The 206,217-nt window shown below is 42.7% G+C and overlaps 3 protein-coding genes across 3 annotated transcripts; 2 read left to right on the top strand and 1 right to left on the bottom strand.

Moving 5' to 3' along the window:
• Positions 1-1,205: 1,205 nt before the first annotated feature.
• Positions 1,206-7,370, top strand: tmem218 (transmembrane protein 218). Its single transcript, XM_070844060.1, has 3 exons — positions 1,206-1,499; positions 2,539-2,641; positions 6,702-7,370. Exons 1-3 carry the CDS (start codon positions 1,384-1,386, stop codon positions 6,834-6,836), a joined length of 354 nt encoding a protein of 117 aa, XP_070700161.1. The 5' UTR covers positions 1,206-1,383; the 3' UTR covers positions 6,837-7,370.
• Positions 7,371-17,467: 10,097 nt separating this feature from the next.
• robo4 (roundabout, axon guidance receptor, homolog 4 (Drosophila)) lies at positions 17,468-38,019 on the top strand. Its single transcript, XM_070843828.1, has 19 exons — positions 17,468-17,580; positions 20,005-20,331; positions 21,923-22,080; positions 22,844-22,964; positions 24,071-24,209; positions 25,300-25,427; positions 25,531-25,646; positions 25,732-25,963; positions 26,100-26,221; positions 26,913-27,084; positions 27,218-27,415; positions 27,586-27,628; positions 27,823-27,935; positions 30,453-30,779; positions 31,161-31,265; positions 31,504-31,651; positions 33,164-33,394; positions 33,594-33,943; positions 37,838-38,019. Exons 1-19 carry the CDS (start codon positions 17,526-17,528, stop codon positions 38,017-38,019), a joined length of 3,267 nt encoding a protein of 1,088 aa, XP_070699929.1. The 5' UTR covers positions 17,468-17,525.
• Positions 38,020-49,968: 11,949 nt separating this feature from the next.
• On the bottom strand, positions 49,969-192,072 carry robo3 (roundabout, axon guidance receptor, homolog 3 (Drosophila)). Its single transcript, XM_070844010.1, has 28 exons — positions 191,919-192,072; positions 110,732-111,142; positions 89,747-89,904; positions 88,920-89,040; positions 87,443-87,581; positions 86,310-86,437; positions 77,157-77,165; positions 76,848-76,972; positions 74,352-74,523; positions 71,537-71,742; positions 65,574-65,655; positions 64,493-64,661; positions 62,205-62,371; positions 61,951-62,072; positions 61,433-61,649; positions 60,698-60,822; positions 59,885-60,071; positions 59,212-59,466; positions 58,587-58,626; positions 58,216-58,355; positions 57,710-57,991; positions 57,461-57,608; positions 56,726-56,944; positions 55,611-55,810; positions 55,248-55,355; positions 54,431-54,598; positions 53,795-53,937; positions 49,969-50,817 (listed from the first exon to the last, which is right to left on the bottom strand). The coding sequence occupies exons 1-28, from the start codon at positions 192,070-192,072 to the stop codon at positions 50,806-50,808; spliced, it is 4,407 nt and encodes a 1,468-aa protein (XP_070700111.1). The 3' UTR covers positions 49,969-50,805.
• Positions 192,073-206,217: the final 14,145 nt, after the last annotated feature.

The following is a 206,217-nucleotide window of genomic DNA, read 5'->3' as shown; positions in this document are numbered from 1 at the left end:
TGCAGTTTTGCTGATGCTCTCCTGTTGGCAGATTGCCCCCCGAGTCATTCAGTCTATGTTACAATACTGAATCATAGAGACAACTACCCAGTATTTTGGGTATCTTATACCCAGACAACAAGTATGGGTATAAACTCTTATTTTCTCATCTAATACAGGTTATATGATCACACCATTCAGTTATTTTCTCACCTACTGAGGTTTTCCAGTGACTGAGTCTATACAAGAGTCTGGCCATGAGGTAACCTGTCAAGAATCAGAGGAAACGTTCCATTGATTGCTCTCACCAGTACTTCAGCATCTGGTCTGCCTGGTTTTGTTGAGATTAAGGGAAAGTAGAGGAAATAAAATCACCTGAGAGGGAATCCCAGTGAGGACACCAAACTCCAGGCACAGTGTACAGTTTAGTGTGGATCAGACCAGTGTGTTTGCTGTTTACTTCTCTTTTCACTCCCCCTCCTGACAGGACCCAGTCCTCTACCCTAGGTCTGAGAGTTCCTCATCACGCTGGATTCGTGGATTTTACGAGGGTGACTTAAAGGCACCATGTCTTCTTCCAGTGAGCACGCCGAGGCACCGCCACCTCGAGCGGGACTGGAGCGTTCCACGCACGCACACACGCGCTGAGACGCACATGCCTTTGAATCGCGGATCTGGCCACCCCCTGTCGGTCCGCATTCATCACTACATGTGTCAGAGAGACGGGATGGTGGGAACCACAAGCACTGCTGCAGGAGAGGGCCCAGAGTCAGGGTTCTACCGAGTCCACAAGAGTACCAGACAAAACACACACACACACACACACACACCGAAGATCTGTACAGATTACGAGTGTAGGAACAGACTAGACTAGAATAGAATAGAAACAGTTTGGTCTCGGGTCGGTAACAAATGCACTGTGTTGTTTTCAGCGTACAGAAGAAGGAGAAAAGAACAGATGGGTGTTCTAACAAAGGTAAGAAGTCGGCTGAAGTTCTGTAGTCCATGTTGTTTCAGTAACGCCGCATGTGATTGGCTCCTCTTGAGCTCCTGTAACCAATCAAACTCTAGTTTGCTGTAACCAGGAAGCAGCGGACGCTGCCTCAAGCTTTCCCTCCAACTGATGGCTGCTTGAGATTTGATGTGTTACCGGACAGCACTGATACATTTTTACGGAAGAAAGTTACATTTTTCAGTAACCCAGCTATGCAGCTGTGGTTCTCAGCTTAGCAGAGCCGACCTGGACAGCTAAGCTAACGGTTAACTCACCGTCACAGCGGTGGAAGGTACTGCTAGCTAATAACCCAGGTTAACTGAACTAGTGGTTCATAATGTGAGGTCGGTGGTAAAACCACTTCACTGATAAATCGTACAGGTTGTCGGTTGGACCGTTGCTTAGCAGGAATGGCAGATAACGTTGTCGTGCTGGGAGTCGGTACGGGTGTTTTCGTAATTGCGGTCGTTTGGATCGCGGCTTTTCTGTTTGGGATGATGCTTCTGAGAGCGTCCGGATCAGCAAAGTGAGTGAGAGCAGACACAACAGCACCAACACACACTCCTCACACTCCTCACACACTCCACACACTCCTCACACACTCCTCACACAGACCCGCTCAGGCAATATTAACAGGAGTCGACAAAAAATAGGCTGGATAGGAGACATTTTATAGACTGTGAATCAGCCGATGCCACCGTCCTTTGACATTTCCGCCACTTTAATGTTGGTTTGCTTGCCTGCCGAGGCCCACAGGCTTTGTGACATAAATAACTTAAACTGTGCTATTAGTAAGAGTTTTCCGTAAATTCGGCATATGTCTGGCTTATCAAGTAGCTCTGTTTCCCAATAAAATGAAAGAGCAGTGAATGGTTCATGTACTTTACTGTTGAACACAGTGGTGAGTTTAAGGGAGAGAAAATGTGAGAATATATATAAAAAAAGAAGCTGGAATACAGTCGAACAAAGTATCAAATTGAAGAGTGCAGCCTGGTTCATTGCTGACTGCTGATTAAGAAAAGTGTGTTGCACACAAAAAGGCTGCAACTCTCTCTTATTTTTGTCACCTAAATATTTGTGTTGCCTACCCAGAAGGATCAGTAAAAGTAATTCCAGTTTCCTATGAAACATTTAATTATACCCATGCTGCTATACTAATTGACCATGCACCTTCTAGTCCCTGCTGATTAATTGGCTACATGTGCAATTAATTTGCATCAGCTCCTATTTAGTCCGTAAGTGTTTACTTTTGTGTAGAATACACTGTGACACCAACACTTTGCTCTGGTGTAAGGTGCAATTACAGTCAAGTTTAAATGGGGTGAAACATGTTGGTAATTTACTGGATTGGAAAGTTAACAACTTTTTATAAAAACACTATAAAGAATGCTGTTGTTTTGATTGGTACTTTATAATGACATTATCCTCAGATAACCCTGCGTTTACTGCAGGTCCCACTAAATCAGCAGTGGGTGTCATTGTGTTACCCTCTTTATTGTGTGTGTGTGTGTGTGTGTGTGTGTGTGTGTGTGTGTGTGTGTGTGTGTGTGTGTGTGTGTTGCCAGGTTAGGTGTTATCCCCGTTTTCCTCCTGGCTCTCACCATCAATTTGGCGCTGGTGTTTTTTCCTCGCAGCCCAGAGACAGCCCCCCCTTTCGAGGAGGTAGAGGTGGGTACTCACACACCTTTCACCATTCACATGTCCCTGTGTCGGTGCAATCACCTCTATTGGCTAGAAGACATGGTAACTATACTGCTGCCCAGTCCATTCCAAGTCAGTGTCCAAATCACACATTTGATTGCATCACTGTCAATAAATGGAGCAACTGTGTTATTACTGTCTGTTATTGTGGCTCATGTGGAATGACAGCGTAATGTACTTCAGTTGGAAAAGCAGGCCTGGGATGTTTTCAGTTTTGTTGTGAGGCCATTTGGCTTCCATAACCACCAAATGTTTGGGGTACCGAGACCAGTGAGTGAAAAAGAGGATTAAGAGCCCACAAACAAACTGCTTCCTTTTAGCTCAACGGTCATCTCATGTGCACTTTTGTCTGCCCCCCCAAAAAAGATATTTAATCACATATAGTGTCTGCTCTCCTGATGCATTTTGAAAGATTTAAGGAAATATAAATAGTCTTCTATTTCATGCTCATCAACCACTACAGCAGAGCAAATGTGTATCTTTATCACGTATGTATGGTCTTAACACTTCAAAAGGCACTTCATAGGTGTGTGTGTGTGTGTGTGTGTGTGTGTGTGTGTGGCAAAAGGCAAAGCTCAGATGATGTGTGGTTGTAAGTAAGAGCAGAATTATTTGCCTGTATTTGTACTGACTGAGGACATGCGCTCAATTTAGGTTCGTGGCAGTTGGATGTAAACAACCTATTCCATACAAAACCTTAACTCTGATATAAACCGGTATCTGCAGCACTGTATACCTGTAAATAGCATGTGTCATTGTGTGTGCACTTCTGTGTATGTGCTTACTGTAAAAGGCCTGTTCTGCCTTATCTTAGTCCAACAGCAACACAGAACAAACACTCCCCCATGTTGCCTCCGGGTCGTGCCAATAAGCCGGCCAGATCTGCCAAGCAAGCTGCCACCCCATAGAAATAGCAGAGCAGAGCCCCGTCCTGGCCAGCTCACATTTTATAGCCTTTGTGCAAAGGCAGATACCAGACCAGCCACAGAGAGAGGCAGCGAAATGTAACTTAGGGGTAAAATCAAGCCTGCCTACTTTAGAAACTGATTCCAGTGTTTGAAAGAGGTCACAAATTAAATCACTTGTAGTAAACAGAAAAAAAACACTTAATAATGTTTAGAATAGTCATCATCACCCCCTGTTTTGCTTTGTTTGAAGTTTTCAACATTTATTGATTATCAAACTGCCGTTTATTTCTTTAAACTGGGAGGATAAATAAAAGGTATTTAAACTGAGGTCAGCTCACGTGATTGCAGAGTCTCCTCCACTGGATCTTTCATGAATTGAAATGTCTTTTCAATATAAACATGTGTCCCTGGTGTTTTCAGAGACTCACTAACTATGGGAAAAGGCCGTCCTCTCTTTTTCCCCTCATCCATCTTTCCGTAAATATGTGTAAAAATGTTTTGGCCCCACTTGTGATGTCACACATGTATGCAGTTTGCACAATATGGGAAAAAGAATGTCGAACAGAATGGGATGCAGCTTTTATTATTTAGTCTTTGGTCTATCTGGCATTTCATTAATAATCAAAACAGACTCGGTAATAAAATACGACTTACAAAATGGAAGAAAAAAACACCTAAGGAAAAGGATTGAAATAAAGATTCTTTTAAAGGATTGAGTAACCGTGGGATATCTGACTAGCCAGAGGCATCCTGCAGCCTACCAGGGTTTAGCTTCTCGACTCTGGAGAACAGAGAACTTGAAGGTTTGTCTGTGATCTTTGATATTTTTAAACTGAAATTAATCTTTGTCAAAAGCGTTTTCACCAAGGACTAGAAAACCGTCTGCTATATGATCAGAAACAGTATTTAAACAAAGGTGAGAATGCATATGAAGGTGAAAAACTGCCTCAGTGGGGCCACTCAATGGCATTCTGTGTTCATATCATTTTTTGGTGTGGACTCATTTGCAGTGAACACACAGAAAGCTGAAGTCAGTGTTGTAGCAAAGAGAAAATGTGTGTTTGCTGCTGTGTGTGTGTGTGTGTGTGCAGACTTTGTGAGAAACGTCTAGCTCTCGCTGTTAAACAAAAATAAAATATCATAGTGCCAATTAGGCTAGTCCCAGACTAGGGGTGGGGGGGGGTTAATGGTAGACCCCCCTCCCCTGCCTGCCTGCTCCCACCTGTGTGCTCAATGGCACATTAATAAAACATGACCCACACTTTGGGGTCCTGCTTGCTGTGTAATTGGCAAATTAAAAAGTGAGATGTGTTAAAGGCATTCCATAAGAGACGGTATACATCATCCCACCTCTCCTAGACACCAGCACACAAACACACACACACACACACACACACACACACACTCACAACAGTCCCTGTAAAATCTCTCTTTAGTCAGCAGTAAGGCTGATGCTCTTCTGGTATTATCTGACATTTCCTCAGTTTGTATTCCTGTATTCATGGGTGGCTTATGATCTAAATATTAACACAGACCCAGAGCTATCACTGAAGTGCTGATTAACTCTTTCATGAACTCCAGACTGCTCCTAACTTGAGCAATGCCAACGCCAATCTAGAGAATCTATTTCCCCTGCACTTCATTGGCTTCAGATCTGTTAATGCACATGTTACTCAGGAGAGCTGCAGTGTTGTGTGTTGTGTCCCCACTGATTATCCATCCCAGATCAGCATTTAGTTTTCAGCAGCTGTGAGAGAGCAGTGAAAAACAAAAATGCCTTCAAATTCACTGCTGCACAAGTTACTTCCTGAACACAGAGTTGTCATTCTTATATTGTTGCTCTCTTATGGATGCATCCAGCACATCTCGCATGTATTGTAGACTGTAATCATGGCAGGGTTTCATCAGGAGAAACACATGGCTTCACTGTCAGATCTGTTTATTATGTGGCCCCCAATCACAGATGCTGCATATCACACTCTCAAAGTGCCCTGACAGCACAGCTGCTTATTGGTTCCACTCCTCTGTCTTCATGCTGATGACTAAACTCAGGTTACTGGCTGATACCAAGACCCATGTTCATAGTTGTCTTTCTGTAAATTGGCTGGAATCAGTTTTCTGTGTGTTAGATAATGAGAGGCTGTAACTGCTGTCATCAGATCTTTAAGTAGAAGCATTAATACTGACTTTGTTATTAGGCTTTTGCAAATTTTAATGACATTGTCTGCGATTATAGAATTACAACATTGTAACAACAGGGACTAAGAGACAGAATTTAAAGTGGATCATGTCGGACTGATCAGTTTGATACAGCCAGGTGCAGATACACATCTAGTGTGTTGAATCAGTGCATCACTACTTATTGTAAAGGACAATTTCACTTAAATAGTAAACGAGTAGTAAATGTGCAGACTGACAAGAACAGAAGGGAATTTGCTTATTTTTCGGCCACCTTTCTGCTATTTAGGACCCAAAATGCACCATTCAAAGTATGTTTGAGTTGACTTTGATGTCTCTGTCGCAGCAGTCAAAATTGCAGTTCTGTCAAATGCAGCAAGGCACACGCAATTTATCGTTTAGAATTATCTCAAATTAAATCTTGTAGACCAGTGTGCACTCTTCTCTCAAAGCCCACAGTTGATAGCAGTCACCAGTTTGTCTCACTTTACATTCTACAGCAGCATGAGTGGGCCAGGTGACTGCTTGCTCTTGAAAACACTGCATTAGAAGTACTGAGTGAGTGTCCAATAAAGGTCCCAGAGGGCGCTCTCATATCAGCCCAACTTCTGGTCACATCAGTTATAGTGTGAAAAAATCAGCTTATTTTGTTATCACTTTAATTCAAACTTTCAAGGCACCAAGTTCTTGCAGATTTCCTTGTGCGTGCGTGTGCGTGTGTGTGTGTGTGTTTGCAGAATGCCCATACAGGGCCTCACACAAAGCCACATTATGGCTCTGCGTCTACACAAAGCCCCTGTGAAAGCTCTCTCCTGACACCTGGTGGCTAAATGAGGAAGTACTCAGCCATGCACTAGATACTATTTACTGAGTGAAAATACTGTGGTGTGTAATTATCAACAACTATTAACAGTGAGCGGATTGACTGCTTTCCCCTGCAGATAGTGGACTCTTTGTTCATCGGCCGCTACGTTCTGCTGGCGGTGGTGAGTGCCGTCTTTCTGGTGGTGTTCTTCATGCTGCTCCCATTTCATTTCCTGGAGCCAGTCTATGCCAAGGCCTTAAGAACACAGTAGAACTGCCAGAGTCAGAGCTGGCACTGGGACCACATCGCTGATGTACACTACTTAAGACAAGCAGGTCCGACGAGAGGCCCCCCCTTCATGTGGACTACAGAATGCAGGCCAAACAGAAACAGCAGGAGAGCCGGTCTCCTTCGTGGCAAACTGTTGAAGCACAACCCACACAAATGGGGAATCCAACAGTACTCCGGTTGTTTCCTTATGCTTTGTGTCATTTGATACATGAGACGAATAAACTGTAAAACCTGTAGACTTGTATGTGTGAAGCACTACGATAAGTCAACCAGCAGTGAATCACTCCCCCCACCTTTTATAAAGGAATCAGATCTTCCCGTTTCATAGGAAACTGGAATCACATCACCTCCCTGGTTTGTCTTATCTTTATTACCAGACCTCTTAATATGTTGATTCCTGAAGAAGTGTCAGGCAGAGGGAACAAGTTGAAATCCAGATGACCCAGTGTTCAAAGTCTTAATGCATGTCACACTTGAAGTGGTAACATTTGTGATTAAAACTGTCCTTGTCGAATAAAATCAGTACATTCACGATGTGCAGCCCATTTATTTGTGTCCGATTTTACTGGTTCCCCACATGATTCTGCACTGAAACGCTGCGTACGAGATCAAGAATGTAAAATTTGCAATGTGTAGGTGTCAACACGTCGTAGAAGGCTGCTTGTTGGTCTGACCAACCTAACATGCAGAGTGGGGCTGTCTGTCTTTGCCGTGCCAACATGAAGAACGTGTCATTCTTCTCCATGCCATCAAAAGGGCTTTCAGTGGTCCTGGTTCCTCGCTTACCTGTGTCTTCTGTCCTCTAGCCTTGCAGGCTCATGCAGGCTCATTCGTAGTGCAGTAATGATGAATGTGTTTGCCAGAAAAATCAGTAGCTGAACTAGACAGGAAAGCAAGCAACTTTAGAGTAAGAGGAATGTGTCTTACTGTGTTTTGTGGTGGTCTGTTCATGCTCGTGCTCTGAGGTTGGTTCACATGGTGAGCAGTATTTCATTGTTTTCAGTGGTCCCTTTTATCTTGATAAATGATTTACAGTTTTCTGAGAATACTGTGGATATACTTTACAATGTAAGTAGCACATAAGCATACAGAAACATACAGTCTCTGGCCAACAGTTAAAGCATTAACATGCTTGGTGGGGGCAGTTTTCCACTCACCATCTTGTCCCCCTGTGTTTGGATGCTTATGCTCAGCTCCTGGTGACAATCCAGTTTTAGTACCAGTACCAGCCTGCAGTCACACACTTCACACACACTTTTGTTTGTCATCTCATAAAAAAAGTGAAAAGTGACGGTGGTGTCTGGTGGTCATATGAAGTTTCCACCAACGCTGCCAAAGGAAGCTTCTTCCTCTCTGGGGAAAGTCTGGGCCACTCTCAGGACAAGATTTTTAGCATTTCTTTTTTAGACTTTGGTGTTGGCTCGACAGGCATTCCTAAGTTCTTTAGTCAGGTTTGCCAAATAGATGTCATGGCACCTCTGCAATTAGCTGTCTGAGTAGAATATAAAGGAATATTTCCACATTTTGGGAAATACGCTTATTTGCTAAAGCTCACTACTTACCACGTTTCATCTTTGTGTTGTAGTATATGACAAATGTCTGCTGTTTTACAGGGGCTGTGTGGGCTTTAGAGGCACTGCGGATCAGACAGGTGATTTATGGAAAGAAGGAAATGCCTTCCTACTACTCACAGGGTCACAGTAGTAAGAAAATGATATTCTAGACATGGAAAATCAGGGAATTTTGTTAAATCTTGTTAAAAAAAAAAAAAAGTTTATTTACCAAAGTAATATTTTTAGTAAGGTTAGTTTTCCTTTAGATTATTAATCTAAAGTGTGTTTAAAATTATTTATTTGCATGTCACACTACATGGGAGAGTGAGGACATGAGAGTGGGATCCCCGTACTGGGAGCTGCCTCAAACGTCTTCATTTCCAGGTGTTCCACACAGTACGCAACCAGCAGCTGTGGATTTCTCTGTGAAAGGTTATTTAGAGGCTTGACATGTAACGTAGTGTGTTGCTATTGTGCATTGCTATTTTACATTTGGTTACAAATTTAGCCAACCATTGAGTCATACCCCGAGCTGTGTTGTCAGTACTTTGACAAACATAGCGCTGCATTCACATGGTTATGATGCTGATTCCATGGGGTATAAATACGCAGATGATTCCATAGAGAGTAATGAGCTTTTGCAGTCTACAGGCTCAATTATAAACACTTGCCCCCCTCCCACCTCCATTTTAAAAGTGTGAAGCCCGAGGAGACGTGGAGTGGAATTCCAACCAGGATGATGAAAGAGAATCTAATGAATCAAAACCAATCCTATTAGTTCCGGCCCACATCTCCATACTGTGGCCCTTTTTCTGAACAACAATCCACCGCATGATTTCACACAAGCTGGGGAACTGGGGGGTTTCAGCAGGGTGGGATAGGGGATCTAAAACCTTTCAACCTGGAGGGACTTGTTGCCTGTAATTGACCGCGTGATTACCGCAAAACATGATCTTAGCCCCCGCAGAAAATGGCACTGAGAGCCAAGCCGATGAAAGTGCACAGAAACTCAAGGAGAGGGTTCAGCTGGCAAAGACATTCCCTTTAACTCCAGCAGATGTTTTTTTGGCTCCCTCACTCTGACTTTGACACAATGGACTTTTTGGGAACATTCAGATGCAGCTGATATCTCAAGGTCACAATGCAAAAGATTTTTTTTACACCATTTCCTCGTCTTGAAGTCTGCAAACTCGAGATCCTCCCAGTCCCTGAAGTGTGGGTCGAGAAGATCTGACAGCATTCTCACCCTCTCGTTCTCACACACACTCTCTCACTCCGCCTCACCTTTTTAATCTTTCTCTCTCCCCCATTTTTCTCTCTCCCTCTATCCTTTCCTCATTTTAATTTTTGCGACTAAACTCCGTCTTCGGGGAGTGGGAAAATGAGCAGAACAAAGCGTGTGGGGGTTTGAGGATCATTTGGAACTGGGGGACACAGTCTTTGTGGCGCAGCCAGCTGGACATATAAAGAGATGGGGGCGGGCGAGATAGAGAAAGGGGGAGCAATGCAAGGGCAAAGAGGTGTGAGTAGAAAGCTCAGGGTGCCTGGTTGTGAAACTGCGGAGGGGACGGGCTGCGCTCCTCTCTGGTAGATCCTGCATTCAGATGCACTCAAGCAGAACTTCTGGCTTGCCGTTCACATCCTCAGCCATCTCCCTCTCTGTTTGTGATATGGATACCGTCACCACCCCACCCAGCTCTCACAACGCTGACAATCCATTAAGGATTTCAGGCAAAGTTGGTGCACTTATCCCGAAAGAATGCGATTCAGTTCATGTTAAATCAAGCAGACGGCAATGTTTGCCGTCCTTTCAGGAAGTTTGGTAAATAAAACTTGATGAGTGCTCCATGGGGTAAAACCAAAACCGAACCAGTTGATTTTAAATCCTTACATACAGGCTTGGATTAAATAAGGGTTTATAGGCCAACGAGTGGATGTTTGGCAAACCTGAGGACATCGGTGTCCACTGGCTCAGTATTTCTCTAAGCTGTGAAAGAGCTGGTGATAGAATGTGGAAATGAACTGGGGCCTTGTCACCCGAGCAACAAACTATGCAGTTTTGGAGCCAAGAAGTTTTTTCTCAGCGCTGCCTGGTCATGCTCTATTATGCACTTTTGTATACTGGCAAGGGATGCTATCATTGCAACACACACTAGGGGGGCAAAATCCTCAAACTGAGATCCCGGTGTTGCCTTGGCCTTTTACCTCTCTCTCAGGAAGGAATTACCCTAAAGCTCTGTCTCTCGGGGGGACGATGAAGGCCCAGATTAGAGGTCAGGTCGCTCACCAATAGCCCTCTGCGGCTTGGACATGACACCCCATTGCGGGCCGAAGCTCGGGCCTCTGGGGGGGTTCCATTTTGACAGTGTTGAAGACATGATTGAATACTGGCCAGGCTTAGTAAGGCAATAAAAATGTTCACAATAGTTGAACATGGGTGGCCACAGTGGTCCACAGAGCATGCTCAGTTGTTGCACAGGCTCCCACTGGCCTGTGTTTGATACTGTAGCTTTTGGTTCGGTACAGTTTAGCTCACAAGATTAACAGTAACATGAATGAAGTGATTTAAATATGACTTTTATCTTACAAGTCTGTCTCAGGACAACGGTGAGGTGTCTGTCACTCATTCTAATATTTAATTTATGTACACTCCAATAAAACTGTGTATAGTTCCTCCACTGTGCTCTCCGAGCTTCACTGCGCAGAATGAAGTTTGACGCTGTTTTCACATTAATCTCTCAGTTTCTCTGAGCTCACTTCAAATCTCAGTTTAACACCTGGATGTACCTGCAGGATTTGTGACATCACAAATAGTTCGGAGCCAAACAACGGCCAGGACGCAACTTACACACACACGTGATGGTGAAACTTCCTGTGCAGCTACAGTGTACTGGCAAATGGACTTTTCAGCGAAGCAGGAGACATTTTGTAGCAAGAAGTTAATCTTTTAAGATGAAACATATTTAATATTCATAGACTCTTAGATTTCTTATTGAACACTTTAGTGGAAAAACCATATCAACACATTATTATTCATTATTTGCTTTAACCCTAGTATTCTATTGATCGTAATTGGGATCTTTAAGATATCATTTCAGTTGTGTTTCTCACCTCAGTTTTCATAACATTCATCACTGCTCGCTTTGAGGCGTCCATCTGTTTCACTAGACTCTCCTTGAAGGCCAAATAATGAAATAAGATAACATGTCACGGCAGACACGTTGGTTTGTCATGGCAGAAAAAGCGCAGGTGTAATTGCTGATATTAAAAATGACTGCATTCCATTTAGGTGAGCCAGTTCCAGGGTCTTGCTGTCATGGCCGTGACATTTGTTGGAAGTGAGCCATTGTTAATGAAATTTGTTTCACGTAGGCTTTTCCTGCCAGAACAAGTCAAAATGTCCGCTGTGAAAACGGTTCGTTTCTGATTGTTGATGTCGTGGTGCTACAGTATCACAGGACGCAGCTTCATGTTGCAGTTCCTAGGAGAACATGAACCTGTTTCACAGATGGTATTCCCTATACTGCTTATGGCTGCATTATTGTACTGTTGTTCATGCAAATCTCTTTTGATCAAACAGGCTGAAGTCATGGAAACGTGTTTGAATTCACAAGCTACTTGATTTGTTTAAGTGAGGTAGATTATATTATCTGTGTTATTCATCCATCTGCTGGTGCAGAACGACACTCAGTATTCCCTGACTGCATGCCAGTAGAATTTGTTATGAAGTCATATTTATTTGGCTGTAAATGAGCCGTGTATTTGAATTGTAATCTGTCTTGTTTTTTTGAATGATTTAAAAGTTTTGATGTAAGTTATGAAAGCTATGGGTCTGTTTTACACACCAGCCTGCCTCCACAAGGCACTGTATTGATCTCACTAGTATTTTGCAAGAATTACATTATGCAAGAATTGGTGTTTTCTGCAACTGAGCGTCCTCACAGTTTCAGATGGCAAGTCACTGGTAACACCACTGTTATAAAATACAAATCGCACTTCTCTTTTTCCCTTCTTAACCTCCCTTATCTGCCATGATATCCACACTGAGAATACCAGGCCACTTTTCTCTCACAGCTAACTGAAGGCCCAAGCTGTCGTGTGACAAAGTGCCATAAAGGGTTTTCGGGAGATCATGCCGACTTAATGCAAGTTACAGTGTAAGAGCAGGCGTTTGGGGTGTGGAGTGCGAGAGAGAGGCGCCATTCTCTCTATTACAAGTCAGTGTAGCATCAAAAGGATTCTGAAGCTGTTACTGAAGATGCATAATGTTGCTTTAATGTATATTGTTTATTGTATTTTGTGTAATGTAGTGTGTATCTGTATTCTATAGATTCTGTATTTCACATCAAATCAACTCAGTCCGCCCAGAAATCAATGTTTTTTTTCTTTCTATTCAATCCTGTAGTGGCGTTCATTCCTCTCAGATAGTTCTTTTTCATCAGCATGGTGAAAATGGAGAGTCAGCTTGCCTGAAGGGCGCAGAAGTGTCATGAAATCTGTAAATATATTGTTATGAGGAAGGCCAATCATGATCTTATTTTAAAGACTGATTTCATGAACACAGCCAAATGAACTGGCGTCGGTTGCAGTGAGGTGCCATCTCTTCCGACGGCGACTGAGCGCGTGCAGGAACTGATGCGACGGAGAAAAAGGCCAAAGCCTCAAACAACCTCTCACTTCATACGGAGCCCATTTGTTTTTGTTTGCACGCAGATGAAACGCAGACCAAATCAGAAGTGTAATTTCAGAACACTCTGGGAGTCCTCTCAAACTAGACGAACTGACTGTGTTTGAAATTAAAGCAGAACATTGTGACGAGGTTGACTCGGTACTTTGGTTTGCTTCTCATGGGCGAGCCAAGATGATGTATGAGACTCATACTGTGCAGACAGGCAGCTACAAATTTGCTTGGCTAGTTGACTGGTGGGAGGTTTGGGAGTGAGTGGGGGGAGGCTTGAATTGTCACATTAAAGCAACGCCATGAAAGAAAGAGTAGCCTTTGTACCCATTTTGTCTTTTTGAAGGCGTTGTTTGTCAAAAGAAACAACATTCCTCTCGTCCGATTATTTACATCCCAGCATGTGAACCCAAAATGAAAATTGAACTTTGTGAAGCGGAAAGAAACATTCTCCTCTTTGACAAATGAAAATACTGCAGACTGTCTTCATATTTTTTACATTTAATATGCACATTTTCCATGAAATGCTTTGCTTTCAGAATGATCAAAGCTGAGATTGAATTATTCAGCTTATGGTACACATTATCAAAACCTGCTCTGCAGCATTTGATCAGTCACATGGTAGGCATTTGATAAATGGAACTGATCTGACTTGGGAAAACAGGCCTCTCTGTGTTACCTCCCCCTTATTTCAACCTCCACTCGCCTCCCTCCTCCTCTAGACTGAGCCTTGTTTTCTGCCCCCCCCACCCCCTTATCCCATGCAGAATGAATGGCACAGATGTTGTTGGATAAGACAGTACCCCTTGGTCCCCTTCCCCTCACTATTCGCTCAGCATGAGGTCTGAAACTTGTTTTTTGATCATTGTTTCCCCCCCAGCTTCTCCCTCCTCGGGGGGAAAAAAGGACCCAAAGAGGAGGGAGATGGGGAGACGAAGAGCAGCCAAATCAAAGAGGGAGGGAAGAGGAGCACACAGCCATGTTCGAGGAATATGAAGAAAACACACGGTTTAACTATTTCCAAATAGCGAGTAGGACAGGTCACATGTTGAGTGTTTGTGGAGCGCCACAGTAGGGAGTTCAGAACTTGATGAGGGTATGGACGGAGCAGTGGAGCTGCAGTAGGGGTTAGGGTGTCCTTCCAGGAAGTGTCGACTGAAGATGCGGGTCGGTGCGTGGCTTCTCTGGGTGTTCTGGTTCTACACCTGGGCAGAGTACCCGCAGAGGTGCAAGTGCCAAGACATGTGTCCAACAGAGCCGGGGCTGGACAAGAGGTCAAAGAGCCGGGTCAGGGAGCATGTTCGTCACGCTGAGGGACACCAGCACCCGTCTCACAGGAACAGGCCACACCGCAGAAAAGGTGAGCCTCACCTCTTTTTCACACACTAATGAGCTGCAACCTGCTGCGCGTGAGCTGGTGTTTTATCATGCGAGGTCTGTATCGGAAGGTAACAGTGCAGTGCTGGTTTCCACTGCATCTTATGAGTTAAGATCAGCTGCTAAACTGTGTAATCTGACAATGTAGATCATTATTTTGAAATATAAATAAATCAGAATAAAATGAAACACATCTTCCTCCTTGTTTGATGCCCTACAGACTGCACTGGCCTAGATGGAAAAATAATACCAGTGATGATTGCAAAATTAACAAATTAAAAAAAAAAAAAAAAAAAATATATATATATATATATATATATATGTATATGTGTGTGTGTGTGTGTGTGTGTGTGTATATACATTTTAATATATGTGTGTGTGTGTGTGTGTGTGTATATATATATAAACATATATTTTTTTTTCTAATTTGTTAATATATTGCTATATATTTTTGCTTTTCCTCTGACATGGTTTCCTTTCATCTTTTCCTCAAGACGTAGAAAATGTTCTGAAGTAGTAACTCTTCCCTTTCCCACAGACTGACCTTCCACATTTTGAAAAAAATAGAAAAAATAAAGTTTTATCTGTGGCAAATTCCTGAAACATGTCATCAGTTTATCAGTTTATGTTTACAAGCAGTTCTAACACACTTAGAAAAGTCATGTAGTATTAAGGTGGTGAAACTGTGTTTGTGGACAGACGAAAAATGGATTGCATAAAATAGATCACAATTGTCCAAACGGAAAATGGAATGTAATTAGAGTGTGTTGGGACAGAATAACTTCCTGCATACCGAAAGATAAACTTGGTGCTGTCTTCTCTCTCTTTAATTATTTCGAGTAGGTTGAGACATACAGGCACAGCGTCTCACCATCCAGAATACATTTGTGTTCAAACTAGCTTAAAGCAGCCTTTCATGTTGACTTGATTATTGATTGCTTTACGAAACACACTTGAATTACACTCTGAATTTACTCCAAAGTCACTTTTTATCACATCCTTCACTATAGCTGACACATTCTTTCTTTTTCTTATTCCACCCCGCCCTCTGTGCCCATTCCAATACTCCTACTGACCTTTGGGCTGCAGCCTGAAAGCAGTTCCATCCCTCGGCACATCTCAGCCCAGCACCATTCCCATGGGTGGTGTTTAGCCGGGACTCATCCTTCATCCTCTCTAAAGCTTTTGTTGCAGACTGAAAGCTGGCCGATGCCGGGGCCATCAAGCCCGAGTTGTTGGATCAATATAAACATCCATCACTTAGCCCCGGGCCTTTCTGAGCCTCACAATGAACAGCTCGCTAAACAATGCTTTATTTATGTGAGCCATTGGAAGGAATGAACTAGTGGTAGTTCACTTATTACCGGGTCGCCCCGGCTCTGCCGTGGTGGAACTTGGAAGTAGCTCAGCATCTGGAGTGTTTTGTTATCTTTCTTGAGCTAGATTACTTTACACCATCACATTACAGTGAATACAGAGTTGGACTTATTTCCTAGGCGGTATATCATCTATCATCTGTCGTTTTTGCACTTAGTTTGCACAAAATCAACATACTTTGCTTTGCTTTAACAGATAATCATACAATAAGTGGAACTGTGAGTTTAGAAAGCCACCAATCAGACTTCACAAAGAAAAAGCAGAGTTTGTGCTGATTTTTTTTTAATTCTCCCAGTTGCACCACCACAATTAGCACAATCCTGAAGGTCTTTGGCAGCACCTTTGGTGATAACAAGTAACTGCAGGTGTTTTTTTTTAACCTCACTCTAACAGAGACCCAAACATCTTTTCTTTGCTTGGTCGGTCTTATAGAGCGTTAACCAGACCAGAGAATACAGTATGACCTTCCACCGGCCCTCTGTGATGGACCAACCACTGCTTACTGTTATCTTTCCCAGGAAATCATCTTGACACCCAGTTCCTAATAGCAAAGAATACAGCAAATATAAAGGCTTTCATCAGTGGGTCATAGGTTCAGTCACCATTGTGTTGCCACAGATAGTGACTAAACTGACCTCCATCTCCATTTCCTTTGTGCACTGCATTGTGGAACAATAGTGTCCACCGAAGGCACAATCTTCACTCTCCATATTTAAATCCTGCTTTGAATAAGACAAGTCAAGATATTTGAAATATACAAAACCACAAGGTAGAAACCAACCCCCCCCCCCAATACAAACCGCTTACTTACAGTTGAAATACTTGGTAGACTCATTGTATGAGAGACAGATACAGAATTTCCTTCTATTGTTTAGAAGCATGTTGGACTCTGAGCTTCCTGCCTCCTAGCAGTGTCGACAGAGCTGTTAGCTGCCAACTACAAAACAGCCCGGATGGGACAGTGGCTTATGCTTAAACTGCAATAGTGAATACATTCATCACAACCATACCTGTTTCATTTAATAACCGCGATAACACAGTGCTTTGATTTGATTTTCACTTTTGTTCTCCTATGTTGTGGTTTTAGAGACACAATCAGTAAAGTTTTAAAGTGAGGAAAGATGACCTGAGTCCTCAGAACAAAACGGCATTATGACCTATTGGACTGGTTAAATTACATTATTTCACCTTTTTCTCTTCTAATAATGGCACATTTAAACACAGAGGGCATGAAATATGTACAATAAGTTAAACACAGATAGATAGATAGATAGATAGATAGATAGATAGATAGATTGTGCCTTTTTGCCACTGCGTCTGTCAAGTCCGCCACAAAAAGCAACAACAATACCGGAAGCAGAAGATGCTATTTCAAATTAAAACCGAGAGACATCTTTGTAATCCCTGTTAGGGATGTAGTGACAAAACTACATCGAATAGTAGGTTAAAAGTAAATGTCTATATCGACATTGTAAACTCTACATGAAGTGTATCACGGTGGACTGTCCTTTTGTCGACATGCGTCTTATTTTGAAAAGCCAGCTGACAGGAAGCGTCACTTCTGTCTTGACGTTGGAGCGGCCACAGAGAGTCTGACATGAAGTTGGCGCTGACACAGATCACAGGACGGTATTTCTGAGCTAAAGTTGGCCCTTAACCACAGAAACCTTCCCCATGTGTGTTAATGATGAGCGGAAGTGCCTCCATGAGCTTACTGTGGTTTGGAGTTCTTCTGTCGGGTGAGTACAGCTGGACTTCATCATTCATGTCTTCATTTCCAACACTTGAACATTTCTGAAAGCTGTAAATATCAAACACAGGAGCCTTATCACTGGCATGTGGAAACTGTTAGTTTATATATATTATATTATATTATATTATATTATATTATATTATATTATATTATATTATATTATATTATATTATATTATATTATATTATGTTATGTTATATTATATTATAGTCTACCTGTGTGAAGTGTCTTCAGATGGTGCTGATGGTATATTTCCCTCACAGGCAGACCCAAGCTCATATACACTGTTGCCCATAAAGTTGGAATAAAATGTTTTTTACCTCTTCTCATGAAATGATTGTGACAACTATGACTAACTATGGGCAACAGTGTATATCACTCAGTAGTGCTGTCTGTCTGTCTGGTGCTGACCCTACAAGGTCCTGATGGGTCCCTACATGAATCCATTAGGGATGATGTTGTACCCACACTGGCCTAGCTGCTCTGGCTCTTTCTGAATGGCAGTGAACACTCCTGTACATTGCCTCACAGTGGCAGGAGATTTCACTACAAAAGCTACGTTTGATTTGAAACTTTAATTTGTCTAAACTGCAGAAATGCCCCACAGAATGAGCCAGCATAGCATCAGAAAGCCAACAGGCAGCGACTGAAGTCGTCTGGCTGCTGTAGACATGACGACACAAAGGTTTCACACTTCTGTGAAAAAGCGTCCTGAGGGTCCTCTTCATTAATGTGATACTTAATCTGTTTTCTCTTTGTTATTGACTGATCTTCTGAATGTTTGTTTAAATTGATTGATGGATTGTTTTGTGTATAAAATGCAAGAATATAGTGAAAATCGCCCATCGCAATTCCCCAAAGCCCTCGAGCTCGAAGTCCGTCGTCCGTTCACGTCTCGTAGCTTCTCTTCTTTTGCTCCGTTGTCCAAATGATCCAAACACAAACGAAGTGAAGCTTGTAGAAATGAAATAAACAAGTTTGCAGCCACGCTGGCTTAAACATGGGGCATGAATGGATGTGCGGAACGCTGCAAGTGTGTTCCACCAATCAGCGTTCTTCAGAAGTCCTACCCCCCAACTGGGAAAGTTTGGGGTTGAGTGAAAGTTATTTCCCCGGGTAATTTTGGTTGAAACGTGCTGAGGTTTTTCAAAATCCCGGGTAAATGATAAAAGTTCCTGCGGTGGAAAAGGGGCTTTTGAGGACTTTCTGTATCTGAATTCTTGGAGACTCACTGAAGCATCCGCTATGCACCTGAGAAAAAAGCTTGAAGCCCTCTGAATAGTTTGACCATGACGCACTGACGTTCCTCTTGAGGTGACACAGGTGATTGTTGGATGTGATTTGAAGGCATTTCCAACGATAGTAAATATAAACAAACAGCTCAAGAAATATGTAGTCCAGGTATGAGACAATTCACCATGTCTCAGAGGATAATGTTTGCCGCTCATGATCATCTCCAGGTGTTTGATGCTTCTCTACGTTTTGGCACCCTCTTTTATTTTGAAAGGATTTGGCTGAATTACACAGGAATGCAACACGGAGGTGAAGTTTTCTAAATGTGTCTTTGTGTGTTTATCAAACAGGAAGCAGCAAACAGGAGGAGGGTCCTCCCAAGTCTTTTTAGCCTTGCTGCCCTTTCTGACATGAAGTGATGGCAACTTATTCTTGAAATGTTCTTTTTGTTTGTAAACCAGTAGAAAAAAACCTTTCCGCTTTGAGAGTGTCTTTTGTTCTGTTGCGGATGTGCTTTGGATGGGGAGTTCCAGTGTGCTTTTGATGGGGTCGATGGTCCTCATGCTCTAGAGCTTCACCTCCTGTCAGGAAGCTGATCACAGTTTCCTTCAGTGTGGTCATCCAACTCCACGGGAAGTTCAAACAATGGCATTCCACTGCTGCTGGGTGCAAATAGACAGTGTTTGTTGGTAGCAAGGCTTAAACCTGTTTGTTGTGGCTGTTCGCTTGCCGGTTAAATGAGCCCAGAGGTGCTGATGCATTGTGGTAGGTGCTGCTGTGGGTGTGGCTCTTCTAGGCAGGAAACAATAGTCCTTTTTTTTATTTAGTCAGATAAAAACAGTGATCTGCCATCGTATTGCAGAAAGCTGGTTTTACATTCATACGATCATAGTCTTTACACACAGAAGCTCCAGTACAGCCCAGTCTCTGAGGGCTGTCTCCAAGGCTCTATCTGTATCCTTAGTCATCTGAGGATCCAAGCAAGGCCTGCCTCTCTAACCTCTCTAACATCGTCAGACAGAGTTGAGGGAATAAAAAGTAATGATACGTTTCGTTGTCATTGTCATCATTACATTCTTCTATGTCATTCAGTCATGGAACGCCACAGCTCTGCTACTAAATATACACGTGGATGTTCTTTTCAGTCTCCACAATCTCACAATCGCATGCTCCTCAGGTTCCAGAGCCCATGCGGAGGAGGCGCCGCCCCGCATCGTCCACCACCCCTCTGACGTGGTGGTGAAAGTGGGGAACCCCGCCACACTCTCCTGCCGGGCGGACGGCAGCCCAACGCTGACCATCGAGTGGCTGAAGAATGGCCAGCCCCTGGAGATGGCAAAGGGAGACAGACAGTTGCAGCCTATAGTTTTGCAAGAGGGGAGCCTTTTCTTCCTGAGCGTGGGAGGGGGCAGGAAGGGCCAGTCCCACGAGGGCGTCTACACCTGTGTGGCCAGGAACAGTGCAGGCACCGCCATCAGCCGCAATGCATCTCTTTACATCGCAGGTAAGACTGAGGACATCCTGCCGGGGCAGGGTTTATCACTGAAGGCTCGGAAATAAACTGCTGACATGGACATTCACTAAAGACTGCTAACATTGATATTAGGCTTTATACAGATGTTGAGAAACAATATTAAATAACAAGATTAAATATGTTTGATCAAACTAGTTAGCGAATCCTGTCATGTATGTGTCAGTGCCCAGACACCATGAACACTGCTGTCGAGGTGAAGCATTTGTCAGACAGGAACGTAACTCACATTACATTTTAAACACAAACAACTTTGTCTTCTGCCCCAGACTCTACATGTAGAATCTGCCAGAACAGTTCTCATGTCCCCACAGGACACTGGGGGCCCCACACTGTGAGAGTGCTGAGCAATAATACAAGAACACACACACACATGCAGAGGGAGGGCTGATGAAGTTGTGTGTGGTGACAGACACAGAAGGGGTCCAGGGGTCCAATGTCAATGTTTGCCGGACCGGGGGGGGCCAAACAGTGGTACTAATTGACCTCGGCCCCTCACTGTTTACTTATCTGGATCTCAGCGAGCCGGTCGACATGCAGCAGCTGCTTGTCTCTGAGTCTCTACAGGACGCTGAACGCTGCACTGGACAAAGAGGCAAAGGAAAGAATAAATGTCCTGTTTCTGTCATCGGTCTTATATTAAAACTACTCTTTCCATCACCGTGGTTTAGGAGAGAAGCATTGCCCCAAAAATAATAACAATATAGTCACATTTTTAAAAGCCCACCTCAAAATGAACTCACTGTGAAGTGATCATTTAAAGCTGATTTACTGGCTGCATTTGTAGCTGGTAAAGAGTAAAGACACTAAATCCCAGTGATGTTTGATAAGCAACATGACACTGAAGTCTGCCACATGCATGTCTACTGGTGTATTGTCTGAAAATGGTACAGTATAAATTGGCAGTTTTACTCTGTGGTAACGTCTTATTGATTTAACATGAAAGGAATCCGACAGCTCAGGACGGCAGGCAGCTGGATGTTGATTGCTGTCTTTTCACTTCCTCGTTGCACGGGGTCTCCTAACTGCTCCCACTGCTGTGTGTGGAAAAATAATGATAATAATAATTTCAAAATCAACCATTTTTTCTCCCTTCATTTTTTTTCTCAACCTTTTAAAACCTACTGTTTAAAAAGTACAGAAGTGGTAACTCTTCCCTTTCTATCCAACTGAGCTTACACACTGGATAAAGATGACACAAAGTACATAAATGACACAAGTTAGTATGTTATTGCACCAAATTAGTTAATATTTTATGTGTTATACGGCTTTTGTATGTCAAACAGTTATAAATAAGTGTACCGAATGTTATCCTCCACACAATACTTATGTTACTCACCCTTGGGCTCACATAGACTTCACCTCCTGTCAGAGCTCTTATGACCAAACTGTAACAGACTGATCTGAGATCAGGGAGAGGGGCACTTCTGGGTAAAGATGCAATGACAGCCCAGAGTACAGTACTCCTGGCTGCTGATTGGACAGGACCACCTGATCCACCTGACATCCAGCTGTCACATGTGAGGTTTGCGTGGGTTAAGTCTAACCCTGGTTGCTGTTTCAGTGTTGCAGGACGAGTTCAGTGCGCAGCCCACTGATGTGGAGGTGGCAGAGGGGGAGGTGGCTGTCTTAAACTGTGGCCCCCCAGTGGGACACCCTGAACCTAATGTCGTGTGGAAGAAGGATGGCTTCCCCATCAACAGCACCGATCAGCATTACACTGTAAGTCCTCTGCCTCATCCTCAATGTGATGGCAGCTCTACGTGTTGCTTTTAAGTGAAATGTCAATCTTACGTAGTTGGACCTTTTCCAACCATTTCCACCACTGCAGTCTGACCTGAATGTGTCAGCATAATGTAAAGGTAGCAGCAGGAATACTGTAATGGATCATAGCTATCACCTCTTGACTTTAACAGACAATAATCTGTTAAAGCACAACACTGTGAATTAATCAGTGTTAATGTGCTGAAAGGATTTTTCCTTTGAACGGGAAAAACACAGTGATAATGTAAAAATGTAAAAATAAGAATTAAAATCAAAGCAGCACTCCTTCCCTGTATTTTTCATTTTCAGCAGTGCAAATTGCACGATACTTTTTTGATACTTGTGTTGATATCATCCTATAGAGATGGATTAACTTCAAATTTAGAGTTTCTGTCAATGACAGAATAGATATTTGTACACATTAGTCTTGATGTCGTCTTTAGACAAAGTGCTCTTGGTTTGGTGGCAGTTATAAGGGGTTGCCTAACATGACATCTGGTCACGATTCTTTCAAATCTCACAGAGCTGTTTGATATTTTAAGTGTCACAATACAAACATGTTTTTTGAATAACTGCGATAAACACAGGTCCATTCCTAATGAGCATCACAACATCATATACGGGACCTGCTGCTCACTAAGTGTATGTTTGTGATGCTTCTCGCTGAACTGTGCATCCTGTGTGTGTTCTCCCTTCGGTCTGCACTGTGCTTGTGCTGTAGGAGCTGAGTGGGAAGCTGATCATCGCTCCTGCACAGAAGAACCACTCTGGTGCTTATGTGTGTGTTGCCAGCAACACTGTGGGAGTGAGAGAGAGCAGAGCGGCTCGGCTCTCTGTGCTGGGTGAGGCCACATTCCCATTACCACGGATTCCTGCTTGAACAATATCAGTTCTTCTTTTTAATTCTCTTTATTGAGGTTCATATTATATATATATATATATATATATATATATATATATATATATATATATCGAACCAACACAATACAGAGTAGAACCTTTTTTTTTTTTCTAACAACTGAACAGCAGCAGGTATCAAGACAAAAAAAAAAAAAAAAATTTAAATAAATAAGAGCACAAACAAACACATGAGAAATTCACCCCTCTACACCACCAGAGTAACAATGTTTCTTAAATGGACTGGAATACTATTGACTTATTAGAACAGGGTCCAGACTAAAACGTGTCCATAATGTCCATATGGTCCAAAATCGGTCTCCATATCTTAATAAATCCTTCAGTATTGCCATGAAGAGTGTAGGTCAGCTTTTCCAGAGGGAGTATTCTCAGAACCTCCTTGTGCCAATCCTCCACTGTAGGGCTGTCCTTTGATATCCAGAGTTTGAGGATTGTCTTTCTTGCTATATATAAAAGGATTTCAGTCAGTTTAGTGTTATATTTGTCCCTAGCGTTGTCCACTTTCGCTGCCAAAATACACCGAAGGGGGGAGAGCTCCAAGTCATATCCCAGTAAAGTAGTAACTTCGTCCTTGACTTCAGACCAGAAATTTTGTATTTTACAGCATTTCCAAACCATGTGTGTGTATGTACCAATTTCTGAATTACATTTAATACAATTAGGAGAGCCTAGGCCAAGCCTGCTCCTCAGCAGTGGTGTACAATGGAGTCTGTGTAATATTTTGAATTGTGTCTCTCTGTCTGTATTACAGCTCAGGATTCTAAGTGTGTCTTTTATAATTGAAGTCCACACATTCTCCTCTATTTGTTCCCCTATATCAATCTGCCATTGCTTTCTGATGCTATCAGTAGAGTAGTTCAAATTTAAGCCAAAGGTTTTGTAAACAACAATATCAGTTTTAAATGAAGCCTCGTGTTCTTAATCAAGTTTTAGACTTTTTTTTTCCAACCCTGACAAGAAAAAGACACAACTACACCCCGGTGTCACACAGAACAATACAGCACTGAGCTCCTCTTCTCCTCCTCTGCAGCCAAGCCCGTGTTGGTACTGAGGCCAGAAAACGTCTCTGTGAGAATGGGAGAGTCTGCCCAGTTCTACTGCCAGGCTAAAGGTGACCCCCCACCGGCTGTGGTCTGGAGCAGAGAGCAGGGGCCTCTGCCCAATGGCAGGTACTGTAATACATTCATACAGTGGACTTAAAACCTCATCAGTGTTGATTTAGGAGAAATCTATTTGTATCCAGATAGCTGTAATGTGCCTATTTGTACGTATTTTGGTGTCTAACTACTAGGTTTTACAAGGTTAAAATTTTTTAAATTGGTCCAGTAGAGTTTGGCTGCAAATAGCAATTAATTCAATAATATTCAACTAACCAATTAATCAATTTTCTTGATTAATTGCTTAGTTGTTTGGCCCATAAAATGTCAGAAAAATGTCAATCAGTGTTTCCCAAAACCCAAGATGATGACCTCAAATGTCCAGTGTTGTCCACAACCCAAAGATATTCAGTTTATTATCTTAGAGGAGTAAAGACACATTCAAGAAGTAGGGAATCAGACTGATTCATTATATAGTTGGCGATTCATTTTAAGCGACTAATTATTGCAGCTCTATTGTAGATTTCAGACCTCAGCTGCAGAACATGGTGCCAGTCTACTGATGCCTTGAGTTTGTATTATTATGTGACTTTGATGGTTCAAAGGGTTAGTGCTGATCCCAACACCAAAGTCACACAAAGTCTCGCGTCTTGCGATGTAAAATTATTGTTTTTGTCAATGGAGTCTGGGGGCTTTGAAGAGAGTAATATAACGGATATTTCTGGAGAAACCAAAAAGGTTCTTACAGGTCTATCTCTGTAGGGATCCCTTACATAATGTCGTTGGATACTTAGAATAACAATCTAAGAAAAACATGCACTTTTAGTGGACCTACTTTGATGGGGTTGTCCCAAATGCACACATTGCAGCCATTGCAGCCCATTTTGTGGGCTTTCCAACACTTTCTATACCTACCAGTCACTACGACTGCTACTATTACTAGACACCAAAATATGTACAAATAGGGTCCAGGTTAGAAAACACAGAAGTTTCCTTAAAGTTCCCTAAAGTTATTACTTTAGCTTGTCGCTAAGCTGCCAGTATGTTTCTTCAGGGCTTATTTCTTTCCTGACATTCATTGTTGTAAGTGAAAATTTCATTTACTGTGAAATACATATGAGGGAGAAAGGAGAAAGGAGAATTGTTCTTTATATGTGTGTAGGTATCTTGTAAACCCAGACCAGACTCTCCAGATCCATTATGTGACAGCCCAGGATTCTGGGAAGTACACCTGCACTGCTGTCAATGATGCAGGTGTGGTCTCTGCCAGCGCACAGCTCTTAGTTGAAGGTAAGATGTCTGAAAAAAACACAATTTCTCGGGCTGTTTTACAAAACCTGTCCCGTGTGTGCCTCCTTTAAAATGTAAATAAATAAAACTCTTGTGTTTCCAGAGGCTGCCAGCACCAAACAGAAAGACCTGCACAAAGAGCTGTCAGCCCTGCGAGTGGCTCTGGAAAATGTTACCATCATGGCCCCCGGGTCGAATCTATCCCAAGTACAGTGGAAGGTATGGGCAAGCTAATTCAGAGAGTTTCAGAGAAAGCATGAATATTTCAGGTGTGTGATCCAAGTTGTGTTTGGTCTGTGGCCAGCTCCAGTCCCCCCCAGCCCAACCTCACTACCTCGACGGCTTCGAGGTTCTCTATCGCTCTCTGCTGCCTGCCAGCTCGGACTGGGCAGCAAAGAAGGTGACGCTGCCCGGCTTCCAGACTCATGTGGGCCCCTTGAAGAGAGGCTACAAGTACGAGTTCAAAGTTCGTCCCTACGGCAGCAACTTGTACGGGAGGGAGAGCAACACCCGACACCTCAGGGTCCCTGAGACGGGTGAGAAAGGATTTGATTTAAGATTATTTGGTTTGTTTCTTTCGCTTTTTAATATTTAACACGTGTTTTAATGTACTGGGATATAAAGTGCATCCATTTTGAAATGATTATTGTAACCACGACCCTCTGTCTACAGTGCCCAGTGCATCTCCAGTGGCTGTGTCCATAACAGTGAGCCATGAGCAGAATAACACCATCCATTTGAGCTGGGAGCCTCCTCCTCACGAAACCCACAATGGTATCATTCAGGGTTACCAGGTAATCACTGGAGGACTTTTCCTAGCACTCAGATGAAGCATCACCCTCTGAGCAGAGTGATCATCACAGTAGATTCTTCAAACTACATCTAGAAACACAAGCAGTACTTTGATTTGACAGACAGAGGCTTGTGACAGACTCAGATTGTTATTCTAAGTGACAACATTACGGTCTGTCTCTGTGAGATTCTTTCTGTTTAATGAGGAACATCTGTTATATCACTCACTTCAAAGCCACCAGACTCCATTGACAAAATCAGTAATTTTATCTGGCAGAACACAGGACTTGGTGGTGTACAGCTGCCTCAGTCGGTTAGTTAGTTTCTTATAGTTTGACTTCTGTGTTTTAAAGGATTGGTTTGTGTCCAACACAATATTTGTGTAACACCCAATAACACAAACTAAACAGTCAGGTTGTCTTTGCAGAGAGCGATGTAACGGCTGTTTGTGGTTGAACCAAAAGGACCTCACAGGTCCATCTCTGTAGGGATCCTTTACGTGATGTCAGACACTTCAAATAACAATCTAAACCTATCAGAGGACATACTCACATTTTCCCCAAAAGATTAGATTATGTTGCAGCCATTGTAGCCTGTTCACAGCAGCCAGCTGAGGCCAGCTGCTGGACACTTGGACACCATTTAGAACCCAAAATATGTAAATATGAGTTATTAACAGAAACTTTTCTCCAGGTGTGGTGTGTGGAGTCTGAGGAGCAGCAGTACCAAAACTGGACAGTGGATAGTGCCCAACACAAGCTGGATATCTCTGCTCTCAAATCAGGGAAACGATATTGGATCACCATAGCAGCTATCAACGGAGCTGGAGTGGGAATGCTGAGTGACCCTCATGGATTTGTCATCAGTGAGCAAAAGGGCAAAAAGGAAGATTTTGCTGTTAATTTCTGTCTCAGGACAGTTCACAGCTAAACTGCTGTCTGTGTCTTTAGTGTGTGCTCTAACCACATGAACAATTCCACTTTCTATTTGCTTCTCAGACCCACAAATAGGCGACCCCCCTGAGTCAGACAGCAAAGGGCAGAATCTGTCTCAGGTCCTGGCTCTGCTACAAGACCCAGTGCTGATCAGTAGCATTGGTGCCCTCCTGTGGTGCAGTTTGATGGTTGTTGCTGTCTGCCTCTTCAGACGCCACAGCACGGCAGGCCATCTCATACCAGGACGCGGCAAAGCTAAAGGTGTGTATTTGGACAGCTTCAGTGTTAAGCATATTAAACGGTGCTCGGTGTCAAAGGTTTAAATAAAAAGGCTGGTTAAAATTGAACCTCAGCTGCTGTACTACTGCAGGACTTCAAGTCTGTGATGAAATCCTGTCAAAATGACAATGCTTTTTTCTTTTTTGTCTTAGGTTTGCACCGACTAGCCAGTGAAGACCTTATCATAAAACACAGGTAGGTTTGACAGATTGGTGATTACAAATATTGTCAATCAGTCTGGTCTTATTAGACTTTATGTAAGAAATTACAGTCTTACAACCCTGATGCCAACCTGACATTCACTTAAACAAAGGTGAGGAAGGCACAAGAGACCATACTAAAGCATTATAATACTTTTCCCTTGAGTGACGTGTGCTGCTCCTGTACAGGATGGCAGCTCCAGACTCCCCTTGGCTCTCTGGAGCCTGGAGACCTGCCTTCAACCAGAAGTATCAGGACTTATGGGCCGACGGCCAGAAACATCCAGGGATCAGAAGCACTAGTGAGTACTGATCAGAAATTCTGAATAGACTCCTAATGTTTGGTAGCAGCATTAGACACCGATTGGAGCTCTGGTGTGTTTACCAGTTAAGTTCAGTTTGTTTGGGCTGTTGTGAAAGCTGTCAATCAAAGTCTAGTGCAAACCAAACACCCGTCTGGCCCTGTTCATGGTATTAATACGTACATCTGTTTGCACTTGGCATTAACATGCTTTTCCACATGCATCTCCAATGACTGACTGTGATCAGATCTCACCTCCCTGCTCTGTATGCAACACGAGCATCATTTGTACCAACATTTATAAAAGAGTGTGAACGTTTTTTTTATGAAGAGTGTCTACGTAATAGCAACGTGTCCTCTACAGCGGCAGACAACAAACAGCAGCTCCCTTTTTAAAAATCTGTTTGTCTGTGCTTGATGTGACAATATCGTAACATTATTATATTCAAATAATAAGATAGGATGAATAAAGTTGATCTTATCTTATTATTTTCAACTTCACAATCCAAATCATATCCAGAACCTGAAGTCCTCTTATGGAGCGCGGAGTCAGGTTTTGGTGAGCAGGCGTATAGAGAACGGAGATGTGGGCTGTCAGATAACGACAAAAGAAAATTGACTCAGCATGTAACCAGAAACGTCTCTTAACTGCACAGCAGGCACAGATTTGACAGATTATTTTAAAGGATCTTTTAGTTCTGATAAGTTAGATTTTGCCTTATCGTCGGTGAATCCTCAGCATAGGCAGGCGGAGGACACCAGGTGAGTAGGCGGTCCTTCATGTGGCCACGGACACATACATGTACATACTGCTGAAAGAACGCAGCCACATGCAGCACAGACCACCTCCGAATGTGGTCCGAGCAATCAGATCTCAATGTGTCCTCAGTGCTTCTTGAGTGCACTGAGTGCAGCTTTCCACCTGTAATAGATCACAAAAGATGCACTTTCCTCCCACGTCTGAACGGGGCCTCTGATGGAATCTGTTTGTGATGTGAAATTCAGTGATTATAATGTGAATTCAGAAGCGCAGCTACTTTAAAATCTATTTGTTGACTTGTCGACTGTTAAGAAAGTAACCTGCCAGTCTGTGTGTACAGCAATGTACAGCCTATATTTGTACATTTAGATCATTTGGTAGCCATGGTAACATCCATGCATGTCAACATGTGAGTGAAATATTATCCAATCAATCAGAGGGTGAGCAGCAGTTAAACCGGAGGTGTCTTCTGTCCTTCTCTGTTCACTTTAACATAACGACCACCTTTTGTTTCTAATCTTTATTTATGATACGCGAGGTCCACTCACAGCCTCGATACATAATCTAATCTCAGGTAATTCTCTGTGACACCAGACAACATAAATAAACACATCAGGTGCGGTGATGTGCTGCATGGATCCTAAAGTGGATCTGCCCATGTGGGTTCGTGTAGAGCTGCTGATGTGTGATGACACCCCCAAAACTGTCCCATCAATGAGTCACCTATGGTGACCAGATGTCACGTGAAGTTTGGGACAATTTGGGGGACAATAAGGGACAAACCAGGCTATGAGCGGTTTCGCTGAATCTCGAATCCTGATGTGTTTCTAGTTTTATTTTGATTAGTTCTACCCTAATAAAATATTAAATAGTGATGTTTGTGAAACATTCTTTTTATGTTGCCCACAGACGGGCACTGTTCCAGCTCTCCAGTGGCTCCTGCAGGGACTGAAGGGTAGCCTTTTAGAATGTAAAAGCACATGAAGTATGGCTGTTGTAGTTTTTTTAGCTGTTTTTCACTGTAGAGCTGCAGCTTGATAAACAACTACTCTCGAAAGCAGCACGTAGCCCTGGTGTTGCTGAATTGAAACATTTATGTACAAACTGGCATGGAGCCCACTGTCCCAGGACCTGCTGAACATCCAACCAAAAATGTTAATGCAGGTGCCAGGAAGATGTGGGGAGGGAAATACCCACGAAACCTTGCTGCCTTACAAGATCCAAACCAAGTGTTAGTTTAGAAGTCCTGCATACAACACAGTCACCATGTCACCATTGACTGTATAAAAGGAGTGTTTGTAGCTTCTGGGTCTGAACAGTGAAGCAAATGCAGGAGAGCCTTAAACCTGCATTCTCTCCAATGGTCAGCAGGGGGCGACTCTGCATGCCACCAGAGACAAGCCTGAAGCATGAATAAGTCTATGAGACAATGACCATACTTGTAGATTAATTTCTTACCTCAGAAAACATTTTCGTAATGATTTTATGGTCTCAGTTATTAGTTTCAAGTCTTCCTCAACACAGCAGGATGTTCATTTAGTATATTATGGTCCCATTTAGAGGAAAACAGACCATAAAGCAGGGGAGGCAGAGGCAGAATCAATTCTGTGACTAACCAATCAGGGGCGGGCTTGGTGGAATGATTATCACTTCTGGAGTGTGAACATGAACTGAAACCTTCTTTTTGCTTTGGTCTGGACCAAATGAACTATGAATGTGCTTTGGAGTGTCTCTAAATCTTCCTCTGTGTTTCTTTAGGCCTCCCAGTCTCATCCAAGAAAGACCCCACCCGCCTGGACTCGGCTGTCCCCATAGTGACCGACAGCTGCGGTGTTTATGGCACTTTTTACGTCGACCTGATGGGCAACGGCCTCAAGACCTTCAACAGCCCCGGGCGCTGCCCTAAGATGCCTCATGGTCTGCTCCATCAGCAAGGAACTGAGACCATCCAGATATTCACTCAGCCCGTTGCAAAGACCTCGCCCCTCGGCAGCCAGGAAGCGCTGCCATGGAAACAGGCCATACGTCCACAACCCAAAATGGGTGTGCTGAGGGAGTCGTGGGAAAAGAACCACAGCAAGCAAGGTGAGTAGTGAGGGATAGCTGAGAATGTCAATGCCACTACGACCACTTTCCTGACTTTCATTATCCTCTTGCTTCCTTTGAATCACTGCTGACACATCACGTCAGCATCTAGTAAAATGATGTGAATGCTGACACTAAGGTTTTCACATAAGTTAGGCTTCATACCATACCTGGTTTCGACTGCCCCCCCTCTCTACTCCCCCACTGCTCAGCTTTCACATTAGTACCGTTGTTCCCTACCCGAGTACACTTGCATCATCTACATGCATCCCTGATATGATGGCCTCCTGATACAGCTTTGGTTAGAATATTTCCAATGTATTCACATACAGCAGAATACTGGCTAACGTGTCATTGGTGAACTCATTTGTTTCCCCCCAGAGTTGCATGCTGTGAACAGCGTCCCCATAGTGCCGACCAAGAACCAGGCTTGTCCAGCCAGTGTCTACAAACAGAGATTCAGTCACATCCCATCAGGCCGCCACGGTATGATTAAACCTATAGGCAGGAAGTTAACGTTATCCTGTTTAGAATTATTGTCCACACAGCAGCTCCTGTGAGAGAGAAAGACAGACATCTCCTTAATTTATCATCTGAAATGATGCTTATAGTTGAGCTAGAGCTTCCACTATAACACAGATTTGAAATAATAGTAACAATTGGTTAGTGCTAATTAATTAACATGTATTTTGTTCATTTCAACTTGTCCTATATTTTTGTCCAGGTGGACATCCAGAGTGTAGTAAAGTCTCTGGCTGTCCTCGCCTGCTGCATTACTCTGCATCTTTACACCTAGTGGACCTGCTGCCCCCCCCACCACCAATGCCCATCGAGGACGCCTCAGACACGCACAGCCTCACCTCAGATGAAGGGTAAGAGACACACAGCATCTCAGACTGCGTGGAAAAGGGGCATTGCTGTTGCACCACTCATTTTCTGGCCACCACAGGTGCCACCATGCAGGTCTCTGAGGAAGCAGTGTGACGGAAGAATACAGCTGATGAGGTTGATAGATGAGATAAAAAAAACAACCACTCCCATTCACTTTGTGGAGGTGGCCAGTGGGACTTTCAGATGAACGCTGTTCATGAGGTAGCACAAACTGAATGTTCACACACCATTCTGCGCAGAGCTTCTGTTGTGCTGCCTGTATATCTGTTCCAGTGCAGCTGAGTTTAGCTCTAATGCTCGACAGACCTGTTTAGAGCCATCTGTTTCCTTTGAGCAGAAAATAACTGAAAAAACAACAGGAGCTCCATATGGCTAGGTAGAAAAAAAAACAAGCTGAATGCCTTGTTGCAAAAATGGCTTTTCCTGCAGTACACCCTCTCACATTAGCGTCCTCTTAATGCCTTGTTGGTCTGAGGTGACCTAAACTTCCTTCCTCTGAGTATGTTTATGTCCTGTCGTGAGACACCCACGGTGGAAAAATATGAGGATTTCGTTTGCAGACGAAGACCGTATATCTGTGAGTTATGGACATAGGAAGCAAGGCTAGCTTCTGTTTCCCCAACAAAGGAAAGTGTAGACATTTATACACAGACTGAAGATAGATGACCTCAAAGCCTGTTGTTTCTCAACACCAGCTGGGAAACAAGAAACCAATAAGCAGAGGGTGTCAGGAAGTCCAAGTGTACAAAGGCAGACGAGCATTAACAGCAGTGTTACCACCAGCTACTGGATTAGTGGAGCTCCACTGTTAGAAATGTTGTAAGTAATGTTACTATTTGAATTACATCATAAAAGTAATGTAACTGATTACATTTGGTTACTTTTTGATTACTTTTGTAACAGATGTGTTAAATTCAGCAATAAACTAAAAAGTCCAAAAACCATGAATAAGCAGGCAGTGTAAACCCCACACCAGTCCTCGGTACTGATTTACTGAAGGTTCCTCACTAGAACTTTGGTTAGGATTGGAATATTTTGACTCTTTGGGAATCGAGGTCCAGTCAAGGGGGGCTGTAAAGGTAATGTCCTGAGCCTTCACCCCAGTCCTTTCCAAGCCGACCCAGAGCCCACAGAGGGAATATGTCCAGCGAAGGAGAGGTCCCATGACGGGATCCTCCCACACCGAGCTGCTGTCCTGAACTTGAGACTGTACAGAGCAGTGTTGCACTGACCAGAGTGGTGATGTTGCACTCAAATTTGTCCCAATGAGTTTGCTGACCCAGAATATACCAAAAGAAAGAATTCCTGCACAGCCAAAAGAACCCCAACCAATGACAACTGTTCAGCTAGAATTATAGAGAAGTTCTCACATTTATATTTTACACTTTTAACTAAATGATGGAATTATTTTGATATTTTATCTTTCCTGTCTCATGAGGAGCAGTTTTAGCATCAGCAGAGCCTCACCTGTCTGTCTCTTGCATGTCCCTCAGCTCCAGTCGCTCTACAAAGCTAACAGTGGACATGGGCTCTCTGCAGTCGCTGTGCGCTGCATCAGGCCACCGTGGACAGCCAGGACCCATCACCACCAAGAACAGCTGCCCCTCCCACAGCCACCTGTCCACCGCACTGTATTCCATGTCGGAAGACGAACACGGTGGCACGCTGACAGCAGAGGAGGCCACCCAGTATCTGGAGCTCAGCCCTAAACCTGAGAGATGCAGGTAAAGACTGTTCAGTGCTGCCTCCCTTGGCCCTAGCGGTCTGGCCGTCTGGCTAGGATCCTAGCACAGTTTTGCGTCTTGTGTTTTTGAAGACACATCAGTCAGTATTGTGCAGACATTATTTGTTCTTTCCCTGCCAGTTTAGTTAAAAGCCTACAGTATGCAGTCATCTGACCCTGCCAACCCTCTCTGCCAGCAGTGCCCTGCCTGAGCAGCATCCCTCCCTGCCCCACCACTCTTCCCCCACTCTGGGCTACATCTGTGGGCCAGTCCGCTCCACTCAGCCAGAGGACGACCCTGCTGCCGATGAGCCAGAGGCGCCACCAGTTGGCCTGCGACGTGCGCGCCTGCAGAGCACACCTTCCTCCTGCTACAGTGAATGGGACAGCTCACTGTGGAACACCTGGAGCTCAGTCACCGACGGCAACATGGCCAGTGCGCGCACCAGCCTCATCAGCTCCGTGGACAGCTGCTACACTACCGACAGCGCCAACTTTGCCCGTCTGCTGGCTGTGGCAGCAGAGACCATGAGCGGAGCCTCTTTGTCAGGTAAGCAGAGGAGGAACCTCTTGATTTCTAACTCACTGAAAAAACACGGTTCCTCATCAACCAAACCCGAGAACTCTAATGTGATCATTTTCTCATCTTGGGAATGGCTGTAAAATCTAAAGAAAATATGCTGGTAGTATGTAGTGGTGTGTAAACACTGACACTACTCGTGTCAGCTAAGAGCTGTGCATTTAACCATTGTTTGAAGTTAATTTTGGTGAAAATATTTCACAATATATGTAATATTATAATGGCTGGTTGAAATAACTTATAAAAGATAAAATAAATTGATGTAATGTAAAGCAGACACTGGTTGAATGTATTTAGTCATAGGAGATATAAACTACTCCAACACACATACGATGACCTCAACATTTCAGCTGTAAATGTTTTCAACAATCTTGTCTGGAGTCTAAATTTTATTTATATTCATAATATTATCTGTGTCATTTCTTTATAATATTATTTATATAGTGACAATCTCTATTCTTAGACTCTAAATCCAGATGAGGTGAAATTGTTCTTAAAAAAGGGAGGAACCTCAGGAAGAACCACAGAAGAGGGATCCCTCCTCCAGGACACACAGACAGAAGTGGCAATGTAGGAACAGAATGGCAACATTATTTAAAAAAGAACAAACATATAACAATGAGTAGGCAGAGTTAAAAAAAAAAGTGTTCACATTGAAGAACTTGGATCAGAGTGAATGGCGGAGCAAGACTCAGCATACACACAAAACGCCTAAATCAAAAGTCAAGACATGTTCAGACAGGATGAAGCAGCTTATTTCCAAACCCATGACAAGTCCAGAACCATCAGTGAGTCTCTCCATACTTCCATACTACATACTTCCACATCTACCCTGTCTGTGGCTCTGAGCTCCGAAACCAGAGGTTCGTTCTGAAGACGTACATTTTTAAAATCATTTTTTCAAAAGACTAAGTACTTTCCTTGGACAGCCAGACAAACATTACTCAAACAGGAGGGAAGAGTGCATTTGATAGGGATTTATTGTAGCTGCATATTAATGACAGCATGGTGTTCTGCGAAACATTTGGTGCAGCAGCATGGTGCGTGTGGGACTGAGTCAAAATAACGTAATAAACTACATTGTGTGTGTTCGTGATGATCCAGAAACACGTCACCCAGTGCAACAGTGTGACTCACTGTTTTTAATAGTCTTTGGACAATAATGGAGCTCTCCTCCTCACAGAGGAGGATCAGGCTCTGATACACACAATACTTCTTCATAGGATACATCAAATGTTTGATTTGGTCTTTTCAGGGGAAATGTTAAGAATAAAAAAAATATATATATAATATCAAATATATAATATAATATATATATAAAAATCACTGGACTGATCCTTTTCGCAGCCTTTCTAAGAGGTACAATTATCCAGCAAATCACAAGAAAAACAAAAGAAAGTTAAAGATAATTTGGATTAGCAGAAGTATGTTTTTGGTCATCTTGTGACCCCTTAGATTTTGGCTGGGAAACGCTTCCTGTAGACAAGAAGTGTGAAAAAGAACAAGAACAAAAAGAGTCCCTGGTGACGGGATGAAGAATGAACTTCCAGACAGGATCCTGGCCTGTTGTGTTTATTGCATTCCCCCAATAGATGGAGCCGTGCGTCTATGAATGATCCCCACTGCTGGCCCACTACAGTCATCTTCAGGAAACACAGCTGTGACTCATGACACAAAGTACTTTTGAGTGTTCTTATTATTGTGATGTGTAACCCTTTAACCTCCTCACCAAGAAAAAAGCAATGAAAAAATGTATTCTTTATATATTTTATTTCCTTGGGGCACTAATTACAAAAATCTCTGTTTTTTTATGAACAGACCCCACATTTTTTGAAATATTGGCCTCTACCAAACGGTTGAGATGTCGTAAGTAAAACATGTTTTCAATAAGATATAGTGAGTCAAAATGTGCTCTACCATATGGTTGAGCAGAAGGTTAAAGGGTTAAGATTCAAAATCACTGTAAAGGGAGAAAAAGCTTGTTGGAGGTTAGTACTCCTCTTTAGCGTGTGTGTGCATGTGCATGTGGTTTCCCATCGGTGTACGTCAGTGGTTGTGCATGTGGCTGTTGGAGTGAGAGACAAAGACCCTTAGTCTAATATCTAAGATGGCACAAGGCAATTACTTTGGGCCCGTCTGGAAAACAAAGCTTCAGATGAGTCCTCCTTCCCTCCTGTGTCCCCTCATCAGTCACACTGTTCTCCCTCTGCAGACACCGTTCAGCTTCATTCCATTTGCCAAACTCTTATTTTTGGCTGCTTTCTGCCTCAGCTGTTTTTCACACGTACGGCGGTGCACTGTGAAAGTGTTTTCTCTGCAGCTGATAATGCATTCTCTCAATAGCTGGTGTTAAAGTTTAATAATACGAGTCCAAAGCCTCAGGCCAGATGAAACTCCTCACTTAATGGCAACTTGCTGAGTCAGAGCTGTTCAGTCTTTAAGATTTGGAGAATCCTGTCATCAAATCAGGGATTAGGCCATCCATGTAACCACATGATCTCAGGATATGTACAAAGTACTGTCCATGTCAAGGCAAGGGAGCAGTTGAAAATCTGATTTAACCAACTGGACTAATGGGATGTCCAAACAGTCTTGATAGTAAACCGATTAAAGAGATAAATACCTCAGTGTGCATGTTATCGAGAAAGCCAAGCTCTCCGTCTCACGGAGCAGCAGTGCCTATATGTACCAGGATGCACTGCACGCCAGCTTCTGATACCTAACCAAACCCTTTCACACCGGCTCAGCTCGGGGAGGTGGGCGTTTCAAATGCAGATCTGTGCACAAAAAGTTTAACAGATGTGTCAAGTCATTCGCTCTTTGATCAGAAAACCGGAAAAAAAAGGAAAATCGACAGCCTGCATTTCTTCCTTTCCCCAAACAACATCACTGTACAAATTACTGTGCTTTTTCATTCCCCCACCCAACTACGTAACTGTACACATCAAATGACGGATTTTGCAGGTGCGCCCAAAAGTGCTACTTACACTAAACCCTCTAACTCAAATACATGGGGGTAAGGTTGACCATTGGCCAAATGGTCCTGTAACTATCCACACTGAGGTTAAATGTGTTAATGAACGTCCTATTAGCTGTGTGGACTAATCATGTGAACATGGTGGAGCTGCAGGAGCTGGCCTGTTTCAAACTGGGACACAGTGTAATGTGCACCTCCGCCCCCACATCAATATGTAGCTATAGCTCGAACCCTTCATCCATCCATCCATCATCTATACCGCTTATCCGTCAGGGTCGTGGGGGGACTGGAGCCAATCCCAGCTGACATTGGGCGAGAGGCGTGGTACACCCTGGACTGGTCGCCTTGTCAATCACAGGGCCGACATAGACACAGACAACCATTCATAGTCACACTCACACCTACGGGCAATTTAGAGTCACCAATCACCACCTAACCTGCATGCCTTTGGGCTGTGGGAGGAAGCAGGAGTACCCAGAGAAAACCAACGTAAGCACGGGGAGAACATGCAAACCCCACATTGAACACTTGAACCCTTCAGCTTAGAAAACAAATCTCCCATTATTCCCACACAGCTGCACCTTCTGAGGTCTTTGAAATGCACCAGTGCCTTTAGAATCCGGGACGTGGCGGATGTGAATTGGCCATGCTTGTTTTGATGCCTCAAACATATTAGACTACCTTTATTTTCGGTGACAGACAGCTGCTTCAAAGCTTCTAAATTTGCCTTTCCCCAGAGGATCAGCGTGAAAGGTGCCTCTCAGAGGTCTTGAAATGTTTGTTTATTCTGTTATGTTCTCCGAAAGGCAAAACACTTTCTGCTTTTATATAATCCCTCCACTCGATATTGAAATGCACGCCAACATGTCGTCTTCTTCTGTGTTCAGACTTCTCTCCGCCGGCCTCCCCCCTCAGCGCCATGTACCCGTCGTTTTGCACAGACGCCGACTCGTTCGGGGAGCTGGAGCCCGTTCCAGAGTGGGACTGGCGCATGGCCTGGATGGACGAAATGGAGGCTCAGTACAGAGCACACTATCCCACCAGAAACACCAGACCCTTTGACACTTAGGGACTCTGCCACAAGAGTAAAAGATGCAACCCAACTGAAGTTTGGGAACTTGAGAAACAACCTCTCAGCAATGCCAGAACTGGAGGACAAGAAGACCTGATACTGCAACACTTTCCATTCACTTTTTTGACAGTGCTGGAAACGCTTTGAAGGTTTGAGTAATTCAGGGCCCGATGTGTAGCGATCTCCCAGTCAACAATAGATTAGTATCTGGATTTGAAATGTAATTAGGACCAACTCCTTCATGTCTGAGACACCTCTGCTAGTAGATGCAGTAGTAGATGCCTCCTACTATTTTGCATCCTTCAAATGACTTCCATTGAGTCACTAAAAGTTTAGTCCACTCTCTGTATCCTTTCCTCTCATTAGAGAATAGGATAATGAGATACTTCCCTTGGGATGTTCTCACCCAGTGTGAGGCCATAAAGACACGAAGACAGGATGCGAGACAGCAGTCATTAGGCAGAAGAAATGCAGTGCTGGAGTTTTCCTCACAGCACATGTTTGCGTCTTATTTCCTTATGCTCGTTGCAGGACTTTATTAGGGCTGAAGTCCCACCAAACAGAGTGTAGCATAGTGATTCTGTACAGACTGTTAACTGATCATATGTATATACACAGCATATTCAACAAATGTTATTTAAAGATTTTTTTAAACACATTCCAAATCATTTTCAGCCTCCCTGTTTATTTTGGGGGATTTCTTGGACATTCTGGGAATTCTCTTGTATTTTACGAGTGTTTTTGTCGTTTTACGCCCCGTCCCTGTTTTAATGTTACACAAAGTTTGCATAGACACGACACTCTGTAGTTCAGAATAACAAAAGTAGGAAAGCTTGTTTTTAAAAACTCATTTTGTTCGCATTTAATTGAACTAACTTCAGATGTTACCTTGAAATAACTTAAAGTATTGTAAACTGTAAGATAAAAGTGCTGTATGCATAGCTTAGTCTCTGCATGCTTGATGTTTTTTATATATAAAGTCACTAATGGTAGTAGAATCAAAGCTTTTCACTTTATAAGAATTTGCTTTTTTTATTCACATTACAGTAAAAGCGTGTTTTATAGTTTTGGATAAAATCTTTGTATTGATGGATTTAGTGTTACATCTTGCAAGGCCTTTGTATGTGGATTGTGTCCTCGCTGTGAAATAAAAGCTCCTGCCGTGCTGCAGTTTGTACACAGAAATGTTTGAAGCTGAAATTGTTTTCTCCACTACATTTCTACTAAAATACTGCGCACTTGTTGTCTGTTGATGTTACTGACCCCATTAAAAACACGTTCATAAACCCTTTGAATGATGTGATGAATTTTATTTTGAAAAATCCACCACAAAGGCAGTTTCTCTTCTCAGACGGTTTTTCACTTTGGAACATTAGTGCTTCACTATTTCATGGGAGTCTGTGGATGTGGATGGAGTGAACGTAAGGATGTGGGGTATCTATACGTCACACACTGTCCCACTGTGGCCAGTGGGCAGGATTCTATTGGACCCCTGCTGTGCTTAATGGCTGTGTAGAGCAGGAAGGCGATAGTCATCTGTTTAGCTTGACTAAGTCTTGATAAGACAAACAATGCTGCCATACCTGATAATTACAAACCACTGGAGAGAATCATTCAGTGGTGGGTATTCAGACCCTTCAATAAAAGTACCAATAGTGTGAAAATACTCCACTATGAGTAGATAAAAGATAAAGATAAAAAATAAAAGATAAAACTTTTTATTGATCCCGCAGTGGGGAAAGTTCGCTGTTATTGCAGCTCAAAGGACAGACATAAAGCACACATGTAAAGAAAGAGAAAATTAAATAAACATGATATATACAGAAAGAGAAACATTATATACACAAGTAATACAATAATTCTAAAGAAACAACAACAGGGTGGGATGGGATGGAAACATTATATGGATTATGGATTATTGCACAGTTGTCCATGGATAGGTTGAGTAATAATAAAGTGCATTTAGTAGTGACTGTGATTGGAGGTGGTGCAGCAGGCTATAATGCAGCATTGTACAGTCTGACTGCAGAAGGCCTACATTCAAAACCTTACCTAAGTAAAAGTTTGTATCAGCTAAATGTAGCCTACCTAAAGTAAAAGCACTCATGTTGTAGTAAAATGTTCCCTGTTAGTATTTCCTATTAAATCCGGTGTTTCTGGATTAAAAAAATAGATTTCTCAACTGTCAGGATGTAAAAGAGGCCACGAGAAAGTTACTGCATGCTGGTCTTCATCATGTCACCGCCAACAAATTGATTTTAAAAATAGCTCATTCCTGATATTTATGTTTAATTTTGGTTAAAAACAGAATTACAAAGATTTCATGCAATTCTTTCATTATCTCAAAAATAGATAATAATACATTTATTTTACATTTTGAAATATTACTATCTGAATATTGTTATGTTATGTTATTTGGTATTAACTGGAATATTGTTTTAATAACTGTTTTAATTATAAGGTGGTGACTGAACCTGTTTCAGTTCATTTCTTCCTCTTAAGTGTACATTTTTAATAATTTGGAAGACCTGAAGTCTTAAAGAAGCCAAAGTGAGCCTGAGGTTTAACCAGGAGAGGTGACTACTGCAGGAAGAAACCCACCTCCAAAGGGTAGGAATAAAAACATCCAAACCACATTAAACAATATCAAATACACAGTAAAGTACTGCATGTGACATCATACTGTATGTGACATCATACTGTGTGTGACATCATACTGTATGTGTCATCATACTGTGTGTGACATCATACTGTATGTGACATCATAATGTGTGTTGACAGAACTGTGACCTCACAGATGACATGTCCAGTGTGGGGACAGAAGTTTGTAAATAGGACCCACGGTGAGCTTCCAGCTTCAGACCTCCTCCCACAGAGGAGAAAGCTGGACGGCTCTAAGGTTCTGAGCTGCACCGGTCTGAGCTTCTGCTCCGGGCTGATCAGATCAGCTGCTACTGCAGAGAGGCCCAGTGTGCTGCTTCTTCAGCACTGGTTTCTGGGCACTCCTGCACCCAGCAGGTGACCTCTAGTCGGGCAGAGCACAGACCCAGACTGCTCCCTTCCAGCTGGAGGATAGCTGCTTCGGCAGAGGCCAAGTCTGCTGCCATTTGCTGGAGAAGTGCTGCGTAAGGCAGCTGATCTCCAGTCAGGCATAGCAGAGGTTCTGCTCTGTGGGCAGAGGTCTTTGGGGGGGTGGGGTTAGGTTGGGTTAGGTTAGGGTTAGGTTAGGTTAGGGTTAGGTTAGGTTAGATTAGGTTAGGGTTCTATATCCAACTGTGATGGTGTTGGTCTCATCCTGAGGACAACTTCCATCTTCCAAATGCTTTATTGGAGGAAAACATTTGGAATGTGTTTAACAGCAAAACCCCTGACTGTCAGTCTCAGGTCCGTGCTGTCTGATCCTGAAATGTTTCAGTGATTCATGCACTAACCGCGGCTGTGCCATGTGCCTAAAATGCACACAGCACTTTTCCGTATTTGGTGACGTGCATATCGATGCTGCTGCTGCTGTGTGATGACTACATGTATTAGTCCATGGCCTTAACCACTCGGCCAAATCGCATATTTGTCGTGGTGTCGTTGCTATAAATGGTAACAGGCTTCCAAAATTTGGGTGGACAATCACGGTTTGAATCCTGTGTCCCCCATTACCTGTTCAACTCCAGTTTTACACTCCACATGGGAACAGGTGGTTGTGCTCTAGAATAACGTATAGTTAGTAAAAACCAGATAGGATAGATAAAGAGAATATATATGTAAACTAAAATAACTCAATAATCCAGGAATTGCCATGAACTTTGGTACAGAGATCCAGAGTGCCCAGGGAATCAATCCTAGTGACCCTGGTTTTTCCTCTAGTGCCACCAGCTGGTCCACATTTTCAGTGTACTAGTGAAATATCTCACCATCTACTGAATAGTTTGGCAAAATATTTGGTGCAGACACATTCATGTCACCGTCAGCATGAATTGTAATAACTTTGGTCATCCTTTGTCACCCAGCACCACGGTGAAGTCAACATTTAAGTTTATCCAGTACTTTGGCTTGTGACCAAATACCTAATATTTAATATAATATCAGAATCAGAATCAGAATCAGAATCAGAATTCCTTTAAGAATCCCCTAACCCTGCTTTTTGTTACACACAGCTCCAAAAGAATAAGAATAAACTTCAAACACAAAAGTGAAAAATATAAATATATAAAAGTATGAATTAAAAATGATGTATCAAAAATTATTATTAAATTAAATTATTACACAGAGGTAAATTATTGCACCAGGTGAGTCCAGAGTCTATAATGTTAACCAATATAATAGAATAACGCACAATATTGTCTTAGTGCATATATCTATTATATTATTATTATTATTATTTCCAATAACATTGCTTTGAATGTCCTGTATTATGTGCGTCTGTGCAGCAGGTTTTATTTAGTACCTGACAATGTGGCCTAATGATGTCCTGTACGGTTAGGGTTAGAATGGAAAAGAATGGAAACTTTACTTTCTCCTCAGTTTGAAGCTTCTCCAACAAATTCTACGTCTGGTTCTTTTGATTCTATGTTTGTGAAAAGGAATTTCACAGAGTTTTCCACTGGAAATGATGAAATCATGATTCGATGCCACTTGTTGCTTTTACGGGACGTGCAGAGCCTCAGTCTAACAGGACTGTGTGTATTGTTGCAGTGTGATGCGTCCGTCCACCTGAGAGACCGTGACTACTGGAGGAGGAGGAGAATCTCTGCACGCCAAGCAGGGAGGGTTCAGGGAAGCCTGCAGCCTGCAGCAAGTGTCCACACAGCAGGAACAACCAGGTTAGACATCTGGATTAAAATAATAAAGGAAGAGGACAAATCATTCACTCATCTCCTGTTCAAGGATTCAGTATAGAAAATAACTGAAGTTCATTTGTATTGTCCTGAAATGGACAGAAGGACCTTTTGCTTTAATATCACTGCTGCTTTAATGTGGATGTTGCATTTTACTGCTGTAGATGTTTAAGGTTGAGCCAATTCACTACTTCATATACTGTTGGGTAGTTTGATCCACAGCAATGCATCGTGGTCTACCAGATCATCATATGTGTTTAGTCTCTGTCCTGTGAGAACCACAAATGTCTAAAATGTTACAGCCGGTTTCATCTTTGCGACGATGCTTTTTCCAGCTGATCCAAGGGGGTTCGAACTAATCTGAAAAGGTAACTAAAGCTGTCAGACAAATGTAAGTGTAAGTAGTAACAAGGACAATATTTGCCTCTGAGATGGGGTGGAGTAGAAATTGCATAAAATGGAAAAACTCAAGTTAGTAAGTAATTATTCCACCACTGGAATAATTCAACATGAATCTATGTTTGTCTTTATACAGAAATTCATGTTGTTTCTTCCTGTTTAAAGCAGATTATTTGCTCACACTTCTGACTTGCTGAGTACTGAGGAGGAACATTCTTACAGTAAATCTAATATGATTTCCCTCAATGACTTTGTGTTCAGGATGAGCATTTTATCATGCAGCTGCAAAGCACGACACATGTTTTTCAAAGTAATCTGTGTCTCGTATGGGCTGCCAGGGTCAAATGAGACTGAATGTTGAGCTAAGAAGTGCTTTGCTGTCTGTTTCATTAATAAACTGGAGCCGCCGTGCCACCATCAGAATTCATATGTGGAGTATTTAAAAACCCAAACCAGTCTGTAATTACCAGAGTTGAACAAACACGTGGGAATGTGAGGGGTCATTTATTTTTTCTTTTCAAGATCAGGCTTTGTTTCAGTGCAGAAATTTTTGGGTTGTTTTTCAGTTTCAGTTTGAGGATCAATCAGCCTGCTTGATCAGACCTGCAATAAGATATAAAGTCAAAGCAGGTTAAGACATGAAGAATCAAGTCAAAACAGGCTTTCTAGCAGAAAAACAACTTAACACTGTGTTAAACTATGTCACATTTACAGTGTAGTGCTATACAATACATGTGATTATATTTGTGTGTGTGTGTGTGTGTGTGTGTGTGTGTGTGTGTGTGTGTGAGTATTGGACTGCCAGAGGGATTATCCTTCATCTGTCTCCTTCACTAACGGCCATATGTTTCTACACGAAGCCCCCAGCTCCACTGAGCAGCACACACACTCACCAACAGACGAGACCACACACTAAGAGGCTCACATAGTAATGAATCAAACACTACTGTATGTCTGCTGGTCTTATTTGTTCGTGTGCACAGTACACACACTCACACACATTCACACACGATGCCCCTGGGATCTGTGCATCTCAGATTTTGGTCCATGCCAAAATACCAGCTTTATGTAGCATGTCAGCAAACCAATGACCCATATTAGACATGGCCTGAAACCATGCACAGACTGCATACACACACATGGACATTTACACGTGCAGATTTATAGCATGTCTGTCATTTAGTCTGTTATTTTACCAAGTGGATAATTACCGTTCTAAGACCAGGCATGAAAATATGTGCAGTGGTGTGAGTGAGTCCAACCCTGGTCATGAAACTAGAGCCTTTTCAGCACTTTATATACCGGCACATCAGTTTTTACAGGATTATCTTTACACCCTCATGTAGTCATAGTTCAAACCCCCAGCCAATCATTTGGATCCAATTACTTTATCAGCGCCACTACTGTTTATACAATAAGACAGAACTCAATTGATCTGTGGAGAAACAAGGTTAGTTTTGCCGCCACTAAAGTAATAAGATTCTACAGGGAACCAGAACAAATAGATGGAAGAGAACAAATAAAATACAACATGAGGAGAAAAGTAGATTCAGAGCTGATATTGATGAAGCAGTTAGACAAATATATATTTATAAAAGCAAAGTGGGAACAGTACATTCGGCGTATTGATTTGATAACTTGTCTGAAATAGTGTACGCTACAGTAGGACCACTCCAGCTGGTGTGATTACAGCACTTGGGCTGTGTGCAACAGAGTCTCCATGTCTTGAAAACTAATTCCTGGTGCCGTGCGTGCAGCAGTTCGGGTGGCGGAGACACGTTCACATCGACTGACAGCAGTGGTTAACTGTGCTGTTGCATGCTAAATGGTAATCATACAATTAACTTGAAATCAATGGCACCCATATGGTTGATCTGTTTCAGTATTGCCCTGTCAGTCACACAGAGCCCGTTGACCGCTTCACCACACACACTCACTTACACACACACACACACACACACACCAAGTGTCTTACACAGTAACACATTTAATGGGAGGCAGGACTGCTGGTCAACTTGCCCACTGTGGACATCAGGTTTTCCCATGTGTCCCTTTCATTTAGCATTGTGTTTCAACCTGCTCTTCCAGTCCTGAGAAAAACATGTTTCTCCAAAACATCAGCTTTTCAAAAGCTAAGAAAAACCCTTTGATGATGCAATGCAGACCATCTGTGCAATGAGGTTTTAAATGTTTCGGTTAGTTACTTGTATTTTATCAGTCTTTAATAAAAAAATCAACAAATCCGAAGACACTCAAAAACCGGCAGCTGTACTGCGAGATGATTATCATAACGCTTCTGAACAAACAAAATGTTATTATTAAAAGATGCGTTAACACTGGATAACATTAGTGCTGAAGCGTAGCGTGGCGTGGCGCTCTGTTAAAGCTGACCTGGTTTGTATACATTCTTATATCTGTGCATAATGAATATAGTGTGTATGGAGTGTGCTGTCTGTTGAACAATGACATCTTTAAATGTTAATATGAAATTAAAGGGTGAAATAGCCTATTGATCATTCTATAACATCACTTAAATGCTGAATGTTTTGTTACCCTGGGAGCCACTAAATCATTTACCCTCTACATCCACTGACCCTGCTGCCTACATAATGGCTTCATTTTAGCCTCTCTATGTATGCATCACATCAGCCAAAAAGTCACAACATCCATCTCTGCTGTCACAGGGCAAATTAACATGGAAATTGGTGTGTTGCATTTTGGAATGAGGGAACAGGGCATTAAATGACGCCATCCCCTCCCTTTCATCCTTCCTTTTCTGTCTCTGTCTCTTTTCTCTCCTCTCAGGCTGGCGGCCCTCTTCCGTCGGCCCCGCTGGGCGTTTTCGGCCCTGACACTGGGCCTAATGAATGAGCCGGATGATTTATAGCCGAGGGAGAGGAGAAAGACGGGAGGGATGGAGGGAAGTTGAGGGGGGCATGGAAAGGGTAAGGGGTGTTGGGTCATGCTGTAGAAGGTCAGCAACGTAAATCTTCTCGTTGTCTAATCTGTTGTCCTTTACTCTTCCTAACAGTCTGCTAACATAATATGCATTATAATCTCTGTAAGGACATACAGGGACACGCAGCTTCCTCACTGAGACAGTAACTAGTATGAGGGGGAAAAGAATGACATTAATAGAATAAGATGATAAGGTTCACTTTAGTAGAACGTCTAACCCTTCTGACAAATCTTAAAGTTGGCCTACACAAAATGTTGGTTTATTGCAGCTGCAGTCCAAAAACTGCCTGTTCATTGACTTCAAAAACCATCCAACTTCTGTCTTTTGGCCTAAAATCAATTAAATAAACAGATAAGTCATTCAATAGTAATCGTTGATTGCAATGCTGTGTCCATGCAATGAATCAGTGAGCTAAACATTTGTCTAGACTTGTGATATATTGAAGTTCCTCATGATTATTCCTAAAACTATGAACAAACATTACACATAAATCATAACTGGACCATTGTAGGAGAAGTGTAGTGCACATATAACAATGTAAAGAAGTACTCCAATACTGTAAGTAAAAATGTCAAACTCCAGTAAAAGGACATAAGCGTTTAGTTTGAGTATTAGAAGTAGAAATATTGGTTCCCTGTGAGAGCTATGATACTCTATATGTTTGTTAATACTGATCTTGCTGTTGTACCTGGTTGAGGTGAGGTTAGTTTGAAATACTTTATACACTCGAGTAGTCCTGTGGCTCCCAGCTGAACTGAAGGCTGTGAGATGATTCATGTGTTTAGGAAAGAAAAAAAATTTTCTGCTACACAAATCTGTTTTCATGTTTTGAAGTTTCTTTGCTTTTTGTGAAAAATTAAAATGTGGGAATTCAACCTTTAACAATGCGTTATATGTTACACGCTCATCATATGATGGATTCTTAATCTGACAATGAAGTTAGCTGTTCCCTAAATGTAGTAGAGTAAAAGGTGTGTTACTTCCTTCTGTAATGTAATGGAGTAATGGAAAATGGAAATGCCTCTGATGAACTGTGCTTACGTGCAGTACTTTGCCCCGCTGAGTGCAGCTTATCTGCTCCTGCATTTGCTGGAACACAAAGTCCTCTCTGTGTAATTAAGGATCAGAACCACAGCATCCACTGTAATTAGACCAGCAAAGGTTTCATATCTTAGCTTTACAGATCCAGGACGGTATGCTCTGTATGGCTATATCTAATCAAACCCATTCTATAGAATTGGATGGTTTTGACCTTCTGATTCACCAGTAAATGGAAAATATCATAGAGATGATAATAAATGAAAGCATATTAGCAGAAGGATCACTGGTGCTGACCTGTCCACCATTCAGGACCACTGTCTCCACTGTCAGGAAACATCACTGGAGGCAAATTATATTGTATATGTACACATTTTTAGCCAATAAAACGGATTCTGAGTCTTCTGGATTTCATTTTTGTGCCCGGTGAGCTTATTACAAGGTCCTACAACGTTAACTGCAAATAAAATGTAAAATGCATAATGTATCTATTTTACTAAAGCTACATAAAAGCTTAGTAAAGGTTTAACAATGACATAAGAGGTTTTTAATGCCATTATAAACAATTACAAGAAACTCATATCATGTTCTTAGGCTGTCTATAAATGAACAAGTTCCTTATAAGCGTTTATAAAGGTTTTATAATAAATGTGTCCATGATGCTATTATTAACACCCATAAGGGCTTTATTACCTATCAATTAACGCTCATTATAAGGACCTTATTATGGAGCGTTACCTATTTTTCTGATCATTTAAAGACCAAAAGCAGAGCCATGTAGCTCATTATCAGCGGTGCTGTGACACTTTAACGCTGTTATTTGAAACCCGGTCTGAACTGCTACCCCATCAGAATCAGCTCATGTAACCTCACATACACTGATGTTCATCTAACAAACCCAATCAGCACCCACTGAATGCTCCCCAAAGCTGTGCATCAAACCTTAATCAATAACCTAACAATCTCAGTACATTCATCAGGGTTCCCTCTACATCCCACAGTTTTTGAATGTTTTCACTGTGCTGCCACCTCCTTGGCCTCTATCTGTGGACTGCAACAGAGCTGTGCTGCAGCATCTTATCATGCTCTTTTCAGCTGAACGCAGAGCACTGGAAGAAGAAATACACCCCAGGCTATCCATGTATATGTGTAGCTGAGTGTGTGTCTGAGCCTGTGAGTTCGGGCGTTTGCGTATGCCAAGACACGGCGAGCATCTGCAGAGCACTGGAGGGTAATGCATCCCTCGTCTCAGGTGGACAGCAGGAGGGAGTGTGTGTTGCGCTCTCAGGGTAGAGAGCTCGGCAATTTCATGCTCCTTGGCGCGTACAGCACTCATCCAGGTCCAATGCTCTGTGAAGTCGGGGGAAGAATGGGGTATTAGGAGATTAAGAAGTGAACAGAGCTTCAGCAATAAAGCACATTTTTTTATTTATAAAAGTCTGACTGGAAAGTGTCAAGGAGTTGAAGGCTTCAAGAAGTTTAGATGCTGAATGTGTTGTTGTTGTTGGGAAGTTTTAGAAGTCTGCAGTGACACAGGCGGACTCAGCCCTGAATGGTGGGGGAACACAAGGGGACATTTTTTTTAGAAGAAATGGCTGTTTACAACTTAATTCATGTGACTGATGACTGTCGTGTGACTGCCATGTGACCTTTACGACTCTGGAGACCTCGATGACTGCCGTGTGACATCAAGGTGTGAATGACCTTTAACCATCTGAGGGCAGTTTGAAATGGCCAGGTCTTCACACACATGTGAAATTAAGCTTTCACTGATGGAATATTATGACATTTCATTTTATCTTTGACTTCAAAAATAGGTTCAACAAAACCCTTAAAAAAAAAAAACCCTGCTGATTTGGTCAACCATCTCTTACACTGGAGTCGTGTCAGGAGCCCCCCCGGTAGGTAGCATTATGTCCCCCGGCCACAGTAATCGCTGAGATCCCTCAGGTGTTCGGGCCAAAGCCTCCCGGTTGTCCAAAAATCTAATGGTGGCCAAGCTTTTGCAATTATAACTCCCAGTCTTTGGAACCATCTTCCCTTAGCTAGAAAAAACACAATCAGTGGATGTTAGTGAGCAGCAGCTGCTAAAAACTTTCCTGTTTTATGAATAATGGGTGATTTGCCTTTTGTGCTTTTCTAATGCCCTTATATTGTTATTCTCTGTGCAGTTTTTAATGTGGCGTCTTTACGTCTTGTCCAGCTCTTTCTTTTTATTGTAAAGCATCTTGGAACTCTTGTTTTGAGAGGCACTTCAGAAAGACAGAGTAAGTACTTAGTAGTGGAAACAAGTGCAACCAAAAGCTCATTCAATCAACATAAGGGGCATCAAACTATTGTTTAATTCCTCTGGATGTTTTTATGACTAATTCCAGTTTAACAATCTATTTTTAAGGGCTTTATTGGCACGGCAGTTTGATAACAATGTTGCAAAAGCATCAGTATTGATCAAATGTATATATTATATATATTAATATTACATTTTACATTTGTCAGTGTAGGTGTAGCTTCAGTCCAAATGCTGTTCAGTTTGGTCTAATATGAAATGCCAGACCACCCAGTGTGTCTCTGTTGTCCTGATGTTGTCCTTAATGTAATGCTGTGATGACGAGCATGTCAGACGTTGGAAGATAACAAGTCAAAGAAGGAACAGGCATGAAAGTGGAAATACAGATTAGCAAGTGCTACACTTCCTGAAAGAGGAATGAGGAAAGGCTTGGATCAGCAAATGTATTTTATTGTACATTTACAAAACAACAAGAGTACAAAAGTCAGCCCACAGACATTTTTTTTGTTTGTTTTGAAAGAGTATATGCAAATTTTATCTCACAACTGCAGCGAACAGTCCCTCAGACGAACAAGGAGAGGGCACGAGAGGGGAGGGGGGGGTTTACAATCAAACTTTTAGAAAGCCTGTCTGTCTGCTGGCACACTGGGACATTTGGCTGCAGAGAAACCAAAGGAAACATAGAAAAGTATGACATTCTTAGCGGACTACGTGGGTGCAGGGATCCCGGTGGGGAAGCGTCCTTCCGGTAGCGAGAACCCGCTCGTTTTGGCTTTTCCGACCGCCCCTCTCAACCAGCAAACACACTTTGTGCTTCGTATTTTCTGTTGTTTTGCCATCACAACAAGAGAGTGCAACAGTAGTTAATGCTTTTCCAAAAAGTATACATTTTGACAAAAAGGTTGGCACATTCAAGAAGACATGAGCTTTTTTTTTTTTATAACAGACTTTTTTTTAACTTTGTTTTTTTTTTTTTATCCTCATAAATACAATATACGTCTCTTTCCCTGTATCCAGAGCCCACAAAAGAACAGTACAGACACAGGTATTTACAAATCAAGGGAGAGGAGTGAACTGGATAGCTCATAAATAATCATAGTAATACCAAAAACATGATGTATAGTCCGTCGTTATCTCTTTCACAGCAATGACACAGAGTCTGGTATCCTGAAACCCAGAATTTTTCCTCTTGTACAGCTCATTGTGTCCACGGTGGAAAGATGGTGGATGATGGAGGCACCGCAGGTACCCTGACAGACTCACTGGTGTCCTTATCTCATTTCCTGCAAAGACAGAGGTATTACAACATCAATACAAATTCTAACTACATAGAACTACATGGAAAACTGCTTGATTTTGATCAAGCTGATCAAAATCAAGGCCGCGCCTACTTCTCACTAACAGTCTGTCCATCAGGAAGATTTTTACTATATGGAGACAAAAGGAGAGAGACAAAAGGAAGGACAAGACCCACTCTGTCCACGGTTTGGTAACACAATTAGTCCATTCTGTCATGTCTGTCAGTTTTGTAAAGAATGGGTCCATTTGTCCAAGACTGCTTTGTAGTCAGGAGTAAGAACCCCAGTCTATTTCCTGTGTTTCTCAAAGCAGCACTACAGGTCGAGTGCTTCTTCACACCGTGTTTCCACAGTGTTCCAGAGGATGCTCCAACACGTCACTGTAATGCAATTTCTGTAAGCCAGCCCGTGTTTTGTATCAAATATACATGAATCACACATTGTGAATGTTGTAAACCACACAAAGAAATGTTTTCTATTTGGAATCATTCAATATGAAACCAAAGTTTCATTTCTAGACAGTCAACAGCTTTTCGCTGCTCTTATAATTCATCTTCCTGGGTAGAAGGCGGTTCAAGAAAGTTCACTTAGTGAATTAGCTGCTGCTACACACAAACTTTGCTATAGCACAAATTAAACCTAAAATCAGGTTGTTGGTAAGTTTCATCAATATGCATGCCATCATTTCCATTGTATTCCTACTGTAAATAAGCATGTGTCAAACATACAACAAGAAAACGCTAAGAGAGGATATGGAGCCAGAAAACAGATCATGAGGTAGATCTGCACAAATCAAATACATCCACTTGGCATGAGCAGAGTTTGGTACAGTGAAGTCTAACTCCAACCAACAGTTCCAACTATCTATCTAATCTTCAGCACATACAGACCATGTATTGTGTCCCCAGCCTCGGAGCTGATGTAACAGACCCGAGGACAGCAACCCCCCGGGTCAAAGGGCAAAGGTAGCAGCCAGCAGCACGACGAGGGGAAGAGGAAACCTAATCCAGGCTTCCTGTGGAAGCACCCCGAGTTTTATTGGGAAGGAGGTCGCGCTTTCATGTCCCCGGCAAGGCGTGAAAAGGCCAGTTATGGGTCAGTTAGGGGGGTGAGGTGTTCCTCACTGCTCCACAGGGGGGGGTGGCCTGAGAGGCACAAGATACAAGGGAGCTCTGTGCGTGGACGTGCTGACAGCAAGTGAAAAGAGCAATTGTGCGCGTGTGTGTCCTTTTTACAAGCTGCTTTGCTACATTCCCATGTCAGATGTGTGCAGAGGTCAGGGGGGAGTGACCTGTGGCAGGGCCATCCTTTCTCTTTCTGCGCACAGAGCCAGCTTTATGGTGACGCCTCAAGTTACAGCGGAAAAAACACAACAACTGCAGCCTGACAGAAAGCTGCTGCGCTGTCAACAGCTGGGAAGTACTTTTACTTTAGCTGAGTATTTCTGTTTTCTGCTCCTTGATACTTCACGTCAGAGAGATACATTGTAGTTATTACTATTTTATTTGGCAGCTTTTTATTACTAGTAACTTTACAGTCTGATTCTAGAAACAGAAGATTTCATAGACTGAAATGATTTTCTGTATTGAGTTTTTGTATGTTTGACACTTCAAGTAATAATACTTATGTACCTTTACTTAACAAACATTATCCAAGCAGGACTTGGTACAGTGTGGTATTGCGCCTTACCTGAGTAAAAGATTTGATTAAAATGAATAAATCAAACTAAAAGTTAAGATGATTTGTCCTACTACTATGGATAATCAACTGTGAATAAACGCTAAAAACAAAAAGCAAAATTGGATGTTAAAATAATTGTATAATTATTGCAGTTTAGCAATTAGAAAATAGAAAGCAAATTGGAAAACCTGAAAAGAAAAAAGTGGAAGCCTAAATGAATCTGCCCAAATTAAGGTTAAAAATGGCAACAGCAATTTCTCATATCAATATCCAATTTCCTTTTCCAAATTCCCTTTTTAAACATTTAATAATGGCTTGATTATCCTTTGAATTAGAGTAAAAAAGTGATGTAATTTGTAATGTCCCATATATCTTTTTAATTTTATTCTAGGCTAAAAACAATCCCCTGCAACTAAAGTCTGAAGTCTCTCTCCATCACAGTGAAACATTACTTCAGCTTTTCCAGCACTCGACCAAGACTGAATGCTGTTGACCCGTTTGAATTGGTAAATGGACTGCGCTTATATAGTGTTCCTCTGCCTTAATGGACAAGGTGCTTTACAATTAGTCCCGTATTCAGCTCAGCGTTTTGCTCTGGGACACTCAGACACATGGACGGGAGGAGCCAGGGATCGAACTGCTCTACGTCCTGAGATACAGCTGTAAAGTGATTCAGGCACCGTGCCTCTGTCTACCTACAGGAATGTTGAGGGACGTGTCAAATGCTGCTTGGAAGTGTTGCCTCACTCGCACCAAATCCCTGCAGAGCTTCCCGTTTGGCTGGCACAGTTTGCTCTGCCATAAAACACAGCAACTCGTCACGATGGAGCCTGCAGGGGGTGCATTTGAAGGATCGCTCCCACAGCGAAGTGCAGCCTCAGAAGTGCGCTCCACTGAGAGTAGTGGGCGTGTGCCCTTAACATTGTTCCTTACTGTAAAGCCTATTCTGAGTAGACGGTAATGGTAGATCTGTATGCTTAAGCCTGAGAGCATGTTTGTGTGTGTGTGTGTGTGTGTGTGTGTGTGTGAGGGTAGCAAGGAAACGTAAAAGCTCTTTTCATGCACCCGCATGTATAAGATTATGTGTGTTTTATGGAGCACAAGTAATGATATGTAGATAAAACTAAACCACATGAACCTCTCCATGGCAGGAATAGTCTTTGTTCCGGTGCTCATAAATATCTAAAATTATTCAATTATTCAAAGCATTTGAGGTGAAAAGAACATTTTCTCTTGCATAAAACTACACTATGATAGAATCATTAGCGTTGCTGTATCCCACCTCGGTGTGCTTTCTGGCCGAGTTGAGCCCCCGGGAGCCTGTGGAGCCTCTGGATGAGGAGCTTCCTGTGGTTGAGCAGTTACTGGACATCTGACCCCTGGGAAGGTAACCAGCCTTACCGCTGTACGGCATCATCTCCTCATCTGAGGAGGAAAGGACAAAGGAGACATGATGGGTTGACGACGAGGGCGTCTGGTCTGTAGTGTAAAAGGCGGCACAGTGTTTGAGTGGGGAAGTGAAGATTGATTCAGAGTGGGAGATATCTGCTGGAGAAATGACTTCGAAAAGATTTCGTATGAACATAAGGCCAAACTTTTGAATTTTCTCTTAAAAGCTGTGGTTTTCTGCTCCGGAGAGGCATCATGTTGCAGGATATGTGGGTTTCACTTCTTGTGTTTTCATTTATGGCCTCGACCTTGTGATGCCTGTGCTGCTATGCTACAGTTGCATGCTATAAATGTCTTAAGGAACGAGCTGCCAACCAGTCACGGCTGTAGGTATTTGTGTTCCAGCAAGCCCCATTTTACTTTATAGTGTAACAGTGGAGGAGGAAATGCCGCAGTGCAGTAGCAGAGCATGATGGAGCACAAATGTGGAAAAGGCTACATCTGCACAGCGTACAAAATGTTTACTTACTGTCGGCGTGTCTTTGTCCCGAGCCTTTCCGTTGGTGGCTACTGCTGCTGTACTCGCTCCTCTCCAGGGAGGCCAGGGCACCGTTCACCGCGTTGCTGGCCTCCATGCACCCCTGGGGGCCCTGAAGCCTCCTCTCCTCTGGGGGTGGCTCTGGAGGGGGGGGCAGGTCTAAACAGAAAGCATGCAAGTGCAATGTCTGAGTTTAGAATGTAGGGGAGACGACTTTAGCTGCCTTTTTCAGATGCCTTTTGCTTTCTGTTACATAACAGCTTTATATTCCAAAAAAAGAACAAGAGCATTTTGTTATTGCTGTCTGTTTTTCCCACACATTAATGAGAGAACCTAAGATGCTAGTTACAGTGCTGTTTTCCTTTAGAAAACAAGGGTACATTTAATTACCACTGACTCTCTGCTAGTGAAATGAGGGCTTTGATTGTGTGATTCACGTGGAGATGGCGATATGCTTGCCTGGTAAACAACAAAGCCTGTTAACCAAGATTACAAGTCAAATCCATGTTGTAGCCATTCAATCACAGATGGTGTTGCAGAATATTCATCTGTATGTGCTGGGTTATTATAGGATGTATTTATACACTCACTGAAGAAAACAGTGACTAGTAACTGAAAGATAACAATGTGTGACTTTCAGAGAACAGAGAACATCTGATCTGTCACATTCACACAAAACAATACCTTTATTTTCAATAGTGAACAGTTCCCTGTCTGCCCAGTAACACTTAGTGAATTTGAGAAAATGTCAGTAGCAAAACACAGACATGTAGATGGTATCATCCCCCTGTCCCTGGAGTGAACTCACCTCCTTGTGCATCTCTTCTGTAAGCTGAACTCTTAGACACCTTTTTTTTCACTCGGGATTTTTGGTTGGGAGGAGTGCACGTATCTGCTGGGGACGAGCGACTGTGTACTGTGTGAGGGAAAGAAACACACACCAATCAGGAATCCTTTCTGAACAGATGTACTCATGCATATGGATTATATACATTACAAAGAGGAAGTCAACACAGTTGTAGGGTGAATGCATACATGAATGTTTGAGCTTCTGTGATCTTGCTTGCTAATGTGTCTTTGTATGTGTGTGCGTGTGTTTCATGCAGGCTTGTGTGTGTGTGTGTGTGTGTGTGTGTGTGTGTGTGTGCGTGTGCGCTGCCAGTCACTTTACCGGGTGTAGTCGCGCTGACGCTGTCTTCGTTCAGAGCTGGCCCCTGGCTGTGGAGGCAGCGATGGGCAGGACTTTGGCACTGCAGCGTGCCAGCCTCTGATGAGCCGTGATGCTGTTGGCCGGAGAGGTTGGGGTTGGACTGGGTGAGCGGCGGGCTCGGTGCCTGGGGAACTGGCACTGGACCGCAGGGCAACCTTCTGCTATGGGCAGTAAGGGAAAAATGTTACCGAAGTGAACAAGTCAAATGGTGCGTATTTAAATGGTAAATGGTCTCTATTTGTATTGCACCTTTCTAGTCATTTCGACTACTCAAAATGACATCCTTATTCTCCTATGAGGAATCCAAACTGGATTATAGATAGAGATTACTCTTTCACACACACAGTAGCAAGTTGGGGTTCAGCCTTGCCCAAGGACACTTTGCCATGCTGACTTAGAGGAGCTGGGGATCGAACCCCCGACCTTCCGACTGATGGATGACCCACCCTGCCTCTGAGCCATAGACGCTGAACCTTTGGATGAATTGTGTTTGTGTTGTTTGTGTTTTTTTTTAATCCTCTGTTTGGTTGCTTCATGTTTTGCGTGTCTATGTTTTAATTTCATTTGTTTCATTGTCACCAAATCGGCTAATTTAATATCTGGCTAAATGATTAGCCATGTGGCTAACAATGGCATGTGTGGATCAATGTGCTTTCTCATTGTAAAAATAAAATAAATAATAAATAGTACGGCTGTAACCCCACAGTGTACTGAATTTAGAAAGGGTGCGTTTCATGGATTGTGAATTTCACATTTCATTTGTTCCAGCAACATTTTATTTTGTAAAGTCTTACTTTTAACTTTTAACCTGTTAGATAATGCTAAAAAAGAACAGAGGGGAGCCGTTAAGACTTCTGACCTATATAACAACAACTTTATTTATTCACTGCATAACACTTGAACTAACAAAAAGTATCCCTGTATGATCAACAGCACTTGTTGTAATGTTAGTAATGAAAAACAGAAATGTAGATGTTATCACTAAAAACCTTCAGAGTGCAGAGTGTCAGTTCATCACAGGATTCAAATGTGAATACAACCATGTCTACCAGTCGGTGGTGAGCCCATTCACATACCGTGACAGCTGCTGGCTGTCTAGTTGGTTGAGGCGGGGGAGATCATGGGGGGCTCGGGTCTCCTCGTGAGGCGACGGGGTAAGCGTGGCGGTCGACTGGTGACTGTAGGAGGTGGCTGGCGACGAGGCATTGTTCCTCTGTGGGGGAGTGGGTCCATCCTCGCAGCCTTCCATGAGGTAGGTCCTCTCTGGGAGGGGGGGGCACCACTCCTCATCGGAGCTACACAGACAAAGAAGAGTGTTACAGCTGTGTGATACAGTGTAAGAGATCCGATCTTCATGAGATCTTAAAGCATATTGTTATAAGAGGAGCAGGCTGCTCTCTCACTGGTGCTTTCAACTCCAGCTAGCTATGAGGCTACTTAAAGATTAATGCTGTTCTTTCAAGCTCGACTCAAGTTAGAGGGCCATGCCGCTGGCAAAACTGCAGGAGGCTAAGCTTCCACTTGGGTGGGAGCATGATGCTGAATGATGGTTTGCTCTGAGGGTGCAGAGAACGACTGGTGAGGAGGAACACAGCTAACTGTATTTTAAGCGTGGGGGAAAACAGCTAAATCACTAAAGCAATTGACCACAGCCACGGTAATTGAGATGTTAAAGCCGGAGGCATAAGAGCCACATTAGGTTTGATACTCAGTGTGCCTGTTAGAGGTGACGGGAAGTCTAAGTGATGATGTAGCAGGGTAATACTAATTTATAGAGGTGTGTAAAGACAGGGAGAGGTAATCAGACTAACCCTAAGTCCATGTCCTCGTGCTCTGGGGGCTGGTCGTCCTGCTCACACTGTTCCAGCTCTCCAATAGGGGGAGGAGGGGGCAAGGCCTCCATCCAGGTCAGAGACGGAGTCTTGACAGCCTTACCCATCGCCTTCTGCTTGGGTTTACCTGTGAAACAGATGCAGAGAGGAACATGCTGAGCTGCTGGCATACTGCTACAACACCTGTGTATTCTGAACAAAGGGTCCGGTCTCTGGTGCCCTCCTCACTGTTGCAGCGGTCCGGCTGGGCGTACTGAGCTCCAGACGGCCCAGGCTGGGTGATCCAGTGTCCGTCATCCTGCTGCTCGCCGCTGTGGGCTGGCGCCTGCGCCTGGTTGGTGAAAGGCATGATGGAGGTGGAGGCGTAGGGGGTGGTGGAGGTGTGCTGGGCGTAGGTGAAGCTGTGCAGGTCCTCGCTGGTGGCGTCAATGGTGCTGTAGATGGGACCTTCGGTGGAGCCCCCCATGCTGTACTTCTCCGTCTGATTCAGGTAGTTGGAAATACCAGCTTCTACACAGGGACGGAGGTCATGTTCAGCACAGCTTTCTTTCTTTGTTAGGAGTCGATTAGCACTGTTTTGTCCAACTGAATGCCTCCACTTATCTCAGTGCTCTGTGCTCAGTGACGCTTCAACTTAATAAGAAAAGCTGCCACAACGGCTGTTGCACAAGAATACAAAAACAGACACTCATGTACTGTATCTGCCCAGCTGATGTGTTTCAGCAGCGTCCTACCATTGTAGTATCTCTCAGCTGTGTCGTGATTGGCGGTGCAGCAGTTGACAGCCTCTTTACCACTGTGGACCAGATTGGTGGTCGGCCAAGAGTCTGCCAGCCACGGGTAGTTGCCCATGTTGCCTCCCAGCACGCCGGGCCTACAGAGACATTCTGGCATTAATTTAAGACACGGGACACAGTACAGCAGCGAGGACTGTCCAGATGGAAATACAAAGACCGCCAGAGAAAACTCTGCATGGGTAGACAGTGAGGAACATTTGCAATTGTCAGTGCAGGCTACTGATGACAGATTTATTAGACTGAATCAATTTAGACATTTATTTCAACAGATACATAGCAGACTATAAGACTATAAATGAGTTAATTACCTTCCATTGAGTCCTGATGCCTCTCCATGCGGGAAACCAACTGCAGAGGACAGAGAGAGTGATGAGGAGGAGTCAACCAACTCATTGATGTTATATTTCCGTGGCCTACTTGGCAACTATCAGCTGTTCTCATTTCCATAGAAATGTTTTCAGTTCTCCTCACTGGGGGAAGCCATAAGGTTTTATGTATCCACTGTGTGTGAATACTGTATGTTACAGCAGAGCTAATGTCATAACTGAGAAAACACAACTAAATAATGCATTTATGTTTCTCACAGTCAAGTGAAAGACCTCTAAAGTATTGCTATAAAGTATCTCTAAGTAGTGCTGCAGTAAACAGACTCAGTCTAAACTACAATAAGACCTTATGTTCAGTATATCATCACAAAAAGAGGCAAAAATGAATGTGAGGATTCCATTGTGGCCATGTTTAACGGTCATTTTCCCTGCTTTTATTAAATGAATTATACTTGCTCCCAAATGTATTTAACTGTGAAATGCCTTGGGCTACAGTCTGAGTGACACATTAGGTGATTTCCACGACTTCTGCCATGCAAGTATCACATCAGACTAGGAGAGCCTCGGGTCAGTAACAGTCCATCATGTCTTAATGATGTCTCCTGACCTGCTGGTGTGTAGGCGAACGAGGCGGTGTAGTGGCTCAGCTCCTTCCTCTTCTTGCGCCTGCAGTAGATCCAGACGCTGAAGCCCATGAGGATGACCCAGCAGGCACCGCCGATGCCCGCGATGAACGCCGGCTGCTTGACCACATCGGTGATCTGCTCGGCCAGACTCACGCTGCTCTCCTCGCCGCTGTCGCTGGTCCCACCGCCGCCGCCTCCGCCCCCGCCTGGCATGGAGGGCTGTTCAGCTGGCAGCTCTGGGGGACAGAAATAGGAGGGAGGAAGGAGGAAAAAGCTCAGGGCTGAGAGTAACAGAGCATTTTACCATTTTTGCTGTTGACCTGTTGTTTTATGTAGTGTTTCAAATTGTATGATAATTTGTAATGCTAAACCTATCAGTGTATATACAATGATAGTATAAAACATGAATAAATCATCTAGGTGCCATAACTGTATGTATAATATTATTCAACAGTTGTTGAGAAATGTCAGTATGAAAAAGCTGTGGGCCAACAGACCGTCTAAAATAATAAATGAATAAATAAATAAATAAGATAACACACCTTTGAATTAACTAACTTGCTTTGTCTAACTTCCTAGCAGAAAAATGTCTCTAGTACATCTGCATTTATCCCACTTTCATCTCTTCATCTCTTTTTCCTGATGTGGACTCACTGATGAGGATGGACACGGGCTGACTGCGAGTGCCGATGCCGGCGCTGGTCACCGCCGCCACCTCCACCTGGTACAGCATGCCGGGCATCAGGCCTTTCAGCACCGTGGACAGCGTGTTTCCGTCCACCGTCTTATTGATGAAGTAGCGCGTCTGGTTGTCACTGCCGCCGCTGCCCACGCTCCACACCTTTATGGGACATACAGAGATGGGATTTCATTTGTTATGCAGGTCATTTCGGTCTGGTGTGCGTTCTGGGACGCTTTTAGACACCTACCAGATTCTACATCTCAGGTGAGAGTGTATTTCTATATTTATTCACTGATGAAATAGTTATAGGCTGCAATACTTTATCTGTTTAAAACAACAGTCCAACATTCCCTGAGTTAAACGTACAGTTGTCACTGAACTTGACCACTAACCTGTGTGCTGCACTCAGTGCCTGAAGTCTTAAAAACAAAGCCAGGATTTTTCTGTACACTGAGGGGACAAAATATTCAGGTATTCTTTCTGAGATTGGATTGCAGCCGCTGCAATCCTCCAATCACCTCCAGCTTCCTTTATTCTACATCTTTTCTGTCAATAGTATAAATTCAATCATGGAAATCTCGTTATTCTTTTTGCACACTGAGTGGAAGTCTTATGTGAAAGGGAGTTGCCATATGTGCAGCATAGAGTGTTTTCTCTGTGTTGAGTGTTTCCTGGCAGCTTTGTGTTGTTTGTACAGATGTTTAGTGCTTGTTGCCTTCAGAGAAAACACAGTGACAAAGGTCATGTGTCAGACGTGTGACTCGACTTGACTGAGGAGAGTTTACCCTGTACTCCTGGATGATGCCGTTCTGCATCTCGCTGGGGGGAGGCTCCCAGGAGACGATGATGCTGGAGTTGTTGCTTTGCTTCACTGTTGCCACTGTAACAGCTCTGGGTGGGGCACTGGGGACTGTAAGAGGTGAGAGAACAGCATTCATGCCACATCATCAACATACTTCTAGTGAGCGCAGTGAATGAGGTAATTATTAACAAATGAGCACAACGCATTCAAACTGCAAAAACGACATTGCTCAAGGCAATAAAAGTGAGGACATATGAGATGCAAGTCACCAAACATGAAAGTGAGCTGTAGCAGGAGAGGAAATGGAGTTTTATTGAGCGCTCTGAAAAGTTAACAATGTTTTTTTGCCAGACTAAGTTACTAAGGCAGATCGATCCAAAGTCTATAAGTGCTGATGACAAAAAAACGTCTGCTCCATTGTTTTTAATCTAGAGTTTGGATCAACCAATATAAGCCTGCTGTGAACCTCGGGCTGTGTGTGGAAGCTGAATTTAATGAAAATATGGATCAATATAAATGGACCCAAATTGAGGAGGATATAAAATCAACCCCAAAATGAGATAACATTACTGAGATTCATGTGGTGTCAGACAGGCTAATGAAAAGCCACGTCCGAAGCCCCACAATGTCACAGAAAACTTTGACTAGTTTAAAAAGGGGTTTTCTTCTCATCTCTTTCCGGTGAAGACATGTTTCAGAGGTCACCAGGTCTCAATACCTTCTTCTGGGGTTCGAACCAGTAACGTTCGGCTGTCCTTGCCCTGGAATTCATCGAAATAGGGACGGATCTTTATCTCATACTCGGTTCCTTTTAGCAGGCTGGTGAGGATGGTGCTGCGCTCAGAGGGGGAGTTGATGTCCTGGAGGAGCCAGGTTCCCCCGATGGGTCGGAAGAAGAGACGGTAGCCCTGGACGTACTGAGACTGACGGTCAACCTGGATGAATTGGGGGAAATTAGAAAAAGACGAGAGAGGAAAGATGCCGTCATTTGACGTGTACAGTGGTGTAGTTGGGGGAAAGGAAGACAGGAAGATTTCTACTCTCTACTGTCAGAAGCTCGTACGCACTGACTCCTGGTAAATGTAGGCACTCCCAGCATAGCACGGCATGCAGGACAGCTCAGGTTTCTCAGTCAATATAGCACGCACAAGGTATTTACTGCTTTACTTAGCTAAATTTACCATCAGCATTGATTGTTCAACGTTCTTTCCCTAAATCAAACAAAGAGCCACTCACAGTCCAGGATACCCGGATGGAAGCTGTTGTTAGTGTGATGGGCTCCTGCAGCTGGACGGCCACCTCTCCCAGCTCCCTCTGCACCTGCCTGTGGTCCACTCCCTGGCCTGTAGGACTCACGTCTGAGGAGGACACACACATTCGCTTCTCCTTAGAAGATTGCTGCCAGTGCATCAGCACCCGCCGCTGTGGTGTTCTTCACAATTCTAGATACGAGTCACGCTTAATTTGTTGTGAGAGAGGCGCAGCCTGACCTTGAGTTCTGACGGGCTCGGAGATGGGGCTCGGGTCGCTCAGGCCGTAGGCGTTGACAGCTCGGACGATGAACAGATAGATGGTGTTGGGGAGAAGGCCGGTGATTGTGTGCGTTTCCATCTTGACCATGTCAGCTACAGTCTGCCACGTGCTGCCTGCTGATTGGCTGTGAAAGGATCCAAGAAAGAACTTATGCTCCGCTCCTGATAACAGCAAGATATTTAGCAACCACATCTAATCCATAATCTAGAACGACACAGACACTAACGTGTCATCTCAGCTTTCACTCTGCTTCACATGGGTTGTAACAGCTGGTACTGGGTGTTGCACTGAAACCTGCTGCACGTCAAAATGTTTCCTGAGACAGAATTCATCCACATGACATATACAGTATGTCGTATGTCTCGTAAACAGAATTTTACTGTCGTAGTTAGTTGAGGTGGAGAGGATTTTTAATCATTTTATATAAAGTTGCACTCGCTGCAATTTAATCCATTATGGGTCTGCTGATTATTTTCTGTAATTGTAGATTGAATGGTTAGTTAACCTTCAGGAAATCAGGCCATCACAATTACCCAAAGTGACACCATAACCAAGAGTTGGATGAAGCAACCGATATGTTCGTATGTTTTGTTTGTGAAGTGTGCATAGTAACTAGCACCTATAGTTGTCAAATACTTGCGGTGGAGTATGAAGAGGCACAAAATAAAATATTCCAATAATGTATCCATTGGAAGACTACAAACAAGAAGCCTGAACGTTTCTTCAAAAGCTCCATTCTGCATTCAGGAGTGCTTTGCAATGGTGATTTACACAATTAACCAATGCATGAGCAGATCTCCAGGCAATAGCAGGATCTATTTTTGGCTTCCTCTAATATTTCTTATCTGGTAAACAATAGCAGATGCGAGCAAAGTCACTCGGTTCAGACAAGTTTGTGCTCACCAGAAGATCTCCTCCAAATGATACAATTTGCTGTCCTGATGAATAATGTAATGAGGCTTGTAAGAAGGCACAGCTGCCAACAGGAAACGAGGCCATGTTCTCAGCCTTGTGGCACTCCCCCAGATGCATTATCCCGCCGCCCCCGTCCCCTCTTCCTCCAGTCTATCCCTTTTTCTCTGTGAATTTGCTGTCACCTTGGCAGAGCAGCAGTCACAAAGGCCTCCCCAACCATTTGTATGACACTTTCATATTTTCCCCAAAGGGTACTGTGGGGGTTTGTGGTGAGCCAGCTTCGGTGCTGAACTGCACAATTAGACTAAAAGAGGAAAACGACTCATGAATACTCCTCTCTTGTGTGTGAGTGCAGGCAGCCCTGTGCTAGTGTTAGTTCAAGGTAACTCTGTGCGGGAGATGCTCAGAGGGAGTTCACACACTCACACACACACAAGGCTGTGGCCCCAAAAAAGAGAAAATGAATGCAGTCTCACCAGGAGAATGTGTAGTCTGCCTTCATATCGAAAAACACTAATACACAGTGCATATATACACTCACACACACACACACACACACACACACACACACACACACACACACACACACACACACACACACACTCTTCCCTGTGCTCCTACAAACAAACCTTAGCACCTCAGGCGAGGAAATGTTATTGAAAACATCCCACCGGTACCCTCCAGCTGCTTTATAGAGAATCAGTTTGCGTTACTCGGAAACGCTCTGCCGCTGCCACAGGCCGCGGTGGACGTCTGGATCTGATTAAGCTCTGCTGTGTTCCCCTCTTTATCGAATTGGAAGGACACATTTCCCCATAACGCTGCCTATCTTCATCTGGAGGCCTCATCCTGCTCCACCAAATCTGCTTTGTCCCTAATTAATCCAAGGTGGACTTCCTCTTGGGTGGCAGCACCTGAAGATTTCTGCTGAGGTGCTTTCAGGTTCATGAATGTTTAGAATAGCGAGTCCAATCACACGTCTGCATGAACTGAAAGCTTTTGTTTTTGACATGTTCTGAATGCTTGTGTCGTCCATTTCCAGTTCTTATGTGCCCTGAAACGAACATTCTTTGTCATTTTGATTCTGTGTGTGTTTATTTGAAAACTAGGTCCTCTTTTCAGGTCTGATAATAATAATAATTCATACATGTGGCAAAATGAAAAGGTTTTCGATTCTGACAAGACTTTTGAAATCTTCAATACAAGCAGAAGAATACAGCCTTGACTGCTAAATGAAGAAGAGGAATGATGTACTGATATCAGGTGAAGTGTGTGTCCATTCCTGTTTTTGCACCTGCCTTTGACGTAACTCGGAATTGGCGATACTCACCTAAAAGCCTCGATGATATAGGAGGTGACGGCGGCACCGCCCTCGTGAGCGTTGGGCTGCCAGGTCAGAGAGACGCTGTTCTTGGACACGTCTGTGACTATGGGTTTGTGCGGCGGACCTGGCAACTGGAAGGGCTCTGTGGTCTGAGCTACTGACGGGTCTGCACTCTCTGGATGGTGAGGGAGAGGGGGAGGAAATGAAGGCAGGGAGGGGAGAAGAGGGTGGGAGACAACACATTTAATTTAACTGCCTTTAGCGTTGCCGTTTCTTAATGTCCTCTGTGTAAACCCGCTAATGTTGGCTGAACATTTGCATCACAGTCGCTACAGGCTGAATACCTCACTTCTAACAGACTAACTGTGTTTTTCAACTATTAGATCTTAACTAACCATTACGATGCTAACAGTCAAGTCACAAACTCCAGTGTTATCAGAGCAGCTTGTTAAGTCGTTACTCCTTCATTTAATGCCTCTAATGAAATCTCTACAGCCTGAAAAATATTATGTACTAAAGCCTGATGGGTTGTGGAGAAAATAAAAAGGGCACAGCCTCACAAAGCACTGTGATTCAATCGACAGTGTGCTTGGAGCTGCAGCGGCTGATGATATGTCACCATTACATCCCGAATGAGGCCATTAGCATGTTTTAAGATTTATTTATCCACAGAAAAGTACCTGCTCTTGGCCTTGCAGGCATGCAGACTTTGAAAGCACAGTCAGGACCAGCTTCAGGACCAGCAGGGGTTAAGTGCTTTAATTAGACTCAGCCGCTCAGTGAACAAGGCTTTGACTTATGACTTTTTCAAGAATTATCACACATTAAGAATGACTCCTCAGTGGGAACATTTTCTTATCGGCAGTCACACTATTACAGATCATTTCATTGCTGTTAATTAAAACTGTTATATAGCAACTTTTCCAAAGTTCCCAAATGAATGATGAGAGTAATAATCAGGCTTGCTGTTTTTAGACACTTCTATTTTCAGCTGCTTTTTAAAAATCTTACATCTCGCTGTTGTCATACGTCGCCACTTCATGGCGCTGTCATTTGCATGTATTTAAATCACACAGAGACAATTTACCTTTGACTGTGAGTACTCCACTCCAACTCGTCTCTCCGCTGGAGCTGGTAGCCAGGCAGGTGTAAACCCCAGAGTCCGTTTCCTGGCAACAGTAAAATGTGTCTCATTAGTTTAGTTTAGTGTGTGTGTGTGTGTGTGTGTGTGTGTGTGTGTGTGAGTCCATGATACTATGTTAATGTACCCATTACCAGTGATTGAGACTAAATGTCATATCTCTCAAACCAGAATGTTTGCTCTCAGAATACTGAGCAGGGGGAAGTTGGCGTGGATGAAAAGCTGGCATTCACACAAAGCCGAACAAGTGACTCTTTCCACTTCCACATCAAAGTAAAACTCACTTTTTAATATCATTTTACAGCAGCTTGTAGCTCCCACAGGTGCATTTATAATGCTGTCACCTTCTGTCGATCTTTTTTATGATTATAGCATCACGGTAAGGTCATGGAAGACACCTCTCACCTCTGCAGGCATGAAAATCACAGACAACATGACATAGAACAGGACGACTTTAGATGCGCATTGGGCCTCATGGTAATGCAGGTGGATCTAATTTGCATGGTATGGATGTGAAGTGACATCGTGAATGTCGATACATATTCCCTCTATACATCAGTGAGTTGGCAATAACATTAAGCTTTCATCACACTCAGCCAAGATGTTTGAGTACAATGCAGCATTCAGCCAGTAAAGTGGGTGTGCTTATCTGAATCTGTCCATCATGATTCTGCTTCTCTTGGGCATCAGTTATTGTTAACTGCATATGAATATTTGCATTCTAATAAAGAACGCTTAATATAACCTGCTTTAATTAACTGCTTCTACTTTGGACATTTTGTCAATTGTAGTTATTTGAGTTATGATGTATTCTCAGTGGACCTATTTGAAGTTTGAAGCTAAAGTCAAGCTGGTGGCTTTTATGTCTCTCGTCTGATTCCTGCACAGCAGAGGAGGAGAGTTAAAGGAAGGATCAAAGGACTGAATTTTAATGACCAGCTAGGGGTCTAGAAATTTCTAAAGAGCCAGTCTTTATGCTCAACAGCTACTTAGCATTCTGGACAGGCTATGAGCAGATGTAATTAAGAGGTGTGTGATAAATGTGGCCGTGTGTGTGAGTGTGTGCACATGTGAATGTTGGCTATTAAATTTTTGGGGAGGCAAGCCAAAAGGTAGACGGGCTGTGAAATTGCTTACAACAGAGGGAGATGTTGGGGGTCTCTACACTGGGGAATCTCTCCATGTGACTCTGAGGTAGTAACAACTCGCCTCTGAACATGTGTCTGTAGCTTCATTGCTTCAGGTTATTCCTTTTTTCTTTCTTTATTTCTGTGTTTCTTCTCTCTTCATTGCCACTTTCAGTAAGACAACAGCACGATGAGACAAAACGTAGCCCCTCACTCATTTGAATACGTGCTGCTGAAGAGTGCTCCAGCAAAAAAAAGCCCGAACTTGGCTCAATGTTTGCTGCAGAGCAACACAATGGTTTAAAGGTGATTTACTAGTGAATCAGATATGTGTATACGCTCATTCCTGGTAGATTACTCAGTAGAGTGAATACTTATAATATAATAGACAATAAGCCTTCACACACATCTGTTACTCCAGACGACCTCTTGAATCAGATTTCGTTGTCTCACTGTTACCTGAAACAATACGCCGCCACCAAACTTCTCTCTATTCTGTTTTAAAACAAAGGGCTGTCTCCAATCTGATGCCAACTAACACGTCACGACACATAGCAGTGCACCAAAAGAGGTGGTGAAACGAAACTGAGAGCCAATAAACACAGAATTTATATGCAAATATCCAACAGAATTATTCAGAAAATTGGCTTTGCACATGTTTTATGAAAAGCAAAATAGATTTAAGATGTTGCCTCAAGACTACAAACAAATGTGTTCATTTCCTAGAAAACTCCACAGAATAACTGAGTGGGGTTTACTTTAACCTCTTAACCTCACCCACCCTGTTTTTGTTTAGCACTTGGCTGAAACACAACCTAAGCTAAGTTGTTTTTTTGAAAGTGTAAGCCATATTTGACTAACATTAACTAGGACGTGCTCTATGCAAGAACTTTGCAAATCAACACCTCCCTTCTGCATCTTTAACCAGACGCACACAATTCAACACTTGTAGACCTTATGAGATTGTATTATCTACAAGGGCTCACATTCACATTCACATTCACATCCACATTCATTCAATTTCTGCCAAGTGCGCAGGGCATCAGTACGTATCATCTACCGGCTGCTGTAATGCACCATAAGAGGTAGCAGCTCACCGGTTAAACAGACAGCATAGAAGAAAAAGACAACAAGAGACGTGAGCAAAAAAAAAAAAACGGTTCCAAATAAAGGCTATGCAAATCTTTTATGGAGGTATGAAATGCATTCAACTATTTGCTACGGTCGTAAGGACACACACAATGTGTTCTGATGAGAAATGAGTCCAAACAAAGCCAAGTTTGTTTACAACAAGAACTCCGTAGAGTAGGTGTAAAACTATTACACAGTAATTATAGAGTGTGTCAGTGCTGCTCCATACAGTACACTGTGAGGGCAAAGGCACAGACTCTGTGTTAACCTGTGGGGGCTGCTTGCTCTCTTAATAGTTCTCCTGTTGCCAGGCTGAGTGTGAGTGTGAGTGTGTGTGTGTGTGTGGTCGTACAGGTGTGTGTTATGGGGAATTTTAATTAGTTTTGCATCTGTTTTGCTGCAAGATGTCTCAGTCTTCTGTACTTCATCAATTTACATGCAGACCCACTCCGCCGTAAACACAATCAGCCTTCCTTTATTCACTTATTCTGCGAACACAGCCCATATTACTCCCATTGAAAACCTTATACATTATGCAGAGGATGTGCAAAGCAGAGCCTATCATGACTAATGCCTCACTGAGCTGCGAGCACGTACTCGGCCGTTCTCCTCTCCTGCATCTGGGCCGGCTCATCAGTAACAATGACAGAAGAATTACTCAAGCCTAAGTGGCTTGTCAGAGCGTCCTGCAGGACACGGGACAGGTGACTCTCCATCCCATCCAACATCCCTCCCTGCTCCTCCTCTCTTTCTATAGGCCCTGACCTTCAGTTGACCTGTGGGCCGGCTGATGGTGCGTCTGTCTGGGGGGGTAAAAAGCAGGTCCCCAGATGGTGGCATTTGATCGGTGGATGGGGAATCGGCATGGAGGGCGGGTGGGGTAAACAGCCGGGACACCTGACTATTAATCAAGGCCGGCAGCTCTGGGCTCTGCGCAAAACAGATTGCTGAAAAATGGATGAGTCCAGAGGAGGAGAGCAGAACAGGACGGAGGGATGGAGGGATGGAGGGAGAAGCTCCAAACTTAAAGGATCCGAAAATGTTTATTTATCTTCTAATTATTATATTTTTGACATTCAGAGTATTTCTGCACTGCACTTGCCATCTGCCAGTCAAACAGAGCGATGGGAGCTTTGGTGACTTTTCCCTTTTCTTTTTTTTTCTAGCATGGGTACCAGCCGTCTAGACAATAGCATACTGAAAGTTCACAGTGATGTCAGATCCTTCTTTGGGAAGGTGCAGAGGGGAAATCTGATTACTGACTGACATGTACACTGGGATTTAAAATCAACACATGAACTTGATTTCCTGCTCTAACCTGATTACTCCCAGTAGTCTGTTTTCTTTTGTCTGCTCAGTCCCTCTCACACTCCTCAGGCTTTGTTTGGCTTCCTCCGTTTCCCAACTGTCACTCTCCCTTTCTTTTTCTTTTTTTTTACCTCGCCATACCCGCACACACCCCCGAGCCCACACCCACATCAACTGTTTAGCAGAATGGCAGCAGAAACTTTTCTTTAAACCCCCCCCCCAGCACACACACACACACACACACACACACACACTACCACTGTCCATCACTGGTGCCAAGACACCCTGGACAGACGGGAAGTGTGTGTGTGGCTGGCAGAGATCCCAGGGTAATGGCATCTCCTCACTGCCAGGGTACGAGGAACAAACAGACCATCTGTCCCCCTCCAGGGGCCGTGAAGAAATCGACTTATTTATACTGATTATTTCAGGTTTAAATGTGTTTTATGAATGACGATTTCATTTTTTCCTATCATGCAGGAGGAAGATCGTTCTCAGTGTTTGTCTTTGATGTGTTTCATGCTCTATTATGGACTTATTTCATAGCAGAGCTCACATCAAAGGATGCTTAGAGATTTTTAAATAGATAAATGGTTAGATTTTAAAACATCTTAGGGGAAATGAGCTTTTACTTATGGGAATCTGGGAAAAGACATTATCCATCAGCAGCAAGACTGACCTTGATATCATCAGATTAGATAATCAAATCAATATCTGGTAGATGTTTGCAATAGTTTGAGTACTCTTTTACCATTTGCTTTTTTCTAATTATAATAACTTTGGTGATCCCTTAACTACCTTGTTATACCACCATCAGCTATAACTTGAATTTGTCCAAATATTGGTTCATGACCAAATAATGCCATCCCCATCAGTTTTAACTGTACTTTGTGTTTAGTGCTAATTATTAAACGTCAGTATGCATTGTGTGACTTTGGTGTTTTAAATGATGAGTCTGGATCCAAAACAATATTTGCACACAGTAGCACAAACCTACTACTACTACTGCTACTAACCAGTCAAGACAGCAGTAGACCAGCAACTTGCATATTCTGCAAGGTAGAAATTTCTGTTTTCATCAATGAAGTCTGGTTTTCTGGTTTCGAAGAGAGTGATACAGCTGCTATTTTCTGATAAAACAAAAAGACACCATCTGGGCCTTTCAGTGGCAAAACAAGCACTTTTAGTAGACACACTCTGATCTGGCACAGTTGCCCTAAAAGATTACATTACAGCCGCTGTAGCTCAAGCATCCAAGACCACGCTGACAAGCCAGAAGCTGCAGTGTGCAGAGCAACATCTCAGACAAATGTTTTCTACAAGCAATTTTGAGATCTCACCTCTGGATCCAAAGCCACGAATACCATTTGTTGTTATGTTTGCTGTAACACAATCAAATCAAACGCACCGCCATCACTAAGGGCACGTTCACTGTGTAGCATCCGATCAAACAGAAGCAAAGCCTACAGAGAACTTCAACATGGTGTTTGACAGCTTCAGATGGGTTCCAAAGCACGAGCACTTCCAAGTTGGTGCTCTCAGCTATCAAGTCGGCCCCTTTCATTCACACATGACAGGAACGCAGCATAAAATGCACTTTAGGGTTTCTGACTTTCCTTCCGTCCTCCCTCTCACTCAGCCTCCTGCTCCCCCATCTCTGCCTCTCTCTCTCATTCATCCAGTACTCACTCGCAGTGATGTATTGAGAATTTAATTACAAGTCTCGGTGATCGTTAATCATTGAGAACCCACAATCAATTAATGTGTGAGCCTCCCTGAGTCTCGGAGAGGCTGCGATGACCTCAGGTGCTGCTTCATACCCAGGAGGGAATTCTGGGCAGAAAGGATTTCATTAGCATGGAGTAAGACAGTGCTAACGACTGCTAATGGCCTTGCACACTCATTATCATGGCGATCACGCCTCACAGATGCAGTTTTGCTACATTCCCCATCCCTCCTCTTCTCATAAAAACTCATCATTTGACTAAACCGTAAAAATGTCCTCTGTTTAAGTACTTTCCCTGGAATTAAAACTGGTGTTTTATCATGTGAAATATGTTTATCTTGTGTGAACTGCATCATGTTTGATGTGCAAATAATGATGCATGAAGATCGTGAATGAATTTTAATAAGCTCACTGGGAGGTGTGGTATGATGGAATGAAAAGTAGTAATAAATATACAATGAATTCAACTAAGCTGAAGGTCGCCACAGATTGGCTGTGATTTAAAAGTCAAATCGACTTGGGCATAAATAAAAAACTTTTTCATTTCCTGTTTCATCAGTCGGGGAACTCCTAAACGGTGTTTGCAGTTTATTTGTTTAAGTCTTTTATCTAAATACCTGGAGGTTGGTGATTTGGAAGGTGCCGTTTTCCATCAAGCTGATTCGACCATCGTTTCCCAGGATCCTCTGCCCGTCCTTCTCCCACTGGATGCTGGGGATGGGGTTGCCCAGGATGTGGCAGTGTAACTGAGTGGTGGAACCAGGAGCTAACGTGTGATTAGCCGGTCCCTGGCGGATGATGGGTGGGACACGGTCTGAAGGGGCTGGAGGTACAGAAATCAGATAGATAAGTGATAAATAAGTGAACTCCCCTCAAGTTATTCAATAGTTCAGATTACTTGCTGACTTAAACCTTATGTTCTGGCAAAATGTCAGCTGAAGCGATCAAAATGGAATTCACAGGAGAGCTACGGTATGCAGAGCATGTACCACACAGTGCTGTTTCCTCATATCTTCGAAACAGGCAGAGAAAAACTCAAAAGCCAAAACATCTAATTTTCAACCCAGCGAAACACTGCAAGCACACACATTCTTTATCTGACTTCCGTGGCCTGAAATGTGGTCAGCAGGGTTTTCAGTTACTGGTAATTTTTCAGTTCTGTTATCATTGTCCTGGAAGCCAGATTTCAGTGTTTGCTCTGTGGGCTACAAATCTCCATCTTTATCTGTTCAATCGCAGACTGCCCTGCTGTGTGAAACGGAGAATGTCACTGGAACAGAACATCTACATCCAGGGGCTGGTTTCCAAGTCCGCCTCTCTCTGGTCCTGCCCCACTTCAACGTGCAAATCGATGACATAGATTTTCCTTTGGCAGGAGCGTGTTAATTTGGCTACCTTCTGTCAGAGTGATGGACCGCTTGTCAGGACATTTAGAAGTACCTCAAGGAAAACCAAATTTAACCAACTATTATGCTTGAAAGTGTCTACACTATACTTTTGAGTAACCCTGGATTATTTGGAACATAGGTGGATGGTTTACATGCATGTGTCCCTATCACACATAGTCAGTGGGCCACATGTGACTTCAATACCTTCATTACCTGATTATTAACCATCTTCAAGTTGTGTCAATCACAGTTGAAATGAGATTGCAGTAGGTGTATTAGCTAAGGTACAACATGATGCCCACGTCTTGAATGCTAGCAGACACCAAGGGGGAATTTGTACAAAGCTTTTCTTAACACACATGAAAGTTAACTGGCAGACAATTTTATGAGTAGGGCATGCTTTGCTTTGCACGTCTGCCTGCACGTCAGAGGTGTGTGACGCTGTGGGATGAACGCGTCTCACACAAATATGGAAATCCCTATTTGATGTGCAGTTACAGCTCCTGTGTGTAAACGTAGGCATGTTCAAACATTAAATACAGCGAAGGGTAAACGTGCTTTCACTTGACCCTTGTGTGCCCACAACCTTGTTGCAGCCACAGACAGCCATCACCGAGGAACTCATGGACATATATGGCTGCCCTCCACGTCTGCATGTGTGTGAGTGTAAACACCTAGAAGAGTTCTGCTTAGTTTAGAGTCAAGTCAAAGAAATTCCTGGTTGTGAAAAGAAGCTGAAGATTGTAGCTGAATATCCCTTGTTTTCATTTCCTTTCCTTTCCTTTTCTTTTTTCCTGAACAAACCGTTTCACTCACCCTTCCATTTGACATCTGCTACAGATATGGAGTGTAGCCTCATTAGTATTCTGTGCTGTGGAAAGCTCTGATATCATCAGCTAACTGAAACTAACTGAAAATGTGAAGAGTCAACACAGTTATTGTAGTTAGAGCTGAACAAAATCCCTGTTTACTCCCTGCACGGGAGGGGAGCATATGTTGCAGCAGGGTTATTTGCATAGGACTATCACCGGTTGTCCGTTTTGATTACATCAGATAAGGAGTCCTGCTGTTAGCTCATTTGGGGAAGAATATTCTAATTTGAGATGGATTCAAAGGGTTTTTGAATTTGTCGGTGCATGTGGGGGGAGAGGTGAAGCAGCAGGTTGTGAGAGATGATTAATCAAATATGCAGCTGAGCATGTTGAGTTTAAAGATTAACAAAGAGTTGCTGCTGTTGATTAGTACTGTATTTGTTTTACTTCTATTTTGTTTTAATTATCTACCTCTAGAGGACAATTTAAAACACATGCAGAGTGTTTTCTCGTGACTTTTTCTCTCTTGTCTTTTTACTTCTCCCAGTTTACAGGAGAAAGTTTCTTAATTATTTTTTTAACTAGTGAGGAAAACTGGCTCCACACTGAGGATACACACACTGCAGTAGCGAATGCTAATTATATTTTGTATTGATTAAAGTTTTAGAAATATTTCTCTCTCACACAGATGTCAAGAATGTCTGAATGTGTTACTTGTCTCAGCGCTGTCTTCTGGAAGCCAGCCAGTATAAGAGGCCAGACAAACACATCAATGCAGTTAAAAGATGCCATTTTTCAAGCAGTTTCAGATGGGATTTGTAACTAAATTACTTCCTGGGAGGGTAATTTTGGAGGTGCATTCTATCAAGAGAGGGATTTATGTGTCAAAATGTAACTGCTGCCTTGGCCAGGGCACTCCAGCAAAAGAGATTCTCACTCTTACTCAGTGAGGCACCTCTCCTGGTTGAATCAAATTATAAATGTGGAGCCAAGTGTGAATTCAGATCTTCAGTAACTATGGAGCAGGAGTGAGAATCTTAACTGAGGAAGCCAAAAGCAGAGCAATGTCAGCCCCGGGTTTGGACCACAGACAGAAAATATGAAAGCAGCGAAGTGTTTTTCACTCTCCATAAAGACTGTTGCTGACCGTCACTGTATCTTTAATGTGATTATCTGTTATGAGGTTCGTGCGCTGCCCACCCCGCCTGCCTGTTACTGTGTGTCACACTCACCACTCTCCACCTCTAGGAGGGCTTTAGTCAGGATGCTGCCGGCCACACTGATGGCCTGGCAGATGTAATAGCCGGAGTCTTCGACTTGGACGTCAGTGATGGTCAGCTCACCGCTCAGAGACACAGAGAAACGACCCGACTGTGTCGGCTCCTGGATGGGGAACAGCAAGATCTGGAGGAGGAAGATTAACGATGATGCAGATTAATCTTTTTGTTTAGTTTCTTCATTTACTCGTTTGCTACTTTACACGGTCACTTTGTTATTGAGAAAAGTCTTTTTAAACCCTCAAGCTCCAACACAAAAGGAGAGATGTCAATGCCACACCTGTCCACCTGCAGCTTTATTAAGAGTAAGAGTAAGAGCTCTCTCTCTCTCTCTCTCTCTCTCTCTCTCTCTCTCTCTCTCTCTCTCTCTCTCACCCACACCAGACAGAAAACCTCTCAGCCAGGTTCTGTCTAAGCTTTGGTCTGATCTTGACCTGCTCTGTATGAAAAGTGTCTTGAGATAACATTTGTTATGAATTAGCGCTATATAACCAAAGATAGATCGACTGATTGACATGCATGTGACTGTGTGTGTGTCCTCAAACTGAGAAACAATTCAAACAAAAACATGTAAAGGAGAAACAGAAAATAAAATCAGGCAAGAGGGCTGGATGGATGGAGGAACGGCAGCAGAGAGGATAAACAGACGCACACAGTGGGCTCCCATTTAAAGAAAAGGGCTGGCTGTAACAGATCGCACAACATTACAACAAATCATTGTAGCTAAAAACAAAAAAACAGTATTGGTTCTCAGCGTGCACTCAGGATCCCTCTTTAATCTCTTTCAGAACATCTGTATCAAGCAGACCTGTGCTGTAAAAGCGCCCTGTCACATTCAAGGCCAGACTTTCTGGACATAAGCACGAAAAGGTCAGGATGTCCAGCTGTCACTACGGCACAAATCCTGAAATAAGATCAGAAAAGGACTCATTTCAAGTAATCTAGTTACACCTAATTAAACCTAATTTACTGACATGTCCCTTGTTTATGTCCACTTAAACGCAAAAAAGACATCTAAAGTTATCAAGGCAAGTCAAAGGATCTTCCTTTGGAAGCACTGGATAATCCATTTATAGACCAACAGATTTTTTTAAAGTAAATACATGGTTTTGTGCTCGGCAGTATTTGCGGTGCTGGGCTGTTCATTGTACCCACTGAGTCAGGAGATAGGGTTTCGGGGCATTGCTCAAGGGCACTGAACAGGGCACGCTGATGTTATGAATAGCTGAAATCAACCCGTAGGATACCATTGCTCATGGGAACCTCAGCAGCATTAACAATCACCAGTGATATATAAGCCTCTCATACACATAGTGTTTGTTCCTCTGTAGCCTGGGAGCAGTTCACACCCAGCTCTGTGAGCACGTCCTATTGGCTTTCACCTTCTGAACTTTTATCCCTGATCTTCTTGACTTTTCTGTTTCATTTGTCATTTTAAATAACTGTATATTTCCTGGGTATTTCACTGAAAGGCAGCTGCTATTCACAATATGCTGCCCACATACTTCATCTCCTCCTCCTCCTCATCCTCCATGCTTTCCCCTCTTTATCTCTCTCCTCCACTCTTGTTCTCCCTCTCCCACACACATTCTCCAGGCCTCCTCCAATCTCACTCTTCCCCCTCTAATCTGTACCTGGGAGCCATGCTACTGGCACCCACGCACTCTCATCAGGCCTTTCAGTGCATTCCAACAGGCTGCAATGCTTATCACACGCTGGCCTTTGTCACTCACACACACACACACACACACACACACTGCACGCACAAACCCACACACACACTTTTGAGGACTTTTGAAGGCAGGCCTGTGCAGACTCACGCTATGTTGAATAATACCCCGTGTGGATGATGGGAAAACGAGGTGTGTGTGAATGTGTGGTTGTGTGTGACTCACTCTGGTGCTAAACTACAGCACATAGCAAATGACAGTCAAGAGCATGATAGTGAGGAGAGATGCAGACTCTCTTTGAAGCACAGAGTGGATTGTAAGGAAACTAGCTCTAACTAGCATAATAACATAACAGCTGTCATGTATCCATTTCGCTGCGAGTTAATGTGTTAATTTCATTTTTTCAAATGGGTGAAAATGGCTAAAATATTTTGTGATACATAAACACTAAAATGTTGTTCAACCATACTGTAATTATTGTTTTTTCTTATTTATGTCAAGGAAGAATCTAAGTGCTTTACATAGTTCAGTTCTCTCCTTTATGCATTCATAAGGTTGTATGATCTACGTTGTAAATGTATTTTTTTTTATTTTTATGCGACTCATGGCTTCACTGTTCTATCTCCTATTTATTGATGAGCCCTGCTCTGTTCTAACCCTCACCTGCCACTCAAACACTGTTCCCCAATACACCTTCAGTCAGACCCAAACGGCTCAAAGGGATGTATGAAATAGAAGGCGTGTCACAGTTGACTTTAATACGTCTCGGGAAGCTTCTTACCTGGCTGCCCTCTTTTTGCCAAAAGACAGCAGGTGGAGGGTTTCCTTTGGTGCCGCAGAGGAAGGTGACGGTGCGACCTGGAGCTGTGATCTGGTCCCGCGGTCGAACCACAATCTGTGGGGGCACTGCAACGCAGACAACAGAGTACAATGGTTATCAGGGCACGGTAGAAGTGGCATCTTTTTGGGTGTGTGTGTGCGTGTGTGTGGTTGTGAGGTCAGTGTGTGTTGAGCAGGCGTAATGTAGTGAGAAAAGGCCAGCAGTGACACTGAGTGCATTAAGCCGTGACAGACCACTAGTGATGACAACAGCTCATAACTGACAACTCTCTTACTCAAGTTCTCTGTGTCTCCTTATCTCTAACACACACACACACACACACACACATGCACGCACACACACGCACATATGGACGCACACACACACACCCACACACACACACACACACCCAGAGGCACACAATCACTTGCACATATTACTGCATGAAACCGAGCAATGCAAATCTGTGCTGCTGCTACCAAACATCACTCATATTGCTTTCAATCGGCTGTTTATTCTCACCTGCAGACAATCATACGAGCTCAAGTTAGTTTGTCTGACTGCCTCAGCACTGAAACACTTGGGGGGCAAAGTGGGGCACACCTTTTTAATGCAGAGGCAACAAAGTCCCATTCCAGAATAGGAAGAATAGAGAAATTATAATAAAATTGAAAATAAGAAAATAACCAGTAAAATATGTGCATCATACTTCAATACTGTACACAAAAAATAATTCTATAACAGAAGCAGTACATCAAAAATATGTAAAAATGTTTGGATTATATATATATATATATATATATATATATATATATATATATTATATATATTTAACAACAACACAGTATACAGAAAAACAAAAACTAACAAAATAAGAAATACAAAAATCTGCACTGTACAACAATACAGAACAACAGTGCACCAATACTGCTGAGGAATAAACATAGTGTCTTAAATAGCTAACATCAGAACTAAGAGTAAAAGTAAAGATGTAAACTACGTTGTTGGCCAAACTTAGAAAATGAGCAAGATAAAGAGAAAGTGAGAGTGAGCTGAGAGCACTAATAAGCAAGAGAGGGGGAGCAGTGATGAGGGAACAAAGGCAGTGAGCAGGAGAAAGCAAGCTTAATTAGCTAATTGTTTAGTAGCAGATCTGCATTCAAACTGACACAAGTAAGAAATAAACACTCAGCAAGTTGCCTATTTGGAGGCAGCTTTCTCATTTTCTACATGTCTGCTTTGCATCACATCACGATCAGTCATTTTCTCAGGTCTCAGGTCTGTAAATGGGTATGCATAAAGGGGACTATTAGCTCCTGGTTTAGTTCCTGTGGCTCCTCACACCAGGACCTATTAGGGCAGAAAGGGTTATTTGCCTCCAGCAGGATGGGGATACAAAATAGATTGCCTGTGACCTTGATATGTTTGGCTTTGATTGATAAAACCTGTTATAGATGCTTACTGGTTAAGCTATGAGCCTTCATGATCCATCTCCTATGTCTGGGTGTGAAGCATTTCAAAATGGCCACCCAGAACCCACAGGAGCCTGAATTCAGGTTTGTGGGTCACCTTTCTGATCCCGGGCAGCAGGCTAATCAGATGTCCTAAATAGAGGGAGGGCAGGAGGGGAAGTCTCTCTCTCACACACACACACACACACACAAGCACGCACGCACGCACACACACACACACACACACTTTGATTTCTATTGATTCTGTAGCTGGTGACAGGCCTTCCTCCACAGGGGGGGGTGTGAATGCATAATGATGCCCTCCACCAGTCCTAATTGATTTCTCATCTTCCCACCTGATCTCCTGCTTCTCTTTCATTCTCCGTCTCAATTAGCATTGAGAGAAAGGGAGAGGAAGAGAAAGGCAGGGAGGTGGAGAACCTTCCCAAAGAATAGCCAGACGAGTAACAGAAAAACACTTTAACTAAATCATAGTAACTGAATAAACAGACGAGTTTCCATCCATGTTTGCTTCTTTTGTGAAATTTAGATTCGCACAAAGAATAAAAAAACCTGAATGATGAAGTGGAGTCACTAAACAATGAAACGTCACAATGAACTTTGATACATACTTGCATACTGTCTCGCATACAATATGCAATGTTGCTGTGTGCCTTCCTTACAATCGATGGTAATAGATGTAAACAAGCCTTTTCTTTTGTGAATCCGATGAATGGTGAATCTAGTGAGAGAGAAAAAAACCCTGACCCTGACAGGCTGCAGCGCTGTGAGTAGTCTGCAGCAGTCTGAGCTCTTTTCCTTTCAGTTCATCGGTTGCAGGGTTTAAAGACAACATAACTTTGCTTCAATTTGCCAAACCAAAGCAATTAAACTTTGAGAAATGCTTGCTGACATTAGTTACTTCGGTGAAGAGCAATTTCTCTTCTGTGTTGTTGAGGGGGTTAGAGGTCAGTTCAGTGCTTAAATTAGGAGAAAACAACTCGGAAACCAAGATAAACAGAGAAAAACAAGTCCGAAAAACAGACCGTCGCTAAAAGCAGATGAGCGTGTACTCCTGAAATTTTCTCTGATGTGAAATGTCGGTCCAGTTCTAGATTGAGAACCCCTGAGAATCCCTAGCTTCTTTTCTGACTTGTGAGCTCTAATCGCTAACCTTAGATGAGCGCACAATTCCCGTGCCATGGGAATTAGCCTGCTCTTTGCTATCCTAAAGACCGCTTCCTCCACAGGCCCCTCCTCACAGCAGGAGGGGACGCTTGTGTCAGCCGAAGCATAAATCACAAATAGGAGGGCCGTTGGCAGGGTCACGTCCTGGGACCAAACATGCAGCCCCCTACTAACCCTAAAGCTCAAACATGTCCCCAGTGTGGATGTGAACGACAGTGGAATATGCACCAGTGACGCAGAACCCCAGCTTTCACTTCCAAGCCACCTCAAGGATATGCTTCCCGTCAAGACTGATGCAAGGTCTGAAATATTAAAGAAATGCAGTGTAATACCCACTTCTTATGTAATGTAACTCCAGGCTTATGAACATACAGATGTGATGAACACACAGGGAGAAAAAAGCACTGGATCAGAACACTGTACCAAGCAGGCCATTTTCACAAACATTTGTCAACACCTGAACACTTTCCCCTCACGCCTGACACAAAGCCGTAACTTTGACCCAAATACAGTGACAGCTAGGAATATTCAGGCTATTAAAATGCCGTTTTTGGTGCACTACACAGCCCTGTCTGGAGAATAACAATGTTTGATTTGAGGAGGCAAGTCGGCACATTGCCTGAGGCTGTAATAAATAATTAGCAATAATGGGTGCACTCGATGCGACACTGAGCTTTAGATTTAGGGCAGGGAGAAACATTAGCATCCTCACATGGGATGGAAACGGGGAGATGGTTTGGAACAGAGCAGCTGAAATATACATGACAGAAATCACCAAACAATGCCTCCATGTCATGGAAGCTATTTGCACAGCACGTCGCTTGTACAGTAATACGGTATTGTGAGCTGCTGGCTTTTAGGTGTGACAGCTGGTATTTGTTTAAAGTGCCCATAAAAAATACAGAAACTGTATCTGCTTATCAAACACCCCCTGGAACCTTCATTTTCCAAATTTATGAAATATATAACCAGGTGTCCAAAAATGATGGCACATAAACTGATGACTGCAGGAGGCAGTGTCAGGGAGGTAAACTGGGGAATGTCTAAATAAAGAATGAAACACTTGAGACAGGAATTCAAAGGAGCCTGAAGACTTCTTTTATATGCTGGATATTGCCAGAGCTGAAGAACACATAACAGGGCTAACATGCCAAGAGGGAGGCAAAAATAGACAAGGACTGCAAGTGAAATTTCCACAGCTTTTACGATAAGAACTGTCAGATTGAAGGGGGAAAGTCTAAACTTAGTGCAAAGTCTCTTTGACCGTCTGTGTGTGTCTCTTTGATGAGAGCCAAATGCTCTAAAGATGGGAAGAATCCTGCAAAGTGAAGATACATGGCCAGTCCATACTTATTAAATTGGTCATTTAAAGTTGAGTGGAAGGAGATATTTTTTTTGGTTCAACTTATCATTGTAAACATGATTGCACAGTGTAAAAGCTATAAAATAATGACACCATCAGCGTTTAGACTGTTTAAGGCACAAAGGAAGCCCTTTACATTGCCTTTTTGTCCTTGATTGGTAAATAACACAACCTACTATCTACTAATCTACTGATGAAAACAGCCAGATGTTTTACTCTGCCTGTATCATAGCACTGAGATCAACTTTCTTGTGGTGGCCTTTCTAAAATAATCAGTCGTGATCATCACAGAGTTGATCCATCAGAAAGGCGGCTGAATATCTGAAGATGTTGATCCAGTTGTCTTTGCAACAGCGTGCAATCATACCGCTAAGAATCGCAGTTACCCAATTCCAGTTTAACTCTTGTATGGTGTCCGGGTCTGTGGGACCCATTTTCATTTTTTTATAAAGAGCAAAATGATACGATTAATTATTTTTTCAAACTCAGACTCGTTGGCCTTGGCTCATATTGATGCGTCTGAGTTTGAAAAAATGATTAATCGTACAGTTTTTCTTTTGATAAAGAAAATGAAAGTGGGTGAAATCGGGTCCACAAACCTGAACACTATACAAGGGTTAAGGGTGAGGTTAAATCATTTGGTGAGGATTAAAGTTCCTTTTCTGATGGGATCAGACGACACAAACAATGTATGTCTCCTCAGAGGGGTCTCATCATGGTCCTGCCTCAACTTCAACAACATCATGTCAAACTACATAGTCATTTGATCCTGACAGATATTAGCTTGTGGCCTCCTTGATGTGCATGACCAAAGGCAGGAGCAGCCACAGAGACTTTCAGGAAAAGGAAGAGGTATTCTGTCTCTTTAAGTGTTTTAGTTGAGTTTTTTCCATAACCTAAACCATTCCGTAGTTGCCAAAAACATTGGCATTGAAGGTAATCCAGGGTTTTGCAGAGTCGTCCTGGCGGCTGGCGTTCTTGCCTGGTGATAGGGCTGCTGATCCCAACTTTTGTTGCATTTGGGATCCTCATGAGCAAAACGGAGCAGAGAAATGTTTCAACCGGCTCAGCTGCTCACCACATACTGTGCTCCCACTAAGACGGATCAGAGCGTACGTTTTGTTCTACTGCTGTTGTAAGAAAAGGGCGTGTTGCTCAATCACATAGCAGAGGTAGACAAAGTGCTTACCACCAAAGCATCTTACCTCCTCCATTCCCCCATCCACACTTGATGTGTGATTTGCACCAACATACTGAAGCTATCACACACGGGGGAGCACAGATATACACACAATCCCAGCAGGAGTTCCTCAGGGGGGTTGATGTGACAGGCAGCTGTCGCAGTCTCACGCTGATGCAGACAGCATGTTACACACACGTACGCTTGAGTAAACACACTCTCACGCTGCTGCTGCTGCTGCTGCTGCTGCTGCATGAGTCTTCAGCCTTAACCTTTCATATAACCACCTCACTTTGTCAGAAACACACACACACACACACACACACACACACACACTCACACACTTTTCTCCTATTTTCGTTCTGAAATGATGATGGAGGAGGTGGTTCTATAATAGGCATAATGTCTTATAGCTGGACCATAATTCATCTAAGCTTTTATTTAATTTGGAGTAGGCCCAGAACTCCCGCCTTTTTATCCAACATCAATATATGAACTGGAGGGCTGGGACAGCTTTGAATAGACTGAGAATAAGTTATGGAGGCAGTGGTGTAATTCTTAGCTTTTATATAGTCTTAGTACCCTTAGGCAAGACAAAGAAGTCAACCCCTAATAGGGGAAGTGACATAGAAATTTAATTGCACTCAATTCAAAAGGAAGGCCATAATGCCTGTATATACAATATGGAAAGAAACTCAACATTGGTGGTACACCTTACAGACATTTTCCTTCCCATCTCTGCTTCTTCAGTCTTGTCCAACACTGGACAGTTTTCAAAAGACACATTAAGTCCTGTTCGCTTGATGTTTACCATGTTGGTGCTTTTAATTTAGTCAGCAATCCCAACTGAATACAGAGCAAATCACGGGTTAGAGGAGTTTTGGGGATTGTCATGTCAGCAAGGTCACTTTGGGGCCTTGTACCCCCCCCCCCCCCCTCCTCCCCGCTGTGAAAGGATTGGCGTGCCCCAGTTTAACTGCCCCTTGGCTCCAGCCCTCTTCAGGATGTCCTGATCATTATCAAGCATGACTGATATGTTATGTTAATCGGAGGTGTTGTGGTGGGAGTGATCGAAGTAGCCAATTTGTTATTCTGGCCAATGTCGAGATAGAAATCAGGGCCAGGTAATGTGAGATGTTACTAAAAACCATCTAACTTGTGATGAAAGATGTGTGGTCCAGATAAAAAAAAGGTCAGATGAAAAGAAAGATGCTCACATCCTCCTCTTGGCTTCTGACATTGACTGCGTCTCTGTAATTTCTGTGGTGTTCAATAGGACATTTTCAACCCAAAACACTCCACACCTACCTGTCCCATTTATATAACACCCATATGCTCCCTTCAGCACTCAAAAATGAGTAATTTTTGTTTAGTGCCGAGTCTTAAAATGGTATTTTCTTGATAGCAGAATAGTCTGAGAGAATGAACGCTGACTGACATTTCAGTCAGAGAGTGTTGAAAACACTCTCATCTCTTTTTTCTGATTCTTCGCTTGTTACAAAATAATAAATAAATAAACAAATAAAGGTCAGAATCAATACTGGAGTCAAAAATCTGTTAAAATAAGTTTCATGTAATGTGGACTGATGTGGTATTCACACGTTTTGCCCACAGCTTCCCAAACCAAACAGATGACTGTTTGAATAGACAGAATCTGTTGATGTCCTCTGAGCGTCATAGCTTAACAGGGTTGTTTCACCCCTCTCTATTGCTCCTGCCTACGCATATGTGAAGTGAGCGAGAAGCATAGTGAAAAGTCAGCTTTTAAAACACCAAGCCCCTTTCAGAAACAGTGCTGTACACTGATGTGTAAAACACACACAGAACACACAGGGACAGCACAGTTAGAACTCACCTAAACTGCTCCTAAAACTCATCATTTACACTCCCTACTATTTATTCCATTTTTTGGTTGTGACATTGGAAAAAGAAACCATCTGACAGCCGATTCCTCAGACTCCCATGAAAAATTGTCACTCCTTTCATCAATTACATGTTTGTCTTCCAGGAACGCCAATGGAAATCTCACGCACTGTAATAAATAGCTGTGAAAAGACAATATTTTCACTTCTGTGGAGAAAGGTCTGCTTTCCCGGCTTTGGTATATTATGCCACACAGACAAAGCCCAAATACACATGGAAATGATATCATGCCCGAGCAGAGTGGTGAGTTCGTCAGCCTCCAAACTGCACTGCTCTGTTTGCTGAGGGGTCTCTGCTCAAGAGGAAACCATGTAAAATGATTGCTGTGCAAAGTACAGAGATACTGTTTTTCACAGCATGTCAGTATATTGCTGCAGCATTGTTATACTGTTTTCATTTGTTTTAAAGTGTGTGGGATTTAGGGTTTTATCCACTGTAGTGCCCTTTCACTGTAGGTCTAGTTGTTTTGGTAGGAGTGCAAGCATTTTCTTTGTGGTAATGGAAGCCACTCATAGATGAACTGAAGCATGATTGGAGTGCAGTTGTGGAAAATCAAAAGTCTACTTCTCGTGTTTCCAGAGGTACTTAAATACTAAGTGACTATCCTCTACTCCTAATGGGCAAAAAGCAACAGCGGTAGTGGGGGTTATGCTTCCAACACGGTAACCTTAACAAACACAAACACACACGCATGCAAAGATGGGATGAAATGGATTACTTACTGGATGGGCCGACTGCGATGGAATGATGCAGAGAGGGGTGGAAAAGAAAAGAGGAGAAGATGAATGAGAGTGAGATGGAGAGCTCATGATGAACAGTGATACTAGATGGAACATTTGAACAAGACTTTGGAGGAAAACCACACACGTCTATTCACAATGAATAATCACGTTCATTGATTGAATTTGAATGGCTGCTGTTTAAATGAAGTGGTCCCGAAGGAAAGAAATGGCGGACGAGCAGGAGGAGGAATGATGAGCTGAATGTGGGTATACAGGTGAGGATATAGAGGTTGAGTTCTGATTGATCTGTGGTTATGTACAATGCAAGGATATTTTTCTTTGTGTGTGTGTGTGTGTGTGTGTGTGTGTGTGTGTTCGGGGGGGGGAGGGTGACTCCTATTATCAGCAGCAGCACGCACCAACCCACAATCAATCACCATTTGCCACACAGCTGCCGCTGGGACCGACTTCTTCATTGTGCTGCAAAATTCTATTAGTAAAGTGTATTTGTGTAGATGTGTGTTTCCTCCTGCACCAACAAATACCTGTGTCTGTTTGTCACTGCATGCATGTGGGTATAGCATGTGAGCATACGTTTGTTGACAGATGTCAGTGTGAGGGTACAGACTGGAGGGCCCGCTCATAGAATCGACTGTTAGAGAGTAAAACTCTAAATATTCCCTTTTATCATCACAAATGACAGATTTCTCATCCGGCTGCCTCTCTTCAAGGGACTGACTTTATTCTAATACAATTTCACTGCTTTTTGATCTTGGCTCTCTCTCTCGAGGCATGACGAGTCCAGGCATGAAAGGAACCTAAAATCCATTTTTCACTTTTTCTCTCTTATATTTTCAGTTGCGAGCATGTCTCCAGTGGTATATTATGGGCAGTTTTGACCTGCTACAATGTCTGTCAGGCTGTCTATCCACAGGTTCTTAGGTGCAACATCTCCTCATATCAACACTTGGACGTTGATGATCGCATTCAACATGTTCTTCAAGGGAAAAGTGGCTTAATGGCAAACGCTCCACAAAAGCTAACAAACTTAATTCATTAAAGAAAAAGCAATTCAATGAGAGAATGCTGGTAGGTGACATGTTGTGCAAAACTGTCCATCTGTGCAAATAATTTACTCATGTATTCAGTGGTGAAATCCAATGTTCTGCCAGTGCAGAATTTCCTCCACTGAAGTTCCACCTCTTAACATTGTCTATTGAACAGAGATGGATAACACTGTTTTTAACTGGTGACAGATTTCAATTGTGGAGAAAGTGACACTTTCTTTGGGAAAGTTCCCATCATAAGGCATTCTTTTCACACTTCATATCAAATTAAATAACTTGCTAAGAAGAATGGCTTTGCAACTTACACATTTTGCAAATCAGTTCACTCATATTCCTTCTCAACACCTACACTTTGACTGTGCAGCCAGCTGGCACAGTCTGGAGCTGGAGCTGAAATCTCCGTTGCTTGAAAGGCAAACTGAATTCAAGCTCAGGGAAGAAATGTTACTACAGTGTTTCTGTGTGATGTGTGCGTCTGCTGTTTGTGTTGGTGTGCGTAATGAGTGAGGAAGAGCGGCTCGGGCCTTACCGTGCACTTGCAGGGTACCCGAAGCCTCAGCTTTGCCCACGCTGTTCTCTGACACACAGGTGTAAGTGCCCTCGTCCTCGCCTCGCACCTGGGTCAGACGCAGGCTGTTGTCACTGCGGATCTCAAATCTGGAAGGACGGAGGCACACGAGATTTAGCACAAAATGCAATATATCACCTTTCTGTGAACAGCAGGATGTCATTTAGGTGACAATCTGAGATTTTCATTTTCATGTATGTATGTATGTATGTACACGTCTATAATCTAAATTTCTGAGCAAGAAGCTGATGTGGTTACTTCACACAGCAATAGATGCATGTGGAGACACAGTGTTTGTTATCCTGTGTAGCTTTAAGCCAAAAAAAGGACCAAAAAAAAAAAGCCACCAGAGTCTCCCTGTGTAGAATCCTGCTAACAACAAGGGTACATTTTAACCTATTTGCCTCGAGGGATCATTAAAGCTTCATCCAATCAGCTCCACAAAAAGTGTGAGAGAAGGAGTGAGAGAGTCTCAGTACCACAGTCACAGTGGCTGTTATCACTTCTGGCATTATCACTACTATTCCTGACAGCAGGGGAAGTACAGTAGCAGTTTAATTAATATGATGCTTATTATTTGAATGATCATCTCTCTTTCTTGTTACTAACACAAGCTGCTGCACCATACGAAGCATACATCATTGTTCCTCAAATAACTTTTAATCTTAGGAATGACGTATTGTAAACAGCACTCCACTGGCTTATAAAAGCAATCATTGTGGCTCCATGAGAGCTGTGATGTCTTTCAGTTTGTCGTCCTTCACACCTCCAAAACATCTTCTCTTCAAAACCTTGTGCTTATTTTGTAAATTGTGTAAATTATGTGAGTTCAGCCACTGGGAGAAAATCAGAGGCTCAATCAATCGTTCAATCTTGCCTCACATCACAGTTCTTCTCTAATTGGAAGCTTTATATAATTAGTGAGAAATGATACCATTTCACATACATACATTACTAGTTACTGGAAATGTGATATGTTGCTAAGTAACACTGTGGCACCAAGCATGTATTGTTGGTACGATGATACCAGGATGCTGCTGACGCATCATGCAGTTCAGCAAACAGAAAGTGCACGAGTGCTGTTTCCGTCGTACCTGCCCCGGGGCAACTCTCCCTCCTCTCTCCGCCAGCGGACAGTCGGAGTCGGGTCTCCATGCACCTCACAGAAGAAGTCCACCGTATCGTCTGCCAACACCACCTGGTTCACCGGCTGTTTGGTGAACACTGGCCTCTCTGAAATTAGACAGAGACGGATAATGGAGGTGATGATTAAAAGTGCTTGTGGTGCTACTTCCTAATTGCAGAGTGACTTTTCACATTTGTCAGCAATACAGCACACTGCCTTTCATGGAACAGAGGAGTGGACTAACCTGGGATAGCTGGGCCACATTCACATACAATTTATGAAATAAAATCCAGTCTTTAGAGATGGAAGAGCAATACGATAGAGGCCACAAAAAAAAAAAAAGAATAGGGGAGTAATGGAGCAGAAGAGGAGCAGGAGGTGAAGGGTTGGGAGGGTTAAACGTGGTGTGGAAAAGCATTGCGCCAGAGCTCATTTTGAGTTTGAATATTTGATCTGTGCCTCACCCGAGCCTGAGAGATTTCTCATCAAACCGTTACCAAGAAAAAAAACGTCTGGGATCAACACATGCAGGAACTGATAATGAATATTTATTGACGCAACAATCTAACGATGCTCGATGAATCATTGCATTGTTGCAGCAGCAGAGGCTGTAGATGAGAATAAGACAAAAAGTGACCACTAAAGAAATAAACTGTGAAAAGTAAATTAAACATGGTGATAATATCAACCAAGGACATTTTGCATTTTAAGTTAAAGGCCCAATGCAGGTGAATAACACCACTGAACTGCAGAGGTGGAAGAAGCAATACACCATGTCCACAGAGACGAATATGCATTGTCAGCTCTTATCAAGATCATAATCACTTTTTGAAGCTGTGGCTGAGAAATTAGTGCAGATGTGCACTGGTTATTATCTCGCAAATTTCACAGATGGCAGTAATATTAAATAAAAGTGTCGTGCAGGAAGCATAGATTGATAAATTAGGCGTTACACACAGGGTTAAGGTTTACTGTTGCACCGCAGAGCACAGAGGAGCAGCATCTGGGTGGTGCTGGTGGTAGTGAGGGGGAGGACTGAAAAGAAAATATCAATTTTCTATGTGTTTCCTAGAATCAATACACACTTTGAGAATGCTTATGCTGCCGCTCTTCTCAGAGCAAAGCAGAGAATCAGGGAGGAAGAAAGAAGCAGAGAGGTCAGGAGAGCAAAGCAAAGGGCGGCTGGAAGGGAAACATTCATCTTCTGCTCCAACAACATCAGCTGAGGAAAGAAAAAGTGCAGCCCAGAAGAAATAAATCACAGTTTACTGATTCTTTGAAGATGTAGATCTTTGCATGTGAAATACAGTTTATGAAAAGTAGGCATGCTTTCATAGAATTCTGTGGTGGGATAAAAAAGTCGATTGCTGTCATTAATTGTTTTATTCACCATGCAGTATCTGCAAGTTGACTAAAACTCAGTGAGAGGCAGTAAAATGACTCACCAAACACCACCAGCTCAGCGGGATCGCTGTCTTTCTCTCCAACCATGTTGGTTCCAACACACACATACATGCCAGCATCACTTTTCCTGGTGTTGGAAATCATTAACTTGCCTCCTCGCATCTGAAAATGAGGGACGAAGGGAGGAGAAGAGAGGAAAGGAGAGGAGGGACAGAAGGAAGTAGATGAAAAGGTAAGCAGAGAAGGAGGAGGGTGGTGAGGAAGAGGAAGAGGGTGGGGTAGAGGTGTTGGTGGAGGAGGGGGGAAGAAAGAAGACAAATGGAAAGAGGTTGGAAACAGGATATTGAGTCATGTTAGTCAAGAGAGAAGCCTCTCTGTCACTGTCAGTGTGTCATGGCAGGAGGCTCCTCTTCCACAGTGTGACCATGAGACCCGCTCATCCCCACAGAAACATCTTCACCTGCTCAGCTTGGAATAAGTAGCTGCACTGACTGATGCTGACCTGTGATGTGCACACACATGCATGCTGCAGGTTACGTGCCTGGTTTTATTCTACTATTCTATTCTATTTTCAGAGGGCGGTGTCCTAGTGAACACCCTTTAAGGGTTCAATTAACAAAAATCAATTCTGTCCAATGGCAAAGCTGATTTTCAATTACAAGCAATGATGGAACTGGATTATTCTTAATCAGGGGTTTCTCATCAATACTTAAAAGTCCTTATTATCGATTGGTCGGTGGGTGACAAAAGAATGGGGGCTCACTTGAAAAACAATAATTCTCTAAAAATATCTCGGACACAAGTGGGCGAGGCGAGGTCCATCTCATTAAAAAAACAGATTTCTGCAGAAAAGAACCAGCCAACTCACAGTGATCCTCTCATCTCGGTCATTGACCCGGATGTTGTTTCTCTTCCAGGAGATGGTGGGCTCAGGGTGGCCTCTGGGGGGGATACACTCCATGACAGCTGGTTCACCTGCTGCTACCACCACATCGCTGGGCGTTAGACGGAAGTCATCTCTCAGAACTGGGGAAAAGGAGGAAGGTGCAGAGACATGGTCAGACCGTGTCTGAACCTTTTTGTTGATGATACTATATTGTGTCTAGTTTATATGTAGTTCTACTAACTTTCTGCTGACATTTAGCTTGATGATGATACTTTCCCTTATCTGGTGAGGCAAACATGTCCTGTTGACTTTTTACTGACATCTGGCATTCAGAAACACACGGCCTGAATGCCAAACAGGTGCAAATCAAAAATTAGGATAATCTCTCACTGTTTGACTGAGCTGAATAACAGCAAGTATGACAGGACATTGTTACTGATAGTGTGTGACTGTGAATTTAATATGATGAGCGTGTCCCTGAGGTCTTCATTGACTCTGTGTCATTTGTGCGGCATCACAGTACATCAATAATAAAGGCTTGAGTCGCTGACACAGTAGATGAATTATTCAATCTGACCCACAAACACACACCTTGGGAAATCCACATGCATAAATACATCTGATATGTGGTCAAGAAAACAAGTCACCATTCTAACAAGTACATCACCATATCACCTGCAGGAAGCCGCTACAAATAGCGAGTCCAGAAAAGAACTCCCTCTCTTTTCGCTTTCCTGGAGTCTATTCATAAAACATTAGAGACGTGTCCTCAAGTCAGTCCGCCTCCTTTACCTCCAGATTCCTCCCTCTGTTTCAACACACTGTTGCTGTTACCTGAGGGCATTGGGCATTGTGACGTCTCACTTTACAGGTGTGGAGTATAGTTTTGCAGCCTGGGATGATGTACTGACAACACTAGGGAGTGGACCAGGAAGAGGCCGAAGCCATGCAGGCCTGCAGGATAGAAGTCTGGCCTCAGCCACTCCAGGGAATCACAAAGGGGATAAAACAACAAAATGGCTTCTTTTGCATTTCTATCTGGTCCGAACATCCCCCAAAAAGCTACCCTAACTGATCTAAAAAGCAGATCCTCCCAAAGTTCCTTTTAACATCACAAGCCATTTATGAATTTACTTAAAAATCTCTCAAACTCTCAAAATAGCACTTAAGGGTTTATCAAATTCCTACTCTTAAATACTCCACAACGTTATCTTTGAAGCTATGAGTAGCTCTGAGATTTGGACATCAAGGAGCTGGTGGATGATTAATTGATATAAGAGGATAGCATGGCTGGTTTGCATACATTACGGCAATCTCATTTACGCTACTGAGACAACCATACAAATGAGCTGAGAGAAAACCAGTTACTTCACCTTAAAAAGTGCAAGTCATATCAGAAAGTGGTGTCCTAACTTACACTCCACAGACTTTTGAAAACCGCTACTAAAACTGCTGTCTGTAAAGAGTTTAGTTGTTTAGTATGAATGAGCAGCTCTTTTCTGAGTCTGTATTCTACTTATAGTTATATATTAAATAAATAAATAAGTAATAATATCAAATAACGATTTTTACAGAACTGTTAAGTACATATGAGCACAACTTCCAGCCTACATTTATGAGGATATGGTCCAATCATTAGGCTGTTCTATTCACATTTCATCTGAAACCCTGTCCTCACTGAGGAATCTTTGACAAGATGATCACAGCATTCAAGAACATCAGTGAATTGAATCAGGTGAATTGATGGATGGGGTCCACTCGTATTGAATCCGCTATGGCAGGAACATCTACTTAAGTCAGTTGCAGCACAAGTATTTTCATTTGTAAATGAGTAGTATGTACTTTAAGCTAAGTGCCTCTTCTTGAAGTGAACATTCTATTACTCTTTCCAACTCCATTCAGCCTTGAGGGACCAATATCAATGTAACCCTGCAAAAACCAGATGTATTCAATTCACGGCTGTCCTTTAGAAATGTGTCTTCAGTGTTATGTTTACATTTGCCCTCAACATTAATAGAATACAGAATAGTTTTCAAAGCTGTTGGACATATTCTCATATTTACTCACTTTATACATGGAACCTTGAGCAATGGGAGAAGAATACATAGTTTGTTATTGCAGTGGAATATCAGAGTGTAAAACCTCTAGATGCTCAGAGCTATCTACCATGGAACCAGTGGCTAAAAACAAATATTTATCTCCGCCTATAAACATGATTTTATGTTCATGTAAAGCAGCGACTTGTTACCGTTTGACACTAAACGTTTTCTCCAGGCATTTTGTCTTCAGAATCAATCAATACTGATGGATTGTGTAATGTGTACAGTGTGCTTGTATATTTCATGTATGCCTGTTTGCCTTGATACATGTGTGGGTGTGGGTGGTGGGTGGTGGGTGGGTGTGTCCACATGCAACAAACAGCACCAATGTCACTGTAATGTCACAGGCCAGCAGGGGAGGGTCACTGCCTCGTCTGATTAATGACACACCTCCCTTTATGACAGTGCCGACAGGCCAACAAAGCCCCAGGACATTACCATTATCATCACCATCCATATATCTATGTGTCCATCTGTCCATCCATCCATCCATCCGAATCATCATTCACACTCAGACTTCAAACATCTCTTTATCTGACATACCTTGGTTTGTGTGGAAAATGCATAGTATCTCAATGTCAGCCTGTACGCCGCGAAGGCTCATTTCTCTTGTCAAGATAGCGTGGCGTCCTCTTTGAATGAGGCTGAGCGTGGGTGTGTATGTGAGGAGATAAATCAGCCTGTTTTGTTTGTAATCAAGGTCATGGGAGACGGGCACATCAGTGTTTAAGGAGAAAGGAGGATGTTTTTCATTTCCTCATTAGCTAACGGAGCCTGTGCTTGCCTTTGCCCTGATAAAATACCGGCCTGCACAATTCATTGTGGGTCCCTGGACCGCTATGTTTCTGTCTTCTTTATCTGTGTCTCTGAGAGGGATCAAATTGCCACTTATGGCTTTAGTCAGACCCATATCCTGATGGCCAATTACTTAGCCATAGAGCATTTGGGGCACTCCAAATCCCATTGGTCACTCCAATCCTGGAATGATTATGCCAAACCACACCCCTGACCTTATTTGTACCTGCTCCCACATTTCTCCCAATCACTATTCACAGCAGATTGCAAAACCCTGTTTAAATTGTTCAGGAACCTCTCTCATCACGTAAAGCGAGGAGGGAAATAGGACAGTTTGCTGCACCCCAGGTCTGAATTACCATGCCGCAGGGTTAAAGGACCGCTGCAATGACCTGTCACACACCATTCTGAGATCATGGCTCCAGGGGCCTCTGATCTTTCCCATTCTGCCTCGTGCACTCTCCAGATCTGAGCGGCAAGAGGGTGCCTAGAAGTTTATTAGGCACTGGCAATTACCCATGTGGCCCTCTGGGGCCCATATTAAGTGGGTGCACTTTGACCCTTTCTTTAAACCCCCTCAACAAAGCCAGAGTAATCCCCACCACTGGGCCTGAACGGTGTGTTTTAATCAGAGCACACACACACACAGTATCACACACAGGGTAAGAGATAAGGAGCACAAGTGCATATATTTGAAATATAGATGTCTGATTGGAAGTGAAACCCTGAAAACTGGCAGTGTAATATACATGCTTCACCCACTCTGATACATATAACTAGAGTAGGATGACAGTTCTGTTAAACTGTTTTTACTGAGATATCTATATCTCTAAAAGCTTTGGTTGTATTGAACTGTTGTGGGCAATGTTGTGGCAATCTAATAATGTTTGCATCAATTTAATGAATTGCTTGATTTTTCCCGTCTCTAATTCATTAGTTTTGCAAAAACTGATATTGTCATTCATTGTCATTTTAAGTATTAATTGTTTCTTGAGCTGCAAGGATGGATGCATGAACCGATTAGTCAATCGAAAGAAAATAATCTACTTTAATATGGAATTTTCTGTTTTTTCAAGCAAAAATTCTCAGCTTTCAGCTTTTCAAATGTGTGGATGTTTTTCTTTGTCATATCAAATGGTAAAGTGAACATCATTGGTGTGTAGTGTTGTTTGAATAAAACTATCTAATTAGATGTAGACCTCGGGATGTGCGACAGTTCAAAAGGCATTTTCACTATATTCTGATAATTCAATGACAATGTGTTTTAATGAAATAAAGAATAATCAGCAGTTGCAGCACTAAATGTGTCTCAAGTCGGTTTCTAAAAAAGGGACTAATTCTCAACACAAATACTGCAATAGAAATAAAAATAAATATATCATGAGAGAAGATTTCACCATCCACTCCTAAAACACAACATCTGAGTCTTGGCAATAATCAAAATCAGATCTCGGAGGCTTTTAGTGTCTGTGTCAGATTGCTGTCAGTCTGGATCTTTACACAATGACGTACACATTAGTCACACAAAAACAAGTGACATCCATCTGCATGCAGCATTTATCAGCTTGTGATGTACATTGACGGATGTGTGAATTGCAAATCATTACGAAAACTGAAAACTACCAGAGAGGCGAATCTTTTCTATGCCAAACAAAGTGTGCTATTGTATGGAAGTAATATTTATCCGTGACTGTGTGACTTCTGTGATTTACCTCAGGTGCAAAGTACCAGGACCCTGCTGTATATCAGGGCATCATTTGAGCATTTAATTGGACATAAAAAACACCTTTGGGGGAAGATCAGGTTCACATTTAATTAAAAGGCTTTATCGCTGTCGTTAATGTTCCAAGGACTGCGTGGGTGTATGTGTATGTGTGTGTGTGTGTGTGACAAGAATAAATATTCAGATGGCAGACAGAGAATGACGGATAGTCCCTTGGCAGGCAGAGCAAAGAGAGTGATGGAGGGAGGGGAATCAAGAAAAGCGTCCTCGGGTTTAAGCTCTGTTGTGGGGGATTGAGCTGGTCATCTGTCCATCCATCAGCTTACATCTTGTCCCGACATGAAGCAATCTGCTTTGCTGTGAACACACTGAGGTTTTTGCTCTTTTGTCCAAGTCCATAAATCATTCTTATCCCTTTATCAAGCCTGCTTAAATGCACGCATGAACGTCTTGTCTAGTCTGTTCCCTCTATAGGTGAAGCCTATATGGGAGATTTTTGTCCAGGCCCTTGGGCTCATCAGAGGCCCCCAACAGAAGCCATCTTCCATCAGCTACTCTCATTATCCAGAGTGGACCCCCTCCGATCCCTATCAACCAGTACACCATGATGAAACGGCCTGCACAGGATATTAGTGTGTGTGTGTGTGTGTGTGTGTGTGTGTGTGTGTCAGTGGCGGTGGGAGGGTCTGGAGAGGATGGAGGAGAGGTGGGGGTCTCACAGTTGGAGACAGATGTCCGTGCCGCCTCTAAGCACCCACCGCCCCCCCCACCCCACCCAGTACAAACACAGACACAGATATGCTGCATGGCAGCTGTAGCAGCAAATACAGCAAAACACTGTCTGCATCCAATATGACCAGCTCAGTCCAATATACAGGCTGACTGGAGGCTGTAACACCCCCGCAGTGTTCCAACGCTCTCACACACATACCCACACCCACACCCACACACACACCCACACACAGAAGCCCTTGCCATTTCTTTTTCAACATTGTTTGACAGCTGACCAGAAATGTCCCCTCTTCTAAAAAACCCACTTGTTTTAAAGAGTAATTCCATTTTTCTCACGGTGCTGTCATTTGGCTCTTTGACCTGAGAGTATTTTACAGCCTTGAGTAAATGACATAACATGGTTGAGCTCTCTGCAAATGCTCGTATGGCCAACAGTGAAATTGAGCCAGTGCTAAAGCTAAATGAATGAGAATCACATCGACCAGGCACTTCAATTACTCCTTCCACGAGTCCAGAAGGGTCACCTTCTAAGCCCGAGTGTTACTGCCGGCACTACACTGCAAGCACACAATCACACAATCACACACGCATAACGTGTTCATCAATGTCGAATGCATTTTTCCCCTCAAATTCACTCCCTCCATTTTCTTTTGTCTCTTAGTGTGTTGGCTGGCTCAGCCACTTAGGCCACCATTGCTGCTGCTCAGTCTCATCAGCTGAGTCCATTTAGCAGCTACAACAGCTGCCCCGACCCCACCCACCCAATCCCCACCATCCTCACCCAGAGGCCTCCCACCCATGTTGCCACCAAACGGGGGCAGATTGTTGAAAAGCACCTGGTCTCGATGTTCACAGGATGAAAAACGGTTTCCATGCGTAGCTGCAAAAAATAAGAGCCTAAAAGGTTTAAGTGAATGTTTCAGAAAATCTTCTTTTGTGTTTTTAGTGTCGAGATCAAGTATTAAAATAAATAGAATGACTTTGATAGACCAATGTTTGCCCAGTGTTTGCCAAATTGATCTTGAGCCAGGGGCAGCGCTTCCTATGAGCAGCTGCCTCGGGCGCCATGAAGAGTAGAGCGCCCTGAAGAAAAAAACAAATCAATCAAAGAAAATAAATAAATAATTCTGGCATTAACCAAATGTTTGATGAGCCAGTGATCTAAAGATGCTCTAAAGATGATCCCAAAGATGGTCCAAAGATCACCTTGTCCTGACCAGAAGATGACTGCAGTACAAATTGACATTACATGAAAGCCTTTTTCACAGCAACCCTCAGGAAAACTAATTATTAGCCACTGGGCTCAGATAACACTGAAATGAAACCAACAAGTCACTGTGATGCATTACAGACAGATTATACGCCTGTTAATGGCACAGATAAACCCTCTTACAACATAATCATCAGGCAAACCCAAGAAATTACATTCAATTTACTCTTCATCTTCTCCTCTGAAACTGTTTACAATGCTTGAATAAATTACAAAATGTCTTATCACGTTCGCTACATGTAAAATACTGCTGAAAATTGAATTAAGTGATAAAATATGAGAAACCACCGTCCCCCCCACCCCCCCAGTACTGCTGTGTAAAAAATAGATGAGGTTATCTGTCAAGGTGCGATGTTTCACTGCTTTTTAAGCGCTCATAAATGCCCAGGCCTGGCCTCTCCACAGTGTCTTACATCCAGACATGTTGGAAGGGGGGGTGGGATAAGGGTGGCTGAGGAGTAGGCAGGAGGGGTGGGGGGCTACTATTTGGCAGCCGTATATCCAATATCACAGTGGGCCCCACATGCAGCAGTGGGACAGCACAGGAGGCGCTCATTATCAGCCACACAGACACTAGAGGGAAAAGGGGTGCTCGTGGGGAGGGGCTGTTCAATGTGTGTGTGTGTGTGTGTGTGTGTGTGTGTGTGTGTTATAATGAAGCACATGGCTCATAACATGCTGAGGAACAGAGGTGGAGCATGATCAGGCCAACTTGTGGTCACCCTGTTAGTAAAGAGCTGCAATCATGTGACAATAAGATTACATGTTTAAGCTGGTTCATGCTTTACGTGGGAGTGCATGTGTCACTTTACATGTGGTAAAAATTATGTAAGTCCTGTTACAATTACTGGGAATTAGTTGTGCGCTAATGTATTTGTTACAAATGCAGATGCCACAGTGAAGAAACTAAGACTGAAATACTTAATATCAGCAATGCAGTTGTCGTGTGAACTGTGATATTTGTAAATGTCAAAGTTTCCGTTCATGCACTAGATACACAAAGGTTTCAATGCTTGATTGAACCCTATGGACCCTATGGATTATGTTCCATTATCAGCTGTCTTCTGCTTTTCAGTAACACACATCTAGCAATGTCATCCCCACTGGAAGCCATTTACTCATCATGATCAACACTCTGTATCACAGTGGATGATGCAGTGACTGCACACAGTAGTCTCAATAATGAAGCCTATGGCGGGACTGTTAACCCCTTTCGTCAGGCATAAATCCAGCTACTTAAAGGACACATTACTGCCTGCATTGGCTGAATGTTTGGCACTAGACGGCCCGGAGAATGAGCCAATAAAAACAGAATTTCTACTGAGAACGGGCCAAGATTTTCTCAGGGTGAAAATAATTTATATAAAAAAACATGACAAGAAAAGAGAAAAAGTTTTAATTTCTCTTTTGTAGGCCATTCAGTCATTCTAATAAGTGATGCGTGCAGGTTCATCAGGTTCATCCAGGTAGTTCCCTCAAGACAAAGATGAAGTAAAAGATAGTGAAAGATGAAATATTAATGGTACTTTGGAAATGATTAATGATCAAGAGTACATGACTTTTCGAGCAATGAGCTTCACACTGTACTGTGTATATATGTGAGTGACTAGAAAGCTATTAAAGGCCTTGGCCAACCCTCCAGCTCTCCTTCTGGATCTTTACCTCCCTCCCTCCCTCCACTATCACACATGCACACACTCAAACAGAGCAGAACAAGCCCGAAGGCATGCCAGGCCCATTTGATTGAAATAGCCATATTTCAAGTCAAGAGGGGGGGCCATATTAAAATACTATTTGGCAGGCAAAAAAATCTTCTCACAGTGAAGCCCCCTACCACCAGGTCGCCCACCCCCAACATCTTCCCATTAACCCGGCACTATAGAAAATGCCCCATGTTTGAGCACAGACACAGATAAAACTAGTCTACCGTAAACACAAACATGTGTGTAGATTCAAACACCAACTTTCACACAGTGGAACTTCTTCTCATTTGCGTGCAAATCCTTCCAGTCTCCTGGCATAGAGAGTTCACCTATGAGTGGCTCAGCAGCAGGTTCCCATTCCAATTCTGAGCTGGTGCTGCTGCTCCGGCTGTGCTCACCCACCCAGCAACCTTGAGGTTAATCCACCGCAAACCTCCCCTGGCATACCATGTTGTCGCTGTGTGTGTGTGTGTGTGTGTGTGTGTGTGTGTGTGTGTGTGTGTTGCTGGCAATTTTTCATCTATGTGTTTCATCTCTGCAATTCCCGATGCGATACACACAACCCCCCGACCCCTGACAACTTGCAGACTAAACTCAGCGGAGTATGGACTCTGTAATTCTCTGGGAATTAAAGTAACATTGCAGCTCACCGGCTCCTGGATTTCCTCCCAAGAAAGTGAAAGTATCGAATAAGGCAGACTGGTGGTAAGAGAGAAACATTTCAAATGAACCCATGTTAGCTGGAGTGTCCTTGGGCAAGACAATGATTTGTTTCCTATACTGGGGTTCTGTTGTGCAGCTGGCCCTGACTTCTGACCTCCTGCGGTGAGGAGTAAGAAAAAACAATTTCCAGTCGTGGATCAATAATATCACATTATCAAAAAGCTGTGTTTAAGATTTATTTCTCCTTCTCTTTAGTCTCTTAATGGGAACTGGTGATGAAACAGTGAAGGCCCGTGACCTTTGAGGAGGAAAGATGTGTTGGAGGCAGTACAGTCAAGGTGAATGGTTGCTTCATGTTCTGTCCAAGTCAAATCTATCAACTTAATGAAGCTGTGTATTTATTGGCTTACCTTTTTGCAAGAGGGGGTCAGTGATATAAGACTAGAACTAAATGTTATCTTGGATTGATGTCATGAATTCTGTGATGCAGATGTTATGATCTTGCACCGTATGAGTCTCCTCTTGAATTGAAAGTGGCATATGTCCTTCGGGGAACGTGCATCCCAAAGCCTCGCAACTCTGTTATAAAAGCCAATGTGCGCCTCTCTAATGGACACTATAATGTAAAAGACAGTGACAAAGACATTCCACATCTCTTCAAATTACCCCTACCATTCATGAAATATTCAAAATGTTTGACAATACTTAATTCAGCTTGAGTGGCTCCCCACTCCTCATAAAGCAGAATAAATTATCAGGTGAAGCTGTTCACGCTTGATTGACAGGCTTGCAAAAACAGCTTGTGCTCTTCTAACAAAGAAAGATCTGTCAGCAGAAACACAGACGTTTTGGTGGAGAGGATTTTAAAGGAACATTTTTGGTTTAGTTGGAAATGTGCCAACTAAACCAGCATTTTGATGGGAGTAGTTTAGCAAAAAAAACAAAAGCCAGTGGAGAGATTCAGAGAAAAAAAAGTCTGGACCGCATGCTAAGACGGGAGGAGGAGGAGGAGGAGGAGGAGGAGGGGGATTTGCAAACATGCACATGCATAAGTGGACGTAATCTGACTGTAATTCAAGCAATATGCCCACCAATATGTGTGATGTGGGATATGAGGTGTGGAGGGTAGTACGTGTGCACCATACAAAGAAAGAAAGACCCCTTCATACATGGAGAATACAAATATGGCTGGTGTGAAGGGTTAAACAAGGAGAAGTAAAGCAGAATTAATGTGTGCATGGCTTTGCTAAAGAGAGTTGGAAAAAAACAACGACAAACCTCCGCCCCTCCTCTGCCCACTCTCCACCAATAACACCCATCCTGGGACCCCGAGGGCCCCCCACAACAATACCATTACAGAGGTGGGCAGGCTCCTGTGTGTGGTCAGCTAATAAAGCAATTGTCTGGCCCTGAAAAGAGGATTACTTTAATCTAGTAATGGCCGACGTTGTGCAGCCTATAGAAGCAGGGTAAGAGGGTCACCAAGAACTGCTGAGAAGCCCATTGTAACGCAACTGAAGCTGCCCCCCCCCCACAACTCACCCGCCTGCCCCAAGCTGCCCTCCGCTGACCCCCTGGCCCAATCAAGGCTACTGTAGTTCACCCATCTGGAAAACCAGAAACACTCTTTAACTCGACCTCAAGGGGAACGGCGTGGACGGAGGTGCCTAGAAACAATGGGTGCCCCCACCCAACATGAACACGCTCACACACAACCCCTTAATTATTGACCACTGCAGTGGGATGATGGCAACGAGCGTCTTCTCGAATTCCACTCCAACAATAAAGCAATTTAAAGGACATTTTAACAGGGCGATTTAGGCTGTATTCAGACCCACTATAGCTTCCTCATTCACTTCAAGGAGACCACTGGCATACAAAATACAAGGTTTTCCTGCTAAAAAGGTGTGGCAACGTGATGACAACTCAAGTACTTGCAAATGCCTATTCCTAGTAGTATTCTGTTCAAATGTCACATCTCACAGTGTTTTATGGGAGGAGAAATGGTAATGGTCAAATAAAAGCTAAAAACAGAGGAGGAGGAGAAGCCTGACAGTTACTGTCTGTCTCCCAGTCTGTGAGCAGTTCTCTATGTTGTCTCGTTGTCGTGTAAGTTCTGTTAATTTTCTCAGCAGTGCATCTTGTTATTTGCACACACACACACACACACACACACACACACACACACACAGCTGTGTCATTTTCTGCACGTGTGCAGTTTCATTGTTAGGTTGCTGACTCTGACACTGCCAACTTTCACTGCTGGTGCCCGAAAGGTGAAGAAGGTGAATCGTCTCTCTGACATCAGCGTCTTCCTGTTGGGAACGAGCCAGTCTGCACCCACCCCCATCAGCTGTCCCTGTCTGCTAGCGCAACTTATGGCTGAAGCCCAACTGCAGTTCTTCCTGTCAAATGTACATGAACGTGTTCACTTAGCTGGAGCAGATGGTCAGGCCTTGTATCCTGCCTCGTGCCCAGCACACTTTTTGCCCTATTAGCGTGCCATGCCTGCTCATACCCCTGCACTGGACGGGGGGGTGGTGGTGCGACCAGGGGGAGGGAAGAGCAACAGTTCCAATTTTCCACCCTGTCAACAAACTCTAAAAACAGATGGATCTTGGAGCAGAAATCCATTTAGCTTCACTTGAATGACTTAAGCCCCCATTCGGTGACCTTTTCTAACTCCGAGGTGGGAGCGTGTCTTAAGGAGAAATGAATCTTGTACAAATACACACGAGTGGAAATCAATAAGCATTTTCTACAGCTCTTCGCCCTCATATTTACCATTTGCAGACAGGTCAAATATACCTAAATCCCCCTGAAATACCCCTTCTACCACAAAACCTTGCAACCTGTATTACTTCTACCATACCAAATACTCACAGATGAATGCTCATATTGATAAAAAAAAGTTCCAAAGGTTAATTTTGAGAGAGAAACTGCTTTTAAAACCTGCTGTTACCAATCAGAGGATTGAAAAGGTAAGGCAAGAAAAACTGTGACAGAAGTAAACAAAGATGAACATATCCCGTATGTACATCCAACAGGGCTGATGTTAAAGATCAGTCAATCTCTATTGTTAAACATGCTCGCATTGCTCAAGAGGATGCTCCTGATATAACAGTAGCAAACAGTCATCAGCATACAACATAAGCCCCTTATTTGTATGCAGAAGGGAAACCATGTCAATTAACATAATGCTAATTTAACATTTACCAGCAGTGATTTGGAAGGGACTTATATTTTTTGCCATTAGTTATTTTCCACCAAATGTTTAAAAAGTGTTGCATTAGAGCTGAAAATGTTACTTAGTATGTCTCGAAGCCATATTTCCTCAAATTAAACAGTACATCTCAGATTTAGCCATCCATCCAATAAATTGTCCAATAGTTAAAATGAAATGGCAAAAATTTGTAATTTGAAGTTTTTCAATTACAATATTCTAATACTTCAATAAGCTGCCCAGAAACTAAATGAAGTTGTAATTGAAATGTCCAGTTACTGCAGTCTGCAGCCACTGTACACTGAACTGTCCTCTGAACAGGATGAGCGCATAGGATGAGTTGTTCAATAAAAACATGATTTTCCCAATAGCTCCACTGATTGGTTCAATAACCACAATGTGCTGTCTGTTTTATTCTTAGAAGGGTCCATTTGGTGTTTTAGCATTCACTCGTACACTGATTTTCCTGCTTTGTAACAAGACCTCCTTCTCCTTCTGTTGCTCTTATGTCCTCCCTTTTTACCTGCTCTGTAATGACGCTCTGATTGCGTTCAATTGATTAGTTTGAACCGCGTATTGATTGTGTTGGCCTCTCGTGCTCACTGTCTGTCATTACTGATGCTTGAAACTCCCCACATGTATGCTGCTTCTGAATTGATGGATTTGTTTCGAGCTATCTCTTCTGCAAGTTTGTATTCCTCGTGCCCACCTGTCTGCCATTTGTCACTGCTGTCATATTTGTTATTTGTGCTCTGTTCAGTCTATTTCCCTGTCACATCTCATCCCATTATAGGTGTCTTTTGTTCTACTTTCTCTTATGATTAAGTACTGACTGCATTTTGTCATGATGCCCCCAATGGATGCATTCAGGCCACCATTAGCAGTACATTAAAAAAACACAGGCTGCTCATTAATTTCAATGAGGCCACTGAATTGGTTCAGCAGGGGCTCTGGCTCAAAAATGTATAGCAGTCCAGGAGAAGGTTTATTCTGGTTCAACATCAGCCTGCCCAGGGCAATCCACTGTGGTGACTCATCAGTTACATGCAAGCTGAACAGCTAGATAGCTAAATACATGCAGCACGTTCACTCGACAAACACTATGGCTGAGGAGCAAACCATCACTGCTGTGACAACTTTCCAGCTCAAACTGTGCCTCGATGTCTCAGATAAGGCTTCCAACTGCACTTCCTGGTTCGAATTTCTTTCTCTTAATCTCTACCCTGAAGCAACACACCCACACCAAACAGCCCTATGTGTAGTTTTGCCAGAGGGTGATTGTTGGCCCCAGTGAGCCAAAACAGAGGGTCATTTGCATCCTTAAGACCGAGACTAATGACGGTCCATTAATTATATTCTTAATCATGGCCACATTCAGGCTTATCATGGATATCAAACATATCCAATACATTTTGATTTTTCTTTGTTTTGGTCTCCTGGGCAGTAATTAGACCTGTTTTCACTTCACATTAAAATCAGCAAAAACCGAATCCTCAATAATGTTAAATGCTATATTACAGCAATGGGGGGGGCAGCTGAAAATAACTGAAATATAAATTCACACATACTAAATAGGGGGGGGCAGTGCCTGTGATCAGCAGCTCAGAGACATAATGGGGCATGATTGGACACAACGGTTGAAGCAAGAGGGTCTTTATTGTTCACCACAGCCCCTGATGCCCCTGTGCTACACTGTCATGAAAGGAGGGGGGGGGGGATAAAGCTCTTCCTCACACCACCTGTTGTCAACGCCTCTTCCCCCAAATGACCCCCACCCCAACCCCCCATCCTTCTGCTTTTGTCTCACTGACCCTTTATGACACACACACACACACACACACACACACTGGTCACTGGTCACACTCGCCTTTAGTATGGTCTAATTAATTCATGGCTATCCTCTGGAGGAGGGTTTGGCTGGTGGGTCTGGCTCAATGACCGGCAGACGGTGGATCATACAGAGGGGGTTAAGCCAGAGGCCTGTGGCCTCACTCTGGCCATCTGATCCTCCTCTTTTAAGGCCAGAATGGCCACGGGCTCTGTCTTCAACAAAACCTGCAATCCCATTAGTGAAGCATGAACACACCTCAGCTCACACAGATAAACAGATACATACACACAAACACAGAGAGGAGAACTTGATCATCAAGCTGCTGAGAGCGTCGCTGCTGAAGGGTTCAGTATGAGACATGTGTTAATGTATCAGTGTCCTTTGGCAAACACACCTGAACTGATTCATGATAAGTCATATGGGTATGATTAAGCATGACTACACACATATCCTCATGTCCACAAGACATTTCATTTGGTAAAATGCAGATTTGTACAGAGCTGAGTAGGAGGTAATTGGAAAATAAGACTCAACAGTAGCTGTCTTAACAAATGGATCTGAGCAGACAAAGTGCCTCAGACAGCTGGTGTTAAACGTTGTCATGCTCCTGTGGATGCACAGGAAGATGCAGGGAGGGCTGAATATGAAAGTGGGAGTACTCACACGCATTAACAGATTGTAATTAAAAAATATTCTTCTTTACAACATCAGTGTGTCGTGATGTTAGACAGGACAATGCTGATTCGGATGGTAGATAACTACATAAAAGGTAGGAATCGTTACAAAAAGGACACTTTGCAGCTAATGTGAATGACTAACCAGCTTTTCTTACCTGCTAGGACTGTTTGGGGAAACAAATATGAATAATAATGCCAGGACTTCTCAGTGATGCCATCTACAATGGACTGATATCGATCAACTGAATAGGTCAAAAGACAAACTACCAATCAACTGTCTCAGAAGCAGCTCATTCTGAATAGGTTAACAAATAGAATTGTTGTTAACAGCTCAAACCTGATCACCTCTTTTTACAGTGCACATAATAGGGTTAAAGCCTTTAATCAGCTTTACTTCAACATTGTCATATTAAGACATTCTTACCCCCATAACAAAGATCTTACCAACCATTGCATGGACGTGATTAAATAACTCTATCTTAGCCTATACCTTACGCATGCTCTGGTGGTTTATATTGCTAACAGGTGTATAGAGAGAGCGACAGCGGGTCAGAGCTCCCGTAGCTGTACCCTGCAGGTGCTTGTACAGTCTGTGGATGTACAGATCAGTGTGACTGCACTCCACTGTGTATGTCAGCATGCTCCACAGAGCTCCAATCACAACCCATATGGCTCCACACCACTGGGGTTAATAACAGGGACAGAGGGCAGCTCGAGGAGAGCACGGACAGCAAAGGGAGGGGGGGCACAGAGAAACTGGCGCGGAGATGGGGGTTGACTTTATCTCTTTTATCAGAACCACCCATCCTACACTTCTCTCCTACTATAACTCTTTCCAAGCACCCCCCTCCCCAAATCCTTTCCCCATTTCCAAATCCATAAACCCTGAAATCCATTTTTCTGCACAGGGGTCTCAAAAACAGTGTGACAGGTGTGTGTGTGTGTGTGTGTGTGTGTGAGTGTGCACACGCGTGTTTATGTTTGTGTGAGAAAGAGACAGAAAGAGAAAGGAGGATCCAGGCGGTGACAGTGCTGTTCAGCTGTTTCTCCCACACTGGTGTCTGGGATTACCACGGGTGAGAAAGTTGGCCCAGACTACCGTTACAAAGACTTACGGTTGTGCACACCCACACACACACACACACACACACACACACACACACACACACACACACACACAGGAACAAATTCACTGAAAGGCAGAGGAAGACAGGAGTTTCATCACATCTTCACCTGTTCATTCCCCAGATTCCACACAGCAGCTGCCATCTTGAACCTTGAAGGCTTGACCTCCAAACAACCTTTAAAAATTTTGTGGGGATTGGTGTGAGGGGCATAAAACCCTTAGAGGTACCCCAGTCCGTTTGATTTGAAATCCCGCTGACTCCGCCTCTAGCACCTTAGAAAAAGCACCTCTTCCCCTCCCCTGTTTGTGTGAATATTCATGAGCCATAAAGCCAGGCGGTAGAGACGTAGCAGGCATAATAAAAACGTCAGAGGTGTAAAACACTCAAAGAAAAAGCCACTGGGAGCTTGGGCAAGTCACTATGAATGTCAAATCCCCACCCAGGGGTGTCTGGCCTGTTAGGTCTATTGTGCTTGACTGACTTTTATGCATCTGACATGAGTTGGCCTCTCCTCTTGACTCATAACTTTGCAGGCCACATTTTCAGGATCAAACATTCTCTTTAAATGCATGAAATCGGATAGGATTGGGGCACATAATACCACTTTGGAAGGAAACATTCAGTAAAGTGGTATGGAATCTGATCTTAATGCAAGATAATGGAATGTACAGTTTAGAAAGTGCAAAGTGCAAAGCACTGCTGGATGACAGCTAGACTTACAGCACATATATGAATTTAGATAACTCACGACACTGCTCTTACATGTGTGTTGTTCTTAGTCTGCACGTTTCCCTTGGATCCTACAACAGTGACAGGATTTTAATTGATCTCCATGTCAACATGGCGTGTTTAATACAGAGTATCATGCAAAGCCAGCGACACCATATGAGAGGTTAGTCTCCACCTGCTGAAGCTTGAGAGCACTCTCATAGTTCATGCATCAAACATCCATTCATCAAGCGTGTCATTAATAGCAAGTGGAACTGTTACTGGGGTAACTAAGCAGAACCTTCCCTAATGACTTATTGAGTGCCTAATTGTCAGTATGAATGTTTGAAAAGGGAGAATTGTCTGCAGACACTTGAAAACTAATGAGAGAGAATCATTGTACCAATCCAGAAAAAATGACAGTCAATATTACAATGAGTGACTATAGAAACAACTCTGAGTGTGAAGTACAAAGAGATCCATCTTCTCCACTTAAACGCTCAGCTCCTGCAGCTGTGTTCATAATTTATAATCATTCATCATTTCAACCTGATGCATGCTGACCTTTTCCAGCTGTATTGGACTATTTTTGGTCACACTAGAGGCACAATTGTAGCGGTGGAGATGCTGGTCAGTCCAATGTGTTGGTTTAGAGTGAAATATCTCAACAGCTCTTAAAAAGATCGCCCACAGGATCAGACCTAATTTGGAAATCTCTTGAGTTTTTATCCAGCACCACCAACAGGTCAAAATTCCCCACTGGCCAACACTTCATCTCACGAGAAGGTGCAGAAACTGTGTGCATGTCATGCTCCCACACTCTGAGAGAGAGGTGTGAGAAACAGGAGTGTAGGTTGATCACACTGGGTTGTGTCAAATACTTTTTGATATTTTTTCGCTGGATATAGAACAACCGTCTGAATCCCAGCTGACCGCGGCAGATGTTCTTCATCAGTGAGGAATCTACAAACATTTTACAGCCACCTTTTAAGCCTGCACAGGGTGTTTGATCTTCAAAAGATAGATTTCGGGTGGAGTATCACTTTAAAGCTGAAATCCATAACTTTGTGCACTTTCAAAGTACAGCTAAGATGATGGAGAGTCTATAGTGTTACATTTGTTTGACCTCTAAGGACTCATTTATCAACGGCACCTTCAGTTCTATGTGAGAAACTGTCAGGTCAAGCTGTCTGTACTAAAAGCTTTACTTTAAAGAGACCTGCGCTCTTGTCCCCTTTGGTGTGTACATAAAGAGATGAACATACGACATGAAACACTACAAAATCAACCACTTCAAGCCAAATTCTCATGTCAGGTACATTTGTCAGCACTGGAAAATTCTGCCAGTTCATCCATACCGCACCTCAGCGGCCTTCATCCCCCCGCCTGCCTCTCCGCCTGCAGCAGATGGACTGTGAAGGGTTAAACCTGCTGAACCTTCCACCCTTCCCACTGTGTTGGCTCCCACCCTGATACCAAATATACACACCAATACACAAAGCAGCTCCCACTCACTATGCCTCCAGCGCTTCCAAGTCACAGGCTGGGGAGCAAAGTGACACCATGCCACAAAGTGCCATCTTGCGCCTTCTCTGGTGCCACACTGAGCCCCATGGCAGCTCCAGGCGGGCTTATGTGCCCGTAGCCTTATCTCCGGCCCCATTGGTGCCACGCAGCCCTCTGCTGGCACTGGCTTGGCTTTGGCACTGGCCACTGTTTGTTCTATGGAACCTCTCTCTCTCGCTCTCTCTCTCTCTCTCTCTCTCTCCAACTCTCTCTATCCCTCTGTCTCTCTCTCACACATTCTCTCTCTGACACTCACACACTCAAGAGGACACAAGGAGTGAGGAATTTTCCCCGCCAGTTAATAAACTGGTGACAACACCAAGTGTTACAGATTAGACTGGACATTTCATGAGAAAGTTCTTTCTCGATGACACTCAATATCTGCACACCATTTACTTTGCTCATTAATGCTAGATCTTCACATCTTCCCCTTAAATATCGCAAAATAGGTGCTTTTGGTGCATCAGATCCTCCACCATCATCTTGTCAGTCACCCTCCATACTCTGGTCTGCCTCCTGCTACCCTGTGCTGTAACTCTGCTGCTGTACAGACACTTGCACTTAATAACTGAAGTGTCCATTGTCCGTCTAGTATTTTACTTGTTATAGTGACACCATAGTCAGGCAGGGGACTCCCAGCGGTGGGTGTATGTCCAAACACAGTGTAACACCAGTGACACCAACCACTGACTACCAACTACCAAACTACCTGTCCAACTACCGGCTGTCACCTACCGAAAGGCCACAGCATTGGAAAAGAAAGCTAGATGTACAGAAAAACAGGTGAACAGATCAGCTGAAAGGCGCTGGTGCTGAAGACAAGAGGCTGGGAACACACACCAAACTCCTTTGACTGCAAACACGAGTCATGACCCCGCACAGCCTCACAGAGCCTTGTTTGACACCCTGCTGATGTTGGCCTACAAGGGAACTCAGACTCTTGATACATTCAGGAACTGCCAGAGGGTTTCTGACAAAAGTCATAGTAATAATAATAGCGTGCCCTGGGCTTTGGGTAAGCGCTATCCTAATGTCATGAATTAAGCAAAGACTTTGGAACTCAAAGGGGGAGCTCAAAAGTAGCAGACACAGAGAAAAACATTAGTGGTTATTCACAGGGAGTGAGAAATTGCTAGCATCTGCCACTGCTCTATTCCTTCGCTCTTTTTCATACGGGCTCTGTGAAGAGTGATTAACACCCCCTCCAGCTATTCTAGTGGGTTAGTTTCCACAAACAGCTTATACCACAAATATCTTGCAACTTTGTATGTAGATAACTAAAAAGAGCAAGAGCTCTTGAAAGGTAATTCACATGCTGCTTGAGGAACAATTTTAGGAAGGGTGAAGGACGCAGTGACAGCACAGATCCCAACTGTTTGGAGAGGATAGAGAATGATTCAAGGGCTGTTTTTCTGTGGAGGCAGTCAGGGGAAATTCAGCCCGATTATTAAGTTAGAGGCTGGAGCCTTTCAGAAAAATATGATGCCGACCGTAAGGTGTTTGACAGGAGTGTAGAGTTTCACAGATTTTTACAGGGAATAGTTCTTTTTTTCTCTTTACTGGATTCAGCTGGTTTGTGTTAGTGTGATGAGAAATTCCTGAGACGGTTTCAGTTTTAAAGCGTGAATGATATTAGGAGAGGCTGGAGTGAAGGGATTATAGGAAATGTTGAAATATTCACTGGTGTTTTTGCAGAAGCTGCTGGCGGTGCGCTGTCGAGAGTCATTTTTGTCTACATTAGCAGATAAGCAAAGATAACAGAGGCAAAAGTTAGCCTGATTGGTTGTCCATTTTGAAAGTACGAGTCACATAACAAAACTCCCACCACTCAACAGCAAACTATATTTCTATTCATATAAGCTGCCTACATTTCTTTAGATGACCTGCCCCTTATACTTTACAGTGATCTTCTGACACGGAAGGCAATGACCTGATATAACAGCAAAGATTTAATTGGCCCTATCTGCATTTCATTGAAGTGCCACTGATCACAAGCCCTGCTAAGAAAAAAAAAAAAAAAATCAGTTGTCTGTTGGAAACCCATCTGACAGGAGTTTGTTGTATTTTAAGGAACTAACATCTGCTACTGAGAAGCTGCCAGCCAGCAGTCTCGTCTCCTCCCTGCAAGAGCGTTTTTTTTAAGTTTTCCTGTCCAGTGGCGACAACTGTTATCTTTTTGCGGGAGCTAGCTGTCATCCGTCTAGATTAACAGGCCTGGTCGCAGAGGCCCGGTCACAACACGACAGAGGCCAGGCTCTCTGGAGCGGGAGGAGATAGGATGCCATGTCATGGGGGGAGGGGGGGGTGGCGGCTCTGGGTGCAAGCTGCCAGGAGATCTGACACCAAGGTCAGGGGTGGTGTCTTAAGTTAACTCAGCCGAGTGATGGTGATGATAAGAGACCAGTGAGAGTGTTTTGAAGCTGCCACTATACTCTTCTACTTCTCTAGAGCAGTGAACATTCTTACACGTGAAATCTATCTGTGATTTAATTCCCTTCTTATTACTGGAACTACATAATGCATATCATGATGTTTGACACCTGATATGTCGGCAAGCAGACTGAGCTATCTTTTCTCTCCTACACACAGTCTTGTACTGCACTTCACACTGCGTTTCTTCTGTCTTCTGGTGTGTGTGATGTTCTTTCCAGCTCTACATTTCTGTAAACTGACTAATCCTCATGAAAATGAGAACTCTTGATATTTTCCTCTTAAGTAAGCCATCATTGTAGCGTCACATGTAATCTGTCCTTCACATTCAATTCACAATTCAATTCAACAACCTTTTGGTTCAGTTGGACTCACACATACACACACAGCCGAGCATTCAAGCCAATCGAAGACCCTTACTTGCCACCTCCAGCGATGCATTGCGGCTGACTGCCTCGCCCAGGTAGTTGCGCGCCACACACACGTAGACGCCTTCATCAGGTTTGCTTCGCCTTCCGTGTACGATTCGCAGGAAGAAGAGGGAGCCACTGGGTAAGAGCATCCGGTGAGATCGAGGGTCCTCTCGATCTGTCTCCACGCGCTCGCCGTCTTTGTACCATTCCACCATGGGAGTCGGCCGTCCCTCAGCCTTACAGTTGAGGGTGGCCGGCTCACCCTTGGATACGATCAGATCAGACGGGTGTTCGACGACCCGGGGAGGCGCATCCTCTAACCTGGGTCGGGATCCTGGAGAAAAGACAACAGCACAGGGAGTAGAAAGGGTTAAGAGTTTATGTTGTGATGCATTTGTTATGAAGTAGCAAACACGACCTTGAATATGAGTGTTAGGACTGACATTTGGGGTGTAATTACAGCAATGTATCTCTAAACCACAGCCATTTGGTGTTTTAAAGCTTACATAATAGGCAACAGGTTGAAAAAAGCCACAGAATGAACAGCTTGTGCTGTTGAGAGCTGTTATGGGTATTTATTGAGCACATGTGACAACATGATACATTTAGAGGGTTCACAGGCTGAGTGTAAAGACTGTGGCTGTGGTAGTGCAGGAAAAGTAAGGGCTCTGATAAACACAGGACATAAAACGCCTCTGCCTTTTTTTTTTTTTTTACATTCTGGCTACTGCACACATGAGCATACCCAGCTGCCCTCTCTCCAAACCTGGCTGGGCGTGCGAATGGAAGCAGAAAAACACACCATTTTATCACTGACAACATGGCCGTGTGAAACGAGCTTGTAATGTAATTGCTCATCAGTTACATTCAATGTATAAATCAAGAGGACATGTGAAATTACATGCTCTAAAGTCTGCATCTATCACACTAACACCAAATTCTCCAGCAGTGGAGGGGAAGCATGGATGTGGTAGAACTGTGCTAATCAGAAGCTCACGGGAAAGTAGGTTGACTGAAAAATACTGAAATATTTCTGCCTAGAATATTTCTGGTTGAAGCAAAGCAATGTGTTAGATTACAAGCCAATGAGAATTCTGTTCCTTTAACTCATTTTGCCATGTTTCAGCCAATGAGTGGACGCGTGGGGCAACACGTACACAAGCAACATAACGCTATTGTTCATATTACAGAAAAGAGCAGTTAGAATGATTCATAATCCAGTTTCAGAAGATTTACAATCATTGTTTTTTTTCTTAGGTCGCAGGATGAGGATGAGAGGATGATTCCTGTTAAGCGTCAGTGGGTTCACATGACTTTAAAGCAGATGTGAACTTGAGTGGTTGGCCTCAAACTGGATTCTCTACAGGATGATGTAAAGGGTTGAATAAATATCATTCACTTCAAGAGATATTAGAGTGTGAAGATGGCAAATAATCTGTTTCCTAAATTGGTGGTGAGTTCTTATGTGTGGCTCCTGATTCTTCTTTTTCTCATGTTACTGTGAGTATTGGCTGCTAATTTCTATCTATGTTCTGAGTAAGGGGCAGGCAAAATAAGATTTCTCCTCTCCCTGCTCCTTTCTAGTCATGAAAAGTGTAAACAGAGTTGTGTTTTGACTGTGAAGCCCTTTTTTCTGGAGCTGTGCATTAATGAAAAAAATATTCAGACGTTCTATTTAGAAGATATTTTGGCATGGTGCATGTTTCTGTAAATGATTCATCAATATACTGTAAATGTGTTATGCTCCTGGTCAGTATTTGTGCAGTCTACAGACTCTCTAACTTGCTCTATAAAGTCTGATTGAAAGACAGAAATGAAGACAGAGACAGAAGCAGATGGAGGTGGAGGCGAGGTAATTCCCACAGGTTCTTTTGCAAGCTTTGAAATTGCTTTTTTCCCCCTCCATCTTTCCTCTTCCTCCTCCAATTTGACTGACAGCATGTTGGCGGTACAATTATGTATGAAAAGCAATAACACAAACTCAAGCACCACGAGGCACAAGTGAAATTTCCCCCTGGAGAGCATATGAAAGAATGACAACAGGAGGTGCGTCTTGCTGGTGTTTTTCTGAAAAACTGAGCTTTGTTCCGCTGATGATTGTTGCAGCATTCATAATGTTGCAACAGGGTGTTTCTCAGCCGTCTTTGCCTTCCCACATCGACCAGCGAGCTATGTTGCTTTTAAACTGGAACCATTTTTCACTGTCTCAGCACTGCGTGCTTTAGCTATGCCAAATACTGTAGCAGCATTTGAACTTTATGTTTTGAGAACATTCACAGCAGGAGATTTGCGAGAGTGGTTGTTAACATAAAAGGGGGACAGAAAACATAAACTGCTTTGTTCAGCTTTTAGGGGTTTTGTAGTCTGCGTCACTTGAGTTTTGTTTTACTCCTATGATGCTGCTGCTGTGGAATAGCACATTGCTCAGTTAAAGTTTAAACAAGTTATGTTTAAATGGGAATCAAACAGAACTTGGGGTGACAGCCACTTTTAGCGTAAGTTTTTTTTTAGTTAGACTCTGTTGCAGTTTGGGTCAAGATAGCAACTCGTTTCCTGTGTTGCTCCTGTCTTGTGGAAGGACAGCTGGAAACAGGATAATCAGGTCCGACGTAAGAAAGAGGGCCGTTATTCTTCCCACAGGTGCATGAATGAGGAGGAGTTCAAAGGTTCAGGCTTTCCTGATAACACCTGATAAGAAAAGCAGTCAAAATTCCTGCCCTCAAAGTGACAAATCCTCTCTAAAGTTTTGGGGGATTAAGAACTCCTCTAAAGTGCTTTTGGCTGATGGGAATATAGAGTACTGTCTGATGGCCTTGCTCTCAATGCAATTACATTCACAAAGATGGAGAAATAGGTGGCTCTCAATAGGAGGAAATGGTGCTGAGGCTTTGAAGTTGCCTAGAGAATCAAATAGCAGCTGGGCATATGTCTGACCTCTGCTTTAGAGCACTGGAAGCACACCAGAATGTGATCAAATATACCTCTTTAGCTTATATTTCACTGCCACTAATAGAAACAAATCATTACTGCAACTTCCATTCTTTGTCTCTTTCTTTCTTACAATAGATATTTACAGTATCTTGAGTTTAAAGGTTGCAAATGTTTAATGACAGCTGAGTCATAACTCATTTCTTTGTCGTTTGTTGTGTTTAGTACAGACATTTAACTAAAATCCTCAAAACGCTCTGAAACTGGGTTCAAATTACAGTGTCCAGTGTACAGTGTACTTACTATGATCCATCAACTACTACTACTAACAAGTATCACAGTTGTAGAGTGCAGATATTCTATCGCCACTGTTGTGCATTTTGACTTTGACTTTTCGATTAATAGATATTGAAAAGACGAGAAGAAAAGTGGTGAGGGAGGCTGCCAAGAGGCTTACAGCAACATTAAAGGAGCTGCAGGAATTTCTGGCAAGTACTGGCTGTGTAGTACATGTGACAACAATCTCCCGTATTCTTCATATGTCTGGGCTGTGGGGTAGGGCGGCAAGACGGAAGCCTTTTCTTACGAAGAAAAACATCCGGCCCCGGCCAAATTTTGCAAAAACACATTTGAAGTCTCCCAAAAGCATGTGGGGAAATGTGTTATGGTCTGATGAAACCAAGGTTGAACTTTTTGGCCATAATTCCAAAAGGTATGTTTGGCGCAAAAACAACACTGCCACTCACCAAAAGAACACCATACCCACGGCGATGCTTTGGGGCTGTTTCTCTTCAGCTGGAATTATGAACAGTTCCAAATACCAGTCAATGTTGGCACAAAACCTTCAGGCTTCTGCTAGAAAGCTGAAGATGAAGAGGAACTTTGTCTTTCAGCATGACAACATGACATGTGAAGCGCACATCCAAATCAACAAAAGAATGACTTCACCAGAAGTAGATTAAAGTTTTGGAAGCCCAGACCTGAATCCGATTGATCTGTGGGGTGATCTGAAGAGGGCTGAGCACAGGAGACGCCCTCGCAATCTGAGGGTTTGGAGGGTTTTTGCAAAGAAGAGTGGGCAAATATTGCCAAGTCAAGATGTGCCATGCTGACAGACTCCTACCTGAAAAGACTGAGTGCTGTAATAAAATCAAAAGGTGCTTCAACAAAGTATTAGTTTAAGGGTGTGCATATTCATGCAACCACGTTATTTTAGTTCTTTATTTTTACTTCCTCCCCCTAAAAGATTTCAGTTTGTTTTTCAATTGAGTTGTACAAAAACCTGCCATTTTAACAGGGCCGTGTAGACTTTTTATATCCACTGTGTGTGTGTGTGTGTGTGTGTGTGTGTGTGTGTATATACAAAATACTTATTTCAGGACAACCAAATAAAACAGTTGACGTAATAAATTTCTAAAATGAATTTTTACTAGGTTGTTCTCCTGTGGTATAAAAACAGAAAAACATTATTTATTATTTTGCTAAGTGCCTCTCCCCCCTCAGGGCCTCTGAGCAGCAGATAGAGACTGTTCAGCTAATAGCTTTAAGGTAGCATATGTATCATGGCTGAACTGAGTCTGTCTGGCCGGGGGTGGGTGGGGGGTGAGGGGGGGTTGTCTGTGGTGAGAGCACAGCAGGACAGAGCCTTTAAGAGCTGACTCATAAATTTTACAGTCCGAGCTGCTCGGAACAAGCCATGTGGAAATGTAAAGCGAAGGCTTTTAAAGAGGAAAAGACCACCGTGTGTGACTTAGCTAAATATCATCAAGAGGACGTCTAAGCGGCAACCACTGAACACCGGCTCTTAAAGATGATATGCCTATCATCCCAGGACATTTGAACTACATGGAATGATCTCTCAGCTACTGTCTTCTAATAAGTGTGGCTGCATCCAAGGTGATTTTGTAGGGATGATGGAACATCTTCTGAACCCACACTTGATCTCTGGCGATCTCGTTGTGCGGCAGCAGGCTGTGCAACAGCATGACAGAACAAGGGTGCAGATCTACATATTGATAGAGACTGACCGCGGTGCCACACAACTCAAAGATATTTGAATTTCTAATCTGCGTATTCCTCCACAGATCACAGTGAGTGCAGATGGCAGGAAAAGAGGCAGAGGCAGGAAAAGATGAACTCAAATCAGGTTAAACGGGCAGCTGGAGTCTGGAGAGTTCGACTGTTGTCTTGAGAAGAGTGTCTAATAGGAAAGTCTGGAGCCTCTAAGGACCTATTAGCTCCTGCCCGTGGTGTAGTACTGCAGGATGGCAACAACTCTCCAAGATACATGTGAGCTAATGAAACCATAGGGATGCTGTGGGAGTCCAGCCTGTGTTTGATAAGAACGGTGCACGGGGAAAAGATGAATTACTGTCAAACCTGCCAACAGAGATCTGTAGGACACTTGAAGGATATACGTGTGATTTCTCTTATAGATTCAACTGCCAGTCATCTGTGGTAGTGACAATGTTTTTCTATCTTGCTTTTAGACGTACAAACTTTTGATTGCTTGACGGGGAAAAAATGAAATTATTAATCATCAAACTGATGTGAATCACATGCTGCAGCCTTCGCATTTATCAGATGTCAGCTCAAATTAATACCAGCAGCAAAAAACGTCATGGTTTGAACACACATGACAGGTTGAATGTTACTTACTGCACGTACAAATTACTACAAAAGCACAGTTATTTATAACTTGGATAGTTATGTGAGGAACTTTGTGCAATGTTTTGAACACTGCAGATGATGAGGCCGAACTTTACAGAACTTCTTTTCTTTGAATGGTCACTATGAAAATCACTCTGCAAATCTTTGCAATCGACAATTGAATCAACTGACACTGATGAAAATACCTGCTAGGTTTATGTGGACTAAAGATTTACTATGCATCTGATGGTAACACTGTATAATAAGATACTTATCATTGGAAAAATGTATCGTCCTTTCATAGCAAAGCTGTTTGGGATCAGATTAACAATGTTGGCTCATTCACACCAATGGCAAACAATAAGAGATAAGATAAAATATACCTTTAAATGTCACATTGTGCCCTTGCCTCAGTTGGAAAGTTGGGCAGTATCTCTTATAAAAATAACACTCGCTTAAATTTATCTAGTAGTGAAACTGTAAGTTTGCAGAGAAAAACAGAGCATTGTTTATTGATTCCCCTCAGCATGAACTGTTCATGCCTACAAGATTCCAAGTCAACAAGGCTCTCCCGGTGCACTCTGTATATACTGTTTTTATATTTAAACAACAGGGCAAATGCATACAGTGAATTACTGTCAAACAACTTCAAAGTCATGTTAACTGGTGAAAATGGGAGGAGGACAGAACAAAGCCTGAGAGGGTGGCAGAGAAATAGTGCGTGAGATTTAAGCGCCCAAAAACGAATGAGAAAAATTGGAACAAAACAGCCACGGGGGGAGCAAACTCCTGCTGCAAAGTCCTTTCTATAATGGAGGATGGCAAAGTGCTGAGGCAGAAGTTTTTCTCATCTAGTGCAAGAAGAAGTGGCTCGGTGTGTCCCGCTGATATTAAACAAGAGCAGAAGACTATTGCCAAAGATCTACAGTGGATTTCTAGCCCCCCCTCTGCCAACTCCCCAGCCTTATTTCACCGCAAACACAAGCAGGCTTTCATCCCTAAGCAGATTTACTTCCTCTGGAAAGGCAAAAAAACATCAGACAAACACCCAGTAACTCACACACATCACTCCAGTGCTCTTGACTTGTGTTGGAATGGAAGGTGACGATTTAAACATGTGGAGGTCAGACTGTTGACATCAGCCAAGACATGAAGGAAAGTGATATCAATACTTGTGACTAAGAGGATCGACTTTCAAACGTCTGAAAGTCCAAAAATAGAGAAATATTAAAAATAAATGGTGACTTTTCTATTTCGATACTAAATTAGAAGTGCATTAAAAGTTACGTTGATTGACAATGTGGTGATAATGCAGCTTCTTCTGACGTGAAAACAGTTCCACTCCAATTATCCAGAAATACTCCCCCGCTAAGAAGTCACAGGTCAAATGAGTGTCTGTCATCTTGCTTCGAGCATGTGATTAGAGATGTGCTCAGCGTGCTGCTGTTGACAAAGGGCATTGACAGTTAATCTCTAAAAACAGAAAACTGAGGCTAAAACAAAAAGAAAGCAATTTCAGAAGTAGTTGGAAGGTAGGTGGAAAATGTCATCTTGTGTAAAACTTCTGATCTGGGATACAAGTAGCTGTGAAATCTTCATTTCAACATCATTTTACTCGACAAGCTATACACTTAAGGTGACAGGCTGTTAAAACCCCTTTCTGCACCTCTATAGCTCTGTATGTAAATACACACTTAGCCCTGCGTCTTTATCTGACTGAATTTCACAGCCGCAGACTCTCTTTTCCAAACACAGATGGAATGGTGCTTAGATGATGGTCTGACTCATGTAATAAATCTACACCGGGTGCTCATTTTGTCTGATATTTGTACAAGGCTCAGTTTTGAGGTGAACACAAATCCTCACACCTTCTTACCAAATGTCTCGCAGCTGAAGGTCCAGCATGCTACCCACCCCCAGCCAACCCTACCAGCTCACAGACAGTGTATGTGTCATCACACATTGGATCCAAACATTCTCTTCATTATGGTCCTGCAGGGAAAAGGGTATAAAACACGGTTGGCACTTTAGCCCCATCAAGGATTCCACCCAGACAGGGTGAGAAACGCCTTTCATTTCGGCACGAAGGACTTGAAAATAAATCAGAATATTGCAATATATCAAAAGCCTGCACTCCTTATCACTCTGTGGTGAGTTGTGGTAAAAAGACAGATTAAGCCATGCGCTGGCTTAGCAACTAAAATTAAGGCTAAGCTGAGCTAAACCTCACACTGCACTCAAGATAACCACCCTCCCCACCCAGTTCTTCTTGAAAAAAGACATTGCTGTTAATGGCCAAGAAAGGTCTTTTAAAGCCGAAATTCCAGTACAGCAGCAATTTAAGTACCTGCCAGTGGTGAACAGACTGAGCTACATAATCTTTAAAGAAAGGAAAGAGGAGAGAGGAGGAGGAGGGGGCGTAAAATAACTTTCCAACTCCTATCCCTCCCTCATCTGCAATTCTTTTAAGCATGCTGGCTTCCCTCTTGCAGAATTTGTTGTTTTACAGCTTTGCAGCTCCCCCCCTCTCCTTCTCCCGATTTTCAACCAAAGCCACAGGAATTGATTTGCAAATGTGCATTCAAAGTTAAATTGGCAGCAGTGAGGGAGGCAGACTGGAGTGCTTTCCCTGCAGCCTCCTACTCTTCGACCCTGTGGGGACAACAAAATGAGGCACTTGCATGAGAATACAGAGTGCCGGCCATAAAGAGACAGCCTCCTTAATTGAGCCTGTGTTGATGCTAAGCATCTGAATGGGCAGGGTCAACTTTGCAAAAGGAAATTGGGTGTTTGTATCATGTTTCTCTTGGGGCCATGAACAGATTCACGAGCAGGGGCCGAAGAAAGCTTCTTTTTGCTCTTCTTTTAGAAAAAGAGGGTCGTGGAAATTGGGAACAAAAAAAATTTTAACTCCTACCGCAGCTCCAAAAAATGCCCATTCCACTAACAACTCTGTTTCATGCTCCCTCTGAGCATGGCCTCTTGCACCAGAGAAGCAGCTGAAATGAGTTTTGGCTAGATGTTTGGGCAGGCTGACAATGCAGAGGCAGCTTGCTGTAGATAGAGAGCAAACAGTGGTGTCTTGTCTAGTCTGACAGGAGCAGACAGTTCAGCTTAACAGACAATTTCTACACGAAAAGTTGCTCGTGGTAAAGCATGGCTGAGAGGTTTGGGAGTTGATTGAGCTTTGATTTAGTTCCATGTACAGACGTAACTCTGAGGAAGCAGGAAAACATCCCTTTACATGGACATTCCAACCATTTATGCACTTTTGTCAAGCACACTCTGGTATGAAACATCAAGTATTGGCTTCTGCACAAACAAACATCCACATCGATGATGCGGAGGATGGCTTAGCTAAATTATTATCACATTTAAACATTCAGAGGACACTGAAAATAGCAGTCCTGAGGACAAAAATACAACCAGCCCTAAATCCTTCAAGTTATCATCATCCTGCCAAGTTGTCAGTTTGAGTTCCAGTAGCCCGCCAGTAACAAGCATTGATTTTCTCCACTGAGTCCACCCAGGGGGTTTTTGGATAGGACTTTAAAAGAACAAGAGAGCAGCAACTGTATGTGGCAACTAGACTCTCACTGTTCACTCAGTTCTGCTGGAAGTGTTCTATGTGATGAGGCCAAGAAGAGACAAGAGGAAATAGAGGAGAAAAATACTGGAGCGAGAGAAGCAGGAGTAGATACTGGCTGTGGTGATGCACACATTAAGATGGAAAAGGTTATTTCCCTCAAATAAGAATGTATGTTCATACGATTGAAAGGATTTCTTATCCCTAATTATCAGTCCTTCAGGGTTCACCAGTGTCGGCGCAGCAGTGTATTTGCTCCCTCACTCATGCTAGGGAGGAAATCCTTGAGGGGCTCCAAGACGGGCGCACCACAGGTCGCGGGTGGCCCAACACAGCTGCAGGGAAATGCCAGGTTTCCTGTCCCACAGCAGCATATTTCAAGATTAGCTCCTATTAGATCTGTGTCCGCTTTCTCACACACACACACACACACACACACACACACAGTCTGGCCGCTATCTGCTCCTGTCCGTCTGACCACATAGATCACACAAGTCAGCGTGAGGGAGGAAAGGGTCGAGACAGGGACTTCCTGAGTCCTTGAGTCCTTTACTTTAAAGAAACACAATCAAGATACTGTTAAAAATAAAGTGCATGGGGTTGATCTTCATTTTTGCGTTAACTGAGTCGGAGTGTAGTGAAGTAAAGTCACACTGAAGTTTCAGTTCACTTTCCATTCTTCAAGCAAACTTGAAATAATCTACATGAGGAGATTTATAATTTGGGGTTTCAGGTTCACAGTGAATGGTGATGAGGGGTTCTGAGATGGAGTGAACTATTCTGCTTACTGACATGCTGCCCTGCCCTTCTCTTTCAGCTGAATGAATCATCAAATACAGTCTGCTTGTACTTCATATAAAGCTCCATTGATCATTTTTCATGATGACACGCTGCCAGCACTGCAAGGAGACTAGATTATGATGCCATAACACGAATGGGCTCTAATCATATATGAAACACTCAGAATGTGTAATTGTAGTAGTAAAAAAAAGAGCTTATTTATAAGTGTGAAACCATTAGCATGAAAGAGAAAAGTGGATATCTTCACATGTTGTTGAGAGAGTTCAGAGAACATTGGTCCGCACGTATAATTAAGACATGAAGTGGAGAAACTGATGAAAGGGGGAAGTTTAAGATGAGCGAACTTCTTGCAGATGCTTCTGATGGTGGTGGTGACTTGCACTTAAGAGATATCAAGTAGAGGAGGCACTCTAATTGCCTTGTCACCCCAGTTACACTTCTTTAACAAGTGTTTCCCTTCAGACCATCACGCATAACCGCCAGTCATCAACAGAGCTGCAACAGAGAACAAATTGTCGAAGAGACACTCTGACAGCCTCCGCGCCCGAGTCACTTTCTGTGTATCTGCAGTCCCATCACAAAATAACAGGTACCCAGTGACTGTCACTTTTTAAAAAGAGCTGTCCAAAGCCAGCCATTAAATCATCGACAGCAGCTGTCAAAATCCCTCCGCCACAGCAGCACCTTGATACAGCCGTGCAGAAAATCATCCATTATCAGTTGGCTCTTTCCCACACCGAGCTTTCAAGTGCCAGGCTCTCAAAAAATACATCCAACCCGCCGACAACGTCACGGCAGTGACAGCTGTAGCTGTACCCGTGGGCTTTGCTTCTGACTCTGCGGCAGAGTTCTGTTGTGCTTCACACTGCAGGCGGAACAGCCTGTGGACAATAAAACCTGGATAAACCTCAGGATCTGACATAAACCCTCAGCAATCAAACTTGACGAAAAGCATACACCACCCTTGTTAGACGGTGAGACACTAAAGACACAAAAGGGCGGGTTGTTGCTGTTTGTGTACAGACAATGCACAAACACTGCCGGCACATCATCAGGATTATGGCCTTTGTGCATGTGAGGAAGATTATGGTGCTATAAAGAAGCTCAAACATGTGATAATGCAGCGAAAGTTCTTTGTTGTAAAAACTGAAATGAAATATTATTTATTTAGTTTAACTGTCAACATTAGGAAAGTAGATTTTTTTTTTTTTGGATTCCAGGAGACCAAATGTCTTCTGTCTCTTGTAGAATTAGACATCACAGATCACACTTCCATCCTCTAACTACATCTGTGACTGCAGTGACTTGGAGATTGTGTTTACATGAAAACAGCAGCACCTGCGTGGAAACCCATCTGGTTAGACACCTGGGACTTACTGTGTGGAGATTTACTGTCCAACGGCTGTGATGAGTTATAGAATTTTATAAACCGCACGTGTTTCAGTCCCACCGGGCTGATAAGTGTGCCCATTACACCACAAATAATGTGCACAAATATCACCAAAGCATCCCCATATAAAGTGAAGATATGATGTATAATGTAAATGATGTGTGTGGGTCAGCTCCCTTGTGTCATATTACCTGCATCATGATACACACACACACACACACACACACACACATTCACAGTACATTTATACCACTTCTCTCTCTCTCACACTCACATAAGGAGGCCACTTTGAAACCACTGAAGACGTTACGGATGCGTCCCATTTTTGTGAGCACAGAGGATGCAGTGAGGGAAGAAGCCTCTCTGGATATGAAGCTGGCAGATTGTTTGATGGGGACGTTTTGACACAGCACAAGAATTCATGCACGTCACGTTTTTTTTTTTTTAACAGTCACTTTAATCCTTCGCCAGTGACAGCGCGAAACACTTTCCACTTGGCAAAACAAAGGCATTGTCATCTTGATGCTGTGCATGCAGGAAACACCAAACAGCACCTATTCCATCTGTACTGCCCAATTAGTAGCTGTGTTATCCCACACTGTTTTGCAGCAGAACAGTAGCCTCCACAGGGCAATGCTGTCCCGAGCTCAGATGTCTGAGACTCACTCCGGAGAGGTCAGCACTCCCAAAACCACTGGAACTAATGCTGGGGGCCATCCATCTGTCTGCAGCCTGAGGTGGGAAGCTCAGGCGGTATTGTGTCGGGCCCTTCAGGCGGTCGCACTTGGGACCTTTAAGGAGAGGGGATAGCTGACTCGTCCTGTCAGCGCCTGCTGCTAAATAGAGTTCCTGCTCAGTTTAGTCCCTTTTCTTTGATGCCCGACACAGAAGTCTCTGGTGCCCCATCGCATGTTTATTTTGGCCCTCTGTGGTAGGAATGTGCAGGGGAGATATTAAGCATTACCGTTAAGAAAGGGAGTGCAGATGGAGCTGTGCGCTGTGAAAACACCCTCCGGTTACATTTGGAAAGAGAAAGTGACGGGACAAGTTCTTTTTTTTTATTTTATTTACAGTCGAATGCACAAATAGCTTGTTAATAATGCATCATAAGGCGTTGTCAAACTGTTGTGTAATGAATATTTGGGACTGTGAAATTCTATTATCATGGGTATATAAATAATGAGTGGCTGTTCAGTGGGAAGAATGCAGATAATTCAGCTCAGCTCCCAAGGTATTGGATTACTTATTTCTTATTTTTAAATTTAGCAAGCCAGCAGCTGTGTAAAAAAACGGAAATAGGCAACTAAGCTTCAAACGGCAATTTCAGCGCGTGATTAACGCTGCTGATTCCATGATGACAGGAAGAGGATGTTTAGTTCCTTGCCCTGCCTTGTGAGTGCTATTTTTCAGTCTGTGTAAATTAGGATTCACTTGCGCATCAATGATTTTCAGGAGATATAGCTCACTTCAGCGTGCCATACCAATGCTTGCTGAGCTATTGACAGCCTAATTGATCTGTAAAGAACAGATGGGCAGGCATGTGGGGGGAGGGGGAAGGTGCACTTATTGTGTGCCTGTTTGTTCTCAAAAATGACTACAAAGCTTTCTCTGTCTCCTTTTTTTCTCTGCGGTAAAAAGCAGACATGTTGTCAATATGCCAATAGCCAAAAGCGGAGCTACTGTACGGTGCCTTGTTGTGTTGTTATGACTCATCCACAGTTGCACTGTTATTGTCATGTGAACAATGTGGTACTGAGGCCACGAAGTGCTGTTAACAACAGCACATAGACCATATAAACGAACGCTTTGTAGTGCAGATAGTTAGTTCAAGTTACCGGCTGATCTGAGCTCTACGGTCAGATGTGCAATATGTGATCGAAAAAACTGGATATGGATCCCTGACACTGATGGATTGGGTCATCGAAATGACAAAATATTCAGATTTATATCTCACTAACCTCTAACCATATCTAGCTATGCAGACAGCTTTGGTTTGAGAAATCTGTCTTTGAGATGTCTCTAAATCGAGTGGATGTGTATGGGACCTCTTTCACAGTCCTGCTTACTGAGGGTACTCCACAGCAGAGCTCAGGCCATTAGTCGATTTATTAATAGTCTGCCAACAGAAGATTATTTGGCAACTCTTTGGTAATTGACTCATTGTTTAAATAATATTTCAAGCAAAACTGCCAAACCCTTCCCGTTTCCAGCTTCTCAAACACGAGGATTTATAACAGCAAAGGTAATATCTTTGGGGTTTGCACCACTGCTCAGATAAGAAAAGCAATTTGAAGATGTAACCTTTGCTTCTGGGAAACACAATCAGCATTTTTTTCCACTTGGTTGTGGCGCTTTGTAGACAAAACAATGAATTGCTTAATTGAGGAACATAACGGACAAATTCTTCTAGAATGAAAATAATCATTGGCTTCCAATGATTCCACTGTATTAGGACGGAGGGCGATTTCTCAAAACCTGCACAAAAACAGTCTAATTTAAAGAGGCCCTTCTGTTACTAGAGTGTCACAGACTGAATCCCAGAAACAGCCATAACTCCTGTCAAACTGTCCTTGACAAATCCATTAGAGCCCCCCCCCCTCCTCCTCCTCCTCCTCCACTGTAAGTCACTGTGGATGACAACGTGTCTTAAATGTCTCATGTGAAAATGTACAAAGAAAGGACTTTGAGCGATCAGACGTCGTGGTAATTGTGCTATTTCAGCCACGCTACACCCCACCACACCAGGAAATGGAGTTGTACGCTCAGACTGTAATTACTGTGTGGGTATCAAGGTTTGCTGCGGGCTATTTGATCTGCTTACTGGTCTGTTTGGGGGACATTCATGAGACAACAAGGCAGCTGTTTTCAAGCGCTGTCCTCCGGTCACATCAGTAAGAGCAGAGCAAACACATGGCCCGTCGACGGTTGTTGGAGACTGCAGTGTTGACTGATGGTGACAGAGATGACTGACAATAACAGTGCAGACTCCAGTGTCACCTTACTGGCCAAACAGTCTGACGAGCGGACCCCTGAAATGTGACTCTGGCTCCACATGAAGGGGCCCCCTCAGATGTAACAGGGAAAAGAGAGACGAGCAGCCAGGATGATTCTGAAGTTCTTTCTCATCATTTCGTATAAAGCTCATTTTATCATATATTCTCCCAACATACCCGTGCTGGCACTGATCTGAAGCTTACTCTCCCTTTAATCTAAGCTGCGCTGGATAACAGTGACACAATGTGACACAAATGCGCATTCAAATGTAAATTTGAACGAATCAAAAAAAGTGTCTCGATGCTAAAAACAGTACAGGCGTTTTATTAAAAGTCACTGTGTGTTTTGCTAAAGTGAAAATAAGTAGCTTTAATCCAGCCTTTGTAGTCCCAGAGGAGCATCTGGAGTCACTGAAGAATCACTTTCACAGATGCTGAGTTCATACGCTGTGGGTTCACAGCCAATGTTTACAGCCTTGTAAAAGGGAGCCTCAGCAGTGGGTCTGGGCCCAAAGACACCACGCTGTCACAAACTATAACATCCCACTTGCATAGAAAAATCTGCTTTTGTATATCACAGTCTGAGGTTGTTTCTGTGCGGGACATAAAGCCATAGGTATGTTGACAAAGCCTGGAGCAAACTGCTAGCAGTTCACTAGCGATACATCTGGGATTGATGGAGGATCTGTGGATCCAGCATCCAGTCTCAATCCAGCAGGTTATCATCATCCCAGACGTGACTCAGTCTATAAACAAGAGTCACACTCTCACTTGTAGACTGTGGTGGCTTTCAGTCCGTCTGGTTTATTATGAGAAGAACTGAAGTTAGTGCTCCTGTCCACTTATCTTTGAATACTGAGTCATTAAAAAAAGCAATTAAAAGCAGTAAGGCCAATATGCAGCGTTGGATGTGCGGATCTGAGGATTTGGTGAAGGCCAAACCAAAGCCTAGCACTACAGAACACATCACTACCCAGATCCACATAACGCAACACATGAGTGCAATCAGATGGAAATGGAAGAACAGTTTCACATTTCACATGCAGCATCTGCTGAAGGCTTTTATCCACAATGCAGCACAGCAAAAAGAAGTCATGCATTTTTTAGCATTGTTGTCCACAGGAGGAAATCAGACTCCCAAGCCTGCCGCGCACACTGCATCAGTGAATGGAGACTGACTGGATCACGCTGTGTCTGTTGGAGGACTGAGGACACGTCTTCACCTAATGGGCCTAATAATAGAGATAAATGAGCAGGCCAGAGTGATCACAACAAAGTCAGATTTCTGTGGGGAGCAGATGCTGGTGTGAATCCACGGTCCCTTGGGCAAGACGCACAGTAAAGCTGCACATGGGCTACACTTATGTCTGCGGGTTTAAGTGAGCCTTTTAAATGACATCATCCAGGAGGATTATTCTCTCTTCCATAGTGGGCTTCCTAAATGTGTTTCATGACAAGGATCTGTGAATTCATACAATGAAAGGAGGACAAGAAATAGTCACTTTCCATGAGTGAAATTACTGGTGAAACCAATTTCTTCTCATGTGTTTACCTCGGGACCCCCTTTAGAGCCCTGGGGAGTGTGTGAGACCTAGTTTGGAAGCCACTGATATGAAGCCCCATCTGTGCAAACATAACCCTAAAGAAACAGCCAATTTAAACTTACCATATGCCAAAGTTCTGAGTGCAAATAAAACCAGCAGGGCAACCAAAGTCTGGCGGTGCTCCATCATACACTCTGATCTCTCATAGGTAGAGAAGGTCGGTCACAGTCAGTGAGACAGGCAGTCCAGCAGCAGGGGAAGTAAATCCAAACAGACGTGCAACTGATCTCCAGTCTACGGGATGAAATCTCTGCAAACAGCATCGAACTCCACAGGCAGCATCTCCGCCGCTGGAGAATTAAATCACAACTTCAAACATCCCCAACTTTTTTTCAGCCGCTCCAAAAGTCTGCGTCCAGCCCCAAGAAGACCCCTTCTCCGGGAGGAGCAAGCCGCAGGTGATGAGGGGGAGAGGCGGCTGAGAGTGGCAGGCAGCGCCCGGTCGGTCAGCCCCGTTCTCACATCAATATCACAGCGGAGAAACTCTCACTACGGCCTCCTCTGAGACACTCTTAGTCCCAAAGTGCGTGGAGGAAAAGTCCAGTGAGGGAAACGCAGAGCTCCATGTCTTCCTTCTGTCGGCGTCCTGTCTGTCCCTCTGCTCCGCTCCGCTGCTGGGAATGAGTTACTCCAGCCTCTCCGCCACATGACAGCACGGCCCGGAGCCGGAGCAGCAGCGCACTGCACAACGCAGCTATAGTGGTGGAGACTGCTTCCGGTATCGCTTTCAAAATAAAACTGGGGTTTTCCAACGTGTTGCAACCTCAGGGAACAGTTTTATACCAACCTAAATAAATGTCTATGGTAAGATGAAAACGCACAGTCACGATCACAGCCTTTTCCATTTCCACAAACAAGCAAATAAATGAATCTAGTTTGATGTTTTGAAATGAATGAATGTCCCTCCAGGACAACACATTTTTTACCTTTAAATTTCCCACAGGCCCCAGTAAATTGTAAATTCTTTTTATTGTGTCTTTTCCACATTTCAAGGCAGTCTTTAGTTGATCTGTCCATTCAGGGTAGGCCTAATAATGATATTCGTTAATTGATTTAATATGGTAATGCATGGTCAGATTTTTATCTTAATTTCAGGATTTTAACTCGCGCTCCTGCTCGGTTGCTTTTGTTCACACTGTGACTGTTATCGCCCACTGTGATCGTATGTTGAAAGCCCGCTCACCGAGCTTCCGGTTTTCTCGTGCTTAAATCTGTCTAATTTGACTTCCCATCACTACTCTCTTAAAGGGCCAGCGCACTCTGTGACAGCGCGCATGAAGTGGGAGCGACTGACGGACTTATGAAAACTGGTACCTGAAAGATGAACTTTTACTTTCTAACATGAACGTAAAAATGCCAGCAACAGTATCAGAGCTATTCAGTCTTCATTGAAACACTAAATAACCCGTGTGACGCAAACCTTTCAGGTACAGGTGTTTACTAATCAGATGCTGCTGCACTGTTGCACTCAACGCAATCATTGTGCAGAACCATATGCACTGTCAAACATTAATACAAGTGTATTCTAATCAGGTAGCCTATTTGTTGCTGAGTCATTATTTTGTTATTTCTGTATTTTATTCTGGCCTTATGTTTACATGTTGGAGTTCAATGATCGACTTGGTCATGTTGGATTAGATGTTAACTTCTCTTAAATGTTGAAAAAAGTGTCACCTCTAGGAAATAACTGCTAACAGAGACTGTCTGTCAGAGACTCGCATTTTGTGTCAAATGTGAGTGAACTGAAAAATTCTGATTTTTGTACTCTATACTATATATACAATGTAAGGTATGATTCTATTTTGCATCCAGAAATCATTTCCAGGAAATGTGAAAGTGTCTAAATCTGAGGCTCCTTATAATCCTACAGATTATACTTGGATTAAATCCATTTAGAAACAAACAAGCATGGCTTTTCCATTAAAGTCACACTGTTCAGTGTGGCACAAATGTCAACATTTATCTCAAAGCTGTTATCAAACCACAGAGGCATGAATTATGTTGGCAGTAGTATGAATCCAAATGCAAATTCGTCTTACATGTGAAAGACCTTTGATCGTGCCGACTGTGGTGCTATGTATACAAATCAGGCAATGGAAATGACTCAGGCACTAAGAGACACAAACAGCCCCACACACCACTGCGAAATGTCACTATTTATCTGAGCACAGGCTTTGCTTGCACTTGATGGAAAGCGAAAAGCAATATTACATGTGCCAGGAGATATGGTAAACTGCAGCCAATGAGACTTGACATACCAGGAGCTGCGATTCTGCAATGAAGCAATAAGGAATGATTGGGTAGAGTGCTGTTGAGCTGAATAAATATTAGGGGTCAGACAGACCTAGTAAACACACAGCTCTTGACATTTCTAGAAAAGCATTGGATGGTAGTATGTATCACGCGGTGCATACTAAGATGGCATTTTACACTTTCTGTCACACAGGGTTCTTAACATTGGGTGAAAAAGTAATAATTCTCCATCACTAAAGCCGTAGAGCCCGTGGTAGAGGGCTCAGAATGCATGCTCTCTTTTTGGACTAACGGGACCACTGAGAACCAAGCAGTGTTTAAACACCCCTGATATTTCTTTCATGTTTTATGCATGCACATGTTTAATTTAATTGCAAAAACTGATTAATTGAGCATTGCTCTGTGATTGAATAAAACATGATGAGGCCCTCCACTAAATGCATTTCCGTTCGTCTGTGACTGATGCTGCTACTTTGGTGCCTTCGTCAAACATTTGGCGTAGCTGTCAGTGGAATCAAGCACTCCATGAATTTAGACTAATTATCCACATTAGGTGCTGAATTACAGCGACAGCCCATCAGTGTGGATTGGTGCTGTTCTGCACACTTGCAGCTGAGCCATAGATCATAGAATTATGCCCTTGCCACACACAAAGGCTTGGTTTTACGAGGTTATTTCTGCTAATCATTTGAATGTATTGTAAAGGCCTTCAGAGTCAGCTTTTGGGAAATGCCAGCCTTAAACATTTCCTGGCAGCGCAGTGAAAAGACAACCCCTCTGATCTATAGAGTCTAATTAATCAGAAAGGTTTGGGTGGTGGGTGAGTTTTCATTTCCTTTGCTCAGAACTCATCTTCCACAAATCAATGTTTAGGTAAAATGCTGGAATTTACAAATGATAAATCAAGCTTGGCTATTCTATATCGGAGCAGTTGGAATATTAAGTTTTTGCTGAGAAATTGACCAGCTGATGAGTTCTCTGATGCCTTAACAACTTATCATATTAATGCAACTAATTACCACAGAGCCATTGAGGCGGCTGAAATCTAACATGAAAAGATCAAGACATATGTATCATTGTTTTCAGCAAAAACGTGTGTTCTTAGTGTAATGCTTAAAGCAACTGGGCTTCTGTTCATAAATAAGCTAATGACTTTAAGTGAATTGAGACTATGATGTATGCCTGACCTCCGAGATGCTTATTTCTTCTGGCTGAGCCCGTGCTGCCACCACAAGCAATTTCATTATTCCACACAGTTTGGAGCTGATTAAATGCTTTCATAAAAAGAAAGAGAGATATCAAGTGTCTGCGTTTTCCTCAGAAATCGAACTTCAATTACCAAAAAAAGACGAAGCAAGCAGCTCAAGATGCCAATTAAACTTAACACACACATCTCACTTTACACGTCAGCTCCAAAAATAATGAAAAATGAGTGATTGCAAACGTATTATTAATTTAAGATGAGGCAGTCCTCACTTTGTATAACTGCATAGTTTACATGTTTACCACTAGTCTGATGCTCCTCATGTAGCAGCCACAATCGTCATCATCATTTTAAGCTGAATGAATGTCTAGAAATGATCAGCATGAAGAATTTCCAACAAACAGCTTTTTGAAGCTTTGAAAGTAATTCTTGAAACAGTGTGTTTCTAGTTGCTTGATCCTTTTCCTTTCCACAGCATGTGGAGGTTGGACCTGTAGCTTCATGATTCATGAACTGTCAAACAGCAATATTTCCTGTCCAGGGATGCCCAGAGATGTGACTCATGTCCTCACCTCTGAGGATGGAATAATACGTGACCTTGAAGGTATACAGTAAGCAAAAAAGATACACATTAAGCTAACATTAAGCACACCACATTTGTGTTGTAGCTGTTCGCTCCTGACTTCTGACCAGCCAGCACCAGAGCAAAAAGCTCCATTTATTGCTGTTCTGTTTTTTGAAAACATTTTTGGTGACAAATAATAAGCATAAACATCACACAGTGCTGAATCGAAAACAAAAATCTTTCCTTCATGGCTTGTGTTTCGCAAATGATATTGCATAATGCTAAAGAACCCTGGCTACTAATTAGCAAAGCAAGCCACACAGCACAAACCTTATAGCCTTAAATCTCAAACAAACAACAGTTGTCTCGTTCACTGGGGGAGGGCGAACAAGATTCTTTTGTCCTTAGAGCACCATATGAATGTCCATACTGTTTTGCCCACAGAGAAAGGAACAACGTCCTTTACCAGAAACACTTCCTTCCTCAGTAAAAATCACCTTTAACATGTATGAGCAACAGTGATGGAGGCTCTGATATTGTTGGGAGTATTCAAGATGTAATTTTGCATGCTTACAATTCCAGCTGATAAAGTAGAGGGGAAAAAGTCCCACAGATCCGTGCGCCTACAGCTGTTGATGTCAAAGATTAGCTTTCTCTCAATTCATTTGATAAGAGCACTCCATGAAATGTGCAAATGCTTAAAATGCTTTTTAGCTGCAGCAGCCTTGAGCTCTGATTCACACCGCAAACACTGCTTGCTCAACAGTGCGCTGTTCATCTTTAAAGTACCTTTGCAGTCTGCACATAGCTGATCATGATGGAATGTTTATGGCTGTGGCCACTGCAATACCACTGCCTAAGCTTGAAGCAGAAAATAACAGCGTATTAAGATAGCATCAGCAGCATACTGTGCAGTAAGCACCCTGCACAGTTTGAGGGTCACATGCAGTCTAATGCATGTGTCCCTATATCTGATGGTGCAGCAGAGCATGGATAATAACTCATTAGGACTACTGCTTTTAATCTTGGTAGGCTGACCTGGTCTTGGTGAAAACATAAGCACTGTTTCCCGGGAATGCCATTAAATGCATATCACCTGTATCTATAGCCAGCCATTTGAACCGATTCCTGTTTTCCCCCCCATTACTAGTAATGAGACCCCTATATGTCTGCATCTTTTTTGACCCATAGCTGGTAATGGGTGGACGGGCCCTTTAAGAGGCTCCAGTGAATGAATTCTATTATAGATTAATTGATTAAGAGGGTGGCGCACTGAGATGACAATATATCTCTTTATTGATCTGCCTTTCAATGGGATTGGCTGTTACCCAGCCTCCCTGAGGGATATATAGAGAAAAAAAAGAAGAAAATAAGAGGGGAGAAGGTAAAACAACGCTGCTATTAAGGGGGCAACTCATTTCCTGTCTCTCTTGCTGGCTTCTCTCAGCTTGGATTCAGTCCAACAGCATGAGTGCAAGGAAATATGAGCGATCCAATGGGCTTTACTCAGGCTGGACTTCTTTTTCACATACATCGGCTAATTTCTCCCTGTTTCCTTCACACTCTCTCCTCTGGTCTCATTATAGAAGAAACCACCTCTCCAGCTCTGCCTTCTTCACCGAGACTTCTTTGTTCCACCCGCTTCACCATAATGAGGGGGCCCCTATTAATTTAGGGGCTGTGAAGCGAGACTTGCCCTCTGTTCCCCCCCACGCTCTCTGCAAATCTACGAATTGATATGGGTGTATGAAGATAGAGTGGGCTGGGGCGTCCCTGTCTGCCTGCCACCACACATCATGACGAGAAGGGCAGATTGGAGTGTCAAAGGCGACATTAACCTCTTGTCTATCTACTGGGGTTTAACCATTCAACTGCTTTCATGCACTGATTGTATTTTGTAATGAGCGGGGTTTACAGTTGGCACGCACATCATAAGCTCTCTAAAGACAGCAGTAGAGTGAGTTGCCAGTAATGGAAATCGGTTATGATAGGGGACTATACTGAGGTGTGAAAATGGTTATTTTGAATGACTAACCTCAATTTTCCATTTTACATCTTGGCTGTTGTTTGAGTTTGGAAGATGATGAGGATATGAAGGAATCCTGAAAGTGTTTTCATTGGCACTGAGCCAGAGGAGCTTCAGTGCACCTTACACTGCAGCTGTGGTGTCACTCTCCATCCTCCTTTAATTGCTCGCTGGGGTTTGTATCTAGCAGCAGAGATGGCTACGGTGACAGAGGTGACACGTGCTTACATGGTTTTCTTTTTTAAACCAATATTACCCTGACTAGCGGTACTCTGTGGATTGACAACAAACTGCAGCTTCATCAGCAGAGAAATCTGTCCACTAAAAGTAGTTTATAAAATCTTTACTGGCCCTAAAGAAGAAAAAAATCACTGCCGTCACTAAATAACTAAATCACTGTCCGTTCAAATCATGCAGGCTTGGAACAGGCTGATTGCTGACTCTGGTTATCGAGAACCGTTAATCTAAATAAACTTTTTCAAACCTTTTATAAGTAGCCTTTTTTATACCTGGGTATTGCCAAGTATTTAGGACCAGGCTATTACCAGGAACTTAAGTGTTTGTGTCTTCATCTGTTCTTGAATGTATTGCAGGGGTGGGGGGGGGGGGGTGGGGGGGGTGGAGGATGAACTGTATACAACACGTCATTCAGCAGTGCAACAGTAGATAGGAGTCCGCTGACTCCGACTGAATGAATGGACAGACAGACAGACAGACAGACAGACAGACCCTCCATTTTAGTTAGAAGTACAGTATATAAGTAACATCTGGTGGCTATCTAAGTCAATACATATCATGGATAGTGAATGGATAGTGATAGTGATGGATAGGATGGGGGGCTTGGCTGAGTCAACAAAAAGTCGTTGCTTCCTGTTTTGTACCAACAGTCAATGTTAGGTTCTTTTAACTACGCCCACGATCATTAACCTCAAAGATCTCTGTTTCGTTCTCTGTGGCAATAAGCTGTAACTGCAGGCGTGTTTTTGGGTACATTATTAGGCCGTGATGCTCTCGCCTCAGAGACAGCAGTGTCATCCGTGTGACATCAGTCAGTAGACACATGGCACATAGTAAGCTGCTTCACACGCAAGTGAGTTGAAGACATGGATGTATTAAAAGAGCAAGTCTCCTCCTACCGTGTCTGAAGGAACAACCACTGCTCAGTTTTGGAAAACAGGTCACCAACTGTGTGCTGCTTGTGGTTTTTCCCATGGATGTTGCTACTGACACCCAGTTCTAATCTCCTAGTAAGACTGCAAATGCAGGAGCTTTAATCAGTGGGTGACAGATAGTGACATTTATTTAAATGAGATTATGACTTAAACAGTTTTACTTTTGCCACTGTGATTTGTAACAGTTTTGAAAGGCACTGAGAAATGATGCAGTCATGCTGACAGGGGGATCAGATCAAAAAATGTGTTGTTCAAGAAGTTACTGGCAAAAGACAAATTTTGTTGTTTAATGTATGAGGACTTCATATGCTGTTTGTATGTTGCCAGGACGGTTGGTTGTAAAAGGGATCTGCCTTTGATAGCAGACACAGTATGTAGACAGCAGAGACTGTGTGTAGATAACACCAGTGTGAAATAGTTCTGTTTTTTCATGGAGAGTTCTGACTCAACTCAACTGGAATCATTCCTATGGCTACCAGGTGTTCTAAACTGTCACTTTAACTACATACCGTGAAAGGAACAAAATTGTAAACAAAATGTGTCTCATCTCATCCCATCAGTGGACAATGTAATCTTCACAAAGGTGGTGTTTATTGCATGGCTGTGATTGTGTGACATTGTCCAGGATATCATGTTATTGTGTTCAACTCTGTAGTTCCTGGAGAAAGATATGCATCCTCTTTGAAATAGCCCTCTCCTCAGGGTCCAAGTGGTGTCAGGACAGAGGGTCAGGGTCCACTACCGGCTGCCACAACGTGCTGCTCTGTAATTTAGCCTCCTCTGCCTCCCCAGCCCACACAGCTCCCCTCCGTTCGTTTCCTCAGAGATGAAATGACTCTTCCAATTCTCCCAGTCTGCACCGGGGCTCTGGGGAGGAGGGGTGGTGGCAGCAATTACAAACCCCCCCCCCCCCCCCCCCTTTCCCACTCCAACACACAGGCACTCACACACACACACACACACTGACAAAGCTGCTGGAGAGCCTGAACAAAATTGCGTCTGCTCTACAGACCAGCTCCTCCGGCTCCATTCCTGCTCTCACCTGGCGTTAACAGGCAGCCCTGTCCTTTCATACAAGCTATTATGCTGTGTGACAGGAGCCATTCAAGCCTGGCAGTTAGTTGCCCTGCCAGAGATGCCTTATTTTCAGTAAGCATACATGAAATGCCACTGGCAAGAGCGAAAAAAAAAGGCAATGATCAGTTAACATGCATAGGTTTTCCAAGTGTTGAAGGGATTGTGATTATTTCATTTGCATATGCAACAGGCAAAGAGTTATTCACCTAAAGCCTTGTCACCTGGGACTGCTTTTTAAAGAATGGCATGCCAAACCTGTTTTCTTATCAAGGGATCTGCAGCGGGCTTACTGAGCTCGGGATGTGATGGGAAAGCCACATGAAATAAGAAAATGAAGATAGCATCTGTGAGATTGAATTTGGAGAGGAGATTGCAGCTCAGTGAAATTCACCATTTCGTACCCTTGTTTTATTTTATCCACTTCCAGGCAGGAATTATCGCACACATATACAGATCAGACAATGCTGTGTTTTCCACATTGATTGTGAACAGAAAATGCCAGAAGCTCTCGCCTCCTCCATTGGATTTGACCTCATCTCACTGGACTCCTGCTGAGAGGTAAGCTAATATTCTGTTATTGCTTTAGCTGTGTTTGATGCAAAATAGCCCATTATATTTCCAGGACAGGGCTGTTGTGTCTGGCAAATTGGAAAGGGAGAGTAATTACACTATGAATATACACAGCCGGCTCATTTGTAGTATCGAAAATGGATCTAATAAAGCAAAATAACACTCACAGCAGAGATGTTCTCATTGTTATGGGCGATGGCGATGAATAGTGTGATACTGGTATATGCATATGACCTTAACATAGCACCAGCCACACCTTCCACGTGACAGGGGCCGTTGTGGAATGAAAGGGAGTGAAATTCATGAAATCAGGACAAAAGCTTGGTGCATTTCATGCTGTTTCAGGTTGCAGTGCTCAAAGCTACTTGTGCTCTGACTCATATTTGTACCACTTACACTCTTCTTGCAATTTTTGAAGGCTTTTTAATGTTAAATGGTATTTTTAAGAAAACCATTGTTGGTTAGTTCTTAATTATGTCCCCAATTTAACAATGACATGGTCATATACAGTAGTTCTGTTTTCTGGACATTGTTCCGTACTCCTGCAGTGATTTAAGGTTGTATTTGTTGCAAGTTGCTCTTAATTAGATCATTTGATATTTCAATTTATGGACATGTAGAAATTTCATGAGAAAAGTTGAGATACGGTGAGTGATTCAGAGTGCCAAAATAAAAAACAAAAAGCACCAAAAGAGAAAAAGAAAATTGTTTCCTTACTTCAGTCCAACCCCATGGCCCTATTTTCTGTGTATTTATTGAATCTTTTTATCTAGTAATTCAGATCTGTATCACACATCTGTCAGATCGGACTTGCTTGTTGAGCAGTTAAAAGCAGTAAAGCAGTACAGACATACAGGCTTTACAGTGAAGTGGGAGGAAAAGCGAGATCCAGCCTATTATCTTGCAACAGTTAACACTCCTATCCTCCACTCAAACGAGAGCACATAGCACTGAGGTCAGGAGAAGAAAAGGAGCGTACTATAGAAAGTGGGGGGTGGGGGGGGTGGGGGGTGTGTGACATTTATGATAGAAGATGGTGAGGGTGGTCCAATGTGGACGGTCCAATGGTGCCACAAGATTTATCATGTCAGTATTATTTCATTGTGCATTTTAAATAACATTAACTATAAAAAAAAACCAAAAACTAAATCATCATATTTTGAACTTTGATTAATAGTTGCAGCTAATGACATGCAACTCACAGTTGCTGGTTGTCATGGTAACACAAGATGCTTTACAGTTTGAGAGTTTAGGAGATCAGCAGCCAGAAAAATAATGACATCAGAGCAGCGATGGAAAGACATGACATGGTAAACAAAGCTCAGAGACAACACAGTCTGAGAGGAGCCCACCAACAAAACGAAATCAGACTCAACATCACCCAGATAACGGTTTGTCTGCTTGGGATGTCCATCATTGTCTGATAGCACATTTACCGCTGTGAGTTCCCAACATCTTGTACATGTGATGAGGCTCTCTCATCCCTGTCATACATGAATATAAGTTCCCGTCAGTGCAGGCAGGCTGCGGGTTGTTCTCTCTCTCCGCACACCAACAGCAGGCTCATGTCTTGTTGAAATGCCTCCAGACATTTTTCTTTCGTTGTGCTTGTTTAAAAAAAATGAAAGAAATGTAGCGCATTAGCTCAGTTAAATGTATTCAGTGTCAAGCTTCAAGTTTTCAAGTTCAATATGTGTTGGTGAATCTGCAGAGCACCTGTTGGCTTGGTATCCACTCACACAGAGCATACCAAGGGAACGTTCACTGGTTGAGATGTGTGGTAGCTGGTTTGATTAGACATAGTGCTGCAGGGGTTGAGTTATCAAGTTTGACAGCCACTGTAAGCACTGTTTTGGTAGCATTAATTGTTATGTCGTGGCTTAAGCTGCCCACCAACAGGTTAGGGTTAGGTTGAAATGAAGCCTCACACATGCATTTTGGCCTCAGGGTTAAGGTTAAGGTTACCCTGTGTCCCAAAATAAGGTTAAATAAAGTCACCGTCACACAGGTTTGAGAAGTATGAAGAAGTAGGAACAACGATTCTCATCCAGTTATAAGTGATTAAAAGACTTGATTTGATTATTTGGTAATTATTTGCTCAGTACATATTTACAATCTGAGCGAGAGTGAAGAGATTAGAGCTGTTGTTTGAGCTCATCCTCAGCCTTGCATCTGTTCACATAAAGTTGAACTTATAATCAAACATCGAAACTGTACAATGAAAAATGTGAGCCGTGAACCTCGAGCAATCAACAAAGGGATTAATTGTCTCTACTGATTTTTATTATTTTATTACATTCCACTGTACAATGTGCGCCGTTATAGTGGGAAGCTACAATGTAATGATCAAGTCTTTGAAACCTTTGTGGACTTACACACAACAAATCCATTAAATGAATGAAACAGAGGTGTTGAAAACCACCAATGCAGTGGGATTTCTCAGCAGTCCTATAGAAGCTCCTCCACAGCTTGAGTGTGTACGAGCCCTAAAGGTCGTCTCTTTTTACACAGAGCTGGATTCCATGCCTCTCTGCGCTCTCCTTCACAAGTCTCCTTCCCTGTCTGGTGAGCAAATGTAAAGAGTCCAGTGAAAAGTGGCGCTGGCTCTTCCTCGTCGACCCTCTTCATGGGCTGTCAGGGTTAAGCCTCGCTACCTCAAGGGGAAAATGTGAGATGATGGGAGAGTGCCAAGTCTAAACACTCGCAGAGGTCAGATAGAGGGGCGTGAAACATTCCACAAGGCTTAGTTACCTCTGAGAGAGAGAGAGAGATACCTGGAGCCTGGGGGACAGTGATCAATGTCAGCGAGAATGAGATAGCACTGAGTAAAGCTACCTTGACAGCCTTGGTAAACAGCGGAGAATGGAGAGAACATATATCAACTAGTAATCAGTCTTTGTTTTAATCTCCCTTTTCCTACTCTCTTCTTTTACTGGTTGTATCACATAAGCGGAGCCAGATCTCAGTGAGTGTCCTTTCAGAGGTCACATGAAGCAGTAATCAAGGTCAGATCACTGTCCAGGGTTACTGTTTTTTACCCAACCCTAACCCAGGACACCCAGGTTTAGAGGTGAAATCAGTGGGATGCTGTCACTCACATCTTTTTTTTGTACTATATAATTGTGACTGTGGCTGGTGTGGCAAAAGGAGTGTGGTGAGGTGTAACCATTCAGCTATCACACATACACACACTCACACTCACACTCACACACACACACACACACACACACACACACACACTGTGTCTTATCCCTTTCATCGCTGCCTCACTTCAGCCTCTCCCTTCTCCTCTTCATCAGCAATTCTTTCTTTTTCCACCATTGTCAGAGATGGCTTTATCCCTGTGAATGCAAGGACATTGCTTGGCTGTAGGCTAGGCAGCACTGCACTGGAAGAAAGCCCTTCGCAGATGATTTCGTCTTTCTCCCCCCTGACAGGGTAGAAATCAAAATCCCTTGTTCACTGAAAATTATTGCTGGATTGACTTTGTCTCCCAGCGGCAGTGCTGCCAGATCTAGACCTAGCCAACCTGGATTTATGACCTGTGTGAGTGTGTGAGTGATGCAGAAAGCACAATAGGGACTGCACATGCAGTGTGTTTGCTGTTTTCATTTACGTCCATCTGAGTGTGTGTGTATCCCCCCCTCTCCATCTCATGCCTCATCATCATCTCTTCCTGCCTTTGTCTCCCACGCTTGCTAATGATAACAGGAATGACCAGGCTCTCACAGAGCCAGGTTCCCACTTTAATGTCTCCTTGCCTTACTCCTTTGCTCTCGGCTCAGGTTTCTCCCCACCCCTGCCCTCTGATTTACAACGTCCCCGCTGGCTGACGGGGGAGAAGGACAGAGCTGGAAGCGGGGGAAAGGGGGGATTCATTGTTCTCTTTCTCTCTCCACTGTCTCTCTTTATTTATGACATCTCCACCATGACCGGGGACATGGTGTGACCCCAGGGAGAAGTGCAAGCAGCAATGCACTGGTGACGGTACCTCCCAAGGCAGACCTAGTTGAGTGTTGTGGTTCTCTGGCTGATCACAAGACAATAGCCCCCCTGCCCATCAGTCTGAGGGAGTCAGCTGGGTTGAAGTTTGGCTGAATGAGGGCTATCGCATGATCGCACGCAAGGTTGGACCGTGAGGGTGAATAATGGTTACATTTGGCCGTGCAGGGGGGAGTGGGAGGTTTAACGCATTAAGTGTAACAATGAGTGTGGCTGACGTCATCTGACATCGTCCCTTGGGGTGGTGCCACATGTTTTGTATTGTTGTCCAATGCTGTTGATAGAAAACAGCAACCATGACGCTTGTGTAATCCAAACCAAATAATTTGAGGGACAGAGAGATGATCACTCTGACATTTCCTTTTTACCATCTGTCCACATTTGTGGGATTTGTTTTCCTGATCTATTTAACCTACACGTTTAACATCTAACAGTTTCAATGCATCAAGGCCAGTATTGTAGCATCAGGTTTCATTTGTCTCGCAGATCTCATTGACTTCATTAAAAACTATGGACTTACTGTATATATCTGCTCTAACAACTGACAGAGTTGAAAATTAAGTACTGAGGCTGATGGGAATGTCAGGTGTTTGCAGGTGTAATGGACAAACTAAGTATATGAATAAATGAATATGAATGTCTGTACCAACTTTAATGGAAACCCATCCAATGACTTTTAATTCAAACCACAATTTGAACTTTATATTGGCACTTCAGGGAATGAAGTCAGGGAATCACCAAAGTCATTGGTATCCATCATTGTGAATGTTTGTACAGAATTTCATGGTAATCCACCCAGTAGTGGATGGATTAAATGAGATGGATTATTTTCAAAAGGGCATCTCCACTGTCTACTTAAACTAAACTCCTTTGGAGGGGATCAGAGAATACTGACAATGTTTTCTTCTTCTTTTATGAACCTATTCAATCTTTTTCATTTATTTGCTTTTGTTTGCATCCCTTTGTCAAAGGGTTAAAAACAAAATATCATATTTGTATTCTTAAATATGTATTTTTGTTTGCATGTTCACTTGCCTTGAATTGCCCTCAAAGAGATGAATAAAAAACGTTTTGAAGTGAGTGGAACTGAATTGAATATTTCAGCCTGGGGTGGCATTGCCATCCCCATAGCCATGCTACTAGCATGGCCACAAACACTTGTCATGAACAACTGCTTTTTGATAGGTAGGCCTACCCAGCACAGCAGCCCTGACTCAGCAACTCATGTCAAGACATGAGCCTACAAAGGGCTAATGCAGGTAATGACCTATTTGCAGTTGTTAAACAGACTGTGTTTAATAGGTTGTCTGAGCACTAAGTGGCACGAACACCTGTTTGACTGAGTTTTAGAGCAGGTGGAAAGGCCAAAGAGCAAAGACCTGAGTCTGTCAGGAAGTAGTTCGCAGAGGTGAACCATTGTTGTGTGCAGCATCGGAAGTGGCTGAGAATAGCATCCTCAATAAATGCAACAACTGATATGAATCAACTTTACAGCTGTTCAGGCAACTGTTGTTGCACATTATTGACACACCATTGCCTCTTTGTGGGTCCTGTGGCTATGGTCATGACAGAGTACACACATTCACTGTGTGTTCCCGAGGACAGACAGGGTCCACCACAGCAGCAGATAGGCATCTTCAGTCCATGTGCAAGAAAATCAAGGCTTTCAAGCTTACTTCAGCTGATTTCATTCAAATTCATTCAAAACATTATTTGGTCACAATTTAATTTAAACACATTATCTGTGCCCTAAACCAGCCAGCCTGGGTACAAAGAGGACTGACCTTCCTATAGAAAGGTTTATGCGTTTAGTTCCTTACTGAGTCTGGTTAACATTTATGAGGCAGAACGCACACTGAGTTAGAAAATTTGCATGGTGGATCCCACAAATTGGAGTTCCAAGGGTGTGGAATTATACTGCACAGATCATTTAGGAAACAAAATGAATGCTGATAAGGATGAACGTACAGTTAGAAAGGAATTTTGATGAGGACCGTCCAATTAAATCTGGCCTCATTCTGATGCATACCCTCAAACTGGTTCATAAAACTATGAGTGGGGGTGATTACAAGATTAGCTCTTTAAAAAGTTTATCATGACTTCAAAACTCTCATAGTTCACATCTGGCTGTCAAGCATCACACATTCTATCTTCGCCATCACAGCCATGCACAAGCTTCAATCATCATTTCACCTTACTTCTTGAATTATAGCCACTTTAAGTGCTTTGTGGGTAAATGCCAGTAGTCCAGTGTGTACATCAGGAGACGTGAGTATAAAATAGGAATACAAACAGGGCAGTGTTTGTTAGGCACTAATGGAAGTAAAGGAGGTCCTGGCTGTGTATCACACTTGCCGGTAAGTCGAGGTCATTGTCAACAACAGCATATACATGACGGACAGATCGGATGAACATAAAGGTACAGCAGAAGAGATAAACATGTGAATGCATAAAGCCGAAGTCTTATCGTTTTCCACTTCACACTGTAGCAGGATGGAATAGCAATGGCGGGGCGAACTGTGAACAAGTCATGAGAGCATTAGTTAAACAGAGGCCAAGATGTGTGGGCGCAGAGATGTGTAAATGAACCTTCAATGTCTGTTTACTTCATCAGATGCTCTCTGTTGAGAGGCGATGCATCTTGAGAGCTGTTTTTCCACCTTAACATGGAAAGGAACAGTGCGGTGGGAGCTTAAAAAGCTGACCCGGTGCAGCTGAAATGTGTGAAATTATTTCATGGATGTTTTAGTCGAGTTTTTGCAATATTAATCAACCCAACATTTGCTTTATCTGTCTTCCGAATCATACTTCCAAAGCATTTTTTGAAAAATGCTTCTATACGCAGGGTTTTAGACTTTTTCGAAAAGACTCACATCTAGTGAATAGACTAACGCACAATGTGAATTCTGATTTTATGGTAACTTTTTTTGCATGTCTGCTAACAAGGAGAGAGAAAATGGTTGAGTGTAACTTAAGAAGTGTGAAGAAAAGGGGTGTCTTGGGATTTGCAGGATGAAAGACTCTAACACTCAGCTGGCTGATCTCTTTGACCTCTTGTTGTTCATGCTGAAGCCGCAAGTCCACGGTGCAGTACAGTACCGCGCAGCACCAGCTGCCAAATGCCTATCACATCCCATTTCACACTCGCACTAACGCTGCCTATTCACACCAACGCTGAAGAACAGTGTGAAACTCCAAACCTTTTTCAGAGGTAGGGTATGGCAGTGACAAAAACATGTTCACACTTTAACACAACCTGAATGAAAAGTTAGCGTGGCAGGTAGCTTGTGGCTAACATGATGTAAAACATCATGACATACCCAAAGATTAAAGTCTCCTTCATTGCAGCAAATTACTGATTTATGTCAGAGGCATCGCTCATTTGAAACATTCAAGTCGTTTCCTCATATGAACTCAGGACAAAGTCCGGAGAGCCAGGTCTGGATATTGTAATGAGTCCTTTTACACATGTGGCGCACAATAGGAGATCATCTGTGTCAGATGCATTCTAACCTACTGGAAAAACCCCATTTGGTTTAGGTGAGGGTTGGTGCCAAGGGCAAGACAAAGGGCGTGATACAAAAAGCAGAGTGAAAACTGTTAAGTTTTGTTTTTGCATTGATCTACTAATACTCCGTGTATTTGGACACATACCCAAAATCAATTGTATTCTCTTTATATAGAATCACATGATAGAAACACCATCTATACAGTCGCTCAACCACTGTGAATTCCATACATAGACTTTGTAGTTAGCAGGGTAAAGTCAAAGTCAAAGCCAACTGATAAGGACACTTGTGTTCTCGCATTCGATCATGTCTAGATAAATTCAGGTTTTTTTTACATTTTTAAATTTTCACTTCTCGTGTGGTATTGTGTCTGAGTAACAACGGTCAGTGAACGTTTTTTTCTGGCATTGCTTATCAAAGATTCTGGCTTTGCTGCGAATTTGGAAAGACTGTTGTACAGGGCACTCACTCCTAATATCAAGATGCCTTTGTATTATATATTAATAGTTATGAGACAGACCAGCAGCCTCTCTCTTGATGGAACCTAGCTGACTCGTGAAGCAGTCAAAACAGCCAGTCTAGCTCCTGTCGAAGACTGTGGCAAAGCAAAGCTCCTGCTGCTAATGACAGGCATCGTTAGTTTAGTAAAGCGTCATCAGTTTCTGTCTATTTTTTGTTCGCTACTGACCCATGATATTGTGATGGTCAGCTCGTTAATTCACAGAGTCTCAAGCCAGAGAAAACATCCCAGCTATGAAATTGGCCAATTATCTGCCAGTGTTTTCTTTCTGGACAGGCGAAGCAGGGCTGGCCTGCCAACAACTCATTAGGATGTGACTGGCTGTGTCTCCTAAGCTGGGCTCCATTGGAATATCCACAAGGCTGGGGCTCCCAAATTCAAACCACAGTTAAACATGGCATCTCAGATTGCAAACAATGAGTTAAACAATAAGTTAACTATGTGATAGCTGACAAAGCCACTGGAATTCAATGCTTGTGAATGAGCTGTATTTACACAGTATTTACCAACTCGGGGGTTGAAGCACACACAAGGGTCATGACTTAAATCTGAAGGGTTACAAAATTAACAAAGCCACAAAAAAAAAAAAGGTAAATGGTCTGTATTTGTATAGTGTCTTTCCAGTCATTTTGACTATCATTCACCCATCATTCATACAGGTGGAATCTAAGTTGGAGGAGAGTATTCTTTCACACACATTCACACACTGAAGCTGTGTTTCGGGAGCATGTTGGGGTTCAGTGTATTGTCCAAGGGCACTTCGACATGCAGACTTGGAGGAGCCGGGGATTGAACCATCGATCTTCCAGTTGATGGACAACCCACTCCACCTCTGAGCCACCGAAAAAATGCTGCTTACCAACATTCTGCTCATTTTGGAAAAACTGGATAGTTTTATCTCTTCAGGACTAAGGATTAAAACAGCATGACTACCTGTATGTGTAAGGTGTTGCTAGACCCGTCTCAGCAGTTCCTCTCAGCTCTAAGGAGATTTGTTGAAGCTTTTAGCTCAGTGGTTATCCGGCCCAAAACTTTACTGGTTTGTTTCACTTACACTGCTCTCCTTGGTGTTGTGAACCCTACCTGCCCAGCAGCGAACCAACACAGTTAGCGAGTACCTGCTTAAAATTGCGGAGCATACAATGTCTAAAGAGATATTCTGAAGAGACCAAAAGCAGAGCTAATAGCAGAGTTACTGTGTGCATGAGGCTACTCAGGTACTATAACACACAGCAGGAAACAGTCCTGTTGGGTTTTTTATGTCTTGCTGATAGCATCAATTTGTGTGTCAAAAGTAAATTAGGATGGGCAAGGATGGGAAGTCAAACTTGGCACATGAGACAAACTGGGATTCGATGCATGAACAAAGCAACATATCCATGGAAGCTCACATCTGTACAGGGCCATTTGAAACGGCTGAGAAAATAAACACGAGTAATATAATCGACCGTTTATCATCAGGGAACACTGATACTGTATATTCAATGTCAAATAGTAAATCTGCTCTCTTTGCTGCTTTCACATGCCTTCCCTACAAGGACACCAGTATCTGGTGTTTAAATCCTCTCTTGTACAACCACAAGTCAAAGCACTCTGCTTTCAGCCAGAGTAACAATTCTTAACATTCTTTTCTTTAAGCTGATATTGTGGAAAAATGATTCATTTAAAGAAAAACTGTAAATACAAGTGGTGGTAGCGATTAGGTGTGAGTAAATCAACATCACTTTCATATTTAGACCTACAACAGGTGGCAAAAAGGTATTTTGTTGAGTGAAATGAAATATAATTGTAATAAAATGTTTTGTTATATATCCCCTTGGTTTACTTAACAGTATTACCGCTATAACTAGTATTACCACCTCAAATATCACTGATTATAAAAGAACTGATGGTGTGGATGAGACCTATGCTACAGCACAAGGTTCAGACAGTGTTTAGCAGCAGCAGGGGGAGGGGAGATGCGCACGTGTTTCGGTTTGAGATGCTGAGATGTTGTGTAAAGAATCTTTAAGTCCAAGAGTCCAAGGTAACGTCTTCACATGTCTTGTTTTTCTGACCAAAGATCCAAACCCCATAGATATGCAGTTTACTATGGGTTAAAACAAAGACCCTCACACTGGACAAGGTGGAGCTATAGATTTCTAAATGACTTAATTGATTATCAAAATTGTTAATCAACTAATTGTCTAATGTCTCCCCCCAAAAAGATTGCTGAGTAAACATTCCCTCAAAGAGAAAATAATTCACCTGGGGAAATAAACCACAAATGTCTTGTTATTTTAGTGAATCTAGATTGCTTTCATGCTCTGCCTTTAGACGCTTTATAATGTTAATTTCCCCTGTGTTCAAGGACACAGCAAGAATGCAGAAGGAAGGTCAGGGCTCTGATAAAATGTGTAAATGAAGTGGAATCCTGGTATTTATTCATTGGTGTTGATTCAAGGCCCTGTGCTATTTCTTTAACAGAGACATCCACACATGTAATCATCGAACCGATGGAATGAGCAAATTATTTCCTACACAATATCCAAATAAAATAAGCTACAAAGGCAAGAGATTGGGTTCATATGTGACAGTCAGCTGGTCCTCGTAAACTATCACATTATGCATCCAACTGGCCTGCAACACACTGAATTAAGTTCCATCAATTACAGCCCCACCTTCTACATAGCCTCCAGTGCAGGCAGAGCTCTGTGCTTAAAGCCAACAGGAGCACACCTCTGACTGAGCCTCGCTGCTCACAGCCCAATTAAATGAAGCTCATAAATAACATAAACAATAGTGTGCTCCCTTCAGGCACTGTAGTAAACAGCCTAAAGACGCCAGGGCAAAGAATACGACACACACACACACACACACACACACACACACACACAGGTATAGTACACAAATTATTCATGTCATCATGATAAAAGTGGAAAATTTGATGGCAAACATTTGAAATGATCTCTGCATACATGCAAGCATGCGTGCGTTCACATGTGATGACAATAATCACACGATTAAACGTGAAGCCTAAACCAGTCAGTGTTTGGTCAGGTGACGTGCTGCCGTGTCTGTTCTCAAGTGACAAGCGAATAAATGAATTATGAAAGTGTGACAGCCAAAAACTGCATTACACACGTAAGTTATGTTGTTAATGTAAAATCTGATGCTACATGACTAAATATATACTCAAACCTCCGCACTAATTGAGTGAGAGCTGATTTTCTTCAACTCCCAGAATAGTTAATGAGTCATTTGGGATTGCAGATCTCTGCAGCCTGTGTACAGTGGCTAGTTTTGTCTGACTGCCTCCCCAGCGCTGTGCACAGCTAATGCTTGCACACAGCCAAGCCCAAACACATTGCATATTGAAACCTTGTACTTTCAGAAGGCTCCCTGGATAAATTGGCTGAGGCTTATGCATACAGATTGTGGTTATTTTAATTGGCTGTTGTTTTCCAACAAGATTATGAGGGATTTCTATGAAAATAGACGGCAAGAGACACACATATACATGTGAAACACAAAAACACACACACAACGCACATTCTTTGACAGCAGCAAAGGGAATGTGCCTGTGGCCACAGTGCTCAGTGTAATTGTCAAATTCGGAGCCCCAGATGGCCCTCCGTGGCCCTGGGCCCTCTGCTCTCACATCACTGGCACGAAAACACGGTCACATCATTCACTCCTGACTCATTAGATACAGCCTCCCTTTTATGATTTTCCTTGGCTGCTTAATTCCCCGCGCTGCTCACTTTAAATCTGTGTATGACTGCGATTAAATTTTAATATACTGCCTCTGCAGTGACCTTGAGGCAGAGTATGTCCCTCGTCAGCTTTAAAAAGGGAAATTAGCAAAAATGTATTGTTAATTATGGATATAGTGAGAGTGGCAGGCTTTGTTTGGTTGAGGTTATGGGACACAAGAATTTATTTGAAGCTGTACAATAACAAATCATGACTACCTTCCTCGCCACTTATAAAATAGATTTGTAGAAAAAAGACTCATGAGACTGTATTCCTCTGAGCTAACATAAAGCACATTGGCAAGTTCACAGGAGTGTTACCAAATAAACAATGGGGGGATTATGCAGCAAAATGTGAATCATCACATTTCAGTTTCCCAAGAGGAAAAGGAAAATTCAAAATAAGATTTCTTCTTTGTTCTTCTCCCAGACACAACTGAGCTAAATTTAACATCAATTTAAGATTTTTACCATCTTCTCCTCGATTCAGCTCATGAGAAGTAACCTTACTTTCGTGTCAGCCCGATCCTAATTTAAGATCCTAAGTGTTACATATGTGAAAATGGAGCCAGGCTTTGGGCTCTCAGGATGTATGTAACACCATAGTTAGGACTGTTAAATACCATAGCTGGACAATATTAAGATCTGAATCACACATGCCTTTTCTTCTTATTTTGTCTATTTGTTGCTCCATATGGTTATTAAGGAGAAAACTGATAAGAAGTCTTGCTTTTCTTGTGTTTGTACTATTATTATCAAACTGGACAGGACTACTTGTGTTAGATTGATCTATGTCTTATTCCTCCTAGAAACAGGACAGAATTCAGAATTGTCCAGATTAGAAGATGATATATTTCTGATGAGATCATGAAAAGCTTTTCCTCAGCTTCATCATTATCATGTAGTTGTTTCTGACTTAATTGCTCTATGAAGTTTGCAACAAATCACATGTATCAGAAAACGTTGCAACACTGAACCACTGGTGGTAACACTTATGCACAGTTAACAGTTGACATATTGCACGTGAAAGGATGATACATGAATTTACATTATTATCATTGATAATCAATCAATCATCATGTGAGTAGTTAAAAGCAGGATATTAAGACCAAAGGTGTGTGTGCATGCATACAGTATCTGTCTGCTAAGCAGGAGCTACATTTAACCCTTTGACACCCCACTCTGCACGCACACACACACACACACGCGCACACACACACACACACACACACACTCACACATGTGCCGTCATTATGGGCTGTTGCCTCTTATTGTCCCATGAGGAAGGTCTATTGATCAGAGAGGAATCTCCTTAATTAGGCCTGAACCGAGTAGGAAGGAGAAGACTGAAACAAGGGGGAAGGAGACACAGAGAAGGGAGAAAGGAAAAGACAAGAAAAACAAAGGCGAAGAGAATCTGAAGAGGCAGTCTGACTTGTTGCGACGAGACGAGTAAACAACAAAGAGATGCTCACACATGGGGAGGAGAGAGGATGACAGCGGAGAACACATGGGAGAAAAGAGGTGAGAACAAACACATGAACTAATAGAACACAATGTTGAAGGCAAAGTAGAGTGACAGAAATAAGATAGAGGTATAGATCTGACTTTGCTGCACAAGCCCTTAGATGATTATATCCCAGAATTCACTGTTCAAGTGTATGCGTATGGAAGAGGAGAGAAACAAAGGCTGAGGGTTGTTTGAATTCAAACACCCTTTGAGCATTTCAGTGCTCCAGGGATTCAATTAAAAGATGCAATTATCTTTTTGCACAACACACCCCACATCCCCTTTGTCTTTCCCCTACAACTCTACCTCCACCAGTTATTTCTCTGCTGTAGATGGAGGTTTGATGTGTGGCAACCACCTAACATCAGCATAATTCATGCCAAGGGGTGGACGCTTTTATACAAAGCACTGCATGTCATGTGAGTGCATTTTCAGGATGGGCACTGTTTTAAACAGTTGCACCTGTGGTTCACAAAGGGAGGAATTCATTTTCAGGCTGCCTAAAAACATGACATCAGCAGACAGCAGCATTAAAACATCCTCTCTGTCAAATGATTGAACACTACTTCCTTCTATAATTTCCACTTGTTGAGGGCTTGAGGTATGAAAGCATTTTATCAAATCTTATTCCATCCTACATTGGTAGTTTTAAGTGGGAAATGATCATTTTAATAATAATAATACATTTTATTTATAGGCACCTTTCAAGGCACTCAAGGACACCGTACCTTTTTAGAAATATCAGACATCAAAACAAAGTCCGTGGGCCTCATGCAAGAACAGTTTTGTATTCTTGCCCTAAACCTCTCTTACTTACTTCTGAGAGGTTTGCTCCTATGATTGTTCCAAGTCAGGTTCACCAAACTCTCTGAATTGCTTGTTCCAACTTAACGAATGTGTTTCTGTTCTGCTCCATTTGTGGGACGGTTTCTTTCACAAATAAAAAAGTCCCCCAAGAGTAAGAAGAGGTTCAAACTGTGGAGTTTCAAGTCCTGCTCTCAGAAATTAGCAAATGAGAAAACAATAGAACAATGACAACATATTATTCCAGCGTTGCAATGCAAGATGATTTGGCATTAATTTAGATGCTAAAAATCCTGCAAAGCAGTCCATGACTTAAATGGAATCGAGGGAAAGTGCCAGTCACGGAGATGGATATTACAGTAAGTAAGTCATGTTAGTGAATAAGGACCATGAAGTCCACCAGTCCGACTGAGAGAATTATTGTACCATCTGCTAATGGTATAACTTGCCAAAGTTGTTTAAGTTCGCTGAATAGAATATTTGAATTATTACTTTCCTGTGGGAACCAGAGGATCCAGCCTCTTATCAGTGATGCTTTACTAATGTAAAGCCTGATGCTGCTGCCCTAATCAAACCTCAGAAATACGTATAGTAAGTATATTATAGGTAAAAATAAGGTGGTCTGGTGGTTAAAGTTTTATCTCTCAGCCTGATAACCTGTGTTCAACCTTCAACCGTCAGCAAACATCCATCCTGCTGAAGTGACCCTGAGCCCATCCTATCAGCAGTACGTCACAGTGTCTGTGTTGTGTTGATTACATAGCAACACATTTTTATACTGTTTTATGTCTTATCTTTATACCTGCACAGAGATTTGGGGAGATTAAAGATGTCAAAAGGACGAATAGCCCAGTTATTAACATCATTTTGATTGTGTTGGCCACAGTTTAACTGATGTCAACAAGTTTAATGAGGTAGTTACCAAAGTTTTCTTCACTGAAATTTGCTTGTCAGCCGTAAAATTTAAAGTCTAATTCCTACATGAGTAGGCCAGCTGGTTTGAGATCTGTTTTCCTAAAAGTCCTTTCGGCCTCTTGTGAAGGCCTCTTTCTGTCTCTATTGTCTATACATACATACAGTGTTTACCTCTGAGGATATTCAAATGTCTCTTGATCCCATCAGGCAACACGTCAGTCAGCTCGCAGCAGACTCAGCTCCCGCTGTTATATATAACAGTGAGGGATTGTGCTTTCTAATTTCAGTTTCTGTCACCAAACAAATTCACTCCTTTTAGGCAAATTGTTCAAAACATTAGTAGGAAAAAAGGCAGGTAATTAACAAGATTTAACAAAATATACCTCCAGTGGGGGGCCGATTGTTGAGACAGTGCTGAGGCGTTGCGAGATGAGGCGGATGTCATGGATGCTGGAGGAAGTGTTGAGCTCATCAAGCGGCCCATTCTCACGCAATCTGTACACTCCAAATAAATCTAATAAAGCTCTGCAAAACGTTCCGCAGCAAGATCAGAGAGCTCACCGCCTCCACTCGTGTCGGCCTAAAATTGCACAGGCACATTGCCTGAAGTGGTTTGGAATACTGAAAGCTGGTGTGGTAAAAAATGTGTTAATTGCGTGGGAGTGGAAGTAAGCTTTTGAGTATCATTTGTCTGGAAATGTGGAAAACTGAAGAGCTCAGTGACATGAAAGGCCACCAATGTGATTGTAAACTAGAAAAACGCCTCATAGCTGTGGCCTCATCTGATGTTCAGAGCTTTGTTTTCCCCACTGTTTGACTTCAAATGACTCACTTCGCTGAAGTGAACTCAATCTGCACCTCAGTTAATACATGCAGAAACATATAGTGGCAGTGCTGAAATGCACAGCAGTGTGCGACGGGGAACAGCAAGGCGCTCAAGACATCATTTGCAGAGATGCCATTGAGAGACGTCAATGATGATTTTACCAAGTCAAAACTTGATGTTTCTTCATGTGCCAAATGTAATATAACTCAAAGAATGCAATGCTTTTTCAAGACAGAGATTTCGCCTTCATCTTTTGATCTAAATGAATGTTGTGGTCGATAACAGATTTCAGAGTCTCAACTTGTGAATTATTAAAGCTGATGAGCAAAGGTGTCCATCACATTTTAGATTCTCATCTACCCAAAAGAGGTCCAAGCTGTTTCTTTTTTTCCAACCTCTTGTGGATAAAAACTTTGAGAGGAGGATGTCCTCATTTGAAGGAGCCGACTGGTGTTATGACAGGTCTCATCTAGTATGTTCATCTGTCTCCTGGTATCAGCCGTTGCTGTTTACAGCCCATTTCCATGGTGGTGGGAGTTATTATTGTCTTGTGTTGTGTTTACAGCTCAGTTCCAGTATGCACATGCAGCTCAGACATGAAGGCCAATTTAGATTATTGAGTCAAATAACATTCTGTCAGAATATTAAAGAGAATATGTGAAGTACATTGATGAATGAAGAGGGTTCAGATATTATTTTAGAAGAACTCACAGACGAGTGTGGTGATGTTGGAACAGAAGCACAGAACATAACTGTCTGAAAAATGTGTCACAGCCATTTTGAATCCGAATTTCAGATTTCCAATTTCAGAATGTGTTACCTCCACCAGAGCATCTATGCTTGTGGTTCCATTTGTGTATCAGCATGATATCTGGAAAATCTGTGGACAGATTTTAGTCAAATTAGATGGAAAATTAAGCCACTGGTGAAGGAACTCATGATTCAAGTTGTGGATCCACATCTAGCTGTGGATCCAGGAATAGTTTTAATCATATCTCAACAGCTAGAGATTTTCCTATTTTTCTACAGACTAGTGCACTAATAAAGTTGTTCCAAATGTCAAGCTGCCCTTACATGATATTCTCTTCTCACTACAACATACACGCAGGTTCCATCTTATGAAGGTTATAATGATCTGTTTTTAGGGAAACTGTCTTAGAGAGGTGTTGTTTCAACTATAAGATGGACGCTGTAGTTTGCAGGGGAAATTCAAATTTGTTATCCATAATGATTACCTTTACCAAAAAGGCTGTTTTTGCTGCTGTCAGCAGGATTATGAGGAGCAAATCTGGAACATTTTCTGACACAATTCTTATTGTGGAGGAAGTATATCCAGACACATACAATGGCTGCACTGGACCATTGGCCTTGGCGGAGGTCTGTGCTCTCTAAGTGACCCTCTTGTTTGTTGAGCATTGCATGTCAGAATTGCAGCAACGATCTTTATGTTGCGTGCTTGTTAGTTAATCCTGTCAGCTTGTGCATCTTGTGTGTTCACAGCCCCATGCCGCTGCGCACATCCCAACGTAAGGCAGAGAACACAGAAACCAGCTTAACAGAAGGCCTTGTTCCTTCTGCTGTAATCAGCTGTTGGTTTTAGCTTATCTGTCTATGTGCACACAGGTAGGGAAGATGAAAGGCATCAGGGGAGAGAAATGAAAGGAAAGGGTTGTAGTTTGACACAAAGGCAAATGCAAGCGTCCTCACAAAGACGTGCTGCAGTAGATGTGAATGAAGAACAGCCGTTTGTATACAGAAACACCACAGGCTGAGCTGCTTTGAACCCTGGGATACATTTTTTGTGTGTTTGTGTGTGTGCACCATGTATTACTCACGTTGTGGGGACATAGATCTGTTTGCACAGTCAGATTGTGGGGACACATCTTCGTTTTGGACGACAAAATGCACGTCTGCATGAAGTACATCATTAAATTTTAGGGCGAATACGGTTAGAGTTAGGTTAGGGTTATGTTTGGGTCAGTGTTAGGCAGGTAGTTATGGTAAGTCTCCAGGAAATGAATGTAAGTCGATGTAATGTGTTCTGAGGTGATGGAAAAATGGCTGTATGCATGTTTGTGTGTAGACAGCAGACAAAAACAGGGGGGACCTCAGGAACTGTCTTCCCTTCAGCCTTCATGCAACATTGATTGCTTCTATTGATTGTGTCTGTCCTTCAACATGAGGGAGACGACTCACATAACACACCCCAATACACAGAATGCCTAACTCTCTCTCACCCCCACTCACACACAGCTCATAACACACCTGTGTATGACAGCCATGTCGCAGACACACAGGGGCAAATAAATGAAGGCAAAGCTCTCCTGTGTCTCACAAGCAATCCTCTCCCTGCCTCCCTCTCTTCCTCTGCGTCCGTCCCTTCCCCTCCACCCCTCCCTGCAGGTAACAATGTGCACCGAGGTCACGCAACAAAGACTCATGGCTTTCTTGGTTTAATTTGTGTGAGGACAAGGTGGAAATCTCTTCAGTTTCAATTGCCTAAGCCGTCAGGCTGTTTTCCAACAATGAAAAGCGAGCGGATGACCTTGTAAGGCCAGCGACCAAGAGAGAAGGCATTAATATTTCATTCTTACAGAGCCTCCTCTTCTCCTGCCTTCTGTCTGCTTGTCTGTCCTGAAGGGGGATGAATAGTGACTGAGGCCTGGAGTCAGACCAAGATGCTGTGCACACATTTTTTTGCTATTGTAGTCAGTTTGGAACCAAAAAATAGGAGCGTGTCCTCAGCATCTGTCCATGTGCACAGAATAAACACATCTGTTTCCCATTTTAAAACATTAGTCCAAAATGACCATTTGTACAATCAAAAGTGCACGTCACAGCACGTGTGCACCCAAAATCAGCAACTCACCAGCCACATGGTCAGCCCCAATAGACTGATCATGATGTATCAGAGCTGATATTACTTGATATCTGCAAATTATTGTCACATGGATATTTGGCTGTATAGCAAAGTATTCAGACTTTTTATAACACACATGTTCATGTAAGCAGATGCAAGAAATGTATAACACACACATAGCTGCCATATGTTAGACCACACTCTGATATACACAGAGCCGTTTGTGTCGTTCAATTACCAAAAACAGGTTGTAATTGTATTTAATTGAAATTTAGCCAATAAAAACCCATAGCTTTGCCAAATTACTTCCCACAAAGATGTCCTCGGGGGTCCACTGGAGAAATGTACGTATAACACGCTACAGGCATGTCAAAAAATGACCTTTGGGAAAGAATTAGATTTAGCAGCAAACCAGTTAGAAATTACCATATCCAGATGTAGCCGTCTTGATTTGATTTCATTGCCTTAATTGGATTTCATCTGCTGTGCAGCAGCAGTCATAAAACTGGAGGCCTGGACTTCACAGCGGCTGCGCGTGGGTCGCCATCGCAGCTCTGGGATTATATTAAACCAATATGAGCTGGGAATGTTAATGAAGAGAGCAGTTGTCACATGAGGCCTGTCGGAACGCTTGCCAATTATAAAGCATTATGGCGAGTGTGGTGAATTGTAATTTCTTTATTTAGACACTTAAGGACTGGTAGCAGATTGCAAGGAAACTTGAAGTGGTGAAATTTGTTTCTGTCATCTGATCCACTGATTGCGCGTGGAGACGTACCTTTGTATTACATGATGCTCAGGTTGTAGCAGTCACAATCAAAATGTCAGATTGTGTGTATGGGTCAAAGGATAAATGTTTGCAGTTATGTTCTGCCATATGCTGCGTACTGCAGTGGAATGTGGAGATGAAGGTTGAATGGCTGAATGATCTACAAGCTGATCACTGAGCTTCTGCATATTCTGCATCTGTCTACACATAGCAGAGATCAGAGGCACTCACAGTGATACCACAGGGTCTGCAACAAAATGAGAGAAGGTTTATTCCATAAAATCATAAAGCTTTTATGGGAAGTATTTTGTCCCAGATGTTGTTTGTCTGGAAGAAGCAAACAACCGATCCATGTGCGTTCTGCAAATTCTATTGCTTTAGAAAGCAATCATTAATTATTGTATGTTATGATACATAAAATATCAAATTACAGGATATATTCCATTTTTTTCCATTTTTTCTTAATACAATACTCAGAGGGCATCTCTCATGCATTAAAAGAGTTACCTGAGGCTCTAGTGAAAACAATACTGCCTTCAGCGGTCTGAAGTCCCTTTTGTTCATGCACTGCAAACCTAAACTGAACTAGACAGGAGCTGCAGGTCATTGGCCAGAGAAACCACGAGAGAAAAAGAGTGGATGGAGAGTTGATGACATTTCTATCATGTGACTGGCACAAACCCAGAAGAGCATCCCAGGGTTAAGAAGATGGGTCATCCACACAATGACAACAATAAAAATGTGTGCTAACTGGAGAGACGATGAGATTGGAGAACATGATTTTGGTGTGCTGTGAAAAAAACACTGCAGTTTCTGCAGTGTACATTTTGCATCATGTTCTGCCTTCTGAACGCTCTCCCCAGGTACCACCCCTGGCCTAAACCAAACAGAGCATTTCTAGTCGGTGAGACAACTTCATATGATAAAACAGATTGAGCTACACAAATTCTGTCTCTCTCTCCCAAACTTGCAGACTTCTTTTTCCCTCTCCGTCTTCCCAGACAGTGCTTGTTCTTGGTGAGCTGCAGTGAGGGCACACTAGCACAAACAGGGAATTTCATAGTAAAAAGGAATTCAGACTCCAAGCTTTTAGCTTTGACTGAACTATTTTTACACAGAATGAAGACTGTGGATTTTGTTCTCAATATCCTCCATTGAAATTAGAGGATATTAACCCTTTTAATGTACGCACACACACACACACACACACACACACACACACACACACACACACACACACACCAGCTATAGATCTCACAGCTGAGCCTGAGGTACCCCATTCCTCACTTCAAAGCCCAGCAGGTAACTTTTCGTTTGCTTCCCTTGACCGTGACTAAAAACCAGTGGTCAGCTGCCTGTGGAGCCTCACTCCAATCATTACCATGTTAATATCTGCAAAATGCTCTTTTGTTGCAGGAACAGGGGAGCACCAGGCAGCAGGACATGCAGGGATAAACCCATAGCGAAAGGGGAGAACAAATTGGATGGCAAAAATGGAAGTGGTAAAATAAACATGTAGAGGGAGCTGTGAGGGTGACCCAGAGTGCTGCTGTTTTTAATTCCAGATGATGTCCTCCAGTTTTACCTGAGTCAGGCCGGAGATGCACTGATGGATGTAGCAACCCCTGCTAGCCTCATTAGCCCTCTCCTGCTGCTTTGGTGACATTTTGCACTCTATCCAAACCCCCAGCGTCCCTCTGAACCACCATCTCTGCCAGAGCACTTCAAAAACACAGTCCAAACTTAGACCTTTCTGAAGCATAATGGAGGCTTCCGTCCAGCACAGACATAAATGAAATTGCTGTGTGTGTGTGCGCCTCTGTGTGTACAAGTACATTTGTTTTCTTTACCTTTTTTACCTCCCACTCCCACTCCCACCACCATCAGCTCCACCAGTGCCAATATGGCCGCTGTGAACAAAGAGATGGTCTGCCATTAGCGTAATTGGGCAATTTAGCTGCTGCTGCAGCTGAGGGCGGCTTTATACAAGTGGCTTTTCATGAATAACAAATTAGCCATTACCTGGTGACTGCAGGTCCAACAAGTGGGTCTGTCTACTGTGGAAAAACTAGCACTCATCAACAATTTAATTTGAATAGAAATTTGCTGTTATACTTTTCCAGTATGTAGTGAGTAGCTGCTGGGCGCATGTGTGCTATCCATGTCTTTAGCGTTTCACATTTGATTTATAACAACAAAATCAGTTTCTATTCTGACCATGTTCACTTTTTCATGTGTTATTTTTCTTTTTGTACCTTTGCAATATTGCTTAATGCATTTGTCCAGCATGTGTGAATTGGTGTGAGACAGTTCATCCCTTTGTTGATAGTTAGTTTTTTGTTCTTCTTTCTTTTGCCAATTTAAGTATTCTAGATGGAATCATTATTTTCAGTGTTCGTGATCATTTTGACATTTTAGTTATTCCAGTGTTAAAAAATCCTCAGAAAAACCCGTAGCTCCCTCGTATCTGATGAATACCGTCCATCCTAATAAATCTCAACAGTCAATAACAGAAAGGATACAATGTTTGAACACATTTATTCTGCCTACGTCTGCTGTTTGTGTACCTCATGTTTGTGTGTGACCTGTGTGCGTGCTCCTGCAGGGGCCAGCTGATGAGCTGCCAGCAAAAAGGAATGACCTTTCTCCACCTCTGCTTTGCCCATCATGTGCAAAAGGCATTAACCCTTAAGGCTCCTTCCAGCAAGCCACAATCAAAGCCTGCGGGGAGTCCTCTGTCTGTATTTATTGCTGTGGCACTGTTGTTCATTTCAATTCAATGCAGCACTGATAAGCAACTTGTGAAAGCCAGATGACAAAACAACCCCCACCACCCCGTTTTTTCTCCAAGCAGGCTATCAGGTAGGCAGATAACAGAAATAAGACAACCTCTAACTGTCTTGATTCACCTTAAAACATTACAAAGAAATGCTGTGAATATGTGGAATGGTTGCATTCTTAAGAAGACCTGAATCGGGATTTTATTCCATGTGATATCTTAAATTTGCCTCCTTTGCTCTACGTCATATTTGACCACATCAGTTGTTACTGTCTCCCACGCTGCCACTTATATTGATATTCTATCAGTTTGTATTAATTCTTTCTTTACTGTGAGTTCAACCTATTGTAAAGCTGGCACAGAAATGTATTCCACCTGTCACTGACTGCACCGTATAGACACAGATCGGTCCTCTGTTGTTTATGTTCTAGCTTCTGTCTTCTCTAAGACGTTTTCCAATGCCTTTTTCCAACCTATCATTAGCATGTTCAGTGTGAGAACCCCAAAGAGACTGTCATCAGCTTCACTGATCATATAACGCCAGAACCCTTCAGTCCAGCCTGTAGCCAGTCTTCTCTGCCAATCACAAGTAAAGTATTAACATGAGAATCGATCCTGGCTCAGCTGCCTCGATCCATGATGGCAGAGCACCAGAGAAAACAAGTCAATCATGAAATACTAGATTATTTAATAGAGACAGTGGAATATAAAACCCCCACAGATGATCAAATCTGTCTGTCACTGGACTGTAATCATCTAATCTCCATTTTCACTGCTGCTCCACTCTTCCAAACACATAAATCAGGCTTGTTTGTTGGTCCACACGAAACCGCCTTGTCTGTGCAGCATCCGGACTCTTGTATGCTGAGACCATCTGGTTTTGGCGCATTAGGTTACACGAAGAAGACGCCATGACACAGCTTTTGCATCCACCACCTAGCCAACATTTAATTTACTTAATGTCCACACCGATAGACAGCTTGCTCAGGGGAGAGAAAATGGTGGTGTAATGGAACGTAGCTGATACATGAGCCGACCCCATCCACAGTTACACGTGAACCACGGATTAGTTGTTTAACCATCTGAGATGCTTGTGTTGCAAGAAGCTAAGAAGAAGAAAAATAAGTGCAGTGAAGGTCATGACTAGTAGAGGAACTTAAAAGTAGTTTATGTAATAAATGGAAAGTGTTACACAGCAATGAGCACCGTGGGCGCTTTGATTCAGATTCAGTGGGAGTGATAGTCGAGCGTATTGTTGTTTTCCCTCAGTGTTACCCTAAGCCACTGCTCCATATCTAACAAGGATGAAGCATTAAATAATGCGTGCTAACAATAGCATTGCCCCCCTCCACCCCCGTATGTCTCATTGTATCTCTCACATTGTATATATACAAGTGTCATGGTTAAATAATCTGTTTGTGGTCGTTGCTTGCTCATGAGCATCAAACAGAAACTCCATTTTTAAGTCCAGTCACAAATATTAAAGTGGAATTGTGCATATGTTTAGGTGTAGTCTATTTGAGTGTAAAGACCTCAGATTTTATACTTAAGTCGTAGAAGTCAGGTAGAAACATACACACTGGACAAAGATCAGGTTGAAAACATGCTGATGTCCTATATATTATAGTAGGTGACATACGTGTATTTCTTTGTACGAATTAACAACATTAATGGTCAAAAGACCAAAAAAAAAATCACATCAAAAACAGTCATCACATATCACAGCTTGTGATGACCGTGTTACTGCTTAATCAATGGGCCCGTGCTGTATGGCCTGTCTGTGGCTCAATTCATGTCTGCAATTCACTGTCTGAGAATTTGTAGCTGGACATCATGCCAATTAACAGGGGTTACAAAAAGTGTGTGTCCCATTAGAGCTGCACAGTGCTGTTTGAGCTGCAGTGAGACACAGTCCACTCTGTGGCTCTATTAACTTTTATCTAATCTCACCATCTCTGCTGCGCCCAAACACAACCCCTCCCTTTGCTCAAATACACTGTTGGTGTGTTTTTAACGTGGCCGCAAACCAGTGGGACCACCTCGGACATGGGGCACAATCCAGAGCAATTAAAATTCTTCTCAAATTCTGTGTTGGGGTCAGTATTGTATATTGAGGAAATCCCTCATTAAGGCTCAGGATCTACATTATTTCTGTATTTACTGTTCATGTTCAGTCATGAAATGTAGTTCTACTTAAAGGTGAGCAGTTGAGCAAAGTTGAACAAAAATGGAGAGAGATAATTCCTCCTGTTTCCAAACAAAGTCTTGATTTGTGGATCATGTACTTGTTTGCTTTTAAATTTTGATTTGTGGAAAATACTGACTCGGTACGAGATAAAGACGCAAAGATGAATATATACGCAATGCAGCCCGATGGAATTACAATTCATTTCCTGACATGAATGGAAATGAAAGTGAAGTGACCCCTGCCCAGCCATAACATGAACCCAGACAGGAAAGAAGAAAAGAGATGTCTGAAAAAAAAGAGGGGCTCAGAGTGGGGAGGGGTGATGGAGGGCGACCCCTGTTTGCACTGTGTTGTGTATATATAGGGCCTTGTCAGATGAGGCCTATCATTTGATTTAAAGAGTCAAAGCGTGGTGCGCTATGGCTGTGGATCCTGGCCAGATGGACCAACACATGGCCTGAGCATTGTCATTCAGATGCAGCGTGTGTCGCGTCGCTCTTAATAAAGCACAAGTGCATAAATGCAAAAGCTTTATTGGGGCAATATGGAAATTTGTGTCATCTGTTACTGTGTGATTTGGGATTTGAACATGTGTTTGCTCAACGCTATACTATGTTTTCCAAAAGAGTGTGTCAGGTATCTTTATCTTGCATTTCAGAAAAATGATTTTGTCTATTACCTAAAATCACTTACAACACTGTCTCAAGGAAATTCCAGTTAGTAATTTGTATTTCCACAAACATTTAGCAGTAAACATAATCAGGTGGCAGGAGGAGGGTTTGAACTGCTGGCCACTGGGGCCTTTCTGTGTGCAGTTTGCATGTTCTGCTTATACAGGTTCTTTCTGGGCACTGTGGCTTCCTCCCACAGTCCCACAGTGACTCAAATTGTCCATAGGAGTGAATAGCTGTCAGTCTTTATGTGACTGACAGGTGACCTGTCCAGGGACCCCGCCTGTTGCCCAATGGCAGCTGGGATTGCCCCCCCCCCAGCGCCACACTGATCCTCTAAGGATAAGTGGTACAGATAGATAGTAATGATGGAGGCAGCATAATAAACTAGGTTATGTTCAGCAGACATGAAGACCTTCATAGAAGGTGTTTGCCGGTGCTTTCTTGAATAACGAAGGCACTTTTGCCACAGTACAATAGTAGTGAGGAGGTGGTTGAGGTGGCCAGCTGCAGAGGACTGTTACATCATAGAAGATTTGCATTCTGACTCCAGTTACAAGGGTTAATATGGTTGGTGCAGCCAGCACAAGCACCCTGGTTGAGGTCAGGGAACGATTGTGTTTTTGGTGAGAAAATGACTTTTGAATGAAGTGCCTGAACAGAACCATAACAGACATTAATATGCTCTAGCTGCTACAAACAGATATGGTATTGTACAGAAAACTAATGAAATATCCGTCTTTATGTGTCTGTAATGAGACATTTTTTCAAAAATTCACATTTCTGTTCTGATGTTTTCCACTGTATATGGCAAACCCTGAGCGGCCAGGCTGAAAGACCAGCACACACTGCAGGCAGTAGGTGATTTGAGTGGTGGTGGTGGGGGGGAGTGGGGGGAGGTCTATGCTATTGTTGGCGCACATTATTTAATACCTCACCCTTGTTAAATATGGAACCATGGCTTAGGGAAACATTGAGGAAAAACAACAATTTGCCCACTGGCTGCACACACACACACACACACACACACATACACAGCTTGCTGTAAGCAGCTGGACTGAGTGCTGCATCTCTGTGATCAACTACTCAACTTAATCCACTGTAGCAAATATAAAAGCTAGCAAGCACTTGATCCATCAACAAACGTAATGACAATTCTAAATAAGCGAGATTCAAAGAGGAACATTCACATACTGCCGGGCTTACATTCTGAATGGCCATTAAGTTTCCATCAAACTGTAGCTGGAGGCTCAACAGGGCTTTAAATTTTCATTCTTTATCTGACTGATGGCATCTGCAGCAGTGTGTGACTCATACTAGCAGCATTACAGGCAGATTTTGACTTAACTTTTATATTTAATAATCTCTCAATGGTTTTTATTCAAATAATCCTTTTTTAATGACATCAGCAGTTCAAATGAGGTCTGTGGCTGATTCTCTATTCATTTGAAACATCTTCATTCTCCAACAGATATGAATCATGCACATCAAGTTTCATGCATTAAAAACAGTGATGATGCCAGTGTCAGCGTTGGTAAAACATCTGAGTCTGACATCTCTGAAACTTTCATCTTGTGTGCAGCCCCGATAACAACACACAGCATCTCAGCTCTCAACTTTGAGCTCTACAAGTGTTTCATCCTGTCAGAACACGTGATTTGATTTTGAGCTTTCACTTATTTCTTTAGAAAGCCTTTGTAAAATCCTATTCCTGCATGTGTGCACTACAAAAATGTCCTAAATCAACCAAAAACTAAATTTGCTTAATGTTGTGCAGTAGAGCTGAAACAATTAGTTGATTAATCGAATAATTAATTAATCAAATAATCAATTGATTTACTTATTAAAGCAGAAAGAGTGGCATCATCAGGCTCACTTGGGCCTGGACCTGGGCCTGGGTTTCATGGTTAGCCTGCATTACTGCTGTGGAGCCTGAAAGGTGTGGGCATTTACCAGGCAGACGAAGACACACTGGGTTGCACCGCTGCTTTTTTCATTGTGCATGCTCCACTTGGCAACGTCCTCCACAATCTGAATGCAAATTTCCATTCTTACTTTGTTGACACCCAGATTTATATTCAAATGCAGACTCGGCTCAGTCATCTCAATCAAACTCAGTCATTGTTTACCCACAGTTAGATCTTGGCTGCAACCTGAGATAAAACAGAAATCATGATTTTAGGGCCAAGGAGTACTTTATCTTGGGTCTTCAGATCAGAGAATCAAATACCACTGAGATTTTCAAAGCTCCCATAGTCTTCAAAATGCACTTTTTCATGTATTTTCAGCATTAATATGCGTCCCCAGTGTGTCTGAGAAACACACACAAGAAAACGGTCTCAAATGCTCAACATGAGGCAAACATGTTGAACACAATCAACAAAGACAAGGCACCAAAAACAGACACAATCCAAAAATATTTACTGAAAAATACAAACCTGACTAGACTCTAACACTCGCAACAAGATTCTAACACTGACTAGGATGCACAAGGGGCCTGGAACGAGAGGGAGAAGTTGAACGCCACAATAAAACAGGAAATACACATGAAACACATGAACTAAACTTAACAAACTTGATGAGACATAACAGTGTGTGCCAGTCTCTCTTTTTCTCCTGCTCCATCTATCAGTAAATGTGTGTGGAAAGGCTCCATTTAAATGTGGCTCTCTTAATGATGCCATGAGGGGATCTGTTGATCATGTGACCTCCTCCAGCCCTTCAGCAGGCTGACTGTCCTCACTGAAAGCCTCCTGAATCCATCTTACTGTCCACCATTGTTTTTCTCACTAATACCAGCTCTAGTCAAAGCACATTGAAATACGGAGCGAGCAGAAAGACCTTGGAATAATATATGACCTTGGAAACAAGACTGAAAATCGACCACTGAACACCTTCTACCTCGTTCTGGTTTGTGTTCCTCAATTACAGCCTTTCTGTAAACAAGCAATTTTAAAAAAGCATTTTTTTGGTTGAACATGGATATTTTTCACTTTTACATTGTTATTATTTTTTCTTTTGGTAATTACAAACTTGTAAAAGTCGTTATTTCTATAATTGCCAATTTATTTGTAATTATGTTATGTTATAAAAAAAAACACAAATTAAATGTCTGGGTATGTCTGACTCAGTAACAATGCAAAACACTGTTTGTTAAAGTATGATGATGGATGAGGTCCAGTAAGATTCCTGTACTCACCAACAGCCCAGAATATGGGAGTGGGACATATATAAAGAAGAGTGTAAGGAAGAGGAACAATGTGGGGATCTATAAACTGCACCAAGTTAAATGTCCATGTGCAGGCCTGCAGACACAAAAGGAGAAAATGTATTTGAGGAGCGCAGTCACAAATCCTGCTGTACTGTAGTGCCAGCATCATACGGGTGTAAATCCAGGGGATGAGCAATCTCCTCCCTGACCTCAGCAATAACACTAGCTACAATCACCCTCCTGTGAACGAAGCCCCCGCCATCCCATCTCGTCTCTGACCCGCTCTCCCTCTCCTTCACCTTCCATCTCTCCATGCAATCAACCCTTACAGCACTAACTCCAGCACTCAGGTGCTCTCAGACGAGCTATGTGGATATAGCCACTACCTGTGGCTGGGGGGTGGGTAGGTGGGTAGTGGACAGAACAGGAGGAGAGCACAGTGTATCGGGGTGTCGAGTGGTGATTTGAGCTCAAGTGGTGCAGTAGTGACGTAACCAAGATTCTGTCGGACACAGAGGGTCTGTGCACTGACTCAAACTGACTTACTGAAAATGATGCTACTTTACAGTTCACAATACTTCTGACTTTGAAATAAATAACAGTACAGTAATAGTTAATAGTGTTTAGACATGTTTTGTTCATTTCCCCCAAAATGCAATGAAAAACAAGAGGGAGAACACTAGAAAACTGTCAACAGTGGTGGTTGAAACACACAAAGCTCCTCTAAACGATGCAGTGTGCTCTTCAGTTCTTTTTACAATGTCCGTGGCCTTGTCACAGAGATGTAGGTCACAGATTCCATTCTAATTGGCTTTGAAAAAACATGTTTCATCTGGCTTGATGCAACTTGCAGACACCCTGAGCAGCAGAGTTACAGATGAAATGTGGCTGAAGAAGAGAGAGGGAGAAGGAGAAAGACTGTGGATGGAAGAAATGGAAAGTCAGCAACAGCAGAAGTGCTTGTGGCATGGTGAGAAATTAGGAATCAGAGATTATAGAGGAAAGACATAAACAAAGAAGTGAGGAAGTGTGTCTTCCATCCAGCGCCTGAGTGGACGAGAGAAAAATAACTTTAGCAAGCGCAGCCTGTTTCGAGGCCTGCGTCTGCTGATCGATACCAATGGCTTCTCAATTTTGCCGTGCAATGAGTTCTCCATAAAACCGGTGAAGGGGCATTACACCCCCTCCCTCCTGTTACTGAATCCAATTCCACAGACAACCCCAGACTTGCCCATAATGGATTCTCTATTTCATAGGTTTTGGCTTGTGTTCCTATGGCACTTGGTTAATATTTCAGCCTGCTGTCTCTCTTCCCTGCACAGCCCACTTTGTTGTATTGATTTATTTGTGCATCCCCCTGCATACCACCTCTGTGGTGGGAAGACGATCTATTATGGAATTTAATACCTTTCAAAGAGCTCATTTTCTTCTTTTTTCTTCTCTTTTTTCTAGAATATGATGAGGGGATACTGTACGTTCCGGGCTGAATAGGAGTGATCAGTAAAGGTGATGTCATTTATCCGGCATCATCCTCAACTAACAAACAGGAAGTGTCTCGTCTGCTTGAAATGCATCCCTCCAATCACATGTGAATAAAAACTGCATTAGTTGGAGTTAGATTAGCAGTGGTATGGATACAAACAATGGCTGAAAAGGAAGACTTCTGCTTCCTGCTTGGTGTTGGACAGGAGGAAGTGCTGTAGGAGGATATGTGGGGATATTAAAGAAGGATGCACGGTGCACAGATGTTGGGGAGGAAGCCTGAACCCAGGACACACGTCTGCTATCATTCCTGTGTCCTGCATCCTACGCTGAACACCTGGTCAGCTCATTAGAAAGACCGCCGTCCTCACATGCACACGGTGATTCTTAACGCACTGTGAACGCTGGAGACTGAAGGTTAGGGGGTGGAAATGTGGAGTCCAGTGGAAACCAGTGGGAAGAGCATCCGTTAACAGTCCAAGTGCTGTTCAGACCTTGTTTGTGTCTGTTATGTTCATCACAGAGCAACAAGCTGGTGAACTGTAGGAGAGATACAGACGTACAGACATATTAACAAAAAGTCTGAGTGAATGAGTGAAGAAACAAAACAAATGCTTTCACACGGGTTTATTACATGGTACAACTAAGTGACGTTGTATGTGTGACATTCCGAAAATGTGACGGGCAGATGGACATATGAAGTAAAACAGCATCCTGCACTCCCCATATCTATCTGACTTAGCTGCTTGCCCTGTAGCACTTGAGTGTGGAGCATCTCACATTCAGTGCCGTCCCGTATCTGTCAGTCATGTTAGCTAACAAACACTATTTATGAAGAAAACCCTGCAATCCTGTCCCACTGAAAACTAGAGCAGCTGGGACAAACACGCAGGCCAACATGCCGACATTTATGAGAAGGTTTGCTAACAACATTATCAAGTGCCGTGGATGCGGTCAGGAATGCTGCCTTTCCTGTTGTGATCGTGTAGACATGAGGGCAGAATCCAGGCTGTTAACATCTAAATCTGCCCTTAGATCAGAACTACAGAATACTATTTTGTTTATTCTATCCAACATTCAGCTCCTCATCCTAAACCAATCTCAGACAGTGAGCAGGATTTCAGAGAACAGCTGAGTGAATCCAGCTTCTAAATGATCAGGCTGCTCCGCGGTTGCTGAAATTGCAATAATGCCTGGTGACAATGACAACTAGTGTGGAGAGTGAGTTGGTTGTACAGTTTCACCCCTGACCAGAGTGACATGGGTACAGTGTGCATGAACAGCTTCTTTCCAAGGGAAGTGACGGTTGTAACCACTAAATACTCCGAAAACACAAGAAGGCATGAAAAATAAAAACACAAAACCAAAAATTAGACCAAATATTAATTAAAAAAATACTATTAATGTTTGATGAAAAATCCAAAAGAATATCATATAAGTGTGACAAAAATACTGACTACTAGTTTTCATATACCTCTCCATACTGTACTGTACATTTGTGTTCATAGTGTAAATATTTATTTATCATTACAATATATGTTTATTTACTATTTCTTATTTTTTCTACTGTTGCTTATTTTATTTTATTTCCTTTCCTTTTTTTGTTCCTTCCTATTTTATTTTCCCTTTTTCTATTACTGCGTATCTTGCCCCTGCCTCTGTTGCTGCTGTAACATGTGAATTTCCCCCTATGGGGGATCAATAAAGTAAATCAAGTAAAGTCTAAGTCTAAGTCGAAACCAAATCAAGATCTGGTGGCGAAATGAACACTCGGATTACTGCCCAACACCAAAGGTGGTTGGGACCACTGCCTCCTTAAAGGGAGAGATCACTACAAATCAATGCAAACATATTCTGAGTGATCAGCTTCGTCCAATATTTCTACCCTCCCCCCTCAGAAAGGCACAAGCACTCACTGGGTGCTTTGGTGACCATGAAAACGCTGTGAATCGTTTGGCACGGCCTTCACAGTCCCCACATCATAACCCAGCTGAACATGCTGTATGTGGGAGATTCTGTCATGTGCTCTCCCACATCCTCAGAACACTTAATGAGGGGATATGTTTAGGAAGACTGCTCGTCATCCCTGTGATGAGCAGCACCCAAGCTGTTATGGAGCCTTGTGGCAGACCAACACCGTGCAGGGAGACTTCATGTTGGCTTTTCCTTTGTCACCCACAGGTGGATGAACCGCAGACATCAGATCACATCAGACAAAAATGGCCCCAAATGAACAAAACTGAGAGATGTGTCATCTATTCTTAATGAGATTCATTCTTCTGTAATAGACAAGCTATAGAAGATGGATGATTGACACCATAAAAGTCGTGTCATTCACATAGTCAACGCTGCCTCGTGTTTAATCCAGCATCAGCCGGCTTTAGGAACTGACTGATTGGAATAATATAATTAGCCAAAACTCCAATTTGTCACAATTATTGCAAAAACACTAATCAAATTACAGAGAAAACAGGCTATCACTGAAACCTGTCTGAGGAGACAATGATAAATAGATTTACAATTAGGACAATTCAATTGTAGGATTTGGAGCAGAGGATGATTCACTTCCTCTCAACATAATTGCTGATGACGGCTGTACGTGATTATTGCCCTCTGAAAATTACAGTCTTTATAAATTAGCTCACGATAGATTGTTTAAGTGTGTTCTTTATAGATTGTGGAGTCGAACTGGAACTAATCAGTTTATGAGAACATATAGGAGGATTTCCTTTAACTGTATTTCTGATTGCAAATCACACACCCGCTGCCCCCCCCCCCCCACTTATCTATCTATGTGTTAAGACTCACTTCCGATTTGCTTCTTCTTACTTGCTGTGCAGAATGAATGGGTTTAATTCCTGCCTGAGATGTTTTATTTAACTGGCCGCAATTAGTGCATCATAAGGGCCTGCAGGTCAGCGTAATACTGTTGTATTGTATTTATGAACAAAAAGGATGGTAATTACGCACAATGTTGGACTTTAAAAGTTTAATGAAGAAGAAAGAGGTAGATAATACACACACACACACACACACAATTGTGTACTTGCAAAGAGGGTTATCTAAAGTTAACCCTCTCACTGCATATGAAGCCTCAAAACATAATAGTGATGACATTTAGTTATATTTCATTTTGTTTTCAGTTCATTTTGCGCTGTTGTGCTGTGATTCATTTATGCTCTACTGATCATTCATTTTAAATACAATCTTTACAGTGTCAAAGCCAGCTTGAAATTAACAGCTGTCACAGCTAACAAGCACACCATCAATAAAAGATGCATGCATCAATAAAGATGTGAACCAGCTGTATTTCCTGTCAGTGTCTTCTGTTACTTGGTGCAGCTGTCAGGTGATTGACACCAAGCAGCAGTGCTTCACCTCAGACACCAGTCAGTAATGACTGAACTGTGACCACACCAATGACAGCCTCATGTTACTGTGACAAAGCTGTTGTCCATTGAGAAGACCGAATGTTTTTGCATACAGAGAGGAAAAGGAGCTGCGATGTTTCCTACCGAGCTGAGCTGAGACACCAGGAGGAGTATTAGAGAGAGGAATGGATGGCAAACGCTCCACAGTACCTGCAGTGTGTTATCATTAAATATAAACCTCCTCCCTGATCGATAACAAGCTCCTCACTCCGCTCTGGTACCTCACCAAAAGAAGAAATTAAGAATTGAGAAGAAGCCAAACAATCTGCATTCAACACTGATTTCTCCAACTGCTCCATTCTTGTGGGGAAATGTAGCCGAAGCACACAGGCAGCCTGTGCCGAGTGCAGCAGACATAAATCACTCCCCAGTGGCAGCAGCATATATCAGAACTATATTGCCTGGGCATCGATCGCCTCTCAGACAAGATTGTGATGAGGATTGTTGAAAGGGGAAAAATGAATTTCAGCCTTCAGCGTCTCGTCTCGATATCCCCAACTAGCCAAGCAGTGAGGGGGGAAATTCCTCCCTTCACCCAGATTCTGTTATTGTCCCACGGTCACCTGGAGACAGTGTTAATGAAAATGATGATGCTACATATGTGAATTAAACCTGTTCTCCAGAGATATGCATCATATATTCATGTTTTGTTCTTCATATGAACACTAGAGTGGAATAATTTAATATCCTGGTAAAATGACAAATATTATAATTAAAGCAGGAGGAGATATGGGATTGGACTGTGAGATAAAAGGCGTTTTGGCTCCAGCAGTTCTTTTCATGTGCTAAGCAAAGGAGCCATTGTGTTTTGGGAGGCTCACATTGATTCAAAGCATTTCAGCATTGCTGAAATAAGAAAATAAGACCACAGCAGTCAGAGTCTAAAGACTCTCTCTGGGTTTATAGTCAAGCACCTGAGCTTGAGAGCAGAACCACAGGGACACGAAGGTGGGCCAGAGCACAAAGATCCACACAAACACATGACACACACACACACACACACACACACCTGTTATGCACACACACCCACACCCACGCCAACCCACAGAGGCGAACATTCACTCTCACACGAAAGCCCACACAATCACACAGACAGTGGATTCAGATCGATGCCAGAGCAGAATCAATGGGCGGTGGGTGCTGGGAGGACAAATCGCTCATGGCAAAGATATATTTAGAAAGGTAAAAGACCTGCGAGTGGGATGGCTGTGGAGGAGAGAGCAGAAGCAAAATGAAAGAAGAGGAAGAGGGGAGATTCTGTGGAGTTAATTGATTTAAATGAGGTTGAGGAAGGGGACGCCTCTGGAACGCACCCAGTCTGCCCGGGGTGCTCATCGATGCCAGATGCTGCTCACCGATATTAATTACCTGCGCATCTGATCTCCACGTCCCACTTTACTAAAACAAACCATATGTGGGCGCTTACAAGCCAACAAGCTGCCACTTCTCTCTGGCTGTGGGACGCCTCCTGAAGAAGGTTCTCAAGGATCGGGCTTCATGAGAGCATCTGCACGGAGACAGAGTGCGTTTACATGTTGAGACGAGACAGAGAGGCACAAACAATTAAAACACACAGCTGTTCCCCCTTCTCCTCTGATTCTATAGACTGGAGCATTGTTTGGGAAGACGTGTTTTTCTCGCCGTAGATCTCGGGGATTCATTTCAGTTTTTTTGACGGCTCAGTTGGCGTGTGAACATATGGCGTGTTTACCCGGCTTCCATCTTGGTGCCTTTTTAGTTTGGAGTTATTTAGCTTCAGGATAAAGCTCCACGACGAGAAGTTTAGAGTCCAAACATAACCGGAGTTTCGTAAGAAAAGAACAGCTTGTATTTTTTTTTTGTTTAGTTTTGATGGTGAATACCAGGAAGCAGCCCAGAGGAAGGAGGAGAAATGTCAGACGTTTTCTACACTGATAAAAACAATGACTTAAACTCAAAATGTCAAATGTTTTTAGGATATTTTGTTTGCCTAAATCCTTTTATCTTTTTTAAACTACATTTTTTAAATACACCCTCACTCTGAGTGAATAAACATGTTTATAAATGAGTGAGAGGGACTAAAATATATGCAGAATAAACTGGGATTCTCACACTTAAAGCTAAAGGGGAATTTGTTTCTCTATACAAACTCCGGCTATTATGTCTTGTTCTTCACTTAATTTAGAGGATGCATACATATACATGTATACTTTCAGATCTCCACAAGGAAAGGACAGTGGGCCCACCCACGCAAACACACATATCCATAAGAGATGGAGAGGAGGCGTGTCAGCGTGCCAGAGAGAGTGATGGATGAAGGTATGTTTGAGGCCAACAGGGAGGGTGTTTCAGATCAGCGATGCCCACTCACCTGCCACAGCCTCCCAACAAAAGCCACCAAATCACATGCAAATAAATGAGGGAGCTACCATCTGATGTGAAGAACTGGGTGAGCGGAAGAACGTTCAAGTGGCCGTAAAACCTTTAAAAGACCAGAGGGTTCAGTTAATAATGATCCCAAGTCCTAGACTTGAGAGTGTGACACTTCCTGTGGTACCATGTACTGTGTGTGTGTGCGTGTGTGTGTGTGTGTGTGTGTGTGTGTGTGTGTGTGTGTGTGTGTGTCTTCTGTGGGATTTCAGGAGTGACACCAATAAAGATCTCTGTCGTCCTCTGGTGGTTAAACATGAACACAACACTTTCAGGCCTCCTGAGATGCAACAAAGACCAAACATCTGCTGTCATTTTCCACCAGCATCTTAACACTCTCACACATAAATGAGATGTATTTCATTAATTATTAATTGAAGAAAATATTACAATGTACCTCAGTGTGAAAGGAGACTAAAGGTGCAGAATGTTCCTTCTGATATGAAAAGATTAAAACAAATGTATGGCAGATCTCTATTATGATGACATCTGAGATTAAATTAGGAACAGTGTGTGCAGGTTACACAACTGGTCATAGTCAACTGATCTATCACATGTGACGCACTCCTTGTAGCTAGTGAGTAAAGGCTGCATGGGGTAAAATGTTACCTCACTTCCCTTTAGGCAGAAAACCTAAACCACTAAGGTTTGAGGGCGCACATAATATGCGTGGGTGTATTATCACATTTATTCAGGATACACATCATGTACTGAACCTTTGTCACCCATTTCTTGTGTTTGGTACACAGAAAATTGAATTCCGGCCCCTTTCACAAACACGACCTTTCATTTGGGTTTGTTGTTCATCTTGTTCACGTTAGATTACATGACATTTCCTCAAATGATGTATATGTCATTTCAGAGTGAAACTGCATCATCACAGTTTATTACAGCTCCAGTCCAGGCGTGGATCACACCTACTCACTGTGGTGTGCTGCTGACATCTGGTGTTTAATATGAGCTCTGCAGCGACAGGAGGCTGTGACCGGCTGATATTCCCTGGGGAATTCACAGGGGACCTTTTCCATTCTGCTTACTTTGTTTTCATGAATGAGCAGCTCTTACGGAGTTCCTCGCCGCACACAATGACTGTGTTCAGGAGAAGAATGCTGAGAATTAGCGAAGGGTTAAACAGCTAAGAAGCTTTGAAGGAAGGATGAATACATTTCAGCACAGAAAGAGTTACATACCAACAAATCATTCCAGGGAAATCATTCTGATGAGGAGGTCTAATGAGGCTGAGCTTTGCCTCTCAGGCCACCAGAGGGAGCCATACATCAACATACTGGTTCATGTTTGTGTGAAGAGATTTGAACACATGAATCATGTTTTAAACAGACTTGTTTTGTCTTATGCTGTTGGTCTGGCACACACAATATGCAATATCAGACTGAGACCTGATCAGACCATTTCCAGTTCAAGGTTGTCAAACTTACAGATGGTACGTTTGTGTATGCTCACGTGTTTTTTTTTGTGAAATGAAGAAACTGACAGCAAGTCTGAGGCTCCTGTGAACCACTGGAGGTCACCCTTGTTCTTATTCTTAAACAGTGCATCTTTAAGGAATCTTTTACTGGTGTTTCAGTGGTGCCAATGAATGACACGGTCCTCTGGTCCTGACAGAGTTTTTACTGTTCATTCAGGCATCAGTAGACTGAATACTTCTCACCTCGCTCATAATTACTCACAAGTCTGATCTGAACTGAGCGGATCGTTGTTCTCCTGTGCTATTCTCCAAATTAAACACACTTGATCCTCTATTCAGGTGCCAAAGCAGCCTGTGTTGTCAGTCAAATTCAGAATAGTCGTGTGCCTTTGATGAAGCTCCGTCAGAAACGCCCTTTGCCCCTGACATTTGCTTTCATGTGCGGAGGATTTTTTTGACTGGCAGAGCTCTTTCAAATGCAAAGCTCGTGGATGGAGAGAGAAAGGAGGGCATGAAAGGGCAAAGGGAGGGATGGAGAGACACACCCTGTCCCCTCTGACACTCCCTTTGACGATGCACTAGCTCACCAGGTAGGGAGGTGGCTGCTAATTGCTGGGGTAAATGCTGTGACACGCATCCTAATTGTGCATCGCCTGGAGGAGGCGCTCCAGAGAGACTCCCTGCTCCTCTCCTCTCCTCTCCTCTCCTCTCCTCTCCTCTCCTCTCCTCTCCTCTCCTCTCCTCTCCTCTCCTCACTGCATATTTCCAATCTTCACTGTTTTCTCCTTTTCTTCTTTCTTTTTTCATAAACACCAAAACTTGCCCCAAAGGGCCAACTGTGGTCACAGGCAGAGCAAACAGCAGAGCGCTCTCTCTTAGTTTAATCTAGTAATACGGCAGATTTCATTTTTAATTATCAGCAATATAGACGATTTTATTGTCATTTGTTTTTTCTTTTATTATAAATAAGAAAAAATCAGCTTGTTCGAGGGGAAATTTCCTTGGCAGTAGCATTAACACTTGTTTTAGTTTACATTTTGACGTTTTGCCCCACTCTCTACATTTAAAAAAATACAATATGCAGGGAAGTAATTGAATAAATGAACAAAAAAAGTAACTATTAATGTAATAAAATAAATGAATCATAATTTAAGCATTCAGATCAAAGTTTGTTTTGAAGACAGAAAGTATGTACTGAAGAAAAATAGAACCCTTCATTCATTTGTTTTTCTCTTTTGTGTTTTGTCCATTTTGCAATTCTGTTTCATGTTTGTTGAACTGGTTAAATTCCAAACACCTTGGCAATCACACATTGCTTTGTACATAATGCAGTATAATTTATCTCCTGCCCTAAACTGGCTCGTAGCCCACACTGTAGCACTCTGCGCTCTGTTGTCAGAGGGCCTTCCCTTTGTTATTCTTTTGTAATAATCCCACCCTGAAAATGGTCCTGTTTGGTTCTACAATACAGTAAACATCAGGAGATGACAGATGCTGCCCCCAAAAAGATCTACTTTCATGCCAGAAATGGAGTCAAAGCAGGCATCCTGGTAAATATTTCAATTTGGAACAAAAAGCTGGGAGAGGTGTTTGTCTTTGTTCTTCAGCAGAGCGATGGGAGAGGCCCAGCATCGATGGGGTTTGTGTTAATTAGAGGTGACGTCACGCTGCACTGACTCACACAATCCCACCTAGAGTCTTTACAAAGCGGCTCGTTCCTCCGCGTCAAGGTGAACACAGCTGCTGCACAAGGTCAGATGATGTGACACCAGGCGATGATATCACCTCTGTCAGGACTCCAGGATACACATCGTCAAACCGCTGAGGTCAGCCTCGCCCAGCTGCTCGTATTATTCTGATGTTCTCACCTTTGAGCACAAGCTCATAGGCAAAGTTTGTAAAGAGACTGTCCGAATGATCAGACGTCCCTGTGGATACACACATGTTTTAGTCTTTAAGTGTCTACGGGATCATTAAGCCTCTTTGTTAAAACTTAAAGCAACATACAGGATTTCCTTGCAACCATTCATTTTAAAAGTATGATGTCACAGTCACAGTCACTATCACTGCCTTTAGTCATTGGTAATGATTCATAGAATGGTAGGCCTCATAGTCTCTGGGTATGATTCCTTTTTACTCTGTTTGACAGACTGATTCTACTGTTACAGGGCTGTATGGAGCAGGTGATGCTCCATTACATTAGTTTCATTAAGCAGACACGTTGGTTTAATGCAACATGTAAGTTCAAGTGATTCAGCCGCAATGAATTAGGTGTCAGATGTGATGTTGGATGTTAAGGTATTTCTTTAGCAGTCAGAATAATGTCCAAAGTTGTACTTAAGTATTAGTGACTTGTTGCAAACTAACACACACAGACAAACGCACACACAACTACACACACACCCCACACAAACCCCAGCCAGCCGCCACAGCAACACAGTAGCACGGAGGTCCAGTGGCATCGATCAGTGTAAATAAGTTATGAGCCTGACGGGACCGGTGGGAGGGAGAGATGTAACCAAAGTGACCTGCCTGTTAACTCTCTGTGGATGTCAGTGTGTGTGTGAGGTGTGTGAGGTCTGTAGCCTGGTGTTTTAGCCTAAGTTTTCAAACTCTGGTTATATTCTAAGAGAGGAGGACAATGTCTGGGCTCATGCATTCTTCACTGTACAGATTTTTTTTTTATATATTCACAACAGCGTGTTGACATTTATGACATAAAAGATTTGAATAAATCAGTAGAGGAAGGCCCAGAGTTCATTATTCATTATTAATTCATTATCATGAATTAGAATCATTTGAATTAAAGAAATATATGTATGCCAAGATCTTCTTCTATTCTTATTCTTATTCTTATTCTTATTCTTATTCTTATTCTTATTCTTATTCTTATTCTTATTCTTATTCTTATTCTTATTCTTATTCTTATTCTTATTCTTATTCTTATTCTCATTGTTGTTATAAGCCATGAGCAGGGAGTCCATGACAAGGATGAAGGGTGATTAATTCAGATAATGGTCATAATAGTACAACATAAATGCAACATAATCATAAAGTGAGACCATCAGTTGTTGCCTGTGCTCACTCAGCTTAAGCTATTTAGCACTGTTTTTGTAGCTCTGAAGCTTTTGTAGTTTCTGAGTGCCAGAGGTCCATATTGTATCATAATATTATTATTAGTTATTAGGCTAAGGGTTCCCTCGCTGAAGATGTATGAAAAGGCTGTATAACAGGTTCTACTGCTCTAAGATGCGTGCCTTGTATTAATCTAGAGCAGGGGGAAATATAGTTTTCATTTCCAACAACAGGCAACAAAGTTGTACTTCTACTTGAGGATGGATATTGTGTACTCTGGAAGTCAGTGGTCCACTTCCTCCTTCCTTACTCCTCAGCTTTGTGGTGCTTTGGGGGACTGGTACAGTCCAGTATTTAAAGGACCACAAGGATGGTGTACTGATGGGTGGCGTTTGTCGAGTTGGGGGGCAGTCTGGGTCAAAAATGCAAAGGCTGATATTTTGTCCCAGTCCAGCCCTGCAGGTCTGTCTGGTAAATACCAGTGTGTTTTAAACTCGACACCTCCAGTTTGTGATGCAAACTTTCCATCAAAAACAACCAAAAACAGAGAAGTGGATCATTAATGAATGTAATGTGTGTTATTCCTGCTCACACAGACTGTATCTATAATCTTATGGTTTCCTTCCCTAAGCATTATTCACAATACCCGTTTTCACATCCACCCAAACATGCTGATGTGTATGTTTGTTGTTAAGCAGCTGCCTCTGGCTGTATAAATATGGTTCAACTTTTCAGCATATCAGAGGTATGGCAGACTATTAACATGCTTATTTACTGTGGAACAATAGCTCTGTATTTGTAGGGATTGTTGTTAAACCTGGGCATCGAGGAACTATGACTACTATGACAACTATTGAGTCTAATGAGACGATCTAATGGCCTGTGGTTTGCATGTATAGTAGGTTGTGACTCACACGTCCACCTGACCTTGTACACCATGAGCTGATTTAATGTACCAGGATAAAAATGTATCTACCTGAAACAGTATAAGCTGCTTCATAAATGAATGCTACATGTTCACCGCCCTAAGGGGAATGCATAAATTAGAGAAATAAAGACTGCTGCTGTGCAAAGACTACAAAATGTAACATATGATAATAAAAAAGAAGAGGAGAAAGCATATCTAAAGGTTTTCAGCCCTCACACTCTGCGGCTATCTGTCTGCTCAACAGCAGCCTATATACACTTCATACTGTATACAGCAATTTGGTGGACTATAATGGCTGCACTGCAGGGAATGGTTGGAGTCTGTCACACACACACACACACACACACACACTTTCTATTGTGCTCTTTTTTGCCTCTGCATTATGTGAGCAGTATTAGAACAGCATGGACAGCATGCAGAGGCGTCAGTGGTCCCCGCTGTGGGCAGCAGCAAGACCCTGATTAGTGCTAATGAAGATCTGCAGGAAGTGTTCATGTATGTGAGGGGGTGTACATAGATTACAGTTGCAACTGTGTGCATGTTAAGCTGCTCTAATGAGACTAATTGCATGTGAAATGTGTGTGCGAATAGTGAACTGGGGGTTCCTTGAGCTCTGCTACCCACCTGTAAGAGTCACAGGTTATTTAACTTTCATGAACCGAGATGCCACCATGAACTCGCTGTTATTATGGAAACTCCCCACAGTGATTTAAAAGTCTGCACAGTGGAATTGACAGTCGTCTCTGACCTCTAACCCCATGCTCTGGATCTCTCCTCCACCTGTAAATGGACGTCCACTATTCCTAATCACTCCCCGCTACTGGCCCAGTCTGTTTCCATGGCAACTTGCCCTTAACCTTCTGCCAGCCTTCCCCCATGGCGTCGACCCCCCTCTGCTCCTATCTACGGTCTCTGTTACTCTCAGCCTGGGAAATCAGCCTAATAAATAGCTTTATGGTAATCAGGCTAGTGAACGGCAAGTAGAGCTGCCAATCTTAATACACTTATTAAAGTGGCTGAAAATGTCAGTCTCCCTTGTTGCCCTGTGGCCCCCGCCACACTGTGTCTTCACTTCTCACTCTCCGTGCCAGTGACTCTGCCTCTGCCCCTCTGTTCTGCTCTCACGATCTTTTGTCCCGTCTCTGTACATCTGTCTGATTCCAATAGTTTGTCAGTGTGTAAGGCCGCAGGGTTCCCGGTCCTCAGGGTCACCAAACACACTCCAGTTCAGCCCCCACATTTAGCCTAAAGCATCAGCATCCTGGAGGACTCGTTTTGGGTGTTTGTTGGAAATAGTCGCCTCCCTGCGAGTTTTAGAATTGATTTTAAGATTTTACTGATGACATTTTAGTTCGAGTCCTTCAAGTTCTTTTTCAGATACAGTACGGTGGTGTCCACAGCACGGCCTCCACAGATCCTTAAGCAGGCCCCCCCCTCCCCCGGTTGTTCCAACTACGACTCATCTCTCCGGTAGTGACCGGACCTTTATGGTCCAAGGTTTGGAAGTTGTTCTCTGAATATCTTTCAAAACAATATATAAAATTCACTCTTACCCTTTTTACCCATGTTTGCTCTTCCTATAAGTTGATTGTGATTATTATTCTGAATTTATTGTAATGTGACATTTTGATGACATTCCAAAAAAGTCTGCATCTTGATGAGTGAATTGTGTTTTGTACTGATGATGATCATTGTCATTATCCTGAGATTTAAAGCATGTATGTTTTTGTATGAATGCTTTTGTAATTTTATATGTCAAATAACACTTTTCCTCTATTTGTTATGTTCATAGCACAAAAATCAGATCAGCAACAAGGTGTGTTATTTTGTGGACATGGTCATGTTGGGGAGCGTGTCTTTTTTCCTATAAACACGCTACTGGAAGTATAGTCTCATTTTTACCAATTTACCACTATAAAACATTATGGGATTATTAAGATTAAAAATCTTCATGATCAAAACTTAACTTATTTTTAGCACAGAATTTAAAGATGATTATCACGATGAAATATTTCCATTGACAGCTTCACATGTCAGTGCCTGTTTTAAAACATTTTAGCCCCTTAAACCTCTAGACAGATGACTTGAGAAGCACTGTGTTTGGTTTCCTTTTAAAAATCCTCTGCTCTGCCCTCAGAGAAGAGTAATCTTGCTGTTTGAAATTGGAATCATTGCGGCTTCCGCTGCTTGGTAGAATTGGCTATGTGGCATCAATCCTCAATGTAACCTGACAGTGCAGCTGGTCTCCCTGTGCTTTTCCACACTTATCTCCTCTTATATGACCTGTTTTACAGGACATGTGTTTACTGGCCCTCCTGTAAAATACAACTTGGCATCATGGTTCAAGAAAAGCCCCCACTTGTCCTCTATAACTCTCTTCCTTTATCTTTTCTTTGAGCTTTTCACATTTAACGTATTCTCAAGTGTTTACTCCCACTATCTACCCCCCAGCCCCAGTAGAAATCCATCATTCAAAATAGTCTTTGACACCATTTTTCAAGCCTCTCATCGCCTGTCCTGGTCACAAAGTCTTTTTACTAAAGTATGGCTCCTTTCATTAGCACCTCAGAATGGGGTCACTGGGCCAGTGGCAGCATTGGCAGCTGGAGCAGTTTGGCATTGAATACCAGATTAGGTCAATCAATGAGTTGGATCTGCAGTGTTAAAAGAATATGCTGTGTTTTCTCTCAATTGAAGTACATGTTACAACAAACTCCACATTTTCTCACCCACCTCCTGTGGAATCAGCCATGTAGATGCTTTTTGATTCATTTCCCAGATACCAGTCTGAGATTTCTGCCAACATCCCAATACAATGAGCATTTTATTTCAGCTACTCACAGCACTGAAATTTTTTTTTTTAAATATTTAAGAAATATATAAAATAAAACGTACATATAGAATATACAAATATCACAGTAATGTCCTTTTTATTCTGGAGAATCCTCACTAGTTACCACGGGGAATGGTCTTCAGCAGAAACTGTTCAAGGTCAGCTCAAGTATGTCTTAATGTAACATCTTAATGTGCATGATCTTAAAAGTTTTTAGCCTTCAATCAGTTTTCTGTAACTGCAGGAAAAATCAGGAGGTTTCACTGTGGGCGACACACACAGCCTAAAGCTGACAGAGGAAACAGGATGGCAGAGGGTGGGGAAGTGAATGAGTAAGACTTTGCCATCTGCTCCCCACTTGGCCCAAACTGGAGGAGCGGTCATAGTGGGGTACTCAGGTGGGAAAGTGTGCATAACCGCGTACATAATGAGGGTGACACCGAGCTCTCCTTACACATGAACCACTGTCCATCTTATTCATCGTCTGTCCGGCTCTGATTACATTTTCATCAAACCCAGGAGTGGTTTGTAATGAATGTGGGTATTTTCAGAATGACACTGACTGGGGTTGCCAACAGTGATTATTCATGATTGTTCATCGTAACTGATCACTATGTTTCTTTTCTAAACTGTGGGAATCATCAAACCTGACATTCAGAGTCGCGTTGGGGAAATGATTTTGTGCCTCAGAAAACCATAGAAACAACAAATGCACCATCTTCCTATTTTAAATATATGCAGCTACATTAATAAAACTTAATCAAAGTGGCATTTACTTCACAGTCTACGGTCTCTTTAATTAGCCCACAGTCTCTGTTTTACATTTGATTGACTGAATGTGGCTTCGGCCCACGCATGCAACATTATCATAAATGTCAAATTCAGAATATTCTGCAAACATTACTCTAAGCACATAATTGCATTTATATGATGGCAATTAATAGTGAACTTCAGCACAATCACTCTGCACTAGTCATTTGGAGACAGATGGATGAGAGTTAATGGACAAAGAGTATACGAAGAGTATTTTCTCAAGTTAATTCACTTATGGTCTGTTTGCCTTGTGCACGTCTGTGTGTGTGTGTGTGTGTGAATGGGTGAAGGGATGTCAGGGTAGGTCAAACACTGACTGTATTGATTAATTAGTGTTTACTCAGTAATTGCCTAGTGATTGTTTCAGCTACAGCCCCATGGGTAGTATCCTCTTGACACACACACACACACACACACACACACACACACATTTACAGTCTCAGCTAATGAATCAGTATTGGCATGTGGCATGACAGATACACTGAGGCATAAATTGAGATCATGCGTCAAATAATAATGAACAAATCATACCGTGGATGGGTTATTGCTCTGGCATACTGAATATCATTTTTGCATTCATCTAGTATAGAATGAGTCCATTTATGGATTCTTCTAACAGTACAACAACTATTAAAAGAGCAGTCGCTCTTCTGGTTTTTCATTTAGACTTCATTTATTCAGGGTACTCCCACTGAAATCCAGGAAGATTTAGCCAAGACAAGAGTCTATAATTAGATGCTAAGAGGAAGAAAAAACACTACAGACTGCACTAAGGCCAATTAAAATGTAAACCAAAAACAAATGTCTCTCAAAAAAGAAGAGGGCAGAAACTAAAAAGAAGCTTGCAAAACAAACTTGTTTTATGGCTTTGTCAAGCATTTTGATCATTTATAAAAGGAAGGATGCAGATCACTCACATCTGTGTATGTTCACCCATAATTAATATGCTGAAAACACTGTAGGTAACAGAAGGAAGAGATACTATGGTACGCGACACAAAGCCTCCATGATCTGCACTTACAACACTGTTTTTGTGTCTTCGTATTCATAGGCATGCATGACCAATTGGGTTGACACTGCAAGGCTGTCACTGCATGTTTCTTTCCCACCAATGGATTCAGAAGATAATTGGCAGTGGGACTATGATGTGAAATGGATTTTGGAGACAGCTATATGTATCTCTGTATGTATTACTGTGTGTGTGTGTGTGTGTGTGTGTATGTGTGTGTGTGTGTGTGTTTGTGTGAGTAAGAGAAAGAAAAACAGAGAGAAAGAGATCTGTCGTGCTTTCACTGATGGCTTTTGCGATTTCACCCATGTGCGTACTTGTATATTGACACTGACATGTTTAAGCACTGCCATGCATCGTGAGTATTTGTGTGTTCTTTGATGTAAAATAACCAAGCTCTTTCACCCAAGTATTATTCTTACTGCACCAGCGGTCCGAACACTTGTACACTCACCATCTGATGGTAAAATTAATTATATGAAGTCACACGCTGTATTTTGAAGCATTTTGAAGGCCTGTTTTAACTCCATTTGTCTAACACAGGCAAGAACTGATTTCTTAGAAGAGAAAAATACTTTGCATACAAATTTCGATTTTAGGTCCATCATCATGATGTAATATCTGACTTCAGGCAAGCAATATTTTAGTGATGACACCAGCACTTTATATCAAGAACATCATCGCTTTTACTTCAAGCTGAAGATTCGAATGGGACCATATATGTCTACATTTAATGCAATAATGTGGCATGTAGTGGACAGCACTGACACCTACTCATAACTAATGGCACTGATTGGAATAACAATGGTGCACGGCAGATGTGATGAACAAAAGGACTCAATATACCGGGAAGCTCCCTTGGTTAAGATGTTGTGTGGGTCGGGGGGGTTGTAGATGGGTTAAGGGTTATGACCTGTCTTGCTCACCCCTGAGTCATCAGCACACTTAACCCCTCATTTTGATTGACCTCCTCCTTGTACATGAGCTCCCTGATGAATGGTGCAGTCGGCCTCTTTATACACTGCAGTGAGAGTAGTTTAGAATAGAAAGTGTGGATTATATATATGGAGACATCGATTGACAATGTTCCTTTTTCTTTGTCTCGTGAGTCCACACTGTGCGAGCAAGCGTTGTGTGATTTCATTGATTAGACTGATTTAAACACTGCGCATGTTAATGTCTTCAACTCATTAAGAGATTTGTGTAATTGCTGTGAACGAAAATCCTCTTTCCCATAAATCGCAAGGATTTATGGGTTTGAGAAACACATAAGACACTAATACTGTCCAGTGGTGGCACTTACTGTTTTATGCAAATGGTGATATGATCTAACAGCCATGCCGTGACAGAGAAAACATTTAAATACATTTTTATCTCTTTGGGAGCTGATTTTTATCTCAACAGAAAGCACAGGGAATGTAATTTACAGAGCAGGTGTGTAGGGTGTAGCAGGAAAAAAACATTGTGACAAAACAACGTGAAGAATGAGAAAAATGCAAAACGAGATGGAGACGGAGACCCAGTCAGCTTCTCTATCATCTGAAACTGAATGGTGCCATCCCTGAAGTGAAAAGCACATAATTCTCATTCACTCCAATACCTCTGTCAAAGGCATGCCCACCCCAGTAACAAAACAGTGTTATCATATGCTCATCCTCGTGGCTCAGCACAAGTCTTGCTCCCACAAACATTCTGGAAATGAAACAAGACACCCTGACAGTTATGATTCCAGGGAGTTATCGTCTTCACTGATCCACACTTTTTTTTTTCTTTTTGCAATTACATGACACTAATCCGTGGCCCCATACTGCAACTTATGAGTAAATCTAAGCACCGTCTTATATCTTCATCACCATCCAATCTGCCTGTGCTCACCACCTGGAGAAATCCTCATCGTAATGGAGGAAGTTGTCCGAGCTGCTATTAGCATATGCAGAACTCTCTCCTGCTTACAAAGTAGGATCTCTTGCCCTTTCTCTCTCTCACTCCTCCTTCCCCTTCAGTGTTCATCTTCGCCACAGATGCTGCCTAATTTCCATTCCTGCTCGGGTATGTACATAATTCTGCATATTATCTCAGACACAGGGGGCTCAGCATGGAACGCACTACAAAAAGTGTCCATCTGAACAGACCTCAAAGTGAAAGCTAAATTGTTTTTTTGTTTTTTTTTTGTTTGAAACAAAAAGTAATGCAGATTTTGCTTTCATTATAACTTAGTGCTGCAATACAAAATGTATCTGCATGTAGATGTTTAGAAAAATTAATTACAAAAACCAGTAGATTGAGTTTTCTCCAATCCAAATGAACTTCAGTCTTAAAAAATTGAGGTGAAACTTGAGTTTGGGTATCATGAACTCAAATGGTCCATTCAAGATGGGGTTCATGGTGCAACAAAAGACCCCATGCTGAAGCTTGGGGCTTTAAAGTGAAATTGTTGACGATAAGCTTATCGGGGATGCAGCAGGCCGGTGCTTGATGGAAACCGTGATGAGGAGGCTCAAGCTGAAAATATGCTGAGATGATCTGACGGTAATTGGGCCCCTAGCTGGACTGCTGAGCACTGCCTGATATTATTCATCCTCTACTGGAAGAGACTGAGAAGGTTCGGGAGGCACAGATGGAGGATAAGGTGAAGGAGAACAGAGTGGGTGGGGAAGGAGAAGAGGAGACAATGCAGTGACTCAGATCTGTCATTATGAAGATGCTGTCATACAACAAATACATGCACACAGTTATAAATTCAAAAGGCATTCATTTTTTTTTTTTCTTTGTTCCTTTGGTTATGTATTCCTACAATGTGGAAATGCTGTTTATGCAACAGCCATGCGGATAAATCAAGGTGAATTGGAACAGAAATTGAAGGCAGACGCAGATAGAGGGAGTGGGAAAATATAGAGTGAGATAGAGGGAGGATAAAGGAAAACAGGATGAGTGACAGACTGGCAGGAGATAAAAACAGACGGGGTTTAGTCCCGAGGAGAGGAGAGAGAGACAGGCCGAAAATGTGCAATATAACAGCATGATGTCATCCAAGCTTTATTCGATCTTTCATCCATGTTTGTTTTAATTTGGGTTCTTTTCTTACTAACTTATGGGGCTTGAGTATGGGCCTGTTTTTACCACCACACCATTGAATTCTTTCCAACCATAATCCACTGCTCCCCTTCCGTCCACCTGCATCCCTTCATTTCCCTTCATTTAGCTCGATACAGCTAAACTATGAGTGCCTTCTTACTTGGGTTCTTTATTCTGGTGAAAGACACAGAGGTCTATAGGGACAAGGGGTGTAATCCAAAGCTCTTGTCTCTATTTGTTTATTTCACAAAAACATCTCAGCACGTCCTACCTGTAACACACATGAGAGTGTTTTCAGCACCATCTCTAACAAAAAGTATGTAAATGGTCTCAGTTTGGTTACGTTTTGGCACCAAACTACTCCCTTAGGTTTAGGAAAATAACATGGTTTAGGTTAAAATAAGTATGTTAGTTACTGACTTATGTTACATTACATATGTGATTTAAGTTACTTTAAAAAATATATATAATAATATACATTTTAATAAATTTGTTCAATACCTTTAAAAAAAAAGAAGGAGGTCTGAACTGAGTCCTGAAACTGTCTGTTAATGGTTGGGATGGACAATAGTGGAAACAGAACTGGAGCTTTTAAAAGTGAGGAAATATATCAAGGACCCCACCCACCCCCAGCACGGACTGTTCCCACTTCTACCCTCAGGCCGGAGGTACAGAGGTGTGAAATGTAGGACTTCAAGACTAAAGAACTCTTTCTTTCCCACTGCCATCAGACTCCTAAACAGCTAACAGCAGTCTAATCAATCACGGACTACCTCATATAAACTGTACTTGACTGTTCACACTTCCAATTCGCACATGTGTAATTGCACACTCATTGCCGATTATTGCACAACAGGTTGATGACAGTTGATGTTGCACTACTCATTTTTGCACAGTTTACATTTTCCTTCTAAATTGCCATCTTATCTATTTTTATCTTTTAGCTATTTTCATACTTAAATTATGTGGCGGATAGCAATGACAGAATTTCATTGTACAGGGAAACATGTTTCCTACTGTGCATATGACAATAAACAAGTTTTATGCTGCACTGCACAACACACCTGATAAGACCTGGTGAAAAGTAACTGAGGATGAGCTTCTCTGAATGTCTGAATATTGAAATTTAATCTCTGTGTCTTCAGCCAACAGCAGAATTGTCTACATGTCCATTTTGGCACAGATCATGGAAAGTCTAACAATCACCTGCATTTCTTCAAAACTGAAGAGACTATGAGACAATAAGTTCTACCATAAGGAGCAACTTTCTCTATGATTTTTAAAAGATTTCCAGGTGTTTATCCTTGATGTACTGTACATCAGAACTACTGCTACAACCATAAAGACTGTCATGCAGCGTGTGTGTGGTGCCACATGTGCTTTGGTTTGACTGCATCAGGACTCTGAGAGGAAGCAATACGACTGATTCGCTCATATTGTAAAATGTATTTGTATTCATTTACATCCCCAATAGGGATGATTTCTAAATCATTTAGTTATCTAAATGCTTTGTCATCGTTTTGGTACAATAAATCGAATGTACAAGCTTCACTGTTAGTCCACAGTCCACATCATACTGTATAACTACTGTGCCATCTTAAAATAACTAGCCCACTCAACTTTTCACATAATGTTCCTGCAGTAGCTGTGCCAACAGGATTGTATTTCACTGAGAGAAGCATTTGTAACCAGACTGTTGTTGGCTGCTGATCTGTTTGATTGTTCTTGTCGTTGTTGCACAGATAGTTTACACCAGAGTTTATAAGATTGTTTTCATTCACATGAGACATGATACAGATGCAGAGGTTGTTAAATCATGTCCTCTTCCTCTGTCGACATCAGGTGACCACAATACTCTGTAAATGGTTCTTTGTTTTAGATTCATATGTCAGCACTAAAAAAACACATCAGCTGAATAATTGGCATGAAAACTCAAAGTGGCAGCTTACGAGCTTATTCTTTATAAGAAGTCGATAAATGTCACAAACTGCTCAACGATCACACCAATGATCCTTATTATATTTGGTAATCAACAATGAAGGGATTATAACAAAAACATGTCCACTGAGCATCACAGGGGAGTGCATTGCCTGACCCTCCCCAAACAGAACAATGGGTTTGTTTTGGCTAGATGCCATCGGTGTGGGGGGTTCAGATCCCTCCACCTCCTGCTCTCCCCCACAGTTTGTCTGGCCAGCCACTACTGAGCCCTCTCCGGTCATCAGGCATTCTCTTTCTAGCCCACAACAAAGTCCCAGCCGCGGCCACACCACCAGCATCAGTACCAGCGCACTGAAAGGTCACAGATAATGATGCAGACGTCGCGCTGGAGCTGGAACCAGCTTTGACAGGAAGCAAGGGGTCCAGAGGTGAAACAGTGTTTGTGTCTGCATTCCTGGCGACTTTAAATTAGTGTGCCTCTCAGTGCACTTGTGCATCCACATCCTAAGTGTATGTGATGTGAGTTACTGAGAGAAGCCACAGCCATGGTTGGCTTTTAACAATGGTACAGTCAAGTTCAGGTGAGCACAAAGGGAGACAATTGGTGGTTTCACAGCGCTTGGCTCGGGCTATGAATAAACATGTTTGGCTTCCCAAATGCTCCCGAGAAATCCATTAATAATGCATCTCTACTAGCCAGCCAGCCATTCCCAGTGAATACATGAGGAATACAGCAGCAAGGATGTAGTGGATCCAGTGTGAAGCAATGCCAACTGTAGTTAACTTTTTTCTGCCTGGCTCTATTCACTATCTTCTCCTTGTTTCCAGTTTGCTATGCCATAAGCATAGACTATATATAAGAAATGGACATGGTCATAGACGTCACCCACTGGTTTGTGGGCCGCCATTTTTAAGCCTCGAGTTTGGCTTTATTGCCGTCAACGTCTTGGTTTTGGTGCCAGAAGGGACGTTCATTCCATGAAGACTGCCTCTGATTGGGTGTCTATTTTTCCTTTAAATAGGACCATAATTTACTAAATGAACATCATGCTGTGTTGGAGAAGACTTGAAACTAGCGGCTGTGACCATAAACTCATTAGCAAAACGTTTATTGAGCTAATTAATCAAGTGAGAAGTCAAGTCATTTTCTCATTGACTTTCACACAATCAAACTTCTGTTTGCAGCCAGTGTAGTCGCCCCCTGCTGGCCAAGAGAAAGAAGGCAGCTTCAAAGCATTGGTTTCACTTTTAGGACCCCGGAGCCACGTCCACTTCTTTTATACAGTCTGTGGCTGTAGGTCCACAGCCCTCTGCAGGTACTGGCTGGTTTCACACTGCTCCAGACTGACAGCATCAAACAGCCAACACACATAAGCACCACCACAGGCTTCCCTGGTAAAATCATTTTAACCCTCCTCTCAGAACTCCTGCAGGGCACTGGGACACCATGGTGGTTGCCTTCCTTCTGTACTTCCAAGAGTCTCTTAGTGAACTCAGTGTGTCTCCCACAGTGTGTTAATTGAACGGGCATTGTATGAAATGCTTATTTGCAGTGATAAAGATTCTGCATGCAGCTTTGCTTCTGTGCAAATACAGTCAGTTGTGGATGTTGCGGGGGGAATACTTTATGGGATTTGCATAGTGAAATATTTTGACGTGATTAGCAAGGAAATATGCATACACACACAAACATACAAACACACACACACACATAGCTTAATGATCCCCTGGCAGATTTATGGTGAATAGAGCAAAGGGGAGCCTACTTGACCTCCATGACGGGACAAATGGCTGCATTAGTGCCCATAAATTACAATACATACAATTACACAGCACAGCAGCAGACATCGCCATCTCCAGCTGCCTAAATGCAAAGGTGCCTATACGTACGTCCACACACACACACACAACTTGGGCATCTGAACCCAAGCTTATCTTACCTTAATAAATGATATAATAAAATGACCAGCTCTCTTTATTATCTCACAGAGAATCACAAAGATGGACTTGACCAGGAGTTTTATTGATTACACAGTAGCCACTCTAATACGGGCTTTTACATCTTTAGAGGAATGAAAGAAAGGAGCTTAGTTCGTGTTTCTCTTTATAGGATGGCTCCTTGTACTTTTATGAAAATTTGGTATTGATTCACTGGCTAAACATCATCTTCAAAGCACTGTTTCTGGCAAGTGCACCTGCTCCCTGAGGCCTTAACACCTATTGACCTATGAAGAGATTCTGCGTTCACTTATGGATTATGAATGTATCTCCACAGTCAGAATTTGTACTGAGCACAAATGAGTGTTTGGAGAGGAGGATGTTTGGGCGGGAAGGTGGAGAGGCTAATTGGGTGTCACTTCTGCTGAAGCTGTGCTCAAAATGCTTTAAAATTACACAGTAGAAGTTTGAAGTAACTGACTTGGAGGAGAACTCACCTATTCAAGACTCCTTCGACCAAAACTGCAATTTTACTTCCTTTTACTTCCTTTTATGAATGGAGTCTGGTGGCTTTGAAGAGAGCGATATAAACCAAAAGGATCTTACAGGTCTGTCTCTGCTGGGATCCCTTCCATAATGTTGTCACACACTCGTACTCATACTCGTACACAACGTACTTTGACTGGCATGGTCGCCCTTAATATTACATTACAGCTATTGTTGGCCAGTTGCAGCCCATTCACAGCAAGGTGATCTACTGGAGTAAATCCAGAACCAGTTATTTCAAACACAAAAATATGTATAAACAAGTTGCATGACTTTTTAAAAACCTCTTATGTGTTACATGTCTTGCAAGTAACGATGTCAACGATTTGATTCACAGCCAGTGTATATAAACGGGGAAACTAAAGCTGGAAAGAAGTTCAGTGATGTTATCTTTGTTTTTAGATACACAGTCCACAGGCAGAAATTATGAATTTTATAAAATAGATCAATTAGTCCACCAGCCCGCCATTAATCAACCTTAATTCGTGACTAACTTGACTGTCAGGTATAATCAGGTAATAGCCATTATCGATGCATCTGTCCCACAGCACAATTCCCTAAAGAAACAGTCAATAGAGAACACAGAAAAGGGGTGATAAGGAAGAGAGAGGGTGAACAACTGAGAGAACTAATAGATAAAGTTGCCAGGCCCCTGCAGTCCACTACACACTGCTGTGTTTGAGTGAATTGTCCATTATTTCCCAAATTGGTTATCGGGCAGCATTGATTTTCCCATTGAGCCTCCCTCTGAGCTGCAGCTCGACCCACACAAGCTGTCCACCCACTGCCTTGCTATTGAGCTTCTCGCCTGGATACCCACGGCTTGAATAGTAACCCCCCTCACTGATGAATCAGCACATAATGGCCAGCGAAATACATCTCTATTATAGAAAAAATATGTGGGGCATCAATCCAAATCTGGACAAAGATGACAAGGTCACTGTAAAAGTAAAAATCACTGTATATACGTATTTTCAAGAAACAGCGGTATTGATTCCTGAAACAGGTGGAAATTTAGATATCAGTGTTTGCCTTTCATTCTCTCCATGTGGTCAGTCCATTTACCAGTTTACAATGGAGGAAGCTTATATACTTTATCTCACTGATCACTGATTAGCAGGACTATCACATCCACCCCCAGTCTTCATTTAGACTCCCTGAATGTATCGATGTCACATAAAGATTGTAGGGAGGAGGTTCACTTTCTGGGAGCTCTGGGGACAGAGCTCACAGAATATGAAGCCTGATGAACATGAGGCACGTCTGTCTGTCAGCCTATCAGTCTGTGTTGCCCTGCAGATAGATTCCCCTCAATAGATTCATTGTTCCCACATGCCTCTCATGCTTACTTTCTCATTGGGCTGCTATAGATCTTGGAAGTGAAGACCACGCTCAATCTACACTCCATTAGAGCTTGTGGATGAGAGGAGGGATGAAAAGAGAGAAAGAAATAGAAGTGTGAGGGCAATGAAACAGAAGCTATAAACTCAGCCATTACTGATACAGCCAACACGGCTACTGCTTGAAGCTGGTTATCAGGACAGGGAGGGAGGGAGGGAGGGAGGGAGGGAGGGGGCTCAGAGGCTCAAATCTACCCTTTACACCCATGTCCACTCATCAAAAGGCAAACCTCACTCCCCTCTGTGGCAAAATACACACCAATTACGTACACACATACACACCCACACACGGCTGCGCAAAGAGGGAACACAGTAACCCTCTCACTGACTCTTAACCAGCAGTCAATGGACACAAGCTGGGAAGCCGCTCGATATTTTAGAGAGCAGCTCGGAACTGAAAGAGAAAGAAAGAAAGAAGTAATAAGAAGTAACGTATATACTAACATATATAGTGAATATGTTACATATACATATGTTACGTAGTGTGTGTGTGTGTGTGTGTGTGTGTGTGTGTGTGTGTGTGTGTGTGTGTGTGTGTGTGTGTGTGTGCGTGGCTGAATAATACAGCTTTCATTGGTATGCACTGACATGGAGACAAAGCTAGGGTGCTCATTACAGCAGACATCAAGGTGATATGTTGACTTAACTCTACCCTTTAGGCATGCACAAACACACACACACACACACACACAGTTACATTTATGTACATATATATATATATATACAGCCCTGCCTTTAGAGCAAAGCACAGCGGGGACATCTCATTACACCATGTTAATAAGCCTGTGCAGACACGCAGTAAAAACTAAATTCCCTCCACAACCATAAAAACAAGAGCGCTGTGGATTCCACCTGGAGCACGATGGAGACAAGTGCTGTGAGGCTGAGCTTCGTCGCTGGAGGAGAGGAAAAGAGAAGCCCAATGGCAAAAGTTAAGGAGATGTGACAGCTCCGGCCCATCGTATCTGACAGCAGACAGCTTCATTTAACAGAGCGAGCAGGCTGCCGTTTGTGCGTCTGCAAAGTAGACCGTGTTATTGGGTAATACTGTCTCTCTGTCACATCTTACCCACAGTCCACAAAACACTCTGACAAGCGTGTGATCCCAGTGTGCTGCGATCATCCATTCACTGTTTTGTTTTTTTCTTCAGAGGGACTATTGATTCAATGTTTTGCTCAAGGACACAAGTTGTGGCTGTAGACAAATATGGAGATCTGCATAAGAAGTTTATCCAATGGCTAGATAGCCATCATTCTCAGTTTCATTCATACACACCTACATATCAAATCAGCCTTTTCAATAGAGAGATCAGGAATCATGGAACTCTCCTTAAACAAGGGAGCCTCATCTAATATCCAGCTTTTAGTAATTATACTGTATGATTATCGACTGTCATCACAAGTTCTTGGATAATCACTATGTAATATCCTGTCTGAGAGCAGCAGATCTTAAATTTGGAATAATAATTTGTCATAAGCATCACAGCTGATTCTTCTGAAACACGCATTCATCTCCAACACATCATCTCACACGAGCTTTACCCTCATGGCAAGTCCTTCCACTTTCCCTTTTCCTCCCTCTCGGCTCAACTCTACATCTCCATCACAAAAGACACATCCTTGTAAGTGCTTTCAGTCTTTTACCAAGAAAACCCATGCATCCTCTGGCATGAGACTGTCAGGAAAAGCGAGCAAGGACAAATCAAATGGGGGGGGGGGTTAAACAGGGGAGGACGGAGGGGAGGATGCAAAGGCGCATTCCTTGTGCTTACCATTGAATGCAGTGAAGTTTCCCCAGTCGAGCAGGGAGCTGTTGAAGGAGGGCAGGGAGACGTTGAAGAACAGATCGGTGCCATTGGAGGGGTTTCGGATGGTATCGGTGAACAGGTTCATCTGCAGCAGGGTCTTGATCAGATAGCGCAGCATCTTGCCACGCAGAGGGACATGCACTCCCCCCCCAGGTCTCACCGTCACTCACTGTCTGTGTGTCCTTTTAAAAGTGAGAGTCTGTCCTGGACCTCCTTTGCTCCCTCAAAAAGAGTTGAGGAGATGTTCCAGATGGGTTCAAATGTTTAAAAAAAAATGTAGTTAAAAAATGTAGAAAAGAGATAGACAGTGGTGAAAAAGTGGATTAAAAGAAATGAAGTTTGGTAGATTAGTTGGCTGGAGATATCAGAGTGGGTTGGGGGGCCCCCTGGCTGTGATTTCTTCCCAGCATCGGATTGTTCCTTCCTCTCTGTGTCTTTTGTTCTGGGATCACATAACTTCACACGCTGTCTGCCACCACACAAAAAACTGCCTCTCGCCGGTGTAAAAGAATCCAGCAATGTGATGATGACCCCTTCGGATTTGCTGCTCTCCTCTCTCCAACCCCTCCCTCTGGCTCCTCCTGTGTCCCTCCCTCCCTCTCCTGCTCTCCTCCTCTCTCTCTCTCTCTCTCTCTCTCTGTGTGGTGGGGTCCCGGGGGTCCAGAGGGGAGAGAGAGAGCAGGTGCTGTTGGCAATAAATGTTTAATTATTAGATTAATAATCATCCCAGGAGGATCTGAATCGGGGCAGTGGAGAAAAGCGGAGAATAGACTTACTGTCACTGTCTTCCACACACACAAAGGTCGTCTCATATACATAAATGCATGCATACAGTATGTGTCAGACAAACAAAGGTGGGACAAGCAAAACTCCAGCTGCTTTGACACTGTGTTTGTTTTCATACTGTCACACTTTCTGAAAACACATTGCATGACAATATCTTCCATATTCGCCTGCAGCATCACAAACTGGAGTTGCATCTGGAAGGACCAGAGTTGACTTGTCTTTGAAACACTTACCAGCAGCATGTATAGTGCCCGCAAGTATCAGCGGGGTCCACAGTTATGTGCCAGAAAACAGCTTGATTTCTCCCCTTTCTTTCGCAACAAAAACACTTAAAAATGCTTCTAAAAATACTTTCCAAAGCCATAATATTTCCACATATAGAATAAAGCGGAGGCTCACACAGCAAAGCAGCAGCTCTGCATTAAGTATTAATTTGTTGAAGCTCATGATGTTTACTCAGTTGAGTTTCCAAAAAACTGCCCATCTTGAGTTTTATCAAACAGCCATGCTGCTGTGCTCTAATGTGTTTAAGCTATTCTGTCTATTTCAAATATCACCTGAGTGTGTGCCTATGTGTGTGCTCGCATATGGATGGAACACATTTACCCACATGCCTTCAATCATGCTCAAGCATGCTATAGCCCTAATGCATAGTCCACATATCATCATTGACATGCATGTGCGATCGTTGCAGTATGGTCGCATGTGGTGCCTGGACGCCCCGCTGACAGCCTCAGTGTGACTCCTATTAACGATGCCCGTCCCCCATCAGGACCATGTCCTCCTGCTTCATCACTGTGACAATGGGAGCCATCCCGCCGACAAAGTTACCGTGACGACCCCCGTCCCATGCCCTATTCCTGAGGTCCTTTCCGGTCCCCCCTCATTTCAGAGGCTTTTCCATTCATGGGGCGTCTGCGCCAGCTAATAGGCGCACAATATGGTCATGCTATGGAAGGAGGGCAAGTTGTGTGAGATCAATAGACAAGACAAGACTGTGTGTGGGAGTCCTGTTATCTTGTCAGAGTGTTCCAGCCATTTCACATGGATATGCTTTAAAGTGTTTCAGTAATGTGAGATGTGAGCGCTTTGCATGGCCCGTACAGACAGACAATTTCTAGCTGTTTAAAACAGCATGACTGCAGCACTCGAGGTGCTCTCTACTTCTTCATTGACTCAAAAACTCTCACACATGTATGCACACTCACACTCACGGTAATTCCTCAATCAATCTCCTCAACAGCAGACTTTCCACCACCACGGTCAGGTCTCTAGCAGGGTGATTAACAGTCAGAGAGAGGAAGACCTTGCTCCACACTTCCCGTAGAGTCAGGTTACATTGTGTGGGAAAGGATGAAATATATAACAGCTTAGGCACAACAGATATAGATATAGACATAGATGTAGACAGCTCCCTGCTTTGCACTTCACTGTCTACAGTCTGCTATGTATTATTTATATCATATTCAAGCAAAGAGTCTGTCCTACTGATGGGCCAGCATGTAACACTCACCACTTTATTTAGCAAGAAAACAATGAATATCACCCAATGTCACCCAATAACAACATGTTAGGTGAAGACAGCAAATCATAACTTACATATGGTGAGAATGTTGTTGCAATTACCTTCAACACCAAATTGCCTTTTTTTATTTCTGTCATAAACTAACCATAATGAGGCAGCACTGAAGTGCCACTACAAAGATATGTGTATGATTGCATGCTCCCTGGTGTCTGTCCTCAGCCTCTCACAAATCTCTTGAAGATTCTCCTCGGCCATGTAACCTGCCATCATGACGTTCGTGGTGCATTTTGAAAAATTTGATTTTGAATCAAATCCAGTCCAGGCTTAATAGTTTATTTTTTCTGATTAAGTTAAAAGAAGTCTGAAGTTGTTTGTACTACCTTATATTCTTATATCCATGAGCACAGGTGTAATATTATACATTATACATTAGTTCAAATGACACTTAATTTCAGTGTTGAATACTGTCTGATGTAATAAGTGGTGATTTGCTAACTGAGTGTGAACACAGTTAAGAACAGCGGGTAGCTGCATGGTGACCTTTTGTTTTGTCGCAGGTTCTTTTGTCAGTGACACGAGGACCTCTTTTTGAAGCATGAAAGCATGAAACCAAATTTCATGCAAATCCATCAAACAGAGTAATGAATGGTGGAGTGTTTGGTCTCTCATACAAATGTTAATGCAGAGATTGATGCAGATGGGTCATTGATGTCAACATCCTGTTGGATGGATGTCTTTGTCTCACTATGACAGTTATTACGAGTTCAATTCCTTTTAACATTCCCACACAGGTCTGACAAAAGAAAAGAAAAAAATACTGAAATTCTTCAGTATGAGTGTGATTCCTCAAATCAATACCTACTTACTTACCTATTTTTGGCACTCATTTACATCTGGATAGATACAGAATCAGATTAACAGTTTCCAATACAACAAGCATGATGAATAAAAACATTATTATTATTATTATTATTATTATTATTATTATTATTATTATTATTATTATTATTATTATTATTATTGTTGTTGTTGTTGTTGTTGTTGTTGTTGTTATTATTACTATGGCAAATAGAGTATAGCACAACAGAAGAAGAACTGAGAATAAGAGGTCTGAGAGGGGAGTTTCCTTTGAATCCTATGAAGGGCCATTCCTTTATGTATTCCAACACATCAAAGTCCAAGTCACTAGTTTTAAGTCTAGTATCTGAGTGCTAGCTTTTATTTGAGGATTGACTCATTTATTATATATAAGCGTGATTTGTATGATTTGCACATACTCTACATTCAGTTCTGTTGATAACTTTCACCCTCTCAGGTGAAAACAGTTTTGAGAAGATCATCACAACTGAACTCTCACTATCCACTTCCCTTTCCCACAGTTCTCCTGATGATGAGTCAGTCTCTAGTGAATGAGAAGCACGCAGCCCAAATCTATTGACAGACTCTGGCATGGTGAAAAGCTGACAGACAAGAGTATTAAACGGAGTGAAAAATAGACTTTTTCTTTTGGGTTGGCTGACTCAATGGAACAATTTTACAATTTCTGTGAAGCACTGTGGCTTACAGAGACAGCTGAACAACCCCACATATTCTCTTTAAGTCAGCAGCGACTGCATGCATTATTCTAAAACTGTTTCACTGTGCACCCACTCCATTTTAATTCTCCTTGACCTCAGATCAGCTTTGACACAGCTGACCACAATGTCTTAATTAGCCATCTGAAAAACTACACTGGCATCATGGCTGGCATAATGTAGCTGTGGATCGGTTCATCTCTTATCTGCAGGTCCCTCTCTGTTGGATTTTGAGATGTCACATCCTCTCATGCTGCTCTCTTTTGTGAGGTCCCCATGGGGTCTATTCTGGGTCCCCTCATATCTACTATATACATCCTACCCTTTGGGCAAATCATGAATTAACATGATAGCATTTTTCATTACCATCAATCAATCTAACAATTGAATGTCCAAAAACTTCCTGCACTTTAAAGATAACAATAACAGCAAGAGGCCATAACCATGGTGTACTTAGAATTGTCTGGTGATGCTCAGGTGATGCAGTCCTGCTTTGTCCAACTGAGACATTTAAGCAAGATCAGGTCATTCCTTTCCTCTGCTGATCTAGAAAATGTTATCCGTGCTTTTAAGGACTCCAGACTCGACGACTACAACGCATTATTCTGGCCTCAGCAGGCAAAATATTCCAAGACTCACACAAAAAGCTTCTGCCAGTCTTTTAACACATTCTTAGAGAAGCATGCACATCACCATAATCCTTACTGCCCTTCCCTGGTTTTAGAACTGATTTTGAGATTTCACTGATTGCCTTGAATGGTCAAGCTCCTGTCTTTGTCTGTGATCTGCTAACTCCACATGAGCCTGACGGCTGCTTGAGATCCCCCAGCAATTCCTACTTGTCACTAATAAAGGTGATCGGGGCTTTGCTGTCACCCCACAGCTGTGGAACACCATGGCAAGGGACGTCAGACAGGCAAGCTCAGTATCCTGTTTTAAATCTCTGCCACATACAGGAACTAAAGTTTTTATTATTATTATTACAAAAATACTATTTCACCCAGTGCTTTCTATAAACAACGGGATGTTTATGCAGTTTTATAATTAACTTTTTTGCTTTCAGCTTTACTTTCAGGGGCACACCAGTACAACTGCTAATACAGAAAGACACGTTTTATTACCCACTTAGGGGAAATGTATTTCATCTACTGAACAGAGAGGGAAAAAATATGTCAGGGATAAAATTGTGTTACACTTTTGAAACTGCATCTTTAATGAAGGAGCTGTATCATATCATGCTAAAGCTATGACCATTTTAGATTCATTAAACTTGAATTAGAACCTGAATGAATTAGAACTCCCCGACCCATGCATGTTTCATGAATCTCACTGTACTTTCCATCTTCATCTTTTTAAAAACTATGAACATGTTGATGTATCAGGCTAATTTTACCTTTCACTGTGAAAATAAATAGACATGTAGGCTTGTGCTATTGACTGGGGAGCTTTATTTCTTCAGGAGAAAAAGGTAAGAAGTTCTGATTCTGAATTTAATGTCCAAAGAAAACCTGACCTCATTTCAGTATCTCATTGTCATGTCAGCTGCTTTGCCTGTCAGTGTAATGACAGGGTGTGGGTGCTATTCCCCTCGATGAGTGTCACCTGAGATGAAGTGTGGTTAATGTCTGACTTGTCCTGAGCAGCGAGACGTGATTTCTGCCAGCACCTGCAGTCAGCCGGGCATCAGAAGGCTAGAGATGTGCCACTAGACGCCACACGGCACTAGGGTGGAACATCTGTGCCTGGGTCTGGCCGTGTACACTTCTGGGGTCTGCTGCTGCAGTTTGCCCCCTTGGGAGCCTCTGAGCTGGGGCATAGACAGTCGGATGCAACCCCAGCCCCTCTCTCCCAGCTGGATAGTGGAGGGCTAAAGGCAGGCAAGATGCCAGATCCAGCATCCCAACCAGGCTGCAGGTGTATGATCCTCCCCCCTCTGTCTTTGCCTCCTGCACTGGTACATCTGATGCATTGACACACAACTGCCATCGGGAAAGGAAGTGGCAGTAATTGGGGGGTGTTTTTTTTTTTTTTGGCAATAAATATCATGTGCTGCTGACCTGGACTGGCGAGCAGTTGGCAGGGTCCGTCATTAGAGCTGGGTGCTTGCCACTGCCCATATGCCAAAGTGCCATAATTGCTGCCTCTGTCCTATACGTTTAGTGTGCAGGCCAGAAGCACACACCCCAGAGCAAAATGGCCACTGTCTCCCTCTGGGGCGCTGTGTCCAATCATGCCTCTCACAAACTGTCTCTCCAGGAAACCCTGTGGACAATTTCCTCATTTCCTCCAATTGCCTCATAACTTCAAAGCCAGCTTCAAAGTCTCTGGACTGCCTGCTATCATGGCTGAAACCTAGACAACCAAGCTCCTTTAAGAGCGAGAGGAATCCCTTTGTGCCATCTTTTACTTCCCATCGACAGTCATATAGCAGGCAGCATAAGTGGGAGTGACAGAGCCAATATGCTTTAGTCGGGGGATTATCCCATCTCTAGAGGCCTAAGTTACATGGGGGGCCACGAGGGAAGGAAGTTAAACAAAGCCCGAGCCGCACCCCACAGCCTGACTATCTAAACCCTGAGCAAACTCTGGGTAATTGCACAACAAAAGCGCAATTAGCCGCGACCCCATGGATATTAAACAGAGAGAGATGGACCTGTCATTTATCTCATCGGACATTTGCATCTCATGAATTCTCTTCCACTCACCTTTTCATATCAATTTCATTCTACTCATATTTTCAAACTATTTTATTTTTCAGATGAATGCAGATAAATGCAAAGTACTCATTTAAATATGCATTAGCTGGCCCCACCTCCCCAAATAGAAAGTAGTAATTTTAGTAAGCCCTAGACCACGTCTGCTCCCTCGGGTTACACTCCTCCAGTCCCATGGTGGAGCGCTACCATTTTCAAGTGCTTCTTGGAGACTGACCCTGTGTACCAAGCTGCAGCGAGACTTTGATGTGACTTGCCTGGAAAAAGACCCCACACCATTCAATGAGATTGGTTCACATTCGCACAATCAGTGTGTGTGGACCTTCGAAACACTGGAGTTCATTCCAATCAGCGTTGGAGAGAGAAAATATTGCGGCGCAAGAGTGAAGAGGTCTGCGCCATATTGATTGGAGCTGAAAAAGATGAGTTATTTGTCAGCCTCAGAATTTGAAGTAGGAGAAAACTTTTGAGCTTGATTGCTTTCCCACAGTGCTGTGCGCCGCGGACAGCCATCTTCAAAGAGGCCACACATTCTGGGGGAAAATCAATGGCAAACGCCAGTCACAGCTTAATAAGTGTTTTAACCAGGACACACTTGGAGAGATTTAGTCACCTTTGCAGTCATTCTCCACAGCATGTTATCAGATAAATCTGAAAATTCGCTATTAGTTCCCACCAAAAGCCATAGAAATGGTACAATACGATATAAATCAAAATACACATCAGATTATTTTTAAAGTCTGGATGTCCCTCTTAGTGGATTTATCTTATCTCATGCTTATATTTCTAATGTTTTCTTTATATAGTATTTAAGGACTACAATGGCCCTGGAAAATACAGAATAAAAAAAACGCACAATCACCTTGAGGGGGGACTGGGCACCAGTGTTCCCAGTATGTCCTGTCACACCGATCATTCATCTTGTCAGTCGGAAACAAACTGAGGTAAAACAGATTTGACAGTGCTAGTAAATAATATGAAATACAGAGAGTTGTTTTTTTATGGTTTAATGATTTCAGCTTATTCTTCCTCTGGGGGATAAAGTGCATTTTAGCAAGTTAAACAAATACGTGGGCACGCCAGAGATTGAGAACCCCAGTACTTCTACATGCATACCCACTGAGGTGTGTCTTGCCTAAAATGCCCTGAATGCTGTTAAAACAACTGCATCACGCACCAGCAGCTACCACCCCGCCTCTTCTCTAAGTGCCAGTGCAGGCCAGCCAGCTGGGCCCCCATCCATCCCTGCCTCTCCCTCTCCGCGAGGCTGATGAGCCAGGCACTGTAACAGGTAGTCTCCCCAGGTGCTGGGACCTCCTCCCAGCTCGCTAAGCTATTGCGCCTCGGCTCGACAAAGCTGAGCTTAATTAACCAAGGGGGTGAGCTACTTCTGGCCAATAATGAGCCACAGTGAGAGTAATGTCATAGCATGAAAGGATATGGAAGTGGGGGTCTTTTTTTGGGGGGCGGTGAATTATGGATTTTAACCATCTGGCCATCTAGGAGGGGTGGGGAGAGGAAAATGATATGCCTGACGGACGACTTTAACAAAGATGTGGCAAGAGAGAGGGGCGTGTCTGAGATCACAGGCTGAATTATAGCAAGCGTGACTGGACTATTGTGTGGCGTGATGGGTTGGTTATTCACAGCTGGGACTGGCCAAATTGTTCTTTTATATTCTTTTATTCTCCTTTATTGGAGCCAGAGGGGCTTGGGAAATGATTAACAGACAGCAGAACAACACAGAGCCAGTGTCAACCTTTCCCTCTCAATTTAGTCCCCACCTATTTATTTTCACCACTGTCTCTGTGATGCAAATGCACAAGCTTGTTTAGTTAACTGTACCATCACTGGTCAGACCCCGGAAAATTGGTTGGAATAACAGAGCGGGTGCAGCACTGTGTGCCAAAATCAAGAGGTTGGTCTTTGCTACTGTTTTCATATGAAGCTTCATCATGAGGGACATCTCTACAGGAAAGTATTGGGAAGAGGAGTTTTACCTTTAACTTTATAAAACTCTCTTAGAAACTTCTGTTGTTTCACCGGATGTTTACATCGTAGCCTTCTTCCGTCATCTCAGGTAATACTTTGACATATGCCCAAACAACATAGAACAACGAGGCTCATGCAGCCGGCCAAGTCTCCCACTATGCTTCATGAGCTGCCCCTTCCTCCTCCTGCTCTGCTTCCCTGTTATGCTTCTTCCATCTGGTGTCCATTTTGCAGCCCACCTCCTCTGGCCCTCGGGGGGGGTCGGGAGCAAGAGAAACCAGAGCCAGCTTAACAAAACCTCTCAAAGGGCACCAGTCCCTCCTGCCACTCCATAAACCCAAGTAGATGGAGTTTTCATGGCAATTAGGGCAGAGAGATGAGTGGCTCTTTTCCAGGCACCCACTGGCCTTCCTCTGCCACTACCAATGCTCTCACATCTTTCACACTGAAGCCATTAGCACGGCTGGCCCGCTGGCAGGGACTAATTGTTGGCTTCTCAGGAAATGACAGTGGCTCTAATGGTCATGCCGTCATGTAGAGGCTCCTGAGATCAGAGACAGTAGGTTTACAATGACTGGGGGTGTTCAGGCCACAACAGACATACTTCTTTACGGGACGACTTTCAGATGTCGTCATTGGAGACTTGAGCCACTAAACTTGCTAAATACTTTAATCTTGTCCTAATGAGTTTAAATGATGCAATTCTGGACAATCTTAAGTTCAGTTATCATTAAACGACCATACTTGTATGTTTGTGTATTTTAAAAATGTAGCACATTCTGACGTAAAGAACGCAGCCTGTGTGCGAGCCTGCAGTGGCCAGTCAAATAAACGCTGGTTGTAAAGTCCTGTGACTGTGTCACAAGCCATTGGACAGTGGTGACTGATACTTAAAGTGGACTTCCTAGACTTCCTCAACTCAGCACCCTGTGCTGTTGATACAGCGACGTATTGGGTCTGAACTCCCGCTAAGTGTATAAGTCAACAAGGATAGCAAAGGCATCACAAGGGGTCAGGAGCAGAATCATGTTCAAGACACACTCTAAAGGCATTTACTACATGTATTAGAATACAAAGAAATCTCTTTGGAGACCCTCCCCCCAAGTGACCCCCCCAACCCTTATCCCCTCTGTTCCTGTGCACACACATACAAAGGCCCGTCTCTCACTGGCACAATGCACCATCTAATTAAGTCACTGCTTCATTGAGATCATTAGGAGAACCTTGTTAAGATTTGATGCTCGATCAGCTCTCCTGGTGCTGTCAGCCTCCCTCCTTACTGATGCAGCATGGTAGATATGTTTTTATATGCCATCCAGAACTGTACAGGATCTCTAAATGTCCTTGTGTTGGACAAAAAAGGCTTTCAGCTTAGATTCTGGTGCAGAACTTTGTACAAAATCACATGTGGACCTGAGCTTAAGGCACAAAAGTATCAGTGTTAAGAATTATGAAATACTGATGAATTGCAAAGTATTAAATGCCATTAAGATTTCTGTTCCTTTCAGTTTTTTTTATTCCATTGTTCATCCTCTCAACATGCAGAGTGCAGCAGAGTGACAGCGACAACACAAACGTCACTCTTTGAGTAAAGCTTAATTTATTCAGCCAATCACAGCAGGTCCTACCCAAACAGACGCAAATCACATATTGATTTTAGGACGACTCATCAGTGAGACTCACACATTAAAATCCAGACTTTGTTTTCCAGAGGAAATAAACAGCATCTTTCTGTTGTCCCCTGCTGTTGTAATGATTACAGCCATGTCCACATTTGAACAAGATACCAAGGCAGACCTCAGTTCAGTCCAATACACTGCCAAACCAGCAGCACCAGCATGATGTCAGTCCAATCAGATAAAGATGCTGCGCACTTTGCTAAAATCTGAATTCTTACAGATGAATAATTTCCTCCAGTCGATATTTGGAAAAGCTGAATGGGTAAACCTCTTAAATTGTTCATGTTCATGCATTCTTTAGCAGCAGAGAGGATGACACTGTCAAAGAAAGAGCTCTTTTTTTAAGTATAAAAAAGCTAAAAGCTGAAAACTGACATTCACAACTAGATTGCTGTCAGTTTTGAGTATGATAGCCATTATTATATAATCACTTTGAAACAATGTTGTAGGCTCAGTTACAAAATATATACTTAATGTGTCAACTGTTATTTCTAGACTTTTATACTGTCAAAAATTAAAAACCCTCCTGCAATGCAGGGCTAAGTCAGAAACATGTTCTGACAGCCTTGAACTGTGGCATCTGGTGTTTTATCATCATATGTGATGCTTCGATGGCAAGATTCATTTTTACCAGCTTGTGTAACTCAAGACAAAGTCCAGTTGTGGCATAGCTACATTTAGACGTTTTACAGTGGCCATTCGTAATAGTTGTCAGGGAAATAGCCTTCGTGCAGGGTTGAAAACTAACACTCACCACTCACCAAATGCAAGTAAAAATCTAGTTTAGTGCATAAAATAAATGAGCCATAAAACACATGAAATATATGAGTTCACCTCAGTTTGTTCTTCATCACAAACCCTCATCACTGCAACACATAGAGCTTCCTGCCATGGCAGCAAAACAAAATCACACATCACTAAGAAAAGGACACGTTCCACAATTTGTCATCTGATCCACTTCCTCATCACATACGCATTTGTTATTACTGTGCAATGCATTTCATACTTTACCCACGATAAGCTCTCTCTCTGTGAGCTTATCCAGACAGACTGGCTGAATTAAATAACCGGAAGCAGCACTCTCAGAGATCTTAGTTTTGTTTTCTTTGGCAGCATCTAAGGCGATAAGATAACTGGAGGTGTGTTTTTGGGCTTCACTTTGACAGAGATCCAAACAGTGTGGTTGCTGACGATTTTGATGTCAAATTTGTTTCTTTGGATCAGTACTTTTTTATGAAGTTTCTTTATCTTTAGTCATCAATCTTTTCTTTGTTTATTAGGCTCTAATAACCTCATAACGTTGGCAGAAAAAACAGCACACTGCGTCCTCCCCCCCTCCCTGCAGGACCAACCACTGCTGGGTGATGGACGCCAAAGAATGTCGGCTTGACACCCATTTCATAATATCAAAGAATAATGCAAATGCAAGAGCTTTCATCAGCTTTTAATCATTCAATTACAATGATGTTAACTCATTCTGTGATAGTGACTTGACGGACACTTGAGATCAGAACTTTATTTACCACTAATAGCTTCAGAACTTTTCTGTGACAACTGCAGGTCCTTCTCTCGCACACTGGGAGAGACCACTAAGATGTGATTATATCAGTTTGTGTAGAATGTAATTTTGTTTTTCAATTAAATACATTTGTCACACCAATAGATTGTATTTTATTTAAATACATTTGATGAGCAAGTATTTTGTAACAATAGACTTTTTGATATCTCTCTGCTCCAACTCACTTCTCTTTATCTACATTTCTTCTTTGTGGCTACATTTAATAGCTGAAGTCATTGCAGGATAATAGCTGTTACTTGATTTCACATAATCAGGGTACTTTTAGTAAGTTCCCCTAATACTGTTCCCCAGACATGTCAGAAACTATTTCATAACAAAAGAAAGCTTTGGTGGAAGAAATGATCTTGTCAACCTAACACCAGTGAACATGTTATCTCTTTAAACTCTTAACAATACACACATCCTCTGTTTGTTCAGCCACAGAAAGCTCATGTGTTTGTCTACCCAATGCCGTGAGTGATTACTGTTCATTGGAAAGGGCAGCCCTTTAATTAGTCAGGGTTCTCTGGGGAGCCATTACCACGGGGGAATCTTGCCCCTCTTTATTAGCCCATTTTAATATTGACTAAGAAAAGTGATACATGGGGTGGGGCAATTTGGTTTCCTCAGACGGGACACCAGCTCCTGTGAATATGCATGCTGGGACATGGGCGGTAGAGTAGTTGGGGGGTGCAGGGACGTGTGACAGAGGTGATGGACGATCTGGGTCGGGCTTCATCTGGGTCCCTCACACCACAACAAAAGAGGTTGCAAGTTCCAATGGACTTAATTAAGACACTGTGGTTCTACAACACCAGAAAATGAATATGAAATGCTTTTGATGAAGAGGAGGGTTAGGAATGTCTGAAAGAATTCCTGTCTATCACTTGGATGCCAGGGGTTTAAGTCCCTAAATGAGGATTTCCTCTGAAACTCAGTGTGTTGTCCAAAGGCACCAAGGTTGGTAGCCAAGATTCAAACTCCACTGATGGCAGGCATTGAGCTTGGTTAAGGTTCAGCCCTCAGCACACCTCCCTCATACAAACTTACCAGTAAAATGTTTCATAGCAATCTCTTATCTGTAGAATTATGGTCAGTGGTTGTTGAATAAACTGTGGTAGTAATCATCATTTCTTCCAAAGATGAAGTCATTCCTGTCAAAGTCACTCTTTTCTCTTATGAGTTGCAGAAGGGAGAACCCATCAAAGTGCAGACACTAATTCCTGCCAAGGACAGACTTGATCTTTTCCAATTCCCCATACCTCTCTGAAAGCTACTTTAATTAAAAATCGGGCTGGAAAATGAACATATTTCACTCCACAGCCCTCTCTGCCTCTTACTGTCCTGTCCTCTCTCTCCATTTTCATGTCTACCATTGTTCCCCGACTCAGCTGCTCCTTTCAAATGATGTCAAATCGAGAGGCAAATCACAGGGGCTGACTAATTACCAGCCCTGATGCATGTATTTTAGCCATCTTGTTTGGGAATAGAGAGATTAAGGAATTGAGGGACATATGTTGTCAAGCACCGACCTTGGAGAGACCTGAGATGCATCTTTCACTGCTAAAGTGGCTTCGGCGCTGTATCAAGCCTTTCAGAAAGCTCCCGAATGCAATTACAGCAGGGGATTATGTCCCCTACTCCACACTAGGATAAACTCAAATTGGCCACAGTGTGTGTTTAAGTGTATGTTTTTTTGTGCGTGTGGAAGTGGAAGAGGTTGTTATTGGCAGCTGATCCTCCCTCAAGGCCTCTGTTTCATCATGCAGGCCTGGCGTCCTGTTTGGGCTGGAGCAGCCTGGCAAACACACCGTAAGTACACAGTCACAGAGACTTCCACATTCTGTTTTGAGTGATGACAAGTCACAGCGGTTCTGATGTTTATGAGATGTGACTTCAAGCAGACTTTCCTACAGCAAGAGCGGAAATATTGTGGTGGTGCTGCTGCATAGCACAATAATACACCCTGAAATGAAAGGTTAATGGAGATTTTTCACTAAAGCTGGATGTGTTTTCACCTTTTTTTCACCTCAGACTTGGCTGTCACTGGGGACATGACTGAGTCTACAGTCTTTGAAAACATACTTGAAACATCTGGAAATACAGATTTGAATATGTATCATCATCAATTCTATTATTAAAAAACATGTGAATAAGAAAAGAATCTGTTTGACCTTTTCGGGTTTAACATAAAACAGTGATTTTGAGTGAGTTTAAGTCTGTCACATGAAATCATTTCATCATTCAGATATGCAATCTGAAAGTAGAGACTGGTAATGAAACAGAGTGGACTCCAGGCAAAACGATATGCGAGAATCAAATCAGAATCAGAAAGTCTCATCTGCTGCACTGACAATATCAGGTGAGTGTGTGCCATCCTTTATGTAAATGCATTTAATTCTGTGGGTCTTGTGACTTTGTCTCAAGTTGTGGGA

Source organism: Pempheris klunzingeri, chromosome 14 (genome assembly GCF_042242105.1).
Source record: "Pempheris klunzingeri isolate RE-2024b chromosome 14, fPemKlu1.hap1, whole genome shotgun sequence".
In the NCBI taxonomy this organism is placed as follows: domain Eukaryota; kingdom Metazoa; phylum Chordata; class Actinopteri; order Acropomatiformes; family Pempheridae; genus Pempheris; species Pempheris klunzingeri.
The sequence above is the reverse complement of the archived record's forward strand: the minus strand, read 5'-3'. Positions and strand labels throughout refer to the sequence as shown.

Bases quoted from the DNA above. Each gene is read 5' to 3' on its own strand.
- robo4 (XM_070843828.1), top strand. From the start codon at position 17,526: ATGATGAGCGGAAGTGCCTCCATGAGCTTACTGTGGTTTGGAGTTCTT. The intron at 27,629-27,822 runs GTAGGTTTGACA...GCTCCTGTACAG, and splicing joins GACCTTATCATAAAACACAG to GATGGCAGCTCCAGACTCCC. The intron at 27,936-30,452 runs GTGAGTACTGAT...GTGTTTCTTTAG, and splicing joins TCCAGGGATCAGAAGCACTA to GCCTCCCAGTCTCATCCAAG.
- tmem218 (XM_070844060.1), top strand. From the start codon at position 1,384: ATGGCAGATAACGTTGTCGTGCTGGGAGTCGGTACGGGTGTTTTCGTA. The intron at 1,500-2,538 runs GTGAGTGAGAGC...GTGTGTTGCCAG, and splicing joins AGAGCGTCCGGATCAGCAAA to GTTAGGTGTTATCCCCGTTT. The intron at 2,642-6,701 runs GTGGGTACTCAC...TTTCCCCTGCAG, and splicing joins CCCCTTTCGAGGAGGTAGAG to ATAGTGGACTCTTTGTTCAT.
- robo3 (XM_070844010.1), bottom strand. From the start codon at position 192,072: ATGCTGCGCTATCTGATCAAGACCCTGCTGCAGATGAACCTGTTCACC. The intron at 65,656-71,536 runs GTATTTAGATAA...TACTGTTGCCAG, and splicing joins TCCAAATCACCAACCTCCAG to GAAACGGACTCTGGGGTTTA. The intron at 62,372-64,492 runs GTGAGTATCGCC...ATCCTTTCACAG, and splicing joins TATATCATCGAGGCTTTTAG to CCAATCAGCAGGCAGCACGT.